At 43.5% G+C, this 288,358-nt stretch overlaps 1 protein-coding gene across 2 annotated transcripts; it reads left to right on the top strand.

The window, feature by feature from the left end:
* Nucleotides 1–100,692: 100,692 nt before the first annotated feature.
* On the top strand, nucleotides 100,693–237,428 carry LOC115204017 (splicing factor, suppressor of white-apricot homolog). Of its 2 annotated transcripts, none has more exons than XM_029769215.1 (18): nucleotides 100,693–101,088; nucleotides 102,698–102,861; nucleotides 108,693–108,824; nucleotides 110,553–110,626; nucleotides 114,270–114,489; nucleotides 114,710–114,804; nucleotides 120,270–120,438; nucleotides 141,889–142,225; nucleotides 142,358–142,525; nucleotides 142,665–142,758; nucleotides 180,429–180,534; nucleotides 181,029–181,262; nucleotides 199,664–199,857; nucleotides 222,984–223,318; nucleotides 226,393–226,533; nucleotides 227,014–227,160; nucleotides 229,177–229,249; nucleotides 236,584–237,428. In XM_029769215.1, exons 1-18 carry the CDS (start codon nucleotides 100,889–100,891, stop codon nucleotides 236,647–236,649), a joined length of 2,949 nt encoding a protein of 982 aa, XP_029625075.1. In that variant the 5' UTR covers nucleotides 100,693–100,888; the 3' UTR covers nucleotides 236,650–237,428. The 2 variants fall into 2 exon arrangements, with proteins under 2 accessions (XP_029625075.1, XP_029625074.1); XM_029769214.1 differs by having other exon boundaries at nucleotides 110,550–110,626.
* The last annotated feature ends 50,930 nt before the right edge of the window (nucleotides 237,429–288,358 follow it).

Below are 288,358 nucleotides of genomic sequence, written 5' to 3'. Positions count from 1 at the left end.
AGCAGCGGGAGGAAAAGGAGCGCGAGAGATGGGCTCGCGAGGGAAAGGAGTTCTGGACCTGGGAGGAGATCATGTCGGGGAAAGGACCCTGGCGGAGGGATTCCCAGGTCGAGGAGGTGATGCCAGCCGGTGGAAGGAGTCGCAGGCGGCGGTCGAGGAGGCCCGGAAGACACCCCCAAGAAAATTTTTTGGGGGGGCTAATGGGGTGGTCCGGAAGGGCAGACGAAGAGCCCAGACCACTGCTCTCGTGGGGGATAACGGCGAAGGAGGAGGCAGAGATGTGGCAGGTCCTGGAGGACCTGCGTAGGGACAGCGTGGAGGAAGAGCCTTGGGTGGCAGAGGTGCGCACGGTATCGCCAGTGCGCCTGCACAGCCCAGTGCGCTCTGTGCCAGCGCCCCACATTTGCCGGGCTAGGGGGAGTGTTCAGCGAGGACGTGTTGTGCCGGCTCAGCGCTCCTGGCCTCTGGTGCCCCTTCTCGGTCCGATGTATCCTGCGTCGAGGACGCGCACTGTGTCTCCGGTACGGCTGCACAGCCCAGTGCGTTCTGTGCCAGCGCTCCACACTTGCCAGGCTAAGGTGGGCGTTGAGCCAGAACGGGTGATGTCAGCTGTGCACTCCAGACCTCCAGTGCGCCTCCTCGGTCCAGGATATCCGGCGCCGCTAATGCGCACTGTGTCGCCGGTGTGCGGTCACGGTCCAGCACGTCCTGTGCCAGCACCTCGCCCTTGCCGGGCGAATGTGGTGCGTGTCCACAGTCCAGTCCGGCCCATCCCTGCTCCCCGCACCAAGCCAGTGGTGCGTGTTCCCAGTCCAGTCCGGCCCGTCCCTGCTCCCCGCACTAGGTTAGTGGTGCGTGTCCCCAGTCCTGTCCGGCCCATCCCTGCTCCCCGCACCAAGCCAGTGGTGCGTGTCCCCAGTCCTGTCCGGCCCATCCCTGTTCGCCGCACCAAGGCTACGGTGCGTGTCCACAGTCCGGCCCGACCCGTCCCTGCTCCTCGCACCAAGCCAGTGGTGCGTGTCCCCAGTCCTGTCCGGCCCATCCCTGTTCGCCGCACCAAGGCTACGGTGCGTGTCCACAGTCAGGCCCGACCCGTCCCTGCTCCTCGCACCAAGCCCACGGTGCGTGTCCCCAGTCCTGTCCGGCCCATCCCTGCTCCCCGCACCAAGCCAGTGGTGCATGTCCCCAGTCCAGTCCGGCCCGTCCCTGCTCCCCGCACCAAGCCAGTGGTGCGTGTCCCCAGTCCAGTCCGGCCCGTCCCTGCTCCCCGCACCAAGCCAGTGGTGCGTGTCCCCAGTCCAGTCCGGCCCGTCCCTGCTCCCCATACCAGGTTGGTGGTGCGTGTCCCTGGTCCTGTCCGGCCCGTCCCTGTTCCCCGCACTAGGCCCACGGCGCGTGTCCACAGTCCGGCACGGCCTGTGTCCGGTCCACCGGTGACCAGTCTTGTTCCGGTCGGCGGCTCCGCTCCGGAGCCTGAGCATGCCGCTCCACCGTGGTCCAGTCCGGGCCAGAGGGGTAGGGCTAGGGTGGAGGCAGGGGGAGAAACACGCCCGGGGCCAGAGCCTCCACCGAGGGTGAGGCGCCCACCCGGGTCCCCCCCCCTAATAGACTTTAGGTTGGTGCGCCGGGAGTACGCACCGTTGGAGGGGGGGTACTGTCACGCCCTGACCAGGTGAACTCTGCTATTTTGGTCAGGGTGTGGCATTTCTATGGTTTATTTTCTATGTTTTGGTTATAGCCTTTCTTTGTGTTTTATTTCTATGTTGGGCTCGGGGGTGATTTCCCAATCAGACAGCTGTCGCTTGTGAAGTCTGATTGGGAATCACATTTAAGTTCCTTTTCCCCCACGATGTTTGTGGGTTGTTGTCTCTTTTGTTTGAGCAAGTTAACGTTTCGTCTATTCTTTGTCTGTTTTGGTAACGTGTTTATTTGTGTCTAAATAAACATGTGTTCGCTCCCAGCTGCGCTTTGGTCCGCTTCCTTATCACCCGACGACGAGCGTTACAATAAAAGAAAATCTCCTCGAGGGATGCCATTAAAGTGCAAGTTACATACAAACAGAAAGCAGCTACAATAACAGTTAGCTAGCTAGATAACGTTAGCTAAATAAAACTGTTTGGCTGAGGTAAATAAGTAGCTAGCAAAGTCAATGTAAAATCAATCTAAAAAGAGCTTAAATTATTAATTCCTATTTAACAATATTTTCATACAAAAAACGAATATATGGTGTTCTCTTTCCAGTCTTTTCGGTCCTCTGAAGCAGCAGGTAGTCAGCAGGTTGTCACCGTCAAAAACACCATCCTTGGAGAGCAATTCTAAGGTAATAATAATACCCTGATGAAGACAGCTTGTCCATTGAAACGTTGGTTATTAGGTTATTAAATTATTGCATCTATAAATGATTGCAAAAATAATTTTGCGCGAACTGAGCAAGCGCTTCTGAGGTGAACTAGAACTAGAACTGTCAGCGTCCTCCTTTCTTTGAGACCGCTACGAGGTAAAATAGAGCCAAGCAACCAGCATAGCAACGGAAGCTTTGGTTCATTATGTAATCCGGTCAGAATTTTGCAAGTTCTAGCAAAAGCCCGAGCAACAGCTTGAACTCATCAAATCCCATTGTGACGTAGAGGGGGACACTATTTGGCCGGGGAACACCATTTGTCATGACAGGCCTGTGCCAAATCTTTTCAGCCTCCTGAGGGGGAAGAGGCATTGCCGTGCCCTCTTCATGACTGTGTTGGTGTGTGTGGGCCATGATAATTCATTAGTGATGTGGACATCGAGGAACTTGAAGCACTCGGCCTGCTCCACTACAGCCTTGTCGATATGGATGGATTTTATGTGTGGTATGATTGCTAGCTAACCTATTGCAGATCTGGACAAACAATCCACCTTCCACTATTGTCACTATGGATAGAGGGCAGGATAGAGTTGACTCTATAGCAGCGTATCCCAAAATTGGTACTCGAGGCCTCAAGTTTTTTTTAACCCTAACTGCTGATTCAAATTTTCAAAGCTTGATGATTAGTTGATTATTTGAATAAGCTGTGTAGTGCTATGGCAAAAACCAAAACGTGCACCCCATGTGCTCCCCAGGACCGAGTTTGGGAAATCCTGCTGTATAGTAAGCTGCAGAAAAGCCTATGGCTATATGGAATAAATTATATTGTAAAACCTGCAAAATGGGAAGTGTAAACCACCAAAAAAAATGCACTACCCTCCCCTCTGCCCAATAATAAAAATCACACAACCCTCCCCAAGCCAGAAAAGTTACACAACCCTCCCCTGTTTTCAACCCCCGACACTAGTAAATAGCGAACTGTCCCTTACAATGCTTATCAAGGCAAGTTACCAAAATGAAACGACTCAGGTATACGGGTACATGTAAAATCTTTAAATATGTCTGAAATCCTCCAGTGGATCAGTGGTTGTTGGTGTGAAGGAAAAGGTGGGTTAACAACCTTGATAGCTTCACACACACAGTATCATCCAGCAGAACACTGCAGTGCTTTCTGAATGCACGTCAATCCCCATAGCATCCCATAATCACTCAGTGTCAATGAAGCCCACTTACCAGTGTTTGAGCTGTAGTGTATTCTTATGGTAGACAAACTTCTGTATTTACGATAAAAGTCACCAATCAACTCCAACCATAAATGCCATTTATCAAACCACAGTACTGGGGTGACGTGAGAGAGACAGAGCATTTCCGGGTGTTTGGTCTCAGTGTGAGTCAGTCACCTTCACACCCTCTTCCCATGTCCCCTCTCTTAGCCCATGTTAAAGTTCAAATGGCCCTCACAACTATGGGAGGACTCGCACTGCTTCACAGTCAGCCTCTGGAGCCTCTTTTACAGCCTTTGCTTTGACTCCATGGTGAGGCAGGAATCAAAGGCCTTTTAAAGGAATACATGACATGTCTTTGCGGGCCCAAAATCCTCTGACTGGAGCCTAGAGCATTGCATCACCCCCTCTCTCGCCGTTATGAAGAGAAAATGTTTTCAGTGTTCACTGTGGAGATTGTAAGCCAGAGATACATTTATGCAACAGGTCAATTAGGTCCACCCCCATGTGGCTCATGGGAATTCTTACCATTCATATAGTCATGTTAGGTACATTTTATTGATGGGCTGCCTTCTCAAAAATGTGTTAACCATAAAATCGTACATAGATATCTAAACAGCTGTTACTACTGCCCATTTAGTTACATTTACTACAGTAAATAAGAATAGTGTCTCTCTAATCAGCTAGTGGCATTATCTATTATGTGCATTTCCTGTTTAAAATTAAATTGCTAGATCGTTGAGGGTACATGAGGGAACTGAACTGTAAATGCACTGTCTTCTTTTTCCCCTCATGGTGAATAGTTTTCTGAGAGGATTAGACTGTCTTTTAGATAGATTTGCCTCCAGAGGGAATTATAGAAATCCTAGGAGTCCTAGAGGTGCTATCTTTAACCTTTATTTGTATCCTGCTGATTTGACTTCTATACTGCAACTTGAGTGAAAATGCAAATCTCTCCCATTTATCCTGCTTGTTTAGGCTTGTCATGGATGGGACAACATGCTAGATTCCATTTCTTATAACAGGGGAGATTGATTGCCAGCAGTGGCTTTGTTACAGTGCCTTAATAAAAAAATGAAAAATACATTTGCCTTTAGACGGATACGTAAGATGGGTGTATTTGTCCTTTGAATATTTTACTTATGTACCACATCTATATTCATGCACCTAGACAGCTTGACTCAAGTCTATCTATCTGGCTGTCAGAAATATCTGAATATTTACCACAAGTCCTGCTACCCAACCTGCACCATTGCACACACAAGTGAGGCGGGCTCCTCCCTTTCTAAGCCTGAGAAAAAAACAGACATGGTCCATCCACTCCCAGTCACAGGAGCCTTGTCCACACATCAGATTATCTTGGATAAGTGGCAGCTTGGGTAGGATAGGAGGGGGAAAAAGGACAAATGCTCTAGAGCTCCGGCTGTCATCGATGTTTGAAGATGAGACGTGTCGGTTTGAATGTGCCGGTGAAGCGAGTGGATTTACCCAAATGATTCATTGGCACAATGGGCTTCCTGGGCACATCTGGTGTTTGGATTATAGATAAGATGTGCCCTGGCAATTAGGATATCAGGGCCTGAGTAGAGAAAGCAGTTGTAAGCAAAGCCTCAGTAGAGTAAGGACTTTGGTCCTTACTAGGCAACCCCGGTACATATGCTGATGGTTCAAGAGATTCAAGATTACTGAGGTGAAAACTATAGTTGAAGCTTTAGCTGGAGGAAACTCTGATGTATGGCCCCTGTTCATTTTATAAATGCCTCCACCCCAGTGTGACTCTGTTAATGTTTATGAACTGCTTCACCAAGTTACACTTCACCTTAAAGAGAACCCACAGCAGAGGTGACTGTAACATAGAACTAAATATTTTGGCTCATTCTATTTGAGCTGGTGGTGAAGGACTTTGGTGGAGCCCCATCCGATGAATTGTTCTGTTCATTTGTGATGCGTTTCAGGAAACTAGGTGTATTTTTTATCAAAATGTGTTTTTTGGCTGAAATGCCTTCTGGAATATGTGAACTTTCATATGCCTTAATAACAAACTTGTATGCAATCTGTAAATATGAATAAAATTGTTAAATTATGAGTTGGGATAGGCACGGAAAAAGACAGGAAACTTCTCGCTGGCCATGATTGGCTGAGATAATGAATGGGCTGGACATGCTGAGAGATGAGTTCGGATTGGTCTGCCATGTAGCAAGCTTCTGTCTGTAACATGAGCTGCTCAGTATGTGTAGGTAATCCTTTCTAATGCAGCTTTTTTGAAAGATATCACGAATAACTGCAAAAATGTTGCTAATGCTCTCCACTTTCTGGATGACCTAGTTTTATATCAGAAGAATGTCCGGTGGAAGTAGAATATGATAGCTAAGGAGATGGAGAAAATTCTGGTGTTTGATTACAAATATGAGGAGGGAGTCGAAAAGAGAACACACTGTTGTATAAAACATCTGTCTCCGGATTATATATTCAAACTAAGGGTAACCATGGCATTCATGACAGAGAGGGAGAAGCGTTCATCCATGTATATGGGTAAAAGAGTCTAGCTAGCTACATTTTCGGATATTAAGTTAAAGTTAAAGCGTACTATTAGCTAGCTAGCTAACGTTAGCTGGCTGGCTCACTAGCTAACGTTACGTGTATTATCTGTATCTCAGAGCCATTTGCATTAGTTATAGCGTACTTTTAACTAGCTAGCTAACATTGAACCTAGTTTTTTAGCATTAGCTACCTGCAGATTCAATGCAGGGTAGTAACGTTATGAGTTGGGATTATGATTCATTGTTTAGCTAGCTAGTCTAAACAAAAATATCTAAAACACAATTTTCCTGTAATAATGAATACAAATGATATGATATGGTCGTTATTTGAACTGGCTAGCCATCTAACTTAACATCAGCCAACTAATAAGCTAGAAATGAACCAGAACATTGTTTAGAAAGTTGCTTTAGTTGCCTGGTTTGCTAGATTGACATATAGCTACTAAATTAATTTTCAAACAGATGGGTTTATTGGTGTTAAAATACATCAGATATACTATTTTTGACCCCCAGGCTGCTGATGTCATGCAGCCTTTTCATAGCGACAAGTTTGATGTCAAACGACAATAGAATGTTCATGATGTCACTGCGCAACTGTCTACAGACATGTCGATAGACAGTATAAACCAGCATTTAGTCTTGAAATCTTTGGTTGTTTAGTACACTACCGTACTCACGCTATCCTTAAAGAGATGGGTGGGGCTAAGTCTTAAGAGGGTGTGAACGATGCTGAATGGTTGTGTAGACAAAAAGAGCTCTTCAAAACATTCAAGGTCCATTTTCCCAAAAGTTGGGTTACAAGTTTATCAACTTCTAAAACAGAATTACTTTCCCATTTATCCTCAAATGCAGTGTATGATATACTATTTATAGCTCTGTGTCCCTGCTTTTATCCAATGTAAAAAAAAATACCATTTCAAATGTTGCTACATAAGACCGAATCGAGCCGGTCGGTCACATTTATGAACTGAACGGGAGGAAAAGACCTTAAAGCAGGATAGGGAAAGTTTTGGATAATTCTATATGAGCTGATGATGAAGCATTTGGTTAAGCCACATCTGATGAATTGTTCTAATCATTTATGAAATGAACGGGAGCGAAGAATCTTGGTAAAACTGAGTCTGATGCACTTTTGTTTATTTCATATAAGCAGGAAAGTAAAAGCAATGGTTGAAACCGGTTCAGGGAACAGAACAGAAAACATCGAAATGATTTGAGAAGCAGAACCTGAAACAAAAGTGATCTATACTGTTCTGGAACAGAACTGTTATTTTTAAACGCATGGGAACAGGTTAATAACTTTATTTTACGTTCCGGGCATTGTTTTTCCAGTCCCACAAAAATCCTAACAAAGCGCTTATGCAAAGCCTTCACTTTGTCATTCAGAAATGTATTGCAGCGGCTGCCTGCCAGCTGGAAATCTTTGCCAGTCACATGGAATGACACTGGAGAGACAAAGCAGGTACGGGGAGTAAAACAGTTAATAAATAACGGACATGGAACGAGACAGGAACAGCGTCAGCATACAAGAAACCAAAGACAAAAAACAATCAATGCAGCAGCGGGGAACAGAGCAAGGGAACTGACAAATATAGTGGAGGAAATAAACAAGTGATGAATGAGTCCAGTTGAGTCCAATATCGCTGATGTATATGACGAGGGTAGGCAGGTGTGCGTAATAGATGATAGGAGTGAGTGATGCAGGGCAGCCTGGCGCCCTCAAGCACCGGGGGGGAGAGCGGGAGCAGACGTGACAGTACCTCCCCCCCCCCGCCCTCTTGGGTCGCCACCCGGTGTCCCACCTGGGCGAACCGGCCGAGACATGGGCGCTGGGCAAGCCGGTTGGGGCGTGGAAGCCTGACGAACCGGCAAGAGTGTGAGAGCCTGGCGAGCCAGCTGAGGCATGGGAGCCTGACGATCCGGCTGAGGCAAGACGCCTGACGATCGGGCTGAGGCAAGGCGCCTGTCGATCCCGCTGCAGAGAGGGAGCCCGATGATCCGGTGGAGAGTGACATGGGATGGGAAGCCGCCGAGCCAACTGAGGCAAGGAAACCTCTCGAGCCAGCTAGGGCGTGGAAGCCCGACGAGCTGGCCTAGGCAACCCCGGTTCCATCGGTGGCGACCCAGAGCCGATGCCACCATACCAACCGGAACGCCAGTACTCCCCAATGCTTCGTATGTTGGCTGCTGCATTCTGTCACATGGAATGACGATGGAGAGATGAAGCAGGTACGGGGAGTAAAACATTTAATTAATAACGGACATGGAACGAGACAGGAACAGCATCAGCATATAAGAAAACAAAGACAAAAATCTATCGTTGAACAGAGCAAGGGAACTGGTAAATATAGGGGAGGAAATAAACAGGTGATGAATGAGTCCAGTTGAGTCCAATATCAATGATGCGCGTGACGAGAGAAGGCAGGTGTGCGTAATAGATGATAGGAGTGAGTGATGCAGGGCAGCCTGGCGCCCTCAAGCGCCAGGTGGGGAGAGTGGGAGCAGACGTGACAGTCAGTGGGAGTGCATGTATGTGTAGGCTACCTGCTCCTCCCCTCTGAAGCATAGGTTACTGTAGTCTACTGATGACGTCACAAGCATGATTCAGAAATTAGGGAGAGATGTTTAAAAGAACGAATAAAGGAATAGATAGAAATGTACAGAATGGGTACCTGGAGGAAAATGGGCGAGGGTCATGCTTTTTCAATTTCAGTCAAAGGGAGGGTTTACAATTTTTTTCCAGGGGAGGGTCATTTAATTTGTAATTGAGTGTTTGAATTAGTTGCTTATTAGGGTATATATTGATGTGTGCCCTTTATCTTTAATTCTCTGCTAAGCTCACAATATCAAGTGCACCTATAGGCTATTTAGTGTGGTCTCAATCAAATGATCCATAGCCTATAATCGCTCAAACTCAACTCTGGACCTCGAAGCCAGTTCCACTTCTTTTTGTTCATTGTCCCCCTCTAATCAGGGACTGATTTAGACCTGCGACATCAGGTGGGTGCAATTAATCATCAGGTAGAACAGAAAACCAGCAGGCTCCGGACCTCGTAGGGTTAGAGTTGAATACCCCTGCTATAGACTATTGGCTACTGTCATTATGCGAAATGCGATTATATGGGATGCTGGGATGGGATGGTGTAAATAAAACTAGGCTGCATTAGACACTGCAGTGGATATTCCAACCCTGAGCCCCGGCCTGCTCTGCTCTTGTTGATCAAAACTTTTGTGCTGCCTATCCAATATCTGTGCTGTGTAGGCCTGCAGTGGCAGTTCAGGAGGAGAGTCAACAGATTCTTCCGAAAATCTTTTTTGATTAGGCCTAGTCCAAAAAATGCAATATTTTGCGTGCGGACTAGCCTATAGCCTATGTTCTGTTCAGTTTGAGAAGGAAAGTGTGAAGATGAGAAGGAGGACCGGAAGTTAACTTTATTAGCTACTTACTACTATAATTGATTTTAATAAAAACAATACGTTTCTTGCCTATAATGTATTTTCAGAGTTCATGACCTCACAATAAGCCAGATTCTAGTAATTTACATTGTGGTGCTGAAACTTGAAGCAACATTAGTGGCACAATCAATGGGAAATGGATAGCTTATGGTGCTGAAAGTAGGCAAATTCCAGTAGGCATAATTCATTTCAACCGTCTTCATTTGAATTAGACTTTATTAACAACAACAGGGCTTTGTGTTGGAGCCTATTTCTTCCTATTTAAGAAATAAGACGTAGACCTACCTGTTTGAAAGACAAAGTTAGGCTATAGGCTGCTATATACAGTTGAAGCCGGAAGTTTACATACACTTAGGTTGGAGTCATTAAAACTCGTTTTTCAACCACTCCACAAATTTCTTGTTAACAAACTATAGTTTTGGGAAGTCGGTTAGGACATCTACTTTTAGCATGACACAAGTCATTTTCCAACAATTGTTTACAGACAGATTATTTCACTTATAATTCACTGTATCACATTTCCAGTGGGTCAGAAGTTTACATACACTAAGTTGACTGTGCCTTGAAACAGCTTGGGAAATTCCAGAAAATTATGTCATGGCTTTAGAAGTTTCTGATTGGCTAATTGACATCATTTGAATCAATTGGAGGTGTACCTGTGGATGTATTTCAAGGCCTACCTTCAAACTCAGTGCCTCTTTGCTTGACATCATGGGAAAAATCCAAAGAAATCAAGACCTCAGAAAAAAATGGTAGACCTCCACAAGTCTGGTTCATCCTTGGGAGCAATTTCCAAGCGCCTGAAGGTACCACGTTCATCTGTACAAACAATAGTACTGTCACGTCCTGACCAGTAATAGGGTTTATTTTGTTATTGTAGTTTGGTCAGGACGTGGCAGAGGGTATTTGTTTTATGTGGTTCGGGGTGGTTGTGTGTTTAGTGGTGTGTTTAATTTATTATTCTGGGTTTTGGGCACTGGTCTATGTTTATGTATTTCTATGTTTAGTCTAGTTCTTTGTATTTCTTTGTTTAGTTTATTGGGGATTGGACTCTCAATTGGAGGCAGGTGTTTTCTAGTTGCCTCTGATTGAGGGTCCTATATATAGGTATGTGTTTGTTTTAGTGTTTTGTGGGAGATTGTGCTTGGTATAGCGTTGTTGCCTTACCGGCCTGTTATTAGTCGTTGTGTTTTGTTGTGTACGTGTTTGTTTTGGTTCACCTTCTTGTCAATTTAAATAAAAAGAAGATGAGTGCACATTTCCCCGCTGTGTCTTGGTCCACTTTACCCTACGACAACCGTGACAGAATCTCCCACCAACCAAGGACCAAGCAGCGGGGTAAGGAGCAATGGGATAATTACATGGACTATCGGGAGTTTTGGACATGGGAGGAGATTTTGGCCAGAGAGTGCCCATAGGAGGAAGTCTGGTGAGGACCGGGAACGCTACCGGGGAACACGGCTGGCTAGGAAGCCGGAGAGGCAGCCCCAATAATATTTTTTGGGGGGCACACGGGTAGGTTGGCTAGGCCAGGCAGTGGACCTAAGCAAGCTCCCCGTGCCTTTTATGGGGAACAGGTGGAGAAGAGAGCGCCGGAGTATGCGGAAGTGCGCACGATCTCGCCCATACGCACGCACAGTCCGGTGCGAGTGATCCCAGCCCCTCGCAAGTGCCGTGCTAGAGTGGGCATCCAGCCTGGAAGGAGGATGCCTGCGCAGCGCATCTGGTCACCGGTGTGCCTCCTAGGTCCAGGCTACCCTACGCCCGCTCTACGCACGGCAACCATCAGGCCCCTGCACAGCCCAGTTCGCCCTGTGCCAGCACTTCGCTTGTGCAGGGCTACTAGTTCCATCCAGCCAGGACGGGTTGTACAGGATTAAGACCGCCAGTGCGTCTCCACGGCCCGGTAAATCCAGTACCAGCACCACGCACCAGGCCTCCAGTGCGTCAGCCCAGTCCTATTCAGCCTGTTCCCACTCCTCGCACTAGCCTTGAAGTGCGTGCCTCCAGTCTGATACCTCCAGTACCAGCCCCACGCACTAGGCTTCCAGTGCGTCAGCCCAGTCCAATTCGGCCGGTTCCTGCTCCCCGCACTAGCCATGAGGTGCATGTCCCCAAACTGGCACATCCAGCACCACGCATCAGGCTTCCAGTGCGTCAGCCCAGTCCCAAGTGTCCGGCAACATGACCTCGTCCAGAGTGTCCGGCAACAGTACCTCGTCCAGAGTGTCCGGCAACAGTACCTCGTCCAGAGTGTCCGGCAACAGTACCTTGTCCAGAGTGTCCGGCAACAGTACCTCATCCAGAGAGTCCGGCAACAGTACCTCGTCCAGAGTGTCCGGCAACAGTACCTCGTCCAGAGTATATGGCAACAGTGTCTAGTCCGGAACCGAGTGAGACGGCCTACAGTCCGGAACCGAGTGAGACGGCCTACAGTCCGGAACCGAGTGAGACGGCCTACTGTCCGGAACCGAGTGAGACGGCCTACTGTCCGGAACCGAGTGAGACGGCCTACTGTCCGGCACCGAGTGAGACGGCCTACAGTCCGGCACCGAGTGAGTCTGCCTACTGTCCGGAACCGAGTGAGACGGTCTACAGTCCGGCACTGAGTGAGTCGGCCTACAGTCCGGCACCGAGTGAGTCGGCCTACAGTCCGGCACCGAGTGAGTCGGCCTACAGTCCGGCACCGAGTGAGTCTGCCTACAGTCCGGCACCGAGTGTGTAGGCCTACAGTCCGGCACCGAGTGAGTCTGCCTGCATTCCGGAACCGAGTGAGTCTGCCAGCAGTCCAGAACCGAGTGAGTCTGCCAGCAGTCCGGAACCGAGTGAGTCTGCCTGCAGTCCGGAACCGAGTGAGTCTGCCTGCAGTCCGGAACCGAGTGAGTCTGCCTGCAGTCCGGAACCGAGTGAGTCTGCCTGCAGTCCGGAACCGAGTGAGTCTGCCTGCAGTCCGGAACCGAGTGAGTCTGCCTACAGTCCGGAACCGAGTGAGTAGGCCTACAGTCCGGCACCGAGTGAGTCTGCCTGCATTCCGGAACCGAGTGAGTCTGCCTGCAGTCCGGAACCGAGTGAGTCTGCCTGCAGTCCGGAACCGAGTGAGTCTGCCTGCAGTCCGGAACCGAGTGAGTCTGCCTGCAGTCCGGAACCGAGTGAGTCTGCCTGCAGTCTGGAGCTTCCAGAGTCGGCTTACAGTCCGGAGCTCCCAGAGACGCTCTACAGCCCTGAGCATTCTGCAGGGGTGGACAGGTTGGGTGGGGGAAGTAGACCTGAGCCTGAGCCACCCAGTATAGGTGGGTTGGGGAGGGGGGGTGTAGCACAGGAGCCGTCATTGACGGCAGCCACCCTCCCTTCCCTCCCTTTAGTTAGGGGTTTATTTATTTTTTATTTTTTTTTGAGGTGCATACAGGGTATGCACCTTTGGGGGGGGGGGGGGTAATGTCACGTCCTCACCAGTAATAGGGGTTATTTTGTTATTGTAGTTTGGTCAGGACATGGCAGAGGGTATTTGTTTTATGTGGTTCGGGGTGGTTGTGTGTTTAGTGGTGCGTTTGATTTATTATTCCGGGTTTTGGGCACTGGTCTATGTTTAAGTATTTCTATGTTTAGTCTAGTTCTTTGTATTTCTTTGTTTAGTTTATTGGGGATTGGACTCTCAATTGGAGGCAGGTGTTTTCTAGTTGCCTCTGATTGAGGGTCCTATATATAGGTATGTGTTTGTTTTAGTGTTTTGTGGGCGATTGTGCATGGTATAGCTTTGTTGCCTTACCGGCCTGTTATTAGTCGTTGTGTTTTGTTGTGTACGTGTTTGTTTTGGTTCACCTTCTTGTCCGTTTAAATAAAAAGAATATGAGTGCACATTTCCCCGCTGCGTCTTGGTCTACTTTACCCTACGACAACCGTGACAAGTACGCAAGTATAAACACCATGGGACCCGAAGCCGTCATACCGCTCAGGAAGGAGATGCGTTCTGTCTCCTAGAGATGAACGTACTTTCGTGCAAAAAGTGCAAATCAATCCCAGAACAACAGCAAAGTACCATGTGAAGATGCTGGAGGAAGCAGGTACAAAAGTATCTATATCCACAGTAAAACGAGTCCTATATTGACACAACCTGAAAGGCTGCTCAGCATGGAAGAAGCCGCTGCTGCAAAACTATGGTTTGCAACTGCACATGGGGACAAAGATCATACTTTTTGGAGTAATGTCTTCTGGTCTGATGAAACAAAAATAGAACTGTTTGGCCATAATGACCATCATTATGTTTGGAGGAAAAAGCGGGAGGTTTGCAAGCCGAAGACACCATCCCAACCGTGAAGCACGGGAGTGGCAGCATCATGTTGTGGGGGTGCTTTGAGGCAGGAGGGACTGGTGCACTTCACAAAATAGATGGCATCATGAGGCAGGAAAATGATGTGGATATATTGAAGCAACATCTCAAGACATCAGTCAGGAAGTTAAAGCTTGATCGCAAATGGGTCTTCCAAATGGACAATGACCCCAAGCATACTTCCAAAGTTGTGGCAAAATGGCTTAAGGACAACAAAGTCAAGGTATTGGAGTGGCCATCACAAAGCCCTGACCTCAATCCTATAAAAGATTTGTGGACATAACTGAAAATGCGTGTGCGAGCAAGGAGGCATACAAACCTGACTCAGATACACCAGCTCTGTCAGGAGGAATGGGCCAAAATTCACCCAACTTATTGTGCGAAGCTTGTGGAAGGCTACCCAAAACGTTTGACCCAAGTTAAAGAATTTAATGGCAATGCTACCAAATACTAATTGAGTGTATGTAAACTTCTGGCCCACTGGGAATGTGATGAAAGAAATAAAAGCTGAAATAAATTATTCTCTCTACTATTATTCTGACATTTCACATTCTTAAAATAAAGTGGTGATCCTAACTCACGTAAGTTTAAATGTACTTGGCTAAGGTGTATGTAAACTTCCGACTTCAACTGTACATAGATTTGTCACCCAATTCCTCCACCCACCATGCACTCTTTAAATAGCCTACCTCAGTGTTAGTGAAGGGCTATTACCCATGACAGGGTATGGTATACAAATGAGAGGGTATTATTATAGAAAATGTCAAAAAGCACAGGTCTTCCCTTTGTTAGCTTAAGATTTTGATGAAAATAAAACAGATCTGATTATATCAAGTTTGTTTGGTCCACGATGCTTTAAGCTAGAAACAACCTGTAAAATAACCGGGAAAGACGTGACTCCGATATACAGTACCAGTCAAAAGTTGAGCTACAGCCATTGAAGTAATCTAATTCTGTCGCTATCAATTGATTAAGATCTCCACTTCCATTACAATAGAACATGTTCAAAGCTAGACAGCTTTTAGGGAAAGACTTGTGACCTTCTCTTGTTGGGTTAAGCCACGGAAAAAGATTACAGTTAAAACTTACATTTTTCTGCGTCGGTAGGCCTACTGTCTAGGGTGGAAAGGTAGGCCTAACCTTTGAAAGTACCATGTTCAGATTCCTAATGACGTCTCAGATTTAATTATTTGCAATTAGCGACAGTTTCATGCAAACAAGACACCTTTGGCATTGGAGAAATATGATAAGTAGGGTTGCGCATTTTGGGTAATATTTTGGGAATTAATAGGAATAAATGAGAATTAATGGGAATATATGGAAATTAACAGAAATATATGCAAATTAATATTAATAGCATTTAAATGTAGATGTTTTTTGCGTTGGATATATTTACCATATCATATGGAGACAGAAGCATAAACCTTTCACCTTATCATAAGTAGACATAATTGCAAATGATTAAATCCTTCCAATATAATTTTTTTAGAAATATTTAGTTATGAACTGAACTTTAATTAAATGAGTTGACTCTTCACATGGGATGATTTCACTGAACAACAAAAGAAAGAGAATATTGAATGAACCCCAATGATCCATCACATATCCCAAAAATGTTTTCAACATACATCTGTGAAATGATAGTCTAAAGCTCAGGCTTCCATGTCTTTTCCCTGGACCTCCTCAATGTCCACCTCTTGAAGATCAGACTCTGAGGCCTCAAATCAAATCAAATCAAATTTATTTATATAGCCCTTCGTACATCAGCTGAAATCTCAAAGTGCTGTACAGAAACCCAGCCTAAAACCCCAAACAGCAAGCAATGCATGTGAAAGAAGCACGGTGGCTGGGAAAAACTCCCTAGGAAAAACTCCTGAGAAAGGCCAAAAACCTAGGAAGAAACCTAGAGAGGAACCAGGCTATGAGGGGTGGCCAGTCCTCTTCTGGCTGTGCCGGGTGGATATTATAACAGAACATGGTCAAGATGTTAAAATGTTCGTAAATGACCAGCATGGTCAAATAATAATAATCATAGTAATTGTCGAGGGTGCAACAAGCACGTCCGGTGAACAGGTCAGGGTTCCGTAGCCGCAGGCAGAACAGTTGAAACTGGAGCAGCAGCATGGCCAGGTGGACTGGGGACAGCAAGGAGTCATCATGCCAGGTAGTCCTGAGGCATGGTCCTAGGGCTCAGGTCCTCCGAGAGAAAGAAAGAAAGAGAGAAAGAGAGAATTAGAGAGAGCATATTTACATTCACACAGGACACCGGATAAGACAAGAGAATACTCCAGATGTAACAGACTGACCCTAGCCCCCCGACACATAAACTACTGCAGCATAAATACTGGAGGCTGAGACAGGAGGGATCAGAAGACACTGTGGCCCCATCCGATGATACCCCCGGACAGGGCCAAACAGGCAGGATATAACCCCACCCACTTTGCCAAAGCACAGCCCCCACACCACTAGAGGGATATCTACAACCACCAACTTACCGTCCGAAGACAAGGCTGAGTATAGCCCACAAAGATCTCCGCCACGGCACAACCCAAGGGGGGGGGGCGCCAACCCAGACAGGAAGACCACGTCAGTGGCTCAACCTACTCAAGTGACGCACCCCTCCCATGGACGGCATGGAAGAACACCAGTAAGTCAGTGACTCAGCCCCTGTAAAAGGGTTAGAGGCAGAGAATCCCAGTGGGAAGAGGGGAACCGACAAGGCAGAGACAGCAAGGGCGGTTCGTTGCTCCAGCCTTTCCGTTCACCTTCACACTCCTGGGCCAGACTATACTTAATCATAGGACCTACTGAAGAGATAAGTCTTCAGTAAAGACTTAAAGGTTGAGACTGAGTCTGCGTCTCTCACATGGGTAGGCAGACCATTCCATAAAAATGGAGCTCTATAGGAGAAAGCTCTGCCTCCAGCTGTTTGCTTAGAAATTCTAGGGACAATTAGGAGGCCTGCGTCTTGTGACCGTAGCGTACGTGTAGGTATGTACGGCAGGACCAAATCGGAAAGATAGGTAGGAGCAAGCCCATGTAATGCTTTGTAGGTTAGCAGAAAAACCTTGAAATCAGCCCTTGCCTTAACAGGAAGCCAGTGTAGGGAGAATAGCACTGGAGTAATATGATCAAATTTTTTGGTTCTAGTCAGGATTCTAGCAGCCGTATTTAGCACTAACTGAAGTTTGTTTAGTGCTTTATCCGGGTAGCCGGAAAGTAGAGCATTGCAGTAGTCGAGCCTAGAAGTAACAAAAGCATGGATTAATTTTTCTGCGTAATTTTTGGACAGAAAGTTTCTGATTTTTGCAATGTTACGTAGATGGAAAAAAGCTGTCCTTGAAGCAGTCTTGATATGTTCTTCAAAAGAGAGATCAGGGTCCAGAGTAACGCCGAGGTCCTTCACAGTTTTATTTGAGACGACTGTACAACCATCCAGATTAATTGTCAGATTCAACAGAAGATCTCTTTGTTTCTTGGGACCTAGGACAAGCATCTCTGTTTTGTCCGAGTTTAAAAGTAGAAAATTTGCAGCCATCCACTTCCTTATGTCTGAAACACAGGCTTCTAGCGAGGGCAATTTTGGGGCTTCACCATGTTTCATTGAAATGTACAGCTGTGTGTCGTCCGCATAGCAGTGAAATTTAACATTATGTTTTCGAATGACATAAAATATATAGTGAAAACAATAGTGGTCCTAGAACGGAACCTTGAGGAACACCGAAATTTACAATTGATTTGTCAGAGGACGAACCATTCACAGAGACAAACTGATATCTTTCCGACAGATAAGATCTAAACCAGGCCAGAACTTGTCCATGTAGACCAATTTGGGTTTCCAATCTCTCCAAAAGAATGTGGTGATCGATGGTATCAAAAGCGGCACTAAGATCTAGGAGCATGAGGACAGATGCAGAGCCTCGGTCTGACGTCATTAAAAGGTCATTTACCACCTTCACAAGTGCAGTCTCAGTGCTATGATGGGGTCTAAAACCAGACTGAAGCGTTTCGTATACATTGTTTGTCTTCAGGAAGGCAGTGAGTTGATGCGCAACAACTTTTTCTAAAATTTTTGAGAGGAATGGAAGATTCGATATAGGCCGATAGTTTTTTATAATTTCTGGGTCAAGATTCGGCTTTTTCAAGAGAGGCTTTATTACTGCCACTTTTAGTGAGCTTGGTACACATCCGGTGGATAGAGAGCCGTTTATTATGTTCAACATAGGAGGGCCAAGCACAGGAAGCAGCTCTTTCAGTAGTTTAGTTGGAATAGGGTCCAGTATGCAGCTTGAGGGTTTGGAGGCCATGATTATTTTCATCATTATGTCAAGAGATATAGTACTAAAACACTTTAGTATCTCCCTTGATCCTAGGTCCTGGCAGAGTTGTGCAGACTCAGGACAATGGAGCCCTGGAGGAATACCCAGATTTAAAGAGGAGTCTGTAATTTGCTTTCTAATGATCATGATCTTTTCCTCAAAGAAGTTCATAAATGTATTACTGCTGAAGTGAAAGCCATCCTCCATTTGCGAATGCTGCTTTTTAGTTAGCTTTGCGACAGTGTCAAAAAGAAATTTCGGATTGTTCTTATTTTCCTCAATTAAGTTGGAAAAATAGGATGATCGTGCAGCAGTGAGGGCTCTTCGATACTGCACGGTACTGTCTTTCCAAGCTAGTCGGAAGACTTCCAGTTTAGTGTGGCGCCATTTCCGTTCCAATTTTCTGGAAGCTTGCTTCAGAGCTCGTGTATTTTCTGTATACCAGGGAGCTAGTTTCTTATGACAGATGTTTTAAATTTTTAGGGGTGCAACTGCATCTAGGGTATTGCGCAAGGTTAAATTGAGTTCCTCGGTTAGGTGGTTAACTGATTCTTGTTCTCTGACGTCCTTGGGTAGGCAGAGGGAGTCTGGAAGGGCATCAAGGAATCTTTGGGTTGTCTGAGAATTTATAGCACGACTTTTAATCTTCCTTGGTTGGGGTCTGAGCAGATTATTTGTTGCAATTGTAAACGCAATAAAATGGTGGTCCGATAATCCAGGATTATGAGGAAAAACATTAAGATCCACAACATTTATTCCATGGGACAAAACTAGGTCCAGAGTATGACTGTGGCAGTGAGTAGGTCCAGAGACATGTTGGACAAAACCCACTGAGTCGATGATGGCTCCGAAAGCCTTTTGGAGTGGGTCTGTGGACTTTTCCATGTGAATGTTAAAGTCACCAAAAATTAGAATATTATCTGCTATGACTACAAGATCCGATAGGAATTCAGGGAACTCAGTAAGGAACACTGCATATGGCCCAGGAGGCCTGTAAACAGTAGCTATAAAAAGTGATTGAGTAGGCTGCATAGATTTCATGACTAGAAGCTCAAAAGACGAAAACGTCATTGTTTTTTTTTTTGTAAATTGAAATTTGCTATCGTAAATGTTAGCAACACCTCCGCCTTTGCCGGATTCACGGGGGGTATTGTCACTAGTGTAACCAGGGGGTGAGGCCTCATTTAACACAGTAAATTCATCAGGCTTAAGCCATGTTTCAGTCAGGCCAATCACATCAAGATTATGATCAGTGATTAGTTCATTGACTATAACTGCCTTGGAAGTGAGGGATCTAACATTAAGTAACCCAATTTTGAGATGTGAAGTATCACAATCTCTTTCAATAATGGCAGGAATGGAGGAGGTCTTTATACTAGTAAGATTACTGAAGCGAACACCGCCATTTTTAATTTTGCCCAACCTAGATCGAGGCACAGACACGGTCTCAATGGGGAAAGCTGAGCTGACTACGCTAACTGTGCTAGTGGCAGACTCCACTAAGCTGGCAGGCTGGCTAACAGCCTGTTGCCTGGCCTGCACCCTATTTCATTGTGGAGCTAGAGGAGTTAGAGCCCTGTCTATGTTCGTAGATAAGATGAGAGCACCCCTCCAGCTAGGATGGAGTCCGTCACTCCTCAGCAGGCCAGGCTTGGTCCTGTTTGTGGGTGAATCCCAGAAAGAGGGCCAGTTATCTACAAATTCTATCTTTTGGGAGGGGCAGAAAACAGTTTTCATCCAGCGATTGAGTTGTGAGACTCTGCTGTAGAGCTCATCACTCCCCCTAACTGGGAGGGGGCCAGAGACAATTAATCGATGCCGACACATCTTTCTAGCTGATTTACATGCTGAAGCTATGTTGCGCTTGGTGACCTCTGACTGTTTCATCCTAACATCGTTGGTGCCGACGTGGATAACAATATCTCTATACTCTCTACACTCGCCAGTTTTAGCTTTAGCCAGCACCGTCTTTAGATTAGCCTTAACGTCGGTAGCCCTGCCCCCTGGTAAACAGTGTATGATCGCTGGATGATTAGTTTTAAGTCTAATACTGCGGGTAATGGAGTCGCCAATGACTAGGGTTTTCAATTTGTCAGAGCTAATGGTGGGAGCCGTCGGCGTCTCAGACCCCACAACGGGAGGAGCAGAGACCAGAGAAGTCTCGGCCTCCGACTCCGACTCGCTTAACGGGGAGAACCGGTTGAAAGTTTCTGTCGGCTGAATAAGCGACACCGGTTGAGCATTCCTACAGCGTTTCCCTCCAGACGCCATGAGAAAGATGTCCGGCTGCGGGGACCGTGCGAGGGGGTTTATACTAACGTTACTATCTGTACTTGCTGGTGGCACAGACGCTGTTTCATCCTTTCCTACACTGAAATGACCCTTGCCTAACGATTGCGTCTGAAGCTGGGCTTGCAGCACAGCTATCCTTGCCGTAAGGCGATCATTCTCCTGTATATTATAAGTACAACGACTGCAATTAGAAGGCATCATGTTAATGTTACTTAGCTTCGGCTGTTTGAAGTCCTGACGAACCATGTCCAGATAAAACCTCCGGGGTAGGAAAGTTGAATGAAAAAAAAGTTGAGTGAGGGAAAAAGTAAAAATATACGGTAATTAAAAAGTAAAAACCGTCAGGTAGCAAAGTAAAAACGGCAACAAAAACGCACAGCAGCGTAAACAAGTCTGCAAGCCTCATCTTCACTGTCACTTTCCAACCCTGTTGAGGATAGCTCGTTGTCAGGCCAAAAAGCCTCAAATTTGCCCGGATGACCAAATTTTTCAACCCTTGTATTGCTCAACCTGTTGCGTGCTTTGGTGTGTGTGTTCCCAAACAAGGACCAGTTGAGCACTGAGGCGGCTGATGTTGGTGGGATTTGGAGGATGATGGAGGCAACAGGGGAAAGAGCCTCAGATCCACAAAGTCCCTTCCACTAGGTGGCTGATGAGATATGTTGGCACAACTGCCATATTGCATCTCCATCCCAAAGCCCTTGGTGGAAGTGTACTTCACCAGACTGCCAAGAACCTTGCCCTTATTCAGGCCAAGGTGGCGAGACACTGTGTGATGACAGCATAGGCCTTGTTGATCTCTGCACCAGATAAGATGCTCTTGCCAGCATACTTGGGGTCCAACATGTACGCTGCGGCATGTATGGGCTTCATGCAAAAGGCTTCATGGTTTTTGATGTATTTCAGAACTGCAGTTTCCTCTGCTTTGAGCAACAGTGAAGTAGGCAGGGCGGTACGGATTTCTTCTCTTACATCTGCAAGCAAAGTCTGAACTTCAGACAGGATGTCATTGTCTCCCTCAATCCATGCAATGGCTACTGCTATAGGTTTCAGGCGTTTCAGGCTGCTTACCCCTCTCTCACAAAATACATAATCCAGGAGGATCCTCTTGATGGGCAGATGCATTCAATGCATGAACAGCATAGCCAATGGGTGTGATGTGAGGGTAGAACTCCTCCACTTTAGACCAAGCAGCCTTCATGTTCGCAGCATTGTCTGTCACCAGTGCAAATACCTTCTGTGGTCCAAGGTCATTGATGACTTCCTTCAGCTCATCTGCAATGTAGAGACCGGTGTGTCTGTTGTCCCTTGTATCTGTGCTCTTGTAGAATACTGGTTGAGGCGTGGAGATGATGTAGTTAATTATTCCTTTCCCACAAACATTCGACCACCCATTAGAGATGATTGCAATGCAGTCTGCTTTCTCTATGATTTGCTTGACCTTTGAACTCTGTTAAACTCTGCATCTAGCAAATGAGTAGATAAACCATGTCTGGTTGGAGGGGTGTATGCTGGGTGAAGAACATTCAGAAATGTCTTCCAATACACATTGCCTGTGAGCATCAGAGGTGAACCAGTTGCATACATAGCTCGAGCAAGACGTTCATCAGTATTTCTCTAACTACATTCCTCTATTGAGTCAAAAACAACTTCTGATTCCAGGAGGACCATGAGCTGTTGTTATTGATAAGGTGTCTGATTCATCATTTTCACCTCGAATAAAAGTAGAGAGACTTTTGTCAGAGGTTGCTTGTTGTGAGCGCTGAGGGAACTTTATGCACTTGGCCAGATGATTCTGCATCTTTGTTGCATTCGTGTGATTTGGCACAGTAATTGCAAATGTACACAGCTTTTCCTTCTACATTAACTGCAGTGAAATGTCTAATTTGAAAAGAAACAACAAAACATTTAAAAATACAATTCCATGTGTAGAGAAATAGTTAAGCAGTTAGATTAAACAACTCCTAAGATAAATGTTTTAAAATGAAACATGTATGGAAACAAGTGAATTAACACTCCTCAGTTAGCAAGGTCAAGCAAGCTAAAATCAAGTTAGAAATGATTTAAACACACTTTGATGTAGGCTACTATTTACTATTGTACCAGAAAGCATGTAGTCCTTAGCTCCGACAGTGTAGTAGTGTGGGCTCAATAGCATCTCCTTAGTGTGCAAGATCTTGAGAATCAGCTGTCCATGTGATGGAAGAGTGCACTGCACATGTGATAGAAGAATGCACTTTGAATGCAGAGGGTTGCAATTGCATTGAATTGGGGATAGTTTAACCAAAATATGCCACAAGACCTAGAATTGCCTTATGTGTATCCCACAAAAAAGGTTCACTGTTATAAGATAAATTTTGATGAATTTAAGCAAAATTCCCCAAATCCCCGGGCTTAACTTCCCATGGAAAATGACTGGGAAAATTGCGGAAAATTTCCAACCCTTTGCAACTCTAAGTAGAACACATAGGCCTATCTCTCTGTCCCTTTTTAGCCTGTAATTTTGCTAATTTGTGTGGTATTAAAAAAAGACTCCGATAATATATAAAACGATGTAGAATTGCATGACATTTTTATAAATGGGAATTTTTTCTCGCACCTAAAAATAAGATAGATTCATGCATTCACTCTGGTCTGTGAACCCACAACCTTCTGGCCCACAGCCCTGTGCACTATCAAAATTCCTGCGTTATCGTGTAATGCTTACAGGATGAAGAACAATTTCTAAAATGCCATATGTACGGCTCTGGTCTGTCCAAGAAATGATGGTAAACAGTAAGTTCTCTCCTATCCACTTTATATTTTCATTGTTATTTTGGGTATAAGGGAGGGTCTTTTTTTCAAGCATTCAGCAAGGGTTCAAATCAAATATATTTTGCTGAAGGGAAGGCCATCTATTTTCATTCCAGAGGTCCAATTTTCTCCATGTAGTCCTTATTATAAATAACGTTCACTCCCTAACTTTTTCAATACTAGTTACTGATACTATAGTTATCAGGTTTCACAATGGATTTATTAAATACAAAAAGGTAAGACGTGTTTTTAATTCTAGTGCTGCTCTGCACACACAAGCTTTTTAGCTAGCTATGTCGAGCTAATTGTAAAAAGATAATTTGATTTCAGAGGTTTAAAAAGGAAGAGAAAGGAACAATATAAACTGATACTCTTTTGGTTCGAACCGGTTCAGAACTTGATTTTGCTGGTCAGAACAGTGGAACGAAACCAACAAAAATGATGGTTCTGTTCAGAATGAAACAATTGGAAAATAATTTAGGTTCCAACCCCTGAGTTAAAGTGTATGTATGTGCCTGCCTAAATGTTGACGTATGATTGATTGAGTGCATCTTAAGTCGTTTAGGTAAGAGCAGCGCTGAGTTGCAAAAGCTATGTGTTGTTGTCTATAGTGATATACAGTAGCCTAAGTGTATTTTCTTATTTTACATTTATGTAGTTATGTACTTGAGTTGTTAATGTCTATTGTCGTTTTTGTATTACGTCGTATTTTTGTGTGGACCCCAGGAAGAGGCGATGCTGTGTTAGGGATCCTAATAAAATCCAAAAATTATGCAGCTCCCTTCATTATCTATACAGAATACCCCATAATGACAAAGCATAACAGTTTTTTGAAAATATTTGCTTATTTATTACAAATTAAAAACTGAAATGTAATTTATATAAGTATTCAGACCCTTTACTCAGTACTGTGTTTAAGCACCTTTGGCAGCGATTACAACCTCAAGTCTTCTTGGGTATGACACAACAAGCTTGGCATACTTGTATTTGGGAAATTTCTCCCATTCTTCTCTGCAGATCCTCTCAAGCTCTGTCAGGTTGGATGGGGAGCGTTGCTGCACAACTATTTTCATGTCTCTCAAGATATGTTAGATCGGGTTCAAGTCCGGGCTCTGGCTGGACCACTGAAGGACATTCAGAGACTTGTCCTGAAGCCACTTCAGTGTTGTCTTGGCTGTGTGCTTAGGGTTGTTGTCCTGTTGAAGGTGAACCTTCGCCCCAGTCTGAGATCCTGGGAGCTCTGGAGTAGGTTTTCATTAAGGATCTCTCTGTACTTTGCTCCATTCATCTTTTCCTCGATCTTGACTAGTCTCCCAGTTGCTGCCGCTGAAAAACATCCCCACAGCATGGTGCTGCCACCAACATGCTTCACTGTAGGGATGGTGCCAGGTTTCTTCCAGACGTGATGCTTGGAATTCAAGCCAAAGAGTTCAATCTTGGTTTCATCAGACCAGAGAATCTCTCACAGTTCTGGACCATTTCCGGAGACCTTCTCCCCTACCTCACCTCGCTCATCAACTCATCCTTGACCGCTGGCTACGTCCCTTCCGTCTTCAAGAGAGCGAGAGTTGCACCCCTTCTGAAAAAACCTACACTCGATCCCTCCGATATCAACAACTACAGACCAGTATCCCTTCTTTCTTTTCTCTCCAAAACTCTTGAACGTGCCGTCCTTGGCCAGCTCTCCTGCTATCTCTCTCAGAATGACCTTCTTGATCCTAATCAGTCAGGTTTCAAGACTGGGCATTCAACTGAGACTGCTCTTCTCTGTGTCACGGAGGCTCTCCGCACTGCTAAAGCTAACTCTCTCTCCTCTGCTCTCATCCTTCTAGACCTATCTGCTGCCTTTGATACCGTGAACCATCAGATCCTCCTTTCCACCCTCTCTGAGCTGGGCATCTCCGGCGCGGCCCACGCTTGGATTGCGTCCTACCTGACAGGTCGCTCCTTCCAGGTGGCGTGGCGAGAATCTGTCTCCGCACCACGTGCTCTCACCACTGGTGTCCCCCAGGGCTCTGTTCTAGGCCCTCTCCTATTCTCACTATACACCAAGTCACTTGGCTCGGTCATATCCTCACATGGTCTCTCCTATCATTGCTACGCAGACGACACACAATTAATCTTCTCCTTTCCCCCTTCTGATAACCAGGTGGCGAATCGCATCTCTGCATGTCTGGCAGACATATCAGTGTGGATGACGGCTCACCACCTCAAGCTGAACCTCGGCAAGACGGAGCTGCTCCTCCTCCCGGGGAAGGACTGCCCGTTCCATGATCTCACCATAACGGTTGACAACTCCCTTGTGTCCTCCTCCCAGAGTGCTAAGAACCTTGGCGTGACCCTGGACAACACCCTGTTGTTCTCCACTAACATCAAGGCGGTGACCCGATCCTGTAGGTTCATGCTCTACAACATTCGCAGAGTACGACCCTGCCTCACACAGGAAGCGGCGCAGGTCCTAGTCCAGGCACTTGTCATCTCCCGTCTGGATTACTGCAACTCGCTGTTGGCTGGGCTCCCTGCCTGTGCCATTAAACCCCTACAACTCATCCAGAACGCCGCAGCCCGTCTGGTGTTCAACCTTCCCAAGTTCTCTCAAGTCACCCCGCTCCTCCGCTCTCTCCACTGGCTTCCAGTTGAAGCTCGCATCCGCTACAAGTCCATGGTGCTTGCCTACGGAGCTGTGAGGGGAACGGCACCTCCGTACCTTCAGGCTCTGATCAGGCCCTACACCCAAACAAGGGCACTGCGTTCATCCACCTCTGGCCTGCTCGCCTCCCTACCTCTGCGGAAGCACAGTTCCCGCTCAGCCCAGTCCAAACTGTTCGCTGCTCTGGCACCCCAATGGTGGAACAAGCTCCCTCACGACGCCAGGACAGCGGAGTCAATCACCACCTTCCGGAGACACCTGAAACCCCACCTCTTTAAGGAATACCTGGGATAGGATAAAGTAATCCTTCTAACCCCCCCCCCCCCAAAATATTTAGATGCACTATTGTAAAGTGGTTGTTCCACGGGATATCTTAAGGTGAATGCACCAATTTGTAAGTCGCTCTGGATAAGAGCGTCTGCTAAATGACTTAAATGTAAATGTAAATGTAATCTTGTTTCTCATGGTCTGAGAGTGTTTAGTTGCCTTTTGGCAAACTCCAAGTGGGCTGTCATATGCCTTTTACTCCGTCTGGCCACTCTACCATAAAGGCCTGATTGATGGAGTGCTGCAGAGATGGTTGTCCTTCTGGAATGTTCTCCTATCTCCACAGAGGAACTAGAACTCTGTCAGAGTGACCATCGGGTTCTTGGTCACCTCCCTGACCAAGGACCTTCTCCCCCTATTGCTCAGTTTGGCCGGGCAGCCAGCTCTTGGAAGAGTCTTGGTGGTTCCAAACTTCTTCCATTTAAGAATGACAGAATGCCTCGACACAATCCTGTTTCAGAGCTCTACGGACAATTCCTTTAACCTCGTGGCTTGGTTTTTGCTCTGACATTCACTGTCAAATGTGTGACCTTATATAGACAGGTGTGTGCCTTTCTAAATCATGTCCAATCAATTTAATTTACCACAGGTGCACTCAGTCAAGTTGTGTTGTCAAGTTGTGGAAACATCTCAAGGATGATCAATGGAAACAGGATGCACCTGAGCTCAATTTTGAGTCTCATAGCAAAGGGTCTGAATACTTATGTAAATAAGGTATTTCTGTATAAAAAAATTCTAAATTTGCTAAAAAAAATTCTAACCTGTTATCGCTTTGTCATTATCGGGTATTGTGTGTAGATTGATGAGGATTTTTTATTTATTTAATGCATTTTAGAATACTGCTGTAACGTAACAAAATGTGGGAAAAGTCTATGGGTTTGAACATTTTCTGAAGGCACAGTACTGCTAATTATCTTAGGCTTGAAGTGACCGTTTCAATTCATAACATTGATTTTGGGAGAAAGTTTGCAGCAGGTCCCGTGGGCTGTTTGTCAGGGTTTGAACTGGACATGAGCGATCGATAGAGTGATTAATTTGTACCTTATACTGATCTGCCCTTTTCACTTTTGCTCTTATCACTACCATCAAGCTCTCAGCATCTCTTTGTAAAGCAGTTAGTGCCATTATAGCCTGACCAAGAGTTATCTCTGGGAGAAAATACATTTCTAACAAATGCATGAACTGTGAGGAAACTCCCTCCCTATTGGGGCCTTGCTAAAAACTCGATATCCCAAATAATGTGTGTAGAATGGGTTTCAGGGCCCAGCATGTGACAACAACGTGTGAGTCTGGCACCTATCAAACTTAAAAGTCAGGGCCTTATCAATGGCTAATTATTCAGAACAAATTTGATATATAATAATTTGATATTATAGAGAAGCCATAGCCAAGTAGATTGGCTGAAGGTAAATGATACAAGCAAACAGTTTCAGGAAAATGTACTCAAACTTCTTTCATTTTGGCACGGCTTTCACACCAATCTAAAGGTGACAATTTTAATAATCAATACAAGTAAATTGACCTTTCCCTGTGGCCTTTTCCAGGAAGGATGCAGCATTGTGAGACGCCCAGCTCTTAGCAGGATTAAATTACTGCAGAGTAAACCCTGTCTCATCCGGACCGCCTCCTCTCAGTATTCTGGCCTTGCCATGGTGCCCAGACATGACATTTCACTCTCTGAGTCGCGACTCCAATATACATAAGATCTGTGGCCACATCAGAGGGATGTGGGGGAACCGACCTGGGCGCCTGCAGCTGATACACATCACAGATGGAGAAGAAGCTACAGCACCAGTATATATTTCAGACTTTCTAAATAAAACATGACTCTTATGTACTGAACAAAAAAATAAGCGCAATATGTAAAGTTTTGGTTCCATGTTTCATGAGCTAAAATAAAAGATCCCAGAAATGTTCCATTAACACAAAAAGCTTATTTCTCGACAAATGTGCACAAATTTGTTTACATCCTTGTTAGTGAGCATTTCTCCTTTGCTAAGATAATCCATCCACCTGACAGGTTTAGCATATCAAGAAGCTGATTAAACTGCATGATCATTACACAGGTGCACCTTGTGCTGGGGACAATAAAAGGCCACTCTAAAATGTGGAGTTTTGTCACACAACACAAAGCCACAGATGTCTCATGTTTTGAGGGAGCATACAATTAGCATGGTAATGTTAATTTCTGTAACATAAGCTGCCTCCAATGTTGTTTAAGAGAATCTGGCAGTACGTTCAACCGGCCTCACAACCACAGACCACGTGAAACCACGCCAGTCCAGGTCTTCCACATTTGGCTTCTTCACCTGCGGGATCGTCTGAGACCAGCCACCCAGACAGCTACACACACTGTCAGAGACCGTCTCAGGGAAGCTCATCTCTGTGCTCATCGTCCTTGCAAGGGTCTTGACCTGACTGCAGTTCGACGTCATAACTGACTTCAGTGGGCAAATGCTCACCTTCTGGAGAAGTGTGCTTTTCACGGATGAATCCCGGTTTCAACTGTAATGGGCAGATGGTAGACAGTGTGTATGGCATCGTGTGGGCGAGCGGTTTGCTGATGTCAACGTTGTGAACAGAGTGCGTCATGGTGGTGGTGGTGGGGTTATGGTATGGGCAGGCATAACCTACAGACAACAAACACAATTACATTTTATCAATGGCAATTTGAATGCACAGAGATACCGTGACGAGATCCTGAGGCCTATTGTCGTGCAGTTCATCTGCCTGTTTCAGCATGTTAATGCATGGCCCCATGTCACAAGTATCTGTACACAATTCCTGGAAGCTAAAAATGTCCCAGTTTTTCCATGTGCTGCATACTCACCAGACATGTTACCCATTGAGCATGTTTGGGATGCTATGGGTCGACGTGTACAACAGCATGTTCCAGTTCCCACCAATATCCAGCAACTTTAATTTTTTTAATAATTTTACCTTTATTTAACTAGGCAAGTCAGTTAAGAACAAATTCCTATTTTCAATGACGGCCTAGGAACAGTGGGTTAACTGCCTTGTTCAGGGGCAAAATGACAGATTTGTACCTTATCAGCTCGGGGATTTGAACTTGCAACCTTTCGGTTACTAGCCCAAAGCTCTAACCACTAGGCAAACCTGCCGCCCCCAACTTGGCTCGTTGAAGAGGAGTGGGACAACATTCCACAGACCATAGCCTGATCAACTCTATATGAAGGAGATATGTCGCGCTGCATGAGACAAAATGGTGGTCACACCAGATAGTGACAGGTTTTCTGATCCACGCCCCTACTTTTTTTAAGGTATCTGTGACTGACAGATGCATATCTGTATGTGAAATCCATAGATTAGGCCCTAATGGATTAATTTCAATTGACTGATTTCCTTATATGAACTGTAACTCAGTAAAATCGTTGAAATTGTTGCATGTTGCGTTTATATTTTTGTTCAGGGTAGAAAGCCTTTCTTGACTTAACGAGGTGGAGCCTCATTTAGGAGAGGGTTAAAATACCTAGGATTCCATGGGAAATTCCATGAAAAATGCCCATCCAAAGATTCCAGTTATTGAGAGAGAGATCAAAAGAAAGAAGAAGAAGAAGAAGAAGAAGAAGAAGAAGAAGAGGAAACGTCATGGGGCACTCTCCGGCTACTGGCTTTTTCAGGGGAAAGGCAATGATTGCGGTTCCATGTGCAGATGATAGATGGGGCAATTTGGTGCCGGTGGCTAGACCGCAGTTAGTGTGCAGCTAAGGGCACATTCTTTATGCGGCTGACCCAGAACGTTGATGGAAAGCTGGCCTAAAGCTCGTTGACAGAAAGAAAGCCTGAGGCCACTGAGAGGAGCCCTGTGTAAAGTGGAGGACAGGATTAGAAGCTGCAGGACAGGGCCTTCACCTGTGGAGACCAGTGGATTAGTGGATCTAAAAGATACATCACACAGACATTAAAACAATGATTAAGTGGCCATTTATTTGTGTAATCGCCTCGTGTAATATCTAACCCAGCAAAAGAGATTGATATGTAATGTGCCAGGAAGGTTTAACAGCTATAAGTGCAAACACATCTGTCAATACTTGACATCAACACCACTCCTCCCCACTCCACTGCTCAGCCCCCCAACAGAGAATGACATTATTCTCACTACAGCCGGCCCTCACATGTGTTTCCATCAGAGTAAGTGTGTACTTATTATATATCACTAGAACAAAATCATGCGGCAGAGGTGAGAGATTTCCAATCATACAGCAACCCATGCATGAGACTTGTACCCCTAAGGGGATGAACGTGGCATATGCTTACTGTTAAATACAAATCATTTGGAATTAATCTAATGACATTTTACAAAGATGAGGATCATTACTGAAAGTGGTATTACTGGCACATGCACTTATTCACACCTAAATGTACACACACATGCACTTATTCACACCCAAATGTACACACACATGCACTTATTCACACCTAAATGTACACACACATGCACTTATTCACACCCAAATGTACACACACATGCACTCACACATTCCTCATGCTGCATGTTGTCTTATCTTGCCCAAATGATCCTTTCCACTATCTTACATATAGTTTTTGCTGTAATGACGTCAAAAAAGCTCTCTCTCTCGCTCTCTCTCTCTCGCTCTCTCTCGCTCGCTCGCTCTCTCTCGCTCGCTCGCTCTCTCTCGCTCTCGCTCTCACTCTCTACAGCTCTACAGCTCTAACATGTGTTTCTAATGCTCTATGCATAATGGAGTGTGACAGTAATAGGGTTTTGTCTGTATCAGTGTCTAGTGGGGAGGTCTGCACTTGTACGGCTAGAATAATTGCACCTGACAGGTTTTGGATTCGTTACGGTATGAACACTTAGTGTGCCTTACCTCTGCAAACAAAAGCTTACAGAAAGGGGTTCCTGAGATCGCACAAATTACCAGTGGTGGAAAAAGTACCCAATTGTCATACTTGAGTAAAAGTACAGATACCTGAATAGAACGTTCAAATCAAATCAAAGTGTATTTGTCACGTGCGCCGAATACAACAGGTGTAGACCTTAGAGTGAAATGCTTACTTACAAGCCCTAACCAACAGTGCAATTTTTTGTAAAAAAATAGGTATTAGGTAAACAACATATGAGTAAAGAAATAAAAATAAAAAGTTAAATGACAGTGAAAATAACAGTAGCGAGGCTATATACAGGTGGTACCGGTACAGAGACAATGTGCAGGGACACCGGTTAGTCGGGCTAATTGAGGTAATATTTACATGAATGTATAGTTAACCTCTCTAGGGTAAGGGGCAGTATTTTCACATCCGGATAAAAAATGTACCCGAATTAATCTGGTTATTACTACTGCCCAGAAACTAGAATATGCATATAATTGTTTGATTTGGATAGAAAACACCGTAAAGTTTCTAAAACTGTTTGAATGGTGTCTGTGAGTATAACAGAACTCATATGGCAGGCAAAAACCAGAGAAGATTCTGTACAGGAAGTGCCCTCTCTGACCATTTCTTGGCCTTCTACACTCTCTTTATTGAAAACAAAGGATCTCTGCTGTAACGTGACACTTCCTGAGGCTCCCATAGGCTCTCAGAAGGCGCCAGAACGTTGAATGATGACTCTGCTGTCCCAGGCTGAAAAACAGTAGCGCATTTGGTAAGTGGTCAATCTGAGAACAATGAGACGGGTGCGCGTGTGCACATGAAGAGTCCATTTTAGATTTTGAGTCTTTGAAAGAAAACAGGGTTTCCCGGTCGGAATATTATCGCTTTTTTATGAGAAAAATCGCATAAAAATGGATTTTAAACAGCGTTTGACATGCTTCGAAGTACGGTAATGGAATATTTAGAATTTTTTTGTCACGAAATGCGCTCGCGCGTCACCCTTCGGATAGTGACCTGAACGCACGAACAAAATGGAGGTATTTGGACATAACTATGGATTATTTGGAACCAAAACAACATTTGTTGTTGAAGTAGAAGTCCTGGGAGTGCATTCTGACGAAGAACAGCAAAGGTAATCCAATTTTTCTAATAGTAATTCTGAGTTTAGTGAGCCCCAAACTTGGTGGGTGTCAAATTAGCTAGCCTTTGACGGCCGAGCTATGTACTCAGAATATTGCAAAATGTGCTTTCGCCGAAAAGCTATTTTAAAATCGGACATAGCGATTGCATAAAGGAGTTCTGTATCTATAATTCTTAAAATAATTGTTATGTATTTTGTCAACGTTTATCATGAGTAATTTAGTAGGAAGCCAGATTGAATTTGGCTTAACACTAATCACATCATATCAAAAGCCAAATGTCATTGACAGAAAAAAAATGTCATTGCTGCGTCACGTTGTGTCGTTGTCCTCTGGTGGCTAGCTAGATAGCAAAAATGTGCCCTTTTCTAAATTAGCCATGGATAGAGATAGGGATTGGGACTTGTGGTTTTACTTAATTCTCTGTATTGGTCAATGATTATAACAGCAATTCCGATCCAACCATAAATTCATACATTGTAACCCTGGGTTGAGAGGATGGAAGTTCAATATGTAGCTAGATGTAGAAGGTTAATGTTAACATGTTTTTCTAATTGCAAGCACGCACGCACACACACAAGCACAAACAGAAATCAGTACCATGGATAGCCACATCATATTTAGCTTATATTGATTGAACTAAATAGTTTGTCACTATATTAGACTAAGCATAGGTAATTTGCTGATTTTGAAATGTTGATGTTGAAATGGTGCTGGATGTAACGGTCATCCAAAGGAGTAGACCAAGGTGCAGGGTGGTGAGTGTTCATCTTTATTTTAAATCAGAACACACAAAATAATAAACAAATGACAGACGACCGAGGCTTCGTGCCATGGATCATCCCTACAGGCTCCGGGCCCTGGATCATCACTGGAGGCTTTGTGCCATGGATTATCACTACAGGCTCCGGGCCATGGATTATCACTGGAGGCTCGTGCCATGGATCATCCCTACAGGCTCCGGGCCATGGATCATCACTGGAGGCTTCGTGCCATGGATTATCACTACAGGCTCCGGGCCATGGATCATCACTGGAGGCTTCATGCCATGGATCATCACTGGAGGCTTCGGACCACAGATCATCACTTGAGGATTCCTACGTGGAGCTTGAACCGGTCTCACCGGACTGGGGAGACACACAGGAGACTGGGTGCGCAGAGCAGGCACAGGGTATACTGGGCCGTGGAGGCGCACTGGAGGTCTGGAGCTTAGGGCTGGCACACCCCGTCCTGGCTGGATGGTTATTTTAGCCCAGCAAGGTCGGAGCGCTGGCACAGGACGAACTGGTTTGTGCTGGTGAACAGGGGGTACCGTGTGTAGAGCTGGCGCAGGATAACCTGGGCCGAAGAGACGCACTGGAGACCAGGAACGCTGAGCCGGCACACTTCTTCCTGGCTGACGGCCAACTCTAGCACGGCAACGGTGAGGAGCTTGCACCGAGCATACCGGACTGTGAGTGCGCACTGGCGACACAGTGCGCATCACTGCATAACACGGTGCTTGCTCGGTCACTCACTCCCCACAGTAAGCACGGGGAGTTGGCTCAGGTCTCAACCCCGACCTCGCCAATCTCCCCGTGTTTGTTTCATGCAATATGCTTTGTGGACTTCACTGGATAGATGTCGCTCTCCGGTTTTGTGATGAGACAAAGATGTGGATGAATTTATTCTGCCACTGTCTTCTTATTGTCTTAGCCTTAGGCCTATATAGCACAGTGGCTAGGCATATGAACTAACAGGTTACAGAGCAAACAACACAATTATCACAACACATACTAGGTTGTAATATGGCTTTTTCCCCTGGTTTGGCTTCCCCAGTGATTTTCCACACGCACCACTACTAATTGCATATGAGTTGAAATGAGAACGTATCGATAGACATGCAATTATTCTGGTTTGAAATGTGAGCATTCAGCCACTGTTGCTGTTAAGATGGATTGACAAATGTCAACGAGTCAGAGACTTCCAATAGATCTCTGGCAACAATGGTAAGCGGACACCCAACTCCTGTCCTTAGGGCAGATAACATTACATTGCGGTAATGTAAGGAAAAAACTTGTGAAATTGTCTTGGTCCCCATAAAGTTAAGCGAGAAGATTTTCCTCCCACTGGTATCTCTTCTCTCTGTTCTCCTTCTGCTTAGCAGATTGTAACCTGGCCCGTCTGGATAATTTGTTATTTGACAGAAGCTTCTTTCCACGTTGCATTGAGTTACCCAATCTGTTTAGCAAACACACATTGTCATACAAAATAATGTCACCAACTGCTTCCTGTAATTTGTTTGCTTCTCTTCCAGTTTTTCAGAATGCGTTATGCACATGAACTCCCCCTCGTCTCCTACTCCTGATGAGGACAAATGTGAAATATATGCAAGGGTTTTGTTTTAACCCCCCTCCTTTCTGCTTACAAGGTTGGTAAGAATGATGACTTGTGTGAATTGTTGTGGCGTATGGAGGGAGCAGCAGCTTGGCTCTGTGTCCACAAGCCAATAAAGAGCATATGATATGGGCCGCAGGGCCACAGAAAGGAGAGCAGGAGATGATGGAGCGGATTGTGTGGAACTCCACTCTCCCAGCCTCCCAAGGGCCTGTCTGGATCCACAGGCAGAAGGTGGAGCATCTGCCCTGAGTGAGTGAGTGAGTGAGTGAGTGAGTGAGTGAGTGAGTGAGTGAGTGAGAGAGTGAGAGAGTGAGAGAGAGAGAGAGAGAGAGAGAGAGAGAGAATAGGTGAAAGGGAAAACAGGAGATGGATATAACTGCAACATGCAACAATTTCAAAGATTTTACTGAGTTACAGTTCCTATAAGGAAATCAGTCAATTGAAATAAATGAATTAGGCCTTAATCTATGGATTTCACATGACTGGGCAGGGGTGCAGCCATGGGTGGGCCTGGGAGGGCATAGGCCCACCTACTTGAGAGCCAGGCCAGTTAATCAGAATGAGGCCTTTATTAGACAGAAATACTCCTCAGCATCCCCCTCAGACAATCATGCAGGTGAAGAAGCCTGATGTGGAGGTTCTGGGCTGGCGTGGTAACACGTGGTCTGCAGTTGTGAGGCCGGTTGGATGTGATGCCAAATTCTCTAAAATGACGTTGGAATCAGCTTATGGTAGAGAAATTAACATTACATTCTGTGGCAACTGCTCTGGAGGACATTCCTGCAGTCAGCATGCATATTTTTTTACTGGACAAAAAAGGTGCTTTTCTTTAAAAAATGAGGACATTTCTAAGTAACCCCAAACTTTTGAACGGTAGTGCATGTGAATGGTTTGTATGGACAGTATGTCAATAGAAAAGTTATGTATAGCAGTAGTTATATAGGATGTGCCATGACAAGAATACCGTAAAACCGTATGTAAACATTATTTGCCCTTTGACACATGCGAACACACAGGTTTCATCATTCTACAGTGGTCCCTGAAGCGCACAACATTTGAGAAAAATGTGCTTTTTGTGCATATGGAACATTTCTGGTATATTTTATTTCAGCTCATGAAACATGGGACCAACACTTTACATGTTGCATTTATATTTTTGTTCAGTATAGTTCGTCGGGAGCTTCATGAAAAGTGTTTCCATGGCCGAGCAGTCTGGGGCTGTTTTCCATGGATCGGGCCGCTTAGTTCCAGTGAAGATAAATCTTAATGCTATCAATCAATCAATCAATCAAATGTATTTATAAAGCCCTTCTTACATCAGCTGATGTCACTAAGTGCTGTACAGAAACCCAGCCTAAAACCCCAAACAGCAAGCAATGCAGGTGTAGAGGCACGGTGGCAAGGAAAAACTCCCTGGAAAGGTCAGAACCTAGGAAGAAACCTAGAGAGGAACCAGGCAATGAGGGGTGGCCAGTCCTCCTCTGGCTGTGTCGGGTGGAGATTATAGCAGAACATGGCCAAGATGTTAAAATGTTCATAGATGACCAGCAGGGTCAAATAATAATAATCGCAGTGGTTGTCGAGGGTGCAACAGGTCAACACCTCAGGAGTAAATGTCAGTTGGCTCCTGCTGTCTCTAGAAAGTTGAAAACAGCAGGTCTGGGACATGTAGCAATGCTACAGCATACAATGACATTCTAAATGATTCTGTGCTTACAACTTTGTGGCAACAGTTTGGAAAAGGCCCTTTCCTGTTTCAGCATGACAATGCCCCTGCGCACAAAGCGAGGTCCATACAGAATTTTTTTTTGAGATCGTTGTGGAAGAACTTGACTGGCCTGAGCAGAGCCCTGACCTCAAGCCCATTGAACACCTTTGGGATGAATTGCAATGGCGACTGCAAGCCAGGCCTAACCACCCAACATCAGTGCCCGACCTCACCAATGCTCTTGTTGCTGAATGGAAGCAAGTCCCCTCAGCAATGTTCCAACATCTAGTGGAAAGCCTTCCCAGAGGAGTGGAGGGGGGACCAACTCCATATTAATGCCCATGATTTTGGAATGAGATGTTCGACAAGCAGGTGTCCACATACTTTGGTCATATAGTGTAGATAGATCGATAGATAGAAAGAAAATAGTGTGTGTGTGGGGGGGTATGGTTGTGTGTGAGAGAAAGAGAAAGAGAGAGAGATAAGAGTGATAGATAGGAAGTGTGTGAGAGAAGGGGAAAGAGAAGGTCCTGTATCCTATCCCAATAAGTGATTTTAAATCCCTGGACCCTATAAATGTCTGTAACAGATCTAAAGTATATAGACAAAGAGAATTCCATGCACACCCATCTACATTTTTTGTAATTTAAACACCCATCTGACTTTCTACCTACTACATACATCTTCTTTCAGTCTGTGTAAAACCTGGCAGTGTGCACTTCCATTCCATTCCATTCCTAGCCACCACGATGAACTGGATTGATATGGTATGCGTCACATGATAGAGTGAACAAAGAGAAAATCAGAAATACTTCAGATTACTTCCGCCCACAATGAGTCAATCAGTCACCATGTCCAGAACACAAATAAATAGCAGCGGCTGAATAAATCACCTGGAGTAAACTGGAGGCTGCATTTCTGCCTTCATTGCTCAAGATGACGTCCAGGAAAACAGCCTGACTCTGATGATAAAGCACACTTGATTTGACACTTAGTAAGTCTGTGGGATCGATGGCATGGCGAGAGGGCAGACTGGTCACAGAGAGAAACTACTTTGTGCCATATTTTCAGTTCCTTTAATAACCGTTTCCTGCTGGCGCAGTCCAACCCAATGAGCCCTCTCGTTGATCACAGGAAGCAGGAGAAAGTGGCTGTATGAGGCTTGTCTCTTTCACAGTTCACAAAAGATGTGCAAACAAAGCTTTTTTTTCGGCTGCTTGTACTTGTCTGTGTTGTCTCTGCTATTGTCTCAATTCTGCTGTGCACAGATGTAACTTATTATCTGGCCTCTCAGTAAATATAGCTGCCCAGTCGGGCCTTGATTTATGACTTCATTCAGCCCCTATCACTGACACATTCTTCAAAAGTTCACCTCTCATTATGTGGGAATGGGAGACTGAATTTTAATTACATTTGATGGTGGATGGTGTAATTAAGTCACTGATTGGTTTGCAAATTGCAAAATGTTAATATTCACGAAGGAATGTGATATGAAGCCGCACTCTGACCAATTAGTGTCCATCGCTGTATAGCTAGCTCTCTCTTTCTCCAGGCCATGGAGCATTATTTTCAAACTTTTATTATAGAACACACACTCTCTCTCTCGCGCTCTCTCGCTCTCTCTCGCACCCACACAAACACAAACACACACACACACACACACACACACACAAACCCTCTACTTAAATTACATTTGAGCTGAGGTATTGGAAGTTTAGGGCAACAAATCGCTTGAGACCGAGACACGAAACAGAGCATTCAAGACGTAATCTGACACCCACTTTCTTCTTTATTTATCTCTTAAGGTTCATGTCACAGTGCTCAATGTAGCAACAGTGATCAAATTTGTTAAAAGGCTTAAAAAATAATTATATGCAACAGTGGACAAATAACTTCTCAATATTAAGCACATTAATCCGCTTTACAAGGGGTGTAGAGCCTAACTGGCATACATAAGCAGCGTGTGAGTTTCAAGTTTGGGGAAGATCATTTTCACCATAAAAATGCACTTTTATAATAAAAGCATTACATGCATAATTGCATTTGCAGTCACTTTTGATAATGGTGTTTTCCCGCTAATGGAACATTCACGCTGATAGCCTACTGCCATGTGCGCATTGCTGCGCTTATAATGTGAATAAATAGCCTAATAGTTTCTCAACATTTACAGCGAAATGTTCTGATCTGTTGCGTCAGCCACATTGCATAACAAAGTTTTTGGGATGCTAGTGGTTGTATTAATTTGGGATCCATCGCATCCCACAACTGTCCCAGACTATGTTTGGAAAATGTATTTCTCGCACAGAATAGAATAGGTCAACTTCTGGAGTGTGGAGGATGGTAGATTGACATAGGCTAGTGCTTTTGCTGTTCGTTAGGTCTACTCATCTATTTGGCCGACGAAAACTAAATGTTGACAGTTCTTCCAAAATCGTCAATATGCACCTCGGAATTGCACAGTTGCGTCCCGGATGTGTCTAAGCCTGTGAAAGACCCGAAAGACCCGATCACGTGATGGAGAGCCATGTGAGTGAGAGGTGCTTCAGACGGTGCAGCACTCAAGGAGTAGGGCACAACAGTAGCATTCTGGTTCAACTGGCTGCAAAAGGCATGGCGTTTTTTAGGGTGCATTGCAGCCACTCAAAGGGGATGCCGCGGAGAAATTCTAGGCATTATCAAGTGAATGAGAGGCTGATAGTGTACAGCCTGCGCAAAAAACTACGCAGAGCTCATGCCTTTCAAGTTATTTTTTTCAAATCATCATTAGAATCACATCATGCAGCCTTACAATGTATTCAAAATCAAAACATATAGCCTAACGTTTGTAGAACAACTAAAGTTTCATTAATAACTCTAAATAAGCATGTTGGAGTACCTGTTTCTTTGTTAACCGCTCAACACAGAATAGCCGCATGTGCACACTCCCTCAAATCGTTTGGAGAAAAAATGCTTTCTGTTTTATTCAGCTTTGTTCAATTGTATTCTTCGTACTATAAAATATTTGCCATTTGGCATAGCCAGATCAGGACATAACAGATGGACAACTCAGAGTATACTATTCTGTTCTTCTGAAATAGACTACATTTTCTTCAAATCATGTTTCTTTAGACCTGCCTAAAATAAATAATGGATTTATTGTGATGGTGTAGGCTATATTACATGGATTTATTAGACTTTTTCCAAATGTAGATGTGTGGAAGCCAGGAGATACTAAATGTGTTTATGTTAATTATCGTCAGTTACCACTGACATTCACCTACTGACGAAATGTCATGAACGCCACAGCCCAACTCCTGGCACCTACTACCATACCCTGTTCAAAGGCACTTAAAACTTTTATCTTGCCCATTCACCTTCTCAATGACACATACAGAATCCATGTCTCAATTGTCTCAAGGCTTAAAAATCCTTCTTTAACCTGTCTCCTCCCCTTCATCTACACAGATTGAAGTGGATTTAACAAGTGTAATCAACAAGGGATCATAGCTTTCACCTGGATTCACCTGGTCAGTCTGTCATGGAAAGAGCAGGTGTTCTTAATGTATTGTATACTCAGTCTATACACTGGGTGTACTTGCATACTTTAATAAATGTATATACAGGGATGGAACAGGCTGCAATTGATTAATACAAATTATTATTGAATGATCAATGGACACAGCTTTGTAGAAACAAAACATATAGACTGACTCTGCTCAACAAGCTCAAACTCGAGAACGAAACGTTTGGGGGTCTGCTGCAGGCAGTGTTGCCAACTTAGCGACTTTGTCGCTATATTTAGCTAGTATTCAGACCCCTCTAGCAACACATTTTCAAAAAAGCGACTAGCGACAAATCTAGCGACTTTTTCTGGTGTTATTGGAGACTTTGGAGACTCTGACGTGAAAGCATGTATCATTCTTACTCTTCTCAATGAGCAGCGGGTGCTGCCGTGGGCCCCACCCCTGTCCCAAAGCTGTCACGTCCTGACCATGGTAACCTGTTATTTTCTATGGTAGAGTAGGTCAGGGCGTGACAGGGGGGTTTATTCTTGTCACGTCCTGACCAGTAAAGAGTTTATTTGTTATTGTAGTTTGGTCAGAACTTGGCAGGGGGTGTTTGTTTAATGTGTTTCGGGGTTTGTTGGGCAATGTTCTATGTTAGTCTATTTCTATGTCTGTGTCAAGTTTATCTATTTTTATGCTTAGTTTATTGGTTTGACCTTCAATTGGAGGCAGCTGTTTCTCGTTGCCTCTAATTGAAGGTCCTATTTAGTAGGGGTGTATTTTCATGGGTTTTTGTGGGTAGTTGTTCCATGTGTAGCTGTATGTCTCACAGGACTGTTTTTTCGTCGTTGTTGTTTTGACCTGTTGGTGCTAGGGGGCAGTATTTGCACGGCCGGATAAAAAACGTACCCAATTTAAACTGGTTACTACTCTTGCCCAGAAACGAGAATATGCATATAATTTGTAGATTTGGATAGAAAACACTCTAAAATTTCTAAAACTGTTTGAATGGTGTCTGTGAGTATAACAGAACTCATATGGCAGGCCAAAACCTGAGAAGATTCCATACAGGAAGTGCCCTGTCTGACAATTTGTTGTCCTTCAGTTGCATCTCTATCGAAAATACAGCATCTCTGTTGTAACAGAGAGGGGGGGGCACACGGGGAGTTTGGCAGAGTCAGGGTGGAGACGTGAGCCAACTCCCCGTGCTTACCAGGGGGAGCGAGTGAAGAAGCAAGCACCTTGTTATGCGGTGATGCGCATTCAGTGCGCATTCACAGCCCGGTGCGATCTGTGCCCGCGCACCGCATTCACTGTGCTAGGTTGAGCATTCAGCCAGGAAGGGTGGTGCCAGCTCAGCGCTCCTGGTCTCCAGTTCGCCATCTCGGTCCAGGATATCCTGCGCTGGCGCTGCGCACTGTGTCGCCACTGCGCACTGTCGCCACTGTGTGTTCACAGCCCAGTTCGTCCTGTGCCAGCTCCCCGCGTTTGCCGGGCAAAAGTAAGCATCCAGCCAAGACGGGTTGTGCCAGCTATACGCTCGAGACCTCCGGTGCGCCTCCACGGCCCAGTATATCCTGTGTCTGCCCCACGTACTTGGCCTCCAGTAAGTCTATCCAGCCTGGTTCGTCCTGTTCCTGCTCCCTGCACTCGCCCTGAGGTGCGTGTTACTAGTCTGGCGTCATCTGTGCCAGCCCCACGCATCAGGCCTCCAGTGCGCATTCCCAGTCCAGAGCTTCCGGCGACAGCTCCCAGTCCAGAGTCTCCGGCGACAGCTCCCAGTCCAGAGCTTCCGGCAACGTTCTACAGTCCGGAACCTCCTGAGACGGCCTGCAGCCCGGAACCTCCGGCGGCGGCCTGCAGTCCGGAGCCTCCTGAGACGGCCTGCGGCCCGGAGCCTCCTGAGACGGCCTGCGGCCCGGAGCCTCCTGAGACGGCCTGCAGCCCGGAACCTCCGGCGGCGGCCTGCAGCCTGGAACCTCCGGCGGCAACCTGCAGCCCGGAACCTCCAGCGATGATCTACGGTCCGGTGGCACAGAAGCAGAGGGATCAGCGGGCGGAGCGGGGGTTACGCCCCGAACCAGAGCCGCCTCCTATACTGGAGGATGCGCTGGATGATAAGGTTCTGGGTACTGCACCAGAGCCGCCATAGACACTGGTTACCCTCCCTACCCTCCCTTTTGTTTTTTAGTTATTGTGTTTTTTTAGTTGCATTCGGAGTCTGCACCTTTGGGGGGGGGTACTGTCACGTCCTGACCATGGTAAGCTGTTATTTTCTATGGTAGACTAGGTCAGGGTGTGACAGAGGGGTTTATTCTATGTGTTCTATTTCTATGTTCTTAGGTTCTAGTTTTTGAATTTCTATGTTGGTTTGTTTGGGATGATCTCCAATTAGAGGCAGCTGGTCCTCATTGTCTCTAATTGGAGATCATACTTAAGTAGGGGTTTTTCTTCCTGGGTTTTGTGGGTGATTATTTTTGAGTAGTATTTGTTTCTCCTCTGCGTCACGGTTTGTTGTTTTGTCTATTCAGTTATTTGATGTATTGCATAGTTTCACAGAGTAAATAAAATGTGGAACTACACACATGCTGCGCCTTGGTCCTCTCCTTTTGACAGCCGTGACAAAAGCACTCACAGGGCAGCCCAGTCCTCGCGCAGTAGTCCCTCCCAGCTGCAGTCAGAGCAGGAGATGTTCACCCCTCCGCGTCCAGACTGCAAATGAATCGTGCATGCGGGAAGCCACCGCTGGCTGATCTGGGTACTGCTTACATTTAAAAAAAACAATTAACTTGAATTAGGGCCAGACTAGTTACCACCATTATCTCACATTGCCATTGACAGTTTTTTCTATTGTCTCTTTTTGGTCCATCTAGATTGCGAATGTAGATTGTATACCATTTTTTTTAATGTTATGGTTAAAAATGTTCATGTTTTACTGTTGTTGTTGTAGGCTCCTAAGTGGATCATAAGGTTAAAAACCAAACCAAATTAAGAAAAATAAACAAAAAAAACTAAAAACATTTTTTTTATATATAAAAAAATAAAAAACTAAGTAACTCTGCCAGAGTGTCTCTTTTGGGTCACTTTGCCGGTCCCAAACCCGGATAAAGGAGGAGGGTTGGAATTGTGACATAAAAAAAACAAGAATCGACAGAAGAAAGTTCATTTGTAGTTCTAAACATATTTAGGGTGTTTTTTTACTCACTTTTTGTCTCTCCCACGACATTATTCCTCTCTCCTACAGTGTCCATCACAATTACATGCACATGGCCAATTATGCAAATTAGGTGATGACGTCATTTAGTGACTTCTAGCAACTTTTAGGACAGCCAATAGCTACTTTCCTTACTGAGGAGTTGGCAACACTGGTGCAGGTCGCGAGCCATATTGTGCTTATCCCTCACAGGCAGTCAAGCAATTACTTTCCGCCATGAGCCGTTCACAATCTAGTCCGGTTGCTGCCGCAACTAGACCTCGTTTCAAAGGTATCAATAAATAATCTTATTTGTATGCCTAGCAATCACAAATGTACATTGTTTGAAGGACACTTTTAGAAGTCTGTAAGCCCCCTATGATGAACGAGATGGTTGTAGACTCAGGATTCTTTACAGGTTTTATGTCATCGTCCGGCAGTAGGGGGTCCCAGCCTGCTCTGGGCACCACTGAATCAAATGAAGGAAATTAGTCAAAATATTTGTTATTTTGACTGAATGATTTAAAGAGATCAGTAAGTAAAAAGATCCAAACTTCCCATCACTAGTCGAGACTGTGTGTTAAATCACAGACCAAGCGTTAGCGTTTCTATTGATGCAACGGAAAGCCACTGTATATCATTGAGCCCATATCAGCCTTTACCAGAGTGTTTATTTGACAGGTCATTACAAACATTTCCATAGTAGCATACAGTAACGGGGAAAAAAACGAATGGTACGAGCAAGGGTGAGAAAGAGTCGCCAGTGTAAAAGGAAAGCAATCAAACCAGCGAGATTTGAGTAACAACTAGATTTTGCACCCATCAAACATTGGAAATCGATGGCTGAAAAGGAGAGATGAACAAGTGGGCAGGATTTGCATATTGCTAGCATAATGGAGTTTATTTAAGCACACCTGAATAACAAATGAGTCTATAAAACATGATATTGTTGTTTGTTTGAATCAGACTTTTATATGATTAAAAATGAACTGCACTGAAATTGTCCTGCACCTTTCTGTCCAATAGGCTATGTACCTTGGTATCATCTGTGGTGGTGTGTTGTTGAACATAAATATTTGAGGGTTGGATCCACATAGACATGTTTGTCCCAAAACCATACTGCTGCTTAAGTTTCTCTCAAGCTGGGTTCTCACTATGATAGAAGTCTGGTCACATTAACTTGTTATGGATAGGGGGCAGTATTTTCACGGCCGGATAAAAAACGTACCCGATTTAATCTGGTTATTACTCCTGCCCAGAAACTAGAATATGCATATAATTAGTAGCTTTGGATAGAAAACACTCCAAAGTGGTGTCTGTGAGTATAACAGAACTCAAATGGCAGGCCAAAACCTGAGAAGATTCTGTACAGGAAGTACCCTGTCTGACCATTTCTTGGCCTTCTTTGTCATCTCTATCCAAAACAGAGGATCTCTGCTGTAACGTGACACTTTCTAAGGCTCCCATAGGCTCTCAGAAGGCGCCAGAATGTTGAATGATGACTCTGCAGTCTCTGGCTGAAAAACAGTAGCGCATTTGGATAGTGGTCGATCTGAGAACAATGAGACGGGGGTGCGCGCATGCACGTGAAGAGTCCATTTTACATTTTCAGTCCTTGAACGTAAACAACGACTCCCGGTCGGAATATTATCGCTATTTTACGAGAAAAATCGCATAAAAATTTATTTTAAACAGCGTTTGACATGCTTGGAAGTACGTTAATGGAATATTTAGAATTTTTTTGTCACGAAATGCGCCGGCGTGTCACCCTTCGTTACCCTTCAGATAGTGTCTTGAACGCACGAACAAAACGCCGCTATTTGGATATAACTATGGATTATTTGGAACCAAACCAAACTTGTTGAAGTATAAGTCCTGGGAGTGCATGCTGACGAAGAACAGCAAAGGTAATCCAATTTTTCTTATAGTAAATCTGAGTTTGGTGAGTACCAAACTTGGTGGGTGTCAAAATAGCTAGCCTGTGATGGCCGGGCTATCTACTCAGAATATTGCAAAATGTGCTTTCACCGAAAGCTATTTTAAAATCGGACACCGCGATTGCATAAAGGAGTTCTCTATCTATAATTCTTAAAATAATTGTTATGTTTTTTGTGAACGTTTATCGTGAGTAATTTAGTAAATTCACCGGAAGTGTTCGGTGGGAATGCTAGTTCTGAACGTCACATGCTAATGTAAAAAGCTGTTTTTTGATATAAATATGAACTTGATTGAACAAAACATGCATGTATTGTATAACATAATGTCCTAGGAGTGTCATCTGATGAAGATCATCAAAGGTTAGTGCTGCATTTAGCTGTGGTTTTGGTTTTTGTGACATTATATGCTAGCTTGAAAAATGGGTGTCTGATTATTTCTAGCTGGGTACTCTCCTGACATAATCTAATGTTTTGCTTTCGTTGTAAAGCCTTTTTGAAATCGGACAGTGTGGTTAGATAAAGGAGAGTCTTGTCTTTAAAATGGTGTTAAATAGTCATATGTTTGAAAAATTGAAGTTTTCGGATTTTCGAGGAGTTTGTATTTCGCGCCACGCCCTATCATTGGATATTGGACCGGTGTTCCGCTAGCGGAATGTCTAGATGTAAGAGGTTAACTAAGAGTGTATGCATCCTTCCACACAACCAGTCCGAAGGCTCACACACACATATGCACACAGAGCATGGCACTGCACGGCATGACACACACACAAACATACACACAGTTACAATCACCAGCCTAGCCCATACATACACCACCTCTGGCCCTTAGCTCTACAAACACAGTCCTGCCACAGACACACATATCCCAAATCCAATCCAGAAGAAGGCAACACAAACCAAAGTGCTCAAGGGATGACAGATCCCCACTGCTCCTGTGGCGTGACGAGTCGTGAGCAGGCTGCTGCTGCTGCTTGAAACCTCTTTCAGATTGGCCATCCTCCTCTCTCCCTGCTGGCAGGAAGATGGCCGCCCTATCTCACTAGATCCACCCTCCAGAGGGTGTTATGTTGAGATGTGAAATGTCCATTCCACACGCATGCTTCAGACAACACAACAACACATAAGTCGAACATTCTCAATCTTATCCTCATTATCGTGTGCTTTCTCTCCCATGCCCAGCCTATTTAGTCATGGGTGAAAAAAAAGCATTGTTTACTTTACAGTGCTCGTGGGTGTTAGAAACAATTCACAATTCTTTGACTTTGAAATCCCAATCTGAATGTGTCTGTCTTTTGACCTGTCAGTGTAAAATGCCGCTACTGTGGTGGTTTATTTCATGCTCACTGTTGAGGTTAGACAGGTGTGTGAGTGTGTGAGTGTGTGGAGGAAAAGAAAACAACATCATGCTTAAGGCATAGTTGTCTGCAAGAAGAACCAGCTCTTCTTTCTTCGGGGTTAGCATGCTGAGGGAGAGTGTTGCATCCCCGGTTAACCTCTTAAAATGTCATGGCAAAATGTATATTTCCGCCTTAATAGACATACCCAAAAGTAACTGCTAATCATGTGTAATTACATGATTCTGACATGCAAAAACATGGTATTTTTAGAAAGAAGACATCTGGGAGATTGTGGTGAGGAAATGATCAGAAGATAGATAGGAGTTACATAGTTCGGAATACAAAAGATCAAGCACACACAAAATAACTGTTTTTTTGTTTTTTTGTTTTGTAAGTTATCTTTCATTAACAGCTATAAGTGAATTATTGATGACCAGAGCTGGAAACACATCAGATGGCTTCCACAACAGGTGAACAATATCAGAAAAAAATGGGATCGATAGACAGAACAACTAGAAATGGGCTGATGTTTTAGTAAGTGGTGTCAGGTGTGGTCACGTGACAATTCCAAGTGTCCCTAAACCTCTCCAAAGTGGCATATGTCTCTAAATTAGATAATTCCAGTGCTATTAGATATTTGCAATCACTAAATGCTATGTGTGTAGTACAAAAACACAATTTCTACCATATCAACCTCACTCAAACATTGTGGCGGTGTTATGGGGTATCAAGGGTACATTCAAGAGTCATTTCAACCTCTACAAAGTGTCCGAATGTGGTAATTGCACTGATTTTGCACACTGGATGTGCCTAAAAGTAATTTTTCAATACAAAAATGAAATTTCTACAAAACCAACCTCTCTCAAATATTGTGGTGGTGTCGGGGGTCATACAGGGGATATCCAAGTGTTTTTTCAACCTCTCCAAAGTGCCTGAATGTTTAGCCTAGGCCTATCCAATGTATTGGTCCCACATACAAATGAACTGCTTACAAAAACAATATAGAACCAACAGATATACGCTATCGTTCAAAAGTTTGGGGTCACGTAGAAATGTCCTTGGTTTTTAAAGAAAAGCACATTTTTTTGTCCATTAAAATAACATAAAATTGATCAGAAATACAGCGTAGACATTGTTAATGTTGTAAATGACTATTGTAGCAAGAAACACCAGTCGCAACGTCAACAGTGAAGAGGCGACTCCGGGATGCTGGCCTTCTAGGCAGAGTTGCAATGAAAAAGCCATATCTCAGACTGGCCAATAAAAATAAAAGATTAAGATGGGCAAAAGAACACAGACTGGACAGAGGAACTCTGCCTAGAAGGCCAGCATCCTGGAGACGCCTCTTCACTATTGACGTTGAGACTGGTGTTTTGCGGGTACTATTTAATGAAGCTTCCAGTTGAGGACTTGTGAGGCGTCTGTTTCTCAAACTAGACACTCTAATGTACTTGTCCTCTTGCTCAATTGGGCACAGGGGCCTCCCACTCCTCTTTCTATTCTGATTAGAGACAGTTTGCGCTGTTCTGTGAAGGGACTAGTACACAGCTTTGTACCAGATCTTCAGTTTCTTGGCAATTTCTCGGATGGAATAGCCTTCATTTCTCAGAACAAGAATATACTCTTTCAGAAGAAAGTGCTTTGTTTCTGGCCATTTTGAGCCTGTAATCAAACCCACAAATGCTTATGCTCCAGATGCTCAACTAGTCTAAAGGCCAGTTTTATTGCTTCTTCAATCAGAACAACAGTTTTCAGCTGTGCTAGCATAATTGCAAAAGGGTTTTCTAATGATCAATTAGCCTTTTAAATTGATAAACTTGGATTAGCTAACACAGCGTGCCATTGGAACACAGGAGTGTTGGTTGCTGATAATGGGCCTCTGCATTCCTATGTAGATATTCCATAAAAAATCTGCCGTTTCCAGCTACAATAGTCATTTACAACATTAACAATGTCTACAATGTATTTCTGATCAATTTGATGTTATTTTAATGAACAAAAAATGTACTTTTCTTTCAAAAACAAGGACATTTCTAAGTGACCCAAAACTTTTGAACAGTAGCGTAAAGTAATGATGGTCTGTCGTTTGTCTTTGCTTATTTGAGCTAGTTTTAGAAATTGCAGCCCAAATAAATGCTTCACAGAGTTCAAGTAACAGACACATCTCAACATCAACTGTTCAGAGGAGACTTTGTGAATCAGACCTTCATGGTCAAATTGCTGCCAATAAACCACTACTAAAGGACACCAATAAGAAGAAGAGACTTTCTTGGGCCAAGAAACACGAGCAATGGACATTAGACCAGTGGAAATCTGTCCATTGGTCTGATGAGTCCATATTTGAGATTTTTGGTTTCAACCGCCATGTCTTTGTGAGACGCAGAGTGGGAACAGATGATCTCTGGTGTGGGGGCTGTGCTTTGGCAAAGTGGGTGGGTTTTTATCCTACCTGTTTGGCCCTGTCCAGGGGTTTCATCGGATGGGGCCACAGGGTCTCCTGACCCCTCCTGTCTCAGCCTCCAGTATTTATGCTGCAGTAGTTTATGTGTCGGGGGGTTAGGGTCAGTCTGTCACATCTGGAGTATTTCTCTTGTCTTTTCCGGTGTCCTGTGTGAATTTAAATATGCTCTCTCTAATTCTCTCTTTCTCTTTCTTTCTTTCTCTCTCTCGGAGGACCTGAGCCCTAGGACCATGCCTCAGGACTACCTGGCTTGATGACTCCTTGCTGTCCCCAGTTCACCTGGCCGTGCTGCTGCTCCAGTTCCAACTGTTCTGCCTGCAGCTATGGAACCCTGACCTGTTCACCGGATGTGCTACCTGTCCCAGACCTGTTGTCCCAGACCTGCTGGAACCCTGACCTACTCACCGGACGTGCTACCTGTCCCAGACCTGCTGTTTTCAACTCTCTAGAGACAGCAGGAGCGGTAGAGATACTCTCAAAGATCGGCTATGAAAAAGCCAACTGACACTTACTCTTGTGTTACTGACTTGTTGCACCCTCGACAACTACTATGATTATTATTATTTGACAATGCTGGTCATTTATGAACATTTGAACATCTAGGAAATGTGCTGTTATAATCTCCACCCGGAACAGCCAGAAGAGGACTGGCCACCCCTCATAGCCTGGTTCCTCTCTAGGTTTCTTCCTAGGTTTTTGCCTTTCTAGGGAGTTTTTCCTAGCCACCGTGCTTCTACACCTGCATTGCTTGCTGTTTGGGGTTTTAGGCTGGGTCTCTGTACAGCACTTTGTGACATAAGCTGATGTAAGAAGGGCTATATAAATTAATTTGATTTAATTTGATTTGATCTCCGCATGTGTAGTTCCCAGCGTGAAGCATGGAGGAGGAGGTGTGATGGTGTGTGGGTGCTTTGCTGGTGACACTGTCGGCGATTTATTTAGAATTCAAGGTACACTTAACCAGCATGGCTACCACAGCATTCTGCAGTGATACACCATCCCATCTGATTTGCGCTTACTGGGAATATAATCTATGGGACTGTCATTAGCCTGTGTTAGGGCTATTTGACCAATAATGACAGTGATGGAGTGCTGCATCAGATGACCTGGCCTCCACAACCACCCGAACTCAACCCAATTGAGATGGTTTGGGATGAGTTGGACCTCAGAGTGAAGGAAAAGCAACCAACAAGTGCTCAGCATATGTTGGAACTCCTTCAAGACTGTGGAAAAGCATTCCATGTGAAGCGGATTGAGAGAATGCCAAGAGTGTGCCCTGCTGTCATCAAGGCAAAGGGTGGCTACTTTGAAGATTCTCAAATATAGAATATCTTTGGATTTGTTTAACACTATTTTGGTTACTACATGATTCAATATGTTTTATTTCATAGTGCTGATATCTTCACTATTATTCTACAATGTAGAAAATAGTAAAAATGAAGAAAAACCCTTGAATGAGTATGTGTATCCAAACCTTTTGACTGGTACTGTATATTTCCAATATCACACACTGAGCAAGTGTATACCATTTTAACCATATGTGCATAATAACATGCTGCTTATCTCTCAAACACTACAGAGAGGATTATGGCTCAATGCACTTCTTGGATGGAGGATGGTCTTCTATGGGAAAGCCTTTCAGAGTAAATGGTTATACATAACCATAGGGTTGCTCTCCCCAAGCATGGCACACTCCATATGCATGGAGAACATGTCTGGCAATACTGAGCAAGGCTGTGGTGAATGTGATCCATCTCTAATTATACATACAGTGCCTTAGGAAAGTGTTCAGACCCCTTGACTTCTTCCACATTTTCTTACGGTACCTTATTCTGAAATTGATTAAATAAATAACAATCCTCAGCAATCTACACACAATACCCCATAATGACAAATCAAAAACAGGTTTTTAGATATTTTTGAAATGTATAAAAACGTTCAATTAAAGTATTCAGACCCTTTGCTATGAGACTCGAAATTGACCTCCAGTGCATCCTGTTTCCATTGATCATCCTTGAGATTTTTCCACCTGTGATAAATTCAATTGATTGGACATGATTTGGAAAGGCACACACCTGTCTATATAATGTCCCACAGTTGACAGTGCATGTCAGAGCAAAAACCAAGCCATGAGGTCGAAGGAATTGTCCGTAGAGCTCAGAGACAGGATTGTGTGGAGGCACAGATCTGGGAAAGAGTACCGAAACATTTCTGCAGTATTGAAGGTTGCCAAGAACACTGTGGCCTCTATCTTTCTTAAATGGAAGAAGTTTGGAACCACCAAGACTATTCCTAGAGCTGGCCGCCTGGCCAAACTGAGCAATCGGGGGAGAAGAACCTTGGTCAGGGAGGTGACCAAGAACCCGATGGTCACTCTAACAGAGCTCTGGAGTTCCTCTGTGGAGATGGGAGAACCTTCCAGAAGGACAACCATCTCTGCTGCACTCCACCAATCAGGCCTTAATGGTAGAATGGCCAGACGGAAGCCACTCCTCAGTAAAAGGCACATGACAGCCCACTTGGAATTTGCCAGAAGGCACTTAAAGACTCTCAGACCGTGAGAAACAAGATTCACTTGTCTGATGAAACCACGATTGCACTGTTTGGCCTGAATTCCAAGCGTCCCGTCTGAAGGAAACCTGGCACCATCCCTACGGTGAAGCATGGTGGTGGCAGCATTAGGCTGTGGGGATGTTTTTCAGCGGCAGGGACTGGGAGATTAGTCAGGATCGAGGCAAAGACGAATGGAGCAAAGTACAGAGTTCCTTGATGAAAACCTGCTCCAGAGCTCTCAGGACCGCAGACTGGGGCGAAGGTTCTTCTTCCAACAAGAGAACAACCCTGAGCACACTGCCAAGACAACGCAGGAGTGGCTTCGGGACAAGTCTCTGAATGTCCTTGAGTGGCCCAGCCAGAGCCCGGACTTAAATCTGATCAAACATCGCTGGAGAGACCTGAAAATAGCTGTGCAGCAATGCTCCCCATCCAACCTGACAGAGCTTGAGAGGATCTGCGGAGAAGAATGGGAGAAACTCCCTAAATACAGGTGTGCAAAGCTTGTAGCGTCATACCCAAGAAGACTCGAGGCTGTAATTGCTGACAAAGCTACTTCAACAAAGTACTGTGGAAAGGGTCTGAATATTTATGTAAATGTAATATTTCATAGAAATAAAAATAATATATATATATATATATATATATATTTGCTTTCTCATTATGAGGTATTGTGTAGATTGATGAGGGGAAAAAATGATTTAATCAATTTTAGAATAAGGCACTGTACACTGTAGGCTAGAGATGTGTCAGAGTTTGAGTGACTTAACCCTGAATTATGTTTCCACTGGTTCCACTGCTGTGTGTGTGTGTGTGTGTGTGTGTGTGTGTGTGTGTGTGTGTGTGTGTGTGTGCGTGTGCGTGTGCGTGTGTGTGTGTTGAATGGTAATCTGTTTCCATAGTAACAGAGCTGGCAAAGTTTATGACATTTCAGTACTGCCACTCTCTATGTTGTAGTTACTTGGACTTGGCTTTATTTATGTAACACCAATATTCACATTGACATTCACTGACATTCCACTGCCTAATACAGCCAATTCTGATTAGCTTGCAGAAACACATCTTTCCCTGCAAAGATTAAGCTCATATTGCCAGACTGTGTGATCGTAGCAAAGATGCACTTCAGCAATGTGTCATTACACCATGGATGATAATAAAGCTGTTTATCAACCTTTTTCAGCTGTGAAAAACTAAAGTGTTCACAGGCGTGTTTGTGAGTCTCTGTACGCGCCGCCCTGAACCCCTGATGTGATGTGATTCTCTATGGGACTGAGCTGGTCCCAGACTAATCCTGCATCCCAGGTACCAAACGAGATCTCAGCCCTGCTCCTTTGCAGCTCCTTCGATCCCTCCACGCTCCCTCTTTACCAGGGAGCACAAAAACACAGGGAGCCAGCATGAGCAGATGTCTCAGTGTTATGGCTGCTGCTGGTGAAAAGTACCAAGTCCCTCCGATCTCCTCTATGTGTGATCTCAGAGCTGTCTGAGAGCCCTGTGAGCTAATTAGCACTGCTGGATCTTTCCTGTGTTGGCCCCCACACAACCACAACTGTCAAACAGACTAGGGACCCCATTCTAGAGGTCCCAGAGGAGGGTAAGTCACAGTCAAACACGGGCTAAAGCAAACACACACACAATCCACACACACACACACACACATGCCACAAAAAACACAATGAAGAGATTCCATAGCGGTGGGCTCTTGACAGCAACTTTCCCCAAAGACTTAAATGTTTTATCTGTACCCACTGGACAACATTTTAATTCTGCATTTACCAGGCCAGACTCCAATGTGAAATCTACCCTGTTTCTATTATTTCTGGGGCTGTTCTGGGAAAACAGGGCTTCCTGAAACACTTTATCTTCCTCTCCATGTAGGATCCATCACTGTGTTTCCTAATGCTCCTTATACCTACAGCAGGAGAAAGTCAGCCCACCCTTTCCTTGCCTTGACAGAGGGAACATCTATTGCTTTAACTTGTACAGGATTGTCAAAGCATGCTAATGACCACTAATAAGTATAAAAAGGCCATGACTTCGAATGGTCAGAGGGTTTGATGTTCTATACAACACCTTGTGTGCATAGCAATTGTCAATTTTTGCACAGAAAAGTGTCGTAACCAACTAGGTATTGAACCTGAGGTGTTAGCCAGACCATGTTTGCCTGCTGAGCTAATGTCAAGGTGCTTCCTCTGGGACAAATCACACAACTTCAGGTCTCAAACAAGACCTGGTTTTCACTTGCTTTAATGTGTGATCAGAATGCAAGTGGTTAAAGATCTATTTACTGGGGGGATACTAGAATAAAAGATTGTGTGTAATGCAGTTTGGAGGTAAGACATGCATGGTTTAATGGTTAGTTCAGGGGCTTGAGTAGCCCTGTTACTGTTGAGTCTAATTTAAGAGCACAGGTCTAGTGCTCAAATTTGGAATAAACACTAAAAGTCTGGCACCAATGAAAAGAGTGATAGAAAATGGAACTTAATGTGATGACACATGATACAGGGGATTCAGCTTTCATTAGGAAAGAAATGAAAGCTAGGCCCGCAGTACATGGATTCAAAGAGTGAAAAGAAAAGAAGTCTGTAAAAAGTTACCATTCATTCCATACAAGCAAAGTCTTCAGAGATATATAGCTCCTTCTTACATTATAGGTGAGCCAGCTTCTTCCCTCCTTAATTTAAACAGAATTTCTAAGAACCTCTGACTTGTTAGGTCTTGGATGAAAAATCCCTGCAGATCAGGGTGCAGCTCCACCCACCGATACCTCACCAACCAGGTGCTCACAAACATGCCGATAAAAAATGAATATCTCCGGCATCAAGATTCTACCAGCACTCCCATCCCCTCCAACCCCCTCACCCCCTGCCAATTTACACCAGGCAGATTTGTTTCAAGTGAAATCGGCACCTTACACAGACAAGGCAAGGGGGGATCTAGAGAACGGGGTGAGAGACACAGCTAGGGCACTGGACCTGAAATGTTCGACATCCCAGAAAGCTCTGAAAACAAATGAAACATCAATTTAATATGAAATGATATTGGGACAAAGTCTCCACTGAGTCAAGCATGGTGAGCAACAGACCCCAGTGAGAAAGCTTTGTGAGCCATAAGCCCACATCAGTGTAGAGTAATTAGATTTAGAGCACATATGTACAGGGCCGCAAATGGCACTTTATGTAGGAACTGTGCATCATTTGTTGCAACATAATTTTACTGGATAAACAATGCATTATTCCAAGAGAGTTGTCATCAATTCCATTAAACTTGAGAGATGAAGGACAAACAATGGACTGAGATGTCATTAAAGTATGCCATGTCTCCAAGTGTCTTTTCATGTTGATGTGAAGTGTACTATATAATAATAACTGAAAAGGACATTATTCAGTTCAATGTGAACCCCCATCAGAATTCACTCAATCTCAGCAAGAGTCATTTACAGATGTTCTTGTAAACAACCCTTAAAAAGATTCATGAATATGCATATCCGTGAAGTCTCAAGGCTCAAACAAACCAGCCATTGCGTTATTCTCAGGACGAAGAATAATTTTTAATTGTCACGTTAGACATTCATCCTCATCCACATAGAGATTCAGGCGCTGACAAATATAATAACCTTACGAAATGAGTAATACCCTCGCTTGTAGGTCCTCCAAAATCCTCAACAAACAGCCAACTCAGAAACGTCTCACCTAGAGAAGACAAGCAGGTCGCTGCAACGTTTACTTTCAGAGTTTCCTCCAACACAAATAAACAACACCTTCAAAGCTATAACAATGTATAACAGTGGCCATTGTTCTCATTTCATAAAACTCTCCCAAATTGCACAATTACTGAGTGTACGCCTACTACGCCCCCGGTCCACCTGCTGTCAGTCAGAGAGGTGCATCTCAGGGCCTCTGAACTCCCACGGTGTGACGACGCTCACAACGACATCGACACATCTTCCTCCCGGCTGTCACAGCTGCCAGGCAACAGCGAGGAGATAGCCACGATGACGTCTGGAGGAGGGCCATCAAACGGGTGATTGGCACAAGCTGTGACTCCCTAGTGTACAGAGGAACTGGAAGAAGCTGTGCACTAGGAGTTGTATAGACTCAATACATTACATGTAGGTGTTATAGGCGATAGGGGACATGAGGGTTTTGAAAGCAGAAACGTTTTGACGGCACTGGTCAATATGTAATCATGCACCGGCCAGAGGGATGCTTTGTCCTACGTTCATATTTTATTGCACTGCTAAATCGATACGGTTTATAAAAGTTACGTGCATAGATATCATTTAGAGACAGTTTTAAAGCATACCTCACATTGTGATGTACAATGTAGTGTTGGTCTTGATGGAATATAGGATGTGTAGCTATGATTTCCTCACAGAAAAAAATTACTCTCATTGCCATCTGTCAGTGGTCAGTGAGTTGTTTGTGTGTTTGATCCAGACTATTGATCTACTCTCTCTCTCCCAGTGGGGGTGTAAGTGCCTTAGGATGAAAACGGCGACTGTATCAGCATTCAAAACCTGTCTAACTGCTCTTTGTGGACTATTTAAAAGAAGACTCTTCTCCAAAGCATTGCGGGCCACTCTGCAAGGCATGGAAGTCAATAGTTATTTTAGAAGTTCAAAGAAGTTCAACTTTTAGTTGAAAAAATATCAACTTCATCAAAAATACATGGCAGGTATTTGGATTAAATCGTTGCTGTAAATCTTTATGCTTGAACTCATTCAACTCTCAAATGATTCCTGTGGAAAGTTGAGAGTAACTAACACCTAGTAGGGAGTAACTAAAAAAACAAATTCCCTTCCTTTGGTCATATTCTTGTAGAATTAATTGGGGAAGTTTTGGTCTGGCGCAGACTTGTCTGATAGTGGATGTTCATTTTCCTCTCTACTGCTCCACTGCTTCCTCATTCTCCCCTGATATTGTAGCTGTCCTTATATGGTCAGACAGACAGACCTTTGTTTCCAGGATAGACTCTTGGAATGCCATCAACAGCACAACACCAGCAGCAGAAAAAACAACTCATGGCCACAATAATCAGCAGGCATTTTCCTATCAGACCTACCTACAGTATGTCCTTATCTGTGCTATACTTTATGTATTTTTTATAACCTGGAGAGTATAGGAATAAAATATTTATGTACAACCTATTATGGAAACTAGATCAAAGGAGTCCTTCAAACATGGTCAATAGCATGCCTACGTGTTATGCAATACAACTTTCATGACTGTCCTGTGAGGATCCAAATAGATTAGATCAGGTTTGCAATGAATAACTTCAACCAGACCCCTGCGGGTGAGAGGTGGGTGGGGGGGGGGGGGGACTGGTGGGCGTTAACAACTGATGTCCTGTTGTAAATCAAGGACAGAACATTAAGCTCTCCCTCTCCAATGTTTACCAGAGGAATGTATTTTGTTTCAAAAGATGTTTCCCGCCGAAACTCTAACACGTTCTAAATTAAATACTGGAACAATATTTCTAACATAGAATGTAGGAAATGGTCAGAGGCGATCTATAGACACTAATGTAATTTTGTTTGTTATTTTGTGATGTCATCAAAAATGTTATAAAAGAAATACTGTAACTTGGAAAGTATACCCACTACATGTGTGAAGTGTCCATCCTATGCATTGTGCATGAAATATGAAAAATTATGAAAGTGTTTTTGTTAAGAGAGAGACATGATTTTAGGAACCATAAGAGCTAATTGTTTTACATAAACTTTGCACAGTGACAAAGTGTGTAAACCTGACGGAATCGCCCTTTTGAACAAACTGTATAACATGATGGGTTAAGAATGAACATGTCAGAACAGTTTAAAGTGGTTTGAACTCTGAATCTCAGCACGAGGTAGAGACGATAAACTCACCTCCCGGACAATCACTGGTATGGCTGATTAGCTGTCCTAAGTAAAGTATCTTCAAAGAGGCAGTTTCAGGAGCGAATGGAAGGAAGGTCAACTCTGTAGTTCTGTGCAGGACTACACGAGAAGTCACCGGATAACTACAGAGAAGAACACAACAGTAGAAGACTTGTTGGAACCATTTTTGAACAATCAGAGCCTTACAAGCGCGCTGCGAAAAGGGCCAACCCCCTTTCCAAGGTGGCCGGTTCCCGAGAGAGATACACGACAAACCAAGGCATTTCACGTAAATACAGTCAATACAGTCAGATTTCTTACTCCAAGCGGGCAGCAGTTCGTGTGCACAAAGTAATGGAGTTCTATAAGTGAGTGTCACGCCTGCTCCCGCGTCCCCTCTCTGGCGCTCGAGAGCACCAGGCTGCCCTTCATTATGCACACCATCACCATCATTATGGGCATCAGCGCTCATTGGACTCACCTGGACTCCTTCACGTTGTTGATTGCCCCCTCTATATCTGTTTGTTCCTCAGTTTTGTTCCCCGTGTCAGCATTATTACCGTCGTGTCATTTTGTTCCCCCCATCCAGACGCTGTTCTTGTTTTATTTGATGTCCATTTACCATTAAATGTTCACTCCCTGTATTTGCTTCTTGTCTAAAGCGTCGGTCCTTACATAATGCTGACACCACTATTTTGAAACATCAGGGAGTTATTTATTTTTTTGGTGGTGACGTCAGGTCCGGGTGCCGCAGACGATGGAACCAAGGGTGCCTCAGCTGGCTTGTCGGGCCTCCACGCCTCAGCTGGCTCGCGAGGTTTCCTTGCCTCGGTTGGCTCGGCAGGCTCCTATCCCACATCATACCTCAGCCGTAGTCATGCTCCTACGCCTCAGCCAGTTCATCGGGCTCCCATCCCACGTCATGCCTCAGCCGGCCCATTTGGCTCCCACGCCTCAGCGGGATCATCAGGCTTTCACACCTCAGCAGGTTCATCAGGCTCCTACGCCTCAGCCGGCTCGTCGGGCTTCTACACCTCAGCCGGCCAATCCGGCGCCCATGCCTTGGACAGCCCATCAGGCTCGCCCAGATGGGAGACCTTGTGGTGCTCTAAAGTGTGGGGGTACTGTCACACCTGCTCCCACTTCCCCTCTTTGGCGCTCGAGGGCGACAGGCTGCCCTTCATTACGCACACCTGTCACCATCCTTACAGTGCCTTGCAAAAGTATTCACCCCCCTTGGCATTTTTCCTATTACAACCTGTAATTTAAATTGATTTTTATTTGGATTTCATGTAATGGACTTACATAAATTAGTCCAAATTGGTGAAGTGAAATTTAAAAAATTACTTGTTTAAAAAAATGTTACAAAAAAAATACGGAAAAGTGGTGCGTGCATATGTATTCACCCCCTTTGCTATGAAGCCCCTAAATAAGATCTGGTGCAACCAATTACCTTCAGAAGTCACATAATTAGTTAAATAAAGTCCACCTGTGTGCAATCTAAGTGTCACATGATCTGTCACATGATCTCAGTATATATACACCTGTTCTGAAAAGCCTCAGAGTCTGTAACACCATTAAGCAAGGGGCACCACCAAGCAAGCGGCACCATGAAGATCAAGGAGCTCTCCAAACAGGTCAGGGACAAAGTTGTGGAGAAGTACAGATCAGGGTTGGGTTATAAAAAAAAGAAACTTTGAAGACCCCACTGAGCACCATTAAAACCATTATTAAAAAATGGAAAGAATATGGTACCACAACAAACCTGACAAGAAAGGGCCTCCCACCAAAAGTCACGGACCATGCAAGGAGGGCATTAATCAGAGAGGCAACAAAGAGACCAAATTTGACCCTGAAGGAGCTGCAAAGCTCCACAGCGGAGATTGAAGTATCTGTCCATAGGACCACTTTAATCCGTACACTCCACAGAGCTGGGCTTTACGGAAGAGTGGCCAGAAAAAAGCCATTGCTTAAGAAAAAAATAAGCATACACATTTGGTGTTCCCTAAAAGGTGTGTGGGAGACTCCCCAAACACATGGAAGAAGGTACTCTGGTCAGATGAGACTAAAATTGAGCTTTTTAGTATTCATGGGAAATGCTACAGTGGGGGAAAAAAGTATTTGATCCCCTGCTGATTTTGTACGTTTGCCCACTGACAAAGAAAGGATCAGTCTATAATTTTAATGGTAGGTTTATTAGAACAGTGAGAGACAGAATAAGAACAAAAAAAAGCAGAAAATGCATGTAAAAAATGTTATGAATTGATTTCCATTTTAATGAGGGAAATAAGTATTTGACCCCCTCTCAATCAGAAAGATTTCTGGCTCCCAGGTGTCTTTTGTACAGGTAACGAGCTGAGATTAGGAGCACACTCTTAAAGGGAGTGCTCCTAATCCCAGCTTGTTACCTGTATAAAAGACACCTGTCCACAGAAGCAATCAATCAATCAGATTCCAAACTCTCCACCATGGCCAAGACCAAAGAGCTCTCCAAGGATGTCAGGGACAAGATTGTAGACCTACACAAGGCTGGAATGGGCTACAAGACCATCGCCAAGCAGCTTGGTGAGAAGGTGACAACATTTGGTGCGATTATTCGCAAATGGAAGAAACACAAAAGAACTGTCAATCTCCCTCGGCCTGGGGCTCCATGCAAGATCTCACCTCGTGGAGTTGCAATGATCATGAGAACGGTGAGGAATCAGGCCAGAACTACACAGGAGGATCTTGTCAATGATCTCAAGGCAGCTGGGACCATAGTCACCAAGAAAACAATTGGTAACACAGTACACCATGAAGGACTGAAATCCTGCAGCGCCCGCAAGGTCCCCCTGCTCAAGAATACATATACATGCCCATCTGAAGTTTGCCAATGAACATCTGAATGACTCAGAGGACAACTGGTGAAAGTGTTGTGGTCAGATGAGACCAAAATGGAGCTCTTTGATATCAACTCAACTCGCCGTGTTTGGAGGAGGAGGAATGCTGTCTATGACCCCAAGAACACCATCTCCACCGTCAAACATGGAGGTGGAAACATTATGCTTTGAGGGAGTTTTTCTGCTAAGGGGACAGGACAACTTCACCGCATCATTTGACGGGGCCATGTACTGTCAAATCTTGGGTGAGAACCTCCTTCCCTCAGCCAGGGCATTGAAAATAGGTCGTGGATGGGTATTCCAGCATGACAATGACCCAAAACACACAGCCAAGGCAACAAAGGAGTGGCTCAAGAAGAAGCACATTAAGGTCCTGGAGTGGCCTAGCCAGTCTCCAGACCTTAATCCCATAGAAAATCTGTGGAGGGAGCTGAACGTTCGAGTTGCCAAACATCAGCCTCGAAACCTTAATGACTTGGAGAAGATCTGCAAAGAGGAGTGGTACAAAATCCCTCCTGAGATGTGTGCAAACCAGGTGGCCAACTACAAGAAACGTCTGACCTCTGTGACTGCAGGATTTTTTTGTTGTTATTCTGTCTCTCACTGTTCAAATGAACCTACTATTAAAATTATAGACTGATCATTTCTTTGTCAGTTGGCAAACGTACAAAATCAGCAGGGGATCAAATACTTTTTTCCCCCACTGTATGTCTGTCGCAAACCCAACACCTTTCATCACCCTGAGAACACCATCACCACAGTGAAGCATGATGGTGGCAGCATCATGCTGTGGGGATGTTTTTCATCGGCAGGGACTGGGAAACTGGTCAGAATTGAAGGAATGATGGATGGTGCTAAATACAGGGAAATTCTTGAGGGAAACCTGTTTCAGTCCTCCAGAGATTTGAGACTGGGAGGGAGGTTCACCTTCCAGCAGGACAATGACCTTAAGCATACTGCTAAAGCAACACTTGAGTGGTTTAAGGGAAAACATTTAAATGTATTGGATTGGCCTAGTCAAAGCCCAGACCTCAATCCAATTGAGAATCTGTGGTATGACTTAAAGATTGCTGTACATCAGCGGAACTCATCCAACTTGAAGGAGCTGGAGCACTTTTGCCTTGAAGAATGGGAAAAAATCCCAGTGGCTAGGTGTGCCAAGCTTATAGAGACATACCCCAAGAGACAGCAAGCTGTAATTGCTGCAAAAGGTGACTCTACAAAGTATTGACTTTGGGGGGTGGATAGATATGTTTTTTTGTCTTATTTATTGTTTTTTTTCCATTTAACCTTTATTTAATCAGGAAAAGCCCATTGAGACCCAGAATCTCTTTTTCAACAGAGACCTGGCCAAGAATGCAGCAACAATAAAAACATGACATATTAAAACATACAACAATACAATACAACACAACATGATCCACCCTAAAAATAAAAGCATTTACACTCCTTAACAGAGTCTCCCATCAATATTTTAAATTAATTCAGTGGCACTAACATATCTAGTTGAAGCATGGATTGTAGACTATTCCATGCCTCTGGTGCACAAGAAGAGAAGGCAGTCTTGCCTAATACTGTGAATGTCCTGGGGACTTTATTAAGTAGCAACCACCTAACAGACCAGGTATGTTAACTGCTGATTGTGAAGGAGACCAGACTACAGAGATAAAGAGGGAGATTACCCAAAAGGGCTTTGTAGATGAACACATACAAATGTGTCTTTCTGCGCATATAAAGTGAGGTCCAATCTACCATTTGGTACAAGGTGCAATGGTGGGTGAGTGACTTGGAATTTGTAATAAAGCGCAAGGATGCATGAGAAACAGACTCCAGTCCCTGTAAGACAGAGGAGGCTGCATGCATAATCAATTACAGAGAGAAAAGTGGCCTGAACAAGCTTCTTTCTAGCCATAAGCGGGAAGCAAGCCTTATTATGAAAATAAAAACCCAATTTCAATGTTATTTTTGTCAGAAGATTATCCACATGAGCTTTAAAGGACAACTTGTCATCCAACCAAATACCTAGCTATTTGTAGGATGACACTTTTTCAATGGATAAGCCACCAGATGTGACAATGCTAACCTTCTCTGGGAGAGTTCTAGCTCTGGTAAAGTTGTTGAATTTAGTTTTTTGTACATTCAAGACCAGTTTGAGACCATAAGGGAGGCCTGCAGTGTCTGAAAAGCAGTCTGGAGCTCTTCAACAGCCGGAACCAGAGAAGGAGCACATGAATATATGACTGTATCATCTGCATATAGATGTAATTTTGCTGGTTGCATTCCATTTCCCAAATCATTAATACAAATTGAGAACAACACTGGAGCTAAAATGGAACCCTGGGGCACACCTATATTAACAGAGGAGCGCAATGTTGCTTTTTATGAAGTGCATTAATAATGTCATTTGCCACTGCCATAGCTGCAGTTGTGCTGCTGTGCCCCAATCTAAAGCCAGACTGAACCCCGCTCAGTATGTTCTTTTCAATTAAGACATTTTTTAACTGTGAGTTCACTAGGGATTCATAGACTTGGTCCAGAATAGAGAGTTTGGAGATAGGACGATAGTTATTAGCATCTGAGGGATCTCTACCCTTTAGCAGTGGGAGGACATAAGCTGATTTCCAAATGCTGGGTATGGAATTGGTCAAGAGACTCAAGTTGAAAATGTGAGCCACAGGTTCAGTAATAATACCAGCTGCTATAATTAAGAGGTAGGGGTCCAGGTTGTCTGGACCTGCAGATTTTTTTGTGTCTATTGCCTTTAGTGTCTGTCTGTTTAGTGTTTATAGACATCAGTATAAGAAACAGGCTCAATGTTTAAATGGTTCACATGAGGACCTATATCATAGTTGACTGTAACAGAGCTTACATTAAAGGCCTGGGCGCCACCATTATTAAAAACTGAACCAGCAGATACGAAGTGCTTGTAAAATATGAAGTGTTTGTTTCACAATAAAAAATATTTTGCATCTTCAAAGTGGTAGGCATGTTGTGTAAATCAAATGATACAAACCCCCAAAAATCTATTTAAATTCCAGGTTGTAAGAAAACAAAATAGGAAAAATGCCAAGGGGGTGAATACTTTCACAAGGCACTGTACGCGCATCAGCGCTCATTGGACTCACCTGGACTCCTTCTCGTTGTTGATTGCCCCCTCTATATCGGTTTGTTCCTCAGTTTTGTTGGACAGTTTCGTCTATTAAATGTTCACTCCCTGTACTTGCTTCTCGTCTCCCACGCCGGTCCTTACAGTGAGAGTAGTTTCTAAATGTACCAACGTTAAGTGTCTCTGTCCCTCCTTCTCTTGCCCTCTCCATTTAGGGCTCCAGAGTGGCACAGCGGTCTAAGGCACTGCATCTCAGTGGAAGAGATATCACTGCAGACCCTGGTTCAAATCCTGGCTGTATCATGTTGGGGTGTCATGTAGGGCAGCGCACAATTGGTCCAGTGTCATTTGGGTTTGACTGAGGTAGGTTGTCATTGTAAATAATACTTTGTTCTTAACTGACTTGCCTAGTTAAATAAAGGTTCAATTACAAAAAATGTTTTTTATGTATTTTGTAACAAGCAGCAATATTGCAAAACAGAAGTGTATGTGGACCAAACTGTGAATAATTTTCATTGCTTTCACACAAAATGCGTTCAATGACCACATTCTCCGAAATCCATGAACTCTTTTCTCATTCATACTCCACCACCTGCAAAACTATATATTTGCAGCACGTTTTCAAATGCTAACACACTGTTTCCAAAACTTTTAAAAACACATTCAAAACAGAATGATGGCAAATGTCATGCATTTCTGCAGTAACCAAATTGAAACATATAGAAAATCTCTGCAAAATATTTTGTCATTCCAAACACAACTGATTAGAATTTCAGCTGAAAGTCTACCCAAGTGTCCTGTTTTTAGCCTCGTTACCAATTAGACAAAAGAGGATGGCATCGGAATGGTTTAGTTTGGAAACATGGATCAAGGAAGGCAGGTTGGTGGGGAAAGAAGACTGGCAGGGAGAGGGAGAATGCGTGGAGGACAAACTAGAGGAAGACCAAGAGCGGTGGTCTCTGATGAGATAAGGGCCACAATTATTGACCATGTTGTAAACAGGTTTAAGGGTGCAACCAAATCTGCAGCGTTTAACAGTTGCATCAATAGTATGAATTTTCCGGCAAAACAACAGGTGAGATGTGTATCCTTCAATGATAATTTAACTTCATATTACAGTACAATGGAGTATGTTCACATTCTTACATGTACTGACATTTTGAAATATATTGATTGTTTGTGTTTTTCAGTAGGATCCAAAGGTTGCCTCCCACAGGAGGGAGAGGCAGAATATTATCCGATGTGCAGGAAATTGCCATTCTTGACATGGTAATTGGTAACAATGCAATAAAACTGCAGGAAATTCAGGACAGAGTGCTGGCAGACAATGTCACTGTTGGGAATGTGAATATGGTCAGCACAACGACAATTGCCAGAGTCCTAGAGAAACATAAAATAAGGATGAAGTAGTTGTACACTGTACCCTTTGAGAGAAATGGTGAACGTGTGAAAGAACTACAGCATCAATATGTCCAGGTAAAATGTATTTTCAATAACCAAACAGTGTACATACACAGATATGCATAATGTAAAGTACTGTAAAACAGTGGATTTACTGTATTTTAGAGAGTAATGGAGATGGAAGCCAGGCAAACTGCACATCTTTGTGGATGAAGCTGGATTCAACCTGGCAAAAACACGCCGCAGGGGAAGAAATGTGATTGGACAGAGAGCAACCGTGGATGTCCCAGGCCAGAGAGGAGCTAACATCACAATGTGTGCAGCACTGTCCAATGATGGTTTACTGTTACACAAACCACTCATTGGCCCCTTTGCTGCTCATCCCAGGATGTCAGTACTATTCCTGCCTCCATACTCCCCCTTTTTAAGCCCCATAGAGGAGTTTTTCTCTGCGTGGAGGTGGAAGGTTTATGACCACCATCCACATGACCAGAATGCCTTACTGGATGCCATGAATGTGGGGTGTGGAGACACTTCTCCTGAAGACTGCCAGGGTTGGATTAAACATTCCACAAGATACTTTCCCAGATGCATCTCCAGAGAAGACATAAGATGTGATGTTGATGAGAACTTGTGGCCAAATGAAGGAGAGAGGGAGAACTAGAACCCTCACAGTACTGTACAGTATGAGTGATTATACTACACATTTTGATGAGAACTAGAACCCTCACAGTGCTGTACAGTATGAGTGTTATACTATACATGTTGATGAGAACTAGAACCTTCACAGTACTGTACAGTATGAGTGATTATACTATACATGTTGATGAGAACTAGAACCCTCACAGTACTGTACAGTATGAGTGATTATACTATACATGTTGATGAGATCTAGAACCCTCACAGTACTGTACAGTATGAGTGATTATACTATACATGTTGATGAGAACTACAACCCTCACAGTACTGTACAGTATGAGTGATTATACTAGACATGTTGATGAGAACTAGAACCCTCACAGTACTGTACAGTATGAGTGATTATACTACACATGTTGATGAGAACTAGAACCCTCACAGTACTGTACAGTATGAGTGATTATACTACACATGTTGATGAGAACTAGAACCCTCACAGTACTGTACAGTATGAGTGATTATACTATACATGTTGATGAGAACTAGAACCCTCACAGTACTGTACAGTATGAGTGATTATACTATACATGTTGATGAGAACTAGAACCCTCTCGGTACTGTACAGTATGAGTGATTATACTATACATGTTGATGAGAACTAGAACCCTCACGGTACTGTACAGTATGAGTGATTATACTATACATGTTGATGAGAACTAGAACCCTCACAGTACTGTACAGTATGAGTGATTATACTATACATGTTGATGAGAACTAGAACCCTCACAGTACTGTACACTATGAGTGATTATACTATACATGTTGATGAGAACTAGAACCCTCACAGTGCTGTACAGTATGAGTGATTATACTTTTACATGTTGATGAGAACTAGAACCCTCACAGTACTGTACAGTATGAGTGATTATACTATACATGTTGATGAGAACTAGAACCCTCACAGTACTGTACAGTATGAGTGATTATACTATACATGTTGATGAGAACTAGAACCCTCACAGTGCTGTACAGTATGAGTGATTATACTATGCATGTTGATGAGAACTAGAACCCTCACAGTGCTGTACAGTATGAGTGATTATACTTTTACATGTTGATGAGAACTAGAACCCTCACAGTACTGTACAGTATGAGTGATTATACTATACATGTTGATGAGAACTAGAACCCTCACAGTACTGTACAGTATGAGTGATTATACTATACATGTTGATGAGAACTAGAACCCTCACAGTACTGTACAGTATGAGTGATTATACTATACATGTTGATGAGAACTACAACCCTCACAGTACTGTACAGTATGAGTGATTATACTATACATGTTGATGAGAACTACAACCCTCACAGTACTGTACAGTATGAGTGATTATACTATACATGTTGATGAGAACTAGAACCCTCACAGTACTGTACAGTATGAGTGATTATACTACACATGTTGATGAGAACTAGAACCCTCACAGTACTGTACAGTATGAGTGATTATACTATACATGTTGATGAGAACTAGAACCCTCACAGTACTGTACAGTATGAGTGATTATACTAGACATGTTGATGAGAACTAGAACCCTCACAGTACTGTACAGTATGAGTGATTATACTATACATGTTGATGAGAACTACAACCCTCACAGTACTGTGCAGTATGAGTGATTATACTATACATGTTGATGAGAACTACAACCCTCACAGTACTGTACAGTATGAGTGATTATACTATACATGTTGATGAGAACTAGAACCCTCACAGTACTGTACAGTATGAGTGATTATACTATACATGTTGATGAGAACTAGAACCCTCACAGTACTGTACAGTATGAGTGATTATACTATACATGTTGATGAGAACTAGAACCCTCACAGTACTGTATAGTATGAGTGATTATACTACACATGTTGATGAGAACTAGAACCCTCACAGTACTGTATAGTATGAGTGATTATACTACACATGTTGATGAGAACTAGAACCCTCACAGTACTGTATAGTATGAGTGATTATACTAGACATGTTGATGAGAACTAGAACCCTCACAGTACTGTACAGTATGAGTGATTATACTATACATGTTGATGAGAACTAGAACCCTCACAGTACTGTACAGTATGAGTGATTATACTACACATGTTGATGAGAACTAGAACCCTCACAGTACTGTACAGTATGAGTGATTATACTAGACATGTTGATGAGAACTAGAACCCTCACAGTACTGTACAGTATGAGTGATTATACTATACATGTTGATGAGAACTAGAACCCTCACAGTACTGTACAGTATGAGTGATTATACTATACATGTTGATGAGAACTAGAACCCTCACAGTACTGTACAGTATGAGTGATTATACTACACATGTTGATGAGAACTAGAACCCTCACAGTACTGTACAGTATGAGTGATTATACTACACATGTTGATGAGAACTACAACCCTCACAGTACTGTACAGTATGAGTGATTATACTATACATGTTGATGAGAACTAGAACCCTCACAGTACTGTACAGTATGAGTGATTATACTATACATGTTGATGAGAACTAGAACCCTCACAGTACTGTACAGTATGAGTGATTATACTATACATGTTGATGAGAACTACAACCCTCACAGTACTGTACAGTATGAGTGATTATACTATACATGTTGATGAGAACTAGAACCCTCACAGTACTGTACAGTATGAGTGATTATACTATACATGTTGATGAGAACTAGAACCCTCACAGTACTGTACAGTATGAGTGATTATACTATACATGTTGATGAGAACTACAACCCTCACAGTACTGTACAGTATGAGTGATTATACATGTTGATGAGAACTAGAACCCTCACAGTACTGTACAGTATGAGTGATTATACTATACATGTTGATGAGAACTAGAACCCTCACAGTACTGTACAGTATGAGTGATTATACTATACATGTTGATGAGAACTAGAACCCTCACAGTACTGTACAGTATGAGTGATTATACTATACATGTTGATGAGAACTAGAACCCTCACAGTACTGTACAGTATGAGTGATTATACTATACATGTTGATGAGAACTAGAACCCTCACAGTACTGTACAGTATGAGTGATTATACTATACATGTTGATGAGAACTAGAACCCTCACAGTACTGTACAGTATGAGTGATTATACTATACATGTTGATGAGAACTAGAACCCTCACAGTACTGTACAGTATGAGTGATTATACTACACATGTTGATGAGAACTAGAACCCTCACAGTACTGTACAGTATGAGTGATTATACTATACATGTTGATGAGAACTAGAACCCTCACAGTACTGTACAGTATGAGTGATTATACTATACATGTTGATGAGAACTAGAACCCTCACAGTACTGTACAGTATGAGTGATTATACTACACATGTTGATGAGAACTACAACCCTCACAGTACTGTACAGTATGAGTGATTATACTACACATGTTGATGAGAACTAGAACCCTCACAGTACTGTACAGTATGAGTGATTATACTATACATGTTGATGAGAACTAGAACCCTCACAGTACTGTACAGTATGAGTGATTATACTATACGTTGTTGATGTTTTTTTTGTCATTATTATTGCAGCCCTGGAATTTCAGGAATGTGTTTTTTGTTTAAACTTTTTTTTTATTGAATCAAATTGCTGCGTTTCTGATTCATTCTTGTTACATATACTTTAGTACAGTCAAAGTGAGTAGGTGTTATTCTATAATGAAATACTGATTTATGTGAACAATTATTCAAACTTCAAAGAGATGTTCATAATTTTGGTAATGCTCCCTGTTGTTAGTGTGTTTTAGTTCAGTGTGTTATGAGTGACAATGTATGCTTTCTGAGTGAGAATTGGTGGCAGTGTTATGGTCGAACAAGCTTATTTTGAGACATGTTTGAAGTGTTTTGGTGGTTTGAGTGAGTTTTGGAGGAGAGATTAACTGTTTGGCCTTATTACATTTTTCAGCTTTTATCTCGCTTGCTCGTTCTGTCTGTCTGTCTGTGATATTAAGTAACATCATAGAGAATAAGTGCTGGGGGGTAATTAACTGTAACTCATATGGTAGCTGAGACTAACCTGTTGCGTCAGTCCAGCGCCTCCACGGCCATGATTCATCTGACGCTCACTACTGGATCTGGGTAAACAATGAGCAATGACATTAAAGATATAATCCTTGGTTGCTACATCATTTTTTTTTTTACTTTTAATGATTGGTGATATATACCCATTGATTCTTGACTAATATAACGTATGAATGCCACTTGAGGTTAGGTCAGCTGTTCTACCCCATCGGCACACAACATATTAGTAAGCAATGTCAAAGTTAACACACTGTAGAGCCTCAAAACACAATCATTTTCATATCATGGATGGTCAGTCCTTTCATCCATAGCTCTGTCTATAGATTTGAGAGTAGTTACACTTCACTAGGCCCATCGCTCAGCTTTTTACTCAAACTGTGGCAGGTGACCGCTTTGTTATTGTTTCAATTAAGGATTGTAGCTTTAAGACGAGAGCATCCTCTACCTGCCTTCCCCTGGGAACATGACGTCAAAGGGATTACAGGCGCACAGCAGAGAACACATTGTACAGCCGCTCATGCAGCCGGCTGCCACGGTGGGATCAGAGTCCATCATCATCCTCATCACATTGTATAAAAGTGCTTTGACCTATTTTATTTATTTCCTATTCCATGGCACCGTTTTGACTTGCAGGTAACATTTCAAAAGACTATTAGAAAAGTTTACCTGGCAAGACTGCCAAATGAAAGTAAAGCGCAATTTCAGTCTGTATGATTTTTTTCCCCCCAGCTCTCTGATTGTTGCTTACCACTCTGACTGAGCCTTTGGAACAGGGTTTAGAAAGAGCCTCTCATGAAACCTAGTTTACGCCAACTGGGAACCCTGCTCCTTTCTCGTCTTCGGTTTTTCTTTCACAGTTTCTTTTCCTTTTTTGGTGTCTGGCAAAAGCCTCTCTACTTTATTTTATGTAATTCAACAATGACACTTCCTGAGCTTTGAAAGGTTGAAAGGCTACACAGTTTAGTTTCACTTCTGACTTGATCATGGACCGTGTTTTTTCCCTGATCAAGGCCTTACGCTTCAAGCACTCCTTTAATAAACACTTGAAAAGAAAGAAAATCGAATGAGCCAGTGGAAGGAATGAATAAGTGTGGAGTGAGGGATTTTTGAAGGGACTGGGAGGAAAAAGAGGAGAGACATAGTCCAGAAGTGAGTACTTGAAGAAGTGGATGAGAAGAGGAGTATCCAAGGCTATCTGTTTCCATGTGAGAATCAGAAGGCGGCACTTGAAGGTGGTGCATCATTGTGGTGCATCTTGAATCCATGCACCACCATGGACAGGATAATGCCACAGACAGACAGGGCCATGGTGGTACATGGATTCAAGATGCACCACCATGGCACTGTCTGTCTGTGGCATTATCCTGTCTTGCATTAAAATAATCATATCTCTATGGTGGAGCCTGCATTCTGCGTTCTTCACCTTTGAACTCTATGATGGAAGAGAAAGGCTGAGTCACACATATGGAACACTGATTTCTAAAGAGAACGAGGGGTGATTGAGTTTGTGTCTACTTGTGTGGGGAGAGGGGGAGTTAGTTTCCGGCATCTGTGTATTTATGCCATAACGGTATTTTATGAGCTGTTCAGACAAAAAACATCTTAATAATAACAGAAACCATTGTATTATTTGGCGAATTTACAACAAAAATGTAAATTACAGTCTTTTTACAATTGTTAGGACCCATTTCTCAATACTTAGGTCACTTTTTCAAAACTCTTCACACAGTTCTCCTAACCAACTTTCAGCTTGGCACAGCAATTAATTTCACATCCAAAATGCAATAAAACTACCAAAACACTTCATACATGTCTCAAATCAACTCATTCTTCCATAACAGTAGCAAAGGTTGTCACCCAACAAGCACACTTTGTCACTCATAAAACAATGACATTAACAACAGGTAGCGTTACACAATGTTTTATTTTGTAAAATGTCTTTACAAAATAAGAATGACACCTCTCTACTGTTGAGAATTCACTGCAGTATGTTACAGGAATGAATCAGGAATGAATCAGACATGATGCAATATGCTTCAATATGTTTTCTGTCATTTTTTGGCATTGAGTGATTCCAAAATACAAGAATTTGTTTATACACCATCTACCGATACAGATACAGTAGCAATGCTAGTCAACCGTGTCTTCTGCATTTGGCCACAGGTTCTCATCTACATCACATCTTAAGTCATCTTGGGCAATACACCTAGGAAAGAGTCTTTTGGCATGCCTGGTCCATGCCTGGCAATCTTCTGCAGATATTTCCAGGCATCCAGCATTCATTGCGTCCAGGAGGGACATTTGATCATAAACCCTCCACCTCCATGAGGAAAATAATTCCTCTATTGAGTTGAGGAATGGAGAGTAAGGTGGGAGGAAAGTGACACCATCCTGGGATGGGCTGCAAACCACTCTGTGACTGCACGGGAGTGATGAAATGCCACATTGTCACATACAATTACAAACGTTGGCCGATTTTGCCTCACTGCAACCCTTTCCTCACCTGGCACAACCCTTCCATAGAGCTCATCCAGGAATGAAATGAGACGCTCGGTGTTGTATGGCCCAATTAGCGGTTTGTGTAACAGCAATCCATCAGAGGATATTGCTGCACACATTGTGATGTTGGCACCCCTCTGGCCCAGGACATCCACTGTGGCTCTTTTCCCAATCACATTCCTTCCTCGCCGCCGTGTTTTGGCCAAGTTGAAACCAGCCTCATCCATAAAGATGAATATGTGGAGTGTTTGCCTGACTTCAATCTCCATGACTCTCTAAAATAAATCCACAAGGCAACATAAGAGTTAGGCTATTACAAGAGTTTACGTTATAACTAAAAACAGGCCATTCTGTGCCTCTGCCCTGTTTGGTTTTGTTCAAAACCAGTTCTGTATTTTATAGTAATCTTACCTGACATATTGGTTCCTGAGTTGCTTGACTCGTTCAGAGGTCCTCTCAAAGGGGACAGTGTAAAACGGCTTCATCCTGACTTGATGTTGTTTCAGGACTCTAGAAATAGTTATGCTTACATTGTGAATATTTCCAAATGTAATGTTGTCTGCCAACACTCTGTCCCGAATCTCTGTGAGTTTTATGCCATTGTTTCTGATGGCCATATCAACAATTGCAGTTTCCTGCAGTGGAAATCCTACCTCTCCTGCCTGTGGGAGGTAACCGTTGGGTTCTAAGCAGAAATACAAAAACAATTACAGAAGTGGGTTTGGAGGCTTTGCTCAATTTACTTCTGTAATGTGCAGTTCAGTCAGATGCCCTTGCGGAATGCACATCTTACGTGTTGTTTTGCCAGAAATTTCTTACAATAGATGCCACTGTTGAGTGTTGCGGATTTGGTTGCACTCTCAGACCAGCGTCTCTCATTGATAGACCATGATTTATTACATGATCAATTATAGTAGCCCTAATCTCATCTGAGACTACAGCTCTTGATCTTCCTCTCAGTCTTCTTCCACCATGCAGACGTACTCCTCTCCCTCTCCCAGCCAGTCTTCTTCCTCTGTCAGCCACTTCTATATCTCTGGCTGGGTCCATGTTTACATTACAGCATTATTCCTAAGATGTCCCCTTTTGTATAGATGGTAATGAAATTGAAAGATTACAGTTTTTTCCAATTGCTAAAACACAATTTTGCAAACTAGGCTGGTTTTATCAAAATACTTAACACAATTCACAAAACCACACACCCAAACTGCAAAATACCTCATATATCCTGCAAAATGAAGCACTGCAACCAAAACTACATATAGTATTATGAAAATCAAACGTTTGCACGAAATGGCACACACTTCATTCATATTACCAGATTTTTGTCTAACCAACTACACACTGTTGGGCATAATGAAAAGCACTCTCATCTTTAGTATGCTTTACCATAATACTAAAATAGTTCTTCAGAAAATTCTTCAGATGCACAGAAATATTTGCAGATACACACACATGCTGTTGAAACATTTTATTTTTCACCAAACAAGTCAGTGCAACATATGCACAGCAGATATATTTACATTGGACTGAACTAAAATATGCTCTAACGTTCGTCGTAGTGAGTGGACCAAAACGCAGCGGGAATGTGTATACTCATCTTCTTATTTATTAAGAGGATACAAAAACACTGAAACAAAACAACGACGAAAAACAGTCCTGTAAGGTGCTCTGACTATACATGGAACATTGCCCAAACAAGCCCGAAACACACTAAACAAACTCCCCCTGTCATGCCCTGACCAAACTACAATAACAAACAACCCCTTTTACTGGTCAGGACGTGACAGTAACCCCCCCCCCCCCCCCCCCCCTAAAGGTGCAGACCCCGGATGCACCTCAAACAAAAAACACAGAAATAAACCCCAAAACTAAAATAATCCCAAACTAAAGGGAGGGAAGGGAGGGTGGCTACCATCACCGACGGCTCCCGTGCTACACCCCCCTCTCCCCAATCCTCCGACTACGGAGGTGGCTCAGGCTCCGGCCTTAGTCCCCAACCTAACCTGTCCACCCCCACTGAAGGCTCAGGGCTAAGGCGCGTCGCTGGAGACCTCGCTGGAGACCTTGGGCTGATGCGCGTCGCTGGAGACCTCGGGCTGATGCGTGTCGCTGGAGACCTCGGGCTGATGTGCGTCTCTGGAGACCTCGGACTGATGCGAGTCGCTGGAGACCTCGGGCTGATGCGCGTCTCTGGAGACCTCGGGCTGATGTGCGTCTCTGGAGACCTCGGACTGATGCGAGTCGCTGGAGACCTCGGGCTGAAGCACGTCTCTGGCTGCGCCGGACTGGAGGGCGACTCTGGCTGCGCCGGACTGGAGGGTGACTCTGGCTGCGCCGGACTGGAGGGCGACTCTGGCTGCGCCGGTTCCGGACTGGTGGGTGACTGGCTGCGCCGGTTCCGGACTGGAGGGCGACTCTGGCTGTGCCGGACTGGAGGGTGACTCTGGCTGCGCCGGACTGTAGGGCGACTCTGGCTGCGCCAGTTCTGGACTGTAGGGTGACTCTGGCTGTGCCGGTTCCAGACTGGAGGTCGACTCTGGCTGCGCCGGTTCCGGACTGTAGGGCAACTCTGGCTGCGCCGGTTCTGGACTGGAGGTCGACTCTGGCTGCGCCGGTTCCAGACTGGAGGGCGACTCTGGCTGCGCTGGTTCCGGACTGTAGGGCGCCTCTGACGGTTCCGGACTGTGTGCCGTCTCTGCAGGCTCCAGACTGTGGGCCGTCTCTGCAGGCTCCGGACTGTGGGCCGTCTCTGCAGGCTCCGGACTGTGGGCCGTCTCTGTAGGCTCTGGACTGTAGGACATCGCCGGAAGCACTGGACAGGGAACTGTAGCCGGAAGCTCTAGACGGGGCACTGTCGCCAGAAGCTCTGGACGGGGAACTGTCACCAGAAGCTCTGGACGGGGAACTGTCACCGGAAGCTCTGGACGGGGAACTGTCGTCGGAAGCTCTAGACGGGGAACTGTCGTCGGAAGCTCTGGAAGGGGACTGCGCACTGAAGGCCTGATGCGTGGGGCTGGCTTTGGAGGCGCCAGAGGGCTAGTGTGAGGAGCAGGAGCAGGACGTACTGGACTGGGCTGACGCACTGGAGGCCTCGTGCGTGGTGCTGGTACTGGAGGTACCAGACTGGTGACACGCACCTCAAGGCTAGTGCGAGGAGCAGGAACTGGATACACCGGGCCATGAACAAGCACTGGAGGTCTGGAGCGCACAGCCTGCACAACCCGTCCTGGCTGGGTTGTAACAGTAGCCCTGCACGGGCGGAGTGCTGGCACAGGGTGAACTGGGCTGGGCAGAAAACTGATGGCTGCCAGGAAAACTGTGTAGAGCAGGCGCAGGGTAGCCTGAGCCTAGGAGACGCACTGGTGGCCAGATATGCTGCGCAGGCATACTCCTACCTGGCTGGATGCCCACTCTAGCATGGCACTTGCGAGGGGCTGGGATGTAGCGCACCGGGCTATGAGTGCGCATGGGCGAGATCGTGCGCACTTCTGCATAGACCAGCGCGCTCACCTCCAAACGCTCCCCATAATAAGCACGGTAAGTTGGCTCAGGTCTACTGCCTGACCTAGCCAATCTTCCAGTGTGCCCCCCAAAATGTTTTTATTGGGGCTGCCTCTCAGGCTTCCTTGCCAGCTGTGTTCCCGCATAGCGTTCCCGGACCTCTCCAGTCTTCCTCCATTGGTCCTTCTCCAGCTAGTATCTCCTCCCATGTCCAGGATTCAAGATATCTCTCCTGTTGCTCCTTCCTCAGCTGCTTGGTCCTTTTTTGGTGGGTAGTTCTGTAACGTTCGTCGTGGTGAGTGGACCAAAACGCAGCGGGAATGTGTATACTCATCTTCTTATTTATTAAGAGGATACAAAAACACTGAAACAAAACAACGACGAAAAACAGTCCTGTAAGGTGCTCTGACTATACATGGAACATTGCCCAAACAAGCCCGAAACACACTAAACAAACACTCCCTGCCACGCCCTGACCAAACTACAATAACAAACAACCCCTTTTACTGGTCAGGACGTGACATATGCTCACAAAAACAGTAAACTGGAAAAGAAAATTGCAGAAAAAAATGTGCAGAAAAAATATATAGAAAAAAAAGAGGCAAGAAAAATAATTAGGTAGCATCTTGCCGCACAGCTGGGTCTGGCCACAATGCCTCGTCCACATCACAGGCAATATCTTCCCTTGCCAGACATCGAGGGAAGAAGCACCTTGCCTTATCCATCCCTGAATCGCACCCACATCAATCTCATCACATGCCTCTTCCATAGCATGCACAAGAGGCATACGCACAAAGGGCTGCCGGTCGTATACCTTCCACCGCCATGCCGAAAAAAACTCTTCTATGGGGTTCAGAAATGGTGAGTACAGTGGGAGGTATTGCACGAGAAATGTGGGTGGTCAGCAAACCAGTTTTTGACTGGGGCTGCACAATGAAAGCTCACGTTGTCCCATACTACAACGTACCGGGTTCTTTGATGGTCTGCATCATTACATTTACATTTTTCATTTTAGTCATTTAGCTGCCGCTCTTATCCAGAGCGACTTACAGTAGTGAATGCATACATTTCATACAATTTCATACTTTTTTTTTTTTTTTTTTCTGTGATGGCCCCCCTGTGGGAATCGAACCCACAACCCTGGTGTTGCAAACACCATGCTCTACCAACTGAGCTACAGGGAAGGCTCTGGTGGTATGAGAATGTTGTGGAGTCTGTCCAGAAATGTGAGAATATGGGCTGTGTTGTATGGTTCAAGGTTGGCATGACGGTGGAGGACACCATGCATATTGGAGATGGCAGCGCACATTGTGATGTTCCCACCACGTTGGCCAGGAACATCTATAATGGCTCTGTGGCCAATGACGTTTCTCCCCCTTCTTCTGGTCTTTGCTAGGTTGAACCCAGCCTCATCTATAAAGATGAACTCATGTGGGATTGCATGAGCATCAATTTCCAGTACTCCCTGAAAACAAAGAACAAAAGTCAATATGGTGTTATCCAGTACACTGGGAAACAATGTTGCGTGTAGTGTACTGCAGTCAATATTGTACTTACATCCACATATGCTCGTCTGACCTCTTTGTTTCTTTGAGAGTTTCTCTCAAACGGCACCTTATGAAGTTGTTTCATTCTGATTTGGTTTCGCTTGAGAATGCGAGGCAATGTGGACAGACTGGCTCGTTGAATGTTGTTGAACATGGTGTTGACTTTGATGATGTGGCTTTGAATTTCTCGTAATCTGATTTCATTATTTTCCAAAACCAAGTTTACAATGGCAGCTTTCTGTACCCCGGTGAACATTTGGCCCATTCCTCCACCATGGTTGCGTCTCTCAGTCCTTTAGAAAAAAAAAATATGTATATATAGGGCTTGGACAATGCAGCCTAAAGATATTTCCCCCACAGTAGAGTAAATTCTACAGGAAATTTGTGCAGTTAGTGCATGATATCAGCTATTCATGAAGTAAACAGGTGTTACCCAACTGATACACCATGACATTGGGTGTACTACATAGTGTAAAATAAATTTTGGTTACATAACTGTACTCCAGTCTAAATGTCCGGATGACACAGGCGACAGTAAAACCGCTCAAGTTGGGCTGCACTCTCTGTCCAGCCTCTTGTATTGTCAGCCCATGGTTGATGACATAATCAACTAAGGTTGCTCTGATTTCATTTGAAAGTTGTTGTCTTCTTTGGCCATGAACACCTCTACCAGCTCTACCCCTACCTCTCACTCTTCCTCCCCCTCTCATTCTCACCCTCCCTCTTCCTCTCTCTGCAACGGCTTCCATTGTTGTTGTAAAACAAAAGGTGCTCACCTGTGGTCTTTTCATAGTGCTTACTTCCTGATTGAAGTGGTAACAATTCATCATTGAGGTGTTTGGCCAGGTAGCACATGTATTGGCCAATTAGCTCATGTAGTGTCATTTTGAATGGCAGTGTTTTGGAATGGCAAACATGTGACTTTATGTCAGATTGTTGTGTCTTATGCAGAGAACCGTGTGCTGTGCATTGAAAAAGTGTCATTTTGAATTGCAAAATGTGTGTAAAGCAGAAAATGTGTTTAGACTTTTGGAGACTTGAGAAGAGGTTTTGCTCTCTGTGTGTCAGTTTAAATAATTGTGCTGTGCATGTCATTTTAGTGTGTTAGCAATTGTAAAAAACTGTAACACCTGGGTAGGTGTTCAGCTACAGTGGGAATCAGGTCTGGTTGGTCTAATTGTTTTGACAGTATTTCATTTTTTTGATTTGGAATATATACTGCTCAAAAAAATAAAGGGAACACTTAAACAACACAATGTAACTCCAAGTCAATCACACTTCTGTGAAATCAAACTGTCCACTTAGGAAGCAACACTGATTGGCAATAAATTTCACATGCTGTTGTGCAAATGGAATAGACAACAGGTGGAAATTATAGGCAATTAGCAAGACACCCCCAATAAAGGAGTGGTTCTGCAGGTGGGGACCAGCGACCACTTCTCAGTTCCTATGCTTCCTGGCTTATGTTTTGGTCACTTTTGAATGCTGGCGGTGCTTTCACTCTAGTGGTAGCATGAGACGGAGTCTACAACCCACACAAGTGGCTCAGGTAGTGCAGCTCATCCAGGATGGCACATCAATGCGAGCTGTGGCAAGAAGGTTTGCTGTGTCTGTCAGCATGGTGTCCAGAGTATGGAGGCGCTACCAGGAGACAGGCCAGTACATCAGGAGACGTGGAGAAGGCCGTAGGAGGGCAACAACCCAGCAGCAGGACCGCTACCTCCGCCTTTGCGCAGGGAGGAGCAGGAGGAGCACTGCCAGAGCCCTGCAAAATGACCTCCAGCAGGCCACAAATGTGCATGTGTCTGCTCAAACGATCAGAAACAGACTTCATGAGGGTGGTATGAGGGCCCGACGTCCACAGGTGGGGGTTGTGCTTACAGCCCAACACTGTGCAGGACGTTTGGCATTTGCCAGAGAACACCAAGATTGGCAAATTTGCCACTGGCGCCCTGTGCTCTTCACAGATGAAAGCAGGTTCACACTGAGCATGTGACGGATGTGACAGAGTCTGGAGACGCCGTGGAGAACGTTCTGCTGCCTGCAACATCCTCCAGCATGACCGGTTTGGCGGTGGGTCAGTCATGGTGTGGGGTGGCATTTCTTTGGGGGGCCGCACAGCCCTCCATGTGCTCGCCAGAGGTAGCCTGACTGCCATTAGGTACCGAGATGAGATCCTCAGACCGCTTGTGAGACCTTATGCTGGTGCAGTTGGCCCTGGGTTCCTCCTAATGCAAGACAGTGCTAGACCTCATGTGGCTGGAGTGTGTCAGCAGTTCCTGAAAGAGGAAGGCATTGATGCTATGGACTGGCCCGCCCATTCCCCAGACCTGAATCCAATTGAGCACATCTGGGACATCATGTCTCGCTCCATCCACCAACGCCACGTTGCACCACAGACTGTCCAGGAGTTGGCGGATGCTTTAGTCCAGGTCTGGGAGGAGATCCCTCGGGAGACCATCCGCCACCTCATTAGGAGCATGCCCAGGCATTGTAGGGAGGTCATACAGGCACGTGGAGGCCACACACACTACTGAGCCTCATTTTGACTTGTTTTAAGGACATTACATCAAAGTTGGATCAGCCTGTAGTGTGGTTTTCCACTTTAATTTTGAGTGTGACTCCAAATCCAGACCTCCATGGGTTGATAAATTGGATTTCCATTGATTATTTTTGTGTGATTTTGTTGTCAGCACATTCAACTATGTAAAGAAAAAAGTTTTTAATAAGATTATTTCTTTCATTCAGATCTAGGATGTGTTGTTTAAGTGTACCCTTTATTTTTTTGAGCAGTATATTTCAATACGGTATTACTGTAGAAATGTAGCAAATTGCTGTCTTATTCAATTGTGTGTTATGTTAGGTTTTGGACTTAAGTTTAACAGTTTTGAAAAGAGTATGTAAACATGTGCAAATTGGCCTGTAGGTTCATAGAGTTTTGGTGGTGGTTGTGTCTGATTGAGAAAATAATTCATGAAAATTAAAAGATGTAGTCATTGAATGCATTTTGTGCCAAAGCAATGAAAAATGATCCACGGTTTAGCCCACATAGACTGCTGTTGTGCTCACTGTGTGAAGAGTTTTGAAAAAGTGACCTAAGTATTGAGAAATGGGTCCTAGCAATTGTAAAAAACTGTAATGCCCGAATTCTGAGCAGTGATGGGAGTAGCAGGCATGGTGGCATAATCAGTTTCACTGTGCAGCGACAGGGAAAGGAGAGAGAGAGAGAGAGAGAGAGAGAGAGAGAAAGAAAGAAAGAAAGAAAGAGGATGGGTGTGTGTTGCTGTGTGCGTGTAAGTTAGCAAGGATGTGTAGAGTATGTGTGCAAGTATGTCTTTGCGTATTTATATGTTTTAGCCGAGGGACAGTAAGACCTGCCTGCTTCTAGAACACCCCAGGCATGGGTTTCAGCAAGCGGTTCCAGAGAACGGCTGAAGTGAGCGGTTATTTATCATCCCAGCACCCAGGCCTTATCGTTCGTCTCTCGAAATGAGATGCTATCTTGGACGGCTTAATCTGGTTTCCAGTCACAGTGTTTAACGCCCTTGGGAGGTGAGAGCGTGTCACCTGTCAGGAATCATTGTTCCAGCAACCAAGAGGAAGAGAAGCCAGACTCACAGAGGTGCAGAGGGGTGAGGGTAGGAGGGGCCCTGGCAACAACCAAAATCAAAATAATAAAATAGGAAAATAACAAATAATTAAAGAGCAACAATAAAATAACAGTAGTGAGGCTATATACAGGTGCGGGGGGCACAGGTTAGTCGAGGTAATTAAGGTAATATGTACATGTAGGTAAAGTGACTATGCATAGATAATAAACAGAGAGTAGCAGCAGCATAAACATGGGTGTGGGGGGTCATTGCAAATAGTACGGGTAGCCATTTGATTAGCTGTTCGGGAATCTTATGGCTTGGGGGTAGAAGCTGTAAACAAGCCTTTTGGACCTAGACTTGGTTGGCGCTCCGGTACTGTTTCCCGTCCATTAGCAGAGAGAACAGCCTATGACTAGGGTGGCTGGAGTCTTTGGCAATTTTTAGGGCCTTCCTCTGACACCACCTGGTATAGAGATCCTGGTTGGCAGGAAGCTTGGCCTCAGTGAAGTACTGGCCTGTGCACACTACCCTCTGTAGTGCCTTGCAGTTGGAGGCCGAGCTGTTGCCATACTAGGTAATGATGCAACCAGTCAGGATGCTCTCAATGGTGCAGCTGTAAAACCTTTTGAGGATCTGAGGACCCATGCCAAATCTTTTCAGCCTCCTGAGGGGGAATAGGCGTTGGCGTGTCCTCTTCACGACTGTCTTGGTGTGTTTGGACCATAATATTTCGTTGGTGATGTGGACACCAAGGAACTTGAAGCTCTTAACCTGCTCCACTACAGCCCTGTCTATGAGAATGGGGGCGTGCTCGGCCCTCCTTTTCCTGTAGTCCATGATATTCCCCTCTGTCTTAATCATGTTGAGGGGGAGGTTATTATCCTGGCACCGCACTATATAGAAAGGAGTGTGTGTGCGTGTGGTATGGGTGTGTGTGTGTGAGAGGAAGGTAAAGAGAGAGATAAGATTGATAGATTGGAAGTGTGCGGGAGAAGGTGAAAGAGAAGGAGGAAGAAAGTGAATTGTGAGAATGACGATGCAATAAATTGGCATTGTGTGTGTGTTTGCATGCAGACATAAACCTGTGTGTGTGCTTGTATGCATGCATAAATCTGTGTGTGTGCTTGTACTGTATGCATTGCTTACACGTGGGTGTGCTTGTATGTGTATATGTGTGTGCTTGTATGCATGCATAACCATGTGTGTGTGTGAGTGTGTGTGCGTGTGCGAGTGCATGTGCGAGTGCGTGTGCTTGCGTGAGCGAGAAAAAGAAGGAGAGAGAGACGATGGAGACAATTAGAGAGACTAATAAGAAAGGGGGAATGATGAAGATGAAGACATGATTGGGCAGAGATCAATAGAGATAGAATAGGGGAATATCAACAAGACAAACAGTAGGGGGGTGAAAGTAGGGGTTGAAAATAATGAGCTGAATGAGAAAAGGAAAGTGTACCTGGATATGAAGCTGGATCAGACAGGCCCCTGAGGGCTGCTTGTAGGCTCAATGTGATCTTACACCATTTCAGCAGCCGAATGCTACAGCCTAGCCATTGTGATGTTAGCTTCCATAACTAACCTCTGACAGATTAGCATTTACTGTATTTCTGCCCAGCTGACACCACTGTTGTAAATCGGGGGAGATCAAGCCCTGCAAGGTAGTAATGTTTCATTGGCTTTTGTCGGGTGAGGTTTATCATCTGCCCCACTCTCTCTGTTCCCTCAAGGGGATCATTGTGTTTTCCTTGATAAACACCATAAGGTAAATTGGCCTGCCGGAGAGAAAGAGCGATTCCAGTGGTCCACTCTCTCTCTCCCGACTGTTGAATACTTTGTTCCAAACTTCAAATTGAGCCTCCTTCCATTTAAGGAGTTGGCAATGTTGAGTTAGTTTGCAGAACATGCTGTAATCATTATTATATATAAACTTCCTTCTTACAGTAGGACATGTACAGTTCAACTCAAAAGTTTGGACACACATTAAAGGGTTTTTATTTATTCTTACTATGTTCTACATTGTATATATTGTAAATATTAAATAACACATATGGAATCATGTAGTAACCAAAAAAGTGTTAAACTAATCAAAATATATTTTATATTTGAGATTCTTCAAAGTAGCCACCCTTTGCCTTGACGACAGCTTTGCACACTCTTGGCATGTCTCTCAACCAGCTTCATGAGGTAGTCACCTGGAATGCATTTCAATTAACAGGTGTGCCATGTTAAAAGTTCATTTGTGGAATTTCTTACCTTCTTAATGCGTTTGTGTGAGGATTGACGCTGGAGACGAGAAGCAGGTACAGGGCGAACATTTAATGAACAACGGACATGAAACAGAACAGGAACAGCGTCTGGACAGGGGAAAAATAACGACATCAATGCTGACACGGGGAACAAACTGAGGAGCTGACAGATATAGAGGGAATAATCAACAAATGAATGGAGTCTAGGAGAGTCCAATATTGCGCAGGTGTGTGTAATGAAAGGCAGCCTAACACCCTCAAGCACCAGAGAGGGAGAGCGGGAGCAGACATGAGGTCCTACTTAAAGACACCAACCTCTACTAAAGGACACCAATAAGAAAAAGAGACTTGCTTCGCCAAAGAAACACGAGCAATGGAAATTAGACCGGTGGAAATCTGTCCTTTGGTCTGATGAGACCAAATTTGAGATTTTGGATTCCAACCGCCGTGTCTTTGTGAGACGCAGAGTAAGTGAATGGATGATCTCTGCATGTGTGATTCCCACCGTGAAGCATGGAGGAGGAGGGGTGATGGTGTCAGGGTGCTTTGCTGGTGACACAGTCAGTGATTTATTTAGAATTCAATGCACACTTAACCAGCATGGCTACCACAGCATTCTGCAGCGATACACCACCCCATCTGGTTTGCGCTTAGTTGGACTATCATTGTTTTTCAACAGGACAATGACTCAACACACCTCCAGGCTGTGTAAGGGCTATTTGATGAAGAAGGAGAGTGATGGAGTGCTGCATCAGATGACCTGGCCTCCACAATCATCTGACCTCAACCCAATTGAGATGGTTTGGGATGAGTTGGAGCGCAGAGTGAAGGAAAAGCAGCCAACAGGTGCTCAGCATATGTGGGAACTCCTTCAAGACTGTTGGAAAAGCATTCCAGGTGAAGCTGGTTGCCAAGAGTGCGCAAAGCCGTCATCAAGGCAAAGGGTGACTCCTTTGAAGAATATAAAATATATTTGGATTTGTTTAGCACTTTTTTGGTTACTACATGATTCCATATGTGTTATTTCATAGTTTTAATGTCTTCACTATAATTCTACAATGTAGAAAATAGTAAAAATAAAGAAAAACCCTGTCCAATATTTTGACTGGTACTGTAAATTTACAAACATGAATTAACTGAACCTCAAGAGGAAAATGATTTAGCCTTGAACTCAATAACAGGTATATTTGGGATTATAAATAACCCAACTGTCACACGCGTTGTATAGAGGAGACCAAGGCGCAGCGTGTAGAGTGCTCATCGATATATACTTTAATGGAAACGAACACTAGACAAAATAACAAAATGACAGCCAACAGTTCCGTCAGGTTTACAAACTAAACAGAAAGCAACTACCCATGAAAACTAAAGGAAAAATGGCTGCCTAAGTATGGCTTCCAATCAGAGACAACGATAGACAGCTGCCTCCGATTGGAAACCATACCCGGCCAAAACATAGAAATACAAACATAGAATGTCCACCCTCTATCACACCCTGACCTAACTAGACAAAGAAAAACAGCTCTCTAGGTCAGAGCGTGACAGTACCCCCCCCCCCCCCTACCAGCCGCAAACCTGAACCTATAGGGGAGGGTCCGGGTGGGCATCTATAATTGGCGGCGGCTCTGGTTCAGGGCGTAGCACCCCCACTGCCCACTGATCCCCCCGCTTCTGTGTGTCCGGAGGAACCAGACCGTGGATCATTGCCGGAGGCTTTGGGACGTCAACCGCCACTGAAGACTCTGGGCTGCAGCCTGCCGCTGAAGACTCTGGGCTGCAGACCACCGCTGAAGACTCTGGGCTGCAGACCGCCGCTGAAGACTCCGGGCTGGGGAGCGTCGCCGGAGGCTCTGGACTGGGGAGCGTCACCGGAGGCTCCAGACTGGGGAGCGTCGCCGGCATAGAATGCCCACCCTCTATCACACCCTGACCTAACTAGACAGCTCTCTAGGTCAGAGCGTGACACCAACTCAAATTCACGCAAATAAAAATTATCGCTGATGAAACACTATAGTGGTCACAAAGACAACACACGATTGCATATTTAGGCACATTATCTCAGACTTACATTGTGACACTAAAGAGGCCAATTGGGGTCCTTTACTCAGTCTTTCTTACTGTAATGTGCACCGGGTGTTTTTGCTGCTATGTTATAAGTCATGGTGATAGTATTTACAATATACAGAGGGAAGTGGATCTACACCTTTGCAAGTGAGACAGTTTTCCATGTCCCCTTAGAGGTGCAGTTTGTGTTTGTGTATGTGTGTGTGAGCGTGTGTGCGTGCGTGCGTGAGTGTGTGTGCGTTCATGCTTGGTGGCAACTTCATGTGAGATTGCTCTCCCTCGATAACAATATCTTGTGTACCTCTGTTTTAGAATGACCAGACCTACAGCAGGTTGCAGAGTGATGGGGAGAAAACTGACATTAAGTATAACACATACTGTATGACAAAATGATGAGCTTGCGTAATGAAATCAATTTGCCCAATGCTGGGGCAAGGATATTTAATTTCCTTTCTAAGCAAGAAACTAAATTTCACTTGACATTTCCTATGGCAACCTCAGCAGTCTGTCATTTTGACCTTTCTGTTCGATTGTCACGCATGATTCTAATCCGACGAAGTGGGAAGACAGCAATATAAGTATGTCAGAAATGCCAAGCAGATGTATTTTTTTTTAAGCTGGGCTGAAGTGCATTTGGTTGTACCTTTTTTCCAGTTGTATTAATAATTTTACATGCTGGCAGATTCCAATGAAAATGTTCTATAGATGAACCAAGCTACGCGTGGACAGAATACCAACAGTTTCATGGGAGAACATCTCAAACTGACTGTCCTAAAATGGATGTAGCCCACAGGAGGTTGTTGGCACATTATTTGGGGCGGACAGGCACGTGGTAATGACTGGAGGGGAATCGGTGGAAAGGTATCAACAACATCAAACACGTGCATTATGCATAGGCTACATCAGCAGCCTCCACTGATATAGCCTATGCATAATGCACATCCCTTCCTGAAATCATTCACATTTTATTTACTGAAATGAAGGTTAGTTATCCTCCCACAGTGACAAGTTGTGTATCATTACATTTAATTTATTACAAGATTAAGGGTATACTGGGCAACTTTCATAGGTCTGGTCTTACACTAGGTCTATCGCCCCGTAGCACTCACTTCTGTAATCATGAAGTGCTTTGGCAGACTAGTCAAGGATCATATCACCTCCACCTTACCTGTCACCCTAGACCCACTGAAATTTGCGTACAGCCCCAATAGGTCCACAGACACTGCACACTGCCCTATCCCATCTGGACAAGAGGAATACGTATGTAAGAATTCTGTTCATTGACTACAGCTCAGCATTCAACACCATAGTACCCTCCAAGCTCATCATTAAGCTTGAGGCCCTGGGTCTCAACCCCACCCTGTGCAATTGGGTCCTGGACTTCCTGACGGGCCCCCAGGTGGTGAAGGTAGGAAACAACATCTCCACTTAGCTAATCCGCAACACTGGGGCCCCACAAGGGTGCGTGCTCAGCCCCCTCCTGTACTCCCTGTTCGCGCATGACTGCGTGACCATGCACGCCTCTAACTCAATCATCAAGTTTGCAGACGACACAACAGCAGTAGGCTTGATTACCAAGAATGACGAGACAGACTATAGGGAGGAGGTGGTGTCAGGAAAACAACCTCAACGTCAACAAAACAAAGGAGATGATTGTGGACTTCAGGAAACAGCAGAGGGAGCACCCCCTATCCACATCGACAGGACAGCAGTGGAGAAGGTGGAAAGTTTTAAGTTCCTCTGCATACATCACGGACAAACTGAAATGGTCTACCCACACAGACAGAGGGTGGAGAGGTCTGCACAGCGCATCACTGGGGCAAACTACCTGCCCAACTACAGCACCCAATGTCACAGGAAGGCCAAAAAGATCATCAAGGACAACAACCACCCGAGCCACTGCCTGTTCACCCCGCTACCATCCAGAAGGCGAGGTCAGTACTGGTGCATCAAAGTTGGGACCGACTGAAAAATAGCTTCTATCTCAATGCCATCAGCCTGTTAAACAGCCATCACTTACACAGAGAGGCTGATACCAACATACAGACTTGAAACAATTGGCCACTTCAATAAATGGATCACAAGTCAATCAATCAATCAAATGTATTTATAAAGCCCTTCTTATCAGCTTATGTCACAAAGTGCTGTACTGAAACACAGCCTAAAACCCCAAACAGCAAGCAATGCAGGTGTAGAAGCACGGTGGCTAGGAAAAACTCCCTAGAAAGGCCAGAACCTAGGAAGAAACCTAGAGAGGAACCAGGCTCTGAGGGGTGGCCAGTCCTCTTCTGGCTGTGCCGGGTGGAGATTATAACAGAACATGGCCAAGATGTTCAAATGTTCATAGATGACCAGCAGGGTCAAATAATAATAATCACAGTGGTTGTAGAGGGTGCAACATGTAAGCATCTCAGGAGTAAATCATTCAGAGTATCTCTACCTCTCCTGCTGTCTCTAGAGAGTTGAAAACAGCAGGTCTGGGACAGGTAGCACATCCGGTGAACAGGTCAGGGTTCCATAGCCGCAGGCAGAACAGTTGAAACTGGAGCAGCAGCATGACCAGGTGGACTGGGGACAGCAAGGAGTCATCAGGCCAGGTAGTCCTGAGGCATGGTCTTAGGGCTCAGGTCCTCCGAGAGAGAAAGAAAGAAAGAAAGAAAGAGAAAGGGAGAGAGAATTAGAGAAAGCATACTTAAATTCACACAGGACACAGGATAAGACAGGAAAAATACTCCAGATATAACAGACTGACCCGAGCCCCCCGACACATAAACTATTGCAGAATAAATACTGGAGGCTGAGACAGGAGGGTCGGGAGACACTGTGGCCCAGTCCGACGATACCCCCGGACAGGGCCAAACAGGCCGGATATAACCCCATCCACTTTTCCAAAGCACAGCCCCCACACCAGTAGAGGGATATCTTCAACCACCAACTTACCATCCTGAGACAAGGCCGAGTATAGCCCACAAAGATCTCCCCCATGGCACAAACACAAGGGGGGGGCGCCAACCCGGACAGGAAGATCACGTTAGTGACTCAACCCACTTAACTTCTATGGGCTACGTGGGACGCTAGCGTCCCACCTGAGGGACACAGCCAGTGAAATATCAGGGCGGCAAATAAAAAAAATAAAAATGTCATAATTCCAATTTCTCAAACATACCACTATTTTACACCATTTTAAAGTTACACCTCTCCTTAATCCAACCACATTGTCCAATTTCAAAAAGGCTTTACGGCGAAAGCATAAAGTTAGATTATGTTAGGACAGTGCCAACACAAGAAAAACCACACAGCCATTTTCCAAGCAGGAGAGGGGTCACAAAAACCAGAAATACAGCTAAAATTAAACACTAACCTTTGACGATTTTCATCAGATGACACTCCTAGGACTAAATGTTACACAATACATGTATGTTTTGTTCAATAAAGTTCATATTTATATCCAAAAAACCCATTTTACATTGGCGCGTGATGTTCAGAAAATATTTTGCCTCCAAAACTGCCGGTGAATCAGCACAACAATTTACAAAAATACTCATCATAAAAGTTGATAAAATATTAAACTGTTACTCAAAGAATTATAGATAAACATCTCCTTAATAACCTCTTACATCTACACGTTCCGCTAGCGGAACGTCTGCTCCAATATCCAATGATGGGCGGGGCGCGAAATACAAACTCCTCTAAAATCCGAAAACTTCCATTTTTCAAACATATGACTATTTTACAGCTATTTAAAGACAAGACTCTCCTTTATCTAACCACACTGTCCGATTTCAAAAAGGCTTTACAGCGAAAGCAAAACATTAGATTATGTCAGCAGAGTACCCAGCCAGAAATAATCAGACACCCATTTTTCAAGCTAGCATATCATGTCACATAAACCCAAACCACAGCTAAATGCAGCACTAACCTTTTATGATCTTCATCAGATGACACACCTAGGACATTATGTTATACAATACATGCATGTCTGTTCAATCAAGTTCATATTTATATCAAAAACCAGCTTTTTACATTAGCATGTGACGTTCAGAACTAGCATTCCCACCGAACACTTCCGGTGATTTTACTAAATTACTCACGATAAACGTTCACAAAAAGCATAACAATTATTTTAAGAATTATAGATACAGAACTCCTCTATGCACTCGATATGTCCGATTTTAAAATAGCTTTTCGGATGAAGCACATTTTGCAATAATCTAAGTACATAGCCCAGCCATCACGGGCTAGCTATTTTGACACCCACCAAGTGTGGTTTTCACCAAACTCCGATTTACTATTAGAAAAGTTTGATTACCTTTGCTGTTCTTAGTCCACTTAGCTTTTGCTCTCCTTTGTTTCAGCCAGGGCTTTGAATTACGTCATTCCTGTTTTTCCCGGGCTCTGAGACTCCATTGGAGACGTGGAAAGTGTCACGTAAAAGCAGAGATCCTTAGTTTTTGGAAGAGATGTCAAAGAAAGAAAATAAAAGGTCTGACAGGGTACTTCCTGAACAGAAGCATCTCAGGTTTTTGCCTGCCATAGGAGTTCTGTTATACTCACAGACACCATTCAAACAGTTTCAGAAACTGTGGAGTGTTTTCTCTCCAAAGCTAATAATTATATGCATATTCTTTCTGGGCAGGACTAATAATCAGATTAAATTGGGTACGTTTTTTTATCCAGCCGTGAAAATACTGCCCCCTAGCCATAAGAGGTTAACCTCCCTGGGCAAGGTGGGACGTTTGCGTCAACAGCCAGTGGATTCGTGTGGCGCGAAATGCCAAAAATAATGCCAAAGATAATCACACAGCCATTTTCAAAAGCATGCATATATGTCACAGAAACCAAAACACACAGTTAACCTCTCTGGGCCAGTCCCACCTACTCAACAGCCAGTGTAATCCCGTGGCGCGATATTCAAATACCTTAGAAATGCTATTACTTCAATTTCTCAAACATATGACTATTTTACACCATTTTAAAGACAAGACTCTCGTTAATCTAACCACACTGTCCGATTTCAAAAAGGCTTTACAACGAAAGCAAAACAATAGATTATGTCAGCAGAGTACCCAGCCAGAAATTATCAGACACCCATTTTTCAAGCTAGCATATAATGTCACATAAACCCAAACCACAGCTAAATACTGCCCCCTATCCCCAACAGGTTAAATGCAGCACTAACCTTTGATGATCTTCATCAGATGACAATCCTAGGACATTATGTTATACAATACATGCATGTTTTGTTCAATCAAGTTCATACTTATATCAAAAAACAGCTTTTTACATTAGCATGTGACTAGCATGTGACTAGCATTCCCACCGAACACTTCCGGTGAATTTACTAAATTACTCACGATAAACGTTCACAAAAAACATAACAATTATTTTAAGAATTATAGATACAGAACTCCTTTATGCACTCGCTATGTCCAATTTTAAAATAGCTTTTCGGTGAAAGCACATTTTGCAATATTCTGAGTAGATAGCCCGGCCATCACAGGCTAGCTATTTTGACACCCACCAAGTGTGGTTTTCACCAAACTCCGATTTACTATTAGAAAAGTTTGATTACCTTTGCTGTTCTTCGTCAGAATGCACTCCCAGGACTTCTACTTCAATAACACATGTTGGTTTGGTTCCAAATAATCCATAGTTATATCCAAATAGTGGCGTTTTGTTCGTGCGTTCAAGACACTATGCGAAGGGTAAATAAGGGTGACGCGCCCGACGCATTTCGTGATAAAAAAATTCAAAATATTCCATTACCGTACTTCGAAGCATGTCAAACGCTGTTTAAAATCTATTTTTATGCGATTTTGCTCATAAAAAAGTGATAATATTCCGACCGGAGTCGTTGTTTTTGTTCAAAGAGAGAGAAAGTAAACATGGTGTTGGCTCGTGCACTCGCCTCCAGTCTCATTGTCCTCAGATCGACCATTATCCAAATGCGCTAGTGTTTTTCAGCCATGGCCTGCAAAGCCACCATTCATCATTCTGGTGCCTTCTGAGAGCCTATGGGAGCGTTAGAAAATGTCACGTTATGCCAGAGATCCCTTGTTTTGGTTAGAGATGATCAAGAAGGCCAAGATATAGTCAGAGAGAGCGCTTCCTGTTTGGAATCTTCTCAGGTTTTGGCCTGCCAAATGAGTTCTGTTATACTCACAGACACCATTCAAACAGTTTTAGAAACTTTAGGGTGTTTTCTATCCAAATCAAACAATTATATGCATATTCTAGTTACTGGGCAGGAGTAGTAACCAGATTAAATCGGGTACGTTTTTTATCCGGCCGTGCAAATACTGCCCCCTATCCCCAACAGGTTAAATGCAGCACTAACCTTTGATGATCTTCATCAGATGACACTCCTAGGACATTATGTCATACAATACATGCATGTTTTGTTCAATCAAGTTCATATTTATATCAAAAAACAGCTTTTTACATTAGCATGTGATGTTCAGAACTAGCATACCCACCGCAAACTTCCGGTGAATTTACTTAATTACTCACGATTAACGTTCACAAAATACATAACAATTATTTAAAGATTTATAGATACAGAACTCCTTTATGCAATCGCGGTGTCCAATTTTAAAATAGCTTTTTGGCGAAAGTACATTTTGCAATATTCTGAGTACATAGCCCGGCCATCACGGCTAGCTAATTTGACACCCACCAAGTTTGCCCCGCACCAAACTCAGATTTACTATTAGAAAAAATTGGATTACCTTTGCTGTTCTTCGTCAGAATGCTCTCCCACGACTTCTACTTCAACAACAAATGTTGTTTTGGTTCAAAATAATCCATAGTAATATTGAAATAGCTCCGTTTTGTTCGTGCGTTGAGGTCAGTATCCGAAGGGTGACGCTTGGGCGCATTTCGTGACAAAAAAATTCAAAATATTCCATTACCGTACTTCGAAATATGTCAAACGCTGTTTAAAATCAATTTTTATTTGATTTTTCTCGTAAAATAGCGATAATATTCCAACCGGGCGACGTTGTATTCGTTCAAAGAGAGAAAGAAAAAAATGGAGTCATCTCGTGCAAGCGCGCTCCAGTGTCAGTGTTCCCTGCCTGACCACTCACAAACACTCCTGCTGTTATTCGCCCAGAGACTGCAGAGCTCTCATTCCACTTTCTGGCGCCTTCTTAGAGCCAATGGAAGCCTTAGAAAATGTCACGTTACAGCAGAGATGCTGTATTTTTGATAGAGATGCCCTAGAAGGACAACAAATTGTCAGACAGGGCACTTCCTGCATGGAATCTTCTCAGGTTTTGGCCTGCCATATGAGTTCTGTTATACTCACAGACACCATTCAAACAGTTTTAGAAACTTTAGAGTGTTTATCCAGATCTACTAATTATATGCGTATTCTCGTTTCTGGGTAAGAGTAGTAACCAGTTTAAATCGGGTACATTTTTTATCCGGCCGTGAAAATACTGCCCCCTAGCCCCAACAGGTTAATGCAACCGCTGTGACAGATTTCAAAAAAGCTTCACGGGGAAAGCACACTTTGCAATAATCTGAGTACGGCGCTCAGAAAAATACATCAGACAATAGAGATACCCGCCATTTTGGAGTCATCTAAAATCATAAATAGCATTATAAATATTCACTTACCTTTGATGATCTTCATCAGAAGGCACTTCCAGGAATCCTCAGGTCCACAATAAATGTTGTCTTGTTCGATAAAGTCCATAATTTATGTCCAAATACCTTGTTGTTGTTTGCGCATTCAGTAAGCTACTCCAAATGTAGGAAGCGCACCGAAAATGTCACGACGAAAAGTCAAAAAAAGTTCTATTTACATTCGTAGAAACATGTCAAACTTTGTATAGCATCAATCTTTAGGGCCCTTTCAACATAAAACTTCAAGAATATTCCAATCGGACGATTCCGGTTGAAAAAATGTTATGGAAGACAGCTACCTCATCACGTGAGCGCGTGCCAATGAACTCATGTCATTTTCTGAGTCACCAACTTCCCGGCCTTCTTGTTCGCACTCTGTTTACTGCAAAAGCCTGAAACAAGGTTGTAAAGACTGTTGACATGTAGTGGAAGCCTTAGGAAGTGCAAAATGAACCCTAAGTCACTGTGTGTTAGATAGGCAATGACTTGAAAAGACTACAAGCATCAGATTTCCCACTTCCTGGTTGGATTTTTCTCAGGTTTTTGCCTGCCATATGAGTTCTGTTATAGTCACAGACATCATTCAAACAGTTTTAGAAACTTCAGAGTGTTTTCTATCCAAATCTACTAATAATATGCAAATACTTGACTCTGGGCCCGAGTATTAGGCAGTTTACTCTGGGCACGCTTTTCATACGAAATCAAAAATACTGCCCCCTATACCTTTAAAAGTTAAGTGACGCACCCCTCCTAGGGACAGCATGGAAGAGCACCAGTAAGCCAGTGACTCAGCCCCTGTAATAAGGTTTGCGGCAGAGAATCCCAGTGGAGAGAGGGGAACCGGCCAGGCAGAGACAGCGGTTCGTTGCGCCACTGCCTTTCCGTTTGCCTTCACACTCCTGGGCCAGACTACACTCAATCATAGGACCTACTGAAGAGATGAGTCTTCAATAAAGACTTAAAGGTCGAGACCGAGTCTACGTCTCTCACATGGATAGGCAGACCATTTCATAAAAATTGAGCTCTATAGGAGAAAGCCCTGACTCTAGAAATTCTAGGGACAATAAGGAGGCCTGCGTCTTGTGACCGTAGCGTACGTGTAGGTATGTATGGCAGGACCAAATCGGAAAGATAGGTAGGAGCACGCCCATGTAATGCTTTGTAGGTTAGGAGTAAAACCTTGAAATCAGCCCTTGCCTTAACAGGAAGTTAGTGTAGTGGGTAGAACTGAAGTAAAATTATAAAATTTTGGGGTTGTAGTCAAGATTCGAGCAGCCGTATTTAGCACCAGCTGAAGTTTATTTAGTGCCTTATCCAGGTAGCCGGAGAGTAGAGCATGGCAGGTTGGACTATTCTTACTTTCCTCAAGTTGGAAAAATAGGATGATCGAGCAGCAGTGAGGGCTCTTTGATACTGCACAGTACTGTCTTACCAGCTAGTCGGATGACTTCCAGTTTATTGTAGCGCCATTTCCGTTCTAATTTTCTGGAAGCTTGCTTCAGAGCTCTGGTATTTTCTGTATACCATGGAGCTAGTTTCTTATGTCACTGTAATGATGTCACTTTAATAATGTTTGCATATCTTGTATTACTGATCTCATATGTATATACTGTATTTTATACCATCTATTGCATCTTGCCTATGCCGCTTTGTCATTGCTCATCCATATATTTATATGCACAGTTGAAGTCGGAAGTTTCGTACACTTAGGTTGGAGTCATTAAAACTCGTTTTTCAACCATTCCATAAGTTTCTTGTTAAGAAACTATAGTTTTGGCAAGTCAGTTAGGACATCTACTTTGTGCATGACACAAGTAATTTTTCCAACAATTGTTTACAGACAGATTATTTCACTTATAAGTCACTGTATCACAATTCCAGTGGGTCAGAAGTTTACATACACTAAGTTGACTGTGCCTTTAAACAGCTTGGAAAATTCCAGAAAATGATGTCATGGCTTTAGAAGCTTCTGATAGGCTAATTGACATCAATTGGAGGTGTACCTGTGGATGTATTTCAAGGCCTACCTTCAAACTCAGTGCCTCTTTGCTTGACATCATGGGAAAATCAGCCAAGACCTCAGAAAAAGAATTGTAGACCTCCCCAAGTCTGGTTCATCCTTGGGAGCAATTTCCAAACACCTGAAGGTACCACGTTCATCTGCAGAAACAATAGTACGCAAGTACAAACACCATGGGACCATGCACGTATACCACTCAGGAAGGAGACACGTTCTGCCTCCTAGAGATGAACGGACTTTGGTGCGAAAAGTGCAAATCAATCCCAGAACAACAGCAAAGGACCTTGTGAAGATGCTGGAGGAAACAGGTAAAAAAGTATCTATATCCACAGTAAAACGAGTCCTATATTGACAAAACCTGAAAGGCCGCTCAGCAGGGAAGAAGCCACTGCTCCAAAACCACCATAAAAAAGCCAGAATATGGTTTGCAACTGCATATGGGGACAAAGATCATACTTTTTGGAGAAATGTCCTCTGGTCTGATGAAACAAAAATAGAACTGTTTGGCCATAATGACCATTATTATGTTCAGAGGAAAAAGGGGGAGGCTTGCAAGCTGAAGAAAACCATCCCAACCGTGAAGCACTGGGGTGGTAGCATCATGTTGTGGGGGTGCTTTGCTGCAGGAGGGACTGGTGCACTTCACAAAATAGATGGCATCATGAGGCAGGAAAATTCTGTGGATATATTGAAGCAACATCTCAAGACATCAGTCAGGAAATTGAAGCTTGGTCTCAAATGGGTCTTCCAAATGGACAATGACCCCAAGCATACTTCCAAAGTTGTGGCAAAATGGCTTAAGGACAACAAAGTCAATGTATTGGAGTGGCCATCACAAAGCCCTGACTTCAATCCTATCGAAGATTTGTGGGCAGAACTGAAAAATCGTGTGCGAGCAAGGAGGCCTACAAACCTGACTCAGTTACACCAGCTCTGTCAGGAGGAATGGTCCAAAATTCACCCAACTTATTGTGGGAAGCTTGTGGAAGGCTACCCGAAACGTTTGACCCAAGTTAAACAATTTAAAGGCAATGCTACGAAATACTAATTGAGTGTATGTAAACTTCTGACCCACTGGGAATGTGATGAAAGAAATAAAAGCTGAAATAAATCATTCTCTCTACTATTATTCTGACATTTCACATTCTTAAAATAACGTGGTGATCCTAACTGACCTAAGACAGGGGATTTATACTAGGATTAAATGTCAGCAATTGTGAAAAACTAGGTTTAAATGTATTTGGCTAAGGTGTATGTATCCTCCTGACTTCAACTGTATATATTCTTATTTTATTCCTTTACTTAGATTTGTGTGTATTAGGTGGTTGTGGAATTGTTATATTGCTTGTTAGATATTGCTGCACTGTCAGAACTAGAAGCACAAGCATTTCGCTACACTCGCAATAACATCTGCTAACCATGTGTATGTGATCAATAAAATATAATTTGATTTACAGTGAAATACTTATAGTTAGGCAAAAAAGTATTTGATCCCCTGCTGATTTTGTATGTTTGCCCACTGACAAAGAAATGATTAGTCTATAATTTTAATGGTAGGTTTATTTGAACAGTGAGAGACAGAATAACAACAAAAAAATCCAGAAAAACGCATGTCAAAAATGTTATAAATTGATATGCATTTTAATGAGGGAAATAAGTATTTGACCCCTCTGCAAAACATGACTTAGTACTTGGTGGCAAAACCCTTGTTGGCAATCACAGAGGTCAGATGTTTCTTGTAGTTGGCCACCAGGTTTGCACACATCTCAGGAGGGATTTTGTCCCACTCCTCTTTGCAGATCTTCTCCAAGTAATTAAGGTTTCGAGGCTGATGTTTGGCAATTCGCAGCTTCAGCTCCCTCCACAGATTTTCCATGGGATTAAGGTCTGGAGACTTGGCTGTGTGTTTTGGGTCATTGTCATGCTGGAATACCCATCATGACCCATTTGCAATGCCCTGGCTGAGGGAAGGAGGTTCTCACCCAAGATTTGACAGTACATGGCCCCGTCCATCGTCCCTTTGATGCAGTGAAGTTGTCCTGTCCCCTTAGCAGAAAAACACCCCCAAAGCATAATGTTTCCACCTCCATGTTTGACGGTGGGGACAGTGTTCTTGGGGTCATAGGCAGCATTCCTCCTCTTCCAAACGCGGCGAGTTGAGTTGATGCCAAAGAGCCCCATTTTGGTCTCATCTGACCACAACACTTTCACCCAGTTGTCCTCTGAATCATTCAGATGTTCTTTGGCAAACTTCAGACGGGCATGTATATGTTCTTTCTTGAGCAGGAGGACCTTGCAGGCACTGCAGGATTTCAGTCCTTCACGGCGTACTGTGTTACCAATTGTTTTCTAGGTGACTATGGTCCCAGCTGCCTTGAGATCATTGACAAGATCCTCCCGTGTAGTTCTGGGCTGATTCCTCACCGTTCTCATGATCATTGGAACTCCACGAGGTGAGATCTTGCATGGAGCCCCAGGCCGAGGGAGATTGACAGTTCTTTTGTGTTTCTTCCATTTGCGAGTAATCGCACCAACTGTTGTCAACCTTCTTACCAAGTTGCTTGGCGATGGTCTTGTAGCCCATTCCAGCCTTGTGTAGGTCTACAATCTTGTCCCTGACATCCTTGGAGAGCTCTTTGGTCTTAGCCATGGTGGAGAGATTGGAATCTGATTGATTGATTGCTTCTGTGGACAGGTGTCTTTTATACAGTTAACAAGCTGAGATTAGGAGCACTCCCTTTATTAAGAGTGTGCTCCTAATCTCAGCTCGTTGCCTGTATAAAAGACACCTGGGAGCCAGAAATCTTTCTGATTGAGAGGGGGTCAAACACTTATTTCCCTCATTTAAATGCAAATCAATTTATGCGTTTTTCTGGATTTTTTTGTTGTTGTTATTCTGTCTCTCACTGTTCAAATAAAAATAAATAAACCTACCATTAAAATCATAGACTGATCATTTCTTTGTCAGTGGGCAAACGTACAGAATCAGCAGGGGATCAAATACTTTTTTCCCTGACTGTACTTACAAGCCCTTAACCAACAATGAATTCAGTTTTAAGTAAAATAAGTGTTAAGTAAAAAATAGATAAGTTAAAAATAACAAATAATTAAGAGCAGCAGTAAAATAACAGCAGAGTTAAAGCGACTATGCATAGAAAATAAACAGAGAGTAGCAGCAGTGTAACAGAGTGTGTGTGCGTGTGGATGGGGGGGGGGGGTATAGAGGTTTAGAGGTCCTGGATGGCAGGAAGCTTGGACCCAGTGATGTACTGGGCCGTACACACTACCCTCTTTAGTGCTTTGCGGTCAGAGGCCGAGCAGTTTCCATACCAGGAGGTGATGCAACCAGTCAGGATGCTCTCGATGGTGCATCTGTAGAACTTTTTGAGGATCTGAGGACCCATGCCAATTTATTTCCGTCTCCTGAGGGGGAATAGGCTTTGTCATGCCCTCTTCACTACTGTCTTGGTGTTTTTGGACCATGATAGTTTGTTGGTGATGTGGACACCAAGGAACTTGAAGATCTCAACCTGCTCCAATGCAGCCCCGTAGATGAAAATGGGGGAGTGCTCGGTCCTCCCTTTCCTGTCGTCTACAATCATATCCTTTGTCTTGATCACGTTGAGGGAGAGGTTATTATCCTGCCACCACACTGCCAGGTCTCTGACCTCCTCCCGATAGGCTGCCTCATCGTTGTCGGTGATCAGGCCTACCACTGTTGGGTTGTCGGGCAAACATAATGATGGTGTTGGAGTCGTGCCTGGCCATGCAGTCATGGATGAACAGGTAGTACAGGAGGGGACTGAGCATGCACACCTGAAGGGCCCCCTTGTTGAGGATCATTGTGGCTGATGTGGTGTTACCTACCCTTACCACCTGGTGGTGGCCCGTCAGGAAGTCCAGGATCCAGTTGCAGAGGGAGGTGTTTAGTCCCAGGGTCCTTAATTTAGTGATGAGCTTTGAGGGCACTATGGTGTTGAACGCTGAGCTGTAGTCAATGAATAGCATTCTCATGTAGGTGTTCCTTTTGTCCAGGTGTGAAAGGGCAGTGTGGAGTGCAATAGAGATTGCATCATCTGTGGATCTGTTGGGGCGGTATGCAAATTGGAGTGGGTCTAGGGTTTCTGGGATAATGGTGTTGATGTGAGCCATGACCAGCCTTTCAAAGCACTCCATGGCTACAGACGAGAGTGCTGTGGGTCAGTAGTCATTTAGGCAGATTACCTTAGGGTTCTTGGGCACAGGGACTATGGTGGTCTGCTTGAAACATGTTGGTATTAGAGACTCAGTCAGGGAAAGGATGAAAATGTGATGAAACTGGCTCTCATGAATACTGTCACAGGAAAGGCAGACACAAAGTTACCTCTGCTGCAGAGGATACGTTCATTAGAGTTACCATCCTCAGAAATTTCAGCCCAAATAAATGCTGCACAGAGTTCGAGTAACAGACACATCTCAACATCAACTGTTCAGAGTAGACTGCGTGCATCAGGCCTTCATGGTCGAATTGCTGCAAAGAAACCACTACTGAAGTACACCAATAAGAAGAAGAGACTTGCTTGGGCCAAGAAATACAAGCAATGGATATTAGACTGGTGTAAATATGTCCTTTGGTCTGATGAGTCCAAATTTGAGATTTTTGGTTCCAACTGCCTTGTCTTTGTGAGACACAGAGTAGGTGAATAGAAGATCTTTGCATGTGTGGTTCCCACCATGAAGCATGGAGGAGGAGGTGTTATAGTGTGGGGGTACTTTGGTGGTGACACTGTCTGTGATATTTTTAGAATTCAAGGCACACTTAACCAGCATTTCTACCACAGCATTCTGCAGCGACACAACCAAGAGTGTGTAAAGCTGTCATCGAGGCAATTTTTAAAACATTTTATTTTTATTTCACCTTTATTTAACAAGTAAGCCAGTTGAGAACAAGTTCTCATTTGCAACTGCGACCTGGCTAAGTTAAAGCAAAGCAGTGTGACACAAACAACAGCACAGAGTTGCACATGGAATAAACAAACGTACAGTCAATAACACAATAGAAATACAGTCTATATACAGTGTGTGCAAATGAGGTAAGATTAGGGAGTTAAGGCAAGAAATAGGCCGTAGTGGCGAAGTACATACAATTTAGCAATTAAACACTAGAGTGATAGATGTGCAGAAGATGAATGTGCAAGTAGTGATACTGGGGTGGAAAGGAGAAAAAAAAGAAAAAAAATAACAATATGGGGATGAGGTAGTTGGATGGGCTATTTACAAAGGGTGGCTATTTGAACAATTTCAAATATAAAATATATTTTCACACTTTTTTGGTTTCTACATGATTACATATGTGTTATTTCATAATTTTGAAGTCTTCACAATTATTCTACAATGTTTAAAATAGTAAAAATAAAGAAAAACCCTTGAATGAGTAGGCGTTCTAAAACGTTTGACCGGTAGTGTATATAATTACATTTGAATAATAATAATAATACAAATATATATATATATTTATATTTTGTATTATTATTATTCAAATGTAATTGACAATACAAAAACAGAGAATATCAATACAAAATATTTTTCAATATGTAAACATTAAATAAATAAAATAAAACTAAAAAAATAAATAAGAATCCTACACATGAGTACTTGAAGATGTCAGAAACATTTTACATTCCTTTTGATAAAAATGTAAAAGGATAAGGGGTTACATTTGTTTAAAATTGGTATAATGTTGAGAGAATATATTGTTCATCTTGTCATTGACTAATTCTAGATATTTTAATAAATATTGCATTTTAGGCACATATGTCAAATAGGCTATTTGTGTTTGTGTAAGAATAATTTACCAGATAGTATCAAGAGCAAACAATTAACTCAGTAGCTATGTTTTCATTCGAAAAATAACATATTACATCTTTCACTGTAAATATTTTGGCCTTATCAATTAAATAAAACATTTAATTACTTAGCTGCTGGCTCTAAAATAACTTCACAAGATTAACAGAGAAAACCGAGGCTGGACAAGAGGGGTTATGAAGTATACATGTCTCTGTTGAAAGTTATTTCACAATCACATGGTAGCGCATTCAACATACAAAAAGAGAGCGTAGTAGCTAATAAAATGACAGATTATGTGTTATTTATTATCAACATCAGTAAATAATTAATTCATTTTTTTCTCATCAGAATATTGGGGAATGAAAGGTTTAATTTACGTGTGGTGTTTTCCATCTTGAAGTTGAATTGACGAATCTGCACATGTGAACCATAAATCATATTTACTTACTTTTCCAACATGGCTGCACATGTCAGATGTGTTTTTTGTGAGTATGTTTATTGTGGCATTTCGCACCTCTTTTTTTAAACAAGAAAGAAAGACTTTGTAGTACGACAATAATTAAACGATAGTGATATAACCTAACGTTAGTTAGCGCACTAGCTTTCTTGTACGTGTTTTCACGTGCTAATTTGGAATGTATCGACGCGGCGGGGGCAAGAGGGACCACAACAACAAGACGGTGAAGAAGAATGAGAGCGACAGCAAAAAATATGCCGAACTTTTGGTGTTCGGCTATGCCTGCAAGCTGTTCCGGGACGACGAGAGGGCTCACTTCCACGAGCAGGGCAAACAGCTCATACCATGGATGGGGGACAAGAACATCCTGATTGATAGGTCGGTTGAACAAACCTAGACGGAATTGTTATCCTAACCAACTTTCCTAATCAGATCTGTCTTTCGAAGGGACCGATCGGATTATTGTTTTGCTGAAGGCGTAGTTTTACCCAAATATAACTGTCACATGAAAGTGCAAGTGTGTGCGAATCATTTTATCTAGCTTCCTTAAAAATGTCAGTTTTGGCCTCATGAAACCGAAGATACATTAGCTATAAACAAAAGGTAGCAGAGGCTTCCTCCACTATTTGGGTCATATTTCAACAGTGAACAAGCTCTACATGAGACTGAAAGTTGTCTAAAATTGCCCCTTATAAAATTGCCTCTTATTTACGGATACATCAATGTACTTGTTTACAGGGCTTTGGACTATAGATCGTCTACAAGTTATATTGTATTCAACTTTGTATTACTTAACTGCCCATGGCCCTTTTTAATGGAGGCTTATGCGTCTTGGTGTATTTGTATTTGCTCTGGTAGCTTCAACATGAGAATATTCAGTTAAGTATTGTATTCATTTCAGTTTCTTCCAACACAATTTGGATGTAAACAACCTAAGATCTCTAAATGCCTTTCACTAAACTGAATTCAAATGAGAACTTCAAACCTTACCAACAAATCACCAAGAAATCGAATTTGTTGATAATACCACGGCAAATTCAACCCAAACTACTACTGTATGTCAAATATGTGAATTAAGGTGGTTCACAGTAATTTATGTCAAAATGTAGGCTCTTATACTGTTGACTAATGCCTGCCAAGTATCCCAGCTCAGTTGTTTCCCTTTTGCTTTCAGTTGTTCATTTCTAATAACATTTTCTTGCAGGCTGTAGAGCATGTTGGCAATGATGACCTGTAAAAGTAGTTGTTTATTTGGAAATAAACCCACTTGAACCATGAAGGGGGGGACATTATGTTGACCCTTCATGGTCTCGTTGAGCCACCTTAATCTTCTTGGGCCTGTCTCTTGTTTCCAATGTATGTGTGTATCTCTCTATCACATAACCAGCCCTTATTTCCCCAGCTAGTAGCCTAAGGCTAAGGGGTCCTGCTTGACCCCCCAATGCCAACCCCAGTGCCCACTTCTCTCTTTCGACGAAGGAACTCTGGAGAGGTGGAAGAGGGGAGCGAACGCAGGAAAATATCGTCCGTTTGGGTTCTTACGGATAGGTATTTATGTGCTCGGGTTTGTGTGGATGTACCTTTTTTACAGATATAGGAGGAGTGGTGAGTGTTATAGGGGGGAAACTTGAACCTTGTAAGGTAAGAGGCGAGTTGTTTTCTTTTGGTTTCTTTCTGTGTTCATGCAGGGCTGTTGCTCCGTAGGAATTTGTTGAGAGAGGAATGAGATTCACTGAGTAAGTTTGCCAGAAAACTGCACTAGAGAGCCTATGTTGGGAGTTGTTCAGGTTATTGTGTCTGTATTGTGACGAGATTGCTCAGTTCCAGTACCATACACTCCCTCATGAAAGACTTGTGACTGAGGTAGTACGTTTTGTTAAAAACTTTTTGTTTTAGGGTCCTACCTGTGTTGGTAAGTAGGTCCATGTGTTGTCTTTTCTCTCAATTGGCTTGCTCCATGTCTCTAACCCCTCTCTTCACCCTACAGGTATGATGGGCGTGGTCACTTACATGACCTCTCGGAGTACGACGCAGGCTCGTGGAACAGAGACTACCAGCTGTCCGAGGAAGAGGCCAGGATCGAGGCCCTGTGTGATGAGGAGCGGTACCTGGCCATGCACACAGACCTGCTGGAGGAAGAAGCCAGACAAGGTAGGCCTATCAGATTCACAGCTGGGGGCATCATACTCTATGGTGTCTGAACTGCTGTGCAATGCCTCGGCTCATCTGGATAAGCTGTGGAAGACAGTGGTGAGTTCATTATTTCACGAAGTGATCATACGTTTCAATCGCACATTTGTGGGGACATTCAGCCTCTGCATTTGCCATCTGTTTCAGATCACTGAAAGTTCTAACTGAAAGGAAAACAAAAACACTATGCAACAATTAGGTTCTACATAAGGTGCCAAAGTGAATAATGGAATGAATCCCCTTATGTTCACCGGGCAGAATGAGCTTTCAAAAGGCTGTAGTTTCAGTGATGTATTCTGCAACACCTCCATCAACAGAATGTTTTCAGGCACTGGAAGGTTGTTTTGATTACAGTATGCTAATGTGCCCTTCTCTCTTTACTGGCAACAGAAAGGCCATGTTATCCTAGGTAATAACCTCGGTTCAATTTCCACATTCTGATCTGATTCTTATTTGGATGGGAAAGAAAAGTATGGTAGTAAAGCTATGTCAAAGATGGTGAGAGAGTTTGAGAGGGTAGATTCTAAGTAGCCTAAACTGCGGGGGTCATTTCAGTGCATGCAGACCCTCTCGTAAGTAGGTTTTCAAGTTCCATGATAGGGCTGGGCGATATGGCCAAAATATCATATGGTATTTTTCAAAATTCTGATGGTATTTTATGTTTTTGATTAATAAAAGTTCTACATTTGCTTTGAGTAGTGCGTGACCCTAGGGTGGAAACATATATTCAAAATTATTTCAATGGGTCTTAATCCATTCGTATTGTTTTATACAGTTCAATTCAACTTCAACCTAAAATCATTTCCTGCATATTCATACATTTCTGCTTTTCCTGCACTCATTTGAGATAATTTCCACACTGCCACAATATGGGCAAAATACCAGGCCTTATTTTTAACCAAATCTTGCAATTGCGATTTAGATCAAAACACTTTGCAATCATGGAAATAGAATATTTATTATAATTATATAGTTACAATATAAATAATAGTAGGCACTTTGAATACAGTGTTGTTTGACATGCCATTGACGAGTTATTGTGACAGTGTAGGAACCAAAATGATGTTCCGTGTTTCCTAGGGGACCCTATAATCTTTGGCTACATTTCATCTTTATTCATATAGCCAAAATATTCATGCTTTGCCTATTCCTCTTTGGTTTAGAAGACACTGTTGCACAAACAACATGCTGATTTAAGCCTCCACCAGTACTGGTATCAGGATGTATTAGCTAGCTACTTTTGCTCTGACTCAGTACTTTTATTTGCTAGTTAGCTAGCCAGTTAACTAGCTATTAGCATTAGTGGCTAACACAATTTATCTTAACTGTTTGCAGATGCAAGAAACACAAACTAATATTGTAATTATAGAACGCTTGTGGATTTATATTAATATCAAATTGGAAACAACATTGTTGTCATCAACATTGTTGCATGTGCAGGGGCGGCAGGTAGCCTAGTGGTTACAGCGTTGGGCCAGTAACTGAAAGGTAAAGGTAAAAATCTGTCGTTCTGCCCCTGAACAAGGCAGTTAAGAATTTGTTATCAACTGACTTGTTAAGTGAAGGGTAAATAAAAAATGTGCTGCATTGACCATGTCTTGTGGTCAAGCAACAACAAATGCGCTCCTTGAGTGACGGGGTGGGACTGGGTCTATGTGGAGAGCAGAGAGGGATGTCTCAAGTAGCGGAGTAAACTATGAAAATGGACGTTACACACGCCGATTCACATTTAACAAACCAAACATTCAAATACCATTATAGACGGTACAGTCGTGGCCAAAGGTTTTGAGAATGACACAAATATTAATTTTCACAAAGTCTGCTGCCTCAGTGTCTAGATATTGTTTGTCAGATGTTACTATGGAATACTGAAGTATAATTACAAGCATTTCATAAATGTCAAAGGCTTTTATTGACAATTACATGAAGTTGATGCAAAGAGTCAATATTTGCAGTATTGACCCTTCTTTTTCAAGACCTCTGCAATCCGCCCTGGCATGTTGTCAATTAACTTCTGGGCCATATCCTGACTGATGGCAGCCCTTTCTTGCATAATCAATGCTTGGAGTTTGTCAGAATTTGTGGGGTTTTGTTTGTCCACCCTCCTCTTTAGGATTAACCACAAGTTCTCAATGGGATTAACCTGTTGAGGACAGACGTTCCCCTAGCAGAACCCCGTTCCGCCTGCGGAACCCCTAGCCAACAGCCAATGGCATCGCACGGCGCGAAATACAAAACCAACTAAAATACCACAATTCAATTTTCTCAAACAATCAACTATTTTACACCATTTTTAAAGATAAGACTCTCGTTAATCTAACCACATTGTCCGATTTCAAAAAGGCTTTACAGCGAAAGCAAAACATTAGATTACGTTAGGAGAGTACATAGACACAAATAATCACACAGCCATTTTCCAAGCAAGCATATATGTCACATAAACCCAATCCACAGCTAAATGCAGCACTAACCTTTGATGATCTTCATCAGATGACATTCCTAGGACATTGTTATACAATACATGCATGTTTTGTTAAATCAAGTTCATATTTATATCAAAAACCAGCTTTTTACATTAGCATGTGATGTTTAGAACTAGCATACCCACCAAAAACTTCCGGTGAATTTACAAAATTACTCATGATAAACGTTGACAAAATACATAACAATTATTTTAAGAATTATAGATACAGAACTCCTTTATGCAATCGCTATGTCCGGTTTGAAGATAGCTTTTCGGCGAAAGCACATTTTGCAATATTCTGAGTACATAGCTCGGCCGTCAAAGGCTAGCTAATTTGACACCCACCAAGTTTGGGGCTCACTAAACTCAGAATTACTATTACAAAAATTGGATTACCTTTGCTGTTCTTCGTCAGAATGCACTCCCAGGACTTCTACTTCAACAACAAATGTTGTTTTGGTTCCAAATAATCCATAGTTATATCCAAATACCTCCGTTTTGTTCGTGCGTTCAGGTCACTATCCGAAGGGTAACGCGCGAGCGCATTTCGTGACAAAAAAAGTCTAAATATTCCATTACTGTCCTTAGAAGCATGTCAAACGCTGTTTAAAATCAATTTTTATGCTATTTTTCTCATAAAATAGCGATAATATTCCAACCGGGCAACGTTGTATTCATTCAAAGGCTGAAAGAAAAAAAATGGAGAAGTCTCGTGAATGCGCATCTCAGTCTCACTGTCCCTAGGCTGACCACTTACAAACTCTGCTGTTGTACTTTGCCCAGAGATAGCAGACACCCCATTCCACTTTCTGGCGGCTTTAGAGAGCCAATGGAAGCCTTAGAAAGTGTCACGTTACAGCACAGATGCTGTAATGTCGATAGAGATGCAACAGAAGGACAACAAATTGTCAGACAGGGCACTTCCTGTATGGAATCTTCTCAGGTTTTGGCCTGCCATATGAGTTCTGTTATACTCCTTATATGCATATTCTAGTTTCTGGGCAGGAGTAGTAACCAGATTAAATCGGGTAAGTTTTTTATCAGGCCGTGCAAATACTGCCCCCTATCCCAAAGAAGTTAAGGTCTGGGGAGTTTCCTGGCCATGGACCCAAAATATCGATGTTTTGTTCCCCGAGCCACTTAGTTATCACTTTTGCCTTATGGCAAGGTGCTCCATCATGCTGGAAAAGGTATTGTTCGTCACCAAACTGTTCCTGGATGGTTGGGAGAAGTTGCTCTCGGAGGATGTGTTGGTACCATTCTTTATTCATGGCTGTGTTCTTAGGCAAAATTGTGAGTGAGCCCACTCCCTTGGCTGAGAAGCAACCCCACACATGAATGGTCTCAGGATGCTTTAAAGTTGGCATGACACAGGACTGATGGTAGCACTCACCTTGTCTTCTCCGGTCAAGCTTTTTTCCGGATGCCCCAAACAATCGGAAAGGAGATTCATCAGAGAAAATGACTTTACCCCAGTCCTCAGCAGTCCAATCCCGGTACCTTTTGCAGAATATCAGTCTGTCCCTGAAGTTTTTCCTGGAGAGAAGTGGCTTCTTTGCTGCCCTTCTTGACACCAGGCCATCCTCCAAAAGTCTTCGCCTCACTGTGCGTGCAGATGCACTCACACCTGCCTGCTGCCATTCCTGAGCAAGCTCTGTGCTGGTGGTGCCCCGATCCCGCAGCTGAATCAACTTTAGGAGATGGTCCTGGCGCTTGCTGGACTTTCTTGGGCGCCCTGAAGCCTTCTTCGCAACAATTGAACCGCTCTCCTTGAAGTTCTTGATGATCCGATAAATGGTTGATTTAGGTGCAATCTTTTGCAATGATGACGGCACATGTTTCCTTGCAGGTAACCATGGCTGACAGAGGAAGAACAATGATTCCAAGCACCACCCTACTTTTGAAGCTTCCAGTCTGTTATTCGAACTCAATCAGCATGACAGAGTGATATCCAGCCTTGTCCTCGTCAACACTCACACCTGTATTAACGAGATAATCACTGACATGATGTCAGCTGGTCCTTTTGTGGCAGGGCTGAAATGCAGTGGAAATTCTTTTTTGTGATTCAGTTCATTTGCATGGCAAAGAGGGACTTTGCAATTCATCTAATCACTCTTCATAACATTCTGGAGTATATGCAAATTGCTATCATACAAACTGAGGCAGCAGAGTTTGAAAATTAATATTTGTGTCATTCTCAAAACTTTTGGCCACGACTATAGAGTAAAAACCCAAACCGGTCCCTGCATCAATTCCGGTTTATCATAAAATACGGTATACCGCCCAGCCCTAGTCCATGAGAAAATGGAGTAGGGCTAGGGTCTCAGGCATCCACTGTCTGGTTGAATGACTGATTATAGACTATTGTTGAGACTGACTATGTTTACTGTTTAATTTGTAATTTTCGATGCTAATCAGCATCAGTTGTACTGCCTTGTTATAAACATGCCCTCATGTTGAACTTTTTTCATTAACTTTTAACCACCCTTTGTGTCGTTGTCTGATTTTCCATGCAAAAGTACCTCTCCTGCCCAAAGATGTATATTTTTTATTGCATTGAGTGGTAAATGCCCATCAGTTTAAACACATTCTAACACTACAACCACTGGGCATCTATAAGGATGGAGGGGGCATGAGTAAATAAATGGGAGAGTAAAAAAATGGCAGAGTAATAAAAATAAATTAATCATGAGCAGTCAAAATGGCTGCTTTAGCAGTTCAAGTGTTAAGGCTACAAACACAGACTAGCCTAAGGTTATTTTAGCAATGCTGCAAACTTTATAACAAGGAGTTTGTCACTTATAATGAAATGGCACTGACGATTAGATAAATTAAATCTTACATAAGTGACTGTTTAAGGGAAATATGGTGTTTAATTCCCAAACTGACAGGATTGCATGAGTCATCATGTAATTTGTGTTACTTTCATCCCCTCATGCTGTTTGCCCTTGGGTAGTGGGGCTTTAGCAATTATCCATCTGTCCATTGTGGGAACACAAGACACATAAAAAATATTGATCATGTTAGATGTGATTTTGTCTTTCATTCCTCACCGTCCTTTACTATGAGATGAATTGCAATAGAAAAGTGGGGTGTTGTAAGGTGAGACAAAATTCCATCCGATTTAGTTTCTGTTATGTCAGCTCACGACACTGTTCACATCCTTGAAACTAGGTAGGATGGATGGAATGATAATTTTGAGTCAATCCACTGCTTTTGTCTCATGCTAGAGGCAATCCTTACAGTAGCCTTCTATGACTGTGCTTTCCAATAAATCTACCGTACCATTCTCATGACTCTTTTAATATGTATGTTTTGTCCCACACAGAGGAAGAATACAAGCGTCTGAGTGAAGCTCTGGCAGATGAAGGCACCTATAACTCAGTGGGCTTCCGCTACAGCGCAGACTACTACGACCCTTCTCAACCCACTGAGGAAGAGGAGGCCAACAGGGAGACTGGTGAACACACACACAATGATTTATTTAATCCCAAATCACATTACAGTCCAAAGGGATTTAAACATTTCACGCATACATATTCACAGTTCCTCACCACTTTCAACCACTGAACATTTCTCCTCTGACCTGCCCTTAGAGGATGAGAGAGGAGAAAGAGAGAAAGCATCTGAACTTTTACACACACACACACACACACACACACACACACGACAAATGAATCCGCTGGTGGAGAGGCTCGCACATTAGCTTCAATGAAAACCCTATGATACATTTTTTATCATGGCAGGCTCCCCGGAGACGCAAATCACTATTTGAAGCCCTGGAGCTATAAAAAAAGAAAGCTTTTCAAGATTCAGCTCTGAATGTGAAATAGTCTTACTGGCTTGCAACTGTACTGACTGTTAATCACCTGTGAGGTCCAGTACTGGGCTCCAGCCCTTCCACTAGGCCCTGTTTTGGCCCACTCTAACCGCATGAATATTAAGGCCTGGATCCTGTTTGGTTTCCCAGAGACAGCCTGCACTAACCAGTCCAAGTATCCACACACATTGAGGGTAAACCAATTCCAAAATGTGGACATTGTCTCAAAGCCTGAGGCACTTAGCTAGAGAGTCTATCTCATTGGCGCTGAAGTATCTTTGCTTTGGACTTGACAGTCAATGTCAAGTTGTGACGGTCAGTCCAACATCTTGACTGGCAGCCTAACACTGGGGAGGGAGTGTTAATGGTGAGTGTTAGTGATGAGAGTGTCTGTCAGGACACTCTGCTCCACGCCGGGCCTGGCTCTCTCCTCTGATTAGACAGTCGTTCATAACACAGTTAACAGCAAACTGTTCTGCAGCTTGAAGTCTGTTGACAAAAGCCTAAATACCAGGCCTATTTATCAGCCAGGCCACTGCTACTATCAAGACCTAATAACCCTGACAGCCCAACCATGCTAGCCCACACATTGTCAACGCGGAAATGAATCATGTACCTATATCCTTAAATAATAGATATAGGGAAAGCTGGCAGCACTTGTGCCATCACCCCCCCCTCTAGCCAACACCCAGGTGCCCCTTCCTCAGCAAATGGTACAGTACTATTGCTGTGTGTCTGAGTGCTGTCATCAGTACCGTGTAACCTGGCCCAGCGCTGCCTGGGATTACTCAGCAGTACAAACCCCCTCGCGTGTGTGTGTGGGGGGGGGGGGGGTCGATTTGTCAGGGATGGAGTTCTCAGCATGAACCAATCATTTTGCTCTGTTGTGGTGCCGGCGTCGGGGCACACCTCGGGCGACTGGCGGAGCGCTTGATTAAATCTGCACAAACAGTGGCGTCCATTAACCGTAAAAAGGTGCAAGAGTAGTCTAGGCTGGGCTCCTTGGCAGCCATTTTTGGCATTAAATGTGCTTACCCCTACATCCATCTGCAGCCTCCCCACGGTGAACCAAAGCATAAAATTGTAATCTAATTTCCAGCTGACTTGTCTGCCTATTATTTCACACTGGGGGGGATGGGGTTGGATGTTGTAAATAATTGTGACGAGGACCGCAGACTCTCAGAAAGTTAAGATTAAGTAAAGCTGAAACTTTGAGTGCCTCGGGCAATGTGGCCGGATGAGAGTGGGTAGAGGAAGGAGAGGAGGAAACATTGAGTGGCTGTGTTTCACAGTGACTGTAGGGTGAATTCTATTCTATTTTCTTCTCTTCTTCTCTCTCTGACCTTATGGGTTGTTCCCCATCAGAAGAAGCAGAGCCGCAGGAGAGCGAAGAACCCTACGTGGCACCCCCGGGCCTGGCGATCCCCCCCGATGTGGAGCTGGTGAGTGCCCTAGACAATGTCCCACTGCTTCATGCTTAAATCTACAGGACGGACCACAGGGGTGCAGAATGGGTTTTGGGCAGATCAGAGTCATAACTACATTTGAAAATGGTGGGTCAGGGGGTCAATGGTTCCTTTTCTATAACAATCCCTGTTATGGAGCCACAGAGAGAGAATAGGAAGGGAACAGAGCAGAGATGCCAGCAGAACAGAGTCCTAGCTGGTGAGGGCTGTGTGTGTGGTAGTATTGATGTTGTGAGGCCTGTCAGACTGCCGACAGGCAGGTGGTGAGGCCAGAGACTAGGCGAACGATAAGGTGTCTGATCTGGAGGAGGTTATTGAGGTCATCACTCACATCCTGCAGCCTGGGAGGAGACTGAGAAGAGGAGTCTGTGCTGCCTTGGTTTGTATCAGCCAGTATCAGGGGGCCTGCATCCTGACTGACTGTCTCTCTCCATCTCAGTTCACTAGGACAGACTGTCCACTCTTCTGCTGCTGCTTCCCCCATTGACTGCCGCTCGCCTTTCATCTGCAGGCTTCTTCTTATTGTAGACGGGGAGGCTTTCATCTCAGCATGGCCTCGATTCTCTCTCACACACACCCTACCCAATGTCAGACTGACGCAAACACACACACGAAGTGATTCAGTAAAATGCATGTGACAGTTCTCCCTCGCTCTGGCTGTCAAAGCGTCTTCTGTGATGTCCAGAGTAGCCACACACTGTGAGACAATGGGCCCACCCACTCCTCAGAATCCTTACCTGCTGATTTCTTTCCACGTGTCCTTGTAATGAGATTTCGATTGGGGACCCAGCAAAGCCCTTCCAATTGCTCTGCCTCGAAACGGTCAATTAGTCAAAGCCGGCACCATTCTCAAAATATCTGATCTGAATTATTAATCTGGGGATGTGGCTGTATTTCCCCCACATTATCACAAGTCTGAGTGCTCAGGCAGCACGAGCAGACGGTCTGACATCCTGGGGGCTGGGGAGAAGGAATCAGCTCTCGCTCTGCTCTGCCTCTCTGTGTATCATGACTCCATAAGAAGTTCCTTGTTCCTCATTTATCTTCATAATTGCAAGGTTATTTGCCGCTACGGAGCTTTCTACTCTCGCAAGCGCTCGGAGGCTCTGAATGCATTAGGAGTGTATGTGTAGAGGGACGCTACTACAGAGTGCAGGCCTAAGCGTCTCCTCTCCAAAGGTCTTCATTTATTATTCATTATTTTAGATTAATGAGAAATTTTATTTTCACGATTTGTCGCTCTGTTTTTTGGTACTCTGAGGGTACCTAACAAAAATGATTCATTGAAAGTACACAGCCTCAGTGATATTTAATAATGTATCACATCAAATCCAAATGATATCAATTTTGTATCTATTTTGTAAATGTATGTTAAAGTCAAGAAGCCATGGGATAGCCCCCTTTTTTTTCTTCTCAATTTTCACCTAAAATGACATACCAAATCTAACTGCCTGTAGCTCAGGCCCTGAAGCAAGGATATGCTTATTTCTGGTACCATTTGAAAGGACACACTTTGAAGTTTGTGGAAATGTGAATTGAATGTAGGAGAATATAACACAATAAATCTGGTAGAAGAAAGGCAATAGAAAGGTCCCAGTTCTTGTCATCACTCTGGTTGTAATTCCGATGGTGTCCACAAGATGGCAGCAGTGTATGTGCAAAGTTTCAGATGGATAACTTGAAGTATGAGTGTTCTCCATGACATTTCGTGTGAAGTCACCCAGAACCATTTGGGCAAATCGTGAAGGAGACAGTTGCATTCATATTACATTTTTCTGCAAGAATATCATCAAATCTGTGTACTTGGACTTTGATTTAGCGTTTCCAGTATTAGTAGCTATATTATAAATTCAACATTTGCAAAACAACCAGTTTTCATAACTTCATAACGCTGAATATTCGTATAATTTTTGTCCAAAAGGAAGAGGCATGCTGTCGCAAAAGGTTAGCACCTTCATTTTGCGACAGACACAGGATTTCCGGATACTCCAGTAAAGCCCAGCTCATTGGCTATCTAGCTAGCTTTGTTTGACCCCGATTGGTGCTTATTTGACAAAGATACAGTCGTTCAAGTGAAGACGGCCCGCGTCATCGGCGTGCCATAAAGGCGTCGCTCTCTGACCAAATATGGTGTCCTATAGGATATACTACACCCCTAATGATATAGTGAAGTCTTGTTACGTTCTAGGATCTCTGAGGAATGCATACGGACGTGATTTGACTTGTTGAAACAAAGTTTAGGGTGAGATTTTCACAGATTCCTTTCTTTGCAAATTGAACAAGTGGAAATACAAAATCGATCGTGCATGCTATATGGACCTTTTTTAGGATATGAAAAAGGATTTTATCTAACAAAACGACACTTCATGTTATCTCTGGGACCCTTTTGGATGATAAATCAGAGCAAGATTTCAGAATTTAAGTACACATTTCACCTTCAGAGGTGAATTTATCAAACCTATCGTGGTGAAAAAAGTATATCGTTGTTAGGAGCTCTCCTGAAACAATAGCATGGCATTTTTTTGCAGTAATAGATACTGCAAATTGGACAGTGCCGTTATATTAACAGGAATTTAAGCTTTCAGCCGATATAAGACACTTATGTACCGACATTTGTTGTTTCTCTGAAATCTGCGATCTTGACATAAAGCGCTGCATTATTTACAACTGTCCCGTTGACGGGACGCCGATCCCTAAGAACTTTTAAACCTCAGATACAATTTAGGAAATAGAATTTGGCAAACTTTGATTTGGCCCCACCTAAAAATTGTCAAAGACTCCAGCCACCCTAGTCATAGACTGTTCTCTCTGCTACCGCACGGCAAGCAGTACCAGAGTGCCAAGTACAAGAGGCTTCTAAACAGCTTCTACCCCCAAGCCATAAGACTCCTGAACATCTAATCAAATGGCTACCCAGACTATTTGCATTGAGCCCCCCCCCCCCCCCTCTATTTTACGCTGCTGCTACTCTGTTATTATCTATGCATAGTTACTTTAATAACTCTACCTACATGTACATATTACCTCGACTAACCAGTGCCCCCGCACATTGACTCTGTATCAGTACCCCCTGTATATAGTCTCGCTATTGTTATTTTACTGCTGCTCTTTAATTATTTGTAACTTTTATTTTTTTGTGCTATTTATTTTTGCTGCATTGTTGGTTAGGGGCTCATAAGTAAGCATTTCACTGTAAGGTCTACACCGGTCGTATTCGGCGCATGTGACAAATAACATTTGACTTGATTTGACCAAGAACACTCAGACAATCAAAATCCAGTTTCAGGTCTTGTTGTAAAGTATTAACTTTTTCTTCTTTGCTTCTGAAGTGATTTCTCCTTCTCTTGTGCCTCAGTTATAAAATACAGTTAAGTATGTATGAAGGGTCTCAGAGTAGGAGTGCTGATTTAAGTTCACCTTTGCTTATTACATCGCAATGAATAATATTAAATGGACAGGGGGGATCTGATCCTAGATCAGCACTCCTACTCTGAGATGCTTGATACATACGGCCCCAGGTTGTCACCTATCCTTAACCCCACACTTCTTTTGCCCTGTCTCATTGATTACTTTCCTGTCTGCTGACTTAGTGCGTGTGCTCTTCCGTTCTCCTCTCCAGCCAGCGACCACCAAAACCCATGCCATCATTGAGAGGACCGCCAACTTTGTGTGCCAGCAGGGGGCCCAGTTTGAGATTGTTTTGAAAGCCAAACAGTCTGGCAACTCCCAATTTGACTTCCTGAACTTCGAACACTACCTGAACCCCTACTACAAACACATCCTGAAGGCCATGAAGGAGGGCCGCTACACCCCTGCCTCCGACAAGCAGGACTCACAGGGTAAGTCTCAGGGGTCAAAGAGGTTAACAAAAAGAGTTCATATAGAACGTGTTGTAAATAATGTATGGGATACATAGTTTTATACTATAATGCATGTGAAATCTTTGAGAACAGGGGCACAGAATGCATGTTAACAACACAATACATGAACCGAATTCAGAATGCAAGTACTTGAGACATTAACCATGTTCTTTATTCATACTTCAATGTCTTTCTATAGACTCTGATGATTCTGACGATGATGGGGACGGGAACTACCTCCACCCCAGCCTGTTTGCTCCTAAGAAGAGTTCTCGCCTTGAGGAGCTGATGAAGGTAAGGACCAGATTTGTGACTGTCATGGAATTTTGGATCACGGTTATTGGTCAGCCAAATGACTGCGGTCAATGTAATAATAACCATTCGAATAGCAAAAATAAATAAAAATGATATTTTTAAGACAAACATTTTATCTCCTCCTCCGCTCCTGACTGCATGTGCTGCCATAGAAATAGAATGAATAGAACGGGTTCCTCATTCAAGTCAATGATGGCATAATGGGTGGACTGGCACCCATTGCGAGTGTTCCCTTAAGAGCAAAGCAGGAAGGAAAAGCAAGAAGTGTAACTGTCAATATGCGCTGTTATTTCTTCATTCAACTCAACTGACATTACAAAAAACACATTCCATTGCATGAGCCATTTTAGTTAAACCCCCTAGAGTCGATGTCCGCTCCCCCACGAAAATCTAATTAGCATAATACAAAAATCCCCATCAAAATCCGTCTGTTTAAGCTAGAGAGATCTTTTTTTTGTTGTTGCATGGGCTGCGTCTCAATCCACCGCATCCGCCAATGGCGGCCTTTTGCATATGCGGTGGAAGGTGGCCGAGCTAAAGGGGTGTTTGTCAGACCATGAGACATCCCAAAAATCAGTCTTCTCACGAAAACATCTGTAGCTAATATGACCACACTATGGAAAGGTGAGACACTTACGAAACACGTACAGTGCATTCGGGAAGTATTCAGACCCTTTACTTTTTCCACAGTTTGTTACGTTACAGCCTTATTCTAGAATGGATGAAATAGTTTTCCCCCCTCGTCAATCTACACACAATACCCCATAATGACAAAGCAAAAAAAAAAAAAAAAACGGGCCTCCCGAGTGGCGCGGTGGTCTAAGTCACTGCATCGCAGTGCTAGATGTGCCACTTGCGATCCTTGCGACCGGGACAGCCATGGGGCGGCGCACAATTGGCCCAGCGTTGTCCGGGTTAGGGGAGGGTTTGGCAGGGATGTTCTTGTCCCATCGCACGCTAGCGACTCCTGTGGCGGCCCGGGCGCAATGTACGCTGACACGGTCGCCAGGTGTGCAGTGTTTCCTCTGACACATTGGTGCGGCTGGCTTCCGGGTCAAGCGGGCATTGTGTCAAGAAGCAGTGCGGGTTGTGTTTCGGAGGACGCACTTCGCCTCTCCCAAGTCCGTAGGGAGTTGCAGTGATGGGACAAGACTGTAACTTCTAATTAGATACCACTAAATTGGGGAGAAAAGGTGTAAAAAAATCAGAGTTCAATCTTGGTTCTCACACTGGGGCGAAGGTTCACCTTCCAACAGGTCAATGACACTAAACACACAGCCAAGACAACGCAGGAGTGGCTTCGGGACAAATCTCTGAATGTCCTTGAGTGGCCCAGCCAGAGGCTGGACATGAACCTGATCGAACATTTCTGGAGAGACTTTGGATGGGGAGCGTCGCTGCACAGCTATTTTCAATCTGATGGAGTTTGAGATAATCTGCAGAGAATAATGGGAGAAACTACCCAATACAGGTGTGCCAAGCTTGTAGCGTCATACCCAAGAAGACTCAAGGCTGTAATCACTGCCAAAGGTGCTTCAACAAAGTACTGAGTAAAGGGTCTGAATACTTATGTAAATGTGATATTTACGGGGGGGTTTATATAGAAATTAGCAAAAATTTTAAAAACTGTTTTTGCTTTGTCAGTATGGGGTATTGTGTGTAGATTGAAGAGAAAATGTATTTAATCAATTTTAGACTAACGTAACAAAATGTGGAAATAGTCAAGGGATCTGAATATTTTACAAATGCACTGTATATTGGACACTCCTTAACTATCTTGTCTAACTATAACAAATAAAAACGTACGCCAAATTCCCCTCTCTCTTTTTAATAGGTTAAGAATATGACTTTGGGCTAGGCTTTCATCATTTTAGGCATGCATGGCTTTCTCCTGATCAAACAATTAATGAATCTAACAAGTTCCATCTCAAAAAGTAGTTTGAATAACCTTAAAACGTATGGTAGCCAGGGGACTAATAATGATAGATGAAAAAATGTCAATAGCCGCTAGAAAAATCGAATGACTAGTTTAAGCTTATTCAGAAAGAAATGATCTGTCCAAGTTAAAGCTATGAACCGTAGCCTATTTCCAAAATATTCCAATAGCCTAAGAATATGTTGTCCTAAAGTTGCTGCTTTCAAAAAGAACAAGAATGAAAGTCGTGAATTTATAAGCATAGGCTATTCTCAATCACAGCCTTATGAGCGATTGAAGAAACAATATTAAGAGAGGACGATGATGCAAGTAAAGCAATTATTAGTTATTTCTGAAAACGGTGGTTAAAAAAATAATACAAAAATGTGTATCACGTTTTCTGAGTAAATAATCACGGTAGGACGGGCCTGGGAAAAGGCCGGCCCAGGGGCCGTATGCGGCTCGGGACCTGATTCAATACGGTCGGCGGGATCATGCTCAGATTACATAAAGAATTTGCGATAGCAAAAATTTGTTTTTCAAAGAAAAGGAAAGTAGACCATGAATGTAGGGTGTTCGAGCAAGAGTGGACATCGAAATATTTATTGAGGTATCAGGGAAAGCTTAGTGTGCAAAGAGGGCATCGCTGTCTTGAAAGACTACAACTTGTCCTGACACTTCCAGACGAAGCATGCAGAGAAATATAGGAATGTATTCTGAGCAGAGGGCAAATGCATCGAAAGAGTTGCTTTCTCAGTTGCAAAAGCAGCAAGGACTTTACACAAAACTGCATTCAGCAAACGACAGAATTACGAGAGCTAGCTCCCTCAAAATTGCTAAACATAGCAAGCCATTCGCTGAAGGTGAATTCATTAAATAAAGTTTTTTATATCTTCATTTTACTAGGCAAGTCAGTTACGAACAAATTCTTATTTTCAATGACGGCCTAAGAACAGTGGGTTAACTGCCTTATAGTGGGGCAGAACGACAGATTTTTACCTTGTCAGCTCGGGGATTCGATCTTGCAACCTTTCGGTTTCTAGTCCAACGCTCTAACCACTAGGCTACCTGCCACCCCAGTTTAATTGACTCTGCATGTTTCCCTGTCAAGACGAACAGTGACACGGCGTGTTGAGGACATCGTAGAGAATATGGAACAACAGTTGAAAGACAAGGTAAAGGGTTTCACCTATTTCTCCTTGGTCCTGGATGAGAGCAGTGATGCACGTGTCTCGTGGCAGTTGTTGATATTCTTACGAGGCATAACCCCAGACTTTGAAATGACAGAGGAGCTTGCTTCAGTGCAGTCAATGAAGAGCACAACCACAGGGAAAGATTTATTGGAGGAGTTTAATAAGTGCGTGGCAAAGCTGGGACTGAGTTTTGAAAAGTTATCCGGTGTGACCACTGATGGGTGCCTGAACTTGACAGGAAAAAATGTTGGCCTTTTGAAAAGGATACAAGATCAAGTAGCTGAGCTGAACCCAGATCAGCAAATTATTTTCCTGCATTGCATTATTCATCAGGAGGTGCTCTGTAATTGTGTTCTGAAAATGATTCATGTTGTGGATACAGTCACTAAAGTGGTAAACTTCATAAGAGAAAAATATTTAAACAACAGGCAGTTTGTCTCACTGTTGGAAGAGACAGAGTCGGGTAATGCAGATCTCCCCTACCACACAAACGTGAGATGGCTGAGTTTGGGGAAGGTGCTTAAAAGGGTGTGGGACCTGAAGTCGGAGATTGCTGAGTTTTTGCAAATGAAAAGGAAATATGTGTATTTCCCTCAACTGCAAGAGAAAGAATTGTTGACTGATTTTGCCTTCACCGTGGACATCATGGCCCTCATGAATGAACTAAATTCCAGTCTAATGCAGTGATTGGAGAACTATTCAAAACAATGTCACTGACGAGGTTCTATGCATCTCTCGATGAACAAAACTTTCCAAAGATTAGGAGTCATGCTCAGAAGATGTTTGTACTGTTTGGGTCAACGTATGTATGTGAACAGACATTTTCAGTGATGAAATATAGCAACTCAAGGCACAGATCATCTCTTACTGACTCTCACCTCTCAGCAATTCTGCGCATTGCGACGTCAGAAACTATACCTGACTTCACTGCTCTAGTCAATGCCCATCAGAGACTTCACTCCTCACACTGATTGAGTAGTTTAAATGTAATGTTGAGCACTCTCTCTTTCATGTGTTTTTGTGCATACCCGTTAACAAGAGTTCTGTCCGTGGTGCTGAATGCACAGTGTACTTTTCCCTCCGTGTAGTTCATTGCATGTTTAATAATGAAAATACTGACCAAAAGGAGAACATGGATGTGGTTTATTTCTGTGCACGTTAAAGTAAAATAAGTAGCATATCTGGATGTGATTTACAGTAGATATATCTGTCAACACAGTCATACACATGATGTATAATCCTGTATTATTATTCTAGCCTGCGATGGCAAAAATATATTCTAATATGGCCCTCCATGGAAAATAATTGCCCAGGCCTGCAATAGGACAGAGGTTGACATCCCCCAACCCTAGCTGAGGTAATTGGATATGAGAAAGCATTATTGTGAAAAGCACTCTTAAGTCTCCACCATATTGCTTTGGTCTGTCTTATTTAGACATAGTTATCTTGGCTTTGAATGGAATAAAGAAACAATAAAACTATGGAATTAGTTCATCTCAGGGCCTTTCTAGAGCAATTATCTCCCATCCATACGGGCTTTGCCCGTTCAAGCCAACCCACAATTTGTCTAACGGCTTATACTGTATTTAAAAAAAAATTTTTATAGGGTTTGACCATTTGCTAATTACACCCATGGTTAGGTTTTTAATGTTCAAAAGCCCATAGACTTTTGAATTAATCACACATTACTGTTAAGTTGTTATATTCAACAGCATAATTGGGCCTGATTTCAAAGTGTGTCTCACTTCAAAGTGCTTAGATTTTTGTGGTTGAGGATGAGCTACCATCAAGTATTTTTCTCCTCATCTCTTGATTTAATATTCTGTATGTTTAATCACTGTCACTTGTTGTAATTCCGAGTGAATTGCGCTAAGTAAATGAAGAGATAAAAGACTCTTAAATTGTATGTGAACTCTTATTGCACCCACAAGGCTAGAAACACCTGTATAAATCATCAGTGTACATGTTTATATATTATTCAATTAGTATATTAGTCCAAACGTCATGCTAAATGAGTTGTAATAAGTAGGTAATAACGCGACACAGAAATGTATCAGCTAGTTGGAACCATTACTCTGTCTTGCGTTGTTGTCCTCTCCATCAGCCAGAGATGTCTCAGTTTCACCGCTATAGCTTCCTGTTGTTGGGGCCGGTTACCTAGTGGTTCAGAGCGTTGGGCCAGTAACTGGAAGGTCAATGGTTCAGCTCCCCGAGCCGACTAGGCTCCTGTAAGTCGCTTTGGATAAGAGCGTCTGCTAAATGACTCAAATGTAATTGTTGGGGGTTATGTTGACAAGTAGTTCTAAGCCTTTTAACCAAATGTATTTGTGTTGTAGCCCCTCCAAGTTATGGACCCAGACCATCCACTGGCAGCGCTGATCCGGAAAACCCAGCAGGAACGTAACGGAGCCGCTGCTGCTGCAGCCGCCATCATGGCAACCAAGCCAGAGGAAGTACCCGCAGAGCCAGCTGTACCCGCCACACCCGCAGAGTACATCACTGACCGTGAGTACAGTTTCTCATTTCTGAGAGTTGAACTGGGAAACTGGGAAATCCAATATCTGACGAGCATTCATATTAGCGCCGAGGGAGCCTCTTCATTTCAATTTAGTCCTGGTCCACTTCATTTCTCTCCCCATTTTTTTTATTTCCCTCTCAATGCAAGCTCAGTCTCTCAGACAGGCAGAGTGGCACTAAATTGTTTAGTATTGAGCACTGAACTCTTGGAGGCAAAAAGAACAGTCCACTTGTTAGAATTCTCAATGTTTAACAAACGTTGGCGTTAATATCAGATTAGAGTCTCTAGGAGGAAAGGTACATTGAATTAGCCTATATATGTCGGACACAGGCACATGTTCCAACTGTAGCCATGGAGGTGACCTTGCAGCTCATAATGGAAAAGCTTATTAACATGGTCTCCTGTAGGCCCGTGACACTGCTGAAACGTCCTCTTCCAGGAGGTAAATTCCAGAAAGCATTTACATTTACGGCATTTAGCAAACATTCTTATCCAGAGCGATTTACAGGAGCAATTAGGATTAAGTGCTTTTCTCAAGGGCACATCGACAGATTTTTCACCTTGTTGACTCAGGGATTCGAACCACCGCTAGGCTACCTACCGCCCTTCACCTTCACAGCCTTTGAGGACTGTTCATTACAGACTGAATCCAGGAGCGATTTTCCCCACTTGACCCTCAGGGATTGTGAGTACTTAAAGGTTCCTAACAGCTTTCAAAGTCTCCAAGAAGGTATTTTTTTACATGTTTCTTGTCCTTGAATTTGTGCCTAGTTCATTTTCTGATCTGTAGTGAGCTGTTGGTTTGGACGCGCTGACAAACTGTGTTCTCCTTGCTCTTCATTGACGGCAGTGTTGCTGTTTGTTTTGCCCTGAACGCGGGTGGATAAAATCCAAAGTTGTTTTTCTGGCAGCTCCACAGATATTTGCTTCCTCTAAAGGCAGACATCATTTCCACTTGCTTTTCTGTTCTCTTCTGGCTGACACACACCACACTCTGCCAGCCTAGGAAAGAGCAGCTGCATAAAACGTCCAGCTCTCTCTCGCTTGACCCAAACACTTGAAGACATCCACTGTTATTCAGCTCATGCACAGTTTATCCTAAGGAACACGCACAAGAACACTCTAACTTTAACTCACTGCATGACAGTACTGTTCCTCCAGCAAATCTAGTGCAGAATTTGCAACGTCACAGAATCACTAGTCTCTCGGGGCCATTCACATACTTCTCGAGGCATCCAAGGCTACAGAATCTCCATCTAAATTCTTGTCTTCTTTAAACCTTAGCAATTTTCTCTCTACTGTCTGCATTAGTTCTAGGTGATGGATGGTGAAGGTGCTGGGCGTGGAGTGCCAGGCTAACTCTAAACGTCCTTGGGAGATGTTCCTCGCAATTTGACTCCTCTTATTTCCCAGGGTCAACCCTGTCTTCCCTCTGTCTGGTGCTTGGGAGAGACGGCTCAAGCTGAGTGAGCAGATTTGTCTTAATTAGCTGGACTGGAAAAGCTCCACTGGTTTGCTGTGGTAGGAGAGAGAAAAAGAGACATCGACACCACCGCTGCCACAGCACCGTACAGCAGCACAGACATGGATTTTTAATACGCTGGCTTACGGCGAAAAGATAATCATTTTGGAGAGGTTTTTCTCCCGTAGATCCAACTTTTATTTCTGTCTATGGCGCTGGTTCTCTGAGAGAATCCCTGTAAACAGACTGGAGAAGATCAAAGGCACCAGAGGAATATCCCTCAGTTTCTGCCAATGACTAGCGTATTGAATGAGAATTAGGGAAGAGGGGTTTAGAAGCGTACAGCATTGCAGCTCCTTTAATTCGTCACAACTTTGCTAGCTGTTCAACGGGACAATTGGGCCAAGTTGCTTTTGGGCCGAATGTTTTGTAGTGTCATCTGACCTCAAACGACCACTTATTCCCTTCCATTCTACTGGTCTATGGATTCTCTGTTGTAATACAAGCACATTCTACATTCTAATGCAGTGAACGTGGAGCATATTAGATCATTTGCGTCATCACTGAAGACAACTCTTCCTAGAAATGTAGAGAAGCTGTCAAGACTGCGCTAGGGGACTGGGCTTTTCTATCTTGAGACTGGGCTATTCTTTCTGTCCTCTTGGGTGACATACATCCCATTCTCTCTTGACCTCAGAGGCCCAGGTGAAGCAATGCAGCCTACTGTTACACCCTGTTAGTTTAACAGTCCACAGACAAGCATCTCACAATACACTGCACTGTACATCCATCCACAATGACTCCCCAACACTCCTCCGCAAAGCAGTACGTCCACTTAACCCTTTCACCCACCTCGCCTGTGCTCATTGGCCACTACCGATCCGTGTGTGTGACACTTACAAATTCATTAATGCAATTTATTTATCCTATAGACAGTTATGGAGGGGGACCTTTGAACTGGGCTTGTGTAGCACAGGGAAGCTGGCTGCTACCAATGAATGTTTTTCCTGCTGAGCAACCCTTCTGGCCATGGATCGTTATGCATTCATAAAGTGGGCTGTTTTATTAGCCAGCAGAGGCCCTCCGTTGTTCTCTGGCCGACCTTTAGTTTTGCCCTAGAGACCAGCATATAGCACAGGGACGGAGTTAAAGTTATTCTATTCTATCACCCCGTGTTTGGATTGCAATCCCAGGTTCAGTGTTGTAAGCACCTCCCCAGACACTTAGCTCATCTGATGGGTATTGATTGAAGACTGGCTTCTTGAACCCCAGCTATCTGGAGGAGAGGTGTTTGTGCTCATGGGGCTGTGCTCAAGATGCTCCCTATGAAAAGTATTACCTTTTGGAGTGGCTGGAGAAGGAGCAGAACTTTAATGTCTGCTAAAGTACCTACGCAAAAAAAAAAAAAAAATGATATTTTTAACTGACTGAGTCAGAAACACAAGGCTTGATAGAATGCTGTAAGGTTGAGGTGGCGAGAGGCAGAGGTACTGTCTTGGCTCTGTGGTGTTGAGGTAAGTGGTTAGAGAAAGACCAGTGGACGAGGATGGATGTGCTGTAACTGCTTTCAGAGCAGCAGCTCCCCTTGCTTAATCCTGCTCTCAAACACCACACCAGTCAAATCCTACAGCACTTAAAACAGAGCAGCACAGACATGGCCCTCTTCAGTCCTCCTCCCCGGTCTTTGATTCTCTGTCTCGTGTGTGTGTGTCAGGGTTTCTGTTAGCCGGTAATAGACGGCTTTTGGTCGTAAAAAAAATTATTGTATATCTAATTGGCACTGGCCAATTTTCCAGGAGCAGAAAAAAAAAAACCTTGCAAAATAATGCTTTTTAACCTATTCATGGATGGAAATACGTTTTGACCAGTCATCCTTATCGGTCTATGGGTTAATTTGCATAATTTAGTGTAGTTAAATTGGCCCGTGTGTATATTCGTTATGTACCTTATTTATCACGCGCATACAGATACAGAGCCTTTGAGCTGAAAATCTGTCAGACAGCGCTTTTATAAGCCCAATCATTGCACAACAATTCTAAATGCAATCGTGTGTTAAAAATAGTTTTTTGGCCATGATTAAAAGAGCTACTATTTTTATTTCTCAGCTGGTAATTGAAGCGCCCTTCCCATTCGCCATTTAAATGCATAGGCAACAGAAGGTAGGCTTCATCAGCACGTCACACACCACTTTGCAATGAGCTGGAGGCAGTATGCATTTTGAAAACATATAGCTACTTAATTGTTTGAAACCTGAATGTTTTACTACATGTTATGAGGCAAGTTTTACCTTTCTTCAAAGCTGTCTAGGCAAAATCCGACTATATCCTTGGAGGCAATTATTTTATAAAGACTTCCAAATGCCAATGAAGCCAGTAGCCTATTTCTCTTGTTTTTTATTGGTTTTCAGTGTTCTTTCATTGCCCGGTAGCCAAATGTTCATTTGTGCGTAGACTACTGCATTGTGAGCGTTGCTGTGCTAATAATGTTAAGAAGTAATAGTTTGTCAAAATGTTAAGGTGAATGTTCTGATCTGTAGAATAGGTCAACCAATAGAATAGGTCAACTTTTCTACTATGGGAGATAGTAGATTGACATTGGCTCGTAGGTGGCGTGTCCATAAGGCTAGGGGAAGCTTTCCCTAAGTAAATGTAATTAAAATGCCAACATTATATAGCCTAATTAGCCTACTCCTGTCTATACAGAAATAAAATCCTTCAAAATAAGCTACTAAAGCATTATTTGTCCACAGAGGATCATTAGCTTCCTCTAGCCTTAAAAATAATAATTGTGCATTGTTTTAAATCGCATTACCTACTGTCGGAAGGAAAGGCAGCGCACATGGCAAATGCCAAATAGATGATTGTTGAGTTGCGATTGTCAGTGAAAAGTAGAGGGGCCCAGCCAGGCATATCGCAATATTTAAAAATTATATTACGGGAAACATGGTTTGGAAAGCAAATAACAATTACTTTAAAGAGAAGACAATGAAACGACTCGAATCTGTCTTTTACTTATCATTGTTTGGTCAGTGCCACTTAAGTTTTGTTTTTGGACCATTTCCTTCCCCCAGTTTAGATGGACGTCTTATTCGATGTGTCTCCCCTTCCTAGAGGCCTAATATATGGGCAACATTGTTTTTATTGATCTTTTTGTCTGTGTCAGCAGAGTAGGCTACCCAGTAATTTGTCTTATTTTAAAAGATTATGCTAATGTCTCCAATCATATGAAGTGTAGTAGAATTGCATGATGTGGTTTTCCCATGCAAAGAAAGGGTTTCTGATGTAGCCTATAGCCCACGCCTCTACGTTATACGCCCTCAGCCATGCATTGAACATTTTAGATTTTTTTGTGAACAGGGATTGAGTTATATTATTAGCCTAAATGATGCCTATCCAATCTACTATCCCGGAGCACGAGTACAGGACATTACAAGGCTGCATCCTACCGTTCCACGACAGCTGCCGAGCGCTGACACTGTCGTAGTCCATGTGGAGTCAAACGACATTAGGAGGGCTATCTCGGAACTGCTGAAAATAATTGATTTTTAAAGAACTGATTCTAGCTCTGAAAGATTCCAAAAAAGCGGGTAATTATTTCAGGCCCGGTACCATCGCTGGCCCGCGGCTGTGAAAGGTTCATCAGGCTACTGGCATTACACCTGGCTAAAAGACTACTGTATCTCTTTTGGCGTAACTTTTATAGATCACTTTGACACCTTTTGGAAACAGAAGATGCTCTAGTCCATCCAAATCATCTTGGCTCCTGGACCTTGTCCGTGCATTTCAAGGCTACCTTGAGACAATGACTTATCAGTGACCCGAGCCATGCTCAGATAACCCCTACCATTATGTCGCTTAGGTGTCGTAGTGCTTCTGCAGATGTACGTTGTCCCAGAAGTGTTGGCAGTCAAAATGTAAGTAATCACATTTTTGTCCCTCTTAAGTCCCCTGAATGCCTCTGTCAATCCTAGAGCTATCATATGCAGTAATCATGCACCTATGAACATGAGTTTTATTGAGTCGGTTTGCCCTAGTAGGAAGTCCACTTTGTGCAGCTCACCCTGCACTATCAGCACAAACATAAAGATCACTGTCATGTCTACCTTTTTGATATGCCTCCCTGTAAAGAAATAAAAACAATCAAGAATCCCAGAAAAGTGCTAAAAAAAAAAATGTCCACATTACCATGTTGCCTAAGAAACAAGGTTCATGAAATCGATAACTTGCTAGTAACAGAACATTAATATACTGGCTGTCTCTGAAACTCACTTAGATAATACCTTTAATTATACAGTGGTAGCAAGACATGGTTTCAACATCTTCAGAAGAGACAGGAATGCAGTTGATGTTCAGTCATATTTCTGTGAAGGTTAGCGAGGATGTCATGTCAAATGCTGTTGAAGTAATATGGCTACAGGTTCACCTGCCTCACCTAAAGCCCCTTCTGGTGGAAAGTTGCTATAGACCACCTAGTGCTAACAGTCAGTATCTGGATAATATGTGTGAAATGCTTCACAATGTATGTGTGATGTCAACAGAGGTGTATATATTCTGGGTGACCTAAATATTGACTGGCTTTCATCAAGCTGCCCACTCAAGAAAAAGCTTTAAACTGTAAACAGTGCTTGAAACCTGGTGCAGGTTATGAGTCAACCTACCATGTATTGATCACATCTTTACTAATGCTGCCGAAATCTGCTCTAAAGCAAAATCCAAATCCATCAGATGTAGTGATCATAATAGAGTGGCCAAATCTAGGAAAACCAAAGTTCCAAAGGCTGGGCCTAATATAGTGTATAACGGGTCATACAATACGTTTTGGAGTGATTCCTATGTTGAAGATGTAAAGAATATTTGCTGGTCTGTGGTGTGTAATGAGGAGCAACCAAATGCTGCACTTGACACATTTATGAAATTGTTTTTTCCAGTTACTAATAAGCATGCACCCATTTAAGGATGAGGCAAAAGGGATGGCAAAAAAGTCTGGCTGCACAGCCGATTGTCAAACATACTGGAAATTGAGAAATCATGTGACTAAACTGAACAAAAAGAAGACACTGTATTATGAAACCAAGACAAATTGCATAAAGAGTAAAACACCTTCAATGAAATGTTGGACAAAAAGGCGAACTCCGCTCCATCATTCATTGAGTCAGATGGCTCATTCATCACAGAACCCACCGATCTTGGCAACTACACTAATGATTTTTTTCACTGGCAAGATTAGCACATTTAGGCATAACATGCCAACAACAAATTCTGAACCTACACATCCGTGCATAACTGACCAAATTATGAAATCCAAGCATTGTCATTTTTTATTCTGTAAAGTGAGTGTGGAAGCGGTAAAAAAAATATATATATTGTTGTCTATCAATAATGACAAGCCACCTGGGTCTGACAACTTGGATGGAAAATGACTGAGGATGGTAGCGGACGAAATTGCCACTCCTATTTGCCGTCTCTTCAATCTAAGCCAGCAGGAAAGTGTTTGCCCTCAGGCCTAGAGGGAAGCTAAAGTCATTTCGCTACACAAGAATAGCAAAACACAATTTACTGGCTCAAACAGCCAACCTGTTACCAACCCTTAGGAAACTTTTGGGGAAAATGGTGTTTGACCAGATACAATGCCATTTCACAAACGAACAACTTATTTTCAGCACGCTTATAGGGATGGGCATTTAACATGTACGGCACTTACGCAAATGACTGACTGGCTGAGAGAAATGTATAATACAAATATTGTGGGAGCTGTTTTGTTAGACTTCAGTGCATCTTTTGACATTATCAATCATAATCTGCTGCTGGAAAAAACATGTGTGTTATGACTTTATATCCCCTGCTATGCATCGAGAGCCAACTGTCTAACAGAACACAGAGGGTGTTCTTTAATGGAAGCCTCTCCAACACAATCCAGGCAGTCAGGCGTTCAGGGTAGCTGTCTAGGCCCCTTACTTTTTTCAATCTTTACTAATGACCTGCCACTTGCTCTGAGTAAAGCCTGTGCGTCTATGTATGCGGATGACTCAACACTATACATGTCAGCTACCACCGCAAGTGAAATCACTGCAACACTTAACAAAGAGCTGCAGTCACTTTCATAATGGGTGGCAAGAAATAAGTTAGTCCTAAATATTTCAAAAACGAAAAGCATTGTGTTTGGGACAAATCATTCACTAAACCCTAAAACTAAATATTGCAATGAATAGTATAGAAATTGAGCTTTGAAGTTGAGAAGACTAAACTTTTTTGAGTAACACTGGATTGTTAACTGTCGTGGTCAAAACATAATGATAGGGAGCTAAAATTGGGAGAGGTCTGTCCATAATAAAGAGTTGCTCTGCTTTCTTAACATCGCTGTCAACAAAGCATGTCCTACAGGCCCTAGTTCTGTCGCACCTGGACTACTGTCTAGTTGTGTGGTCAGGTGCCACAATAATTGACTTAGGAAAATTACAATTTGGCCAGAACAGGGAAGCACGGCTTCCCACTAGACCCACTGGCCCTTAAATGTACACGGAGAGCTAACATTAATAATACAGTACCAGTCAAAACCCTTGAATGAGTAGGTGTGTCCAAACTTTTGACTTCTGCTGTATGCATGTCAATCTCTCCTGGCTCAAAGTAGAAGAGATATTGACTTCAGCACTACTTGTAATTGTGAGAATTATTGACATATTGAATGCACTGAGCTGTCTTTTTAAGCTAATAGCACACAGTTCAGACACCCATGCATACCCCCAAGACATGTCGTAAGAGGTCTTTGACAGTCCCCATGTCCAGAACAGACTATGGGAGGCGCACAATACTACATAAAGCCAAGACTACATGGAACTCTATTCCACATCAAGTAACTTATGCAAGCAGTAAAATCAGTCTAAAAATCTAATAAAAAAACCTGATTTAAAGATACACCTTATGGAACAGTGTGAAAGAGACACGCAGGCACACACACATGATAGCATATGCGCTATACACACACACGGACACATGGATTTTGTGATGTAGGGTTGTGGCACACAGCTAATGTGTTGTGAAATCTGTTGTGTAATGTAATCGTTTTATAATTATATAGTGCAAGTATTCAGACCCCTTCCGTTTTTCCACATTTTGTTATGTTACAGCCTTATTCTAAAATCTATTAAGTAAAACATTTTCCTCATCAATCTACACACAATACCCCATAATGACAAAGCGAAAACAGTTTTTTAGAAATGTTAGCAAATTATTAAAAATAAAAAACAGCGGGGCCTCCCGAGTGGCGCAGCGGTCTAAGGCACTACATCACTACAGACCCGGGTTCGATCCCGGGCTGTATCACACCCGGCCGTGATAAGGAGTCCCATATGCCGGCCCACAATTGGCCCAGCATCATCTGGATTAGGGTAGGGTTTGGCTGGGAGGGCTTTACTTGGCTCGTCGCGCTCTAGCGATTCCTTGTGGCATGTCAGGTGCCTGCAGGCTGTCCTCAGTCGTCAGTTCAATGGTGTTTCCTCCGACACATTGGTGTGGCTGGCTTCCAGGTTAAGCGGGCTGGTGTTAAGTGCGGTTTGGCAGGTCATGTTTCGGTGGACCCATGAATCGACCTTCTCCTCCAGAGCCTGTTGGGGAGTTGCAGCAATGAGACAAGATCAAAATTCAGGAGAAAAAGGGGGTAAAATACAAAATATTTGACAAAATAAATACAAAACAGAAATACCTTATTTACATAAGTATTCAGACCCTTTGCAATGAGACTCGAAATTGACCTCCAGTGCATCCTGTTTCCATTGATCATCCATGAGATGTTTCTACAACTTTATTGGTGTACACCTGTGTTAAATTCAATTGATTGGACATGATTTGGAAAGGCACACACCTGTCTATGTAAGGTCACACAGTTGACAGTGCATGTCAGAGCAAAAATCAAGCCATGAGGTCGAAGGAATTGTCTGTAGAGCTCCGAGATAGGATTGTGTCAAGGCACAGATTTGGGGAAGGGTACCAAAAAACTTCTGCAGCATTGAAGGTCCATCATAATGAAAAGGAAGAAGTTTGGAAACAGCAAGCCTCTTCCTAGAGCTGTCCGCCTGGCATAACTGAGCAATCGGGGGAGAAGGGCCTTGGTCAGGGAGGTGATCAATAACCCGATGGTCACTCTTGACAGAGCTCCAGAGTTCCTCTGTGGAGATGGGAGAAACTTCTAGAAGGACAACCATCTCTGCAGCACTCCATCAATCAAGCCTTTTTTTTGTAGTGTGGCAAGACGGAAGCCACTCCTCAGTAAAAGGCAAATGATAGCCCACTTAGGGTTTGCCAAAAAGTACCTGAAGGACTCAGACCATGAGAAACACGATTCTTTGGTCTGATGAAACCAAGATTGAACTGTTTGGCCTTAATGACAAGCGTCACGTCTGGAGGAAACCTGGCACCATCTCAACGATGAAGCATAGTGGTGGCAGCATCAGGCTGTGGGGATGTTTTTCAGTGGCAGGGACTGAGAGAATAGTCAGGACCCAGGAAAAGATGAATGGAGCAAAGTACAGAGATCCTTGATGAAATTCTGCTCCAGAGCGCTCAGGACCTCAGACTGGGGCGAAGGTTCATTTTCCAACAGGACAATGACCCTAAGTACACAGCCAAGACAATGCATGAGTGACTTCGGGACATGTCTTAATGTCCTTGAGTGGCCTAGCCAGAGCTTGAACCCGATCGAACATATCTGGAGAGACATAAATCGCTGTGCAGCGATGCTCCCCATCCACCCTGACAGAGTTGAGAGGATATGCAGAGAAGAATGGGATAAACTCCCAAAAATACCGGTGTGCCAACTTTTAGAGTCATACCCATACAATTTCATCCCTTTTAGAACAAGGCTGTAGTGTAACAAAATATGGAAAAAGTCAAGCGGTCTGAATACTTTTCTAATGCACTGTGTTTGCCTTAATTTTACTGGACCCCAGGAAGAGGCAGCAGCTAATGGGGATCCATAATAATTACAAATACTCATCACATTATGTATAGTAGGCTCTCTTACATAAGTCTGCAAATGTGAGGATGCGTGTGATGATGCATCTTCATAATTTATTGTAAAAAATTATGGTGAAAATGTGCTTCCCCAAACGTGAAACTCATGCTCAGCCTATGCATAGGCTCTTGATTTTGCTGTTTCGTACTCATCTTGTTGGCTGAGAAAGTAAATATGGACAGTTATTCTAACATCTTCAAAGTGTGCAGTAAGGATACACATCATTGCATCCTCAACTTGCATGTTCTGTAAAGATGATTGACCATCATCTAAATGTGATTTTGTGTTTTGTTGTTCTGAGCACCGTGGATGTACACCCTAATCAGGTTACGCACCCAATGCATATGGTTCCAGTAAATTTAAATGCTGCCGGTCAAATTTCCTCATTTTCATAATGGAATCCCTGGTGTGTGTTTCTCTCTGTCTTTGCTAATAAGATGGTGCTGTACTGGATGGCCGCTGTTATGCGAGCTCCGACCCAACTTTGCTATTTTGTGATTCTTTTGGCGTTTATATTTTACTTTATTTTCACAAAATTCATCCGCTATCATTTCTTATAACTGATAAGAACATTTGGAAATCAGGTCGGCAGTTACTTACCCCAATTCCGGCTTCAACTTTGACTCATCTGCCCTGGGCTCTTTCTCTAATTCTTATCCGTTAGAGTGCGGAGAGTGGGAGTCCTGGCGAGATTAAGGCCAAGGTAAAACTGGCCACCTCTTCCCTCCATTCACTTGATAATAAGATGGATGACCTCCGATCGTGGATTTGCTACAAACGGGACTCTCGTAACTGCAATATTCTCTGCTATTCTGAAACATGGCTTTCAGACAAGACCCCCCATGACAGGAACAAGTACAACAAGTCCCGCTACGACCTCCACAGAGTCCTCAAACGAGCAAAAGGACAATCTAGGAATAAAGTGGAATCATACTACACAGGCTTCGACTCCCGTCACATGTGGCAGGAGCTACAAATCAAATGTATTTATATAGCCCTTCTTACATCAGCTGATATCTCAAAGTGCTGTACAGAAACCCAGAAACACACAGAGGTATGTGCTTAGTCCCCTCCTGTACCCCCTGTTCACCCACGACTGCATGGCCACACACAACTCCAACACCGTCAAGTTTGCTGACGACACGAAAGCTGTAGCCTGATCACTGGTGACGATGAGTCCGCCTACAGGTAGGAGGTCAGTGACCTGTCAGTGTGATGTCGGGACAACAACCTCTCCCTCAACATCCGTAAGACCAAGGAGCTGTTCGTGAACTACAGGAAGCAGTGGAGCAGGTCAAGAGCTTCAAGTTCATCGGTGTCCAAATCACTAAGGACTTCAAATGGTCCACTCACAAGTACACAGTCATGAAGAAGGCGTGGCAGCGCCTCTTCTCTCTCAGGAAGTTGAAAAGGTTCTACAGCTGCTTTATTGAAAGCATCTTGATTGGCTGCGTCACTGCTTGGCATGGCAACGGCACCACCATCAATTGCATGGTGCTACAGATGGTGCGGACAGCCCAATATATCACTGGGGCAGAACTCCGTGCAATACAGGACATCTAAATCAGGCGGTGTGAAAGGAAGGTCCGGAAAATCTTTAGAGTCCAGGCACTCAAGCCATAGACTGTACTCTCTGCTTCTGCATGGCAAGTGGTACCTGTGCATCAAGTCTGAAAACAACGGGCTCCTGAACAGCTTCTATCCCCAAGCCATAAGACTTCTAAATTTCTAACAGAATGGCTACACGGACTATCTAAGTAGACTGTTGTATTTATTTGTAGTTTTGCACTGTCTCTATGCACACTCACAGGACTCTAGACACTCATGCACACTGACACTCCAACACACACACACAACATGCACACACATGTATACCGACTCTATACATAGACACATACACACTTACAATCATAATTTATGCTGCTGCTACTCTATTAATCATATATCCTGATGCCTAGTCACCTTATCCTTATACATATCGACAGTGCCTTCGGAAAGTATTCATACATTTCAACTTATTCCAGATTTTGTTGTTATAGCCTGAATTCAAAATGTGTAAAATCAATGTTATCCATCTAAATCAAATCAAATCAAATGTATTTATATAGCCCTTCGTATATCAGCTGAAATCTCAAAGTGCATGTGAAAGAAGCACGGTGGCTAGGAAAAACTCCCTAGGAAAAACTCCCTACACACAATACCCCAGAATGACAAAGTGAAAACATGTTTTTAGAAATGTTTGTAAATGTATTGAAAATGAAATACAGAAATATCTAATTTACATAACTGTTCATACCCCTGAGTCAATACTTTGTCAGATGACACTGGGTAAGTCTCTAAGAGATTTCCACAGCTGGATTGTGCAACATTTTCCCATTATTATTTTCCAAATTCTTCAAGCTCTGTCAAATTGATTGTTGATCATTGCTAGACAACCATTTTCAGGTCTTGCCATATATTTTCAATTAGATTTAAGTCAAAACTGGAACTTTCACTGTCTTCTTGGTAAGCAACTCCAGTGTAGATTTGGGCTTGTGTTTTAGGTTATTGTCCTGCTGAAAAGTTAATTAATCTCCCAGTGTTTGGTGGAAAGCAGACTGAACCAGGTTTACCTCTAGGATTTAGCTTGTGCTTAGCTCCATTCCGTTTATTTTTTATCCTGGAACAACTCCCCAGCCCTTAACAATTACAAGCATACACATAACATGATGCAGCAACCACTATCCTTGAAAATATGGAGAGTGGTACTAAGTAATGTTTTGGGAAAATCTAATACAAAACATATCACTTTGTATTCAGGACAAAAAGTGAATTGCTTTGCCAAAGTTTTTGCAGTATTACTTTAGTGCCTTGTTGCAAACAGGATGCATGTTTAGGAATATTTTAGTTCTGTACAGGCTTCCTTCTTTTCACTCTGTCATTTAGGTCAGTATTTTGGAGTAACAACGTTGTTGATCCATCCTCAGTTTTCTCCTATCACAGCCATTAAACTCCCTAACGGTTTTAAAGTCACCATTGGCCTCGTGGTGAAATCCCTGAGGCAGTTTCCTTCCTCTCCGACACCTGAGTTAGGAAGGATGCCTTTATCTTTGTGGTGACTGGGTGTATTGATACACCATCCAAAGTGTAATTAATAACTTCACCATGCTCTTACCCATCTACAAATAGAAATCCTTCTTTGAGAGGCATTTGAAAACCTCCCTGGTCTTTGTGTTTGAAATTCACTGCTCGATGGCGGGACCTTACAATTATCTGTATGTGTGGAGTACGGAGATGAGGTAGTAATTAAAATATTGTTTTTAACACCATTATTGCACACAGTCCATGCAACTTATTTGACTTGTTAAGCACATTTTTACTCCTGAACTTATTTATGCTTGCCATAACAAAGGGGTTGAATACTTATTGACTGAAGACATTTCAGCCTTTCATTTTTAATTAGATAGAACAAATACACATGCAGCATGTGAATGATGGCTCTCCAGCCTTGTGCATTTTGGATGGGTCTTCATAACAGTCGACCAGTGCGGTGACTAACGAGTTAATATCATCCAGTTTCCGGTTTGACAAGATAAGCCTCTTATTCCCCCTTTCTCTATCGTTCTCCTTCCCTTTCTCTATCGTTCTCCTTCCCTTTCTCTCGTTCTCCTTCCCTTTCTCTATCGTTCTCCTTCCCTTTCTCTATCGTTCTCCTTCCCTTTCTCTATCGTTCTCCTTCCCTTTCTCTATCGTTCTCCTTCTCTTTCTCTATCGTTCCCTTTCTCTATCGTTCCCTTTCTCTATCGTTCCCTTTCTCTATCGTTCTCCTTCCCTTTCTCTATCGTTCTCTTTCTCTATCGTTCTCCTTCCCTTTCTCTATCGTTCTCCTTCCCTTTCTCTATCGTTCTCTTTCTCTATCGTTCCCTTTCTCTATCGTTCCCTTTCTCTATCGTTCCCTTTCTCTATCGTTCCCTTTCTCTATCGTTCCCCTTCCCTTTCTCTATCGTTCCCCTTCCCTTTCTCTATCGTTCTCCTTCCCTTTCTCTATCGTTCTCCTTCCCTTTCTCTATCGTTCTCCTTCCCTTTCTCTATCGTTCTCCTTCCCTTTCTCTATCGTTCTCCTTCCCTTTCTCTATCGTTCTCCTTCCCTTTCTCTATCGTTCTCCTTCCCTTTCTCTATCGTTCTCTTTCTCTATCGTTCTCTTTCTCTATCGTTCTCTTTCTCTATCGTTCCCTTTCTCTATCGTTCCCTTTCTCTATCGTTCTCCTTCCCTTTCTCTATCGTTCTCCTTCCCTTTCTCTATCGTTCTCCTTCCCTTTCTCTATCGTTCTCTTTCTCTATCGTTCTCCTTCCCTTTCTCTATCGTTCTCTTTCTCTATCGTTCCCTTTCTCTATCGTTCCCTTTCTCTATCGTTCTCCTTCCCTTTCTCTATCGTTCTCCTTCCCTTTCCCTTTCTCTATCGTTCTCCTTCCCTTTCTCTATCGTTCTCTTTCTCTATCGTTCTCCTTCCCTTTCTCTATCGTTCTCTTTCTCTATCGTTCCCTTTCTCTATCGTTCTCCTTCCCTTTCTCTATCGTTCTCCTTCCCTTTCTCTATCGTTCTCCTTCCCTTTCTCTATCGTTCTCCTTCCCTTTCTCTATCGTTCTCTTTCTCTATCGTTCTCTTTCTCTATCGTTCTCCTTCCCTTTCTCTATCGTTCTCTTTCTCTATCGTTCCCTTTCTCTATCGTTCTCCTTCCCTTTCTCTATCGTTCTCCTTCCCTTTCTCTATCGTTCTCCTTCCCTTTCTCTATCGTTCTCCTTCCCTTTCTCTATCGTTCTCCTTCTCTTTCTCTATCGTTTCCTTTCTCTATCGTTCTCCTTCCCTTTCTCTATCGTTCTCCTTCCCTTTCTCTATCGTTCTCCTTCCCTTTCTCTATCGTTCTCCTTCCCTTTCTCTATCGTTCTCCTTCCCTTTCTCTATCGTTCTCTTTCTCTTTCTCTATCGTTCTCTTTCTCTATCGTTCTCTTTCTCTATCGTTCTCTTTCTCTATCGTTCTCCTTCCCTTTCTCTATCGTTCTCCTTCTCTTTCTCTATCGTTTCCTTTCTCTATCGTTCTCCTTCCCTTTCTCTATCGTTCTCCTTCCCTTTCTCTATCGTTCTCCTTCCCTTTCTCTATCGTTCTCTTTCTCTATCGTTCTCTTTCTCTATCGTTCTCCTTCCCTTTCTCTATCGTTCTCTTTCTCTATCGTTCCCTTTCTCTATCGTTCTCCTTCCCTTTCTCTATCGTTCTCCTTCCCTTTCTCTATCGTTCTCCTTCCCTTTCTCTATCGTTCTCCTTCTCTTTCTCTATCGTTTCCTTTCTCTATCGTTCTCCTTCCCTTTCTCTATCGTTCTCCTTCCCTTTCTCTATCGTTCTCCTTCCCTTTCTCTATCGTTCTCCTTCCCTTTCTCTATCGTTCTCCTTCCCTTTCTCTATCGTTCTCTTTCTCTTTCTCTATCGTTCTCTTTCTCTATCGTTCTCTTTCTCTATCGTTCTCTTTCTCTATCGTTCTCCTTCCCTTTCTCTATCGTTCTCCTTCTCTTTCTCTATCGTTTCCTTTCTCTATCGTTCTCCTTCCCTTTCTCTATCGTTCTCCTTCCCTTTCTCTATCGTTCTCCTTCCCTTTCTCTATCGTTCTCTTTCTCTATCGTTCTCCTTCCCTTTCTCTATCGTTCTCCTTCCCTTTCTCTATCGTTCTCCTTCTCTTTCTCTATCGTTCCCTTTCTCTATCGTTCCCTTTCTCTATCGTTCCCTTTCTCTATCGTTCTCCTTCCCTTTCTCTATCGTTCTCTTTCTCTATCGTTCTCCTTCCCTTTCTCTATCGTTCTCTTTCTCTATCGTTCCCTTTCTCTATCGTTCCCTTTCTCTATCGTTCCCTTTCTCTATCGTTCTCCTTCCCTTTCTCTATCGTTCTCCTTCCCTTTCTCTATCGTTCTCCTTCCCTTTCTCTATCGTTCTCTTTCTCTTTCTCTATCGTTCTCTTTCTCTATCGTTCTCCTTCTCTTTCTCTATCGTTTCCTTTCTCTATCGTTCTCCTTCCCTTTCTCTATCGTTCTCCTTCCCTTTCTCTATCGTTCTCCTTCCCTTTCTCTATCGTTCTCCTTCCCTTTCTCTATCGTTCTCCTTCCCTTTCTCTATCGTTCTCTTTCTCTTTCTCTATCGTTCTCTTTCTCTATCGTTCTCTTTCTCTATCGTTCTCTTTCTCTATCGTTCTCCTTCCCTTTCTCTATCGTTCTCCTTCTCTTTCTCTATCGTTTCCTTTCTCTATCGTTCTCCTTCCCTTTCTCTATCGTTCTCCTTCCCTTTCTCTATCGTTCTCCTTCCCTTTCTCTATCGTTCTCTTTCTCTATCGTTCTCCTTCCCTTTCTCTATCGTTCTCCTTCCCTTTCTCTATCGTTCTCCTTCTCTTTCTCTATCGTTCCCTTTCTCTATCGTTCCCTTTCTCTATCGTTCCCTTTCTCTATCGTTCTCCTTCCCTTTCTCTATCGTTCTCTTTCTCTATCGTTCTCCTTCCCTTTCTCTATCGTTCTCTTTCTCTATCGTTCCCTTTCTCTATCGTTCCCTTTCTCTATCGTTCCCTTTCTCTATCGTTCCCTTTCTCTATCGTTCTCCTTCCCTTTCTCTATCGTTCTCCTTCCCTTTCTCTATCGTTCTCCTTCCCTTTCTCTATCGTTCTCTTTCTCTTTCTCTATCGTTCTCTTTCTCTATCGTTCTCCTTCCCTTTCTCTATCGTTCTCTTTCTCTATCGTTCCCTTTCTCTATCGTTCTCCTTCCCTTTCTCTATCGTTCTCCTTCCCTTTCTCTATCGTTCTCCTTCCCTTTCTCTATCGTTCTCCTTCCCTTTCTCTATCGTTCTCCTTCCCTTTCTCTATCGTTCTCTTTCTCTTTCTCTATCGTTCTCTTTCTCTATCGTTCTCCTTCCCTTTCTCTATCGTTCTCCTTCTCTTTCTCTATCGTTTCCTTTCTCTATCGTTCTCCTTCCCTTTCTCTATCGTTCTCCTTCCCTTTCTCTATCGTTCTCCTTCCCTTTCTCTATCGTTCTCTTTCTCTATCGTTCTCCTTCCCTTTCTCTATCGTTCTCCTTCTCTTTCTCTATCGTTCCCTTTCTCTATCGTTCTCTTTCTCTATCGTTCCCTTTCTCTATCGTTCTCCTTCCCTTTCTCTATCGTTCTCTTTCTCTATCGTTCTCCTTCCCTTTCTCTATCGTTCTCTTTCTCTATCGTTCCCTTTCTCTATCGTTCCCTTTCTCTATCGTTCCCCTTCCCTTTCTCTATCGTTCTCCTTCCCTTTCTCTATCGTTCTCCTTCCCTTTCTCTATCGTTCTCCTTCCCTTTCTCTATCGTTCTCCTTCCCTTTCTCTATCGTTCTCCTTCCCTTTCTCTATCGTTCTCCTTTCTCTATCGTTCCTCTCTATCGTTCTCTTCTCTATCGTTCCCTTTCTCTATCGTTCTCCTTCCCTTTCTCTATCGTTCTCCTTCCCTTTCTCTATCGTTCTCCTTCCCTTTCTCTATCGTTCTCCTTCCCTTTCTCTATCGTTCTCTTTCTCTATCGTTCTCCTTCCCTTTCTCTATCGTTCTCCACCTCTTTCTCTATCGTTCCCTTTCTCTATCGTTCTCTTTCTCTATCGTTCCCTTTCTCTATCGTTCTCCTTCCCTTTCTCTATCGTTCTCTTTCTCTATCGTTCTCCTTCCCTTTCTCTATCGTTCTCTTTCTCTATTGTTCCCTTTCTCTATCGTTCCCTTTCTCTATCGTTCCCTTTCTCTATCGTTCCCCTTCCCTTTCTCTATCGTTCTCCTTCCCTTTCTCTATCGTTCCCCTTCCCTTTCTCTATCGTTCCCCTTCCCTTTCTCTATCGTTCTCCTTCCCTTTCTCTATCGTTCTCCTTCCCTTTCTCTATCGTTCTCCTTCCCTTTCTCTATCGTTCTCTTTCTCTATCGTTCTCTTTCTCTATCGTTCTCTTTCTCTATCGTTCTCTTTCTCTATCGTTCCCTTTCTCTATCGTTCTCCTTCCCTTTCTCTATCGTTCTCCTTCTCTTTCTCTATCGTTCCCTTTCTCTATCGTTCTCCTTCCCTTTCTCTATCGTTCTCTTTCTCTATCGTTCTCCTTCCCTTTCTCTATCGTTCTCTTTCTCTATCGTTCCCTTTCTCTATCGTTCCCTTTCTCTATCGTTCTCTTTCTCTATCGTTCCCTTTCTCTATCGTTCTCCTTCCCTTTCTCTATCTTTCTCTTTCTCTATCGTTCTCTTTCTCTATCGTTCTCCTTCCCTTTCTCTATCGTTCTCCTTCTCTTTCTCTATCGTTCCCTTTCTCTATCGTTCTCTTTCTCTATCGTTCTCTTTCTCTATCGTTCCCTTTCTCTATCGTTCTCCTTCCCTTTCTCTATCGTTCTCCTTCTCTTTCTCTATCGTTCCCTTTCTCTATCGTTCTCCTTCCCTTTCTCTATCGTTCTCTTTCTCTATCGTTCTCCTTCCCTTTCTCTATCGTTCTCTTTCTCTATCGTTCCCTTTCTCTATCGTTCCCTTTCTCTATCGTTCTCTTTCTCTATCGTTCCCTTTCTCTATCGTTCTCCTTCCCTTTCTCTATCTTTCTCTTTCTCTATCGTTCTCTTTCTCTATCGTTCTCCTTCCCTTTCTCTATCGTTCTCTTTCTCTATCGTTCTCCTTCCCTTTCTCTATCGTTCTCTTTCTCTATCGTTCCCTTTCTCTATCGTTCCCTTTCTCTATCGTTCCCCTTCCCTTTCTCTATCGTTCTCCTTCCCTTTCTCTATCGTTCTCCTTCCCTTTCTCTATCGTTCTCCTTCCCTTTCTCTATCGTTCTCTTTCTCTATCGTTCTCTTTCTCTATCGTTCTCTTTCTCTATCGTTCTCTTTCTCTATCGTTCTCCTTCCCTTTCTCTATCGTTCTCCTTCCCTTTCTCTATCGTTCTCCTTCCCTTTCTCTATCGTTCTCCTTCCCTTTCTCTATCGTTCTCCTTCCCTTTCTCTATCGTTCTCCTTCCCTTTCTCTATCGTTCTCCTTCCCTTTCTCTATCGTTCTCCTTCCCTTTCTCTATCGTTCTCCTTCCCTTTCTCTATCGTTCTCCTTCTCTATCGTTCTCCTTCTCTATCGTTCTCTTTCTCTATCGTTCTCCTTCTCTATCGTTCTCCTTCTCTATCGTTCTCTTTCTCTATCGTTCTCTTTCTCTATCGTTCTCCTTCCCTTTCTCTATCGTTCTCTTTCCCTTTCTCTATCGTTCTCTTTCTCTATCATTCTCCTTCCCTTTCTCTATCGTTCTCTTTCTCTATCGTTCTCTTTCTCTATCGTTCCCTTTCTCTATCGTTCCCTTTCTCTATCGTTCCCTTTCTCTATCGTTCCCTTTCTCTATCGTTCTCCTTCCCTTTCTCTATCGTTCTCCTTCCCTTTCTCTATCGTTCTCTTTCTCTATCGTTCTCTTTCTCTATCGTTCTCCTTCCCTTTCTCTATCGTTCTCCTTCTCTTTCTCTATCGTTCTCTTTCTCTATCGTTCTCTTTCTCTATCGTTCTCTTTCTCTATCGTTCTCCTTCCCTTTCTCTATCGTTCTCCTTCTCTTTCTCTATCGTTCTCTTTCTCTATCGTTCCCTTTCTCTATCGTTCTCCTTCCCTTTCTCTATCGTTCTCCTTCTCTTTCTCTATCGTTCTCTTTCTCTATTGTTCTCCGTTCTGTACACTCCATCATGGATGGAAACCACTGCCACAGTAAAAGACCTTGGAGAGTTAATAATGCACAGAGACACACAGCTACATGCTGAACTGAACGCCCTCATCCTCCCACTCCCAATCCTACTCTTAAGTGGTTATTGATGTGATGTCTAACCGTATCAAACAGAATGTGAAAACTCCACTTAATACAATTACAGTCGATCTCGTTATGGCTTTGAGTCTGAGCTGCCATGGAATAAGTCTCAATGAGCGGACAATTTAAGATGGAGGTGACATTTTGAGCGACCTCAGACTGACCCCCACCACACCCACAAATTATGACAAACACCTGCCCTCCCCTCTCCCCCCTCCTGCTGCTGTTGGCAGTGAGCTGTCAGAATCTGTTTATGCAGTCTGGTAACAGTAGCTGATGTGAGTGCAAATTTGCCAGCTCAGAGTTGTCAGCGAATCTGTGTAGCACCTCACAGGAATCAATTATTATACTTAAAAATGTCAAATTGTCATCGCAAACAAAGTCAGTTTGACACTCACACAGAATTTGCATTTCCTAATTTCCCATCCACAGTAACGGTATGAGCCAGGAACTCAGACTTGCACCACTGTACAGTGACATACCACACCTTTATGTAGCCTTCTTGCCTGTTTCTTTCTTCCCATTTGAACAGTGAGTGAATCTGTCAGTTGTTTTATTCATAACCTGAGTGTGTTAACCCCGGTCGTTGTGCCAGTAGTCTTTTCTTATTCCTGTTGTAAATGATTTTCCCTGACCTATTGATGCACTTGATAGAGTCCGAAATGGGTAGTGTGATTGTAATGAGAGGCTTTGGAAATGAACGGTTGCATATTGTTTTTGATATCCGCTTTTAAACACATTACGATTTCCAACAAGCTGATCCTAATTATTCTTGTTTGGCCATTCTCCTTTTTGTTCCCCTTTTTCCTCCGTTTTCTGCTGACAAAGTACATTTTAATTAAGTAGACAGTGATCCAGACATAGATTATTAAAATGTTTCATTTGTATCAGCGTGGAGTTTGCTTTTTTTCTCTCTGCCTCCTCTGTGAGGAGCGATGAGGCCAGACATAAGTGTATACGTTAGTCCGCTCGGCACCACAGCCCACACACACACACACTAACACTCAGTGAGCAGACCTATCTCATCCAATGCTGACTTACACTTTTTCTCATCGACAGGGAAGTCATGCAAAACCACATGCAATTGAAGTATTCGCATGATTTCCTATTTTGATATGTATTTTGATAGTTTCCTCTCTCTCTCTGACCTTACAGCTAACGTGGCAGCGATGTACTATGGGTACTGCATGCTTCCTGATGGGACCTACTGCCTGGCCCCACCTCCCCCTGGGATCGATGCCAACGGCTACTACAGCTCCCTGCCCTCTGGCAGAATGTTGGCTCCACCCTCTTACTCTGGAACCCCGCCTCCTCCAGGGACCACGCCCCCTGCACCTCCTGAGCCATCTACACGGATCATCTACACAGCACCTCCGACTACATTTCCCATCATCCCACCACCAACTCCAGTTCCCAGCCAGGTCCCAGTCTGCCTCTCAACCCCTTCTCCTCCTGCTCCTGTTATTCCTGCTGCTGTCATACCAGAGACCAGGTATGTGGACACTTATTGGACAGAAGTGGAGATATTTTATCACTCCTCATACTACCTAGTTCCCCCACATAATGTGATGCATTGCTAAATATCTTTTATTTCGTCTCCACTCATCTTTCCCTCATCTATCAGTTCGCGGCCCCAGGCTCCCGTTGCCGTGGCGGCCCCAGTTGCCGTGGCAGCGCCAGCCATCATCCCCCCGCCCCCTGACATCCAACCTGTTATTGACAAGCTGGCTGAGTATGTGGCCAGGAACGGTGTCAAGTTTGAGACCAGCGTCCGTGCCAAGAATGACCCGCGGTAAGCAGCTAGAGAAAAGGCTATTCCTGCTCTTTTCTGTGCTGAATAAAAGAAAACGGCTCAAGTTTCTGTTCAATCTAGTGGCTTTTCATCTTACATGGCTGTACGTCTTGTGTATGTGTGACTGTTTCCAACACAGGTTTGACTTCTTGCAGTCCTGGAACCAGTACAACACCTATTATGAGTTCAAGAAGAATTACTTCATGCAGAAAGAGGGAATCAGTCTGCCAGAGGTGTGTGTGTCATCTGTCCTTCTTTTTTTCCTCTCCTTGAGCACAGTGTGTTTTTTTTGATACCATTTTGTTTGAAAGGATGATATACCCTCTGGTTCTTTAGTCAATATTGCCTTTCATTCAGCAGCGTGCTCTCCAGGTTGCTTTTTAAAATGCTCTGAGGCATTAGATGGCGTGGCTCTCAGGCTTTCACGCTTGGGATCAGTCAGTTTTTGTGTATAGGGCCTTTCATGCTGTCCAGATATCAAAATGCCTGCCTGCCCTTGACTCGTGTCTACGCTCCGGGGTTACTGGGGGAGGAGGCGGCGGTTTTAGCAGTCAGCTTATCATAAACCAAGCTGATTCTCCTTAAAGAGATTCTCCGGTACTTTTGTATACTTTTTAGCCAGTAGTTCTGAAAGTAGCACTCACGACTCCCGAATATTGCATTGCTCTCTCTCTCTCTGCTGTGCCCACCCGCTCTGTAACCTCATTGGATAACGCTGGGCAGGCCTCTTGCTAGCTGTCACTCAAATGCGTCGGGCTGAAGCGCTCGCTCTCTGTCTCTCTCACTTTCTTTCTGCTTTCTGATTTTAATGAGAGGACCTAGTTTTTTAAGTATAACAAACCTAAGCCTGTGAATAACCCAGGGCCAAGCAAAGCATTTAGCCATGTAGCCGTGTTTCGTTTTCCTGATCGAGACCCTGGTTTTAACACACCTATCACACAATGGATGAATGTCAGGTACTTCTCCATTATTCATCAAAGATAAAGTTATTTTCATGTTTAGTTTTTTTCACCTTCTCCTGGGACCTTACTCTCACTTGTCCTTAGTGTTCACAAATCTAACTGCCTAGTCACAACCCAACACATTAACAGGGCAGCGATATGTGTATAAAGTGTTAAAAGCAGCTTGAAACTGTTGACATTTTACATGCCGTTTTTCTCAGTGGACATTTAGTCGCTTACCTGACATTTGAAATCCATTATTTAAGGGATACTGATACATTTTGGGATTTGGGTATTTTTTCTACTTGCCCATAGTCATGAACTTATGGATACCATTTTTATGTCTCTGCGTGTAGTTTGAAGATCATTTAAGTTAGCTTAGCGCAATTGCTGAAAGTCTCAGAGTACAGTAGCCAGCTACTCTCAAAAGCAGGGAAATAGACTTACGTACTCCAAAGCTGGGTGGTTGGTCATTTATAGTATTTTAAAGTAGAGGTCGACCGATTTTTATGATTTTTCAATGCCGATGCCGATTATTGGAGGACCAAAAAAGCCGATACCGATTAATCGGCCGTTTTTATTTATTTATTTGTAATAATGACAATTACAACAATACTGAATGAACACTTATTTTAACTTAATATAATACATCAATAAAATCAATTTAGCCTCAAATAAATAATGAAACATGTTCAATTTGGTTTAAATAATGCAAAAACAAAGTGTTGGAGAAGAAAGTAAAAGTGCAATATGTGCCGTGTAAGAAAGATAACGTTTAAGTTCCTTGCTCAGAACATGGGAACATATGAAAGCTGGTGGTTCCTTTTAACATGAGTCTTCAATATTCCCAGGTAAGAAGTTTTAGGTTGTAGTTATTATAGGAATTATAGGACTATTTATCTCTATATGATTTGTATTTCATATACCTTTGACTATTGGATGTTCTTATAGGCACTTTAGTACTGCCAGTGTAACAGTATAGCTTCCGTCCCTCTCCTCGCTCCTACCTGGGCTCGAGCTAGGAACACATCGACAACAGCCACCCTCGAAGCAGCGTTACCCATGTAGAGCAAGGGAAACAACTACTCCAAGTCTCAGAGCGAGTGCTATTAGCGCGCACCCGGCTAACTAACTAGCCATTTCACATCGGTTACACCAGCCTAATCTTGGGAGTTGACAGGCTTGAAGTCATAAACAGCGCAGTGCATTGCGAAGGGCTGCTGGCAAACGCATGAAAGTGCTGTTTCAATCAATGCTTACAAGCCTGCTGGTGCCTACCATCGCTCAGTCAGACTGCTCTATCAAATCATAATTATAACATAATAACACACAGAAATACCTTGGTCGAATTCATTAACTTGGTCGAATTCGGAAACTATCATCTCGAAAACAAAACGTTTTTCCTGGCAGTGAAATACGGAACCGTTCCGTATTTTATCTAATGGGTGGCATCCCTAAGTCTAAATATTCCTGTTGCATTGCAATGTTATGTCATAATTACGTAAAATTCAGGCAAATTAGTTCGCAACGAGCCAGGCGGCCCAAACTGTTGCATATACCCTGACTCTGCGTGCAATGAACGCAAAATGACACAATTTCACCTGGTTAATATTGTCTGCTAACCTGGATTTCTTTTAGCTGAATATGCAGGTTTAAAAATATATACTTCTGTGTATTGATTTTAAGAAAGGCATTGATGTTTATGCTTAGGTACAGTCGTGCAACGATTGTGCTTTTTTCGCAAATACGCTTTTGTTAATAAATCATCCCCCGTTTGGCGAAGTCGGCTGTCTTTGTTAGGAAGAAATAGTCTTCACAGTTCGCAACGAGCCAGGCGGCCCAAACTGCTGCATATACCCTGACTCTGTTTGCAAAAGAAGTGACACATTTTCCTTAGTTAAAAGAAATTCACGTTAGCAGGCAATATTAGCTAAATATGCAGGTTTAAAAATATATACTTGTGTATTGATTTTAAGAAAGGCATTGATGTTTATGGTTGGAGCAACGTGTACCTAAGCGATTATATGCAACGCAGGACAGGCTAGATAAACTAGTAATATCATCAACCATGTGTAGTTAACTAGTGATTATGATTGATTGTTTTTTATAAGATAAGTTTAATGCTGGCTAGCAACTTACCTTGGCTTCTTACTGCATTCGCGTAACAGGCATGCTCCTCGTGGAGTGCAATGTAAAGCAGGTGGTTAGAGCGTTGGACTAGTTAACCGTAAGGTTGCAAGATTGAATCCCCGAGCTGACAAGGTAAAAATCTGTTGTTCTGTCCCTGAACAAGGCAGTTAACCCACAGTTCCTAGGCCGTCATTGAAAATAAGAATGTGTTCTTAACTGACTTGCCTAGTTAAATAAAGGTTAAATAAATTGGCCAAATCGGCATCCAAAAATACCGATTTCCGATTGTTATGAAAACTTGAAATCGGCCCTAATTAATCGGCCATTCCGATTAATCAGTCGACCTCTATTATAAAGCTATACATAGTGATCAATATTTTACCACTTGACTCATGAGAGCTACTTTCAGAACTACTGGCTAAAAAGTATACAAAAATACAGAAAAATCTCCTTAACAGGCTCAGGTGGGAGGGATACGTAAGTACTTTGTAAAGATATTCTAAAACAAGGGTGAGCTGTAACAGGCAATTTAGAAATCCATTTGCTGGCCAAAATTGCATGAAACAAATGAACAAACTTGAAAGGCAGGCAAATTATTAAAAAAAATCTGATCTGACTTTGTGCTCTTTTTGAACTTTTATTTTAAAGCACCCATGCTTTTGAAAAGATTTAGTGTTGGCCACCTGGTTAAATTAATTTACTGATCCCGGCCAGTTTGCCATTGATTTACCTTTGAAATAGGCTAGTTAATGGGGAAACCCTGATCACAATGAATACAATAATAATGCCTGGATCGGAAACAAAACTAATACTGTGCTTGATTGGATGTTAATTACTAGAGCATGTTTGGACTGGGAGTGTAGACTATGCGGGTGGATGTGTGTGTGTGTGCTTTGACTTGGACTAAATCTCACTAAGGCTGAGATTCAAACAAACAGAGATCCGCAACCTATAGACTGTAATTGCCTTTAAAATGGGATTTCTGCTTCAGACGACATTTGAGCTGTTTACAGCCGACGTGAACGTAGAGCATATTGCCTTTTAAATGTGTCACTGAGCAAATCGGTAATCTGTCAGATTAAGTCCCGGCCTTAGTCTTTAACAAGGATGTTAAAGGTTTTTTCTCCTTGGTTCTCTGTGTACTCTGGTATGAGTCTGATGATATGGACTGGAGGTTGGGCTGGGTGAGGTGAGCTGAGCTGAGCTGCCTTCCATCTCAGAGGTGATGAGGACCGGATGGGGAGATAATTTGAAATTGAAACCCTCTTCCAGTGTTGGCAGTAATCGAATTTCCAACCCCCAAACCACTCCCTGCGCTCTGCTTAAAGCTGGCGGCATTCCGAAAGCTTCTGCTTTCGGGAATCCCTCCTCCTCCCGGGGAAAACACCATTTCCTTATCAGCACCATGTCAGACAGGCGGCTGACTTTTCACCAGCGTCTCTTCTCTCTCCTCCCTTCCCTATCACAGCTCCCTACACAACCCTCAGGTACTGTTACGTACAATCGTACTGAAGCCAAAGTTCAGACATGGGAAAAATATAATCACAGGGTCGGAGACTTTGTGATCTCTCTAACCCCTAATTATCATCTCTGTACCCGCTGTGCTGCTGATATGGGACAAATATTGTGTGGGAAATTAAAGAACAACAGCGTATAGGATAGCGAGGGGAACGATGAGAAAAGACATGGCAGGACTGTTACAAAGTGAAATTGGGAGAAATGCCGTGTGAGCTCCCATAGAGTAATCCTGGCTTTATCAGCAGTGTCTGTTTTTATTTGTCTTTCAGGGGAGCGGGGCTCTGCTCTCTGCCCCCCCCCCCCCCCCCCCCCCCCCCCCGCCCCACACACACACACGTCCTGTCACTGGCTCTCTGCAGCCCAATCTGGATGGTTTGTTTAATTCATCCAGTGTCTACTTTCCTTAATTAGGCATCCAGCTCAATTAGGAGCAGGTGTCAATGGCAATGAAATTAGTCAGTCTAGATGTGGCTGGCCTGGTTGCTTGGTATGGCCTGCTGCCCCTCTTTATATGCCTGGCCACGGTGGCCCGGTTATGTACCATGTCTGCTTATTCTACCACTTTAAACACTGCAGTGCACTTGAACTGTCTATGATGTTTCAGAGCTAGGAATGTACCTCCAGATATTCACGCTTTAGCCACTTGTCGGACAGATCATTTTTTGTTACTTCTCTGAAAGCTCATGTTGTGTGTTGTATGATGCAAGGAACCATGTATTGTATATTCTACCGTTGTGGCCTTTTGCAGGCACGTAACCCCTCACAAGGTAAAATACTGCACTGATAAGCTACTGTATAAAACATGTGGTCCATCAAACATCCATCTAGAGAGTTACTGGGTGTGCAGGTTTTTGTATGTGTATTTATTATGGATCTCCATTAGCTACTCTTCCAGCACTGTCTGTTTACAGTTTATACAATTTTAAAAACATTACAATACATTCACAGATTTCACAACACACAGTGTGCCCTCACAGTGTGACCAAATATCTACAGTACTAAATCCATGCTGTATAGTGCGTATGTTATTGTGTGTGTGTGTGTGTGTGTGTGTGTGTGTGCGCATGTGTCTGTGCCTATGTTTGTGTTGCTTCACAGTCCCCGCTGTTCCATAATGTGTTTGTTTTTTTAATCTGTTTTTTAAATCTAATTTTACTGCTTTTACTCCAACCCTGCTCAAATCCACCAGAGTCAGCTTATCAAGACCCTCTCAAGCAGCTGATTTTTTTTTTTTTTACAATGTGGTGTGTTCGAGCAAGGCTGGAGCAAAAGCCTGCACAACCAGTAGCTCCCATGGACTCCTGGAGAGTGGTTGGCCACCCTGCAACATTTTAAAATTACAACCAAATACTTGTTATAGCTCTATAAAGTAATTATCTCATTCAATGAACCAGGGATCAAATGGCTAAGGTGGGTGAGGTAACTAACTAAGACATTAACTAAGACGTTATCTATTTGTAAGACAAAAATATTCAGTGTTCAGGGGAGATCATGACAGCATAGGAGTTACTTGTCAATTAGGGAGTGAACGTTTTTCATAATAAGGATTACATGGAGAAAATCGTAAATCTCTGAAATGAATGGCCCTCCCTTCAGCAAAATATATTTTACCTAAACCCTCCCTGAATGCTTGGGGGAAAAAACAATTGACCCTCCCCTATACCCAAAATAACAATTAAAACAAAGTTGATAGCAGAGTACATTCACTTCTTGGACAGACCAGAGCCTTAGATATGCGGTTTTAGAAATGGTTCTTCGTCCTGTAAGCATTACACGACAACACAGGCATTTTGATAGAGCACAGGACTGCGGGTCAGAAGGTTGCGGGTCCACGGTGGTCTGTGAACAAAAGTAGGGGTTGAAAGATCTCCTTTATAGTAAAAGCATTACATGACTCATCATATTTGCAGGTCTGGAAAAAAATGCATTTTATAAACATTTCATGTAATTCTACGTAATTTTACATATTAGCAGAATCTTTTTTATTACCACCCAAGTTAATGAAAATACAAGCAAAGAATGGACGGAGGGATAATCCTATGTGTTCCATATCCCATTTCTCTAATGCCAAATGTGTGTCTTGTTTGCAACAACTGTCCCTGTTTGCAAATATTACATCTGAGACGACATTAGGAATCTGAGCATGGTACTTTCAGAAGTTGGGCCTACCTTTCCACCCCGACGATGAAAAATTGAAGCTTTAACTGCTGCCTACTCTTATCCTGTGGTTTAACACAACTAGAGAAGGTCACAAGTGTTTCCCTAATATCTGTCTGGATTTAAACTTATTTTTTATTGAACCTTTATTTAACTAGGCAAGTCAGTTAAGAACAAATTCTTATTTGCAATGACTGCCTTGACTGCCTTGTTCAGGGGCAGAACGACAGATTTTTACCTTGTCAGCTCTGGGATTCGATCTAGCAACCTTTCGGTTACTGGCCCAATGCTCTAACCACTAGTCTACCTGCCACCCCTCTTCTATTGTACAGAAAGTGAATCGCTTCATCAATTGATAGTGACAGAATTAGATTACTTCCCAAGCAATGTCATTTTTTTGTCTCCTTGCCTATAGAAGGTTGTAGCTCAGCCACTGAATGTCAAAGAAAAGAAACGATTATATCCCCATATGTGTGCCATGTCTTTCCCGGATATTTTACAGTTTGTTTCTAGCGTAAAGCATCATGAACCAAAGTGCTGTTATAGATAACTTTATATAATCGGATCCGTTTTACTTTCTTCAAAATCTAAAATCTAACAAGGGTTAGGCCAGTGATTTTTGCATTTTCTTTAATAAAAGGTAGGCCTATGGCATACCCCCTCAATTCAAGTCCTGGTTTTAACTTAACCGCCCTTCACTGACACAGAGGTTGGCTTTTTAAAGAGTGCATGGAGGGTGGAGGAATTGACCAACAAATCTATGGATATAGCAGCCTATAGCCTAATTTCCTCTGTTAATCAGGTAGGCCTACCTCTTATTTCTTAAATAGGAAGTAATAGGCTCCAACACAAAGCCCTCTTGTTGTTAGCGAAGTCTTATGAAAATGAAGACATTTTAAAGGAATTATGCCCACTCGAATTTGCCTACTTTCAGGACCATGAGGTGTCCATTTCCGACTGATTGTGCCGCGGCTGCTGCTTCATGTTTCAGCATTAATAAGTTACTCGAATCTGTCTTATTGTGAGGTCCATAACTCCGATAAATACATCACGGGCAAGAAACATTGTTTTTAATCAATTATAGTAGTAGCAAGCTATCAAAGTTGACATCTGGTCCTCCTCATCTTCGCGATCTCCTTCTCAAACTGAACAGAGCATAGGCTGGTCTGCGCACAAGATGCGTTTTTTGGACTACGCCTAATCCACAATTATTTTGGACAAAGCCTTTGACTCTCCTCCTGAACTGCCACGGTAGTACTACACAGCACAGCCATTGGTTAGTTAGCACACAAAAGTTGTTGATTATCAAAAGCAGAGCAGGCCAAGGCTCAGGGTTGGAATATCCATTGCAGTGTGTAATGTAATGCACTTCGTAGCTTATAGGCTATGGATCGTTTGATTGAGACCCTAAATAGCCTATAGGCCCACTTTGATATTGCTTGCCCAGCGGAGAATGAGGGATGGCATTTGGCACACATCGATGTGTGTGTGTGTGTGTGTGTATATATATATATGTATATATGTGTATATATATATATATATATATATATATATATATAAATAATATACACACACATCGATATGTGCCAAATGCCATATACATACATATAGTCAGGTCATAAGTATTTGGACAGTGACACAATTTGCATAATTTTGGCTCTGTACGCCACCACAATGGATTTGAAAGGAAACAATCAAGATGTGCTTTAAGTGTAGACTTTCATATTAAATGTAAGAGTTTTGTCAAAGTGATTGTATGAACCGTGTAGGAATTACAACCAATTTTATGGGCTGAAAAGTAATTAGAAAAACTAACATAATCATAAAATTAAATTGTGAGTTTTAATACTTTGGTTTCAAATCCTTTGCAGTCAATGACTACCTGAAGTCTGGAACCCATAGACATCACCAGCATCCGGATTTTTTGCCCTGGTGATGCTCTGCCAGTTCTTTACTGCAGCTGTCTTCAGTTCCTGCTTGTTCTTAGGCCGTTTTGCCTTCAGTTTTGCCTTCAGCAAGTGAAATGCATGCTCAATTGGATTCAGGTTAGGTGATTGACTTGGCCATTGCAGAACATTCCACTTCTTTGCCTTAAAGTATTGGGTTGCTTTTGCAGTATGTTTCAGGTCATTGTCCATCTGCACTGTGAACCGTCCAATGAGTTTTGAAGCATTTGGCTGAATCTGAGCAGATAATATAGCACTAAACCCTTAAGAATTCATCCTGCTGCTTTTGTCAGCAGTCACATCATCAATAAATACAATGGAACCAGTTCCATTGGCAGCCTTACATGCCCACGCCATAACACTACCTCCACCATGCTTCACATCCCTTCTCCATAGTCTTCTCTTCCCATCATTCTGGTACAAGTTGATCTTTGTCTCATCTGTCCATTGGATGTTGTTCCAGAACTGTAAAGGCGTTTTAAATGTTTTTTTGGCAAACTCTAATCTGGTCTTCCTGTTTTTGAGGCTTACCAATGGTTTACATTTTGTGGTAAACCCTCTGTATTTACTCTGGTGAAGTCTTCTCTTGATTGTTGACTTTGACGCAGATACGCCTACCTCCTGGAGGGTTTTCTTGATCTGGCCAACTGTTTGGAAGGGGTTTTTCTTACCCAGGGAAAGAATTCTTCTATCATCCACCACAGTTGTTTTCCGTGGTCTTCCGGACCTTTTGGTGTTCCTCAGCTCACCAGTACTTTCTTTTTAAGACTGTACCAAATAGTTGATTTTGCCCCTAATGATGGCTTGCTTAAACTGGCAGTGACAGCTCGTTGGACTTCATATTGAGGGTTAAAAGCAACTGATTCCAAATGCAAATGCCACACTTGAAATCAACTCTAGACCTTTTATCTGCTTACTTGTAAATGAACTAATAAAGGAATAACACACACCTGGCCATGGAATAGCTGGGCAACCAATTGTCCAACTACTTTTGGTCCCTTAAAAAGGGGACGACAACATATGAAACGTGCTGTAATTCCTACACCGTTCACCCGATTTGGATGAAAATACCCTCATTAACATTCGTTATTTAATTTCAAATTCAATATGCTGTGATGATGATAATAATAATAATAATAATAATAACTTGGTCAATGTCCAAATATTTATGGACCTGACTGTAATTCTGAAACACTAAGAATTATAGAAATATAATCAATGACATGACTAGATTTTAAAATACTAAACCGTCCTCTTGACTGAAATTGAAAAGGCAATTTTCCTCCAGGTAACCATTCTGTAGATTTTGATCCATCCCTTAAGCTATTCTAAGATATTTTGTTTTACTTTGTCAGAATTATGTAGCCAGTATTGAGTAGAGGCGAATACTAGCTTTCCAATGGTGTCAGAATTATTTCTGAACAACCAATTTTGAGCGCTTGATAGATGGTTTTTCAACAGGAGTATGCGTCATTGGTTTCATCAATTGCTAGCTCGTATCAACTGCGTGAGTGTCGGTGGAAAGTTAATTTAGGACATCGGACATGACAATGACAATGACATTAATACATGCTAAATAGTTAACTAGCGAGATAACCAGCCTAACTACACTATGTTTGAATTGGCTATCTACACTGAACAAAAATATAAACGCAATATGCAACAATTTCAAAGATTTTACTGAGTTACTCTTCATATAAGAAACTTTGTTAATTTAAATAAATTTGTTAGGCCCTAATCTATTGATTTCACATGACTGGGAATACAGATATGAATCTGTTGGTCACAGATAAAAAAAATTGTAAAAAGTAGTGACCACCATTTTCCACATGCAGCGCGACACATCTCCTTTGCATAGAGTTGATCAGGCTATTGATTGTGACCTGTGGAATGTTGTCCCACTCCTTTTCAATGGCTGTGCAAAGTTGCTGAATATTTGCAGAAACTGGAACGCTGTCGTACATGTTGATCCAGAGCATCTGTGCATCTGAGAATGCAGGCCATGGAAGAACTGGGAAATGTTCAGCTTCCAGGAATTGTCTACAGATCCTCCTTGCGACATGGGGCCGTGCATTATCATGCTGAAACATGAGGCGATGGCGGCGGATGAATTGCACAACAATGAGCCTCAGAATCTCTGTGCATTCAAATTGCCATCGATAAAATACAATTGTGTTTGTTGTAGGTAGCTTATGCCTGCTCATACCATAACTCCACCACCACCATCGGGCACTCTGTTCACAACGTTGACATCAGCAAACCGCTCGCCCACACAACGCCATGTCTGCCATTTGCCTGGTAAAGTTGAAACTGGGATTCATCCATGAAGATCAAACTTTCTTTAGCGTGCCAGTGGCAATCGAAGGTTACGACGCTGAACTGCAGTCAGGTCAAGACCCTGACTGCAGAGCTTCCCTGAGACAGTTTCTGACAGTTTGTAAAGAATTTCTTCGGTTGTGCAAACCCACAGTTTCATCAGCTGTCTGGTTGTCTGGTCTCAGACAATCCCACAGGTGAAGAAGCCGGAGGTGAAGGTCCTGGGCTGGCGTGGTTACATGTGGTCTGCGGTTGTGAGGCCGGTTGGACGTACTGCTAATTTCTCAATCTACTCTGGCAACAGCCCACTCACGCTGGCACACATGCAGTCTGCTTTCCATCATACACTGGGAGAGAAATTCAGCAGGACAATAACCTAAAACAGAATGCCAAATATACACTGCTTACCAAGACGACATTGAATGTTCCTGAGTGGCCTAGTACATTTTTTTTTTTACTTCAATCGGCTTGAAAATCTATGGCAAGACTTGAAAATGGCTGTCAAGCAATGATCAACCATCAACTTGACAGCTTGAATTTTTAAATAATAATGTGCAAATATTGTACAATCCATGTGTGCAAAATCGTTAGACTAACCCAGAAAGACTCAGCTGTAATCACTGCGAAAGGTGTTTCTAACATGTATTGACTCAGTGGGTTGGATATTTATCTAATCAAGATATATTAGTTTTTTATTTTTCATAAATTCAAACATTTGTTAAAAATGTTTCTTCCACTTTGACATTAGAGTATTTTTGTGTAGATCGTAGACAAGAAAAAAATCTAATTAAATCAATTTGAATCCACCCTTTAACACAACAAAATGTGGGGAAAAGTCTTTGGGTGTGATAACTTTCTGAAGGCATTGTATATCGTTCAAAATAAGCCCGACCGATTTATCGATTGACCGATATTATCGGACGATATTTCCCTTTTTTCTGATGTATTTGTATCGCCGTTCACATGGCTAATAAGCCTATCTTGCCTTGGCGCTATACAGCAAGATTGGACACTATCAACCAACACAACTACACCAGTCGTAGAGAAGAGTGAACTAACTGTTACTGCTTCTACGGTCAGTGTTGAGTAGATAGAAGTTCGCCAGCTCATTAACGTGCCAAAAATGTGCACTGGCCATATACTGTTACGTGAAGTGTCATAGTAGGGCGTTTGGTGTTGTGACAAACAATGGATGCTATGCCCAAATGTAAATCAAGTTCCATGCTAAGAACATTCAACTGTCTGGTAACGTTAACATTACAGCCCTTTAGTGAAGCCTGTGAAATCTGGTGTGGTATTTGCTCTTTGCGAAGGGTAGCTACGTGTTGATATATGGGTTGGTCCAAATTCACGTTTCGCCACCCTCATCTAGCCAGCTAACTAGCTGTGTGAGAGTACGCTAACCCTTAACCATAACCCTTACCTAACCCGAAGCCTTACCATAACCATTTAAATGTCAATTTGAATGGGGGTAGGGACTCCCACGGGACCGTTCACTGAGGCAATGCTTGGGGCGAGAGGCTGTGCAGTGAAAATCCCATATCGGTCGGGCTCTAAAAATAATATACTGATATTTAACTATCAATTATAATTGTTTCCCCCCATCCTTACAACGTTAGTCATCTCTATGTTCATGGTGTTTCTCAGGGGAGAAACACCCTCGCATCTAATCACTGGAATTAGACTGTGTATCATGATATGAGACATGAGCCCTATATCATTCCAAAGCAGACTGTTTATATGTAACCACTTTGTAATGGGTGTTATATGCCACACGGAATTAAAGCGCCTATGCGCTCCTCTCGTTCTGAGTCAGATTTTTGTATTTGCAACCAACCCCCGCGCCATTACGAGAGATCTTTCTGATACTAAGCATGTAATGTGAATCACCCCAGGCTTCTAATGTCTTGTCTCTTTGAGCCGGATGTCAGAAAGACTGTGTGAGTTCAGAGAGTGGATAGATGGAGAGGAAACAAATCTATTCTCATTCACTGTCAATGACTAAGTAACTCAGTCATCACATCTCTTAGGGCAACATGGCAGCATATTCACACTCAGGGAGTTGGTGTCCCATTTGTCTCTTAGCACTCAACTGCACTCTGCTGCCCCTGAGTGTGAAATTAATCTGAAATGTGGATCAATGTTTTCATTGTGTTGATAATGCAGCTTTAGTAGGCTAGCAATTCTGTATTAGCCATGTGCCTTATCCACAGTTGTGCACAGAGAACTAATTTGCTCAGTTGAATGCCCCCCTCTCTCTCTCTCATGTTTTAAACATGTTATCCACCATGGTTGCCAGTTCACTGAGCATTATGACTTCTTAGGTTTGTTTTCCTCACCGGGTCTCGGCAGTGCTACCATCAGAATCATTATGCGCACGAAGGTTTGCTGCATTAAACACATTGTCCTAAATGCCTTTTACCTTTACAAGCATGAGTTCAAAATATCTATAACAGTCGCCCCAGTATGTCGCCCCAGTGTCAGAATGCACTCACTGTTCCAAAATGTGATTGTTAGGTAACAGGACAATTAACCCATGTTGCCCTCAAACCAAGGCACAATGCCTGCTAATTATCTATAGGCTTCAACTTTTAACTTGTCAATTTCTAGTTCTTTTCTAACACGTTTTGTTTTCTAACAACAGTTTGAATTGAGATGTGTTCCGCCTACTCATTAATTCATAGAAGTTGTCCATTTCACTGTTGACGACAATTTACGTTTGAGGCTTTACCGAGCTTGACAAACTTCTCTCTTCGACGAGAGCCCAAGTACTTCCCTAGTGTTTCCCCAGATGAAGTATTCAGACATTTGAGCATCTCCAGTCAGCACAGAACTTGCGCTAACTTTCCCGCCCGGCACATTTTATGGCTTCACCCACATTGCCTAGGTTGCTGTTTTCCTTGCTAATGATAACTTTGGACATGTGTGCGTTTCTATCAAAGTGCCTTGTTACGTTATCATTATAGTTTCTGTATATCGTGTTGTCGTTTTTACTTTAGCACACCGTATGTATGGAGCATAATGTATTTACTGTTTTATTCACATATGTTCAAGTACTGGTGACGACGTGCATTCTGATTCTTGCGTAGATTGTAATGGACACATTATAATACTTTTTTGAAGGTTGTACTGATTATGATGAGGTAATGCTAAGCTAATTGCCAGCTATGTGGGGCGCCATGTTTGTTGACGTCATACAATGCATTCTGGTTGTCACGTAAATGTCTGTCAGACCAAAGATGTTATAACAAAACGAGTTGAATGGATGGTTCACTCGTCTTTCGAGTAAACTTCCGGAAGTGAATGACCGTAGACGACACACCCCCTTCAACATGCATCTTGTAGTGTTTTGTCTTTGGTTCACTCAAAAACTAAAAAACATGGTGGTGCGCACAAGCTACCCATCGTCGGAATACTTTCTATTTTTAGAAAGTGTTTTACTAAATGATTTTGATCACTGGTGAGCTCACCCGTGACGTGATGAATTGTAAATAGTAATTGCTATTAGCTTATTCATATTTTGGTTTCTGTTAGCCAAGAGTTAGCTCAATATGACTGCTTGTGTTAGGTCACTCTTTCCTCAGTTACTGCTACGACTAATGTAGCCTACATTTTCCGGTTTGGATGAGAATTGTATTATGCTGTCGCTACTTCTGTGAATGTCTGAACATTGCATTCAAAAATAAACTGCTCACATTGAGAACATAATGTTGTAAAGACTTTGTGCAAAATGTTTCTGTAAAAAACAGTGTCCTGCTCAAACGCTGACTGTTACCCCAAATGTAACTGGACGATCTAAAGTGTCTAATCACACTGGTTTGAACGTACGCTGCAGGGACCACTGTAGAATGATCACACCCGTGTGTGTCAAAGGGTAAAAAAAATAACGGATGAGGCGCCATTTCACATGCACTGGTTTGGGAGTTGTAGAGGCTGCTGTGATTTTGTTGCATTTCGTCGTGAGTCCTTTAGGTTTGATAAAAGTAAAAGGTCATTTTGAGGTCAAGTAATTAGTGTGACCTGGTTTTAACAGGCCATAGAACCTCAACATATTTGATGTTACCAGAGTCTGCTGTGTATCAGAAGGCCTCACCTGGTCAGGCCAGCAGTGGAGATCAAACTCGCCCTATTTTGTTTTCCACTCACTTTGGGGAGCAATCTGTCATCTGTCAAATAAAATCCATGAACTTGTTTCACTGCGGCGAGAAATCTAGGAGTCTGTACTCGGTCACAAAGCAGGCTGCACCCACAGGCAAGCCAAGCAACCGACCACCTTGCTTACTTATCAACTCTGAGGTCTGCTTGTGATTTGGTGAACAGCTATATGGAATACATATACTTTTCTTCATTTTTATTATGTTTCTGGCTTTTATAGTTATTGTAAAGAAGCCAGATAACAATCTGTAAAAATCATTCAAAGGATGGGACACCAGCCAGAACTTGGGCCTGTTGTGGCCCTGCCTGTGTGATTTCTTAGATTGGTTTTGTAAGAGCCAGCCACTGCTACTATATGAATAAACAGATCATCAGGGAACAGGGCCATGGTGGATGAAACGTTGGCTGTTTTTGTTTTGTGACCTCACTTAGAAATGCATGTGGATTAGCTTGGATGATCATGATGATTGTGTCTGTAGCCTGGCCTTGGTTTTGTCAAGGGGTTTCGCCCATCAATTCATGGTTGTTTCTTCTCGTTGTTGATCCTCGCTCCTTCCCTCCACGTCGGCCCTTTGCTATTAATAATCAATATTGTTTTTCTGTGTGTCCGCGCCGCTCTCCAGCTTTCTGGGTAGGAAATAACTACCTTTGGCTTGTGCTGATGGTGAAGATTTATTATTCAAAAATATATATTTTACTTTTATTTAACTAGGCAAGTCGGTTAAGAACAAATTCTTATTTACAATGATGGCCTACACCGGCCAAACCCGGACGATGCTGGGCAAATTGTGCGCCGCCCTATGGGACTCCCAATAACGGCCGGTTGAGATGCAGCCTGAATTCGAACCAGGGTGTCAGTAGTGACACCTCTTGCACTGAGCTACCGTGCCTTCGACCACTGCGCCACTCGGGAGTCCCAAAGATAGCTGCTGCTTCAGCCCAGCAGAAGTTTGGCAGCTATCTCAGTGTTTTATAAGAAATTATGGTATTTTTGCTGGAGTTTATAGTGGAAAGTGTCTCTGGGCCTCCAAACCTCCTTGAAGAGAGTCGGGAGCATTCAAAAGGGTCCTTACACACAGAAGGATGTGCCACAAAAATACGAACCTCCTCTATTATTTAGGAAAAGGGGCAGATAATTGTATTACAACATGAGCCATGTTTGAGTGACTCATGAAATTAGTATAATGTTATTATAGTGTAAATTTAAAGCAAGAGGAACTAGAAGAATGCTCAAAAAGTACCCTATACTGCGTTTGAGTGTCTGGATACCAGAGGTGGGACCAAGTCATTGTTTTACAAGTCACAAGTAAGTCTCAAGTCTTAGCACTCAAGTCCCAAGTCAAGTCCAAGTCAAGACAGGCAAATCCGAGTCAAGTCTCAAGTCAAGACCATCAAGTCTCAAGTCCTTAACTTTGAGTTTCGAGTCCTAAAGAAATCATAATGTGTTCTTCACCAAATGTAATACCATTTCATATTTTTAACGAGTAATAGTTAGTATATTACATTTTTGCAAATCATGAATGCTTTTAAAAATATGTATATATTTATTACTTTCCAAATAAACGTTATATTTCTATGGAAATACATGGGTAGCCATGAGAAAGACCCCCCCCCAATAGTGATCGACTATCACGCATGGCTATGGGGCGCAATCGGGCGTCGTAGGCTTGTACACAATCGCCCAACCTTAACACACACACACACACACTCTGTGTGGTTACAGTAGGCTAACGTATGTCAATAGTTTTAGGAACAGCAGTAACATCAGGCAGGATTTAGGCTACCAACTGCCTAGCCAGTTGTAGCTCAATCTTGGGTGCAATGATCACGTTCCCGCACTGACCGACTGCGTGGAGGCTCATTGATTTAACGTTACGTTAGCCTACGTGCTACACTAGTAAAGTTTATAAATTATATAGCTGCCGGCTATATTAGCCACGACATACCGTTCTTTGTGCAGCTTCAAATGTTGAACAAAGTTGGAAATTATTGCGCCTGTTTTGCAAGTTGCAATCCGTTTTTTGTTGATATAGTGTCGTCTTTATATCCGAAAATAATAATTTTGTGTATCATCTTTCCAAGGGCTCCATCTGAATTCACTCGCCGACGTTCCTCTGCACTGCCACACACAACTTTTTCTCAGCTGGCACAATTTGTTTGGCTGCTGTCCGATTCAAACTGTAATCCGTTAAATGAAGAGTTGATGCACTGCACACTTTTTTTTTAATAGCATCATTTTTAATATTTGATCTTGGGGAGGGTATCAAGTCAGGTTGAGTCATAAGGCTCAAGTCCAAGTCAAGTCACGAGTCATTGGTGTTAAAGTCAAAATTGAGTTGCAAGTCATCATATTTGTGATTCGAGTCTGACTTGAGTCCACACCTCTGCTGGATACTACACAATTACACACTTCACATTAGTCTGCTTTGTAAGGTGCATAAATAGTTTTTTTCCCTCACAGTACTGACTATGGATATAGAATATGTTCATTCTAGCAGATGTTTGTTACAGCTTGTCTGAATAAAATGCCGAATACACAATCCTTTCACCGCAGTCTGAGCAGCCTAGTGTTTGGCACACACTGCAAATCTTTAATGTGCTCTTCTAACTTTGTCAATGAAAGCTCCCATTTTAGAACTTGAAAGCTCCCATTTTAGAACTGTTTGTTTTCTTCGCCCTTAGGTCTGGTTGCTACGTTCTCATTCAGCCCTATCCACCTGCCTGCATCCTCTCTCCCCACCTTGAAACCATGTTTCCCACCTCGCCTAGCCTGATGCTGCCTGCCAGTAGTAATCTTCTTGAGATTCGAGGGGCTATCATCATTAAATAACATTATAGATGCAAAGCATTATTTAAATAAATGCACTTCTAAATTAATTTTGTCACTTTGCCCCAGAAGCATTTAACTGCAGGGCACTCCCACATCATATGAAGGAGTGTGCCTACCTGATTTAGGGGAGACACTGAACAGTTGGTAGTTTGAGCCAATTAAATAGTTAAACATTTCCTTGGTGTTAAATAGAGTGAACAAACTTAAAATGTAGAAGTTGATGGTTCAGATTACAAGGATGCCAAGGTTATATTTTTTCATATTCTTTTCCAGTTTAAGGGTTGTTCAGATTCAATTAGATCTGTGGACCATGCTTTTTTTAATTGGTAGCTCAGAATATGAGCTTTCCAAAAGTTGTTTATATATTGTAGAGCTCAGTCCTTTCGGGAGCCCAGATAATTTTTTTATAAATCCCATCATTGGATGGTTCGGTAGTTGTCCATAGGTCAGCATAGCTGACCTAAATTGTAAATCTGGAAAAAAGGAGTTGCCTGGTAATGTGTATGTATCTTTCAAATCTTGTAATGTTCTGAAAACCATTACTGTCCATGGTAGAGGTATGGATTCCAAATTTGGACCGACGTAAAAGTCCACCCTCTAGATCGCAAGGCATTATTGTGAAATATTGTATATATGGTCATTCCATTTTGATTCCCAGTTACATTGTTTGTTTTTTTTTTAAATTTGCGCCCAATAGAAATAGTTTGAGCAATTATAGGACCAAAGCGTAGTTTACATTTAAGGATGTATCAGTGAAGACCACTTTTTCCAGGGCAATAGGAGACACCATATTTCTCTATACTCAACCAGGGGGCAGAAGTTATGTCCTAACCAATTTAGAATGGTGTGAAATGTTAGAGCCTGGAAATACAATTTAAAGTTCAGTACAGATAGTCGTTCTACGTCTTTCCCTCTTTGTAAATGTGTTCATTTTATCCGGGATTGTTTACTTTGCCATATACATTTCGAAACTGCGCTATAAATTGTATCCCATAGCCAGAAGGGGAAGCCATGGAAAAATTCTACTGCAGAAATTCAGCCTTTCCAATATAATATTTTTGACAATAGATATTCTGCTGGTTAAAGCAGCTGGGATATTATTCCATTTACTGAAGTTGAATTGATTTGAGCGTTCTGTTAAAGCTTCTAGCAATGGTTTTATCTATGGAAAGAAATACAGTGGATAGATAAAGTCTACACACCCCTGTTAAAATGCAAGGTTTTTGTGATGTAAAAGAATGAGACAAAGATAAATCATGTCAGAACTTTTTCTACTGTTAATGTGACCTATAATGTGAACAATTCAATTGAAAAACAAACTGAAATCTTCGAGGGGGGGGGAAATGAAAAATAAAAACCTTACAATAACCTGGTTGCATAAGTGTGCACACCCTCTTATAACTGGGGATGTGGCTGTGTTCAGAATTAACCAATCACATTCAAACTCATGTTAAATAGAAGTCATTACACACCTGCCATCATTTAAAGTCACTCTGATTAATCACAAATAAAGTTCAGCTGTTCTAGTAGGATTTTCCTGACATTTTCTTAGTTGCATCTCAGAGCAAAAGCCATGGTCCGCAGAGAGCTTCCAAAGCATCAGAGGGATCTCATTGTTGAAAGATATCAGTCAGGAGAAGGGTACAAAAGAATTTCCAAAGCATTACATATACCATGGAACACAGTGAAGACAGTCATCATCAAGTGGAGAAAATATGGCACCACAGAGACATTACCAAGAACTGGACGTCCCTCCAAAATTTATGAAAAGACGAAAAGAAAACTGGTCAGGGAGGCTTCCAAGAGGCCTACAGCAACATTAAAGGAACTGCAGGAATTTCTGGCAAGTACTGGCTGTGTGCTACATGTGACAACAATCTCCCGTATTCTTCATATGAATGGGCTATGGGGTAGGGTGGCAAGACAGAAGCCTTTTCTTACAATGAAAAACATCCAAGCCCGGCTGAAGTTTGCAAAAACAAACATCAAGTCCCCCAAAAGCATGTGGGAAAATGTGTTATGGTCTGATGAAACCAAGGTTGAACTTTTTGGCCATAATTCCAAAAGGTATTTTTGGCGCAAAAACAACACTGCACATCACCCAAAGAACACCATACCCACAGTGAAGCGTGGTGGTGGCAGCATCATGCTTTGGGGCTGTTTTTCTGCTGGAACCGGGGCCTTAGTCAGGGTGGAGGGAATTATGAACAGTTCCATAAACCAGGAAATTTTGGCACAAAACCTTCAGGCGTCCGTTATAAAGCTGAAGAGGAAGTTCACCTTTCAGCACGACAACGACCCAAAGCACACATCCAAATCCACAAAAGCATGGCTTCACCAGAAGAAGATTAACGTTTTGGAATGGCCCAGCCAGAGCCCAGACCTGAATCCAATTGAACATCTCTGGGGTGATCTGAAGAGGGCTGTGCACAGGAGATGTCCTCGCAATCTGACAGATTTGGAGCGCTTTTGCAAAGAAGAGTGGGCAAATATTGCCACATCAAGATGTGCCATGCTAATAGACTCCTACCCAAAAAGACTGAGTGCTGTAATAAAATCAAAAGGTGCTTCAACAAAGTATTAGTTTAAGGGTGTGCACACTTATGCAACCAGGTTATTGTGAGTTTTTTATTTTTCCCCCTCAAAGATTTCAGTTTGTTTTTCAATTGAATTGTTCACGTTATAGGTCACATTAAAGGTGGAAAAAGGTTCTGACATGATTTATCTTTGTCTCATTATTTTACATCACAAAAACCTGGCATTTTAACAGGGGGGTGTAGACTTTTTAAATCCACTGTATATCTACTTTCAAATATTTCAAATGAGAAACAATTGGGATACCATAAGTAGAGATGGAGTCCTTCATCAGGGTCTTAAGGCAGTAGGGCTGATTTGGTTAGATTAATTGTATAACTTGAGATGAAGCTTAGTTTATGATCTTCAATGCATTTGGGAGCGATTGGGATATGTTGTGTAGATAAATAAAATATTGTCTGTGTATAATGAGATGAAGTGATCAGTAGATTTTAGGGAAGTTTGTTATTTCCGTTGATTTGACGAATTTGAATGGGCAAGGGATTCCATGGATAATAAGAATAGCAAAGGCGAGATTGGATCGCCTTGTCTGCTACTTCTAGTGAATCTGAACGGAGCAAAGAAGATATTGCCTTTTATAACTATGGCTGAGGGAATGGCATATAGTATTTTAATCGTATTAATGAAATTGGTGCCAATTCCCATATGTTCCAAGACAGACCAGAGAGAAACTAGAATGGTTATATCAAAATGTTTGTCTGCATCGAGAGATAATACAGGCCGAGGAGCTGTTGCATTTGATGAAGCATCTAAGATGTGTATTAGTCAAGAGGTTATCTGAGGGTAAAAGATTTTTAACAAACTCGCTTTGGTCCGTGTGTACCAATTTGGGTAAGTCTCAAGATGGGACATCAATACTTTGGAATAACATTTAATATCTGTGACTGAACATTTATTTTTGGTCTTATGTTCCATAATTTACAGAAAAGTACAGACTCAGAGCTTCAAAATGACAAATGCTGTAGTTGGAGGAAACATGGGAAAGTAATGCTGCTTTAAAAGTTTATAAACTTAGAATCCCATTTAGGTGAAAAGGGCATTCAAACATTTTGCTGCAATTTTCACACATGTTCTACATTTAATCCTTTCACCAAATGGCCAAAATGGATTCTTTGAACAATACCTTACCATGTTCCCCCATTAGGCAAACCATTAACAATATTAATATAACCTTTCACATTGAACAGCTACAGTGCTGCTCTTTGTTTATGCCCATTTAGCATCATTCACACCCTTAGACCCAACCATCTTAAAGAATTCACATTGGAACACGTTGGAACACGCTAAATCAATGAAGTAGTGCTTAAAAAAACGAATATTTCAACATTTAAAATACTTTATTAACTTCAAGTTCTCAAGGTGTAGGAGCCTACAATTAAGAAAAACGTAAAATATAAGTCACACAAACGCATAAGAACACTAACTAGACCTAGATCGTAAGATCCTTTGAGTGACTTTGGTTCAGGTCATGTTATGATATAAAACATTTAAAAAAAGGAATCTAGCCTGAGAGCATATTTCTGTCCTGCCCTTTGGAGCAGGACATGAAATGTCCATGGCCTTTTCATTGCAAAAGTCCTGATCGTCTCTAAAATATATGTTTGCCAGGTTGTCCAGTCTGGAGGATGCTTTCTCATTTCTGGGAGGAAGGAAGTCAACATTGGTTCCATCTGAGTCAATCTCCTTGGCCACAACATCATCAGGCTCCAGACAATTGACGCTGTAAAGGAGGAAAGCAGATAAAAATAGACAAGACATTATTAAAACCTTGCATACCAGAAATGACATTCAAGTTCAAGCAATAAGCTCAAAGTAAAAAGATAAAATACCTGAAGTGTTTCTTGTTCACCCTCCATCATCTCCTTGTACTGGTGGCAGAGAGCAGGTTTATGCTGAAAAAAAGGGGGCAATAGTGAGAACACTGGGTGGCATCCTTACCTTTTTTTAAGAAAAGTAAAATTAGTGCTGTGTTCACATCTCTCCCAAATTAACCTTTGTGAATGGCTGTATTTGGCTGTATTTGCGCAATTTAGAGCAATAGTGAACCTAATTGATCCCAACATTTTAAATAGACCTAAGGAGTAATACCATCCCATCCAGGTGATTTGCCTTTATTCATGCTATCCAATGCCCTTTTGAGTTCGAGAGAGTGTTGGGCTCCCAGCAAGGTGACTTCCTCTACTGAGAGAAGAGAGGTTCTTATTTATTTTAGAAAGGACTTAGTCTGGCTGGGTGTGGATTTACAGTCAGAGGTGTACAATTCTTTATAGAAGTGGGAGATTCTTTGATTCATTTGGGTTCTGATAGTAATCCCCCTGTTTCAGATTCACTAGTTGCTATATCAGCTAATTGGTAATTACTGCGTAGCATGTTGGCCAGTAAACGACTGGGATGATTACCATGGAAGTAATGAGTCGAACTCGATGGATGGCAGATTCTGCTCTCTACCTTATCAATAAATGAAGTTCTGTCTTGATTTTGGAAAGAGTAATAGCTAACTGGTCTATAAAGAGTGTTTGTTGAGAATGCACTAACAGTTAACATTTCCAATTCTGATATCTTCTTTTAATTGTGATTTATTCAACCCAGATGCAAATGGTGTTGCATTATTTTTTTAACAAAACCTTCGGTGGCATCCCATAGAATCTGGGGCCGTTCGACTGAATTTTTATTGATCATTATGAATTTAGTTCAGTTTCAAATTGATCACAAAATGTTGGGTTTTGTAGTAATGAAACGTTGAAATGCCATCTTGTCGCTCTTTTAGGAGATTCTGAAATTTGAATTTGTCAGTATTAAGCCTGGTGGTCAGACAAGCTCATATGTCGAATTTCTATTTTCTTGGTTAAAGAAAGTAGTTGTAGATAGATAATAGTCTGAAACCGATTCGTGAGAATGATTTATACCTGTTTGAGTAGAAAGTGTACTCTTTTGCTTTAGGATTATGTGCTCACCAAGCATCAATGAGGTTGTAATCAAAGAGTATATGCTGGAGAGGTATCCTACATTTTTATTAAGCATGTATGTGCTTTTCTACTATGTAAAAAAAAAAGAAAAAAAAAGAAGAGGGTTTGCGCCAGTAATGCAGTCTATAATTAATCATGACCAGTAGGTCAATTCCTCCCTGGGAGGTAAATTCAGCAGCGTGAACAGAGGAAGACAGCCATCAACAGGAAGACAAAAAAATGACTGTGTGGTAGCCCATATGGGACTGGCCGTCTATCCTACACAGTTTAGCCCATATGGGACTGGCCGTCTATCCTAATCAGTTTAGCCCATATGGGACTGGCCGTCTATCCTACACAGTTTAGCCCATATGGGACTGGCCGTCTATCCTCCACACTAGTAACCGAAAGGTTGCAAGTTCGAATCCCTGAGCTGATAAAGTACAAATCTGTCGTTCTGCCCCTGAACAAGGCAGTTAACCCACTGTTCCTAGGCCGTCATTGAAAATAAGAATTTGTTCTTAACTGACTTGCCTAGTTAAATAATGGTCAAATAAAAAAAAGATAGAAGCTGTCTTTCAAACTCTCGGTCCCAGCTTTGATGCACCTGTACTGACCTCGCCTTCTGGAGGATAGCAGGGTGAACAGGCATTGGCTCGGGTGGTTGATGTCCTTGATTATCTTTTTGGCCTTCCTATGGCATCAGGTGCTGTAGGTGTCCAGGTGGGCAGGAAGTTTCCCCCCGGTAATGCATTGGGCAGACCGCACCAACGGCTGGAGAGCTTTGCGGTTGTGGACGGTGCAGTTGCCGTACCAGGCGGTGCTAGAGCCCGGCAAGATGCTCTCAATTGTGCACAAACTTTGTAGAAGTTTGAGGGTTTTAGGTGTTAAGCCACATTTCTTTAGGTGTTAAGCCTCCTGAGGTCGAAGAGGCGCTGATGCGCTTTCTTCACCACACTGTGTGTGTGTGGGTGGACCATTTCAGTTTGTCAGTGATGTGTACGTCGAGGAACTTGAAGCTTTCCACCTTCTCCACTGCAGTCCCATCGATGTGGATAGGGGTGTGCTCCCTCTGCTGTGTTTTGTTGACGTTGAGTGAGAGGTTATTTTCCTCTCACCTCCTCCCTGTAGGCTGTCTTATCGTTGTTGGTAATCAAGCCTACTACTGTTGTGTCGTCTGCAAACTTGATGATTGAGTTGGAGGCATGCTTGGCCATGCAGTCATGGGCCTACCGCTGGCCAATAAGATAGCTCAGATCACCGTGTCTGCGCAGTTTCCTCCAGCCATAGAAAAAAGTAACCTTGAACGCACAGCAAAGTTGATAGTGTGAGATTTCTAAACTTTTAAAATCGTGACTTGGGGGAGAGAAAACGAATACAGCAAAAAAGCTGCTGTTTTTATGAGCATGTTCATGTTTGTTATTCAGCACTGTCAACACTTTATTTAACACTTTTTTATAAGCCATAAAATACGCGTTCTCCCTACTTCCACTCACGATAAGTTTGCGTAATTATTAGAGGCTTGTATGTTTTTTTTTATATCAAGGGATATTTCACTTTCTCTGGTCATTGGAGTAACAACATTAATTGGGTGCATGAGTCTGAAATAAGGCAGTGCAACTTGAGTTTTGTCAGCTGGAAGGCTGTGTCCCCTTTTCTCAGCGAGGGAGTAAGAGTGGAGGGGCGTTGAGAGGCAGCCTCACTGCTGCTTCCTCCCTCACGCTGAAGGCAGCATCACAGCCATAGGGTAGGCTGTGTGGTTGTGTATGTATAGCATAGCTGAATATTGAGCCAGTCAAATTGGGGTTAGCCTAGATCTATCAGCTCTTCCCCTGTGTGTTGTGCTTGATGTGCTTATCAAAGAATTCTTGAGTCTCCTTGGCAGTTGAAAATGTGTTTTCAGGCTATGCTCAAACCGTACACCCCATCCCGAGCATTCCATTCTGCCACCTCTGGTCTCTTGGTCCTCTCACCCTTGCACGAGGGCAGCTCCCGCTCAGCCTTCTCTGTCCTGGCACCCCAATGGTGGAACCTAGGACAGCAGAGTCTCTGCCCAACTTCTAAAAACATCTGAACGAACAGTCGCACGTGACTTTTTGATTTGCTGATAGCTAATTAAAAAAAATTATAATAATATCTTATGATACTGTATGTGGTTGGCCCACCTAGCTACAGTTGAAGTCGGATGTTTACATACATCTTAGCCAAATACATTTAAACTCAGTTTTTCACAATTCCTGACATTTAATCCTAGTAAAAATTCCCTGTCTTAGGTCAGTTAGGATCACCACTTTACTTTAAGAATGTGAAATGTCAGAATAATAGTAGAGTGATTTATTTAATCTCTTATTTATTTCATCACATTCCCAGTGGGTCAGAAGTTTACATACACTCAAATAGTATTTGGTAGCATTGCCTTTACATTGTTTAACTTGGGTCAAACGTTTCGGTAGCCTTCCACAAGCTTCCCACATAAAGTTGGGTGAATTTTGGCCCATTCATCCTGATAGAGCTCGTGAAACTGAGTCAGGTTTGTAGGCCTCCTTGCTCGCACACACTTTTTCAGTTCTGCCCTCAAATTTAAAATGGGATTGAGGTCAGGGCTTAGTGATGGCCACTCCAATACCTTGACTTTGTTGTCCTTAAGCCATTTTTCCACAACTTTGGAAGTATGCTTGGGGTCATTGTCCATTTGGAAGACCCATTTGCGACCAAGCTTTAACTTCCTGACTGATGTCTTGAGATGTTGTTTCAATATATCCACATAATTTTCCTGTCTCATGTTGCCATCTATTTTGTGAAGTGCACCAGTCCCTCCTGCAGCAAAGCACCCCCACAAGATGCTGCCGTCACCCCTGTGCTTCACGGTTGGGATGGAGTTGTACTTTTGTACCTGTTTCCTCCAGCATCTTCACAAGGTCCTTTGCTGTTGTTCTGGGATTGATTTGCACTTTTCACACCAAAGTACGTTCATCTCCAGGAGACAGAACACGTCTCCTTCCTGAGTGGTATGACGGCTGTGTGGTCCCATGGTGTTTATACTTGCGTACTATTGTTTGCACAGATGAACGTGGTACCTTCAGGTGTTTGGAAATTGCTCCCAAGGATGAACCAGACTTGTGGAGGTCTACAATTTTTATTCTGAGGTCTTGGCTGATTTCTTTTGATTCTCCCATGATGTCAAGCAAAGAGGCACTGAGTTTGAATGTAGGCCTTGAAATACATCCACAGGTACACCTCCAATTGACTCAAATGATGTCAATTAGCCTATCAGAAGCTTCTAAAGCCATGACATCCTTTTCTGGAATTTTCCAAGCTGTTTGAAGGCACCGTCAACTTAGTGTATGTAAACTTCTGACCCACTGGAATTGTGATACAGTGAATTATAAGTGAAATAATCTGTCTGTAAACAATTGTTGAAAAATTACTTGTGTTATACACAAAGTAGATGTCCCTACCGACTTGCCAAAACTATAGTTTGTTAACAAGAAATTTGTGGAGTGGTTGAAAAACTAGTTTTAATGACTCCAACCTCAGTGTATGTAAACTTCTGACTTCAACTGTAACTCTGCAATGTTGGGCTGTATTGGAGAGAATCTTAGTCTTTAAATCATTTTCCACACACAGTTTGTACCTGTATTTAGTTTTCATCCTAGTGAGGGCCGAGAATCCCCTCTCACATAGGTACATGGTTGCAAAGGGCATCGGTGTCTTAACAGCGCAATTTGCCAAGGCCAGAAACTGAGCGCAGCGCTATCCAGAAATCTGGCAGTGGCTTCTGATTAAATTCACTATTCACAAAACCGCTTGTTGCAATTTCAATGAGGCTCTCTTGCTCAGATATCTGTAAGTGGACTGGAGGCAGGGCATGACAGGGGTAACGATTTCAGTTGTTTGTGTCATCTGTTTTACATTAAGCATTTTGAGTTAATTGTAACTTTTTGGGCCACCTGACCAAATTCACATAGAAATGTGAGTTATAGATCTTTCATTCCCGTTGAAAGCAAGTCTAAGAAGTGGTAGATCTGTTCTATGTGTTATTTCTATGCCTTCTATTCTGAAGTTTTGTTTTTGCATATTTTACTTTTGGTTTTGTACACCAACTTAAAACAGCTGAATAAACAGTATTTTGGCGAACTATTAGGCGAACTATAAACAGAAATTTGGCGAACTATTAGAATTTTAGCAACCAGGAAATGGTGAAGGGAGCTGCAGGGAGCTTTTTTTGGGCTAGCTACAGTTTGCGTTGCGAGCCACCTTGATCTTGCGAGTTTACATGAATGGTTCGCTGCAGGGATGATTACGAGATGATGGTGGCTTGCGAGGCTAAGCAACAGTAGGCTCCATGTGTCAGGGCTGTAGAGAGAGTGGGAGCAGAGAGAGAGCGATGTGGTTCTGTTGAGTATCTCTCCAGAGACAGCTTGGCTGCTGGGGCTTCAGCTGGTTCCTGCTGAAAACGATTAACATTATTGTGGCTTATTGTAGCTTGTCCTCAAAGCCTTGTTCTACACTGCGAAACACATTTTAGATGGGAGCATTTTAAACACACTTTCACTCACTTTTATTGCACCTTTTTTTTGTGGTTGTGCATCATTCTTGAATTGATGAGCAGATAGTAGGAGAGTTGATCATGTATTCTGTGTGTGAGAACTTCACTTTAAAGCTAGGGCTAACCTAAAGCATTTCAAAATACTCCTCTGGTGGGCAGAGAGATGATGCTTCTGGACACACACACACACCTACCACACATCACACTCCAACACATACCCTCCTTCACACACACACTTTCATGATGCAGCACCGATGTGTGCAATTTATGGCTTTTTTCAGGCTGCTCATGCTGTGTCAATCCTGGGTCTTGGCTTATGGCTGTAGTAGTCCCTCCCCTTTCCACCATCTACTGGGGATGCAGGCCTGACTTTGATGCCTCCTTTCTGGGTTGCTTGGATATCCACTCTCTGTCTCTGGCAGTGGTCCTTCATCCCAGGGCCAACCACATTGCATGGCTGCCTCTGTCCTTGCCTGTCCCTCCAAACCCTCCAGCAGCTCCAGCCTCCATCAAAGGCCCCACACTGACAGACTGGTGGGTACAGCAGCAGCGGATAGCTGACTCCGTCAATATTCAACATTTTCCCCCACTACTGTTTTGTCAAATTCTAAGGCATGTTCCGGCTGCTTTTCTGAATCGACTCTTCCAGTAAAGTGAATAGTGCCTTTACCCTCCTCCACTCTACTCCTGTCCTCTTCTGCATCCTTTCATACTGAAAAGGCTATGATCCACAGCAATAAGAATTATTCCAACTCCTTCTCTCCCTCCCTACTCTTCCCCTTACCCCCCTCTCTCTCCTCGAGTGACGGAAGTCGATTCATCACCTTCCTTAAGCCGTCCGCCCGCCTGACTTAAAAGCTCAGTTAGCCACCTGGCAGAAGCCATTGTTCTTGATTTGTGCCTGTGGCTGTGTGACTCCGCTCCCCCGGTACCTGAGAGAGCCTTTGAAGCGCTGAGATGAGGGGGATCACCTCTGCGTCCTTGAACGCAAGTGGTTCAGTTAATTCTCCCTACTCTTCCTCTTTTTTGTTGACTGTCCCAGTTCCTAAGTTGAGGTAGTAGCTCCTCCTCTCTTAGACACTGTGATGACGTTTCTCTGTTTTTAATCATTGTTTTCTCTTTTTTTCCTCACACCAGACCCCTCTTAATAAAGTGGGGTGAGATTGAGGACATCCATTATTGAAATAGACTGCTTTCCCTGTGTTTGGTCTATAGCTAGTTGTGACAGGGGGAAGTTAAGACTGTACTTACTTACTTCCTCAGGAAGCATAGGCCATCAACGGGGGGGGGGGGGGGGTATGGGTTAGGGGCCTCTGATGAAGCAGCAGCTCTGATGACATGATTAGGGTAAATAATCACACTGTAACAGGTGGCCTGCAGCAGCTCATTTGGCATTACTAGTTTACGAGCATGGGAGGGACAACAAATTAACCCCCCCCCCCCATTTTGAATGTTCATCCTGATGTCTTGTGTTTGGGGTGTTGTGATATTGTTGTATGAGATATGGTCTGCAGCCTTAGCCTGATATATTTGTATGGAAGTTGCCCTCCCTTAACAGTTTCCCTCCTTCTCCTAACATCTTTCTGCAGCCTTTTAGAAGGAGTCTTTCCAAAGTCGCTTCCATTGCTCCCGGCTTGTTTTTAGTGGCTTTCCACTCAGAACGTTGTAAAGTGCTTTGCGTCACTTGTTAAAACCACTGTGCTATTACAACTAACTGTATCGACAATTTCCTCTTAAACCATCTGAAATGCTTCCGATGAGGTTTTTCTCAGCCTCTCCGGTGGCTTGCTGCGCTACTTTATCCTGCTCTATCAGCAACATATTGGGATGAGGGTCAAAGAGCACTTTCGGTAGCTGTATTGCTAGAGATATTTTTTCAGTTATCTGTCCCTGACAGGTTGCTTTTCACTGCTAAGCAATGGACTGATATGGGCAATAGAGATCTTCAGTTTTGAATTGATAAATGGCTACATTTTGCAGGCTGTGCTGTTCGCTAGCAGACAAGGCAGTCTGCACAGTGGGAAAGATATAACGTAACGTCACATACCGAAATATAATAAAGTAGCCTGCAAGAGATAAAGGCTGCATACCATGGTTAGTCTCCCAGAGTTCTCTAGCCCTCTGACAACTGTGTGGGCCTGGGGTCTGGCAGGGAGTTAGTGTGAGTGTTGGAGACCTGTCAGTCTCTGTATGCCTCTTTGCACTCCGGCCTACATGTGTTTGTGAGGTTAAGCCTCATACAACACCACTGACACTTATCATGCAACTATTTTCTTGTGTTAGTAAACCTTGATGGCGGTTTTGACTAGGTGGAATACAGCTATGGCTGGAAGTGACTTCTTTGTAGCAGGTTAAGAGTATTAGGTTAAGGTTAGGGTTAGCTAAATGCTCTCCTTACCTGCTACGAAAAGCTACTTCCGGTTGTGGCTGTACTCACAATCCCCTTAAAGCAACCACTCAAGTCCATCTCTTTTCTCGCCTACAAACCATCTGCCCAGTGCAGTACACACACAAAACAAATCCTCATCAATTTGCGGAGAAGAATGGGAGAAACTCCCCAAATACAGGTGTGCCAAGCTTGTAGCGTCATACCCAAGAAGACTCGAGGCTGTAATCGCTGCCAAAGGTGCTTCAATAAAGTACTGAGTAAAGGGTCTAAATACTGAATATTTAAATTTGATATTTCTTTTTTTCCTCTTTTTTTATACATTTGCAAAAAATTCTAAACCTGTTTTTGCTTTGTCATTATGGGTGTTGTGTAGATTGATGAAAAAAAAACTAAATTTTTGAATAATTCTGTAACAAACAAAATGTGGAAATATCAAGGGGTCTGAATACGTTACGAATGCTCTGTATTTGAGAGACAGAGAAGACGGTATAAAGAGGAAACCGATGATGCCAGGGCAGTATCATGAACAGGAAGCTACAGACAGAGAGAATATATAACGTATGAAATCATACCCCAGAGGAACATATAGCAGAAGGCTTATTCGAAATGACTGCATCCATGCATGTAGAGATGATGGTCATATGTGTACCAAGGATGAGATATGAAACTTATTGATGCTTGAAACTGAATTGTACTGTATTAAATACAGTTAAAGTCGGAAGTTTACATACACTTAGGTTGGAGTCATTAAAACTCGTTTTTCAACCACTCCACACATTTCTTGTTAACAAACTATAGTTTTGGCAAGTCGGTTAGGACATCTACTTTGTGCATGACACAAGTCATTTTTCCAACAATTGTTTACAAACAGATTATTTAACTTATAATTCACCGTATCACAATTCCAGTGGGTCAGAAGTTTACATACACTAAGTTGACTGTGCCTTTAAACAGCTTGGAAAATTCCAGAAAATTATGTCATGGCTTTAGAAGCTTCTGATAGGCTAATTGACATTATCTGAGTCAATTGGTAGTGTACCTGTGGATGTATTTCAAGGTCTACCTTCAAACTCAGTGCCTTTTTGCTTGACATCATGGGAAAATCAGCCAAGACCTCAGAATAAAAATTTGTAGACCTCCACAAATCTGGTTCATCCTTGGGAGCAATTTCCAAACACCTGAAGGTACCACATTCATCTGTACAAACAATATTAAAAGTTTAAACAGCATGGGACCACACAGCCGTCATACCGCTCAGTAAGGAGACGCGTTCTGTCTCCTGGAGATGTACGTACTTTGGTGCGAAAAGTGCAAATCAATCCCAGAACAACAGCAAAGGACCTTGTGAAGATGCTGGAGGAAACAGGTACAAAAGTATCTATATCCACAGTAAAACGAGTCCTATATCGACATAACCTGAAAGGCCGCTCAGCAAGGAAGAAGCCACTGCTCCAAAACTGCCATAAAAAAAGCCAGAAATGGTTTGCAACTGCACATGGGGACATAGATCGTACTTTTTGGAGAAATGTCCTCTGGTCTGATGAAACAAAAATGGAACTGTTTGGCCATAATGACCATCGTTATGTTTAGAAAAAAAAGGGGGAGGCTTGCAAGCCGAAGAACACCAACCCAACCGTGAAGCACGGGGGGGTGGCAGCGTGTTGTGGGGGTGCTTTGCTGCAGGAGGGACTGGTGCACTTCACAAAATAGATGGCATCATGAGGCAGGAAAATTTATATGGCTATATTGAAGCAACATCTCAAGACATCAGTCAGGAAGTTAAAGCTTGGTCGCAAATGGGTCTTCAAAATGGACAATGACCCCAAGCATACTTCCAAAGTTGTGGCAAAATGGCTTAAGGACAACAAAGTCAAGGTATTGGAGTGGCCATCACTAAGCCCAGTCCTCAATCCTATAGAAAATTTGTGGGCAGAACTGAAGTCTGTGCAAGCAAGGAGGCCTACAAAACTGACTCAGTTACACCAGCGCTGTCAGGAGGAATGGGCCAAAATTCACCCAATTTATTGTGGGAAGCTTGTGGAAGGCTACCCAAAACGTTTGACCCAAGTTAAACAATTTTAAAGGCAGTGCTACCAAATAGTAATTGAGTGTATGTAAACTTCTGACCCACTGGGAATGTGATGAAAGAAATAAAAGCTAAATTAAATCATTCTCTCTACTATTATTCTGACATTTCACATTCTTAAAATAAAGTGGTGATCCTAACTGATATAAAACAGATTTTTTTACCTGGGTTAAATGTCAGGAATTGTGAAAAACTGAGTTTAAATGTATTTCGCTAAGGTGTATGTAAACATCCGACTTCAACTATATGAACATCTCTGTTTCGGTTCATACACAGAATGGAAAATATTGGTTGAAAGTGGATCATAGTTTCTTTCAATCCACACACTGTTGGTAAAAGTAGAGCATAGATTTAAACATCCCTATTGTAAGAAATAGAATATCTTATATTTATTTCTTATATATATATATATATATACATACATTTTTTGTTGTACTTTTTACCTCTTTTGCCCATATTTTGTGATATCCAATTGGTAGTTACAGTCTTGTCTGATTGCTGCAGCTCTCGTATGGTCTCGGGAGAGGTGAATTTCGAGGCCCATGCGTCCTCCAAAACACGACCCTGCCAAGCCGCACTGCTTGCTTAACCCGGAAGCCAGCCGCACCAATGTGTCGGAGGAAACACTGTACAACTTGTGTCCGACGTCAGTGTGCATGCGCCCGGCCCGCCACAAGGTGTCACTGGAGCGCGATGGGACAAGGACATCCCGGCCAGTCAAACCCTCCCCTAACCCGGACGTCGCTGGGCCAATTGTGCACTGCCTCATGGGTCTCCCGGTCACAACACATCCTGGGATCGAACCCAGGTCTGTAGTAACGCCGCAAGCACTGCGATGCAGTGCCTTAGACCGCTGCGCCACTCAGGAGATTATATTTCTATTTCTGCCCAGGACCCACATTTCATCCTCTTTCTCCCCCATCAAAGAGGCTCATCTTCATGGAGGCCGATTCCTTAGCCAGGCTAATGGTCCCCTGATCTCTCATTCCAGAGGGCCACGGCTGAAGAGCTCGCTGCCACACTTCCTTTATAGAACTGTAAAATATTGAAAAACTTCCATTAGCGACACAGAACTACCTATCTACCTTATTTCTCTCTCTCCCTCCACCCTCTTTCTCTCTCTCCCTTCACCCCCTTTCTCTCTCTCTCTCCCTTCACCCCTCATTCACTCACACACACTTCTATCACTCTCTTCCCTTATAGAGAATAAGTCTGCCTTTCTCTCTCTCCCTGAGAAACCCAGGTAATTGAGGCCTAAACAGTCAGCTGCAAAGGCAGCTTTGTCAGACCTGTTGCCCACCAATCCGGCGCCGACAAAGACGGCCGCCTCGCTTCGCGTTCCTAGGAAACTATGCAGTATTTTAGTTTTTTTATGTTATTTCTTACATTGTTGCCCCAGGTAATCTTAGGTTTTATTACATACGGTCGGGAGGAACTATTGGATAAAAGAGCAACGTCAACTCACCAACATTACGACCAGGAATACGACTTTCCCGAAGCGGATCCTCTGTTTGGCCCACCACCCAGTGCAATGGATCAGATCCCAGCCGGCGACCCAAAACAACGACGCCGTAGAAGGGGCAGACGGAACGGTCTTCTGGTCAGGCTCCGTAGACGGGCACATCGCGCACCACTCCAGAGCATACTACTCGCCAATGTCCAGTCTCTTGACAAGAAGGTAGACGAAATCCGTGCAAGGGTAGCCTTCCAGAGAGACATCAGAGACTGCAACGTTCTTTGTTTCACGGAAAGATGGCTCACTCGAGACACGCTATCGGAGTCGGTACAGCCAGCTGGTTTCTTCCCGCATCGCGCCAACAGAAACAAGCATCTTTCTGGTAAGAAGAAGGGCGGGGGTGTATGCCTTATGATTAACGAGACGTGGTGTGATCATAACAACATACAGGAACTCAAGTCCTTCTGTTCACCTGACTTAGAATTCCTCACAATCAAATGCCGACCGCATTATCTACCTAGAGAATTGTCTTCGATTATAATCACAGCCGCATATATCCCCCCCAAGCAGACACATCGATGGCCCTGAACGAACTTCATTTGACTCTACGTAAACTGGAAACCACATATCCTGAGGCTGCATTTATTGTAGCTGGGGATTTTAACAAAGCTAATCTGAAAACAAGGCTCCCTAAATTCTATCAGCATATCGATTGCGCTACCAGGGCTGGCGAAACCCTAGATCACTGTTATTCTAACTTCCGCGACACATATAAGGCCCTCCCCCGCCCTCCTTTCGGAAAAGCTGACCATGACTCCATTTTGTTGCTTCCAACCTATAGACAGAAACTAAAACTGGAAGCTCCCGCGCTCAGGTCTGTTCAACGCTGGTCCGACCAATCGGATTCCACGCTTCAAGATTGCTTCGATCATGTGGACTGGGATATGTTCCGCATTGCGGCGAACAACAACATTGATGAATACTCTGATTCGGTTAGCGGGTTTAATTAGCAAGTGCATCTGCGATGTTGTGCCCACAGCGTCAATTAAAACAATTCCAATCAGAAACCGTGTATTGATGGCAGCATTCGCGCAAAACTGAAAGCGCGAACCACTGCTTTTAATCAGGGCAAGGTGACCGGAAACATGACCGAATACAAACAGTGTTACTATTCCCTCCGCAAGGCAATCAAACAAGCTAAGCGTCAGTATAGAGACAAAGTAGTGTCGCAATTCAACGGCTCAGACACGAGAGGTATGTGGCAGGGTCTACAGTCAATCACAGACTATAAAAGGAAAACCAGCCCCGTCGCGGACCAGGATGTCTTGCTCCCAGACAGACTAAACAACTTCTTTGCTCGCTTTGAGGACAATACAGCGCCACTGACACGGCCTGCTACCAAAACCTGCGGCCTCTCCTTCACTGCAGCCGACGTGAGCAAAACATTTAAACGTGTCAACCCTCGCAAGGCTGCAGGCCCAGACGGCATCCCCAGCCGCGTCCTCAGAGCATGCGCAGACCAGCTGGCTGGTGTGTTTACGGACATATTCAATCAATCCTTATCCCAGTCTGCTGTCCCCACATGCTTCAAGAGGGCCACCATTGTTCCTGTTCCCAAGAAAGCTAAGGTAACTGAGCTAAATGACTACCGCCCCGTAGCACTCACTTCCGTCATCATGAAGTGCTTTGAGAGACTAGCCATATCACCTCCACCCAACCTGACACCCTAGACCCACTCCAATTTGCTTACCGCCCCAATAGGTCCACAGATGACACAATCACACTGCACACTGCCTTAACCCATCAAGAGGAATACCTATGTGAGAATGCTGTTCATCGACTACGGGCTCAGCATTTAACACCATAGTACCCTCCAAACTCGTCATCAAGCTCGAGACCCTGGGTCTCGACCCCGCCCTGTGCAACTGGGTCCTGGACTTCCTGAAGGGCTGCCACCAGGTGGTGAGGGTAGGTAACAACATCTCCACCCCGCTGATCCTCAACACTGGGGCCCCACAAGGGTGCGTTCTCAGCCCTCTCCTGTACTCCCTGTTCATCCACGACTGCGTGGCCATGTACGCCTCCAACTCAATCACCAAGTTTGCAGACGACAGACAACAGTGGTAGGCTTGATTACCAACAACGACGAGACGGCCTACAGGGAGGAGGTGAGGGCCCTCGGAGTGTGGTGTCAGGAAAATAACCTCACACTCAACGTCAACAAAACAAAGGAGATGATTGTGGACTTCAGGAAACAGCAGAGGGAGCACCCCCCTATCCACATCGACGGGGCAGTAGTGGAGAGGGTAGAAAGTTTTAAGTTCCTCGGCGTACACATCATGGTCAAACTGAAATGGTCCAACCGGGGGCATGGTATCACCGGGGGCAAACTACCTGCCCTCCAGGACACCTACACCACCCGATGTCACAGGAAGGCCAAAAAGATCATTAAGGACAACAACCACCCGAGCCACTGCCTGTTCACCCCGCTATCATCCAACAGGCGAAGTCAGTTCAGGTGCATCAAAGCTGGGACCGAGAGACTGAAAAAAAGCTTATTTCTCAAGGCCATCGGACTGTTTAACAGCCATCACTAACATTGAGTGGCTGCTGCCAACATACTGACTCAACTCCAGCCACTTTAATAATGGAAAAATGTATGTAATAAATGTATCACTAGCCACTTTAAACAATGCCACTTCATATAATGTACCCTACATTACTCATCTCATATGTATATACTGTACTCTATACTATCTACTGCATCTTGCCATCTTGATGTAATCTATCACTAGCCACTTTAAACAATGCCACTTTTATATGTTTACATATCCTACATTACTCGTCTCATGTGTATATACTGTACTCTATACCATCCACTGCATCTTGCCTATGCCGTTCTATACCATCACTCATTCATATATTCTTATTCATCCCTTTACACTTGTGTGTATAAGGTAATTGTTATGAAATTGTTAGGTTAGATTACTCGTTGGATATTACTGCATTGTCAGATCTAGAGGCACAAGCATTTAGCTACACTCGCATTAACATTTGCTAACCATGTGTATGTGACAAATAAAATTTGATTTGATCATGGCGTCATGCATACATATGAAGTGGGATTATGAGTCCATCCTCATGTAGGGAGAAACGAGAGGAAACGTCCCACATGTTGTTTTCTTGTATGTCTCTAACGGCTAGCCTGGTGTCCAGACTCTTCCTATCATAAACCTACTAGCAAGCTAGTGATGACTATTTGTTAACATACAACATGGTCTCTGATCTGGTGCTCAGGCTAGTCCCTTTCCTCCTATGTCCCTACTGAGCTGGTATGGTCCATGTTCAGGGACTGCACTCAGAAAAGGAGACCTGAGGCATGTGTTCTCTCCACACGGAATTGGCCTTGTGGCTGTCCCCTGGTCCCTCCTCCACTGCATGTTGCTATGATTAAACCTCTCTGTCAGTGTCCTATGCTGAACGGTGCACAGAGCGAACAGAGCATTCCAATGAGGGCCTTGACGACAGACGGAGAGAGGCAGAGGAGTGGTCGGCCCTCTGTAGTGTGAAATGTGCTTTCCGTTACCGTTCAGCCTGCAATCAACCCTCACTGTGCCTCACTATTTTTGACTGTTAACTTTAAACCCAATCCCAAACAAAGCTTTGCAAATAGCATGCTGACATCACTTAGCATAAGCACAAAATACTTTTCTATGAAGAAAAAAAAAAGCACTGCCCTTATAAGTTCTAAATCATTTTCACTTCACTAATTGATGAGCTTTAAATAGCCTAGGTATTGTGTCTGGTGCGTTCTAATTTCTCGTTCTCAGAACAACCCCAAGCACTTTGTTCTTAAAATAACTGTATTCTCTCTCCTCTTTTCTCTGTAGCGTGGCTCTTCAGACGGCCTTGGCCCAGCGGAGGGGGAGGCAGACAGTGTCGACGTTGGTAACTGTCCCTCTGACAAACAGCTGAATGAAGGCAAGCCAATTAAAGGTAAGACTTGTACACACACCACAGCATTTAGAGGCTGACCATGACACAGTCCCAGTCGTCACAGCCCGGCCTGCCCACACTGATAATTAAAGTGTCTGAGGATCGTTGTTTTTTTTCTTCCTGCTTGTTTGTTTGGTGAGTGGGAATGTTGATGAGTAGACAGTGGAGGTGGTTGGGGTGGTACGCTTGTGGTTTGCGGAGTGCGTGTGTGTATGTGTGGTTTCCTTTAGAACTGTCAGCTAGAAAATGGACGAAATGATTAGGTGGCTGCCCAAAAAGCGGGGTGGCTGAAGTTCATGTCTTTGGCCCATGGTAATGACGGTTAACCCCCAGTTTAATGATACTCTCTCTCTCTCTGCCTGCCTGCCTGGGGAAGGTTAATGGTTTATGGTAAAATGAGTGACTGCCACTGGCACATTGTTCGTTTTAAACGACCTCAAGCTTTAACCAAACACACCCTCCTCTCTCTCTTCCACCTCCACCTTTCTTCCCAGTGCCCTTTGCGCCAATCTGCTTCGCCATCAAGGCCAAAGAGAACGACATGCTACCGCTGGAGAAAAACCGTGTACGGCTGGACGACGACTCAGATGATGACCCGGACAAGTTGCTTGGCGAGGAGGGTCTGGAGGCCCTGCTGGAGGGGGCAGAGATGGTGGTGAGAGCGGTCACTGCGACCCCCGAGGAGAAGAGACCCACTCTCACCCTGGAGGAGCTGGAGGCTAAACAAGGTAGCTAGCTATTGCTGCTCTCACTGGCTGCACTTCATATATTAAAGAACATCTTATTTTACTTTACCTAAAAGCTTTTTTGGAATGCCCTTAAATGGCCATGTGGCTCAATTGGAATGCCCCTAAAGGGCCATGTGGCTAAGAGTGGAATGCCCCTAAATGGCCATGTGGCTCAGTTGGAATGCCCCTAAAGGGCCATGTGGCTAAGAGTGGAATGCCCCTAAAGGGCCATGTGGCTCAGTTGGAATGCCCCTAAAGGGCCATGTGGCTCAGTTGCAATGCCCCTAAAGGGCCATGTGGCTCAATTGCAATGCCACTTGCAACGTCAGGGTCTTGGTTTCAATTCCCGCTGGGGCCACCATACCAGAAAATAATGTATAAAACCACTACAGGAAATCACTTTGGATACAAATATCTGTTAAATGGCATATATTGTTATATAATTGAAGTGAATTGATCCACCCAAGATATAAACTCAGCAAGAAAGAAACGTCCTGTCACTGTCAACTGCTTTTATTTTCAGCAAACTTAGCATGTGTAAATATTTGTATGAACATAACACGATTCAACAACTGAGACATAAACTGAACAAGTTCCACAGACATGTGACTAACAGAAATGGAATAATGTGTCCCTGAACAAAGGGGGGGTCAAAATCAAAAGTAACAGTCGGTATCTGGTGTGGTCACCAGCTGCATTAAGTACTGCAGTGCATCTCCTCATGGACTGCACCAGATTTGCCAGTTCTTGCTGTGAGATGTTACCCCACTTTTCCACCAAGGCAAGTTCCCAGACATTTCTGGGGGGGAATGGCCCTAGCCCTCACCCTCCGATCCAACAGGTTCCAGACGTGCTCAATGGGATTGAGATCCGGGCTCTTCGCTGGCCATGGCAGAATACTGATATTCCTGTCTTGCAGGAAATCACGCACAGAACGAGCAGTATGGCTGGTGGCATTGTCATGCTGGAGGGTCATGTCCAGATGAGCCTACAGGAAGGGTACCACATGAGAGAGGAGGATGTCTTCCCCTGTAATGCACAGTGTTGAGATTGCCTGCAATGACAACAAGCTCAGTCCAATGATGCTGTGACACACCGCCCCAGACCATGACGGATGCTCGACCTCCAAATCGATCCCGCTCCAGAGTACAGGCCTCGGTGTAACGCTCATTTCTTCTATGATAAACGCGAATCCGACCATCACCCCTGGTGAGACAAAACCGTCACTCGTCAGTGAAAAGCACTTTTTGCCAGTCCTGTCTGGTCCAGCGACGGTGGGTTTGTGCCCATAGGCGACTTTGTTGCCGGTGATGTCTGGTGAGGACCTGCCTTACAGCAGGCCTACAAGCCCTCAGTCCAGTCTCTCTCAGCCTATTGCGGATAGTCTGAGCACTGATGGAGGGATTGTGCATTCCTGGTGTAACTCGGGCAGTTGTTGTTGCCATCCTGTACCTGTCCCGCAGGTATCATGTTCGGATGTACCAATCCTGTGCAGATGTTGTTACACATGGTCTGCCACTACGAGGACGATCAGCTGTCCGTCCTTTCTCCCTGTAGCGCTGTCTTAGGCGTCTCACAGTATGGACATTGCAATTTCTTGCCCTGGCCACACCTGCAGTCCTCATGCCTCCTTGCAGCATGCCTAAGGCACGTTCACGCAGATGAGCAGGGACCCTGGGCATCTTTCTTTTGGTGTTTTTCAGTCCTTAGAAAGACCTCTTTAGTGTCCTAAGTTTTCTTAAATGTGACCTTAATTGCCTACCGTCTGTAAGCTGTTAGTGTCTTAACGACCGTTCCACAGGTACATGTTCATTAATTGTTTATGGTCCATTGAACAAGCATGGGAAACAGAGTTTAAACCCTTTACAATGAAGCTCTGTGAAGTTATTTGGATTTTTACGATTTTTATCTTTGAAAGACAGGGTCCTGAAAAAGGTCAGTTTCTTTTATTGCTGAGTTTATATAGGCCCTTTTCAATTCTTGGTAAATATCTTCTCAGTCAGTGTGAATGACCTGTACTAGTCTTTCTGCTGTATTGTTATCTCTCAGTGGGAAAGAAATCCAGTACTTTTTTTAAGGACAGTGGAAGTTACTAAAAATGCTTATTTCTTTGTTAAAACCAACACATTTCCGCCCCAAGGCTACAGCATTTTTTATCATCTCTCACTGTCCTCCGAGAGTTGCAGAATTTCCTGTTCACTTAAGCTTGCTCCTCTATTCATGCATCTGACAGACAGCATCTTAAATGGCATAGAGATGGCCCTGTCCAGGTCAGACTGGAGGTCTGCTAGCTCACCACCCTCACCCACCACCGGCTCTAAGTGTCTTCTGTCGTTGCAGGTCTCTTTCTCTTTCACTCTCGCTTAAGTTATATTAGCTGTCTGTTAATACAGCCGTCACTCGCTGGGAGAGCTGCGGGCAGACTAGGAACGACATCGCTCAATCAAATACACACGCATGCTCCGCCTTTGCGGGAAGTCAGACTAGCCGGAATGGAGGGAGAATGGAATGGGGAAGAGGAGGCACAGCAGTAAATATGTTGAACAAAACTGTTAGAAAGTGAGAAGGAGAGAGGGAGACGAAAGGATGCCTTTTTAAATGAGTGCTTCCAGGAAGGAAGTCAGGAGAGACTGGATGCAGTAAACCACAGTTGTATTTCTCTCTTAGCTCCCCCATAATGGAGATATACAGTACCAGTCAAAAGTTTGGACACACCTACTCATTCAAGGGTTTTTCTTTATTTTGACTATTTCCTACATTGTAGAATAATAGTGAAGACTTCAAAACTATGAAATAACACATGGAATCATGTAGTAAACAAAAATGTTTTAAACAAATCAAAATATATTTGATATTTGATATTCTTCAAAGTAGCCACCCTTTGCATTGATGACAGCTTTGCACACTCTTGGTATTTTTCTCAACCAGCTTCATGAGGTAGTCACCTGGAATGCATTTCAATTAACACATGTGCCTTATTAAAAGTTAATTTGTGGAATTTATTTTATTCTTAATGCGTTTGAGCCAATCAGTTGTGTTGTGACAAAGGAGGTGTGGTATACAGAATATAGCCCTATTTGGTAAAAGACCATGTCCATATTATGGCAAGAACAGCTCAAATAAGCAAAGAGAAACAACAGTCCATCATTGCTTTGGGTCAGTCAATACAGAACATTTCAATAACTTTTAAAGTTTCTTCAAGTGCAGTCACAAAACCATCTAGTGGTATGATGAAACTGTCTCTCATGAGGACCGCCACAGGAAAGGAAGTCCCAGAGTTACCTCTGCTGCAGTGGATAAGTTCATTAGAGTTACCAGCCTCAGAAATTGCAGCCCAAATAACTGCTTCACAGAGTTCAAGTAACAGACACATCTCAACATCAACTGTTCAGAGGAGACTGTGTGAATCAGGCCTTCATGTTCGAATTGCTGCAAAGAAACCACTAAAGGACAACATTAAGAAGAAGAGACTTGCTTGGGCCAATAAACACGAGCAATGGACATTAGACCAGTGGAAATCTGTGCTTTGATCTGATGAGTTCAAATTTGAGATTTTTGTTTCCAACCGCCGTGTCTTTGTGACACGCAGAGTAGGTGAACGGATGATCTCTGCATTTGTGGTTCCCACCGTGAAGCATGGAGGAGGAGGTGTGAACACACGTCCAGGCTGTGTAAGGGCTATTTGACCATGGAGTGCTGCGTCAGATGACCTGGCCTTCACAATCATCTGACCTTAAACAAATTGAGATGGTTGGGAAGAGTTGGACCGCAAAGTGAAGGAAAAGTAGCCAACAAGTACTCAGCATATGTGGGAACTCCTTCAAGACTGTTGTAAAAGCATTCCTCATGAAGGTGGTTGAGAGAATGCTAAGAGTGTGCAAAGCTGTCATCAAGGCAAAGGGTGGCTACTTTGAAGAATCTCAAATACAAAATACTTTTTTTTGTTACTACATGATTCCATATGTGTTATTTCATGGTTTTGATGTCTTCGCTATTATCCTACAATATAGAAAAAATAAAGAAAAACCCTTGAATGAGTAGGTGTCAACTTTTGACTGGTACTGTATGTGCACACAATCTCAGGAGTGTGTTGATGCAAATGTAAAGGCAGGTCTGACTCACGGGACATTCATAATGTTTAGTGTGCATTCAGCCTGGTCTCACACACATACACACACACAGCCACCAAATGTTCTGGTATTTAGGCCTAGTTACGGGGCTGGTTCAGGCTGTCAATGCACACACACACCCGGCCCCAGCGGAGGGAGAGCGGAACATCTGTGTGATTATCTCAGGGTAAAGAACGGGCCTGGCAAGTGAAATGAATTGCTGTGTGGCAAGGAGGCTGTCACTCAAATGGCCTAACTCCGTAGGGGTATTGATTACAGACAGAGAAACCTAATCTGTATTGATGGTCTGTAAAGGATCACACAGGCTGCCTTTGATTACCAGTGCTGGGATTCAGCAGACGCGTGTGTGTGTTCATGTCTTTGTCAGTCTGTTTTTCTGTCCAAATGAACCTTAACACTAGAACAGCTGGGCCATGAGGGACCCCCCTTCAAGCGAATGAGCAGTCATTCTGACAGCAAAATTAGAACCGTGTAATTAATACATTTCATGTATGCTATTGCAAAAATAATAATTTGGTTGTGTTTATAAAGGCCTAAGGTAACATTAGAATACTATTTTATTTCAAATAACACCATAGCATACACACACACGACTGTTCAAATGTTTTTGGTCACTTAGAAATGTCCTTGTTTTTGAAAGAAAATAACATCAAATTGATCAGAAATACAGTGTAGACATTGTTAATGTTGTAAATTACTATTGTAGCTGGAAACTGCAGATTTTTTTTATTTTTATGGAATATCTACATAGGTGTACAGAGGCCCATAATCAGCAACCATCACGCCTGTGTTCCAATGGCACGTAGTGTTAGCTAATCCAAGTTTATCATTTTAAAAGGCTAATTGATCATTAGAAAACCCTTTTGCAATTATGCTAGCACAGCTGAAAACTGTTGTTCTGATTAAAGAAGCAATTCAACTGGCCTTCTATAGACTAGTTGAGTATCTGGAGCATCAGCATTTGTGGGTTCAATTAGAGGCTCAAAATGGCTAGAAACAAAGAACTTTCTTCTGAAACTCGTCAGTCTGTTCTTGGAAATGAAGGCTATTCCATGTGAAAAATTGCCAAGAAACTGCTGGCCTTTTAGGCAAAGTTCCTCATTCCGGTGTCTGTGTTTTTGCCCATCTTAATCTTTTATTTTTTTGACAAGTCTGAGATATGGCTTTTCTTTGCAACTCTGCCTAGAAGGCCAGCATCCCGGAGTCACCTCTTCACTGTTGACATTGAGACTGGTGTTTTGCGGGTACTATTTAATGAAGCTGCCAATTGAGGACTTGTGAGGCGTCTGTTTCTCAAACTATACACTCTAATGTACTTGTCCTCTTGCTCAGTTGTGCACCGGGGCCTCCCACTCTTTCTATTCTGGTTAGAGCCAGTTTGCGCTGTTCTGTGAAGGGAGAAGTACACAGCGTTGTACGAGATCTTCAGTGTCTTGGCAGTTTCTCACATGGAATAGCCTTCATTTCTCAGAACAAGAATAGACTGACAAGTTTCAGAAGAAAGTGCTTTGTTTCTGGCCATTTTGAGCCTGTAATCGAACCCACAAATGCTGACGCTCCAGATTCTCAACTAGTCTATAGAAGGCCAGTTTAATTGCTTCTTTAATCAGAACAACAGTTTTCAGCTGTGCTAGCATAATTGCAGGTAGGATGTGAGTACATTGGAGGTAATGAGTAATGATGAGAGAGATATAGTCTCTAGAGACATTTAAACCAGGTGATGTCATCGCATATGTAGGAGGTGGAACAACATGGTTGGTTAAGGCATATTGAGCAGGGCTAGAGGCTCTACAGTGAAATAAGACAGTAATCACTAACCAGGACAGTAATGGACGAGGCATATTAATATTAGAGAGAGGCATGCGTAGCCAAGTGAACATATGGGTCCAGGGATTGGTTGAGCTGACTGGGGACACGGCGATTCAGAAAGTTAGCAGGCCGATGCTAACAAGCTAACAGTTAGTAGGCCGGGGCTAAACAAGCTAGCAATTAGCAGACCAGGGCTGGCAAGCTAGCCGTTAGCAGACCGGGTTAGCAAGCAAGCAGTTGACAGACCTGGGCTAGCTAGCAGTTAGCAGACCGGGGCTAGCAAGTTAGCCTTTGGAGGAAGTCGCAATGGGGGTAAGTCTGTTTTTGCCTCTTCGTGCGGTGATGTCGATAGACCAGTTGTGGAATTAATAGGGTTCCAAGTAGCTCTAGATAGCTAGCAGGCCGCTTAGCAGAATGGGCCTTCAGAGGACGTCGCGCCTGAGGGGCCTGTTGGTATCCTCGGGCAGATTATGTCGGTATTCCAGTCGTAGAGGATCGGCGGGGTTCCGTGCCCCATACCGGCAGTAGAAGAGGTCTGGATATTGTAGCCCAGGAGTGGGCTTCGGTGGTAACACAGGAGCCCTGGCCGAGCTAGCTTCAGGCTAATTGGTGCTTGCTCCGGGATGGAAAAGCTAGCCAGGAGTAGTCACCCGGGATTGCGGTTAGCTAGTTGCAAAGATCCAGATGAAAATGTTCAGAGTTTGCGGTAGGAATCTGGGGATATGGGGGAAAAAATATATAAAATAATAATAGGTCCGTTATGCTCTGGTTTGAGTCATGTTGTTCGAACTGGCGAGAGCTTTCCGAGCTAAAGGTTAGCTGATGACCGCTAGCAATGGTTTGCTGACTGATAGCTGGTAGGTAGTTAGCTGGCTAGCTTCAGTTGAGGGATTCCAGATCCGAAGTAAATAGAAATACTTTAGAAAAAAAAAAGATCCACGCCACATTGGGTGAGGCGGGTTGCAGGAGAGTATTTAGAAGTTGAGGTTTTAGGAAAGTATTTTAAAAAGATTTGCAAAGAAAAACATGTAAAAAGATATATACAAGAGACACGACAGGACAAAGACGTCTGACTGCTACGCCATCTTGGATTAATGCCCTAGGCCAGAGTGGACTGACAAGACTACTTGGATTCGGTGGACTGATATAGGGTACCTACCATTTGGAGATTATAATTAGAATAGATCAATAGAATGGTTTGCTGTAATTACTGTAACTTCTTTGTTGTATTATCCCAAACGAACGTAGTAGTTTCACCAATTAAGGATTCTAGCTTTAATGCTATTGTGAAATAATGCTTGTCTGTTGTCTGCCATGCCCTATATTTGAGTGTGTATGATCTTCCAGACCACTGGGTCCATTTTGTGGAAAGCATAGTGTGTGTCAGCACTCTCTCTATCATGACCAATGAGGGACCACTTCAATAGTTCTTTACTGCCTTAAGGCCCATAGCTGTGCTGTTATTGAGTGAGACCAGTGGCAGCTCTCATTAGTAAAGTGTGTGTCTCTCTTTGTGCATGGGTGTGTGTGCACGTGGTTGTTCGTGTGAGTGTGTGCGCGTGCCTGTGCCGTCTTAAGTCCTATTGTCTCTAAAAATATATTTTGACTTTCGATTGCTGTGACAATCTGCTTATACATTTACAACAAGAAAATCACACTTTGTTCTGTCATCTTCTATCTTCCCCCTCCCTTAGTGCTGTTGTAAAGAAGAACAATAGCAGGATTTGTTTTACTGATGGCGAGCCCAAAATGTCTTAGTTTTGAGGCAGCGCAAATGGTTTGATTGCTAAAGCACTTGAGTGGCCAAGAACCCTACTTATTGGGGGGCCTCTCTCAAACAGTCTGAACAGGCCCAAACAGATACACAGACGATGCAATCTCTATTGCACTCCACACTGCCTTTTCCCACCTGGACAAAGGGAACACTTATGTGAGAATGCTATTCATTGACTACAGCTCAGCGTTCAACACCATAGTACCTTCAAAGCTCATCACTAAGCTAAGGATCCTGGGACTAAACACCTCCCTCTGCAACTGGATCCTGGACTTCCTGATGGGCTGTCCCCAGGTGGTGAGGGTAGGTAGCAACACATCTGCCATGCTGATCCTCAACACTGGAGCTCCACAGGGGTGCGTGCTCAGTCCCCTCCTGCACTTCCTGTTCACCCACGACTGCGTGGCCAGACACGACTCCAACACCATCATTACGTTTGCAGACGGCACGAGACAGCCTATAGGGAGGAGGTCAGAGACCTGGCCGGGTGGTGCCAGAATAACAACCTATCCCTCAACGTAACCAAGACTAAGGAGCTGATTGTGGACCACAGGAAAAGGAGGACCGAGCACGCCCCCATTCTCATCGACGGGGCTGTAGTGGAGCAGGTTGAGAGCTTCAAGTTCCTTGGTGTCCACATCAACAACAAACTAGAATGGTCCAAACACACCAAGACAGTCGTGAAGAGGGCACGACAAAGCCTATTCCCCCTCAGGAAACTAAAAAGATTTGGCATGGGTCCTGAGATCCTCAAAAGGTTCTACAGCTGCAACATCGAGAGCATCCTGACTGGTTGCATCACTGCCTGGTACGGCAATTGCTCGGCCTCTGACCACAAGGCACTACAGAGGGTAGTGCGTACGGCCCAGTACATCACTAAGCTGCCTGCCATCCAGGACCTCTACACCAGGCGGTGTCAGAGGAAGGCCCTAAAAATGTTCAACGACCCCAGCCACCCCAGTCATAGACTGTTCTCTCTACTACCGCATGGCAAGCGGTACCGGCGTGCCAAGTCTAGGACAAAAAGGCTTCTCAACAGTTTTTACCCCCAAGCCATAAGACTCCTGAACAGGTAATCAAATGGCTACCCGGGCTATTTGCATTGTGTGCCCCCCCAACCCCTCTTTTTACACTGCTGCTACTCTCTGTTTATCATATATGCATAGTCACTTTAACCATATCTACATGTACATACTACCTCAATCAGCTTGACTAACCGGTGTCTGTATGTAGCCTCGCTGCTTATATAGCCTCGCTACTGTATATAGCCTGTCTTTTTACTGTTGTTTTATTTCTTTACTTACCTATTGTTCACCTAACACCTTTTTTGCACTTTTGGTTAGAACCTGTAAGTAAGCATTTCACTGTAAGGTCTACACCGCCTATTCGGTGCACGTGACAAATACACTTTGATTAAGATTTAGGCCTGCCTGCCTGCCTGCCTGCCTGCCTGCCTGCCTGCCTGCCTGCCTGCCTGCCTGCCTGCCTGCCTTCCTCGCTCATTTATTTAGTTTTATTTTCTCTCCAAGTCACTGTCCTCCTTCACCTTTCACTCACTCCTTTTCACTTGTTCTTTCTAAGTCACTCTTTCTCCCTCTCTCTCTCTCCTCATGCTTACTCTGTCTCTATATATCTCTTTCTCCCTCTCTCTCTCTTCTCATGCTTACTCTGTCTCTATATATCTCTTTCTCCCTCTCTCTCTTCTCATGCTTACTCTGTCTCTATATATCTCTTTCTCCCTCTCTCTCTCTCCTCATGCTTACTCTGTCTCTATATATCTCTTTCTCCCTCTCTCTCTCTTCTCATGCTTACTCTGTCTCTATATATCTCTTTCTCCCTCTCTCTCTCTCCTCATGCTTACTCTGTCTCTATATATCTCTTTCTCCCTCTCTCTCTCTTCTCATGCTTACTCTGTCTCTATATATCTCTTTCTCCCTCTCTCTCTCTTCTCATGCTTACTCTGTCTCTATATATCTCTTTCTCCCTCTCTCTCTTCTCATGCTTACTCTTGTCTCTATCTCTTTCTCCCTCTCTCTCCCTTCTCATGCTTACTCTGTCTCTATATATCTCTTTCTCCCTCTCTCTCTTCTCATGCTTACTCTGTCTCTCTCTCTCTTCCTCTCTCACTCACTCCATTAAGGAAGTGGGTCTACCTTAGGGTGGTAGTTCTGTTCTGTCCCTGGTGTGTTCACACTAAGCCCCATATGATTTGCCTTGGTAGCCAGCCTATTTATAGTATAGAAAGAACTATGTATTCAACCCCTACGGTTGCGTAATATAATGACTTGTTTTTGAGCTCTCCCTGTGCGCTTCCGATGAACAGACTAGGGAAGATTGCAGATGGTTATCGCTGCCCACACACACAGTAAATTGAGCTATTGTATTCTCAGGCTGGGCAATTTATCCCCGCACCACGTTCAATGGCCACAGTCCACGTTACATGCCCGGAGTCCACGTTAATATAGTCCTCGTGATCACTGTCGTCCTCTTCTCCCCCATGATTTGTTCCTGTCTTTCCCCATTCTCTCGTTTTCTCTGACCTCTTGTCACATCCTTGTGTTCTCTCTTTCATTAAACAGTTGCGTTGGGCTGTGCCTACAGAGAGGAATGTAGGCAGGCATAACGGTAATTGCAGATGATGGCAGGAGACCCAGTTAGCTAATTTCATTGTATAAGTGGAATTCACACTGGAGGCCTTTTGGGACCCGTTCCGAAATGGACCTGGGGCTTTCCCATCCAGACCCAATATGCATAAATACATTTTTTAAATATAGAGACCCGTTCCAAACAGAACCCGAGGACATCTAGACCCGTTCCGTATAAACCTGGTCAGATCCAGACCCGGTCTGATCTGAGTGAGGGAAGCAGCAGAAAAGTACATTTTAAGCTACTTTATTAACCGAAGCTAAGTGCGAGGGAGAAGAGGTAGAGAGAGTTGACGCTCTAGCAGGGGCCGTGCTGTGTGTGTAGGCTACTGTGAGTGTGAGCGAGTGACACAGGAACAGGGAGGAGAGAGGGAGAGATGAGAGACCGCAACCAACCAAGCCGACTCACGCTATAGTAGACTAATAGCTGCCATAACTAGGTCATTTATCATCCAATATGATTACGTAGTATCTGTCTTAACTAGGCTAATTGAGGCTGCATGCACTTTCTCGTCCTAAACAGTTGCAAACAACAACTCCGTTCAGAATGTAAAGTAGCAACCTACCTGTTGGTCGTTGTAGCCTTCTCCTTTAACTTTTAATTCCATTTTAATTCCATCTTCCATTGATTAGATATCTCCTAACTTTTGTCCCACATGGGGGCTCTATGACTGTAGCCTATTGCCACTGATGAATTATGATTAGTCAACAATAGGGTTGCACATTTTGGGTAGTATTAAGTGGTGGAAACTTTCTGTGGGAATTAACGGGAATATATAGGAATTAATGGAAATATATGCAAATTAAAATTAATACCGTTTAAATGTAGATGTTTTTTTGCATTGGATATATTTACCATATCATATGGAGACATAAACATTTTACCTTATCATTAGACATAATTGCAAATTATTAAATCCTTCCAATAGAAATAAAAAACTATTTAGTTACGAATTTAACTTTAATTAAATGTGTTGACTCTTCACATGGGATGATTTCACTGAACAACAAAAGAAGGGGAATATTGAATGATCCCCAATGATCCATCACATCTCCCAAAAACGGTTTCAACATACATCTGTAAAATGATAACCAAAGCTTTATTTTCTAGACTGTCTTCCTCTCAGGCTTCCATGTCTTCTCCCTGGACCTCCTCAATGCCCACCTCTTGAACATCAGACTCTGAGGCCTCATCTTCACTGTCACTTTCCAACCTTGTTGAGGATGGCTCGTTGTCTGGCTCAAAATGCCTCAAATTTGCCCGGATGGCCACCAATTTTCCAACCCTTATATTTGTCAACCTTTGTGTGCTTTGGTGTGTGTGTTCAAAAACAAGGACCAGTTGCGCTCTGAGGCAGCTGATGTTGGCGGGATTTGCAGGATGATGGAGGCAACAGGGAAAGAGCCTCAGATCCACAAAGTCCCTTCTACCAGGTGGCTTATGAGATATGTTGGCACGACTGCCATATTGCATCTCCATCCCAAAGCCCTTGCTTGGTAGTGTCATCCAGGCCAAGGTGGCAAGACACGGTAGTGATGACACCATAGGCCTTGTTGATCTCTGCACCAGACAGGATGCTCTTGTCAGCATTCTTGGGGTCCAATGTATGGGCTTCAGGCAGAAGTCTTCATGCTTTTTGATGTATTTCAGAACTGCAGTTTCCTCTGCTTGGAGCAACACTGAAGTGGGCAGTGGAGTATGGATTTCTTCTCTAACATCTGCAAGCAGAGTGTGAACATCAGACAGGTTGGCATTGTCTCCCTCAATCAGTGCAATGGCTACTGCTATAGGTTTCAGGAGTTTCAGGCTGCTTACCGCTCTCTCCCAAAGTACATCATCCAGGAGGATCCTCTTGATGGGGCTGTCCATATCGGCAGACTGTGATATTGCCATTTCTTGGAGAGACCCCTTCCCCTCCAAGGGACTGTCAAACATGATGACAACACCACCCCAACAGGTGTTGCTGGGCAGCTTCAATGTGGTGCTCATATTCTTCTCACTTTGCTTGGTGAGGTAAATTGCTGCTATAACTTGATGACCCTTCACATACCTAACCATTTCCTTGGCTCTCTTGTAGAGTGTATCCATTGTTTTCAGTGCCATGATGTCCTTGAGAAGCAAATTCAATGCATGAGTAGCACAGCCAATGGGTGTGATGTGAGGGTAAAACTCCTTCACTTTAGACCAGGCAGCCTTCATGTTCGCAGCATTGTCTGTCACCAGTGCAAATACCTTCTGTGGTCCAACCAAGGTCATTGATGACTGCCTTCAGCTCATCTGCAATGTAGAGACCGGTGTGTCTTTTGGCCCTTGTGTCTGTGCTCTTGTAGAATACTGGTTGAGGCGTGGAGATGATGTAGTTAAGTATTCCTTGCCCACGAACATTCAACCTCCCATCAGAGATGATTTCAATGTAGTCTGCTTTCTATATGATTTGCTTGACCTTCACTTGAACTATGTGGAACTCTGCATCCAGCAAATGAGTAGATACATCATGTCTGGTTTGGTGGGGTGGTTGCTGGGCGGAGAACATTCAGAAATCTCTTCCAATACACATTGCCTGTGAGCATCCGAGGTGAACCAGTCGCATACACATCTCGAGCAAGACATTGATAAGCATTTCTCTGACTACGTTCCTCCATTGAGTCAAAAAGGCATCTGATTCCAGGAGGACCATGAGCTGTTGCTATCGATAAGGTGTCTGATTCAACATTTTCACCTCGAATAGAAGTAGAGGGACTTTTGTCAGAGGTTGCTTGTTGTGAGCGCTGAGGGAACTTTATGCACTTGGCCAGATTGTTTTTTTTTATCTTTGTTGCATTCTTCACATATGATTTGGCACAGTTTTTGCAAATGTACACAGCTTTTCCTTCTACATCAGCTGCAATGAAATGTCTCCACACATCAGCTAGTGCCCGTAGCATTTTCATGTAAAGATTAGAAAAAACATTGTAAAAAAAAAAAATCTAAAATACAATTCAATATACAGATAAATAGTTAAGCAGTTAGATTAAACAACTCCTTTGTAAGATAAATGTTTTAAAATGAAACGTATGTAAACCGGTGAATTAACACTCCTCAGTTAGCAGGCTCAAGCAAGCTAAAACCCACATGGTAGCAAAAGCTAACTACCAGAAATTGTTAACAAGTTAGAAATTATTTAAACACACTTTGATGTAGGCTACTATTTACTATTTGCAAATGTACACAACTTTTCCTTCTACATCAGCTGCAGTGAAATGACATCAGATAGTGCCTGTAAAGATTAGAAAAAAAGGAGAAACAAATACAATTCCATATACAGATAAATAGTTAAGCAGTTCGATGAAACAAGTCCTTTGTAAGATGTTTTAAAATTAAACGTATGTAAACCGGTGAATTAACACTCCTCAGTTAGCAGGCTCAAGCAAGCTAAAACCCACATGGTAGCAAAAGCTAACTACCAGAAATTGTTAACAAGTTAGAAATTATTTAAACACACGTTGTTAAAGGCTACTATTTACTCGTTAACAAAAAAGAATCTATGTCATATAAAATATATTCACCCCACCCAGTATTGTAATCAAAACTTACCAGAAAGCATGTAGTCCTTGGCTCAGACAGTGTAGTAGTGTGGGCTCAATAGCATCTCATTAGTGTGCAAGATCTTGAGAATCAGCTGTACATGTGATGGAAGAATGCACTGTTCATGCAGAGGGTTGCAATTCCATTGAATTGGGGATAGTTTAACCAAAATATGCCACAAGACCTAGAATTGCCTTATGTGTATCCCACAAAAAAGGTTCACTGTTATAAGCGAACTTTTTTTTTAATGAATTTAAGCAAAATTCCTAGGCTTAACTTCCCATGGAAAATTCCGTAAATTTACCATAAAGTTTCAGACCCTTTGCAACCCTAGTCAACAACAACTACACACGCTATTCCAGGTGAAAAGCAAAGAGCAGCAGCATAAATGATACAATTTCTCTCGCTCTACTGCAGCAGTCACGTTCAGCTCTATATGGGTCCTTCCGGACTAGTCATTTAAAATTACACATACCCGTGACAATCATATCAAATCTGACCCAAACCCATGAAATTATTTGGAATTCTGGATCCCGACCCTCTTGGGTATTCGGGTATTCGGGTACTGGGGGATCCGTGAACACCTCGAATTCAAACTAAATCCACACTCCACCATAGCCAATCCACAAACTTTACCTATGAGGTGTTGTGTCTGGGAATGGTAAGCTGAAATGTGGCCATAAGCTTCAATACACTCATACCATGTCATTCCCCCCATCTTCAATACAGTGTTAATGTCTACATAATGTACCTTAAACACTGTCTTAGACCCCTCTCTCTGCCTGCTTCCTTGTCTGCCCTCCACTGCTCCATTTGATCCTACACTGCCACTCGCTCTCCCCCGCTCTCTTCTCTTCCTCCCCCGTATTCTTTCTCTCCTCCTCTGCTCTTTTCCGATCTCCTCCCCAGCCAAGCCCCAGCTGTGCCTCACAGTACAGTAGCTTTTCTCTCTCACACCTTGACACAGAGGGGAGTCACTCACGCTCAACACATCTTTGACCTCTTCTCTCTCTCTTTGAATTCTTTGTGTATCTGTAATCTGAGGGAATTATGTGTCTCTAATATGGTCATACATTTGTCAGAAGGTTAGGAAGTGCAGCTCAGTTTCCACCTCATTTTGTGGGGAGTGTGCACATAGCCTGTCTTCTCTTGAGAGCCAGGTCAGCCTATGGCGGCCTTTCTCAATAGCAAGGCTATGCTCACAGAGTCTGTACATAGTCAAAGCTTTCCTTAAGTGTATACTATCTGTTTAGGGCCAAATAGCATTCTAGTTTGCTCAGTTTTTTTGTGTTGCTGTCCTGGGGCTCTGTGGGGTTTGTTTGTGTTGGTGAACAGAGCCCCAGGACCAGCTTGCTTAGGGGACTCTTCACCAGGTTAATCTCTCTGTAGGTGATGGCTTTGTTATGGAATGTTTGGGAATCGCTTCCTTTTAGGTGGTTGTAGAATTTAATGGCTCTTTTCTGGATTTTGATAATTAGAGGGTATCGGCTTAATTCTGCTCTGCATGCATTTTTTGGTGTTTTGCGTTGTACACAGAGTATATTTTTGCAGAATTCTTCATGCAAAGTCTCAATTTGGTGTTTGTCCCATTTTGTGAATCTTGATTGGTGAGCGGACCCCAGACCTCACAACCATAAAGGGCAATGGGTTCTATAACTGATTCAAATATTTTGGCTAAAATATCAAATTTGTATAGCAGACCCTCATGCCAAATTAAGTCAAAAGCATTTTTTAAATTAACAAAGCATGAGAATACTTTGCCTTTGTTTTGTTTGTCAATTAGGGTGTGCAGGGTGTATATGTGGTCTGTCATACTGTAATTTGGTAAAAAGACAATTTGACATTTGCTCAGAACATTGTTTTCACTGAGGAAATGTACGAGTCTGCTGTTAATGATAAGGCAGAGGATTTTCCCAAGGTTGCTGTTGACGCATATCCCACAGTAGATATTGGGGTCAAATTTGTCTCCACTTTTGTGGATTGGGATGATCAGTCCTTGGTTCCAAATAATGGGGAAGATGCCAGAGCCACGGATGATGTTAAAGAATTTAAGTATAGCCAATTGGAATTTGTGGTCTGTATATTTTATAATTTCATTGAGGATACCATCAACACCACAGGCCTTTTTGGGTTGGAGGGTTTGTATTTTGTCCTGTAGTTCATTCAATTTAATTACAGAATCCAGTGGGTTCTGGTAGTCTTTAATAGTTGATTCTAAGATTTGTATTTCATCATGTATATGTTTTTGCTGTTTGTTCTTTGTTATAGGGCCAAAAAGATTGGAGAAGTGGTTTACCCATACATCTCCATTTTGGATAGATAATTATTTGTGTTGTTGTTTTACTGTTTTCCAATTTCCCCCGAAGTGGTTAGAGTATGCATTCTTAAATGATTTTGGAAGTGCTGTTCCTTCTTTTTCCATAGTGTATTTCTATATTGTTTTAGTGATTCACCATATTGAAGGCGTAGGTTCAAGTTTTCTGGGTCTCTATGTTTCTGTTTGGATAAGTTTCTCTATCTTTCTTAGGTTTTTGCATTCTTCATCAAACCATTTGTCATTGTTGTTTTTGATTTGATAGGGATGCTCAGAGGTCAAATATACTGTTGAGGTTTTCTACTGCTAAGTTTACACCGTCACTATTACAATGGAAAGTTTTGTCCAGGAAGTTGTCTAAAAGGGATTGAATTTGTTGTTGCCTAATTGTTTTTTGGTAGGTTTCCACATACTTTCCTTCCATCTATAGCATGTCTTAGTAGTATTCAGTTCCTTTGGCTTTGATGCCTCATGATTGAGTATTGCTCTGTTTAGGTAGACTGTGATTTTTCTGTGATCTGATTGGGCTGACTGTGAACGCTCTGAGAGACTGGGTTGAGGTCAGTGATAAGGTAGTCCACAGTACTACTGCCAAGAGATGAGCTATAAGTGTACCTACCATAGAAGTCCCCTCAAGGCCTACCATTGACAATGTACATACCCAGTGTGCAACAGAGCTGCAGGAGTTGTGACCCGTTTTTGTTGGTTGTTGTAGTTGTGCATAGGGGGGCATATGGGGGAGGGAATGCTGTCACCTCCAGGTAGGTGTTTGTCCCTCTGTGCTGAGGGTGTCAGGTTCTTGTCCAGTTCTGGCATTTAGGTCGCCACAGACTAGTACATGTCCTTGGGCCTGGAAATTATGGATTTCCCCCTCTAGGATGGAGAAGCTTCATTAATGTATGGGGATTCTGGTGGGGGGATATATGTAGCACACGGGATGACATTTTTCTCTGTTGAGATCAATTCCTTTTTGATTTTCTAGCCTAATGTAAAAAGTTCCTGTTTTGATTAATTTAATAGACTGTGTTAGGTCTGCTTTATACCAAATTAGCATCCCCCCTATGTCCCTTCCCTGTTTCTCACCTGGTAGTTTGGTGGATGGGACTACCAGCTCTCTGTAATCTAGAGGGCAACCAGTGGGTCCATCTCCTCTATTCCATGTTTCTTGTAGGATGGCAATGTCTGTATTTTTTATTTATTTGGTGAAGTCCAGGTTCCAGCTCTTTAGGCCAAAGGCCGATTACCTCAGGCCTTGGATAATCCAGGATGAGGCAGTGAAGGCTTCGTGTTCCATAAAGTGTCCAATGTTGTTAGCCGTGTGGTTTGGCCTGGTACATGCCATTAGCTTGGGCTAGTGTAAGAGTGGGGGTTGGGCCTGTTTGTCTGCTCACGGCCTGGGCGTGTGTGTGACTTTCATGTTGAGGCCCTCTTTTTGCGAGAATGGGGGGGCATGGGGTGGGCAGGAGGGGTGTAGGTCTAATCTGAGGGGCCTAAATGGGGTGTGGGCATGGTTGACTTGGGGGATGTTGATTGGTTGGGGTGGGGGTGTGGATGTGGCTGGTGGTGCTGTGGTCTTGGATGTAGGTCCTCTCGTCTTGGGTCATCTATGTGTGGGGGGTGGTCCCGCAGGTCTGGGAGAGTGTTCTTTGATCTGTTGCTTCTGCGTGAGGTGTTGGGGCTGCGGTTGAGGGCGATTGGTGGACCTGTTCGTAAAAGCTGTCCGAAGTGGAGTGGTGGGCAAGGTAAACATTTGGTTTTGAGGCACAGTCAAGGGAAATACTTGCTTTTACCTTCTGTATGGTAGCAGGGTGGAAGTATTTTCGTGGTAGCAAGGTGAAGATAACCACTTGTCCGTTGGGGGAAGTAGAATAAGCTTTTTCAATCACTCCCTTGAGTGCTGTGGCCACCCTTTCCTGCTATGCTCTTAGGTCGTGCCTGTGTGTTGGTCCTCAGACAGAAGGTCCAGGGCGCACTGGGTGTTTAGAGGGGGTGGGATCTTTTGGTAAAAACATGCTGAAAAATGCTGGTGTTCATTTGCTCTCTCTCTTTATCTCTCTCACTTCCCTCCCTTCCTCCTGTAGCCATGCGGAAACGATTCTGTTTGTATGCTGCAGAAACGATTCTGTCTGTATGCTGTACCTGACCTCTGACCCTCTCCATCTAGCCAAGCAGAAGCTAGAGGACCGTCTGGCTACAGCCGCCAGGGAGAAGCTGGCCCAGGCCTCAAAGGAGTCCAAGGAGAAGCAGCTTCAGGCGGAGAGGAAGAGAAAGGCAGCGCTGTTCCTCCAGACCCTACGTAACCCCCTTACTGGAGAGCCTGAGACCAGACGTCCCGACAAGACCACCGCCATGCCTGAGGTATGGAGGCATACACGCACACACTGTGGTAGTGAAAATCCCAGTAGCGATGAGCCAGGAATAGATGTCCTGTTCCTAATGGAGTCTCTTAATCAACCTAAGGTAGGAGCAGAGTCTAATTGACACAGCTGACGGTAATGTCACTCACACACTTTCCAAGACACCACATCGATCGTGTCCGGAGCAACCAAGCAGGGAAATGAACATGCACAGATACTGTCATCAGTAATATATTCACACAGACTGAAAACAGACACACACTGGGGTAAGTTTGAGAGATTAAGCCCAGACTTGTGCCCTGTTACGTCTGAGTAAGTTGTTGTGGATCGATGAGGGCCTGTGCTGTGTTGGGACTACTCTGCTGTTGCTGCTGCTTGTCTGCAGTCTGGGCTTTAATGATAGACACTGGCAGAGTGGCTATCAGATTTATCCTGCTGTTCCTCAGAGTTTGAAAACTCCTACACCCAGTCGGTGTCCGTGAGAACCGTGTGTGTGTGTGTGTGTGTGCGCATATGACTGTGTGATTGTGAGTACACAGAGTAACGGCGAATACATGGAAAATGTAAACGAGTCGTCGCAATCACAGTGTTTGTATCACACACCCAACTCCTTGTCTCAACGGGTGGATACCTGCACTCTGTCCGTATTAGCAAGGGCAGTGGGTTGAAATCTGGGGAATTAATGTCATTTTCCCAGCCGTTGAACGCCTGTGTGTAGGCCTGGAGGTAGACCTTTCTATTGATGATTTCTCCGAGGGAAGATGCCTATTTTACCCACCTAACAGAAGAGAAGTTTCTCAGTTATTTTTCAATCATCTGTGTGAACTCCTGTGCCTGTTGGTTTCCTCCCAGTCTTAAGAAACTAGATTTACACAAGCGTTTGGGGAAATATGTACTTTTAGAGCCCTCGTTTTCATAAGTAGATATCTCTGTCTGCATCCGTGAGCTATATTGCATTTTCAATATGAATCTAGCTTTAGATCCCTCGCTTTCCCTTTAGGCATTCCACTCCATTGCTGCCAGGTTCCCCCCTCCTCTCCATGTCTAAAGCAGCTCCAGTGTTATGAAACATATCAGTGATAAAATAAATGCTTATGTTTATTTCCATCTTTAGTTTGTCCTCTCTCTCTCCTCCTCCCGGCCCAACCTGGAGGTGAGCGGCCTGGCCCACCCTAACGGCAGCAGTGAAAGATGCCCAGAGACCCACCGCCACATCTCACGACCCCCCCATTTGTCCGAGGGACTCACCGCCACTGATTTATGGTGCCTGTCTCCAAGTTTATTGCCACAGCAACAAAACCGGGAGCCGACGGTGCTGTTGGCATCTTGTCGTTGTTCCGCTGCGACAAATAAAACCCTAATTTATTTTTCCCATCAAAGCGGCCTATCAGGGTTGACTGGCAGAGAGGATGTGATTTATGCAGACTGGGATGTGTTCATACCTATGTACCTGTATACTTTTACTGGCTGCTTTTACAGTGGAGATGTACCTTTTAAAACTCTACTCAGGAGGAGTGTTCTCAAGCAGCCAATCCCCTGCAGGGATTTTAACCTGCTACTACTTTTGTGACCAGCGCACCTCCCTGACTGAACACTTTGACACATCTGTGAGTCGTAACTCCAGTGGTACAATGGGGAGGTTAAAGATACTTTTTGTTTTGTCCTGTGTTTTTGCCAAAGCATTGAACTTTCCAAGTTTTTCCAACTTATTCTTAGGGCTCCGCTTGCCTCTCTTCTCGCCCTTGCCCTTTCTGTGTTTTATGTTGCAGATATCTCTGTGTGTGTGTGTTTACGGTGTGGAGGGAGAGATGTGCCTTTGCTGTTCAGACAGACTCCGCTGTGCGCTGCGGGCACCTTGTTCACAGTGAGCTTACAGTGACTCATGGCGTGTTTGTGAGTCCATCTTGCAGTGAGAGTGACCGCGAGACTGAGAAGCTCAAAGGATTCTCACAAAAAAGGGCGAAGAAGTGGAAGTTAACTCTACCTCAGTAGAGCTACAGTGCCATGAAAAAGTATTTGCCCCCTTTCTGATTTTCTCAGTTTTTGATACCGAATGGTATCAGATCTTCAACCAAAACCTAATATTAGATAAAGGGTACCTGAGTGAACAAATAACACAACAATTACATACTTTTACATTTATTTCATAAACAAAATGCCACTGTGGGAAAAAGTAATTGCCCCCTGTCGTGTCTTGGCTTACATTAATGTGATGATGATTGTGTAATCAAATTGATTAACTAAGTTTCATTATTACTATTAAATTACTCATGTAATAATTAACTCATCAGCAATCTTGGGGCACCACGGAAAAAGTTTATTTAACGAGTTACCGTTTTCCAAATTAATTCTTAACTGTCACATGTGCCGAATACAACCTTACAGTGAAAGGCTTACTTACAAGCCCCTAACCAACCAACAATGCCGTTTTAAGACAAGTGTTAAGTAAAAAAATAACAAATAATTAAAGAGCAGCAGTAAAATAACAGTAGCGAGGCTATATACAGGGGGTACCGGTACAGAGTCAATGTGCAGGGACACAGGTTAGTAGAGGTAATTGAGGTAATATGTACATGTAGGTAGAGTTAAGTGAGAATAGCAGCAGTGTTAGGGGGGGGGGGTCAATGCAAATAGTCTGGGTAGCCATTTGATTAGCTGTTCAGGAGTCTTATGGCTTGGGGGTAGAAGCTGTTAAGAGGCCTTTTGGACCTAGACTTGGCGCTCCGGTACCGCTTGTAAAAATGCTTGCCGTGCAGTAGCAGAGAGAACAGTCTATGACTGGAATGGGTGGCTGGAATCTTTGACAATTTTTAGGGTCTTCCTCTGACACCGCCTGGTATAGAGGTCCTGGATGGCAGGAAGCTTGGCCCCAGTGATGTACTGGGCCGTAAGCACTACCCTCTGTAGTGCCTTGCTGTCGGAGGCCGAGCAATTGCCATACCAGGCTTATCAGCTTCAGCTCACAGACAGATGGCCTGACATTCCCCTGTAGAATTCTCTGATACAGAGCTGAATTCATGGTTCTTTCAATTAAGGCAAGTCGTCCAGGTCCTGAGGCAGCAAAGCATCCCCAAACCATCACACTACCACCACCATGCTTGACCGTTGGTATAAGGTTCTTACTCTGGAATGCAGTATTTGGTTCTTTTCAGGCATAAAGGGACCCATGTCGTTAAAAAAGTTACACTTTTGACTCATCTGTCTATAGAACATTCTTCCAAGAGTATTGGTGATCATCCAGGTGCTTCCAGGTACTTTTTGGCAAACTTGAGTCTACTTTTTGGACAAGATGGGTCCCGTTATGCCTGCTGAAAACCAGGACTTGAAACGAGTAGTTCATGCTTGAAAATCCACAAATGTCGCTAAGTTAAAGCAGTTCTGCATGGAAGAGTGGGCCAAAATTCCTCCACAGCAATGTGAGAGATTGATCAATAACTACAGGAAGCATTTGGTTGCAGTCATTGTAGCTAAAGGTGGCACAACCAGTTATTTAGTGTAAGGGGGCAATTACTTTTTCACACAGGGGAATTGGGTGTTGCACAACTTAGTTAATTAAATAAATAAAATGAATATATATATTTTTTTGTTATTTGTAAACTCAGGTTCCCTTTATATAATATTAGGTTTTGGTTGAAGTTCTGATAACATTCGGTATCAAATATATGCAAAAATTTTGAAAATCAGAAAGGGGGCAAATGCTTTTTCATGGCAATGAATGTCCAAAAAATAGCACTATCTGGTTAGGGAAAAGCAGTAAAAAAAAGAAAAAAGTTGGGCATATTCTCTGCAGGGTAACGCCGTGACAAGCGACACGAGGCCACTTCAAAGTATAAATAAGATTCTAAGAACGTGTTTGAGGTTGGGAGTGACCTTCCACAGTGGAAATGCTGTTTGTCAGCTCCCTCTTATGTGTGCCCAATGGGTGACGTCCTTGCTTGGCGACGCCAACAGTCACCTGTTCAGCCAGGTGGCGCCGGGAGTCCTGTCATGGCCGTGTCTTCTCTGTCACTCTGGCCAGCTGTGATGGGGGTGTTGAAGGACGTCTTCAGTCTGGACAGGACAGAAGGTCTAGGTAGTATTGATGAGTTGTGTTCAGGCTACAGGAGTTTGTTGAACTGGGGTTGAGCTTAATCAGGTGTCTCTGTAATAGCTTGAAACCGCTGGATGCTTTGTCCATGTGAGGTAAAGTGATCTGAGCTTACTGTACTGTGACACCTCTAGAAGTACAAGTATTGTTTTCCTTTGCTGTAACGACGTCATAGACTTTGCATCAGTAGCTCAGTGAATGACGAAACACCACATCTCTTATAGTAGCCGTTCGAGAACACTTTAATGGCACTAACAACCCTTTCTCCTCGCCAGTGGTACAAATGGTGATCGTTGTTGTTTCACAGAGATTTCCTTAGTGCCAGTCACTCCTTTGTGACGGGTTGCTGCTAACTGTGTTGTCGTCTAGTCAAGTATGTACAGTTAAAGTCGGAAGTTTACATACACCTTAGCCAAATACATTTAAACAGTTTTTCACAATTCCTGACATTAAATCCTTGTAAAAATTCCCTCTTTTAGGTCAGTTAGGATCACCACTTTATTTTAAGAATGTGAAATGTCAGAATAATAGTAGAGTGATTTATTTCATATTTTATTTCTTTCATCACATTCCCAGTGGGTCAGAAGTTTACATACACTCAATTAGTATTTGGTAGCATTGCTTTTAAATTGTTTAACTTGGGTCAAACGTTTTGGGTAGCCTTCCACAAGCTTCCCACAATAAGTTGGGTGAATTTTGGCCCATTCCTCCTGACAGAGCTGGTGTAACTGAGTCAGGTTCGTAGGCCTCCTTGCTCACACACGCTTTTTCAGTTCTGCCCACAAATCTCCTATAGGATTGAGGTCAGGGCTTTGTGGTGGCCACTCCAATACCTTGACTTTGTTGTCCTCAAGCCATTTTGCCACAACTTTGGAAGTATGCTTGGGGTCATTGTCCATTTGGAAGACCCATTTACGACCTAGCTTTAACTTCCTGACTGATTTCTTGAGATGTTGCTAGAAATATATCCACATAATTTTCCTTCTCATGATGCCATCTATTTTGTGAAGTGGACCAGTCCCTCCTGCAGCAAAGCACCCCCACAACATGATGCTGCCACCCCTGTGCTTCACGGTTGGGATGGTGTTCTTTGGCTTGCAAGCCTCCCCCTTTTTCCTCCAAACATAACGATGGTCATTATGGCCAAACATTATTTTTTTTTTCATCAGACCAGAGGACATTTCTCCAAAAAGTACGATCTTTGTCCCCATGTGCAGTTGCAAACCGTAGTCTGGCTTTTTTATGTCTGTTTTGGATCAGTGGCTTCTTCCTTGCTGAGCGGCCTTTCAGGTTATGCCGATATAGGACTCGTTTTACTGTGGATATAGATACTTTTGTACCTGTTTCCTCCAGCATCTTCACATGGTCTTTTGTTCTGGGATTGATTTGCACTTTTCGCACCAAAGTACATTCATCACTAGGAGACAGAACACATCTTCCTGAGCGGTATGACAGCTGCGTGGTCCCATGGTGTTTATACTTGCGTACTATTGATTTTACAGATGAACGTGGTACCTTCAGCTGTTTGGAAATTGCTCCCAAGGATGAACCAGACTTGTGAAGGTCTACAAATTCTTTTCTGAGGTCTTGGCTGATTTTTGATTTTCCCACGATGTCAAGCAAAGATGCACTGTGTTTGAAGGTAGGCCTTGAAATACATCCACAGGTACACCGCCAATTGACTCAAATGATGTCAATTAGCCTATCAGAAGCTTCTAAAGCTATGACATAATTTTCTGGAATTTTCCAAGCTGTTTAAAGGCACACTTAATTAACTTAGTGTATGTAAACTTCTGACCCACTGGAATTGTGGCCAAAACTACAGTTTGTTAACAAGAAATTTGTTGAGTGGTTGAAAAACGAGTTTTAATGACTCCAACCTAAGTGTATGTAAACTTCCCACTTCGACTTTATGTGTGTATTTTAGCTAGTGTGTATTGTGTCTCGTGCATGTTGTGTGTTGTGGCGGTGAAGCTGGTTTAGTGTTCCATTATGAAGCCACAGCACGGAGAGTCAACTGTTGGTAGGGCTCGGCAGAAGGAGCACTATCGGCACACAGCGAAATACTGACCGGCTTTAGCAAGGGGCTGCCAGGGATAATAATAGAGGACAAATAAAGAGAGGAGGTTAAAGAGAAACATTTGAGTCATATTTTTAGGAAGAGGAAGAGGTAAGGATGCGGTTTTTAAATAATTTCACTATTCGAATAGTATCATTCATTTTTGTCTGATAGCTGTATATTCTAAATACATGTGTTTTTTTCCTCCAAATGTACAGTTTTAACCTGAGCACTGTTGCGTGGGGTTTAGAGACTGGCGCACTTTTGCTACAGCTGCGGATGGGCCAGTTTGTAACGAATGAGATGGGAGAGAGCAGACGGAGGAAAAGTGACACGCTAAGGCAACTCTGCTATAGCCTAGACTAGCTAACTTGTAGCAGGCACGTTATTTATAATCCCATATAACAGTGCCCGTCTTGACTGGAGTAGCCTAGAGAAGCTAGCTAGGCTCATTGAGGCCTCATGCTGCACTTTCTCCCCAATGAGCTGCTGTTTAATCTGTTTTTAAAGATAATTTTACTGAACCACTGTCTTCGGTTCATCCTTGACCCATATACACTACATGACCAAAAGTATGTGGACACATCTCATTCCAAAACCATGGGCATTAAATTGTAGTTGGTTCCCCCTCTGCTGCCTTAACAGCCTCCATTCTTCTGGGAAGGCTTTCCACTAGATGTTGGAACATTGCTGTGGGGATTTGCTTCCATTCAGTCACAAGAGCATTAGTGAGGTCGGGCACTGATGTTGGGCGGTTAGGCCTGGCTCGCAGTCGGTGTTTCAGTTCATTCCAAAGGTGTTCGATGGGGTTGAGGTCAGGGCTCTGTGCAGGCCAGTCAAGTTCTTCCACACCGATCTCGACAAACCATTTCTGTATGGACTGAAACAGGAAAGGGCCTTCCCCAAACTGTTGTCACAAAGTTGGATGCACAGAATCGTCTAGAATGTCATTGTATGCTGTAGCATTAAGATTTCCCTTCACTGGAATTAAGGGGCCTAGCCCGAACCATGAAAAACAGCCCCAGACCATAATTCCTCCTCCACCAAACTTTACAGTTGGCACTATGCATTGGGACAGGTAGCATTCTCCTGGTATTTGCCAAACCCAGATTTGTCTGTTGGACTACAAGATAGTGATGGATTCATCACTCCAGAGAACACGTTTCTGCTGGTCCAGTGTCCAATAGCGGCGAGCTTTACACCACTCCAGCCAACGCTTGGCATTGCGTATGGTGATCTTAGGCTTGTGTGCAGCTGCTCGGACATGGAAACCCATTTCATGAAGCTCCCGACTAACAGTTATTGTGCTGACGTTGCTTCCAGGGGCAGTTTGGAACTCGAGGACAGACGATTATTATGCGCTACACTCTTCAGCACTCACCGGTCCTGTTCTAGGAGCTTGTGTTGGGCTACCACTTTGCAGCTGAGCCGTTGTTGCTCCTAGACGTTTCCACTTCACAATAACGGCACTTAGTTGACCAGGGCAGCTCTAGCAGGGCAGAGATTTTACAAACTGCCTTGTTTTAAAGGTTGCATCCTGTGACGGTGCCAAGTTGAAAGTCACGGAGCTCTTCAGTAAGGCCATTCTCCTGCCAATGTTTGTCTATGGAGATTGCATGGCTGGGTGTTCGATTTTATGTGGCTGAAATATCCAAATCCACTAATTTTGAAGGGGTGTCCACATACTTTTGTATATGTAGTGTATGTGTCTGCCAACTGGGCTTTCTGTGCTCCTTACCATACTCTCTTCAATGACCCAATCACGTCTTTCACTTATTATTCCTCATCTATCCTTTTTACTGTTTTGAAGTTCACTCAAAGCATCTCTCTGGTTCCAAGAAGTCGTTCTTTCCGCTCTGTAGCCCGTTGGCATGATGGTAGTTTACCATCAAATTGAGATATGTTAAAAGCAGAGTTAAGTTCAGACTTTCTAGTATATTATTGCATTAATGATTATCTGTCAAATGAGACAAGTGATCCTAAAACATTAGCAAAGCTACAGTGAATCTTATAATGAATAAAAATGTGTCATGTCAACTTCTGCTCCCTGTTGAGTGGCGTAAGTGGGATGCCAGACTGTCTCCTGTCCCAGAGAACATGCTCTGTTCTTAGATAACCCAGCTTATGTCCCCCCTTCTCTCCTCCTCCTCTGTGGATGGATGTCCCTGTCCGTAACGTAATACCCTGTTAAAGACCAGATCCTGCTGCAAGTTTAGCACGGATTGAACAGACTTGAACAGATTATTATTTTTTTTTAAAGCATACCTTTAGACACCAGTACCTAAACCCTCTATTCTCCACCCGTCCGCCTACCATCCTGCCAGCACCTCGGCCAAACGAGAAACGCCAGATCCAGATGTCCAAGACTCGTAGTTTCTAATCAGGAAACTAAGAAGTTCCTGGACAGCATTAGCCAAAGACACCTGACCAAGCACTTAGGGCTCCTCTTCTCTTCATCTGAGTGTTTTATTGTACTCTGCTGTGAGAATTAGATTTTATGATTGAGTAGAGCACTAATGAAAGCGTGTAGAAAGAAACCAGGAAGCAGCAGATGGAGGAAAAAAAACAGAAATCAAGAGAGAAATGACACAGGTCTATTTTCTGTGTTTCATTTATTTTTTCTCTCGTTTTCTTCTCTGCGTAACAAAATTAGAGGGAAAGTTGCAAGTAAGTGAGGGATCGATAGTGCCGCAGGAAATGAGGCTATCAGAGACTGTTTGGAGCTTTCAATCAAAAGCCTTGCCTCTGCTCACTTTATTTAGTTTAAAAATAAATTCAAGGCCGGAATTTTAAGAGGGCTCCCTGCTCGTACCATGACCTAAATGGAATAAATTGAACAGGGATTAGTTCTCTTGGTAGAACACTGAGTGTGACCTCGGCAAAACAGTACTCTCACACAGGGATGATTTTCCATGGGAGGGAGGGAGAGCCCAGACATCCATATTGTGGTGTTATTAGCGTTTGAGGCTGGGGGGAGGCACCTTGCAAGCCTCGTTAGCTATTTACTCAGATGTCCTGGTGCTGAAGCTGCCCGACACACAGAGGGCATCTCCCCCAAATGCTCTGGTATTTACTGAACATGTATATTTGTTTAGGCTACATTTTATCCAATTTGAATCCCAAATTGTGACAGATCAGGCTTTTAGTCAGTCTGTTTACTCAAATGAATTCCGATTTCGCAAACAGACCATGTGTGCTGATCAAAGTCATATTTTCTGGTCCTACTTTTCACCTTGAATGTACTCCGTCTAATTAAGGAGTGTGTGCGTGTGCGTCCTAGCCAGCTGGCCACAGTGCTCTCTGTGCTCTCTGATGAATTGAGTCATAAATCGTTTAGCGGACGGCCACATCTCCCACTCTCCTACCCTTTGCTTGTATTGATTTATTTATAGAATCAATTCCAAGCAACAGGTTCATGAATATTGATGCCTTTCAATCTAATCTCGTAATTGATTGATTGAGTTTGATACATTCTAATTCGAACACACACACACACTTACGGTAAATACTGTGTGTGTCTACTTATGTGACGATGTTTCGGTAGAAGCGTGTGTACGCAGATGTGTACCTGCCTGTGTTCGTAAGTGTGTGTGTGCGTGCGTCTTTCTCCCTCTCTCTCCCTTTCTCTCTGCCTCTCTCCCTCCTTGCCCAGCAGCCCTAGTCACTTCTGTCAAGAGCTGCTGTGATGTGAGCTGCTGTGAGGGGTAGCTTTCTAATTGATTGGGCTCTTTGTCTCTATGCTGACATGCTCTGTTCAAAGGAAGGGTTTCTCTCCTGGGAGCCCTGTCTCTCTCCAGCGGGTACCTCAGCTTCTTTAAAGGGCCAGCCAGAGCCCGGCAGGGCTAATTGACGTGATTAGAGACAAAACCAGGGTGGAGAGGTGAACCGCAGACACCGCTATGCTACTCACCCTTTATTCCTCTCACGTGCTCACTTGCTCTCCCTCTGTCTCTTTCCTTCTGTCTCGCCTTCTCTCGCTCTCTCTCCTGGCTACAGCAGCTCTCTGTTGGCATGTGTGTATCTGTGTGTACTCGGGCTCTGTGTGGAGCGGTATGAAGGGGATCATTGGATGTTTTATATTGATATTTTAATATTTGCCTGGCCTGGCCCATAGTCTCCCACTTGCCAGGCATTCCAGGGATAAAGGGTGCTTTTTTAAGAGAGCCTGTCAGGTGGACAAAAGCACCCAATCTGGTGGCTTTGTTCTGCAAAATGGCTCTCATTTGCCCAAATTAAAGGGTTAATGATTTCCCCGCTTGGCCATATAACTTACACGTAATTGCACATTAAAGTTTTGGGGGAAATTGTGAAAGCTTACCAGCCCGCCCGTTTCTCTTTCTAATTGGATTTCAAGCTAAATTTTGATTATGGCTTCTGTGATTGCTCCAGCAGATAAAGAATCAATGCTTGTGCCATTTGAGGTCTGTAACCCATTAAGACAGCCCTGTATGGAGGGAGGGGGCGTGAGATTGAGACTAGAGGTCGATTAAACGGTTATTTCGTTTTCAAAAAAAAAAACTGTAATCTGAATAAAGGCCAAAATAATATTTGTAAAGGCCAAAACATTTATTTCTGTTTTTAGAGGGAGAGAAACGTGGGGTCAATTGTGTGCCGCCCTATGGGACTCCCAATCACAGTTGGATGTGATACAGTTGAAGTCGGAAGTTTACATACGCTTAGGTTGGAGTCATTAAAACTTGTTTTTCAACCACTCCACACATTTCTTGTTAACAAACTATAGTTTTGGCAAGTCGGTTAGGACATCTACTTTGTGCATGACACGAGTCATTTTTCCAACAATTGTTTACAGACAGATTATTTCACTTATAATTCACTGTATCACAATTCCAGTGGGTCAGAAGTTTACATACACTAATTGTAGACCTCCACATGTCTGGTTCATCCTTGGGAGCAATTTCCAAATGCCTGAAGGTACCACGTTCATCTGTGCAAACAATAGTACGCAAGTTTAAACACCATGGGACCACGCAGCCGTCATACCGCTCAGGAAGGAGACGCGTTCTGTCTCCTAGAGATGAGCGTACTTTGGTGTAAAAATTGCAAATCAATCCCAGAACAACAGCAAAGGACCTTGTGAAGATGCTGGAGGAAACGGGTACAAAGTATCTATATCCACAGTAAAAGGAGTCTTATATCGACATAACCTGAAAGGCCGCTCAGCAAGGAAGAAGCTACTGCTCCAAAACAGCCATTAAAAAAAGCCAGACAACGGTTTGCAACTGCACATGGGGACAAAGATCGTACTTTTTGGAGAAATGTCCTCTGGTCTGATGAAACAAAAATAGTACTGTTTGGCCATAATGACCATCGTTATGTTTGGAGGAAAAAAGGGGAGGCTTGCAAGCCGAAGAACACCATCCCAACTGTGAAGCACGGGGGTGGCAGCATCATGTTGTGGGGGTGCTTTGCTGCAGGAAGGACTGGTGCACTTCACAAAATAGATGGCATCATGAGGCAAAAAATTATATGGATATATTGAAGCAACATCTCAAGACATCAGGCAGGAAGTGAAGCTTGGTCGCAAATGGGTCTTCCAAATGGACAATGACCCCAAGCATACTTCCAAAGTTGTGGCAAAATGGCTTAAGGACAACAAAGTCAAGGTATTGGAGTGGCCATCATAAAGCCCTGACCTCAACCCTATAGACAATTTGTGGGCATAACTTAAAAAGAATGTGCGAGTAAAGAGACCTACAAACCTGACTCAGTTACACCAGCTCTGTCAGGAGGAATGGGCAAAAATTCACCCAACTTATTGTTGAAAGCTTCTGGAAGGCTACCTGAAACGTTTAACCCAAGTTAAACAATTTAAAGGCAATGCTACCGAATACTAATTGAGTGTATGTAAACTTCTGACCCACTGGGAATGTGATGAAAGAATTAAAAGCTGACATAAATCATTCTCTCTACTATTATTCTCTCTACTCTTATTCTGACATTTCACATTCTTAAAATAAAGTGGTGGTCCTAACTGACCTAAGACAGGGAACTTTTACTAGGATTAAATGTCAGGAATTGTGAAAAACTGAGTTTGAATGTATTTGGCTAAGGTGTATGTAAACTTCCGACTTCAGCTGTACATAATAATAATACTTAGAACCTAACTTAGAAATACATTTGACGATAGAATTCTCCCTCTACCCTCCTTCTAGCAAGTCTATTGTCCAGCTACCTGCTAATAGCCATAATGGCGCTGTACAATGTGACCATTTGTGTTTGAAAGAGTATTTTCCTGTAAGCAACAATTTGTTTACCTACATTAGACATCTTTGTTCCAATATTTCTGTAATTCAGTCATATTTATTCCCATGGTAATTCGTTATGGATCCATAACTAAATAATCATCTGCATTTTGAGAGTATTTATATCATAATTTTATTAATGAAAGCATGAAGATGTTGATGAAATACTGTACCGCTGTTTTGAGTTAGAAATGTAACACTTCAGAGTACTTAAGTATCGAATACATTGCAGGTAGGGGGATGTTCACACCTACAGTAGCTGGGCTACAAAGAGTCTATTGTCCTGCTAATCGGGCTACAAGTGTTTGAAAACCTGCTGCGCGTGGGAGCACGTGTGACTGAGCTCATGGCCTACTGCCAGACACCTGATACAAACAGCTCTTATTCTCTCCCCATTCACAGTGGAAGCCTGAAACAATCTTCTAAAGACTGTTGACATCTAGTGGAAGCCTTAGGAAGTGCAATATGACCCCACAGACACTGTATATTGGATAGGCAATCACTTGAAAAACTACAAGCCTCAGATTTCCCACTTCCTGGTTGGATTTTTCTCAGGTTTTTGCCTGCCGTATGAGTTCTGTTATACTCACAGACATCATTCAAACAGTTTTAGAAACTTCAGAGTGTTTTCTATCCAAATCTACTAATATGCATATCCTAGCTTCTGGGCCTGAGTAGCAGGCAGTTTACTCTGGGCACGCTTTTCATCGGGACGTGAAAATACTGCCCCCTACCCCAAAGAAGTTAAATAAAGGTTACACTAAGAGTATTAATTTCTACACCATAATTTTAGTCTAACCAATACCCAAACAGAGATTCAGTCAAAATAAAAATCTCAATGATTTATCAAGACCAGTCCCCATGCTTGTCTCAGAGCAGCGCGAAACGGTGCTAAAATAGTTGTAGGCTATTGTGTCAACTTCAATATGCTCTTTAAATAAATAAGACCTACACCACATTTAACAGCACATTACTCAACACTATTGAGACTCATGTCGCCTATGGTAGGCCTACAGTATATTGAAAAATATGACGTGACTCTCCGCTAATAATTACATATAGAGGATTGGATGATTCTAAATTAAAACCAAAAGCCGACACATGGGTCTCCCGGTGGCGGCCGGCACAGGTATGTGTAGCAACGCATTTTGAATTGCGATGCGGTGACTTAGACAGCTGCGCCACTGGGGAGGCCCATCCACAAATATCAAAATACAGAGAGGTGTTGGTAAAGGTATATTATCCTGCTAATAGCCCATATTGTCCTGCTAATAGCCCTATTATAATACTCTACATGGTGTCCAGGTCAGGATAACCAAAACATTTCTTTATTAAACACTATCAGAAAGAATGTTGGTACTTATTTATTTTGATCCAAAGCCATGAATGAGTGAGTCACTCAGCTTTATGTAGGTGCTGCTATATGACTGGTTTCAAAAAAATTAAAGTGAGTGATTGTAATCTGAATAAAGGCCAAAATAATATTTGTAAAAGCCAAAACATTTTATTTCTGTTTTTAGAGGGAGAGAAACGCTGGGCCAATTGTGCGCCGCCCTATGGGACTCCCAATCACGGTCAGATGTGATACATAATAATATTAATAATAGTAATACTTAACTTAGGAAAACTGCAAGGCAATCCCATTATATATTGTCCTGCTAATAACAGGGTTAATAATATATCTGTGAGATTATCCAAGGGGCTTTTATACAATTCTAAATTAATAATAACAATATTTTGGAGATTTTGTTTTCAAATAACGTAAAATGAGCGAGATAAAGGCCATTCTTGAACATGGGGTGAGACATTGTTACTAATTTGTAAATAAAGCCAGTTTGTTATTTAGAATTATTTCTTTCTGTTTTTGGACGAAGAGAAACCAAAAACCTACGGGTCTCCCAGTTAAGGCCGGCCCGGGAATTGAACCAGCATCTGAATCAACACAGCTTGCACTGCTATGCAGTGTCTTAGACCATTGCACCACTGAGGCGCTGTACAAGGTGAACGGTCGGGAGTGGCCTACAGTACGACAGTAAGAGCAAAATAATCCTAACAAAATAAAATAATAAAAACCTTAGTGTAACAGTTTTAGTAAGTAATACTGAAGTCATGCACAATTATCAGTTTCTATTTAGGTTTATGTAAGTCGCTCTGGATAAGAGCGTCTGCTAAATGACTAAAATGTAAATGTATGTAGCCTGTTCATTGTCAGTTAGAGACACAGTAGGACCCAAAAGCATAATCAGTGCTCCAACTCCCCCTTTCGCTGGTCTGGAGCAATGAATTGGTGACACAGGGTACCATACTAAACCACAAATTACCTCTAAGTACCGCAGCATAATTGCAAAACTTTTAGTGGAGCAACCACTGTACCATATCTTATGCAGACATAAACCTTTTACCTTATCATAAGTAGACATAATTGCAAATGATTCAATTCTTCCAATGGAAATAAAAAAAAGCGATTTAGTTACAAATGAAACATTAATTAAAGGAGTTGACTCTTCACATGGGATGATTTCACTGAACCACAAAAGAAAGCGAATATTGAATGATCCCCAATGATCCATCGCATCTCCCAAAAATGTTTTCAGCATACATCTCAGGCTTCCATGTCTTCTCCCTGGACCTCCTCAATGTCCACCACTTGAACATCAGACTGTGAGGCCTCATCTTCACTGTCACTTTCCAACCTTGTTGAGGATGGCTCATTGTCAGGCTCAAAAAGCCTGAAATTTGCCCAGATGGTACCAATTGTTCAACCCTTGTCTTGGTCAGCCTGTTGTGTGCTTTGGTGTGTGTGTTCCCAAACAAGGACCAGTTGCAGTCTGAGGTGGCTGATGTTGGTGGGATTTGGAGGATAATGGAGGCAACAGGGAAAGAGCCTCAGATCCACAAAATCCCTTCCACCAGGTGGCTGATGAGATATGTTGGCACGACTGCCATATTGCATCTCCATCCCAAAGCCCTTGCTTGGTAGTGTCATCCATGCCAAGGTGGCGAGACACGGTAGTGATGACACCATAGGCCTTGTTGATCTCTGCACCAGACAGGATGCTCTTGCCAGCATACTTGGGGTCCAACGCACACTGTGGCGTGTATGGGCTTCAGGCAGAAGTGTTCATGCTTTTTCATGTATTTCAGAACTGCAGTTTCCTCTGCTTGGAGCATCACTGAAGTGGGCAGTGGAGTATGGATTTCTTCTCTAACATCTGCAAGCAGAGTCTGAACATCAGACAGGATGGCATTGTCTCCCTCAATCAGTGCAATGGCTACTGCTATAGGTTTCAGGAGTTTCAGGCTGCTTACCACTCTCTCCCAAAATATGTAATTCTGGAGGATCCTCTTGATGGGGCTGTCCATATCGGCAGACTGTGATATGGCCATTTCCTGGAGAGACTCCTTCCCCTCCAGGAGACTGTCAAACATGATGACAAAACCACCCCAACAGGTGTTGCTGGGCAGCTTCAAAGTGGTGCTCTTATTCTTCTCACTTTGCTAGGTGAGTTATCAGCTGCTATAACTTGATGACCCTTCACATACCTAACCATTTACTTGGCTCTCTTGTAGAGTGTATCCATTGTTTTCAGTGTCATGTTGTCCTTGAGGAGAAGATTCAATGCATGAGTAGCACAGCCAATGGGTGTGATGTGAGGGTAGCACTCCTTCACTTTAGACCAAGCAGCCTTCATGTTCGCAGCATTGTCTGTCACCAGTGCAAATACCTTCTGTGGTCCAACCAAGGTCATTGATGACTGCCTTCAGCTCATCTGCAATGTAGAGACCGGTGTGTCTGTTGTCCCTTGTGTCTGTGCTCTTGTAGAATACTGGTTGAGGCGTGGAGATGATGTAGTTAAGTATTCCTTGCCCACGAACATTCAACCTCCCATCAGAGATGATTTCAATGCAGTCTGCTTTCTCTATGATTTGCTTGACCTTCACTTGAACTCTGTTGAACTCTGCATCCAGCAAATGAGTAGATAAATCATGTCTGGTTGGTGGGGTCTATGCTGGGCGGAGAACATTCAGAAATCTCTTCCAATACACATTACCTGTGAGCATCACAGGTGAACCAGTTGCATACACAGCTCGAGCAAGACATTCATCAGCATTTCTCTGACTACGTTCCTCCATTGAGTAAAAAAAAACGTCTGATTCCAGGAGGACCATGAGCTGTTGCTATCGATAAGGTGTCTGATTCAACATTTTCACCTCGAATAGAAGTAGAGGGACTTTTGTCAGAGGTTGCTTGTTGTGAGCGCTGAGGGAACTTTATGCACTTGGGCAGATTATTTTTTTTTATCTTTGTTGCATTCTTCACCTATGATTTGGCACAGTTTTTGCAAATGTACACAGCTTTTCCTTCTACATCAGCTGCAGTGAAATGTCTCCACACATCAGCTAGTGCCCGTAGCATTTTCATGTAAAGATTAGAAAAAACATTGTAAAAAAAAATCTAATATACAATTCAATATACAGATAAATAGTTAAGCAGTTAGATTAAACAACTCCTTTGTAAGATAAATGTTTTAAAATGAAACGTATGTAAACCGGTGAATTAACACTCCTCAGTTAGCAGGCTCAAGCAAGCTAAAACCCACATGGTAGAAAAAACGAACTACCAGAAATTGTTAACAAGTTAGAAATTATTTAAACACTTTGATGTAGGCTACTATTTACTCGTTAACAAAAAATAATGTATGTCATATAAAATATATTCACCCCACCCAGTATTGTAATCAAAACTTACCAGAAAGCATGTAGTCCTTGGCTCAGACAGTGTAGTAGTGTGGGCTCAATAGCATCTCATTAGTGTGCAAGATCTTGAGAATCAGCTGTACATGTGATGGAAGAATGCACTGTGCATGCAGAGGGTTGCAATTCCATTGAATTGGGGATTTTTAACCAAAATATGCCACAAGACCTAGAATTGCCTTAGGGTTATCCCTCAAAAAAGGTTCACTGTTATAAGCTAACTTTTTGATGAATTTAAGCAAAATTCCCCAAATTCCAGGGCTTAACTTCCCATGGAAATTTTTTTTTAAAAATCCGGAAATTTGCCAGAAAGTGTCCTTCCCTTTGCAATCCTAATTGGCATACAGTAGATACTATAAAGTCCTATAGTCATCACACTGCTGTTCATATGGAGTAGCATGACTGACTGTCAGATTACAGTTCATGGATTACATTACAGATGTGTTTTTTTCTACTGCCAGTTGGGAGTGGTCTCTCTCTCTCTGTCCACCCACTCATTCCCTTTCTCTCTCATATGGTCTCTCTCTCTCTCTCTCTCTCACTCTCACTCTCACTCTCACATAGCTAGAGCTGGCTATTACCTGACCATATGCGTGGACCGGGGGAGTTTAAAAACGCAGCCAGGTTTTAAGGAGCTGGCAAACCCCTCATCATCTGGCGACCCCAATCAATTTGCCATGTGGTGAAGGGGTGCTGAGAGAGAAGAGAGAGGAATTGATCTAACGTCTCCTAGTCAGATTACAGCTCTGGCAGCCACAGACCAGACTCAAACACTGCACAATCACAGGCCTCTTCTCTTGATTCAAGCCCTCTGTCTCAGCTACATTCACTTAGACAGGGGTGATGTCTCGTGCCCAATTCCCATAAACTATGGTCAACAGCAGGGTTTTTGTTTTCTGAGGCATTACAAGCTAACCTAAATCCTGAACACTCAGAACACATTGGTCACTTTAATGTTTACATACTGTTTCACTCACTTAATATGTATATACTGTATTCTAGTCATGGATCATGCTACAGTTGAAGTCGGACGTTTACATACATCTTAGCCAAATACTTTTAAACTCAGTTTTTCACAATTCCTGACATTGAATCCTAGTAAAAATTCCCTGTTTTAGGTCAGTTAGGATCACCACTTTATTTTAAGAATGTGAAATGTCAGAATAATAGTAGAGATAATGATTTATTTCAGCTTATATTTCTTTCATCAGATTCCCAGTGGGTCAGAAGTTTACATATGTTCTATTAGTATTTGGTAGCATTGCCTTTAAATTGTTGAACTTGGGTCAAACGTTTCAGGTAGCCTTCCACAAGCTTCCCACAATAAGTTGGGTGAATTTTGCCCATTCCTCCTGACAGAGCTGGTGTAACTGAGTCAGGTTTTTAGGCCTCCTTGTTCACACACACTTTTTCAGTTCTGCCCACAAATCTTCTATGAGATTGAGGTCAGAGCTTTGTGATGGCCACTCCAATACCTTGACTTTGTTGTCCTTAAGCCATTTTGCCACAACTTTGGAAGTATGCTTGGGGTCATTGTCCATTTGGAAGACCCATTTGCGACCAAGCTTTAACTTCTTGACTGATGTCTTGGGATGTTGCTTCAATATATCCACATAATTTTCCTGCCTCATGATGCCATCTATTTTGTGAAGTGCACCAGTCCCTCCTGCAGCAAAGCACCCCCACAACATGATGCTGCCACCCCCGTGCTTCACTTCTCCAGCATGCCACTGGTCATTAAAGGTGAGCGTTTACCCACTGAAGTCCGTTACGATGCCAAACAGCAGTCAGGTCAAGACCCTGGTGAGGACGAGAGCATGCAGATGACCTACCCTGAGACGGTTTCTGACAGTTTCTAAATGAATCCTTCATTTGTGCAAACCCACAGTTTCATCAGGTGTCCGGGTGGCTGGTCTCAGATGATCCCGCAAGTAACGAAGCCAGATGTGGAGGTCTTGGGCTGGCGTGGTTACACGTGGTCTGCGGTTGTGAGGCTGGTTGGACATACTGCCAAATTCTCTAAAACGATGTTGGAAGCGGGTTATGGTAGAGAAATGAACATTAAATTATCTTGCAACAGCTCTGGTGGACATTCCTGCAGTCAGCATGCCATTTGCATGCTCCCTCAAAACTTTGACTTCTGTGGCATTGTGTGTAAAATTGCACATTTAAGAGTGGCCTTTTATTGTCCCCAGCAGAAGGTATGTAATGATTGTTCTGTTTAATCAACTTCTTGATATGCCACACCTGTCAGGTGTATGGATTATCTTGGCAAAGGAGAAATGGTAACTAACAGGGACGTAAACAAATTTGTGCGCAATATGCTTTTTGTGCGTATGGAACATTTCTGGGATCTTTTATTTCAGCTCTTGAACCATGGGACAAACACTTTACATTTTGCGTTTATATATTTGTTAAGTATAATTACCACTTGGAGGGCTGTTGAAATAGATTTTTCCCAGTCGTATGTGGTAAATTCCCACTTCCATCTTGGTTACGAATGCACCAATATACTGCCTCCTTCAGTGCCAAATACGCATTTGTGATTCTCATGAAAAGGGCGTGTTTCTAGCACCGTTCACCTCCCACTCCGGGGTAATGTGTTAAGGTGGTCTGCGGTTGTGAGGCTGGTTGGACATACTGCCAAATTCTCTAAAACGCCCTCACAAAAGGACAGTTTGAAATGTGGCAATTAAGATTAGAATTTTTGTCTGTCTGTCTCTCTGTCTCTCTGTCTCTCTGTCTGTCTGTCTCTGTCTCTGTCTGTCTCTGTCTGTCTCTGTCTGTCTCTGTCTGTCTGTCTGTCTGTCTGTCTGTCTGTCTGTCTGTCTGTCTGTCTGTCTCTCTCTGTCTGTCTCTCTCTGTCTGTCTCTCTCTGTCTGTCTGTCTCTGTCTGTCTGTCTGTCTCTGTCTGTCTCTGTCTGTCTGTCTGTCTCTGTCTGTCTCTGTCTGTCTATCTCTGTCTGTCTGTGTGTCTCTGTCTGTCTGTCTGTCTCTGTCTGTCTCTGTTTGTCTCTGTCTGTCTGTCTGTCTGTCTCTGTCTGTCTCTCTCTGTCTGTCTGTCTGTCTGTCTGTCTGTCTGTCTCTCTCTGTCTGTCTGTCTGTCTGTCTGTCTCTCTCTGTCTGTCTCTGTCTGTCTCTGTCTGTCTCTGTCTGTCTGTGTCTGTCTGTGTCTGTCTGTCTGTGTCTGTCTGTCTGTCTCTGTTTGTCTCTGTCTGTCTGTCTCTCTCTGTCTGTCTCTCTCTGTCTGTCTCTCTCTGTCTGTCTCTCTCTGTCTGTCTGTCTCTGTCTGTCTGTCTGTCTCTGTCTGTCTCTGTCTGTCTCTGTCTGTCTCTGTCTGTCTCTGTCTGTCTGTCTGTCTGTCTGTCTGTCTCTCTCTCTGTCTCTCTCTCTCTCTCTCTCTCTCTCTGTCTCTCTCGCTGTCTCTCTCTGTCTGTCTCTGTCTGTCTGTCTCTCAGGACCTGGAATAAAGTCAAAACTATCATTTTTTTAATCATTCAACGAGCATTTGTTATGTGTTCAGTCTGGGCTGAAGCGTGTTAGGTTATGCTTTCATTCTGTTATAAACATACCTTTATTTGTAGTTTTGTAGTCACCTTGATTCTTTTGGCCATCCTTTGTAAACTCACTCTGTCTACTACAGCATCGGATACAGCGCTATGTGTGTGGACGGCGGTTTGATTGCCTTGTTTTCCCTGGCTGTCACAGTTTGTGTCTATAGAGTTGTGTATCCATACTATCCTCCTCTCACATTCCACAGGGACGTTTCCAAACACACAACTCTGAAACACTAGGAGAGCCACAGCGTCTAGCCAATTATTGCTTCAGACGATTTCTTGCTGTTGTAACGGAAGCCGTCCCAGAGTTGGCCACAAGTGTGAATTATTGATTGATTATAGGACCAGAGCACAATCTTCAGATGTAGTTCCGTTTCCTAGTAAAAATATTGAGTCTGTCAAAGCCAGCTAATTAAAGCCTGTTAAGAGTGGATGGCAGAGCTTGAGCCGTCACTGGGTGGGATGTGTTGCAAAGTGCAGGCAACGTTTTTGGTGCTTCAGAGTTATTGGCATGGCCCAAATTACAGTATGACAACAGGCAAGGTGACCTGGAGCAGTTTGTTTGCACACTGAGAGTTGTGGATTCTGGCTACACTCTCTATCTCTCCTCTCTCTCTCTCTCATCATCCTCTCTCTTTCATCGACCTTCTCATTCGCCCTCTGTCCATTTCGCTCTCTCTTGTCCGCCCTCGTTCAAATGTTTTGCTCAATATCTGTCCCTCTGACACCCCCTCTCGCTCATGATTGACTGCGTTCCTCATCCTCTCCATCCATCTCTCTCTTCTACTATCCCACTCTCAAACACATTCTATCCATCTTCCTCCTCTTTCCGTGTCCCCTTCTCCCATACACTACATGTCTCTCCAGTGTGGAGGTGTGCTTCACAGAGGTCAGCCTACACACTCTCCTCGCCCTCTCTCCCCATGGCCCTGGGGTATAAGCCTGCCTAAATGACATTTTATTTTTAACCCAAAACCTCCTTGAAATATTCCCCCACCCGTCCTCCTCATTATCTGCCTCGAGCCACCGCAGCTTACCTCATCACACCGCAAAATACTGATACCCGAAAACTTTATCAAAGCCAATAACGCAGATCTCTCTCCTCTTCTCCTCTTCTCTGCCTCTCTCCTCTTCTCCTCCTCTGCCTCTCTCCTCTCCACCCCTGCAGTGTGCTTGAGCTGTCTAGAGCAGGTGGGGGGTGGGACGTGGCTCTCTCGCTCGCTCCACGTGAGGGAAGCAAGGAAGAAGGAAGGAGAGGAAAATAAGTAGTCCTGTTTCACTGTTAATTGGGACAGGGTAGGTTATAAATATGCTGTTAAGGAAGACATTGTGTCCTGGTTAAGTCGAGGCTCCTGAGAGCTCATTTGACCCACTGTCGCCGGAGCTGAGTCTCTGCAGATACTGCGGCAAACTCTGACACACACACACACTTTTTCTTCCTCTCGCTCTCTAACACACACACACTTTCTTGTTCCACATATGAACACTTCCATACCCAAAGTCACCACTATTGCACACACCATCCCAGTGTCTCTCTCCTCACGATGGCAAAGTGGAGGTTTGATGGTGTGTGACGCTACATTGATTGATTGAGGCCCAGTTGTGATGTTGAATCCAGCGGCGGGCAGAAGACCTAATTTAACCAGACAGACACATACTGAAGTAATTAGAGGCACTTTGGTGCTGACAGTGGAGAAGGGCCAATTATGTTTTGTAAGCCAGGCAGGCAGGGCAGGGTGCTAGCTATCAGGCTGCATTGTGTTGTGTAACCAGCATCTTTTAATTAACAACAGAGTAAGTCTGAGGGAAGAACCAGAACCAGAACCAGCTTACGGGGAGCAGTTATCGTGACCCGAGGACAGAGCTAGGAGCGCACGGCCCCAGAACTATGACTTAACCTTTTACCTGGGTCGGTCGAGTGCACACGCTCACACGCAAACACAAAATCATACAGACACGCACACACATACACACTCAACATTGATTGGAGACGCAGGCTGAATTTAGATAATGTCTCCCAGATCACCTTAAGCCTGTGGCTGCTCCTATTGATCCATCGGCAGATGCGCAAATACAGGAGGGGGCAATTGTGAATCCTCCTCTCTCTCTGTCTCTCCTTCCCCTCTCTGTCTCTCCTTCCCCTCTCTCTCTCTCCTTCCCTCTCTCTCTCCTTCCCTCTCTCTCTCTCTCTCTCTCCTTCCCTCTCTCTCTCCTTCCCTCCCTCTCTCTCTCCTCAGCCCCCTCTGTCAGAGGGAAGAGTTCTGATTGGTTTGCATCAATCAATACGTTTGGTTTTTCTTGGACTGTTAAACTAGAAAATGCCCCAAGGTGCAGATGTATGTTTGTCATTGACGTGCCCCTTTCTTTCTTTCGCTAATCCCTCTTTCTCTCTCCTCTCTACCCTAGCCACAGCTGCCAGAGGTCCCAGTGGTCCCCGTTGTCTCAGCCCCCCCTCCTCTTGCTTCTAGAGCACATGTGTACCCAGCTGATCAAAGACCACCTGATGTCAGCGCCTTCAAAAGCAAAGAGCCCCCCTCCTCCTCTTCCACCCTCCTGCTACCCTCCTCCTCATCCTCCTCCACCTCCAGACGACCGGAGAAGAACCGGGACAGAGAGAAGGGCGACAGAGAAAAGAAGAAGAAGAAACGCAAGAAGAGGTCACGGTCGAGGTCGCGCTCTCGCTCCCGGCCTAAAACCAAGCACGCCCTGCCAAGCGCGTACAGAATGGTCCGCAGGTCTAGGTGAGTGGTCCAACCCGTATTCCACACAACAACCTGGTCCTATGGCTCTCTCATCACAACCATGGCCTTTACGGTTGAATAGGTGTTCTCTTTACACATTGGGCAATAGAAGATGGCGTAAAGCTCAGATTTTTGAACATAATTCATCAAAGATAAAGCTGCTCTATTTATGAACCTACAGTAGCTGGTGCCTACTGCCTAATGAAGCAAGTAGCTTTCTGGCTGGCTGGCAGTATCAACTAGATGACTTTGTTGTGAAACTGAGAGTTTCATCCGTCTTCACTGCAACCTGTCGGCTTCCTCTCTCTGTAGTTTCCCGACGCCTCCACACGCTCTCCAAGTTTTTCATCTTGAATTTTTTTCATCTCTCACTCTCTTTTTGGAAATCACGGCCAATTGGCATTATCAGCGGCTGGAGTTGCTGTAATTACGCCGGCCTCATGGTGTCATCCTGACGAGCATTAATGTAATTTCACTGAGATTTAATCGTTTCTGCCTGAGGTTTTAAATCACTTACAGTATGTGAATTAAAGGGCTTAGACTGAGAAGGGGGCATCCGCTGAGCCTCGTGTCAGAGATTGCAATCCTCTAATGGGCAAGCACGCCAAATTTCCTCCATTTTCTTTTGTATTTTTTTGCAGAGCAAGTCAAATGAAAAAAAGAATTCCGGGCTGCGGCGAAATTTGAATGGAAGAGTGAAATGGATCCCTGATAATGAGCAGTCACAGAATCAGTCAGCGTTTTAGTGTTGGGAGGCTGGAAGAGGCAGTGAGCTCCTACTCTTTGTTTTTACAGCGTTGATGAAGATGCAGACTGCATCCCAAATCGATCCTATTCTCTACACAGTGCACTACTTTTGACCAGAGCCCTATGGGTGCACTACATAGGGAATAGGGTGACGTTTGGGAAACAACTGCCATTTTTTAGAACGAGGAGCATCTGAAAGGTCTAATCTGGTTCTACAGAGGGGAACCTCGGAGGGTTGTGCAGACATCAGCCCTGCCAATCACTCCCCATTTCAATCCCCAGCGTTTTAAAGGTCTCCCTTACTAACCTTGAGAAAGAGGTAATGGAGCCTTCCTGCAGGTGGCTGGCTGACTGGCTGCTTGTCTGTATTAGTGCATCCCAAATCGCTCCCTATTCCCTATGGCCGCTGTACAAAAGTAGTGCACCATATAGGGAATAGGGTGCCATTTGAGACGCAGCCTCAATCTGTCTGGGTCTGACGACGGAATTATACTGGCAGCTCACTCTGCTCGTGTTCCGGCTCCTCCTCACCATTCTCTAGCAGCCCAATGGGCTCTCTCTCTCTCTGTCTCTCTCTCTCTGTCTCTGTGTGTGTGTGTCAGGGGAGGGTCCCCCTTGTTAACACATCAGCAGGACTGCTGCTCTCCATTAACTCAAGAGTTACTACTTTCCCACCGTCTCTCTGTCTTTTTCTGTCTCTCATCCCCTTCCCTCTGTCCATCATTTTCATCCTGTCTCACAGTATCAGGGTCAGCCCTCTGACGTTGTCTGTAGTCATTGACAGGCCTGTCATGCCCCCATCCTTAGCCCCTGCACCCCTGCTCCACTCCTGGGTGTTTAATTGGGGCCCTTGGCCCCAGGGGCCAGTGTGAGATCATTACCAGCAGAGTTTAAAGGCCCCCGTGGACCCATGAAGGGTCAACAATGTCCATACAGGACAGATAATGAGGGGGGGATGCAGGGAATGTACAGTTGCCCTCAGATTGCGCCCTTCCTCTGACAACTTCCCTTTTGCTCACTTTGTCACTTCTTCAGCCCCCGATAGCCAAGGATATGACCTGTCTGTTTGTGTTTATCCTTGGGCAAATTTGGCTTTTGTCCAACGGTCCACTGTGTCCCCAGCTGCAAAGTACTTTTTAAACGGCTCCATTAGAATTTTCATCGGTGTGCGTGTGGCCAGTTTGTGCGTGTGGCCAGTTTGTGTGTGTGCATTAAAAGTGTGTGTGCATTAAATGTGTGTATCTGTGTGAGAGTGTATCCAGACATGCACGTACGCTAGTGTTCTCAAATAAACACTCATTTGTAGCTGGTGGGGGGGGGGTGACATTTTAAATCAGGAGAAATTCAATTTAGTTTTTGTCACTTATTATTGCGAGAGTCATTTGGTGTCGTTATTGCCCTTGGCAGTGGGATGTGAAACGGCTGAATCACCATGGTAATGGCTGTCCTATATTATATAGAGCTATGGCCCGGGGAGGACAGACAGACAGAGGGGTGAAGAGCGAGCGAGGGAGTGTGAGGGATGGGCCCGGCCTGTGCACGGTTACATCTCCTTCATCTATCAGGGCTAATGTGGCGAGTATTGACCAGACTGGGGCAATGACTGCCACCCCGGTGAGTTAACCCACTCTGCAGTCACTGACATTTACATAGTGGCCTTTACTACACAGATAATGACCCTGGCTCTACCCCTCCTTACTTGTAGGATAAAAATAAAAGGAGTGAGCTTAGCTGGCGTGACGGAGGGTAACAGTAAACCACTTTTGAAGTGAAAAGTGCCCAAGTCTACTTTATAAGTGGATAACTCTATTTCGCATCTCTTTCTTCTTTGTCCTCTATCTCACTACGTTAGCTAAGAGCAGCCCCGTGAACAGTACTCGGATTGGTAATGAAACTGAGAGGTGGCTACAGAACAGTAGTGGTCAGAGGGCTGAGGTGAACAGAGGTGGCCAGGGAGCATGGGACGTGGGAGGACAGGTCAGCCCCAGAGACCAGCTGCCGGTTTAAAGGATTGTAAAAAGTTGGCAATTTCCCCTCTGCTTGAGTATTTCACACCCTCACTGGTTATTAGTTTCTCCTCAGTGCTCACCACTAGAGAAAAGACAGAGTTTTGCCCCAGGCACTGCGGAATATACTGCATATTTAATTTCCTTGTGTTGTTTAGAGTTTTCCTCTCTGTCCTTCCTCTCTCTGTGTCCTCTCTTCCCACCTCTCTCCTTCCTTCTCCCTGTGTCCCCTCTTCTCACCACTCTCTCTCTTTCTCTCTCTTACTCTCTCTCCCATCGCTGTGTTCATATCCATCTCTCACGCCCTGTGTCTGTCTGCAGGTCTCGCTCCAAGTCCCCTGGGAGGAGGGACAGAAGGGCTCACTCGTCCGAGAGGAGACGTGAGGAGAGGGAGCGCTACGGCACTGCCGCCTATCGCGTTGGCATCAGCCCCGCTCTGCCCAGGAGGCACTCCAGATCCAGGTAGGGCTGCTGGGATCCGTGGAAAATCTAGTAACGGTGAAACCATGGAAACAGTGGGTCAATGCTGTGAGGAAATGGCATTTCTGTATTCACTGTAGCAGTTTGAGCCACAGCAGCCCTGTGAGTGCATTATAGGCCTCCTCACTCACTGTCTATCTGTATCACTCAATCCATTACTTCCTGAAAGGGTTCGGGCAATTTCACCATGTACCGTGAGCTCCAAAAGTATTGTGACAGTGATACTGATATTTGTGCATCTAACTTTCTCAGGCGTTGTTATACAAGAAGTGCTGTAATTTCTAAACGGTTCAGCCAATATGGATGAAAATACCCTCACATTAAAGCTGACAGTCTGCACTTTAACCTCATGGTCATTGTATCATTACAAATCCAAAGTGCTGGATTACAGATCCAAAACATTTGTCACTGTCCCAGTGCTCACTGTATCTCCCTATCCATCCCTCCCTCCCTGTCTCCCAGGTCCCCTCATGAGAAGAGGAAGAGGAAGAGTTCTAAGGGCAAGCTCCCAACCAAGGGCTCTTCCTGTTCCCCATCCTCGTACCCTAGAGGAGCTAAGAAGTCCCCCAGCGCCTCCCCTCCCACCAGCCCCACTTCCAGCCTCTCCAGGTAAAGCACCCCACCTCACCAGGCTGTTTATACATTACATCTAGGAAGGAAGGAAGGAAGGAAGGAAGGAAGGAAGGAAGGAAGGAAGGAAGGAAGGAAGGAAGGAAGGAAGGAAGGAAGGAAGGAAGGAAGGAAGGAAGGACACGGCGTGCTACACTGAAGTGCTTTGGTTGAACATGTGTTACTCGACAGTAGCACCTGACCAGGAATCATTCATATCATTCAGTGCAGACCATGCTAATGTAGGCTACCTATAAATGTATGGACATTGTCAAGTCTTTTGTCTGTAATGTCGGAACCCAGTAAGACTAGCTGTCTCCTTTGGCGAATCAAATGAAACACCTGACCGAACATATAATGCTGTGAATCAATGGCGCTCTTGAGTTTGCCAGATGGCATACACACTCACCTGTACCCCAGAATGAGAAATAATCTGTGAAATATTATACTTTCTACAGACAAACAAGGCTGTCAAACTGTCCAATAAGAAATAATAGGATTTATCAAAGCTGATTAACCAGATTTATATAAGAAAAAACTCTCGTTTTCACAAGTGTTTTGCAGTCGTGTTCCTTGCATTATCTGTGTCGCAAATGGCACCCTATTCCCTGTTTATTGCACTTCTTTTGATCAGGGCCCATAAAGCTCTGGTCTAAAGTAGTGCACTAAGTAGGGAATAGGGGGCCATTTGGGATGTATGTTAGGGTAAAGTAGTGCACTATGTAGGGAATGGGGGCCATTTGGGACATACCCAGAGCGTTCTGAAGCAGACCTCTCTGAAGCTGAAGGATGGACTGGTTTGGCCAACCTGTTGAATGGAACATGACATGTGTGGAAGCACAGAATCACGTCTGCTCAGATTGGGGGGGAGATATCTTTTGTATCCTAAATTATTTTCATATGATTATGAATTAAAGTTCTCTGAGAGGATATTGGAAAACACATTTTTTTGCACGGTCATTCTATTGGAAGTTGCATGGAGCTCCCGCTGCTTTTGTGATTTATTTATTCGTTTTTCTGCTGTTCGTGTCATGTGTGTTCTGACGAGTGGAACTTTGATGAGCAACTTCTGTTTCTTTGAAAGGGTCTCTCGCTCTCTCTGTCTCTCTGTCTCTGTCTCTGTCTCTCTCTCTCTCTGTGTCCAGTTTTACAGCACTCAGCAGGCAGTCCCCATGAATATTGTATAAAGACCTTTCATATACACATCCTATTGACATCCTCTCTCTTTCATCCATCTCTCCCCCACCTTCTCTCCATCTCTCCCTCTCTCTCTCCCCCACCTTCTCTTTCTCTCTCCCCACCTTCTCTTTCTCTCTCCCTCTCTCTCCCACCTTCTCTTTCTCTCTCCCTCTCTCCCTCCTTATCTCTCTCAATCTCTCCCTATCTCTCTCTCCCCCCCACCTTCTTTCTCTCTCCATCGCTCCCTCTCTCTCTCCCCAACCATCTCTTTCTTGCTCCATCTCTCTCTCTCTTTCCATCTCTCTTTCTCTCTCCCCCCACCTTTTCTTTCTCTCTACGTCTCTCTCTCCCCCCACCTTCTCTTTCTCTCTCCATCGCTCTCTTTCTCTCTCATCGCTCCCTCTCTCTCTCCCCCACCTTCTATTTCTCTCCCCATCTCTCTCTCTCCCCACCTTCTCTTTCTCTCTCCATCTCTCCCCATCTTCTCTTTCTCTCTCCATCTCTCCCTTTCTCTCTCTCCCCCACCTTCTCTGTCTCTCCCTCTCTCTCCTTCTCTTTCTCTCTCTCTCTCCCTCTCTCTCCCCCACCTTCTCTCCATCTCTCCCTATCTCTCTCCCCCCACCTTCTCTTTCTCTCTCCATCTCTCCCTATCTCTCTCCCCCCACCTTCTCTTTCTCTCTCCATCTCTCCCTATCTCTCTCTCCCCCACCTTCTCGCTCCATCTCTCCATATCTCTCTCTCTCCCCCACCTTCTCTTTCTCTCTCTCTTTCCATCTCTCTTTCTCTCTCCCCCCACCTTCTCTCTCCCTCTCTCTTTGCCCCTCTCTCTCTTTTCAGGGACGGCTCGCAGGAGAAAGACAAACAAGTGTCCACAGCCATCGTCTCCTCCATGCAGTCCAAAATCACTCAGGTACCTACCGCTTCTTCACTCTCTCACTGTATGTACGTTAACATGGGCCCATACCTACCTCTTCACTCTCACTGTATGTACGTTAACATGAGCCCATATTCACTAGGTTTTTCAGACTATGAGTGCTGATCGAGGATGAGGACCCATCTGTCCATATAATCTTATTCATTATGACCATGAAGGGAAAACCACAATGCACAAGCGGTTCAGAATCCGCACATTGTTCACTGAGACACACGTATAGTGGCTGTGGGTCCAAGGACAGCCCAGCCCTCGTGGCAGCCGCATTATACAGAACACACTGCTCAGAGATTTCAATACGCTGATCCCAGCAGCGATTACATGTTTCCATCCTCCAGCTCTGTGGGCTCAGAGCAGCTGATCTCTGCCCTCGGGTCACATTTGGCATCCCTCCTCTGTGGTCATTGAAGTGCACGTGGGCGTTTTTTATTTATTTGTTGTGTTTGGCTCCCTGTCCTGGTGTTTCTGGCTCTCTCGCTCTCACTTTTCTCCTGTCTTTGTGCCGCAGCAGCAGCTGACAGCTAAGGCGAGCTAGTTTACATTACGGAGGCGTTAAACTCCACGAGAGCGAAAAAGAGGATCAACTCTTCCCCAAAAGTCCTGAGTTTGACATATGCTCGTATTGCGCAACCCCCCCCCCCCCCCCCCCTTCCACTAGTCAATCCTCTGGCAGGCTGTTGAGTTGGGGAGAGAGAGGGGTCCTGTCTCTGTCTCTGGGTAGGATCACACTTCCTGTTCAGCCACTGGGCCATGAGTCAGGAACAGGGAGTTTGTTATATTGGTTAGAGGTCGACCGATTTATGACTTTTCAACGCCGATGCCGATTATTGGAGGGCCAAAAAAAGCCGATGCCGATTGATCGGCCGATTTTATTTATTTGTAATAATGACAATTACAACAATACTGAATGAACACTTATTTTTACTTAATATAATACATCAATAAAATCAATTTAGCCTCAAATAAATAATGAAACATGTTCAATTTGGTTTAAATAATGCAAAAACAAAGTGTTGGAGAAGAAAGTAAAAGTGCAATATGTGCCATGTAAGAAAGCTAACGTTTAAGTGCCTTGCTCAGAACATGAGAACATATGAAAGCTGGTGGTTTCTTTTAACATGAGTCTTCAATATTCCCAGGTAAGAAGTTTTAGATTGTAGTTATTATAGGAATTATAGGACTATTTCTCTCTATACGATTTGTATTTCATATACCTTTGACTATTGAATGTTCTTATAGGCACTTTAGTATTGCCAGTGTAACAGTATAGCTTCCGTCCCTCTCCTCGCTCCTACCTGGGCTCGAACCAGGAACACATCGACAACAGCCACCCTCGAAGCAGTGTTACCCATGCAGAGCAAGGGGAACAACCACTCCCAAGTCTCAGAGCGAGTGACGTTTGAAACGCTATTAGCGTGCACCCGCTAACTAGCAAGCCATTTCACATCGGTTACACCAGCCTAATCTTGGGAGTTGACAGGCTTGAAGTCATAAACAGCGCAATGCATTGCGAAGGGCTGCTGGCAAAAGCAGTAAAGTGCTGTTTGAATGAATGCTTACGAGCCTGCTGGTGCCTACCACCGCTCAGTCAGACTGCTCTATCAAATCATAGACGTAATTATAATATAATAAACACACAGAAATATGAGCCTTTGCCATTAATATGGTCGAATCCGGAAACTATCATCTCGAAAACAAAACGTTTTTCCTGTCAGTAAAATACGTATTTTATCTAACGGGTGGCATCCCTAAGTCTAAATATTCCTGTTACATTGCACAACCTTCAATGGTATGTCATAATTACGTAAAATTATGGCAAATTAGTTCGCAACGAGCCAGGCAATGAAAGCAAGAGCAGTGACACAATTTCATGTTAGCAGGCAATAGTAACTAAATATGCAGGTTTAAAAATATATACTTGTGTATTGATTTCAAAGAAAGGCATTGATGTTTTGGTTAGGCACATTGGTGCAACGACAGCGCTTTTTTCGCAAATGCGCTTGTTAAATCACCCGTTTGTCGAAGTAGGCTGTGATTCGATGAGAAATTAACATGCACCGCATCGATTATATGCAATGCAGGACACGTTAGATAAACTAGTAATATCATCAACCATGTGTAGTTAACTAGTGATTATGTTAAGATTGATAGTTTTTTATAAGATAAGTTTAATGCTAGCTAGCAACTTACCTTGGCTTCTTGCTGCCCTCGCGTAACAGGTAGTCAGCCTGCCACGCAGGCTCCTCGTGGAGTGCAATGTAAGGCAGGTGGTTAGAGCGTTGGACTAGTAACCAGAAGGTTGCAAAAACGAACCCCCTAATCCCTCCTGAACAAGGCAATTAACCCCCGTTCCTAGGCCGTCATTGAAAATAAGAATGTGTTCTTAATCTGACTTGCCTAGTTAAATAAAGGTGCAAATCGGTGGCCAAAAATACAGATTACCGATTGTTATGAAAACTTGACATCGACCATTCCGATTAATCGGTCGACCTCTAATATTGGTAGTCTATGGGGGAAACATACTGTAAAGGAGACCATTAGAGAGATCTATTGGAGTTTTATCAGCGTAGGTTTGAAATCAATTAAAAGCTTAAATAACAGCAGGGGGTGTGCAGACCCATGTGTTTCAACTTAATGTTGAAACGCTGATTCCTCGGGTGGGATCTTTTAACCACCTCACACCTGTTGTAACACTTAATAAATCCGCAGATCAATCCATATGGAATCCTCACGTTTGCTCTATGGTTTATTCGATGTCTTACTTTCAGGCTGTGAGAGCATTCGTTCTCCAATTGCACGAATGTCTGTCTTGGCGCATATCACAAAGCCATGCCTTAGCAGAACCCCCTTTAGAGGTTCGAGCCCCTGTCCTCTCTCCATCTGATCGTTCTGCATCAGTCCTGACTCATGAGGGCCCTGCTGGGTCTGATAGATAGAGAGACCATCTCACAGCCTTCTGATTAGAACCAGCCCTGTCTGCCAAGGGGAATGCTGCGTTCATGCCCTGTGTGAATCAGCACTCATGAGTGGTCATAAGAATTTGAGCCTCTACTCAGTGCCTACTCAGCTAGGAGTGTGCATTGGGGACCGTGTGTGTGCTTGCGTGTGTTTTCCTTTGCATGTGTGAGTCGGCGGTCACTAATCACTCCATCCCCAAAACACCCCTATTAATTCTGAGGTGATGTGTGAGAAGAGTGATGTGGTGTGTGTGTGTGTGTGTGTGTGTGTGTGTGTGTGTGTTTGAGGTGATGTGTGAGAAGAGTGATGTGGTGTGTGTCTTTGTGTGTGTTTTTGAGGTGATGTGTGAGAAGAGTGATGTGGTGTGTGTCTTTGTGTGTGTGTTTGAGGTGATGTGTGAGAAGAGTGATGTGGTGTGTGTCTTTCTGTGTGTGTTTGAGGTGGGTGATGTGTGAGAAGAGTGGTGTGTGTGTGTGTGTGTGTGTGTGTGTGTGTGTGTGTGTGTGTGTGTGTGTTAGGTGATGTGTGAGAAGAGTTGTGTGTGTTTTGAGGTGATGTGTGAGAAGAGTGATGTGGTGTGGGTGTGTGTGTGTGTGTTTGAGGTGATGTGGTGTGTGTGTGTGTGTGTGTGTGTGTGTGTGTGTGTGTGTGTGTGTGTGTGTGTTTGAGGTGATGTGTGAGAAGAGTGATGTGTGAGAAGAGTGATGTGGTGTGTGTGTGTGTGTTTGAGGTGATGTGTGAGCTGAGCGACATGTCAGCTTGTCAGCGGTGTGATTTACAGGGGGGGGTTTGTGCTCTTCATTACAGTACGCTGACAGGAGAGCTGATGGCTAGCCAGGACCAGGACAGAGTAGGGTAGTATAGGGCAGAGTAGGAAGTTATCGAGATGGAGCCCTTCTCTCTCTACTGATGCCGGAGCACGCCTCTAGGTCGACTCTAGGCTGTCACCAACGCCTCATAAAGCCAGCCAGTTGGCCCAGGGGGAGCACCTCCGTAGGGAGTCAGAGAGAGACGAGCCTTACCTGGAGCGCAGCCCTCGTAGAGTCAGAGTGGCCTGTGTATTGTGGACACCCGGGGGGGGAGAAAGAGAGAGAGAGAGACGCATAGGTGATATGAGTGGGTTAGGGAAGGGTGGAGGAAAAAGAGGGCATGGGAGAGAATGGTTGAAACCTCTCCCTGGGCCTGCTCTGTATGAGGAAGTTTTCTGGAGGAGGATCTGAGGTATGCAGTGAAAGTAAAGCTGACATCACCCAGCCATCTCTGAATGAAAATACCAGAGTAGCAGCACTGCTGTTTGGAACGCCCACATCTGTTTTGTGCTCAGACATACTGTACGCACATCGTCCCTGGCCACTTAATGAACTGCCAGCCCCATCGGCGTGATGACTTTGGTTCATGATGATGCACTCAACAAATGTCATGTACTTTTGTTCATTGGAATTAACATTTTGGGGTGAATTCTGAACTCTGTTTTTCCTTCATTACGGAAGCTGGCTGAATGCGCTGTGTGACAGATGACGGGTGGCTGGGGATGGGCTCTGTTTTTAAGAGAGAGAGCAGAGAGTGTTCCCTCCCTCACAGGGTATTCGTCTGGTCTGCAGTCAGGAGAGGACCAGACAGACACTGATAAAGGCGGCCTGACTGACTGGTGGAGGCGGCCTGACTGACTGGTGGAGGCGGCCTGACTGACTGGTGGAGGCAGCCAGTGGTTGAGGTCGAGAAACGTATTGACAGAGATGGACAGACAGTCAGACTTGTAGAGATTGAAATAATGGAACGGTAGAGAGAATGGGACATGGGACCGAGGATAGATAACGACTCTTGACATGTAAAAATCAATACTGTGACCTTGGCAAAGAATAGAGACCACTGCAGCTGTAGAAAACACCACAGTAACTCATAGAAGAATGGACACTGAATCAGGAACCTCCAGAGTGGACCTTGATCAGATCAACTGGATGGAGTGAGGACCAGATTAGAGCCAGGAATGAAGTCAATGTGCAGAATTCAGTCGGTGCACGTGGCAGTGTAGGAGCGTCTCCAAATGGACCGACGGTAGTGAATGAGGGATTCTGATGGTGTAAATGGAGTGAGTGGGTTTTGGCTGCAGCGGAGGCAGAGGGGTCCTGCCTGCAGCTATAGCCCATCTCTGTGAAGAGCCTACAGTTGCCAGTGAGTGAGCTGGTATTTGGAGCGGAGCCACTCTGCTGTCTGGCCATGGGCCACGATGTATGTAAGAGGAGCTGTTCCTCATTACAAACTGACCAGATGGACCTCTCGCTGCAGCACACACACACTTTTTACCCCTGGCACACAATCTGTGATCCCTCTATCACATACAATATCCCTCACCGCTCCCATACTCACTCCCCTTACACTTCACACTGATTAAAGTGTCAGCGTCCCTTCCTCTCTCTTTCGTTCACAAGGCTCTGGAAGCCTGTCCACTCGTCCCCCTCTCGTCCTTCCCCCTCTCGTCCTTGATACTGTAATATGAGCTCTTGTGCTCTGCCTCTCCTCATCTCCTTCTCTTCTTTTCATTCTCCTCCGAGGGCTTGCCTGCCCCGCCAGCTCTGTCTGCTTTCACTGCCACTCCTGAGGGATCCTCCTCTCTCTGCCTCCGCTCACCCAGCCCTCTCTCACTCACTCATCCCCAGGCTCGTGATGAACCTTTCTATCCTCTCTCTCTGCTCATGGAGCCCATTCATTCTCACGGTGCTGCTGGAGGTGAGAGGTGGTTGGTGTGAGGCTGAGCTCTCCTTTTGGGTACTGTGCCGGTTGGTGAGATGGTCCTCTACAGAGGAGGGTCTCTCTGTGCTCCTTTTAGACCGTGTCTGCATCTGAAAGGGCTGTCTCAGTGCCAGGCTCAGCTGGAAGTGTGCATGGGTGACCGTGTGTCTGCTTCTGTTTTCCTGCTTGTATTTTGTCTTCGTGTGTTTACTTTGCATGTGTGAGTCGGCGTTCACGAATCACTCCATCCCCAAAACACACATATGTTAATTCTGATGTGATCGTGCGCGTGACATGTGTGACAGCAGTTTGTCAGCGGTGTGATTAGGGCTCTTAATTATAGTACGCTGACAGAAGAGCTGATGGCTAGCCAGGACCAGGGTAGGGTAGTATAGGGCAGAGGAGGACATTATCCAGGCTTAGCAGGACTTGATCCAGGCTTAGCCCTCCTCTTTCTCCTGATGCCAAAGATCAAGGTGCTCAGAGTCAGAAACATGCCCCTGGATGACTCTATGTACCCCTTCCAACCACATTGCCAGGCTCCCTCTTTCCTGCTGTCTTTTACACACACTTTACACGTTCTCTCCGACTCTCTCTGACTCGTACGTCTATGTCTTTGACACTTTCCCGCATTCTCTTACACTCACACATACCTAAAACACAGCTCTCTCATCAGTACGCAGAGTCAGGCGCTAGACGTCCCTGAGAGAGAGACACGTAGAGGCTTCAGGACCAGCCCCGAGGCTCCAGGACCAGCCCAGAGGCTTCAGGACCAGCCCTGTCTAAAGCTCCACTCTCACATCATTTACCCCGGACATTAACTCCATTATTCATACCGCCTTTTTGTTTGTCCCTCTGTCTCAAACTGCTGAGGTCGTCCTGCACCTCCTTCCCACTGTTTTAACAGTGGCTGGCCAGGTTGTAGTCCCCTCAACGACGCAGACCACCACCACTGCTTTCACTCTGATGTGTCCCTCCGTGTGTGTGGGTCTGTGTGTGCATGTTTTTTACGACTGATATGGAGCAGGGCTTTATTTGACTTTGTGGCTCAATATCTCAGTCAGCCACAGGAGAGGAAAGAAATTGAGAGAACAGCCGGAGAAGAGGAGACATTGCGATAGGCAATACACGCCCCACGTCACCCCTGAGCAAGGAGAAGCTTCTATGACAAGTGGCCTGTTCAGCGGCTCGCGCTGAAAGATTTGATGTGTATTCTCCGGGTTGGATTGTGTTCAGATTGGGACTGCTTACCTAATAAGGAGTGGATCTGAAGGCTTCTGTTGCAGGGAGGAGAGAAGCTGTCCCACAGCCCACTGTCATAAATAGTCAGGAATACATTAAGCTGTCCCAGTTGAAAGATAACCCCAGGGAGAGGCAGGGAGGAAGATTTGTTGTTTGTGATGGTGGGGGGAAGGCTCTCTGAGAAAGTAGACAATTTTGCTTGCATCAGTATTGGACCCAGATTATATGACTGTAGGCTTCTTAATCAAGATGTATCCTCTGGTCCTCATTATTGGTGTTTTATATGGCACACTCTCACTCACTGTTTCCCCTCCCTCTCCCTCTCCTTGTGTGTCTGTTTCTATCTCTCCTCTCATCCCCCTCTCTCCCCTTCTCCTTTTCAGGATCTGATGGCCAAAGTACGTGCCATGCTGGCTGCCTCGAAGACCTCCCAGCCCAACACTCCCTGAAGAGGCGTGGCTTTCTAGCAGCTGGTTGGAAAAGGGGTGGAGCTTTACCACGTCTGCCTCTCCATGACGACAGCCTCCAGCTAAAGACCCTCGGCCAATCAGCAGGCAGCGTCTTTGCACGGAACCGCCTTTTGCCTCTTCAGCTTTTATCTTCCTCTCATTTTTTTTATTTTACTTTGATACTTAATTGGTTGAGCTTATCTACAGTGTATCTTGAACGGCAGTAGATGTAAAGGATTTTCTGCAACTGAGAGCAATGTAGATTAGCTCCTAAAGCAACTAAATGGGACTGTTCTACCTGTCGAGAGAGAGCTTGCATCACAGCAATGGTCACGTAGCCTGAGAAAGTTTGGACACCTCTGTTCCCGACATCTGTTTTTCGCACGAATAAAGACAACAGAGCATCAAAGCGTGGAAATAATTCATGAAGTACCTTGCATCTTTCAAAAAAAATATATAATTTTCTGGAAAGTGATGATGGAGATCGTTGCGACATAATTGCCCAGCTGCCAGAGGGCCTAAAGCATATCCTTCTGTGAAGGATTGTTACGTTTCTTTCTTTCTCACACTTTCTCTCTCTTCATCTCTTTCTGTTTTCCTCTTTCTCTTCATCGCTCTTTCTCTCTCACTTTGCCAGGTCAGTTTTAAGGCTGGGGTCTTTGGTTGTCAGTCTCTGTTGTCACTCAGTTCCAGTGTGTGGTCTTCAATTTGTGTTTCTAAGGCTGATTGTGAGTCTGCTTTCTAACACAAACTATCAATAAAGTTTGAATGATGATTTAGCACGGTGTTGTGTTTTTCATGGCTGGAGACTGGCTGGTAAAGAAAGGCCAGGGGTCAGCTTCCCACGCATTTTAAATCAATTCATCTCGATAATGAATTATTGGTCAGACATGAATGAGCATATACTGCCATAACATAAATAGATGAAATAAATATACACTCATATGCTCCCTCTTTAAGGACAAAGCAGACCATGCAGATGAACGGTTAACAGCGGAGCCAGCGGGGAGCCGTCTTATCGCCTCTGACCACAGAACATTGGGCGTTATTTTCTTTTTATTTCCCAACGATTACATGTTGAATTGCCACATTCGTCGCCACCCAGCATGTGAACTACTGCACGTGGCTGATGTTCGGTATGGTGTGTCTTTTCCTTTAGTACCTTTTTAAGCTAAAGCCCACAGGTTAGACTGTCGGTGGCTGAAGAACGGGTTAGACTGTCGGTGGCTGAAGAACGGGTTAGACTGTCGGTGGCTGAAGGACGGGTTAGACTGTCGGTGGCTGAAGGACGGGTTAGACTGTCGGTGGCTGAAGAACGGGTTAGACTGTCGGTGGCTGAAGGACGGGTTAGACTGTCGGTGGCTGAAGGATGGGTTAGACTGTCGGTGGCTGAAGAACGGGTTAGACAGTCGGTGGCTGAAGAACGGGTTAGACTGTCGGTGGCTGAAGGACGGGTTAGACTGTCGGTGGCTGAAGGACGGGTTAGACTGTCGGTGGCTGAAGAACGGGTTAGACTGTCGGTGGCTGAAGAACGGGTTAGACAGTCGGTGGCTGAAGAACGGGTTAGACTGTCGGTGGCTGAAGAACGGGTTAGACTGTCGGTGGCTGAAGAACGGGTTAGACTGTCGGTGGCTGAAGGACGGGTTAGACTGTCGGTGGCTGAAGAACGGGTTAGACAGTCGGTGGCTGAAGAACGGGTTAGACTGTCGGTGGCTGAAGGACGGGTTAGACTGTCGGTGGCTGAAGGACGGGTTAGACTGTCGGTGGCTGAAGAACGGGTTAGACAGTCGGTGGCTGAAGAACGGGTTAGACTGTCGGTGGCTGAAGAACGGGTTAGACTGTCGGTGGCTGAAGGACGGGTTAGACTGTCGGTGGCTGAAGAACGGGTTAGACAGTCGGTGGCTGAAGAACGGGTTAGACTGTCGGTGGCTGAAGGACGGGTTAGACTGTCGGTGGCTGAAGGACGGGTTAGACTGTCGGTGGCTGAAGAACGGGTTAGACTGTCGGTGGCTGAAGAACGGGTTAGACTGTCGGTGGCTGAAGAACGGGTTAGACTGTCGGTGGCTGAAGGACGGGTTAGACTGTCGGTGGCTGAAGAACGGGTTAGACTGTCGGTGGCTGAAGGACGGGTTAGACTGTCGGTGGCTGAAGGACGGGTTAGACAGTCGGTGGCTGAAGAACGGGTTAGACTGTCGGTGGCTGAAGAACGGGTTAGACTGTCGGTGGCTGAAGAACGGGTTAGACTGACGGTGGCTGAAGAACGGGTTAGACTGTCGGTGGCTGAAGAACGGGTTAGACTGTCGGTGGCTGAAGAACGGGTTAGACTGTCGGTGGCTGAAGAACGGGTTAGACTGTCGGTGGCTGAAGAACGGGTTAGACTGTCGGTGGCTGAAGAACGGGTTAGACAGTCGGTGGCTGAAGAACGGGTTAGACTGTCGGTGGCTGAAGAACGGGTTAGACTGTCGGTGGCTGAAGAACGGGTTAGACTGTCGGTGGCTGAAGAACGGGTTAGACTGTCGGTGGCTGAAGAACGGGTTAGACTGTCGGTGGCTGAAGAACGGGTTAGACTGTCGGTGGCTGAAGAACGGGTTAGACTGTCGGTGGCTGAAGAACGGGTTAGACTGTCGGTGGCTGAAGAACGGGTTAGACTGTCGGTGGCTGAAGAACGGGTTAGACTGTCGGTGGCTGAAGGACGGGTTAGACTGTCGGTGGCTGAAGAACGGGTTAGACTGTCGGTGGCTGAAGAACGGGTTAGACTGTCGGTGGCTGAAGAACGGGTTAGACTGTCGGTGGCTGAAGAACGGGTTAGACTGACGGTGGCTGAAGAACGGGTTAGACTGTCGGTGGCTGAAGTACGGGTTAGACTGTCGGTGGCTGAAGAACGGGTTAGACAGTCGGTGGCTGAAGAACGGGTTAGACTGTCGGTGGCTGAAGAACGGGTTAGACTGTCGGTGGCTGAAGAACGGGTTAGACTGTCGGTGGCTGAAGAACGGGTTAGACAGTCGGTGGCTGAAGAACGGGTTAGACTGTCGGTGGCTGAAGAACGGGTTAGACTGTCGGTGGCTGAAGAACGGGTTAGACTGTCGGTGGCTGAAGAACGGGTTAGACTGTCGGTGGCTGAAGAACGGGTTAGACTGTCGGTGGCTGAAGAACGGGTTAGACTGTCGGTGGCTGAAGAACGGGTTAGACTGACGGTGGCTGAAGAACGGGTTAGACTGTCGGTGGCTGAAGAACGGGTTAGACTGACGATGGCTGAACAACTGTTCAGTTATTCGGGAACACAGTGGTTACCAGGGCATAAATAAGGAGGGAGCAGTCTCATGTTCAGAGCACAGGGACACTCCTTTCTGTCTCTCTCTCTCACACACAGGCTACTGAGCAGGTTTATAGTGCCAGCCCTGGGATGACAGAGCAGATCTGTGTGTCCCAGCAGGGAACAGAGCTGGGAGCCGTGTCTGTCACGCTCTACTGTGTCATCATCCCGCTGAGGCCCTGGCCCAGCCTCACACACACACAGCAGAAACAGTCTATACGTACACTATTTATCCACTGTCATTCTAACTATACACACTTTTAATTCTAACTAATCACACTGTATTCACCCACTGTCATTCTAACTAATCACACTGTATTCATCCACTGTCATTCTAACTAATCACACTGTATTCATCCACTGTCATTCTGACTATACACACTGTATTCACCCACTGTCATTCTAACTAATCACACGGTATTCATCCACTGTCATTCTAACTATACACACTGTATTCATCCACTGTCATTCTAACTATACACACTGTATTCATCCACTGTCATTCTAACTAATCACACGGTATTCATCCACTGTCATTCTGACTATACACACTATATTCATCCACTGTCATTCTAACTATACACACTGTATTCATCCACTGTCATTCTGACTATACACACTGTATTCACCCACTGTCATTCTGACTATACACACTGTATTCATCCACTGTCATTCTAACTAATCACACTGTATTCATCCACTGTCATTGTAACTAATCACACTGTATTCGTCCACTGTCATTCTGACTATACACACTGTATTCATCCACTGTCATTCTAACTAATCACACTGTATTCATCCACTGTCATTCTGACTATACACACTGTATTCATCCACTGTCATTTTAACTATACACACTGTATTCATCCACTGTCATTCTAACTATACACACTGTATTCATCCACTCATTCTGACTATACACACTGTATTCATCCACTGTCATTCTAACTATACACACTGTATTCATCCACTGTCATTCTAACTAATCACACTGTATTCACACACTCATTCTGACTATACACACTGTATTCATCCACTGTCATTCTAACTAATCACACTGTATTCATCCACTGTCATTCTAACTATACACACTGTATTCATCCACTGTCATTCTAACTATACACACTGTATTCATCCACTGTCATTCTGACTATACACACTGTATTCACCCTCTGTCAATCTAACTATACACACTGTATTCATCCACTGTCATTCTAACTATACACACTGTATTCATCCACTGTCATTCTGACTATACACACTGTATTCACCCACTGTCAATCTAACTATAAACACTGTATTCATCCACTGTCATTCTAACTATACACACTGTATTCATCCACTGCCATTCTAACTATACACACTGTATTCATCCACTGTCATTCTAACTATACACACTGTATTCATCCACTGTCATTCTAACTATACACACTGTATTCATCCACTGTCATTCTAACTAATCACACTGTATTCATCCACTGTCATTCTGACTAATCACACTGTATTCATCCACTGTCATTCTGACTAATCACACTGTGTTCATCCACTGTCATTCTAACTAATCACACTGTATTCATCCACTGTCATTCTAACTAATCACACTGTATTCAACCACTGCCATTCTAACTATACACACTGTATTCATCCACTGTCATTCTGACTATACACACTGTATTCATCCACTGTCATTCTAACTAATCACACTGTATTCATCCACTGTCATTCTAACTATACACACTGTATTCACCCACTGTCATTCTGACTATACACACTGTATTCATCCACTGTCATTCTAACTATACACACTGTATTCACCCACTGTCATTCTGACTATACACACTGTATTCATCCACTGTCATTCTGACAATACACACTGTATTCATCCACTGCCATTCTAACTAATCACACTGTATTCATCCACTGTCATTCTAACTATACACACTGTATTCATCCACTGTCATTCTAACTAATCACACTGTATTCACACACTCATTCTGACTATACACACTGTATTCATCCACTGTCATTCTTACTAATCACACTGTATTCATCCACTGTCATTCTAACTATACACACTGTATTCATCCACTGTCATTCTAACTATACACACTGTATTCATCCACTGTCATTCTGACTATACACACTGTATTCACCCTCTGTCAATCTAACTATACACACTGTATTCATCCACTGTCATTCTAACTATACACACTGTATTCATCCACTGTCATTCTGACTATACACACTGTATTCACCCACTGTCAATCTAACTATACACACTGTATTCATCCACTGTCATTCTAACTAATCACACTGTATTCATCCACTGTCATTCTGACTAATCACACTGTATTCATCCACTGTCATTCTGACTAATCACACTGTATTCATCCACTGCCATTGTAACTAATCACACTGTATTCATCCACTGTCATTCTGACTATACACACTGTATTCATCCACTGTCATTCTAACTATACACACTGTATTCATCCACTGTCATTCTGACTATACACACTGTATTCATCCACTGTCATTCTAACTAATCACACTGTATTCATCCACTGTCATTCTAACTAATCACACTGTTTTCACCCACTGTCATTCTGACTATACACACTGTATTCATCTACTGTCATTGTAACTATACACACTGTATTCATCCACTGCCATTCTAACTAATCACACTGTATTCATCCACTGTCATTCTAACTATACACACTGTATTCATCCACTGTCATTCTGACTATACACACTTTATTCATCCACTGTCATTCTGACTATACACACTGTATTCATCCACTGTCATTCTAACTAATCACACTGTATTCATCCACTGTCATTCTGACTATACACACTGTATTCATCCACTGTCATTCTGACTATACACACTGTATTCATCCACTGTCATTCTAACTAATCACACTGTATTCATCCAGTGTCATTCTAACTAATCACACTGTATTCATCCACTGTCATTCTAACTATACACACTGTATTCATCCACTGTCATTCTAACTAATCACGCTGTATTCATCCACTGTCATTCTAACTAATCACACTGTATTCATCCACTGTCATTCTGACTAATCACACTTTATTCATCCACTGTCATTCTAACTAATCACACTGTATTCATCCACTCTGTCTTTTGTTCACTCACTCCTTGAAATTGCATGTCCCCTTGGTTTTCCTCGGCGTCATTATTGGAATTGAGGAGGAAATATTGCTGACCTTTAGCAAAAAGCTTTAGCAGTTTAATACTGCTGGAAGCAAACAATGTTTTGCAGCCGGTCTGCTTTATTCCCAGTACAATGGTGCTTTGTGGCGTATGGCACATACTGAGAGGTTTTTATCGATCATTTGCCTTTTCAGCACAGCTAATTATTAATTTCACTCTATTTTCTGTACTCTTACCAACTAATGCACAATGGTCTAATTACAACAGTTTAGACGTCTCCGCCAAACGTTTTTCATAGTGGAAATCGAAGGCAGTTATAAAAAAGCAGGTTGTCTGCCTATGATTGCATCAATCACTGAAATAAAGGTGTATTACTCTATAACAATGTATGAGCTGACTAAACAGGATTTTGGGTGCTGATTATATGCATCTGCTTGTGGTTTGCTCTTACTGCGTGACACAGGAGCTTGGGAATACTGTAGCTTGCATTGCCAAGTCTGTGTGTTGAAAATAGACTTTATTTGATTATTATTCCTTTCTGTCCATATGGACAGCTGCACTGGCTTTGGCAATACAGAGGAGCGGCACACTAGACATCTTTCACTGGATAATTGTCCAGGACCGACCTCTGAGAAATAGATAAGTATGCTTTGCGCTAATAGAATGGATGTTTTTCTAAAATGCTTTTCTGAACGATGAGTCCACTAGCTTCATTCCCAATGCTGTGATTATTTTGTGCACTCCAAGCACGTCTAAAGTTTGTCTAAGACCCCACTCTGGCCAATCCCCGATGTCAGGGAGCAGCCGAGTCAGGCCAGTAAAGCACAGTGTTTGCTCTTCTAGCTTCCTCCATTACTGTCTTCATTACCCCAATCCTTTCCTCGTCTGACAGGTTAAACATTATTTGTGTCGATGACTGATTGCATATTGTAGGAATTTGTACTTATGCCCAGCTCTTGAGAAATAATGGCTCGCTAAAAGTGTGCCTGAGGAAAATTCAGAAGGCTAAATCCATAGATGTAATGGACTAATGGCGTCAAACAAGCCTGTATGATTTTTGGAGGAATTAATGGAAATGCCAACAAGGTCTTAGGAGACTGCGATTTTGGCATTAGCCCCATTGGCTCAGGTGAGGATTGGATGGGGTGGTGACTGTCTGGTGAATGGGTCTCAGGAGGCCCCCCCTCTGGGGACCACTGGCCCTCCTGCAACTAGGTGCACTCTGGGTGATGATGATCCCGTATGTTGGGAGTAAACGTCTCTTTAGAATAAACCATTACTTCTTTCCTACTCAGAACTCCACCAATGGCCCCTGCAATATCCATGACGCCCCAGCGATGCATTAAATCAGGCCTTTATATCTAGACAAACGGGCCCTCATAACATCTGCACTGATTCTGGTCCAAATGGGTGCCCGGCACACTACATTTCATTTCCTCATTGTGTGTGTGTTTGCCTGTGTGTGTGTGCGCATGTGTGTGTAAAGGCGTGGTGGAGGGTGTGTGTAGGGCTCAGAAAAGTAATAAGTCAGGAGCAGGGGGAACATGGGGGTGATTTGTTTATTTTATAGAGTCTGAAAGCTCTGCACCTCCTCATCTAGGGCGCTGTTGGAGATGCCAGCAGGAATTAACTAAAGGGGAAGATTGCAGCGAAAACCTGACTGCATTAAAGTACAACTGCTGCAATGGGGGCTGGGACTGTCTCAGCGCACCTGGTAGGTATGGTGATGCAGGATATTACATACACCTATACCGAACAAAAATATAAACGCAACATGCAACAATTTCTCTAAGATTATACAGAGTTACATATGAGTTCATATAAGGGAATCAGTCAATTGAAATATATAAATGATGCCGTAATCTATGGATTTCACTTGACTGGGAATACAGATATGCATCTGGTTGTCACAGATACCTTAAAAAAGGTAGGGGAGTACATCAGAAAACCAGTCAGTATCTGGTGCGACCACCATTTGTCTCATGCAGCTCATGCGGCTGTTGATTGTGGCCTGTGGAATGTTGTCCCACTCGTCAATGGCTGTGCGAAGTTGGCGGGAAGTGGAACATGCTGTGGTACACGTCAATCCAGAGCATCCCAAACATGTTCAATGGGTGACATATCTGAGTATGCAGGCCATGGAAGAACTGGGACATTTTCAGCTTCCAGGAATTGTGTACAGATCCTCCTTGCAACATGGGGCCGTGCATTAGCAGGCTGAAACATGAGGTGATTGTAGCGGATGAATGGCACGACAATGGGCCTCAAGAACTTGTCACAGTTACAAGAATATTTTGAAGATAAATACACAACGCAGAGGACGAGAGTACTAAACTAAATATAGTACTAATGGTCAATAGGGAATTGTCAATGTAAATAGGAGTTGGGTTTCAGTTCAACAGCTGTTTAGAATCTGTGGAATGTTAGTCCTGAACTCAGAGCTAAGTGTGCTACATTGAGTCTGGGGCAGGATACTTGTTATTTGGCCATTGGCCCAGTTGTACTGCAAGGACTTCTGATTGGTCAACCCCAGGCTAGGGTGGGGGGTTATATAAATGGCATCCTGTTACTTTGTTCTGTGGAGAAAAGCTGAGGACAGGGGAGATTGAACATCTACCTCCCAGCATAATATCTATGATTTGTCCTTCTCAAATAAACCTATTTTTCTCCCCCTGATTTGCTTTGGAGTTTGTGTTATTGAAAAATAACATCAACTGCTAACACTTGGTGCCGTGTCCTGGATGAATTGGTCTGAACAACAACAAAAAACATATCAACTGTGTGTTGATGCAGAGGAAAGAGAGAAGGCTGTGCGCAACCCACTTTGGAGAGTCAACTCTTAATCTCCTGATTGATGGCAGAATTGCTGGGTGAGTCTAGACCAATATCATTTTAAAAGAACCAAATCAGGTTAAAATACTGCATGCAATGAGTGATATGTATCTGTGATGTATAAGTGTTCAAGTCCTTTGTTTTATTACAGAGTTTAGTCCTTTGTTACTCTATTAAAAGGTTTGAGGCCTCTGTTTTTGTGAAACCTTCTTGTTGCATAGGGGTGAGTTGCTAGTTGAGTAGCAATTTTTACACATGTGGTTAATGTAAGCCTTCAACAAGCTTTTTGAGGTGAACATAAGTTTTTATGGGTAGCCAGGCCCTACAGAGACAGTGTTCTAGAAGAGGTTTGAGTCCTCAAAAGGGGCTATATATATATATATATATTCCATGCATTCACATATATGCACGCATGCATCTTAGCCAAATACATTTAAACTCAGTTTTTCACTATTCCTGACATTTAATCCTAGTAAAAATTCCCCGTCTTAGGTCAGTTCGGATCACCACTTTATTTTAAGAATGTGAAATGTCAGAATAACAGTAGAGAGAGTGATTTATTTCAGATTTTATTTCTTTCATCACATTCCCAGTGGGTCAGAAGTTTACATACACTCAATTATTATTTGATAGCATTGCCTTTAAATTGTTTAACTTGGGTCAAACATTTCAGGTAGCCTTCCACAAGCTTCCCACAATAACTTGGGTGAAATTTGGCCCATTCCCCCTGACAGAGCTGGTGTAACTGAGTCAGGTTTGTAGGCCACCTTGCTCGCACACGCTTTTTCTTTTCTGCCCACAAATTTTCTGTAGGATTGAGGTTAGGGCTTTGTGATAGCCACTCCAATTGTTGGAAACATTACTTGTGTAGTGCACAAAGTAGATGTCCTAACCGACTTGCCAAAACTATAGTTTGTTAACAAGAAATTTGTGGAGTGGTTGAAAAACGAGTTTTAATGACTCCAATCTAAGTGTATGTAAACTTCCGACTTGCACTAAACAATATCCCATTAGCAAGGAAGCTATTGACGCTGCTAAAGTAGTGAGTAAAGACCTATGAGACATGGGTATAGTTGAAAAGACATCATGGAATCCAGCTATTCTGATGTATCCTACAGATACCACATTACTTGAACACGACTGTTGTGAGTTGTTTTGGATCAGCTCTCTGATGGGTTTATAGAGTCATTCATTGCAAAATGAGTTTATCTTATACACAGACGGTTCAAGCATTGTGGAGGGTGTGTGTGATGTAGACTGAGCAGTTTCTACAGTTACTACAATGGACAATGTCATAATTCAGGCACGTTAGATTTGAGAAAATCAGACGTTCACTTTGAGTGACACAATACTTAACTATTGGATACAACTCTCTAATGGGGAATAACTCCCGAGGGGGGACATGACATAGTGCCAAGACAGTGGGTGATGGTGAAAAAATATGTGACAGACACATTAGGGCCAAAATGGGAAGGTCCTTACCAAGTTTTGCTCATAACGAGGTAAGCAGTAAAAGAAAATGCAAGGTTGTCAATGTTGATGACAAAGCGGAGCCTGGAGATAAAGAACTGATTGATTAGCAATCGGGGGCCAATCTCGGATGAAGAAGCATAGTACGATGATCAGAACCTGATAAGCTTCTTTGTTGTACACCGCAGTCATCATATTAGGGATATCTAGGGGAAATGTCCAACGGTTTCCTGAAAATCAGGACATGCTTACTTAGGGAAATCTATGTGAAATATCAATTTCTCTTGAACCCAGGACATGTTACTTTCGCTTTTTTGTTTCCTTCGTTACAGGTTTTGAGAATCTATCGTCTGAGGCTGCAGCAAAATCCTTGACTGTACCTAAAATGATACAAGATCACCTGTGAAGTGCAACCAGTGGGACGGAAGAAGAATTCCTCATTACCGGCAGACTGTCAGAGCATAACTTCTAATAGTTATCTAAGTGGGACTGATACCAGTATGGAAGAGCTGGTTACTTTTAAAGGACTTGGTGAATGACTACCTTGATAATAGGATGATTGAATATTATTGTCTTGCAGACAAGTGAAAGATGTTTGAAATGATTTTCCTTGTGAGTTTCCTCCTAATACAGGATGTGGGTAGTGTTTCCATTTCTAAGAGATGCATTAGCAGGATGAGGGACACTCGGGCATCAATGCGTTTCTAGCCCTCTCTCTATGCCACAGTAGTCGATCAAAGTAGTTGTTGAGTTTGTAAGTATGCACCATTCACATCAAGGGCAGGTATTCCATGAAGGGCTATTCCTTTTAACCAGAGTGAAATGTTATGTGTCATGTTATTTGGGATATGTAGTACCACATGTAAGACATTCTGTGAATTCTCCTTTTTCACAGCGTCACAAACGTGTGATTACAGAAACTGAGAGATTCTTTGTTTGCTTTTCCATCTTATGGTATTTCTGAAATAGCACGGGAAGTTATTAATATGGCTAACTCTTTGGAAATCCTAGCTAATAGTACAGTTGAGAGTCTTGCGTTAATTACTGCTGAGATGGTTGCCGTTCGGACTGTGGCGATGCAAAATCGTTTGCCACTTGATTATCTTCTGTCCGCACAAGGGGAAACATGCTGTTATTGGTGCTGAATGCTGTACTTACATCCCTGATAATTCTGAGGAAATAACTAACCTAATCCAAAAGATCAGGACTGAGGGTGCTAAATATCAGGAATATTAGTCATGTGGTTGTCTTCCACATGTGGTACATTGGGAAGGTTTTTGGTGAGCATGATACTTCCAATAGTGGGAGTTGTGGTTATTTTTCTCATCCTCATCCAGGTTATCAAGTGTCCTATTGCCCAATGTTTGTCTGCTAAAATCCAACAGCTACGTGATAGGGGATATTGTAAGATTCATTAACCATGTCTTTTTGGAGATGGGTGTCGGTGGTGTTCACCAGAATGTGGTGGGGATCATAAGGGTCTTCATCATCACACCAAGCCTCATGATTGTGGTCAATGTGCCTGTGGTAATGTCCTCGGTGCTGTAACGAACCATGCTCTCTCAGATGTGGTATCACAACTGTTAATACCTCTTTTCTATAACTTTGTGTGAAATATATTTCTTATTGCAACGGTAAGTAAAATATTCCATTTGTTTTTATAGAAATGCATTCAGGCCAAGAGTTACATTTTGATTTCATCAGACCAGAGAATCTGGTTTCTCATGCTCAGTCCTTTAGATGCCTTTTGGCAAACTCCAAGAGGGCTGTCATGTGCCTTTTTACTGAGGATTGGCTTCCGTCTGTCCACTCTACCATAAAGTGCTGTAGAGGTGGTTGTCCTTCTGAAAGGTTCTCCCATCTCCACAGAGGAACTATGGAGCTCTGTAAGAGTCCCTGACCGAGTCTCTGACCAAGGCCCTTCTCCCCAAATTGCTCAGTTTGGCCGGGCAGCCAGCTCTAGGAAGAGTCTTCCAAACTTCTTCCCTTTAAGAATGATGCAGGCCACTGTGTTCTTGGGGACCTTCAATGCTACAGAAATGTTTTGGTACCCTTCCCCAGATCGTGCCACAACACAATCCTCTCTCTGAGCTCTACGGACAATTCCTTCAACCTCGTGGCTTGGTTTTTGATCTAACATGCACTGTGAACTGTGGGACCTTTATATAGACAGGTGTGTGCCCTTCCAAATTATCTCCAATCAATTGAATTTACCATAGGTGGACTCCTATCAAGTTGTAGAAACATTTCAAGGATGATCAATGGAAACAGGATGCACCTGAGCTGAATTTCGAGTCTCATGGCGAAGGGTCTGAATACTTATTTAAATAAGTTATTTCAGTTTTTTATTTTTTATACATTTGCAAAAATTCCCCAAAAAACAATTTTTTTATTTATTTCATTTTAGAATAAGGCTGTAACGTAACAAAATGTTGAAAAAGTCAAGGGTTCTGAAAACCTTCCGAATGCACTGTATGCATTCATGAATCAACTCCCATCCTACCTGTGTAATCTATGGCATGTGCGTTTGCAAGTGTGTGGGTGGGTGCGTGAACTTGTGTATATGCAAGCGTGTGCAAGTGCATGTTTGTTTCTAAGAGACAGAGTATTATTGACCTGTTCCATGTAGTAGGGTAACTGAGTCAGATCGATGACCACCAGGACACAGTATCTGTCCTTTATGCCTCTCAGGAGGCAAGGAGCAGAACTCCTCACTAACTCCCTGCTCTGGTCTTAATTAGCTCACTTTGTTAGTGTCCATGCTCAAGGTTCCCTGAGTTTGGAGATCATGCATCTAGCCTTGTTAGTGACCAGGACACGTCCCTCAATTCGGTTCAAAGCCCTCCTACGCTGCCTAGAGAATGTGGACTTTTTCCCTCCAGCAGGAAACCGAAGCTTGATGTGATTATTCAACTGATCAGGTTGTTGATTGATACCTCAGGGGTGTTAGAGATGCCTGTGATATCCTTCAATGCTAGGTCAACTTAATCTTGTGTGTGTGTGTGTGTGTGTGTGTGTGTGTGTGTGTGTGTGTGTGTGTGTGTGTGTGTGTGTGTGTGTTTCATGGAGACATTGTAGCGACAAACAGCTAGGGTGATTACTGGGTGTTTTGATTTTCACTTGAATGCAATAACTTACTTTTCAGAACTTAACCTTTTTTTCTCCAAAGATCAAAATAAACAAGTTTGACATTTTTTAAAGCAGCTCTGATGTTCCTTGCTTTCATTTGGCATTTCCTCAAGGTTGCATTGAATTGTGTTGTCTCTTAATGTTCGTCAAAAGTTGTATTTTCTTTTGCTAAACCTTTGTGACTAGGCCCCTGCTCTGCTCTGACTGACTCGTTAGCTCATATGAGTACAGCTGTGGTTCAAGGGAGGGTGAAATTATCAATAATATTTTATCAAAGCCGCCGAAGATGAATTTTTCAGTGATCATTTGTAAGTGTAAAGAGAGAGGTGTCATGCCATTAGGGGGCACAGGAGAACGTGCCCCCTCAGATTTGTCCTGTTTTTTGTGTTTGTTTTTTTCTCTGTAATACTACTAGCCACTCAGCAATTTTATGAAGTTGGCTTTAGCTAGCCTACATAGATAGATAGGTTCCCAATCTCCCAACCTCATAACTAGCTACCCAGAAGCCATTTCAGGCTATCAGTCAGTTTAGAGTAGCTTGTACCGAATATCTTTTACCCAGATTTTAGCAGAGAAGCATATTTCAAACCACTAGTCAGGAGGATACAGACAACTCAATAGTTATGCTTAGATATGCTGAAAAATATAATTAAGCATAATGATTAGGTCTCTAGATGCAGAAAAAAATCTTTCAGGTGTTCTCACATACTTTGTGCCCTGTTGGATTTTTGGGGTGCATGACGCCCCTGAATGGGTGAGAGTTTTTGGACAATCTCGAGGAACCCGGCTCCAGTGTCAAGAAATCACCCCTCTGAATATCAGTCAACCCCTCACGCTCGCCCCTCTTGCCCGCTCCTGGCTGTTGCCCCTGTCGAACAGAACACGTGGTGAAGTTTTATGGCGTCCACAAGCAGTCATCCTCTGTGTCTGTGTTTGCATGTGTCTGAGGACTCAATCAACAAAGAGGTGACGGACTTGAAATATCAGATTCCATGTGCCTTTTGGATGTTCAGGCTGCAGGAAAAAGAACGGAGTTTAATCGGATATGCAAATATAGGATTTGAATCACTTCAAACTGCCAATGTGAACACGGCTTTAGTGTAGCGGGCTGAGAGCGATGTGAGTGTGTGTATGGGGTGGGTGGGGGGGGGGTCAATGCACCGGGTCCGTCAGACGGGGGGGTCCGTCATCGCTTTTTTTATTGGGTCCTCACAGAGGTTGACTGCTTGCGGGCGACAACTTCACCAAACGTCTGATTTCTGGCCATGTAACTTGTCTAAATATGATTTATTTGCCTTCAAGTGGTTTTTAGACTGTTATTCGGCATATCTTGTTGCTTGCTAGCTACTCTGTTTGACAGGTTTGACAAGAACATGTGGCTAACTAGCTTGTTAATTGTTTACAAACACATTAGTGAACGTGCTAGAAAGCTAAACAGCTACCTAGCTAGCTAGTTGACTGCTGAGGCCAAAAAGGACTTGTTTTGAAAGTTGTATCATCTTTTCCTTTGAGACTTTAAAGGTCTTCTTACACAATGATTTTGAACATTCAAAGCAACTGGGAAACGTCCATGGCAGGAATTGTTGTCACCTTAGCTTGCTACATAACTTCTGAGTGATAGGAAGCACGATCACCACCAATAAGCCTACACCACTGCGCACACACCCATCGTTACTATGACAACTAACATAGCCATGTCAGCAAATGACTGCTGTCTGAACACACACATCTGATTTGGACACTTGTAACTTCCTTTTTGGACAGTCAGTAGTCCAAAACGGATTTGAGCATTAAGGCTTAATAGCTTCTCCTGTTCCAACCTTGAGGGAGCATAACTCAAAGGAGCGATTGGGGAGTTAAGCACCTGTGTAGGAGCCCTTTCAACCCCCTCCTAAATGTGTCTACTCTCCACTTTTCCCTTTCCCTATTCCCTGTATCAGGGTGGACTCTGTTTGCTCAAACTTGCAATGATGCATGTGTATTCATGTTTATGTAAATGACCAAACATTTCTGTTGCCTAGGGGAGTTTTTTTTCTATGGAGAAATTGTGATACAGAACATGTTTTTTTTTTCTTTTTACTTCCTGCAGTAACTTTGAGTTAGGGTCAAGAGGACTAATGTCCTGGATGTGCGTATGTGGTTGATATTGTGCGTCATTATGGCACAGTATTGTTTACCCAGAATACTAAGTCCATATTCTGTTCATTAAGTTGCGTTCAGTAGTCTGTATGATGTCTTTCACCTAAAGTAATCCATATGATTATTTGACATTGATCCTAACATTGCAGTAAAAAGCAATGCTGAGTCTGTCAGAGATCACAGAATGCAACGCATTTAGAATATAGTGATTGAACATCATGTTATTCAACCCTTTGTAATCTAAGTGCACTTCAAAGCGTCATTTCTTTGTCGATGATTCACAATCGGCTTGTTTGTGAGTGTCCATATTGTAATGGGTGATGTTACATGTATCACTGTGTCTTTGTGGCCTCTCTTTCTGATGGACGATGACACACTAGCACTTGGGGATATGTGACTCAAAGGGTTCAGTGGAATGGACAGTCACCGTGGCCGGGACAGCCTTCCCTATTAGTGGGTTTGCCTGGGGTCCTTGGTAGGGGGGATTTAGGGACACCAGCTAAAAGGTGAGGGAGAAGGGATGAGAATGGAGAGGGTTTCCCCATAGAAATAGTTCTGTGGGTTTCCCCTCGTTTTCTACTTTACCATAGAGGGTTGTTGCTGAGAAAAAGAGGATTCATGGTTTTCTTGGACTAGAAATTATAAATACATTACCTTGACAGGTTCCAGAGTCATGGAACATCTTCAGAACATGGAAAGGCGTGATACATTTAAAGTAATGTTCTCCAAAAAAACAGACGGCAAGGAAGGTTTTTCCAGGACGCTGACTTATGTATTTCAGTGTATTTCCAGGGAAATATAGGCATGAGAGAAATGCAACTCATTTTTCATGGGTTCACCTGTGTGTTGCTGATTAGGATATATGAGAGGAGGGGAGAGGGGTTACAGACAATTGGGCTCTGTCTCTTGTTTCCCCATAAGCTGGTCCCTGACTGATGATGTCAAGCCAGACAGACTGAATAGACACATGCCTCCACACAGCCAGGGCCTCACAGATCTGCCTCTCGTCTCCAAACACTTTTCTCTTCAAAGCATTGTATGATATGTCAAAAGCTCTCGGCTTCATTGGGGGACATGAACTGGCCCGCCACATCAACGCCACCAGCAGAGCCCCTGCTTGGTGAACAGAGAAACCGAGCCGCAGAGTAAGCTATCAGGCTTGGTCTTCACACCAATCTCAGGTGCAATTTCAGACTGCGTTGATTGTGGTCTGATTGCCATGCAGAGTGGGCCTAGTTTACCTGCCATTGTGTTTCTCCTGTGGTACACACTTTCTCTTTTCTCTGAGAGACAGCAAGAAGGAGAGACAGAGAGCGAAAGACAGACAGGCACTTCATCAGTTCAACGCTTTCTTTCTCTCTTGTCTGATAAGCTCCCCTGGAGGCCTGTCTGTCTTCTTTTATGTCTGAGAGAGAACTGTGATGTTTGGAGCCTAATGAATCAGCATATTCCTGCCCATGCTCACAGTAATAATAGGTCATGGGACTTGTATAGCGCTTTTCCAGGACTGAAAGTCGTGTTACAATTGTAGAACTGAAACAAGAAACAGTAGTCAAAACAAAACGCCAGACCTTTCCCTTCCTTGAGTGGACTCAAGGAAGGGAAAGCGTGTGATGGATCAGTGTATGTAGTGTGAGAGTGTGTGGTGTGGAAGAGAGTGTGTGTCTCTGGAGGGGGGGCCGCTGAAGGGTCGGCCATGGAATGGGAGAAGGTCATGTGGTCTGATGAGACACAAATAGAGCTTTTTGGTCTAAACTCCACTCGCCGTTTTTGGTCTAAACACCATCCCATCCATGAAGCATGGAGGTGGAAACATCATTCTTTGGGATGCTTTTCTGCAAAGGGGACAGGACGACTGCACCGTATTGAGGGGAGGATGGATGGGGCCATGTATCGCGAGATCTTGGCCAACAAACTCCTTCCCTCAGTAAGAGCATTGTAGATGGGTTGTGGCTGGGTCTTCCAGCATGACAACAACCAAAAACACACAGCCAGGGCAACTAAGGAGTGGCTCCGTAAGAAGCATCTCAAGGTCCTGGAGTGGCCTAGCCAGTCTCCAGACCTGAACCCAATAGAAAATCTTTGGAGGGAGCTGAAAGTCCGTATTGCCCAGCGACAGCCCGAAACCTGAAGGATCTGGAGAAGGTCTGTATGGAGGAGTGGGCCAAAATCCCTGCTGCAGTGTGTGCAAACCTGGTCAAGAACTACAGGAAACGTCTGATCTCTGTAATTGCAAACAAAGGTTTCTGTACCAAATATTAAGTTCTGCTTTTCTGATGTATCAAATACTTATGTCATGCAATAAAATGCAAATTAATTACTTAAAAATCATACAATGTGATTTTCTGGATTTTTGTTTTAGATTCCGTCACTCACATTTGAAGTGTACCTATGATAAAAAATTACAGACCTCTACATGCTTTGTAAGTCGGAAAACCTGCAAAATTGGCAGTGTATCAAATACTTGTTCTCCCCACTGTATATGGACAGAGAGCAGGCAGGCAGGCTTTGATGAGAACCGTGTGGAGGGGGATCCAGGTAACAGGTTGTAGTTTTGAGATAGAGGGAGAGTCAATGGGGGTGAATTCGGAAAGCTGCATCCCCATCGATGTGGAAAGCTGTGTTTTCATGGGTGACGGTTGAGAGGTTGACGGGGAGGGGCAGCTGAGGAAGATTGATCAGTCAGTGATGAGTTTATTTTGGTGATCTTGTCCTTGGAAAAACTGAAGAAATGAGTTGCAGTGGAGGGAGTAGCGAAGGTGTCGTTGCAGGGCGGAAGTAGTTTGCTGACAGTGGAGAACAGAGTCCTAGTTCTTTTTGGAGCTGTTGATGATGTTGGAAAAGTAGGCGGACCTGGCAGCTCTGAGGGCATCTCTGTAGGTGAAGAGGTGGAGTTTTTGTAGGCTTCAGCAGGGGTCTTCCCTGTAGCTCAGTTGGTAGAGCATGGTGTTTACAACACCAGGGTTGTGGGTTCGATTCCCACGGGGGGCCAGCACAGGAAAAAAAAGTATGATATGTATGAAATGTATGTATTCACTACTGTAAGTCGCTCTGGATAAGAGCGTCTGCTAAATGACTAAAATGTAAAATGTAAATGTGATATGGTAATTGGAGGGAGAGAAGTGTGAATGATTGTATAATCCAGTTACAGTGCCTTCAGAAAGTATTTACACCCCTTTACTTTTTCCACATTTTGTTCTGTTATAGCCTGAATTTAAAATGCATTGAATTAATATTTTGTGTCACTGATCTACACACAATACACCATAAAGTTAAAGTGGAATTTTGCTTGTAGACATTTTTTAAAAATTAATAAAGCTGATGTCTTGAGTCAATAAGTATTCAACCCCTTTGTTATGGCAAGCCTAAATAAGTTCGGGAGTAAAAATATGCTTCACAAATCGCATAGTGAGTTGCATGGACACATGTTCAATAATAGTGCTTAACCTGATTTTTGAATAACATCTCTGTACACCACACATACAATTACCTGTAAGGTCCCTCAATCGACTAGTGAATTTCAAGCACAGATTCAACCACAAAGTCCAGGGAGATTTTTCAATGCCTCTCAAAAAAGGGCACTGATTGGTAGATGTGTAAAAAAACAACAGACATCCCTTTGAGCATGGTGAAGTTATTCATTTGGCTTTGGATGGTGGTGTATCAATACACCCATTCACTTCAAAGGTACAAGCGTCCTTCCTAACTCAGTTGCCGGAGAGAAAGGAAACCGCTCAGGGATTTCACCATGAGGCCAATTGTGATTTTAAAACAGTTAAAGAGTTGAATGGTTCTGATGTGAGAACTGAGGGTGGATCAACAACATTGTTGTTACTCCACAATACTAACCTAAATAACAGTGAAAAGAAGGAAACCTGTACAGAATACAAATATTACAAAACATGCATCCTGTTTGCAACAAAGCACTTAAGTAATACTACAAAAAAAATATCAAAGAGATGTACTTTTTGTCCTGAATAAAAAGCATTATGTTTGGGGCAAATCCAACACATCACTGAGTACCACTCATCATATTTTCAAGCATGGTGGTGGCTGCATCAAGTTATGGGTATGCTCGTCATTGGCAAGGAGGAGGGAGTTTTTCCGGATAAAAAAGAAACCGAATACAGCTGCAGTATAAGCACAGGCAAAATCCTAGAGGAAAACCTGGTTCAGTCTGCTTTCCAACAGACACTGGGAGACAAATTCACCTATTAGCAGGACAATAACCTCAAACACAGGGCCAAATCTACACCGAAGTTGCTTACCAAGATGACATTGAATGTTCCTGAGTGGCCTAGTTACATTTTTTACATAATGACCATCGTTATGTTTGGAGAAAAAAGGGGGAGGCTTGCAAGCCGAAGAACACCATCCCAACCGTGAAGCACAGGAGTGGCAGCATCATGTTGTGGGGGTGCTTTGCTGCAGGAGGGACTGAACTGTAACTCAGTAAAATCTTTGAAATTGTTGCATGTTGCGTTTTATTTTTGTTCCGTATACTTACATCACATAAATGGCTCCTATCCTCCCATGCTACTTTCTGTCCTTAACACTAAAAGTAAATAATATAAAAATGAAACTGAAATGTATTTAACAAACTAAAACTGAATAAAAACAGTAAATAAAGTCGGAAAACTAACTGAAACTAAACTGAATTTCAAATAAAAATTGAAAAAATGAATAGGAATAAGAATGAAGACAAAATAACCATGGCTGTCACACACAGTTAGATACTACAGTATATTACACATTGTCCTCATTATGAACGCATATAGTCTCTCATTCTGTTTCTGTGTTCTTAATTTCTGCTGTTCTTCTCAGACATCATGAGTGTGTCCCTTGAGGACAGCGATGTCCATACGGCAGAGAGAGAGAGTGGTTAGAGAGAGTAATCCTCTCAGCCTAATTGGCCAATGTGAGCCATTTGGAGCGCTGGACTGTTTGTTGGAGAGAGAAAATTCCCCCAAGGTCTCAGCTGGACATAGCTGCTTTTGTTTCCCTTTTGTTTTGGTACTGAATTTGTTTGTGCTCTTCTCTCTCGCTCCCTCGTTGTTGAAAAGCAAGTGCTGGAATGCTGGCCGAGCTGTAAGAGAGAGGGAGAGAGCGAGGCACCGTGGGGGTTTGCCTGGCAGCGGAGGGGCTCATATCCCACACGCCTCGCGTTTGCAGCTGTCTGCTCCAACTTTGGACTGTTCACATGCAAAGACAGAATCACCTTTCCATGGATTCTTCTCCCCCAAAGGAGCAGTGCAGAACAGCCTTTGTCCGCCCAAAACACAACCCTTTCCGTTCTCTGTGGTTCAAGCCCTTAAAAAAGGCCCGCTCATCCAGACAATGGCCCTGAGTAGCTGTGTCAAAATGCAGCCAGCCCCTGTTTTATTAGAAAAGAGCAGTAATGAATGAAGCTACGTTTGTTGGCATGGTGGGCGTAATGTCTGGAGTGAGATGTGTGTGTGTGTGTGTGTGTGTTTGAATCAGCCTTGAGAGTGTTTTGTCTGTACGGTTTATTGACACAAACTCATGTGGAATATTTATTATTGTCTCTGTGAGTGTCAATCGAAGGTCAAAGTAATATTGACTCAACAGTGTGTGTGTGTGTGTGTGCCTTTTGTTTTTGTGTACATGCACACGCTAGCGCTCCACGCAATACGTTTTTTCATTTCTATGGACTCCCAAGGCCAGTCTGACAATCTCTTATCTGTCTTGCGTCATTGCTCGAGGCATTCAATATATTTACAAAGGCACAAAGGCATCTCCTTATACTGTATGTATCACCAACAATCTCCAGTCTTTTTCTGGTTAGTGTGGCACTTTGAATTATTTTGTGTCTATTCAGCCCACTCTCCTGTCTCCCCTCTCTCCCCTAACCATGAGTTGTATCAGTGTTCAGTGGGTTAATGTGGTGCAGCTCTTTGATCGAACGTCACACAGTCAGTGTGGTTCTATCCTTTCACTTCCTGTCTAGCTAAAGCAAAACTTTCCTGGCGGGCTCAAGGGAGATTAAGAGTTTATTGGTTCATTATTGGTTTATTTGGATCCTCATTAGCTCTTGCCAAAGCAGCAGCTATTCTTCCTGGGGTCCACACAAAAACATAAAACACGACAAGTAACAAAACACTAATGGACAGGAACAGTCACACAAAAAATATTTGGGTTTAAGAGAGGAACCTGCCCTCCCACTGAACAGAGACACTAGCCGCACTAAAATGCGTTACAGCACCTTACAGCAGGTGAATCTGATTTAAGAGAGGGGAGGAAGGGTGAGAGGGGAAGGCAAGGGGTGTTTCCATCTGCGGTGAGTGCAATTTAGCTCATTCATTGGAGTGGTGGTTGTGGTAAGCCTCTGGATCCAGGGAGTTATTGCTCCTGTGGGTGGCAGGTAGCCTAGCGGTTAAGAGGGTTGGGCCAGTAACCAAAAGGTTGCTGGTTCAAATCCCTGGGCCAACTAGGTGAAAAATGTGTCTGTGCCCTTGAGCAAGGCACTTAACCATAATTGCTCCTGTAAGTCCCTCTGGATAAGACTGTAGGCTAATTGACAAAAATGTAATGCCACGGGACTGACGTTGGATTTTCCTGTTGACCTTTGACCTCAGATCATATGACCCTCATGCCACTGCTTCTGGGTTCCTGTGATATACTTTCATCCTGTAAGACATCTATCCATCAGGGGACCTCCAGTGCTCTCCTCCCCACTCTGATGTTCTACTCCAGCACACACCCAACTTTAAACAAATAAACAGTGGGGGTCTCAACCGGTTTTGGCTTGATTCTGATTGGCAGCTGTAATCAGCCCTGCTGGTTCCCTCTGGCAACGGGATACGAAAATGGTTTGCTTTAACACCATAACCTCACCACTGAGGCAGACACCAGCAACAAATGATAACAGCTCTGCAACTGTCCTTCGGTGCGTTCGGCCAGGATATTGTCTTTTGGAGTGTCACTGACGCACGGATCGGACCTCTCCCGCTGCATGCACCATTTAGTGGTATTATTGTACAAACATGTCCTACTGGCTGCAGTTAAAGCACAGTCTAGTGGGATCTTCTGGTCAACTCAACATTGGTAGCAGGACGCAGAGCTAAAATACATTTTTCACATAAAAGGACCTGTAGAAGGTGCGGTCCAATACTGACGTGGCTGCTCAGAGTTTAATGGTCTTGGCCATGTTTAATTATTAGAGAGCCCGGCCCAAGGAAATGGCTCATGTTTCTGGTTAAGCACGCTAGCTCACTCTGTCCACTACATGTACCATGTGTTGCAGGTCACAGGTCGGGCTGGGGTTTCCTGTATGGGTTGTGTGTGGGTAAAGTGTTTGGGTCTGGGGTGAGTCCACATGTATGTGTGAACAGAGCACATTCAGGGAGGATCTGGCTGGCCCCATGCACCTGTCTCTTCCACCCTCCCGTGTCGTCTGACGGGAGAGTTCAAAGTTCACACCTGACAGGATTAGAGACGTTATCATGCCAGACTTTGCAAATCTCATGTTTTGGCTATCCTCAGCCAATGTTTTGAAAACTATCTGAACAGTGTATCAGTACAGGATTTCCTTTCAATAGTGAGTAATTAATGGAAAACCCTCATCTCAGGAGGGCTTTCAGTTTAACAGTGTAGTGATTTATTGGGACTGGGGAATTGACTGTATGTATAAAGTGTTGTTTTCTCTACTTTGTGTTGTTACTATTCACTCTCCCTGATTTTCCACTGTGACTACTCCAAAATAACTGCCTTTTTCAGAGCCAACTTTCAGAGAAGCTGATCATTGTCTTGTTGTTCATTCAGACACCTCATTGGCCTAGAACTTTAGAGCTACCTTTTTTCTGATTGGTGAAGAATTTAGAGTGGGTGGACCAGAGGGTGGATTATACAAATGTTATTTATACTTTATATTACCAATGACCTATGTTGATCTCCATATCTATTCAAACCAGGAGTTAGGAAAAGTTCAAACAGTACTTTTCTTCAGCCTCCAGCTACAATGATCTCCAAAAGTATTGGGACATTGAATAATTATTGTGTTGTTGTTTTGGATCTGTACTCCAGTACTTTGGATTTGAAATGATACAATGACAATGAGGTTAAAGTGCAGACTGTCAGCTTTAATTTGAGGGTATTTTCATCCATATCGGCTGAACCGCTTAGAAATTGCAGCCCTTTTTATACATAGTCCCCCCAAAAGTATTGGGACAAATTCACTTATGTGTATTAAAGTAGTCAAAAGTTGAGCATTTGGTGCCATATTCCTTGCACGCAATAAATACATCAAGCTTGTGATATTTATGTCTCTAACTTTCTCACTCATCATTATTCATGATTCATTCAGGATTTTCTATAATCATGTTAGCATCCGCATTAATGTAGAAGTGTTTAGAAACATTCTATTCTTATTTACAATAAAAGTGACTCCAAAATGAAACAATACATTATTTACCATTAATTTACCATTATTTACCATTCTATTGGGCACAAAATAATCTGAAACACAACCAAAACAAACAGCAAATGCATCCAACAAAGTCACAAGCTTGACGTTATCATTGTGTGCTAGGAATATGGGACCAAATACTTAACTTTTGACTACTTTAATACACATATAAGTTAATTCCCCCCAATACTTTTGGTCCCCTAAAATGGGGGGACTATGTACAAAAAGTGCTATAATTTATAAACGGTTCACCCGATATGGAAGAAAATACCCTTGAATTAAAGCTGACAGTCTGCACTTTAACCTCATAGTCAGTGTTATTGTATCAGTGCTGGAGTACAGAGCCAAAAAACAACAAAACATGTGACTGTCCCAATACTTTTGGAGCTCACCAGTGTGAATATTCACAGCTTTGTCAAGGATTCCTGTTTTGTAAAAGGGAAACAAGTTTATATTAATCTAAGCGGCTGCATTCTCCATGCAAGAGGTTGTTTTTGAGGACAAGAGTACTTTTACAGCTTGGCCCTTGTCAGCTCATTTTATTGATGTTTAATACGTTCGGCACGCACTGGCACTGGGGTCCGCATTAGACAGAGAAATGTATCTGTTTTTTCTCCCTCGTGAAGTGAGCCCTGGAGAGGCGTCCTGGGTTGAGAGGCTTTGAGTGTCTACTGGCCAGGCATTCAGGAGGGGAAGCACTCCCAATGCCCCTCAACGTGTCTACCCCCCCCCCCCCAAACTCAAGACCAGCCCTTGTCAAATCAAATCAAATCAAATGTATTTATATAGCCCTTCTTACATCAGCTGATATCACAAAGTGCTGTACAGAAACCCAGCCTAAAACCCCAAACAGCAAGCAATGCAGGTGTAGAAGCACGGTGGCTAGGAAAAACTCCCTAGAAAGGCCAAAACCTAGGAAGAAACCTAGAGAGGAACCAGGCTATGAGGGGTGGCCAGTCCTCTTCTGGCTGTGCCGGGTGGAGATTATAACAGCACATGGCCTAGATGTTCAAATGTTCATAAATGACCAGTATTGTCAAATAATAATAATCATAGTAGTTGTCGAAGGTGCAACAAGTCAGTAACACAAGAGTAAGTGTCAGTTGGCTTTTTCATAGCCGATCTTTGAGAGCATCTCTACCGCTCCTGCTGTCTCTAGAGAGTTGAAAACAGCAGGTCTGGGACAGGTAGCACGTCCGGTGAATAGGACAGGGTTCCAGCAGGTCTGGGACCACAGGTCTGGGACAGGTAGCACGTCCGGTGAACAGGTCAGGGTTCCGTAGCTGCAGGCAGAACAGTTGGAACTGGAGCAGAAGCACGGCCAGGTGAACTGGGGACAGCAAGGAGTCATCAAGCCAGGTAGTCCTGAGGCATGGTCCTAGGGCTCAGGTCCTCCGAGAGAGAGAAAGAAAGAAAGAGAAAGAGAGAATTAGAGAGAGCATATTTAAATTCACGCAGGACACCGGAAAAGACAAGAGAAATACTCCAGATGTGACAGACTGACCCTAGCCCCCCGACACATAAACTACTGCAGCATAAATACTGGAGGCTGAGACAGGAGGGGTCAGGAGACACTGTGGCCCCATCCGATGAAACCCCCGGACAGGGCCAAACAGGTAGGATATAACCCCACCCACTTTGCCAAAGCACAGCCTCCACACCACTGGAGGGATATCTCCAACCACCAACATACCATCCCGGGACAAGGCCGAGTACAGCCCACAAAGATCTCCGCCACGGCACAGCCCTAGGGGGGGCGCCAACCCAGACAGGAAGACCACGTCAGTGACTCAACCCACTCAAGTGACGCACCACTCCCAGGGACGGCATGGAAGAACACCAGTAAGCCAGTGACTCAGCCCCCGTAATAGGGGTAGAGGCAGAGAATCCCAGTGGAAAGAGGGGAAACCGGCCAGGCAGAGACAGCAAGGGCGGTTCGTTGCTCCAGCCTTTCCGTTCACCTTCCCACCCCTGGGCCAGACTACACTTAATCATAGGACCTACTGAAGAGATATGTCTTCAGTAAAGACTTAAAGGTTGAGACTGAGTCTGCGTCTCTCACATGGGTAGGCAGACTATTCCATAAAAATTGAGCCCTATAGGAGAAAGCCTTGCCTCCAGCTGTTTGCTTAGAAATTCTAGGAACAATTAGGAGGCCCGCGTCTTATGACCGTAGCGTACGTGTAGGTATGTATGGCAGGACCAAATCAGAAAGATAGGTAGGAGCAAGCCCATGTAATGCTTTGTAGGTTAGCAGTAAAACCTTGAAATCAGCCCTTGCCTTAACAGGAAGCCAGTGTAGGGAGGCTAGCACTGGAGTAATATGATCAAATTTTTTGGTTCTAGTCAGTTGTCCCACTTTGGACTTCGTTATCCTGCCAAGCAGATGGAGTGGCTGTAGTCAGTCGTGACCCCTAGACATGCAGCTCAACAGGATTCAATTGCCCCAAATAGAATGAAACAGGGATATATTTGATCTGTTTTTCTTTTTCGGTCCAGATTGTAACTTGGTTGTACAATAAGGGGACCCTGATTTTGGTGGCCTGTCCCCGGCTAGAGCTGTCCCTGGAAAGGTCCCTGATTAGCCCTCAGAAAGACAAAAGCAACTCAGAAGTTAAATTGAGGCTGATGATTCAATAATGAAATACTGTATCCAATCAGATGAGCATGTAAAAATGATGTCTATCACTGTACCCGACTTGTTTGCTCCCCAATTTTAATTTCCAATATCTGGTCTCCTTATTGCGTAATCAACTTTTAATGGATAAGAAAAAGGTTTTGAAAAAAAGCACAGTCTGTTTCTCAAAGGTTGCTTTATTGAGTTTCAATAAAAAACTAGGCCTATTTTCTCATATTTATGAAATATAGTTCACTAAATACATTTGGCTTGTTTTTATTCGTTTTCCATTCTGTTCTACAAAGGGCCTTTACCCACTTCTTATAGCACATTGCAGTAAAACTATTGGTTGGAGTGCCTAATTAGTGGAGAGGAAAAGAGATTCACATTTCGTGTTTTGTGGGTTGGTGTGCTCACTTTGAAAGCCCTCCAACCCTTATTTATGTGGGGCCGGCATGATGGGGGCATAGGCCTCTTGTAGAACTGGATTAAATCACTGTGTGAATGTTTGAATACCAACATAAGCAAAATGTGGGCCTCTGTGTGAATATTTGAATATAAATGTGTAGAGTTATCCACATGTGAATGTTTGAATCTCAACGTAAATTACGGTTATCAGAGCACAGGAGCTGTGGATGAGTGAATGATGTTCCTAGTGTCATAAGACCTTGTCCCCTTGGTGACATGAAGCACAATGACGTCAGTAATGTTTGTTGTCATAATGAGTCTCATGTTATTCATGAGCATCATCTCAGTGGCATCAGCAAAGCATGCCCTTTCACTGGCCACTTAAAACCACGTTATGATATACAGTTGAAGTCGGAAGTTTACATACACCTTAGCCAAATACATTTAAACTCAGTTTTTCACAATTCCTGACATTTAATCCTGGGGAAAGTTCCCTGTCTTAGGTCAGTTAGGATCACCACTTTATTTTAAGAATGTGAAATGTCAGAATAATAGTAGAGAGAATGATTTATTTCAGCTTTTATTTCTTTCATCACATCGCCAGTGGGTCAGAAGTTTACATACACTCAATTAGTATTTGGTAGCATTGCCTTTAAATTGCTTAACTTGGGTCAAACCTTTCGGGTAGCCTTCCACAAGCTTCCCACAATAAGTTGGTGGATTTTGGCCCATTCCTCCTGACAGAGCTGGTGTAACTGAGTCAGGTTTATAGCCTCCTTGCTCAGAAACACTTTTTCAGTTCTGCCCACAAATTGTCTATAGGATTGAGGTCAGGGCTTTGTGATGGTCACTCCAATACCTTGGCTTTGTTGTCCTTAAGCCATTTTGCCACAACTTTGGAAGAATTTATTTTAATTTATTTCACCTTTATTTAACCAGGAACAAATTCTCATTTACAACTGCGACCTGGCCAAGATAAAGCAAAGCAGTGCGACACAAACAACAACACAGAGTTACACATGGAATAAACAAACATACAGTCAATAACACAATAGAGAAAAAGTCTATATACAGTGTGTGCAAATTAAGTAAGATAAGGGAGGTAGGCAATAAATAGGCCGTAGTGGCGAAATAATTACAATTTAGCAATTAAACACTGGAGTGATAGATGTGCAAAAGATGAATGTGCAAGTAGAGATACTGGGGTGCAAAAGAGCAACAAAATAAATAAAATAGCAGTATGGGGATGAGGAAGTTTGATGGGCTATTTACAGATGTACAGGTGCAGTGATCTGTGAGCTGCACTGACAGCTGGTGCTTAAAGTTAGTGAGGGAGATATGGGTCTCCAGCTTCAGTGATTTTTGCAGTTCGTTCCAGTCATTGGCAACAGAGAACTGGAAGGAAAGGCAGCCAAAGGAGGAATTGGCTTTGGGGGTGACCAGTGAAATATACCTGCTGGAGCGCGTGCTACGGGTGGGTGCTGCTATGGTGACCAGTGAGCTGAGATAAGGCAGGGCTTTACCTAGCAAAGACTTATAGATGACCTAGAGCCAGTGGGTTTGGCGACGAATATGAAGCGAGGGCCAGCCAACGAGAGCATACAGGTTGCAGTGGTGGGTAGTATATGGGGCTTTGGTGACAAAACGGATGGCACTGTGATAGACTGCATCCAATTTGCTGAGTAGAGTGTTGGAGGCTATTTTCTTAATGACATCGCCAAAGTCAGGGATCGGCAGGATAGTCAGTTTTACGAGGGTATGTTTGGCAGCATGAGTGAAGGATGCTTTGTTGTGAAATAGGATGCCGATTCTAGATTACATTTTGGATTGGAGATGCTTAATGTGAGTCTGGAAGGAGAGTTTACAGTCTAACCATACACCTAGGTATTTGTAGTTGTCCATATATTCTAAGTCGGAACCGTCCAGAGTAGTGATGCTGGACGGGCGGGCAGGTGCGGGCAGCGATCGGTTGAAGAGCATGCATTTAGTTTTACTAGAATTTAAGAGCAGTTGGAGGCCACGGAAGGAGAGTTGTATGGCATTGAAGCTCGTCTGGAGGTTAGCTAACACAGTGTCCAAAGAAGGGCCAGAAGTATACAGAATGGTGTTGTCTGCGTAGAGGTGGATCAGAGAATCTCCAGCAGCAAGAGCGACATCATTGATGTATACAGAGAAAAGAGTCGGCCTGAGAATTGAACCCTGTGGCACCCTCATAGAGACTGCCAGAGGTCCGGACAACAGGCCCTCCTATTTGACACACTGAACTCTGTCTGAGAAGTAGTTGGTGAACCAGGCGAGGCATTCATTTGAGAAACCAATGCTGTTGAGTCTGCCAATTAGAATGTGATGATTGACAGAGTCGAAAGCCTTGGCCAGTTCAATGAATACAGCTGCACAGTATTGTCTCTTATCGATGGCGGTTATGATATCGTTTAGAACCTTGAGCGTGGCTGAGGTGCACCCATGACCAGCTCAGAAACCAGATTGCATAGCGGAGATGGCACGGTGGGATTCAAAATGGTCGGTGATCTGTTTGTTTACTTGGCTTTCGAAGACCTTAGAAAGGCAGGGTAGGATAGATATAGGTCTGTAGCAGTTTGGGTCTAGTGTCTCCCCCTTTGAAGAGGGGGATGACCACGGCAGCTTTACAATCTTTGGGGATCTCAGAATATACGAAAGAGAGGTGGAACAGGCTAGTAATAGGGTTTGCAACAATTTCGGCTGATAATTTTAGAAAGAGACAGTCCAGATTGTGTCTAGCCCTTCTGATTTGTATGGGTCCAGATTTTGCAGCTCTTTCAGAACATCAGCTATCTGGATTTGGGTGAAGGAGAAATGGGGGAGGCTTGGGCAAGTTGCTGTATGCTTGGGGTCATTGTCCATTTGGAAGACCCATTTGCGACCAAGCTTTAACTTCCTGAATGATGCCTTGAGATGTTGCTCCAATATGTCAACATAATTTTCCTGCCTCGTGATGCCATCTATTTTGTGAAGTGCACCAGTCCCTCCTGCAGCAAAGCACCCCCACAACATGATGCTGCCACCCCCGTGTTTCACGGTTTGGATGATGATCTTTGGCTTGCAAGCATCCCCCTTATTCCTCCAAACATAACGATGGTCATTATGGCCAAACAGTACTATATTTGTTTCATCAGACCAGAGGACATTTCTCCAAAAAGTGCGATATTTGTCCCCATGTGCAATTGCAAACCGTAGTCTGGCTTTTTATGGCGGTTTTGGAGCAGTGGCTTCTTCCTTGCTGAGTGGCCTTTCAGGTTATGTCGATATAGGACTCGTTTCACTGTGGATATAGATACTTTTGTACCTGTTTCCTCCAGCATCTTCACAAGGTCCTTTGCTGTTGTTCTGGGATTGATTTGCACGTTTCACACCAAAGTACGTTCATCTCTAGGAGACAGAACACGTCTCCTTCCTGAGCGGTATGATGGCTGCATGTTCCCATGGTGTTTATACTTGTGTACTATTGTTTGTGCAGATGAACGTGGTACCTTCAGGAGGTTGGATATTGCTCACAAGGATGAACCAGACTTGTGGAGGTCTACAACTTTTTTCTGAGGTCTTGGCTGATTTCTTTTGATTTTCCTTTGATGTTAAGCCTTGAATACATCCACAGGTACACCCCCAATTGACTCAAATTATGTCAATTAGCCTATCAGAAGCTTCTAAAGCCATGACATCATTTTCTGGAATTTTCCAAGCTGTTTAAAGGCACAGTCAACTTAGTGTATGTAAACTTCTGACCCACTGGAATTGTGATACAGTGATTTATAAGTGAAATAATCTGTCTGTAAAGAATTGTTGGAAAAAATATTTGTCATGCTAAAAGTAGATGTCCTAACCGACTTGCCAAAACTGTAGTTTGTTAACAAGAAATTTGTGGAGTGGTTGAAGAACAAGTTTTAATGACTCCAACCTTAGTGTATGTAAACTTCTGACTGTGCCAACTGTACCATTCTTTCCATGTTCTATTTTTAAATGAGTTAGGTGTCACGTGACCTTCTATTACACACCTGTTGTGACCAAGTTGACACCTGCCCCTTTAAAGTCCCCTCACCTCCACTACTATCGTATTTACAGGTAACTGCCAAAATAAAGGAAACACCAACATAAAGTGTCTTAAGCCTTAACCCCACTCGTGGGAATTGGCCTATATGGATAGGGCTGAATAGAAATGTTTCTTACAGAATAAATATGAACTGCATAAGCATGGTAGCAATTGTAAGTGAACAGTTTGGATAATATAAGGAAATTATTAGACCAAAGTTGAGTACACAACAGTTCACCTGGCACAAGACTGAATCCAAACATTACACTTGATTTTATGTGCATTTCATATTTACTGTACTTTTCACTGCATTTGTTAATAACAAAATCTGATTATAGTCTGGATACATTCAGTCATATGATAAGAATATTCCTGGAAAATGTGGAGTAGAAGCAACATAAGAAATGATGAGTAAGCGGACTAACTGGTGTCTCCAAGTGGCCACACACCCATGAAGTGTGAGTTACTAAGTCATGTAAATGCACTTTTATGACTCAAAGAAGAGTGATTACTCCTGAGGTACTGACCTGTTGCACCCTCTATAACTACTGATTATTATTTGACCCTGAACGTTTGAACATCTTGAAGAACAATCTGGCCTTAATGGCCATGTACTCTTATAATCTCCACCCAGCACAGCCAGAAAAGGACTGGCCACCCCTCAGAGCCTGGCTCCTCTCTAGGTTTCTTTCTAGGTTCCTGCCTTTCTAGGGAGTTTTTCCTAGCCACCGTGCTTCTAGCATAGCACCCCTTATTATTGGCATATTAAACAGCGTTTAAGAAATATATTACCTTCAACAGTGTTATCTTGTGATCAAGCCATCAATGTTTTGTGATTATTGGTGTTGTAAAAATGTTAGCTAACGGGTTAGCAATTAGCATGTTATTTTCCAGGGCATTTAAATGTTGAGCGTGAGGGGATTTAGTCCTCCAACCGCTAGAGAACGTCCGAAGTTAGGGGGTGTCTGATGTTGGGGGAAAATCTGTTTTGCTTGCTGTTTGGGGTTTTAGGCTGGGTTTCTGTATAGCACTTTGTGACATCTGATTGGATTTGATTGATTGTCCAACTATAAGGTTATTGTTTGATCTAACTTAGCTGTGCCATTGAGGATCTAGAGCAAGCACACTTAGTTGTTTTGTTTGGAACACAGCCCTGCATCCCCGCCTTCACATGATTACTGTTGTTGTTTACGCAATCCAAAAATGGCCCTTTATAAATCGCAATCTGGGTCAGGTAGGCATCATTTGAAGGCTTGCTCTATTGCCAACATTACTAGCTAAGTTATAAAATAGGATCTTACAGTGTTAGGCTGTAAGGGCAATTTAGAGAAACAGATCGTAATTTTGGTGCACATAGAAAGGAGTCATGCGTGCATTCAGGTGCGTGTTCCACTTCATATTTTCTTCACAATAGACAAACAGGCTCATTCTGTTCAGAACAACCCAGGATATGACGCCATGTCATCCTGTAACTGTACAGTGCCTTGCAAAAGTATTCATCCCACTTGGTGTTTTTCCTATTTTGTTGCATTACAACCTGTAATTTAAATATATTTGATTTAGATTTCAGATAATGGACATACACAAAATAGTCCAAATTGGTGAAGTGAAATTAAAAAAATAACCTGTTTAAATTTTTTTTTTTTAAAGTTAACAAAAAATGTATTAAAAATTAAAAACACATATGTATTCACCCCCTTTGTAATGAAGCCCCTAAATAAGATCTGGTGCAATGAATTTCCTTAAGAAATTCGTTAATAATTAGTGTGCAATCTGTGTGCAATCTAAGTGTCACATGATCTGTCACATGGTCTCAGTATATATACACACCTGTTCTGAAAGGCCCCAGAGTCTGCAAAACCACTAAGCAAGGGGCACCACCAAGCAAGCGGCACCATAAAGACCAAGGAGCTCTCCAAACAGGTCAGGGACAAGTTGTGGAGAAGTACAGATCAGGGTAGGATTAGAAAATAATATCTGAAACATTGAACATCCCATTGAGCACCATTATTAAAAAATTGAAAGAATATGGCACCACAACAATCCTGCCAAGAGAGGGCCGCCCACTAAAACTCACAGACCAAGCAAGGAGGGCATTAATCAGAGAGGCAACAAAGAGAACAAAGATAACCCTGAAGGAGCTGCAAAGCTCCACAGCAGAGATTGGAGTATCTGTCCATAGGACCACTTTAAGCCGTACACTCCACAGAGCTGGGCTTTAAGGAAGACTGGCCAGAAAGAGCCATTGCTTAAAGAAAAAATGAGAAAACATGTTTGGTGTTCGCCAAAAGGCATGTGGGAGACTCCCCAAACATATGGAAGAAAGTAGTCTGGTCAGATGAGACTAAAATTGAGCTTTTTGGCCATCAAGGAAAACGTTATGTCTGACACAAACTCAACACCTCTCATTACCCCGATAACACCATCCCCACAGTGAATCATGGTGGTGGCAGCATCATGCTGTGGGGATGTTTTTCATTGGCAGGGACTAGGAAACTAGTCAGAATTGAAGGAATGATGGATGGCGCTAAATACAACGAAATTCTTTAGGGAAACCTGTCAGTCTTCCAGAGATTTGAGACTGGGACGGAGGTTCACCCTCCAACAGGACAATGACCCTAAGCATACTGCTAAAGCAACACTTGAGTGGTTTAAGGGGAAACATTTAAATGTCTTGTAATCGTCTATTCAAAGCCCAGACCTCAATCCAATTGAAAATCTGTGGTATGACTTAAAGATTGCTGTACATCGGTGGAACCCATCCAACATGAAGGAGCTGGAGAAGTTTTGCCTTGAATGGGCAAAAATCCCAGTGGCTAGATGTGCCAAGCTTATACAGACATACCCCAAGAGACTTGCAGCTGTAATTGCTGCAAAAGGTGTCTCTACACAGTATTGACTTTGGGGGGGGTGAATAGTTATGCACGCTCAAGTTTCAGTCTTATTTCTTGTTTGTTTCACAATAAAAAATATTTTGCATCTTCAAAGTGTATTGTGTAAATCAAATGATACAACCCCCCCAAAAAATCAATTTTAATTCCAGGTTGTAAGGCAATAAAATAGGAAAAATGCCAAGGAGGGTGAATACTTTCACAAGCCACTGTACATCAAACATAGTGATTATAAACTTTGACACTGTATATGACATGAGTTTTATGCAATGAAAATGTTAAGTACACATTTGGCTTGCTTGTATGACATCAAAGCTGTGTTTATTTTTAATCCTTAACATCTCATCTTTTAAAGTACATCAAGTCCTCTAAAATTTACAGCATTTACCTCACTCAGAGAACAAACAATTTGCAAAAGTGACCCAATTAGCAGGAAGGTTGTGGGCAACTTCTTGTTGTGTACAGTGCTCAATGGTCAGAACAGCTGTCAGTCAAAACCCATACAGCACTGTGAAGCGAAGAGTTCTGATGTCATTGATAGCGTGTTACTATACAGGCATTGTGTTCCAAGTTAGGAGCTTATCATTGCCCAAGTCTGCCATGTTCAACCTGTATATGGGTACGAGTGTAAAGGGTTAATTGGGTGTTGGGCCACCATGAGCCAGAACTTCTTTAATGCACCTTGGCATAGATTATAGAAGTGTCTGGAACTCTATTGGAAGAATTTAACACCATTCTTCCATCATTTGGTGTTTTATTGATGGTGGTAGAAAACGCTGCCTCAGGTGCCGCTCCAGAATCTCCCATAGGGGACGGATCAAAATGTACAGAATGTTTACCTGAAGGAAAATGGGGGAGGGTCATGCGCTTTCAAATACAGTCAAGGGGAGGGTTTAGTGTTTTTTTTAATCTTGTCCGAGGGAGAGTCATGTCATTTGTAATTGATGAAATTTCAATATTTCTCAGTGTGTCACGTCTACCCCCGCTCTGGCACTCGATGTCGCCGGGTTTACTAACCACCGGTCCTGGCAACCCTCATGCACACCTGCGCCCCATCATGAGGCACACCTGGACTTCATCACTACCCTGATTACTTCCCCTTTATCTAGCACTCCTTAGCATCAGTCTTCAGGCAGTATTGGTTCTGTTTTCATGTCCAGATGATTCTCTTGTTTTGTATCGCTCTGTATCGTTCATTATTCTTAAACTCATCAACTGCACCTGCTTCCTGACTCCCAGTGTCTTTGTTACACAGTGTTTTAGAAGTAGTTTCTTATTAGGTTATATATCAATGTGGCCCGATGCCGCCCTTCATCTCTGATTCTCCGCTGGGCTCATAATATCAATTGAGCCTATAGGCTATTTAATGTGGTCTCAATCAAAGGATCAATAGCCTATAGGCTATGAAGTGCATGCTCTGAGAAGCGGGGAGCAAAGTTATATTTCTAAGAGAGCTGCTGGGATGGTGTAAATAAAACTAGGCTGCATCACACACTGCTGTGTTTATTCCAACCCTGAACCCTGACCTGCTCTGCTCCTGTTGATCAAAACTGTTGTGTGCTGCTTAACCAATGGCTGTGTTGTGTAGGCCTGCAGTGGCAGTTCAGGAGGAGAGTCCAAGATTGATTCTGAAAATAATTGTTGATAAATCCTAGACCCAAAAATGCAGTATCTTGTGTGTGGACTAGCCTATCTTCTGTTCAGTTTGAGAAGGAGAGCGTGAAGAGGAGAATAACCGGAGGTCAACTTAATAGCTTGCTACTACTATAATTGATTTGATTAAAAACAATATGTTTCTTGCCCGTGATCTATTTATCAGAGTTATTGACCTCACAATAATCCAGACTTGAGTAATTTACATTGTGGTGTTAAACCTTGAAGCAGCAGCCACGGCACAATCAATGGGAAATGGACAGCTCATTGTGCTGAATGTCTAGGCAAATTCGAGTAGGCATAATTAATTTAAACCGTCTTCATTTTATTTATACTTTACTAACAACAAGAAGGCTTTGTGTTGGAGCCTATTTTCTCCTATTTAAGAAATAAGAGGTAGACCTACCTGTTTAACAGAGGAAATTAGGCTACTATATCCATAGATTTGTTGGTAAATTCCTCCACCCTCCATGCACTCTTTAAATAGCCTACCTCCATGTCAGTGAAGGGCTATTAAAACCAAAACTCGAATTGAGTTGGTCTGATGTGATTTATAAGGAGCATCCAGACGCTGCAATTGATGCTTTTATGAAATTGATAAACATGCACCTGAAACTGACTGTTAGAACTGTTAAGGCTCCATGGATTGACGAGGAATTGAAAAACGGTATGGTTGAAAGAGATGGGTCGAAAGGAGTGGCTAATAAACTACATGACCAAAACTATGTGGACACCTGCTCGTCGAACATCTCATTCCAAAATCATGGGCATTAATATGAAGTTGGTCCCCCCTTTAATTTATTTTGTTTTATTTACCATTTGTTTAGACCTAGACCTCAGCTGAATCTGGTAATGAATGGTGTGGCTGTTGAACAAGTTGAGGAGACTAAATTACTTTGTGTTACCTTAGATTGTAAACTGTCATTGTCAAAACATGTAGATTATATGGTTGTAAAGATGGGGAGACTTGGGGAGAGGTCTGTCAGTAATAAAGAGATGCTCTGCTTTTTTGACACCACACTCCACACGGCAAGTCCTGCAGGCTCTAGTTTATCTTGATTATTGTCCAGTCATATGGTCAAGTGCTGCAAAGAAACGCCTAGTTAAGCTGCAGCTGGCCCAGAACAGAGCGGCACGTCTTGCTCTTCACTGTAATGCCCATACATGCCAGTCTCTCTTGGCTAAGAGTTGAGGAAGACTGACAGCGTCACTTCTTGTTTTATAAGAAACATTAATGTGTTGGAAATACAAAATTGTTTGCATAGTCAACTTACACACAGCATTGACACACACACTTATCCCACCAGACATGCCAGCAGGTTTTTTTTCCACAGTCCCCAGGTCCAGAATGTTTTTTAATGAAACGTACAGTATTGTACAGAGCCATGAGTGCATGGAACTCCCTTCCATCTTATATAGCGCAAGTGAACAGCAAATCTGGATTCAAAACACAAATAAAGCAACACCTCACGGCACAACACCTCTCCACAATGTGACCTACTTGTTGTGTGTATGTACTGACATTATTGTGTAACTGATAGATGCGCACACACACTACATGTTAATGTTTTTAAATGTATGTAAATTGTAAAGTTTTTTGTCTGTAATGTCTTTTCCATTATGTGTCGGACCCCAGAAAGACTAGCTGTCGCCATTGGCGTCGGCTAACGGGGATCCTAATAAACCAAATATAACCCTTATTATGAATTAATTCTCTCCCTTAGTGTTCAATTGGGTTGAGATCTGGTGACTAAGATGGCCATGGCATATGGTTTACATCGTATTCATGCTCATTAAACCATTCAGTGACCGCTCGTGCCCTGTGGATGGGGGAGTTGTCATCCTATGGGGGCATAGCCATAGTAGCCAAAATAATGGCCTGACCAGCATTTTTTTATACATGACCCTAAGCATGATGGGCTGTTAATTGCTTAATGAACTCAGGGACCACACCTGTGTGTAAGCACCTGGTTTCAATGTACTTTGTATCCCTTATTTACTAAAGTGTTTCCGTTCTTTTTGGTAGTGACCTGTATTTCTCTGTCCTCGCCTTGCTCAGATATTCATCCAAATCTGCAAGCTTGTCATGCCTTCTCCCCTCCTCCTGACTCACATACACCTGTGTTTTTTCTCCACTTATAGAAAAAGTCGGATTAAACCTCTCTAGGGTATGTGGGACGGTAGCGTCCCACCTCGCCAACAGCCAGTGAAATAGCAGAGTGCCAAATTCAAAACAACAATCTCATAATTCAGATTTCTCACACATACAAGTATTATACACCATTTTAAAGATAATCTTCTCGTTAATCCAACCACAGTGTCCGATTTCAAAAAGTCTTTATGGTGAAAGCATAGCATTAGATTATGTTAGGACAGCACCTAGACAAGAAAAACCACACAGCCATTTTCCAAGAAAGGAGAGGCGTCACAAAAACCAGAAATACAGCTAAAATGAATCACTAACCTTTGATGATCTTCATCAGCTGGCACTCATAGGACTTCATGTTACACAATACATGTATGTTTTGCTCAATAAAGTTAATATTTATATCCAAAAAACCCATTTTACATTGGCGTGTAATGTTCAGAAATGTTTTGCCTCCAAAACTTGAATGAGCACATCAATTTACAGAAATACTCATCATAAATTTTGATAAAAGATACAACTGTTACGCACAGAATTATAGATAAACTTCTCCTTAATGCAACCGCTGTGTCAGATTTCAAAAAAGCTTTACGGCGAAAGCAAACTTTGCAATAATCTGAGTACAGTGCTCAGACATCAAAACAAGCCATACAGAAACCCGCCATTTTGGAGTCAACAGAAGTCACAAATAGCATTATAAATATTCACTTACCTTTGATGATCTTCATCGAAATGCACTCCCAGGAATCCCAGTTCCACAATAAATGTTTGTTTTGTTTCGATAAAGTACATTTTTATGTCCAAATACCTCCTTTTTGATCGCGTGTTCAGTCGAGTAATCCAAATGCACTGTGCTTGCGCAGTAAGTTCAGATGAAAAGTCAAAAAAGTTCTATTACAGTTCGTAGAAACATGTCAAACGGTGTATGGAATCAATCTTTAGGATGTTTTTATCATAAATCTTCCATAATATTCCAACCGGACGATTCCTTTGTCTTCAGAAATGAAAAGGAACACACCTAACTCTCACGGGAGTGCGCGTGATTGAGCTCATGTCATTTTCTCAGTCATCTGAGTCCAAGCGCTCTTATTCTCTCCCCATTCACAGTAGAAGCATGGAACAACGTTCTAAAGACTGTTGACATCTAGTGGAAGCCTTAGGAAGTGCTAAATGACCCCACAGACACTGTATATTAGATAGGCAATCACTTGAAAAACTACAAACCTCAGATTTCCACACTTCCTGGTTGGATTTTTTTCTCAGGTTTTTGCCTGCCATATGAGTTCTGTTATACTCACAGACAACATTCAAACAGTTTTAGAAACTTCAGAGTGTTTTCTATCCACATCTACTAATGATATGCATATATTAGCATCTGGGCCTGAGTAGCAGGCAGTTTACTACAGGCACGCTTTTCATCTGGACGTCAAAATACTGCCCCCAACCCAAGAGAGGTTAAATGAGTAGGAGGAGAGAGATATCGAGTAGGGTGACGCATCATCTCCATTCACAAAATGCCCCAATTACCGTATCTTGCATGTCTTCTTTCTCGACTCCCCGCCAGCTCTTACAGATACAGAAAAACTGTAGTCGGCTACACTTCAGCATGGCTTTGTGTGTAGCATTAGCACCCTGAAACAAGATGTTCTGGTTCTACGTGGAAATCACAGTGGATGTTTGTTCTGACACAAAATACTCCAATTATTACATTCTGAACGGACCACTGCGTTAAGTCTTGTTACCAATGGGATTCACTGTGAGTTCCTTCCAATACAAAGCATAATGAGATTCTTAGATTCATAGATTTGTTCGCTTATGTTCTTGATGTATCGGTGTCGTTGTGATCAATCGCTCAAGTGCTGCACACCCAACTACCTCATCCCCATATTGTTATTTATCCTCTTGCTCTTTTGCACCCCAGTATCTCAACTTGCACATCATCATTTGCACATCTATTACTCCAGTGTTAATGCTAAATTGCAATTATTTCGCCTCTATGACTTATTTATTGCCTTACCTCCCTACTCTTCTACATTTGCACACACTGTACATAGATTTTTCTATTGTGTTATTGACTGTACATTTGTTTATGTGTAACTCTGTGTTGTTTTTGTTGCACTGCTTTGCTTTAACTTGGCCAGGTCGCAGTTGTAAATGAGAACTTGTTGTCATATGGCCTACCTGGTTAAATAAAGGTGAAATAAAAAAAGATTTGAATGAGCAATTTAGGTTAGCCTAAATGCCCTGTTGAACTTGTCATTTTTGCAAATGCTTCCAAAAGACTAGCCATTTTTGCCCTTGACTTGAAAATGTGAATTGTCCATTGAGACAAATTGAATGAAAAAAGTGGGTTATGAATCAGGTTTACTGATATTTCTGACTAAACTCAATTGCTTGCAGTCTTGTGAATATATGAGACCCAGAGAAAGTAGAGGTTGAAAACCCTGATTCATGTCCAAGGGCGAAGATTTGGCTCTCCTTTCTTTAGCCCCGACCTTAGCCCCGACACCTTTAAAGGAAAGAGGATGATCAAAAATTATGAAAAAGGGTGATTGCAAAGAAATGGCCTTGATTCCACCCTGACTCCAATGAAGTACACTGCCACTGTCACATTTCTGACCGATCTAGCTTCAGCATGAATGATGAATCTGATCACCAACAGGCAATGGGATTTAATGCTGTTTAGCGGTGTCCCATTTTAAATGGAAATGCAATCAAAAGATAATGAACACAACACAAGTGTCTGCATGAATCAGCTGCATTTCCATGACTGCAGAGCCTAGTGTTGATTAGAGAGGTAGAGTTTAAATACGCAGTCTGATTGCTATGTTGTCTGGTTATAAGAAGTAGTATGTGAAACTTAGCTGCTGGGAAGAGGAGCGGTCAGACCTTTACTGAACATAGGGGTTCAACAGTTTGTCTCTTAACTACGGGATCAGTGTCCCTATACCGGGACGGTTGTTGCTAACGTGCGCTAATGTGACTAGCATTACATTGTAAGTAACAGACAACTTTCCAGGACATAAAGTTAAAATTATTGTTCAATCTAACTGAAGTGTCCAATTTACAGTAGCTATTAAAGTGAAAAATACCATGCTATTGTTTGAGGAGAGTGTACAACAAGAAAAAAACTTTTATCACGGCAACTGGTTTGATACATTCACCTCTGAAGGTAAATAATGTACTTACATTCACTAATCTTGCTCTGATTTGCCATCCTGAGGGTCCCAGAGATGAAATGTACCATAGAATAAAGATAAATATTTATATTCAAATGTAGGTACTGGGTTCTACAGTTTGAAGCACTGCTGTATCGGATGGGACTTTAAACGGGTGTCCTGACTCTCTGCAGTTTCTAAAGATCCCATGGCACTTATCGTAAGAGTAGGGGTGTTAACACCGGTGTCCTGGCTAAATTCCTAATCTGGCCCTCATACCATGGTCATCTAATCATCGCCAGTTTTTAATTGGCTCATTCATCTCCCTCCTCTCCCCTGTAACTATTCCACAGGTCGTTGCTGTAAATGAGAATGTGTTCTCAGTGAACTTACCTGGTAAAATAAGGGTTAAATAAAATAAATAAAAAATAACATGAAAAAAATAATAATTTGAAAAGTTTGTGTTATCTTTTACCAGATCTAATGTGTTATATTCGCCTACATTCTCCCACAAACTTCAAAGTGTTTCCTTTCAAATGGTATCAAGAATATGCATACAGTATCGTTGCTTCAGGTCCTGAGCTACAGGCAGTTAGATTTGGGTATGTCATTTTAGGCAACAATTGAAAAAAAGGGTTCGATCCTTATTAAGTCATGGACACTGTCATGGATACTGCGTGAGTCTCTCGTGTTAAATGCTCGGGCGGAGAAGAAAATCATTGGTTTTCTTTTTTAATAGATGGATATCCTTTGCCTGGATTGTCTTCCCAATGTCCTTGCTGGTGGAAAGGAACATTTGACAATGGCTGTCTCCACACAATGCCTCCCTCCACAAGCTTCCTCTGCCAGATCTCCATGCAGAACGTCAGCTACGTGGCCTGTCACAATGGAGTCCCTGGGCAGGATGAGGGGAGCAGCCAAATTCTCTCCTCTGATCCTATTGATGGCTGAGCTTAGCTCTAATTGAGGAGGTGCTCGCTCAGAGAGCACACAGCCGATTCCAACCCACCCGCTTCCCTCCAGCTCCAACTCAGAGCACAGTCTGAAAAACATTTCATTATTAACAGATACATTTATTTTTTTGAGGAATGTCCTCAATGACTATGAGGAGTGCTTAGGGGGTTCGTGGAGAATGAAGGATCCAGACAATTTAGAAAATTAAGTAAGCCAAACCAGTCCATCAATCAGTTGGACTGGATTGAGCGTAATTGAATGTCTTTCATTATAGTTAAATTATAGCTGCATGTGTCTTACTTTACCAGGGTAAACACTGAACAACCCATCCATGTCATCTGAGTGTGTTTTATGGAGGGGTACAGTACAGGCTGTTTGTTTGTGTTTTGTTATATTGTTATGATGGTTGACATTCCCAGTGGATTGTTAATAGGTAGGAGGGTGGGAAGTGGAGAGAGGCTTTTCACATTCATAGGGATCTCCTTCATTCACATGACTAGGCTCTTTGTGGCCGCAGAAGGACGCTACTCGAAGCAAATAAACAGCTTGTGAATCTCTCTCAATTAAAAACACATGCTTTGTTATGTAATACATGTCTGTCTGTCTGCATGGATGTGTCAGACATAGAGAGTACATTCTACCCAATATGGTAGCTTTTGTATCTAAGAACGCAGTTTAGATTAATATTCCCAATTGAAATATTGCATTTTGATTTTTGTCATTTAGCAGACACTTTTACCCAGAGCGACTCAGGCTCTGATGCCTTCTTGTCGTGGGCGCAAAATGAAAGAAAAAAATCATACCTACTTGCTCTAATTGTGTAGTACCTCGTCTGTTCTATTTTTTGTTTGGTCAACTTTTGGGTATGTTCTCTGTTAAGTAGGCTACAGGATTTGTATACCTTTTTCCACCTTGGCTTAGTGCTAGGGTGCTAGCTGGCGGACATCTGGAATCTATCTATTTTGGATTTCCCCGAATTTCCCTCGACCCCCCTCGCTTTGGTAGCTAACTCAGGCTACACTCTTTTAAAAGTTTTACCATCTGATGGGCCCTAACCATCAATCTGTAAGTCTCTGCTCTCTCTTGGCTTTGATTTATGGTTATGTTTTAGTTGTGTTGTGTTCTAGCTGGTCTGCAGTAGTTGGACTCTAGCTTATTGTGGTGGTTGGCTAGGCGAGCTACGCTAATAGCTAGTTCGATAAATAGCTAACGTTAGCTGGCCGGCTAGCTTGCTGGCTGACTAGCTTGCTGGCTAAGATTTAAAAAAATTGATAACTGGTTAGATGGTGTTATCTATTTCCAAAACTTTGGTTTATTTTAATGTAGCTGTAAGCTAGGTGTTGATAGCAACTGACTGACTCATGTAGTGCTAACGTAAAATTAGCAGGTTGATAGCGTTAGTAGGCAAGTTGATTTGTAACAATAAATTCATAAAGTACTTGCTTGTACGTTGGCTGAAAATGTAATTGAAACCAGTAGTCATGAGTGCAAATGATTTGGTTTAATTTGAAGTTATACATTTGAAGTTATTTCTATTAGAGTTTACATTATATGGAATAGTCTGGCTTGCCGGGTCCTCCATATTACATCACACCCAGGCATTGGGTCAGGGGGTCATGCTAACTCATGCCTGCCGGGCATCATACAGGGGCGATGGCAACATATGTAGCCCTGGTACGCTGACTTTGTCTACATTCCTTCCACTTCAGCACAACATGACACACACCCACACACAGCACATTCTGTGCACCGTGATCAGGGAAGTGTGTGTGTGTCTGTGACGCACGTCCCATATTAAGGGGATCAGAGGTCACGGGATTGACGTGTCATAGCATCTCTCCCTCAGATCTAACAACGCCCCCACTGTGATGGCGAATCTCTCCTGATCGATGAGATCTGACGGACCGGCCCATCCAATAGCGACAGTACAGCCGAGGGCACTGAGAGGGAGTTTTGGGAATATCTTCATCTCGTTCAAGTGGAAAATGACACGTCATGCCATCTCTATGGGAAATGTCCTGAACCGGATGATGAGTGCCACCGCCTGACATCCTCTGGTTCTCCAATCTCCCTCCCTTCAGCGCTCAATTGGGCTCTTTTATCTCTCAGCCCCGTATCCGTGCCCAACCGATGCTGGGCCAGAACCAAAAACCCTCTGCATGTATAATTCAGGGAGCCATGTTTGTGTGCAGCTGTTATGGGCTGATTAGATAGGAACGATATAGAAGCTAATGATACAGTGATGAATGAGCTGTCTCACACACTCTATCTTACAGTAAAGCAATATGGCATGTCTGTCAGAGGGAAGCTCGTAGTGCCAAAGTGCAAAAAAACAACATGAAATTAGAAAGTAGACGCAGAAGAAGCTGCTATCATTGACCCTGCTGTTTCATTCATTCCATCTTTGTCTTGCCAGACGGAGCAGTTGTGGACTGAAGCTGCTGCAGCAATTGAGGGAAAAGACCCCCGGATCCTCCTCCCTTCCTGCTCCCCACCCCTCCATGCCACTCACTCTGTTCCTGCCTCTAGTTAAGTGAGTGCTTTGAAAGGGTTACCCAGCCCATCCATAGGGACACAAACATCAAGACCCTCTTTCTTTCAGTTGCTGTCCGAGTAGAAACGTCTCAGCAACTGGACGACGACAAGTGGAGACCGGCGACTGGCGAACGTTGCCAGGATGCATGTGTGAGTGTGTGTGTGTGTGTGTGTGTGTGTGTCAGGCGTGCATGAGTTTGTGTTGTGTTTGAGTGGGTTTTGTTCTGTTTGGCTGCACATGGGCTGGGCCCATTAGCCAAATGGATCTGGGCAGCACAGAGAAGGGGAGAGTGGAGGGGATGGAGGGAGGGGGGACAGTGGGAAGGAAGACAGAGATGGGAGCCAGTGAGGGTTAGTGGGGATGTTAAAGGGTGACTGCTCTTTCTGATTTGGTTCATTAAGAAATGCAAGCAGGCCATGGCTAAATTCAACCTTGGGTTGGTTTCGGGGTGTGGTTTGATGTGAGTGTCTCCTGTGTGTGTTCGCACGTGGGAAGAGTTAGCCAAATATTGAGCCAAATATTGGCAAAGTTGCTTGTCATAGTTAGGTCCCGTTAATAAATGTAAATGGGACAATATTTTCATGTTGCACATCTTTTAGTTGTCTGATTAAATGCTGTCAATATACACATCTACAATTGAAAGTTGGTTTGATGTTTTTAAGTCATTGAAATTTGGAGCTATTGCTTAAGGCAATTGGATCACATGCAGCTGTGCTCCGAATTGATGATTACTTGGGTCCTGCCAGCTGTGGGAAGGTTAAAATAAACCCAACCCACGGAAAACTGTTACGGCACCCTTCATTCTGTGACATACCATTCTTTTCCTATCATCTCGCAAATCTCAGTTTTGGACGGGACTGAATTTGACCAAAATGCCCCTATTTACACATTGTAGTCATGGTGACACTACAATAGGTGTTTCTGACTCATGTCGATGCCACATAATGTAGGTTGTTTTCAAAGAAGATGCTTTTTAGGGGCAGTCGCTATTTAATGGCTTCCTCTCTTTCCTTAGTGAAGGGCAGAGAAGTGTCTGAGGCACACACACAAAAATCCGAATGTACATCCGAGAACGGGAAGCTTAGGCAATTTCACGGAGCCAAAGGAGACGATGATAATCCAGTTAAATTAAAAAATGTGAATGTCAATGGATCCTCGTTGATCCCCTTTTTAATCCATCTGTGTATTCATAGACCCAGATAGTTTACCTGATTAGAATTGACTTAGGTTTCTAATGTTTTCAATATATCGCTATGGTGAACTACTCTCTGTAGCCCTTGAGATGTTAACTAAATATTTGGTCATGGTGAAAAAAGAAATGGCCATTTGAAAGCTTTTAAATATAGAGAAGGCTGTTAACCCTGGCTCGGCGGAGTTGCTAGGAATAGATCAGCATGCTACACATTGTGCAGTACCTCCAGAGTGTTTAATGGAACGGCTAAATGAAGGACTACAGGGAAGGTAACGGGGGGGCTGGTCAGACACACAGACATGCTCACTCACACATGGGCACACACACACACATTCTTCTCGAGCACCAGCCTACAGAGAACCTGTGGTCATGGAATCAACCTCTGTAACCACAAGACACAGTAAACCTTTTTCCCATCTGTACCCTTCACTCATGTCCCCTTGGTGCAGTTAATCAGGGTTAATGAAAGTTTTATGGCTGTCGTTGTTACCTCTGGACCGCTCTTTGTGTGATGGTAATGGTTGCGGTGTTATTTCCGCTCCTGACTCTAAACTGTGTGTGTCTACCCTGACAAGCAATTTAAAAAAGTGTCTGATTTGTAGTGCCTTATTTATCACTCCATAAGTAAGGGGGTAGGAGGAGGAGTCTGAGTTTATTGGTCACGTACGCAGATGTTATAGCGGGTGCAGCGAAATGCTTATGTTACCAGCTCCTAACAATGCAGTAAAATGTCAAACAAGTATGTAAATAATAATAATACATTATTTTGTTTTAAATATATGAAATCTTGAAATGTTGGAACAAATCCAATTCACTCAGATGCACTGTAACAGTAATCAAAATCTATATGTATACACCAGATGAATTTACAGGACAATGACCCAACACACCTCCAGGCTGTGTAAGGGCTATTTGACCAATAAGGAGAGTGATGGAGTGCTGCATCAGATGACCTGTCCCCCACAATCACCCGACCTCAACCCAATTGAGATGGTTTGGGATGAGTTGGACCACAGAGTGAAGGAAAAGCAGCCAACATGTAACGGCCGTCGTTAGAGAAAGACCAAGATGCAGTGGAGGATGTGTTCATCTTGAATGAATTTTAATACAAAAAGAGAACACTTGACAAAATAAACAAAATGACAGCCGACAGTTCTGTCAGGTACTAACAACGAAACCGAAAGCACTAAACAGAAACAATCACCCACAAAAACCCAAAGGAAAAACAGGCTACTTATGTGTGACTCCCAATCAGCAACAACAAACTACAGCTGTGCCTGATTGGAAGCCACACGGCCAAAATCAACTAAACAAACCAACCTAGAAAAAAGAACATAGAACGCCCACCCAATGTAACACCCTGGCCTAACCAAAATAAAGAACAAAAACCCCTCTCTATGGCCAGGCCGTTATAGTACCCCCCCCAAAGGTGCGGACTCTGGTTGCAAAACCTGACTCTGAAGGGGAGGGTCCGGGTGGGCCTTCTTACGGCGGCAGCTCAGGTGCGGGACGTGGCCTCCACTCCACCCTTGGCGTTGCCCATTTAGGTGGCGCCCCTGGCCGCACCGGAGGACTGGCGGGCGACCCTGACTGCGCCCGGCTGGCGGGCGATTCTGGTTGCGCCCGGTTGGCGGGCGACCCTGGCGGCTCCGGTGGCTCCGGGCTGGCGGGCGGCTCCGGCGGCACGGACCCAGGATTCACCAGGCTGGGGAGACATGAAGGAGGCCTGGCCCTGGGCGCAGGCACAGGACTCACCAGGCTGGGGAGACATGAAGGAGGCTTGGCTCTCGGCGCAGGCACAGGACTCACCGGGCTGGCGGTCGGCTCTGGCGGCTCCGGACTGGCGGGCAGCTCTGGCGGCTCCGGACTGGCGGGCGGCTCTGACGGCTCCGGACTGGCGGGCGGCTCTGACGGCTCCGCACTGGCGGGCGGCTCTGGCGGCTCCGGACTGGCGGGCGGCTCTGGCGGTTCCGGACTGGCGGGCGGCTCTGGCGGCTCCGGACTGGCGGGCGGCTCTGGCGGCTCCGGACTGGCGGGCGGCTCTGGCGGCTCTGGCCCAGGACTCGCCAGGCTGGGGAGACATGAAGGAGGCCTGGCTCTGGGCGCAGGCACTGGACTCACCAGGCTGGGGAGACCCACTGGAGGCCTGGTCCGTGGAGGAGGCACAGGCTTGACCAGGATGGGGAGACCCCCTGGAGGCCTGGTCTGTGGAGGAGGCACAGGACTGACCAGGATGGGGAGACCCACTGGAGGCCTGGTCCGTGGAGGAGGCACAGGACTGACCAGGATGGGGAGACCCACTGGAGGCCTGGTCCGAGGAGGAGGCACAGGATAAACCGGGCTGTGGGGGAGCACTGGAGTTCTGGTACGTAGGCTCTTTACCCACACTCCAGGCTGAATGCCCACTTTGGCCCGGCACGGGCGGAGCACAGGCATTGGGCGAACTGGACCCTCCCAGCGCCCTGGAGACACAGTGCGCAGAGCCGGTGCAGGATAATCTGGACCGAAAAGGTGCACTGGAGACCAGACGCGCTGAGCTGGCACAATCCATCCTGGCTCGATGCCTGCACTCGCATGGCACTTGTGGGGGGCTGGCCTATAGCGCACCGGGCTATGAACGCGCACTGGAGACACCGTGCGCTTAACCGCATAACACGGTGCCTGACCAGTACTGCGCTGCCTCCAGTAAGCACGGGTAGTTGGCTCAGGTCTACCGCCTGACTTCGCCAATCTCCCCGTGTGCCCCCCCAAAAAAATGTTTTGGGGCTGCCTCCCGTGTCCGTCGCTCTCCCTCGGCAGGTTGTTGCAGTGGTCAAATAATTGATCCCATGTCCAGTCAATCCTTGACTCCAACACTTCCAGCGACCAGGATGCCATGACCTCCCGAGCACGCTGCTTCATCCCCTCATTGTGCTGCTCCTTCCTCCGCTGCTTGGTCCGTCTTTGGTGGGTGATTCTGTAACGTCCGTCGTTAGAGAAAGACCAAGGTGCAGCGGAGGATGTGTTCATCTTGAATGAATTTTAATACAAAAAGAGAACACTTGACAAAATAAACAAAATGACAGCCGACAGTTCTGTCAGGTACTAACAACGAAACCGAAAGCACTAAACAGAAACAATCACCCACAAAAACCCAAAAGAAAAACAGGCTACTTATGTGTGACTCCCAATCAGCAACAACAAACTACAGCTGTGCCTGATTGGAAGCCACACAGCCAAAATCAACGAAACAAATCAACCTAGAAAAAAGAACATAGAACGCCCACCCAATGTAACACCCTGGCTTAACCAAAATAAAGAACAAAAACCCCTCTCTATGGCCAGGGCGTTACACAACAAGTGTATAGCATGTGGGAACTCCTTCAAGACTGTTGGAATAGCATTCCAGGTGACCACCTCATGAAGCTGGTTGAAAAAATGTCAAGAATGTGCAAAGCAATCATCAAGGCAAAGGGTGGCTACTTTGAAGAATATAAAATAATTTTTGATTTGTTTAACACTTTTTTGGTTACTACATGATTCCATATGTTTTATTTCGTAATTTTGATGTCTTCATTATAATTCTACAATGTAGAAAATAGTACAAATAAAGAAAAACCCTTGAATGAGTAGATCTGTCAAAACTTTTGACTGGTACTGTATATTTGTGAGTTATGTCAAGAATCCAGTAAATAAATAAATATATGGTGTGTATAAACAGTGTAACTAAAACGTAAAAATATAAATAATAGAATGAGCTATGTCGAGAATACAGTATTAAAATACACAGTATAAAAGAGTCTGGAATACAGATATACAGTGCATTCGGAAAGTATTCAGATATCTGACCTTTTCCACATTTTGTTACGTTACAGCCTTATTCTAAAATTAATGAAATACATTTAAAAAACTCATGAATCTACACAATACCCCATAATGACCAAGCAACAACAGTATTTTTTTAAATTTAGCAAATGTATTAAAAAAAAATTAAATACCTTATTTACATAAGTATTCAGATCCTTTTCTATGGGACTCAAAATTGAGCTCAGGTGCATCCTGTTTCCATTGATCATCCTCGAGATGTTTCTACAACTTGATTGAAGTCCACCTGTGGTAAATTCAATTGATTGAACATGATTTGGAAAGGCACACACCTGTCTATATCAGGTCCCACAGTTGCCAGTTTATGTTAGAGCAAAAACCAAGCCATGAGGTCAAAGGATTTGTCTGTAGAGCTCCAAGACAGGATTGTGTGGAGGCACAGATCTAGGGATGGTTACCAAAAAATGTCTGCAGCATTGAAGGTCCCCAAGAACGCAGTGGCCTCTATCATTCTTAAATGGAAGAAGTTTGGAACCACCAAGACTATTCCTAGAGCTGACCGCCCAGCCAAACTGAGCAATCAGGGGAGAAGGGCCTTGGTCAAGGAGGTGACCAAGAACCCAATGGTCACTCTGACAGAGCTCCAGAGTTCCTCTGTGGAGATGGGAGAACCTTCCAGAAGGATAACCATATCTGCAGCAATCCACCAATCAGGCCTTAATGGTTGAATGGCCAGACGGAAGCCACTCCTCAGTAAAAGGCACATGACAGCCCGCTTGGAGATTGCCAAAAGGCACCTAAAGGACTCTCGAACCATGAGAAAAAAGTGTATCTGGTCTGATGAAACTAAGATTGAGCTCTTTGGCCTGAATGCATAGCATCACGTCTGGAGAAAACCTGGCACCACCTCTATGGTGAAGCATGGTGGTGGCAGCATCATGCTGTGGGGATGTTCTTCAGTGGCAGGGACTGGGAGACTAGTCAGGATTGAGGGAAAGATGAATGGAGCAAAGTACAGAGAGATCCTTGATGAAAACCTGCTCCAGAGTGCTCAGGACCTCAGACTGGGGCGACGGTTCACCTTCCAACAGGACAATGACCCTAAGCACACAGTGAAGACAACGCAGCAATGGCTTCAGGACAAGTCTCTGAATGTCCTTGAGTGGCCCAGCCAAAGCCTGGACTTGAACCCAATCGAACATCTCTGTAGAGACCTGAGAATAGCTGTGCAGCGATGCTCCCCATCCAACGTGACAGAGCTTTAGAGAATCTGCTGTGAGGAATGGGAGAAACTCCCCAAATACAGGTGTGCCAAGCTTGTAGCGTCATACCCAAGATGAATCGAGGCTGTAATCGCTGCCAGAGGTGCTTCAACAAAGTACTGAGTAAAGGGTCTGAATACACTTTTGTAATCACTAGCTTGGATGGTACTCAAATCAAACAGGTCTCTGCATATAAATATTTAGGGGTATGGTTAGATGATAGGCTTTCTTTTAAAAAACATGTTACTGAATTGGGAAAAAAGCTCAAATTCAAGATAGGGTTCCTTTATAGAAACAGGGCTTGTCTGTCCTTTGTAAATAGAAAACAAATTGTGCAGGCTACTTTTATGTCCGTTTTAGATTATGGTGATATTATCTATATGCATGCATCGGCAAACACATTAAAACCACTGGATGCTATTTACCATTGTGCACTCAGGTTTATCACGGGTGATAGTTACAAAACTCATCACTGTATCCTTTATCAACATGTGGGTTGGGCCTCTCTATCTGTGAGGCGAGAGCAACATGCT

The sequence above is a fragment of the Salmo trutta genome, chromosome 12 (assembly GCF_901001165.1).
Source record: "Salmo trutta chromosome 12, fSalTru1.1, whole genome shotgun sequence".
Classification (NCBI taxonomy): domain Eukaryota; kingdom Metazoa; phylum Chordata; class Actinopteri; order Salmoniformes; family Salmonidae; genus Salmo; species Salmo trutta.
The sequence above is the reverse complement of the archived record's forward strand: the minus strand, read 5'-3'. Positions and strand labels throughout refer to the sequence as shown.

Excerpts from the sequence above, each read along its gene's own strand:
- LOC115204017 (XM_029769214.1), top strand. The coding sequence starts at position 100,889 with ATGTATCGACGCGGCGGGGGCAAGAGGGACCACAACAACAAGACGGTG. Across the intron at positions 142,759-180,428 it reads AGGGAATCAGTCTGCCAGAG|CGTGGCTCTTCAGACGGCCT; the intron begins GTGTGTGTGTCA and ends TTTTCTCTGTAG. Across the intron at positions 199,858-222,983 it reads AGACCACCGCCATGCCTGAG|CCACAGCTGCCAGAGGTCCC; the intron begins GTATGGAGGCAT and ends TCTCTACCCTAG.